Source organism: Esox lucius, chromosome 17, assembly GCF_011004845.1.
Source record: "Esox lucius isolate fEsoLuc1 chromosome 17, fEsoLuc1.pri, whole genome shotgun sequence".
NCBI classification, from domain to species: domain Eukaryota; kingdom Metazoa; phylum Chordata; class Actinopteri; order Esociformes; family Esocidae; genus Esox; species Esox lucius.
The window spans coordinates 15,625,088-15,829,663 of NC_047585.1; the positions used below are offsets into that span (position 1 = coordinate 15,625,088).

Consider the following 204,576-nt stretch of genomic DNA (forward strand, 5'->3'; position numbering starts at 1 on the left):
GTTGCCAGCCCTAAAAATACTACTTTTGCCCATATGGATCCTTTTGGGCTGTAAGCAGGCTTGGAATAAGCATTAAATAAGTATTAAATTGCATTCCAAGTGACATGAAAAGGTCTTGAAATGTTTTGAATTCAAGTAGATGGAACGTGTAGATACTCTGGGGAATTCTTTATTTAATATATATTTTTTATATCGAAAAGTTGGTTGCTTAGCCCTGGCTTCAACCAAAACATTTTACAATGACAATGAGAAGTTTAGTCTGAAATTGTTCTATGGTCAACACATTTATTTCTAAGTTATTCTTAGTTTATGGAATACATTTTTTTATACAATCCTTTTGGTTTTTGATACTGTGAATTAAATAAGTACCCAAATCTTATACCACAAATGGCATTAATATTAATTTCCTTTTTTTAATTGTTGATAACTTGAAACGTAATGCATAAGTTTTCACTTGTTTGTTGAGGCAAGTCAAAAAAATTTTTTGTCCTAAAATGTGGCTTAAAAAATCCCATAATTTCTTAAATGGACTAATGTCTTACAAGGGATTTGCAGGGACTACCTCTTCCTCTGTCTCTGATACACACAACCTGTGTAAGTTCCATTAGACTGAAGTGTTGAATTCCAAACTCCAATTCAAGTATAAAGATTTTTTCACAATGTCTAATAAAGAAGAGCAGTGACTGTTAGATAGATAACATTAACAAGTGAAGTCATACTTAATGTCCCTTTAAGCATGTTCAAGTAAATAACATGGATGCTGTACTACCAGCCAGACAAATCATGAGATAGAGTTATAATTCTGTACTGTACAAGATACTAAGGCAATACTGAGAATCAATCAATGTCAAAGGAATGCATGTTTTGGTTTGAATGCAAAGCCTTAAATTTAGGAGAAATTCAAAACAACATATTACTGAGTAAATGTCTACTTACTTGGATGCAGATAAACACATGCAAAATCCTTCAGGAAAACCTGCTTCAATCCACTTTACACCAGTCACTGGGAAAGGAATTCACCTTTAAGAAGAACAATAGCCAACACAAAGCCAGTACTGTGGGCTGGACCCTTATCAAAGTATATGATTAATTTATTTCAATAACAAAATGTTAAAATATTTCTTCCACTTTGATTAAAGTATATTGTGTAGAGATAGTTTTTGAAAATAAATCACCATTAAATTAGTTTAAATCATATTACATAACACAACAAAATGTATAAATGTCAAACGGATTGACTAATTATGCTAATATATGTTCAGGACTAGGTTATTTCAAACCAGTCATTCTAAGACACTGCAAGTTCCTTGCTTTTTTAGGTTATCCAATGTGTTTTGTTCAGTGTTTTGTATAGTATTGGGTCATAAACATAAACATATACAGTGCAGATACAGATTTTGTTAAAAGCTAGTGTTAGATCAATTGTACAAATCTAGATAAGTGAACACCCAACTTGTCTCCCTCGGGACATACAAGATGCTCTGTTTTCTGTTATCAACTCATTTTTACGAATCATCAGTCATTTGTGGTAGAGCAGTACTGTTGTGCCCCTTCTGTAAAGGCATGCTGAAAGCATCTTATTAATTTTTTCCCAAAGAAATAACATTGAGTCTGGGTAAAAACATGAGCAATATACTGATGGATGCTCATATGTCAATCAAATTGGCTCAACACTTTTTGGTGACCTGAAACAGGGAGACTATGTAAAACATATGTACAGCTAATATAATGAGACCAATACATCCATGTGGTGTGGATATTTCTTTAGATTGGATTTCAGAAGCATTAGTATGTAGTAGTATTAACATCAATTGCACATTTGCACATGTATGTATTCCACCTATAACATACATTGTTCTTTATTGTTTCACTTGTACGTTTTCTGCTTCTTCTATGTGCACTTCTGGTTAGATGCTAACTGCATTTCGTTTGCACTTGTTAATGTTCACTGACAATAAAGTTGAATCTTATCTAAAAAATGTAATCATTTCATATGATTGGTTCCTCTACTGATTGTTAACATCCAGATTTAATCATTATTTACCCTCGCTACCAGATTGCAGGCTCTCGTAAAATTAAGGACCTTCCTCTTTAGCAGACTGTTTTTTATGAAACTGTCTATACAGTATGCAGGACACCCCAAAAGTAGACCTCTCTGTTAATATCAAATAGATGATTGATTAGGGCTTTAACCTACTGGCGTACCTCTTGGAGCATCACATGAATATGGCTGCATACAGTGACTCCTCCCCCAAAGTTATTTCTGTCACTTCTATACATATTATAATATGGATATTATCCTTGTACTGCAGCATTATAAAAGGAATTATCTCAGTGAATCCCAAATCACTCATATGTTAATATAATCGGATGTTAGCAAGTTGTTGTTTTCTTACTGCTTTTGCATGGCGACATACTTTATGGGTAATTGACAAATTGTGTTTTCTTCCCTGGGCATGCATTCAGCTGACATGATTCTTAACGAATTCCCTTGGCTCTTCAGTTAAATGCATTCTGCTGAAGGGGGGGGGGGGCTTTGGATTTAACTTGATTCCCTGATGTAATTCTATTCCTCTCTGCCAAAATCACCCATTCTTTATGGCCTGTTGGCTTTGCCTCCATTTTCCTTTTTCCTCTTAGTACAAGTATTCCAAGCATTTTATTGTCAAACACATCATTCACGAACAGATGATGACAAGTAGCATTCAGGGCAGGGAAGTAGTTATACACAATGTCAAGTTTTAAAACAAACTGGACACACACCATGATTGAATCAATTGGACAAGATGGCTTCTACTAGCAGATTTGTCAACTTGATTTGCATGGCTATGGTGATAAAATGTGACTTGTCGCCCCTCGAACTAATGGAGCTAAGCTGACTAATGTATGAACTAACTGGCTTGCTAGTAAGCAAGTTTCCTTAGATTTCAATGGTGGGCATGGGACTAACGTTAACTACAGTACCTTTACTTAGCTATCCTGTCTGAGCTTTTATTCAACAATTTCTAATGAATGACTAAGATTTCCCTAGGGACAGTTTGGAAGGAATAGCAACCAGGCATTAAACAAAGCCAGGAATACTGTATTTCTTCATCAGGAAAAATACCTTTTCTTGTTGACAAAGACAGACAGAACCTAAGCAAATATAACAAAAGATGACACTGATTTCCTAAACATCGAGCAATTCGTGTCATCACAACAGTTTTCATTTTGATATTAAGGCAGTTCACATTGGAATGACCAGCCTGATAGTGTCAGTAATGAGCATCAATTAGTATCATAACTTATGTGCACAGCAGGTGTGTCAAGCTCCACTAGTTGTAGGCATTTTGTCCACAAGAATTTCCTTAGTTTCCAGTTTCCAAGTTTTATGTTATCTAATAGAAAAGGGCCATTGAGTTCCAAATATACACTGAACAAAATTATAAATGCAACACTTTTTGTTTATGCCCCCATTTATCATGAGCTGAACTCAAAGATCTAAGACATTCTCTATGTACACAAAAGCCCTATTTCTCTCAAATATTGTTCACAAATCTGTTTAAATCTGTGTTAGTGAGCACTCCTCCTTTGCAGAGATAATCCATCCACCTCACAGGTGTGGCATATCAAGATGCTGATTAGACAGCATGATTATTGCACCGGTGTGCCTTAGGCTGGCCACAATAAAAGGCCTCTCTAAAATGTGCAGTTTCATCACACAGCACAATGCCACAGATATAAGTTTAGAGGGAGCATGCAATTGGCATGCTGACTGCAGGAATGTCCACCAGAGCTGTTGAATGTGAATTTAATGTTCATTTCTCTACCATAAGCTGTCTCCAAAGGCGTTTCAGAGAATATGGCAGTACATCCAACCGGCCTCACAACCAGCCATGATAAATGGGGGCAAAAACAAATGTGTTGTGTTTATCATTTTGTTCAGTGTATTATTATACAACCCCATTTCCAAAAATGTTGGGACACTCCATAAAATGCTAATTAAAACTGAATGCAATGATGTGCAAATCATTTCATCCATATATTTAATTGAAAATAGCACGAAGACAACATATCAGATGTTGGACCAGATAAATTGTATTGATTTTGGAAAAATACAGGCACCTTTTTTTAACTTGATGCAAGCAACACATTTAACTTAGTGTATTACTGCGATGCATCTTCTTCTAACAACACTAGATGTCAATGACGTTGGGTGGTGAGCCTACTAAAATATTCTGAATGTTTTGTTCTCTTGAAAATTAACCCTTTTTTTCTAACTTCTATAAGATATAAGATCATTACAATTTAGATTATAGAAGGATTAAAACGTTGAAAACAAAATTCCTAATTATAATATATAAAAAATATATACAGATTTACTTCTATCCTTAGGCCCTCTCTGAGGGCGTAGAGGGCCCTGATGGTTCCCCACTGTTTTCATAATATTATGTTCTGTAGATTGTGAGATCCCCAAACTCTTTGCAATTTTATGTTGAGAAACCTATGGACTTTGTCAATTGACCTAATTAGTTGTGAGATGTTACACCAGTTTTCTTTTTGCATTACACAACTTTTCCAGTCTTCTGTTGCCCCAGTCCCAGCTTTTTTTAAATGTATTGCTGGCATCAAATTCAAAGTAGGCACATATTTTTCAAGGAAACATTTTTTTTCAGTTTCAACGTATGTTGCCTTTGGACAGTTTTTTACTTAATATGGGGTTTAAATGATTTGCACATCTTTGCATTCTGTTTTTATTTCCATTTTACACACCGTCCTAAGATTTTTGGAAACAGGTTGTATAAGCCAAATACAAAATGATTATTTATTAACAATACAAAGCATATTACTAAGACAAAGATACATCTCTGACACTAGTGTAATCTTAGTGGTTTAGCAACCTAGACACATTTTACATATCTGCTGTTATTTCCCTTCAATTGTACTACAATGTGCAGTATTGTATTCAACAGTTTACTGTACAGTTCTATAGTATGTATTAAACATAGTTGAGGTATAATACAACATTTAGTATATAATATTGTACAGTTTACTACAGAACGTTTTTATTCAGAACAAAGTACTTTAGTTTTTGAATGGAATGCTATATAATTGTGTAATAAGTACTACAGCATTCTCTAGTAAATGCAAACTTGGGTAAAACCCGACTAATAATTTCCTACAATTTCTTTTTAGCCAGTTCCCACAAGGAACATTTCTGTTTTGAGTCAAAGGGTTATGTTTAGGTTATAACTTACAATTAATATTAGGTTATTCTGGATAAGATTAACATTAGGGTAATGGGAAAAAGGACATGGATTTCTGGTCACCAAAAGGATAGAAAGACAAACATGTTTCTGTGTGGGGTGTGTGTGAATTCATATGCTCTTATTTGCCCTTATCTCTAGAAAGCCTCTCAGATTCTCACTCTAAAATGTGTGAAGTACATGAATGCACATTTCACAAGTGTCAGTACAATGTACTACAGTGAAATGTGTGTCACCCTTATATTGCATTGCTGTACCGGCAGGAAATATGAGTGGTTTGACACTACGTTGTTTCCATGCCTCTTATTGGCCTAGCCCCGGTTTCAACCAGTCATTGTCTGTGCACATCGACCTTTGTCACAAAGAATTGTGAATCCACAGGGAAACCACTACTTCTCATATTGGGTGACATAACCATTAGCACGCCACTAACTAGTAGTTACTCATTTCAATCCAAAAAATGCAGTTTATTTTTTTGGGACAACATGGGTGTAAACCTACGGCATAGCTAGAGCTTTGTATTAGGCTATTTGTTTGTAATCTACTTATTTAATGTGAGTTTTTCAAATATGATATATAATTACATCTTATCATACTACCAGTGACCAAAAAGTAAAAATGATCAATATTTTAAGAGAGACATAACCTTTCTGAATCAATATCCGGTCCAGGGCTACTGAATTTCTGTCATACTGACTTACATCTAATTAAATCTTTCCAGCTTAACATTGTAATGGAGTTCAGAATCCGTGAATCCCCACACATTTTTACCCAAGGGGTTGATTTACATTTTATACTGTATATGTAAACATGCTTCAGACACAGATATGGACATGTGGTCTCATTGACATACATACATTAATATCTTTTGCTTGATTTAAAACATTTCTGTGGATTGTCTTTCCAACCCGTCTTATAACTGTAGACATGCAATTCTTACTGATTGTCATATTTTTTCTGGCTACTGTTGTTCTCATTGGGGAAAAAAGGAAACCTTCAATCAAATGGAAGCAGCGTTGAACAGGGGAACTGACCTCTGGAATCGTGCATTTAGACGGTTGCATTTTCTTTATCTCAACTAATGTGAAAATATCAGAAAATTATCTATAATTTCATGAGAGTTTATCCTAGAGCTATCGGTAATTAACAATTGGTATGCACAAGGCTTTGAAGGGATCGTCTCCAGGCAACCATATAGATCTGAAGCATGAGATATGTTTCATGTAGTGAAGAGACAATACGCATCATTTCAGCAGCATTGAGCTCCTTACAAATATCACCATGTGTCGGCATGAAGGGAACCATTTCCTTCTTGTTACTTCACAATTTTTTGACATTATATCATCTCAAATCCAAATCTATTAAAATTGTTGATTTATCACTTGCCAAATACAACAGGTGCTGTAGATTGCTTACTTATGATTCCATTTTAAACAATGCAATAAATGCATAGTTGTAGAAAAATAGAAAAAGATAAACATGAAAAATGAAATGAGACAATTTGAACACAACATTGGGCATAGATTACATAATTTGATTGATAATGCAGATGTGGGTTTAGGAAAGGGACTAGGTATTCTGAGGTAGATATATGCGTGTGGTAGGTATGAAGGGACTAGGTATTCTGAGGTAGATATGTGCGTGTGGTAGGTATGAAGGGACTAGGTATTCTGCGGTAGATATGTATGTGTGGTAGGTATGAAGGGACTAGGTATTCTGTGGTAGATATGTATGTGTGGTAGGTATGAAGGGACTAGGTATTCTGAGGTAGATATGTGTATGTGGGAGGTATGAAGGGACTAGGTATTCTGAGGTAGATATATGCGTGTGGTAGGTATGAAGGGACTAGGTATTCTGAGGTAGATATATGCGTGTGGTAGGTATGAAGGGACTAGGTATTCTGAGGTAGATATGTGCGTGTGGTAGGTATGAAGGGACTAGGTATTCTGAGGTAGATATGTGCGTGTGGTAGGTATGAAGGGACTAGGTATTCTGAGGTAGATATGTGCGTGTGGTAGGTATGAAGGGACTAGGTATTCTGAGGTAGATATGTGCGTGTGGTAGGTATGAAGGGACTAGGTATTCTGAGGTAGATTTGTGTGTGTGGTAGGTATGAAGGGACTAGGTATTCTGAGGTAGATATGTGAGTGTGGTAGGTATGAAGGGACTAGGTATTCTGAGGTAGATATGTGTATGTGGGAGGTATGAAGGGACTAGGTATTCTGAGGTAGATATATGCGTGTGGTAGGTATGAAGGGACTAGGTATTCTGAGGTAGATATATGCGTGTGGTAGGTATGAAGGGACTAGGTATTCTGAGGTAGATATGTGCGTGTGGTAGGTATGAAGGGACTAGGTATTCTGAGGTAGATATGTGCGTGTGGTAGGTATGAAGGGACTAGGTATTCTGAGGTAGATATGTGCGTGTGGTAGGTATGAAGGGACTAGGTATTCTGAGGTAGATATGTGCGTGTGGTAGGTATGAAGGGACTAGGTATTCTGAGGTAGATATGTGCGTGTGGTAGGTATGAAGGGACTAGGTATTCTGAGGAAGATATGTATGTGTGGTAGGAATGAAGGGACTAGGTATTCTGAGGTAGATATGTGCGTGTGGTAGGTATGAAGGGACTAGGTATTCTGAGGTAGATATGTGCGTGTGGTAGGTATGAAGGGACTAGGTATTCTGAGGTAGATATGTGTGTGTGGTAGGTATGAAGGGACTAGGTATTCTGAGGAAGATATGTATGTGTGGTAGGAATGAAGGGACTAGGTATTCTGAGGTAGATATGTGCGTGTGGTAGGAATAAAGTGTCTGAGGTAGACATATACGGCACTGGTTTTGGGTCAAGTAAATAGGTCTATGGATAGCTGGAATTTGTGAAAATTATTAGGGTGGCCCACCCCAACACAGCCTTATATAGAGGTAACGATAGCAGGGAGCTTGGACCTCGTGTTGTACTGCTCCGTTTGCACCATCCTCTGAAGTGCCTTGCAGTCATTAATCGCCATGTCAACTGGTGATGCAGCCCTTCTGGATGCTCTCAAATGTGCAGCTGTAGAACTTTTGTGGTTCTAAAGGGGCCCATGCCAAATCTTTTCAGCTTTCTACGAGGTGCAGTTGTGCTTTTCTAACGGACCCTGTAAAATCCCTGTTGATGTGGATACCAAAGTAGGTATTGACTCCGCTTCAGCCCTGTCAATGTGTTTGGTGGCACACTCGTTTTTCCCTTTCCCGTGGTCCACGGTTAGCCAATTGTTTCTGGTCAATAGAGAGAGGTTTTTGTCCTGGCACCACAGTAACGGGTTCTTGTTTCACTGTCGTCAAATATCATGCCTACCTCTGTTGTGTCGTTGGAGTCTTTGGCAAACGGGTAGAACCGGAGAAGACCAAGCTCACACCCAAAGTCTGGCCCCCGTGTAACGGGTCTGTGTGGCGGACATGCTGCTCCCTTCCCTCACCACTTGAGGGTGGCCCGACAGGAAGTGCAGGCCCCACTTGAAGAGTCATGTAGGGTCCCAGGGTCCTGTGCTTGGTGATGAGCTGGTGAGACACTTTGGTGTTAATCTCTAAGCTGTAGTCAGTAACCAGCATTCTGAGATTGGCATTCCTCCGGTTCCAGTTGGTTGTGGGCAGTGTGGAGAGCAATATATACTGATTCTGTTAATCTGTTTAGGCGGAATGCAACTGAGTCCAGAGTACCTGGAATACCTGGTCAATGCGACCATCCTGTCAGACAATTTCATTTGCTACAGGTGTGAGAGCGAATGGGGGGTAGTCAGACTAGCTTGCGGTTTGTGGACATAAGAACAATGGTGGTCAGCTTGAAATTTATTGGTAATGCAGACTGGGTCACAAAATGGTCGAAAAGGTCAGTGAAGACGCTAGCCTGTTTGTCTCTGCACAATCGGAGTACACGTCCGCGGTATTCCGTTGCGTCCAGCAGACTTACAAATGTTGACCTGTTTAAATGTCTTCTAAGGGCCCCGAAGAATGTAATGACAGAGTAGCCTGGGTCAGCTGGGGCTCTCATGCATGGTTTGGTTGTATTCCTCGAAGTGGGTATAGAAGGCATTTAGCTTGTCTTGAAGTTTAATTTCACTGAGCACATTGCGGTTGGGTTTTCCTTTGTAGTCTTTAATAACTTGCAAGCCCTGCCACTTTCAACAAGCGTCAGAGCCAGTACAGTGGGATTCAATCAAAATCCTATATTGACTTTTTGCAGGGAGTACCTCTAGCCTTTTGGGATTCCCAAAAAAACTTAGGTCAAAAATTCACAAAACAAACAAAATTTGATGTCTGAACATAATCTCTTTTAGGTCTAAAGACAAACTACCAGATAATGCTTTTCTTGAGTGTATCTTCGTTTTAGTAGTACATGTGGCACTTTAATAGTGTTTTTACTGAAAGTAAATCTTCGTCATTAGGACATTTTCATGGTGACATCCTGTTTCACTGCATTATAAATACGACAGGACACACAGGGCAATAATGAACAAATGAAAAATAAAGGATATCATTGTGCCAGTAATTTGACTGACTGCACATGTACAGTATGGCGCTACACAACATTAGACCCAATTACATGTTTCAGTGCGCAAGCTGTGTTGGCTAACATCACCATGACATCGACTTAGTGTGATCAGGGATTTCTATTGGAGAACAGCTTCAGACAGCATCAGATCACATTTGATTAAGGTGTTGCTTTTCAATTAAGGTGGTTTTAGCTCAGAGTTCTGTGTAATTCCTGTTAGTAGCATTAGAAGAAATGCTGTAACCTGGGGATAACCTTCCAGTCATGGTCCTTGTTACAATCCCCTCAACATGTTTACCCATATTTTAGTGATTTAGGTGGTACTATCACAGTACAGTGACTATCCATATGTTTAATAGCTTGTTTGCCGACATGAACTGACCTTGAAATATCAACTAGGAAATGGGAAAGCAATATCAACATGTGTTTCCTGATTTTATTCTTATCCGTCCGTTTTGTTGGTTTAGGCTGGATGAGATGACCATGCTTTTTATGAGACACTGACTGTTGAGGGAGGGTGCAGTCTTCCTACCAGCTCAGTGCTTCTTTACAGCAAAAGCCAGGTCAGAAAGAAAGCCGAAAATTTGAATGCAGGCACAGTGTATTGTGAAACTGAAATGTCACTACTATTGGAAGCATAAATTATAGTTTTTTCAGAATTTACAATGGAACAATTTGACATGTAGCTCCATTAATAAAGAGGAGTGTCATACTGACTTCTGTGAATCTTGGCTCTCATTCCTCCTGGCACTTTCCAAAGGTTACACACACCTTAAATTAAACTCATGTTCAATAGACAATTCAATGTGAAACATTTTATTCAGCCTCAGTTAAATCTCACAGAGATATATTTAGTTTGTAATACAACAGTATTAAGAAGCTTGTGCAACACCTACATCACATTAATCGTAAATAATATCTGGAAAAAGTAAAAGCACACAAATAGAAAGTCTGATTAAAAAACATTTGAGAATGGCAAAATAATTAAATTGATGTTTAAAACAATCTTACTTGGGTCTCGACACACATCAACATATTTGTTTGTCTAATTCTATATATTGATTCAAAATGCCTGTGATGCTCCTACTGACAATGAAAATACTGGTAAATATTGACAATAGTGTACAGTTATATAAAAGCTCAAGCATATCCACGAGAACTGTGATTATTTCTCATTGAATCTGCTGAACATTGTGGCAAGATAGACCACATATTGTAACTGGGCTTCATGAAGAAATTAAGAGAGAACATTTCAATGAACCATGGTCATTTTAAAGGGATAGTTAAAAATAACTTCATGTTTGAGTTTACCTCTAAGAGCCTCTCAATGTTTTCTAACCATGTTATTTTCACTAATCCACTGTTTTACAGATAGAAATTTATTATTACTATAGCCCTCAATGTCTTTGTGCTAGCTATGCTACCAGCTAAAACAAATGGAGTTAACCATTAGCATTCACTTTCTTTCAGAAATTGATAAATATTGGACTTCAGGGACTACATTGTGGGCCTGCTACGATAAATAAAACAGTGTCCTTCTATCCCTTATGGTCTGCATTGCATCTTTACCGTATCTACCAACCATTTCGCAGTGGTATGTAGTTTTCCAAGAAACAAATTAGATATTTTATATGTTGACATTTAGCAATCTAGAATTTTGAAAATAGTGGATTATTCAAAGTACCACAATATCAAGTGAGAAACGCAAACAGGAGTAACTAAACCTGTCACACTAGAGGATCATGATCTATTACCCAGATCAACCCCTGAATCATGACCCATTACCCAGATCAACCCCTGGATCATGATCCATTACCAAGATCAACCCGTGGATTATAATCCATTACTGAGATCAACCCCTGGGTCATGATCCATTATCCAGATCAAACCCTGAAGTCAACAGAGATTGTAATTATTAGTTATCATGTTTGTGATAATAAAGAAATGACCTATTGCTTCCTTAGATTAGCTAACAGTAATTTGTAATGTGATTCCTTTGTATTCTTAGTGTTTAATTAGGCTATCCATCTGAGTTCACAGGAAAGCGAAGACTAAGCGGATTGATGCTTTTTGCAAATTAAACTGCTCAGAAAAGATAGAAAGTAACAGTGCAATTGAAAATAAGAATTGTATTGAAAATGAAAACATTCTCTCAGGGAAGAAAACATTGACACATTTTTTGAGGTGAACAACAGCACCAGTTTTACGTTTGAAGAGTTTTTGAGTTTGCAGCTTTAGCTAAATAAGGACATACCTGATGATGACAAGATCAGGTAATAGTTATTTCAACAAGACAGGATTTTTGGGCAAACTATCCCTTTAACTATGACCAGACTATCACATTCAGGACCCAGGGCTCAGACCTCACATTTTACCATGGTACAGAGTGACACTGTTCAGCGCATTTCGTAAAAAGGCTAAGACAACATTTTGTAGGTTTAAAGCAAATTTCCTGCAATGTTGCACTTGTTCTCTGGAAAAAAATGTACTGTTTTATAATTCATGTAATGCTATCGCTCACACTGTCACACATGATTGTGGGAAAACTTTGCAGTTTGAAAGCAATTTCTAAGATATTCCAATTAACACATTATTCCATGAAGCAAACTGTTCACCTTTTTTTAAAAGCTTTTTTCTTGCAATTTTACATATTCTATTTTCATATGCCATCTGTCCCCAGACCCGCCCCCAGGACATGACACCTGCATGTCCATTGGGTAATATAGCCATGGTTTTAACACTTTACCATAACAATCATGGCAGCAATCTCAGCGATGAGGGACATAATTATTGGTAAGTTAATGTAAGAGTACCAATAATAAAAGACATGCAACTACAAAGAAAAGCTTGAATTGTCCATGGGGGAGTAAACATTTTGATTCTTAATTACACAGACACATAAACATAATTAAGTGCGTACCTTCATTTGATGACTCAATTAATCTAATAAATCTGCCATTTAAATAAATATCTCATGTAGATTGTTCTTGTTTGCCACTATTCTTATATGTAAAGTCCATACTTTCTGCATAAAATCTAGGAATAAAACACTCAGAAGCTTATTTGACAATCCAATACAAAAATGCATACAATTGTAAGGCAATGCAGCTGCGTTGAATACTCTAAATAGTTAGCTGTTGATTTCACATTCTCGAAAAGTGAAAGCTACACATAATATATCAATACTGTCATACTCTTTCAATTTCTAATGAGGTCATGACCCAAAGTTAGAGATAAGTAAAGGCATTCCACTTGAAAGTCATATAAAGTTACCCTTGAAAATACAAAATAAACATAACTGCACAGATCTTGATTGAAGCGGTGCTGAAATGGCCCTTTGAGTTAAGACCTGGGAAAAAAACACAAATAAACATCAGCAAACATTCCTCAAGCGATTCATTGTCATGACACTGAATATTTGTCGAAGGCCCTCTGGGAACATTCCTTCAGGAAAGAAAAGCCCCCCGATCATCCTGTGATTGGTGCGTGACAAATACAATGGTCTCTCACTGGACATCTTTGGTATCCTGATGGGACCGCTGCTGCTGCCATCGCCTCCGTCACTCAAGGCTTTGATCTCAATGAGGTAGTCCTCACCAGAGGGGACGTGCAGCTCCATGCTGGTCCTGTTGGTCTCCACGATGCTGATCTTCCCAAGCCAATTCTGACGGTACACCACCTGGAAATGGCAGAGGGAACATCTGTATCTGTTATCAACCACGCTAGTATTAAGCGATGCAGTAATTTGAAGTAAATAACGATGACTGCTTCATGGATAATGTCACATTGGAGTGTTATTGTTTTAGGGGAAAAAAAGAAATGGCAGACAGCCAAATATGTATTTTCTTTATTGCTTCGCAAGACAGTCTTCCCGAAATTGACTGTTATTTTTTGCTGGTCCTTTCCAGAGGATGACTTGAATTGCAAATGATAGCGTGAGGTCCTAGCGTGACCCCTGCGGCGTTCCATGGAGGCTGGAGTGTGAGTGTGGTGATTCTCCGGCACCCAGCTGCTTCTTTACCTTCTCTTTCATTGCTCTGCACCACATCAGACCAATCAATTACCCGAACACGCTCTGTTGAAAATTAATGCTTTAAAAGAAAGCAAGACCTTTTCTGAGTCATAACCCTCTGCTGAATGCTCCAGTTCAGACACAAAGGAGTTTTACTACAGAGCATCCCAAAAGATCAAAAGCAAGGAATCTTCACAAAATCTGTCTACAACCACCCACAATAACACATTTAGTGATTATCTATTTATTTGGTGCACATAAATATTTTCAGAAATGCCATACTTGATTTGACAAGAAAGTGGTGAAAGATAAAGGATAGGGCTTTTGCTGAAAGAGCATTAGGCCAGAATCGAACCCACGCTCTGGAGATTCATTAGAGCATAGACCACGGGATCACTGCAGGACACACAGTGTGTTTGAACATCAAAACGTTGCAGTTGCTTTGTTGCATTGTTAAATCTAACGTATTTAGTAAAAAACTAAAACAAACAAAAACACATCACAATGAAGAAAGAGGATTGTTTTCTGTCGTATCAACGGGAGCATACTTTAAACATTTTTTACGGCTGGACAATCAATATGTGACACTAAAAGTGATGATGTTTATATTTCCACTGTGATCAGGGAGTCATTTATATAAAAGACAGCTCCTGAGGTGAGGCAGTGAACTCCATTTGTTTCCTAGATTTCAAAGATTCTGCTATTCACTGACAACACTCACCTTGTATCCTGTCACCTCGGACTCATTGCCCATGGCCTTGACATGCTCCCAATTCAGAAAGATCTTGGAATTGGTCAAGTTCCACTCAATATTGCCTGGAGGTTGACTTGGTGCTGAAAGATATGCAAGTATATACCCACACAAGTTAATCACATACAATTCTGTCAAAAGTGGAAATGACTTTCTCTCTGTAACCATCTCCTTAATCATTACTGTTTGTGACAGACCCTCGCGACTAACAGGGAACAAAAGGAGAGCTGACTGCTTTGTGACAAAGTTAGTGGTTGAATAATTGCCTCTAACTCCGATAAGCTCATATGCATGCCTCATCTCCCTCCGTCGTCAGGATGAACAGCATCCTATCACCGATTTTCATGACTATTATTATTTTCTTAAAGGGACCCTTTTATCTCCGTTTGTAGGTTACAAAAAGTCCTCATCCATCTGTCAGTGTTGCAGTAAACATGCACTTAAGACTCACCCAGATGACTAGGTTTTGTCTCAGCAGTGCTGTTGACGTCGAGGATTCACAGAGGCTCTAAAGTCTTTGAGGTTTCCCTGCATAATGCCACATTCTACCACAACTCCATTAACGCAAACCTCTGCTGGATATGCAAGTTTCATGAAAGCGGACTTGAAATGAGAGAACGGCACGTTGTCCTGCGTCAGAGAACGACTCACGTGGTTTCTTGGTGGTGACGTTGACTGCCGGGCTAGAGGGTCCTGCTCCAGCGCTGTTCTGGGCCCTGACAGAGATCTGGTAAACGGTGCTGCCCTTGAGCCCTGAGAGAAGGGCAGTAGTGTCTCTGACCGTCACAGTCTCAGCATCGCTCTCCAGCATTCCTTCCTCCCAGTAAAGGACCTGGAAGCAAAGACACAAAGGTGAGTCCAGTCCTCCCAGCAGCATTAAAGACACTTCCAGCGCACTTGCTGTTGATTCAATCCTGGATCTGTTGACCAGAGGTCAGACAGGTTCACAGTTGCGGTGAAGCGACCTGGGCCTTGCCTTCTGCCAGCCGTGATTGGGCAATACTGTGGTAAATTGGTGGCATCCTTAGGGCTTTCTGCTGTGAGGGACAGGGTTTGTTGTGAATTAAGTTGATGTATGATGTTGACATTTGTGAGGGGTGATTGACAGAATTCCACTCAGGCAGGGTAATAGCCAGGGTAATAGCCAGGGAGACAGGAACAGCTGTGGGCAGACCTCTATTCTCCAGATTGTTAGAAAACAACTTAATTTCACATGCAGGTTTTTCTGTGTTCGAAACATTTTACCTTTTCGTTAACTGGAATTTCCCTCTTGCAAGCTGACCTATTGAAGTGTAAATAATCTTGAGCTTGGTTTTATCTTGAGTTTGGTTTCTTAACTACAAGCAAAGGTTTTGTATTCTACCTGGTAGTTAATTGCTGATTAGAGGGGTAGAATGAAAATCTGCATTTCTCATGGCCCCGAAGCCTGATATTGAGAAGCATCTTGTGCGTAATATATAGCAGTTTTGCACTTTATACCAGCATCATGACTTTTTGGGGATTATATTCATACCTCATATCCAATGACCTTCCCACTGCCGGCTGTCTGGAAAATGGGTTCCCAGTATACCTCAATTTCAGAGGCTGAAAGTGTCTGGGCCCACACTCGAGGCGGTGCTACAGATGGCTCTAAAACATGACAAGACAAACCAAGAAAATGGTAAAGAATGGTAAAGAATGGAGTCAAAATAACCCAACCCCTTAAATGTCATTGAAAACTCAAGAAACAGCGGAGTAACTAACCTTCCTCTGCAGAATACACTACAAACACCGGACTGAATGGGCCTTCTCCAATGCTGTTGTAGACCCCAACTTTCACTTCAAACTGTGATAGAGGTATGATGCTGTCATTTTTGAAGATGTATCTTGATGTATCAGGTGAAGCCAGGACAGCTTGTTTCCATGTGCTCGTACCAACTGACCGAAAAGCCACAACATATCCAAAATCCTCTCCATTCTGTAGCTCCTCTGGTATAGGCTATAAGAGAGACATTTTGACAGATTCATTGTCATCCCTTTCCATTGGATGGAAGTGTTAAATTCTGAACATCAAAATTCCAGAACATTAAAAAGATTATAAATGTATATCCAAAGGTATGCAAACTTCATAAAACATTTTGTGTGATAAGCCAAATCACTTTGAGATCCTTTCTGGGACACCAGGTTAGATTTATGCACATACATTTTTTTGTTTCATCTGCATCTGCCTTTTGATTTACATACAATGGGAGCCATTTGGCAGAAGCAAATAGCTAGTCAAAACAGCTCTCCTTTTACTTAAAACTGATTTAATTGAAGTTGCATCGCTGTATAGAATTCTGTCAAAACCCCATTCATGTCAAAAGAGTTATGTCGAAACAGTCCGTAACGATAAAGATGTCGTGGAATAAGTCTGTGACGATCAGTAAACTTACTTCCCATTGGATAACCAGCTCTCCCCTGCTGCCTCCTCCTCCACTGACATTAGCTGGTGCTACTTCAGGAACTGTGGGAACAGAAACAAGAACAGTTTCCAATGTAAAGGTGCACTTCTATAACTTTCGCTCAGCCTTGACATAACCGTGATATTGCCCCTAATCCCGATATGGTTCCCGAAACATACAAAGTGAAGGCTTGCTTTTATAAAATCTAATTACATTTGGGTTAAAACAGTCAGGAGAGCCTGTGTATTCGGCTTACTGTTACCACAGCGTGTTGCCTCCATGGGTGAGACACTGAAGAAGTACTTCTCCCTTGTGATTCAGTGAGCCAGGCGGAAGCACTCTGCTAACCCACTCAAAATAGACACTTTCAAGTCATTGCCTTATGGCTTGCGTGGGTATTTCACACAGTTCATGTTGATGCTGCTGACATAAATTAATAATGGCAGGATTTTCTAAGTGCTGGTGTACAAAGCATCTTAATGCTTAAAAGGGACGATGCCTGGCTGGTTTAAAATCGGACGGGAATGAGTTTCACTATCTGCATGGATAGATAGGCTGTCGTCTAAACGTGTGAATAAATTAAGCCTTCGTCTTTGAGGCCAATCATTAACAGCTGTCTCTACGTCAGTCAAATTGGAACAAAGATTGATCCCGTCTTCATTAAGCATAATTTGCGTGGCAAAACCGGGCACAAAAACCAACAGTCTGGCGTGAAAAGTGAATGCGGGTTCTGCGTAGTGAAAAACACTTGGGGGGGGGGGATGTGTGTGAACAGAACCCTCAATGCAAATTAAACTAATCAGACAGTTAAATTACATTTCCACTGTTGGGTTGATAGATTCAACGTGAGAGGAAAAAGAGGAATTAAAATGATGTACCTGCAGCTTTCATCCGAATCTGCTTGGATTGCATGCTGGGCTCTCCAACTCCCACATTGTTGATAGCCACCACCCTGAATTCATAATCCACCCAGGGGTTCAAATCTATCACCGTTGCATGCAACATCTGTCCAGGCACAGAATCAGGAACTAGGATTAAAGAATTTAGAATTTAAATACATAGTGATTCTCAACCACCACCAGCAACAACAAAAAAAACATTTTCAGTTGTATTCAGAGACTGCCTGTGATACAATTCAAATCTATATAACTTATCCAAGAAGCCCCCCCCCCCCCCCCCCCCCCCCCAAGATAAAGAATGTTTGATAAAAGGTTCACATCATCCCTAAAGCTGACAGTTCCCACAGTGGCCTGATAGCACAAAAACCTTCTCTGAACATAACGTGCTGTGGAAAACAATGCATGACACGCTACAGTAAAGTGCGGAAACAGTGGGTGGAAATGGGCTACCTGTCCTTACGGCTTGCCAGCCGATAGAGAGAGGGGTCCTGGCCTGAATTGTGTACGCGGTGACAGGGCTGTGGTTGTCTGGCCCAGACCCCCAGGAGAGCTGGGCTGTGGAGTCTGTGATCTCCCCCACAATCAGGCCCTCTGGGGCACCAGGAGGCCCTTACATAACCAGCAACACAAGGACATAACAGGGAGACAAGGACGACCAGTGTCAAAGAGCTTTATTGTGTCAGTTGAAGAAAAGAAGGGGGGGGGGGAAATCGGATGGCAAGGTTAGAGAAGTTTCATGCAAGGCAGACAAAAGAGAGAGACATTTAATATTTCACAGAGCAGAGCAAAAGATCTTGGAATTGATGAGTGGAAACACAAAAAAGGAGTCCAAAAGGAAGGAAAGTGGAAAAAGTAATGCATTGATTTTCAGATGCTCCTGTAGTCATTATTTAACACTGAATGAATGTCACCCATAACCATTTGGTGATGTAAAGAGAATGAATAGAGAGTGATAAATGTCTGAGGTTTTCTAATTCCTCTATAGACGAGTGCCTTGGCGTGTCAGTAATACAAAGGAGCATCTCAGGGAGGAAGTGCATACCTCTGACAATCAGGTCGGCCGCTGCGGAGACACTGTCCACCAGCGTGTGCACCATGCACACGTATTTCCCAGAATGCTTCAGTTGAATATTCCTAATCATTAGATCACCCGCTGATCCCTGATGAGAATAGAGCAGAATCACCTGTACCTCGCAACAGTGCGGTTATTTCAAAACACAGTCATTCAATTTCCTCTAGCTCTGTCCAGTTCCGTACCAACACATTTTGGAGCATTTTTCACAGCATGCATTAGCACCTTTAAACCAGCGGTACATTAAGGCAATGGCAGAAAGGTCCAAAAAGGCCCGGGCAACCTTCAACAGTAAGAATGAACTGCAGGTTGTAACGCTGGACTGACGCAGATTTTAACACTCCTCATGTAAAAAAAAACAAAAAAACAAGACAACTCCCTGGAGTTTAAGAGCTCTGCCAAATGCCCACAGTGAAAATGTCAGTGTTATACAGGCCATTTTAGGGCACAGTCATTGTGTACTCAACAGACCAGAGGATAAATCCTGTAATCAGACAGATTTGTGTGCCTTTGTTCACCAGAGTGTGTGGTGATTTTCCCATAAGATCAACAGGCTGGGGGTCTCCACAGGATTCAGCTGGCCAGGTCCCATTGTTAAATGCTCTAGTCTGATACTTAGGTGTACTCTCTAACGTACAAATTACGAAGCTCGCGAACAAATAATGTGTGCGGTATCCTGTACAGGCGAGGCAGTGGACACATACCCCGCCAATCATCTCAAAGTGCTCCTGTCTGCTGAAATCAATGAGTTTGCCGTTGAAGAACCACTTAAAGGTGGGATCCAGGGAGGAGTCGCGGGACACTTCACATGGAAGAACGATGCTCTGACCTACCGTGGCGTCCCCGCTGAGAGGTGGAACCGTTATCTTGGTGGGCTCTGTGACAAGGAGGAGAAAAAAAACAGCTACACACAGGATCATGCGGGTGTTATTGAACCCACACTACATGGCCTGAATTTGAATAGAAGCCTACTGTTGGACAATAAGGTCCTTTGGATGAGGCAGACACTGCCTCTCCAACTATCAATCTAATGAATTCCTCTTAAATGGCTACGCTGGGAAGTGTATTCTGCTCAATCCACTGAACATTTGGGGAGGGGGGGTGAAACACGTTTTATTGATATAGTCTTGAGACTGAATAATTCAACGAAATGTAATCATGGTGTCGAATTAACAAAAAATGAATATTCCATGTATTACCATCAGTTATTAAAACAGTCAAATGATGGTAAAAAACGCTACCACAGCTACTTTTAAATTAACATGCAATGTCTGACTTGGACGGAATAAAACATCTCTCTCCTTCTATAGATGCCAGGGATTTTCTCCCCTCCCATGTATGACCAATAACTCACAGCTGACAAAACCAAGGATGAGTTATGTTTCTGTCAAACCGGCGGGAACATAAAACAACTATATATTTCATTATCAATTTCATGCTTGGCTTAGTTTTTTTTTTTTTTTTTCTTCCTTCCTAAACACAGGTTTAAACAATCTGCTTAAAAGGTAGTGAAATCTGTGTCTGGAAAAGTACCTTTCACCACCAGAGTGCCAGTACTGCTTGATGTCCCAAATGGGTTCCGGGCCACACAGGTGTACCTCCCACCATCTGATTTAGTGATGTTGGTGATACGGAGCGTGCCATCCTTCAGGATGGTCCGTCTGACGGGAACGACAGGACAGACAACTGTTGTTATCGCCATCAGGAATGATTTGATAACGCGCCCTGAATTCGATAAAGATTATAAATACTATACTGCTGACTAGAGAATGTTGATAATCACAGAATTACACCGACACAGTGCCTTGGTTTCACGTAACATACCCCCTACATCCTTGTTGTCATTTGAATGACAACTATTTCATGAATAAAACGGAATTGTCTGCGAGACTGAATTTCTACAAGCACATTTGCACAGAGCAATTATCTTAGTTGAAGCAGAACAGATTTGCTGTAGGGTCGCCATGCTATTGACAGCACAAATATTAAATGCATATTTTAATAGGATACACAGCGGGACACTAGGGCCAATGAAGACAGGGGAAGGAGGAGAGAGCAGAACAATACAAAGAGATGACTCGCTCCAAATTGGAATCTTTACCTGCGGTCCTATCATTATGCAACATTTACAAAAGGTAATGAAAGCCGATACGACTACGGAGCCATTGCTCTCGTAGCTGGTTTTCTAGACTCAGTGAAAATCCAAGGAAACTCAGGCCACAACTGTTGAAAGGCACATGACTCAAATGCTAACAGGGGTGATTTAGAGCTGGGCATAATGGCCAAAAATCCATATCATGGTAAACTGATAGTGTAATCACATTAATGCTAAATGAAAGGATAGGTTAATGGGTTTCCAACATGAACGTGCGCCCGTTAGCGTTCCTATGTATGACACACCCACTTTGTTGAGATAAATGGTTAAGTCAATTGTGTGTATGCACAGGGTGGTGTGGTTTTGCCATCTAACCATCTTAAGTGACTATTAATATCAGTCAAATGTCCTCAAACGTTGGTACGTTGGCAGTCCGGTTTGTCGTCCCAGCTCTCTGGGACAATGTTTCTCTTCGTCACATTAGTAATGTTATACCATATAGCAGTGGGTTTTATTCGCGGTTCACCCTAATATACAAACACCAGAGGCCAAGAGGTGTCAAATGTTTGTACGTTAGTTTTCGAAAGGAACAATAGATGTAAACAATGTAAACGCATGCATAAATTGATACTGGCAACTAGCTATTGTGACCTTTCGGTTCAGCAAAACAAACACGAAATCTTTGAGCTGCGAGCTCAGAAATCAAACAATTTCACCGCAGCTCTTAAAAATAAATATGTATTCACTCCGGCTGAGCTGAGACCCAGAGAGCATGTCTGACACAGGGTGCTTTGCGCTGATTTATTGACAAAAATATCAAACATTGAGTGATGGAGGTGCGATGAGAACATGACCTGAGGGGCAATGAGCTGCAAAACAAATACAAATGTAAAGAACTATCTGCCTTAAGAAAGAAACGCCGTTCCACGTTGTGCATTTGCTATTCCCAGCCAGACGCAGGGCCTGTGTAATCACTTCTTTCTCCTTTTCACCATGACCGCCCAGTAGAATATGATAACTAATCAATCGCAATGCTCACATGTTGAACCAGGTCCGCTGAGTTACGGAAAGACTATGGAAATGTGGCAGCACATATTGATTCGGGCCACAGCCCTAAAGCAGGAGACAAAGCTGAATAACACGGCGGTATCACCCAGGCTGCTGTTCACACTCCATCTGACTCAACCACACCGTCGAAATTAAAGATGCAGACTTCGTGGGAGAACACGCCGGAACGTGAGAGGAGCGCATTAAAAAGCACGCAGCAGGTGAGACTATGCTCTCATTCCCCCACACCAAACCTCCGTCTCTTAACCAGACCCCTCCGTTCTCTCTCCGTCACACGAAACGAGTGCGAGCACAAATGCCAGTGTGTGGCCGCTGCCTGAGATTAGAGAGTAAATCATATCACGGGCTGACCCATAAGATGGACGGCAGTATCCTGGATTTAATAGTGTCCACAGCCATTGGTCCACAGCGAGCCTGTTGGCAGAGTCTTTCTCCCTTTCTCCCTCAGGCCAGCAGGACCTCATACAGTGTAGTAAGTCACCTCAGCTTAGCGGATCTGCAGCATCGCGGCCATGCGGCGCAGCCATCTCGTCCACAAGCCTTCTGGGGCTGTGACCACTGCCTCAAACGAACACGATAGGTTGCACGCGAATGTCATGGAAAAGCTGCATGATTTGCGGCGCACGTTTACCGCGAACGCTGATGCTGTACCTGCTTTTTTTTTTTTGTACGGTGGCTGAGTAGGCGACTAAGTATTTGATCACGAAGGCAAGAGGTCGGCAACTATATTTCAGCTAATGAAACATTTTCATTTTGAAATGAGTAGTAAATGTAAAACGGTACATGAAGTCACTGTATATATTACTACCTGTCTATTTTAACTGTATGTAATGCTATCAAGATTTTGGTCTTTTCAAGTATTGTGTTTTTGTTTATACATTTTTGACAGGTAAAAATGCATTTGCCAAAATTGCCATTCCCTGGGGGATTTTTTTTTCTGTTAACAAGTTTACGTCAAAAATAGGCTTTTGAAAAGAGTTGTTTGTCGGGATTGTATTGATGTTCTGAAGCTGACATGTTAGTGTTTCTGTTTTTACATGATTCTGGTCTGTTTTTAACTAAGTAAACTGTCAGACCTGTCCTCTTGCAGCTGCAACATACTGAACAAGGGTTTAGAGATGGCTGCCAAAATACCACTATTAGACACAGTCAGCATGGATATCCACAATCCACAACACAGTGGTTTATATTATTCAAGCCGGTTTTCCCTTCTCCTCACTCCACTTAGACAAAGCAATAGCTTTTCTTCTGCTCCTCATTATGCCTACTCTGGTTCAGTGGCAAGAAGCAGGTTGCCAGAATGTACAGTGATCCCCCCAAAACCATCCCTCTTCTACAGGTTTAATAATCGCGAGAAATCTGTAAATTACAGATTTCATAATGGTTAAGCCTATGGTGTTTCCCAGACGTTAGTGGCAAAACACTCTAGAACCAGACTGTTATCCCAAACAGACAAGTTCTAGCAATTCAAGCAGAAATAGCAGAGGGAGATGCGTTCTCTCTTCCATGTCATTGCAAACGGCAAGAACATCAGATCAACGGCAAAAAGAAATGGCACGTCATGGCACGGCAGGCCCGCTACAAGCAATAGAGCAAAAATATGGCCATAATAGGTTAGAATCCCATTGTGCATATCACAACCAGCGAGAAGAAATGGCCAGAAAGAGAAGAGTGCATTTGCCAAGATGTTCAAGGACAAGATAGTAAGGTAAAGAAAGGTATCCGTTTCACAGTTACCATTTAGTAATAAATACTGTAAATCTGTATCTTCCAAGAGCACTGGAAAAGTACAATGGAAAATAATAACAGCTATAACCTAACTTATTTATTGCATGCTATCATAGTCTAGGTTTCTGTAGCCAGAAAACTCAGGTGTAATTGACAAAAGTTTTAACATGACACTTTGAGGGATCGTTAACTTCACTAGAAATCCAGCTAAAGTGGTTTAAGCCACTACAGCATGCCAATGCACCCAGGTTTACATGCAAGGGTGTGTCAGTGCCGGTTTTAACTGGCCACTGCACACTGGCCTCAAATCGCTCCGGCCAGAGGGAGGTGAGAATCAGGTGAAGCGTTCCTTGTCTCATCACGCTCTAGCGACTCCCACCTGCAAACGAAAGCAAGCCGAAGCACATGCAAGCTAAAGTACAGCTATTAGTAGAGGGAGAATCTACTGCTCACAGATTCTGCTAACTTCCTGGTTGAGGGAGCAGTGAGAAAAGAAGCAGACAGCTTAGCGGGGTGTCTGTGGGAGGCCCATGTAGGGCGTCACTGCATTTCAACCGGGTCGTAAATACTAATTAGACTTACAAAAAGGGGGTTGTATTGGAAAAGTAATATAAACATAAGAAACAACTAAGATTGTTAGGACAACAAATGAATGCAATTGGTGAAAGTTAGCGTCTACTGTAAATGGCACTTCTGATTTCAACAGGACCTCCAGGATCTGGTGTTCAGTTTTTAAGAAAAACGGGAATGTCTTCAGGAAAGTATTACACTTATGGCCACTGCTGAATACTGGATTAACAGACCAAGGTCATCATGAACCTAACATTGCGTGCGTCATCCCTGAGTAAAGGGACATACAATGAGCATAAGGCAAGGTCTTTGACATCTCTATTGTACTTAAGGCAACAACAGAGCAACCTTCAGCGCGCTGCCGTCAGTGCTTTTCAAGAGAGATGTGAATAGTGTTGAGCCCCAGAGACCAGCACAGCCCCAGGAGAAGAACCACTCTACACGTGCCGTCAATGGCATGAGCAGTGATGCATACTGTTACTGGTGGTTCTGTACCTCTTGCTGTCCTTTAGAAACTCTCCGCCTCTCCGCCAGGAGATGGAGGCCTTAGGGGACGCGTGCGGACGGCACTCCATGATCACCTCCCCCCCCCTCTGGATCAGCATTGACTTCTTCACAGGACTCTTGGAGAAGTCAGGCGAAGAGGCTACGTGGAGCACAGAACAAACCCTGTCAAAACCCTTCTGTTCAATTTGATGAGGCATGGCTAGCTAGCGTTCAGATTTGTTAATCAGCTGTGTCAAACACGTCATGTTCAATTAAATAAATAACACTTTGTGGCTTTCTTTATCAAGTAATTACATAAATGCGGCCAAAACCCATGTCTTAGATTACATTCACTGTTAATGTTTCTGTTCTCTTTTAGAGTTTTTTCGACTGTTATTTCTACAACACAATGCGTCAGACTTCAGACTGTCACTGAGCTCAACTTTCCCAACAAGATAGAACACTCCAGACTAGTCCTCCAGAGACTCTAACCCTAACCCTCCAGAAACACTAACCCTAACCCTCCAGAGACTCTAACCCTAACCCTCCAGAGACTCTAACCCTAACCCTCCAGAGACTCTAACCCTAACCCTCCAGAGACTCTAACCCTAACCCTCCAGAGACTCTAACCCTAACCCTCCAGAGACACTAACCCTAACCCTCCAGAGACACTTACCTACAACCTTGAGTTCAGCACTGGCAAAAATGGCTCCATGTTCATTCTCCGCCATGCACTGGTACATTCCAGAGTCCAACTGGTTGATCCTGGATATGGCCAGGTGTCCTCCATCTACAAGTATTCTGTCCTGGTGGCAAATAATGGAAACTTTGAATAAATCATCAAAACTCAACATATATAAAGAATACATACAGACATACACACACGCCACATATACACTGAACAAAATTACAAACGCAACACTTTTGTTTTTGCCCCCATTTATCATGAGCTGAACGCAAAGATCTTATATTTTCTCTATGTACACAAAAGGCCTATTGCTCTCAAATATTGTTCATAAATCTGTCTAAATCTGTGTTAGTGAGCACTTTTCCTTTGCTGCGATAATCCATCCACATCACATGTGTGGCATATCAAGATGCTGATTAGACACCATGATTATTGCACAGGTGTGCATGGCCACAATAAAAGGCCAGATCTTTGAGTACAGCTCATGATAGATGGGGGCAAAATCAGAAGTGTTGCGTTTATAATTTTGTTCAATGTACATATATACACATACATACATATATACACGCACATATACATATATAGATATATAAGGTATACATTGATTCATGTAAAATGTAGGAAGATCACATGTTCATACAAATAAGAATATTTATTTATAGAGCACTTTTCGAAATCATGTTACAAAGTGCTTCACAATGCAAGGACACAGAAATACGCATAAAGCAAATAACAAGATAGTTGAAATCAGGAAATGCTCTCCTATAAAAGTGTATATTAAGAAGGAACTTAAAGGAATTCACTGACATTGGCAAACTGCCCAGTAGAAGTTAAATGTTTTCTTCATGTAGACGTACATGAGGAAGAAAAAGAATTGCCCTGTAATTTGTATGTGTTATCAGTATATAATTCCCACTGCAGATTGAATGACCTTTTCAGCAAACTTTGACTTTGAAATGAAAAACGGTCTTGATTTTAACTTTTTGATCTTAAATGAAAAAGGGTTATTATGATAGGTAAAATAACCGGTAATGGAATACCACAACAGCACATTATAAAAACTGATATTAGATGGTTCTTCACCCTGGAAGTTTTCTGTGGGCCAATAGAAACTGCAATCCATTGTTACATTTTCTTTAAACAGACATTAGCTAACTGAGCATGCTTTGTGTTTGTGGTTAAAATCACTTCTAAGTAACACTAAACCAAATCTAGAGTTGACTTTCAGCAATCTGCCAAACCAACCCTCTCACTAATAAAAAAAAACAGATTTTTAGCTAGTGGTGTCCTTTTTATAGAGCAGTTGGAACCATGGATTACCGTTTTCTTGGCCATGAACTTGTTTTATAATGAAGTTAGAAAAAAGTGAACTTTTATTATCAGTGCAGTTGTATCTAGTACTTCTCACCTCCAACACTAAGGGCTCCCCATTCTTCAGCCATCTATACACAGGCTTAGGCTTACCGCTAGCCCTGCACTCCCACTGCAGATTCGAATCAATGGCCATAGGAGCATCTTTCAGTGTCTGGACCCAGTGAAGTTGTTCAACATCTGGAGAATAATGAACACAATTCAGTGAAGAGATGTCAACAGCTATATGGACCGTTCCAAAACAGTCCTAAAGCAAAACTCTCCTAAACCTGTTCTAAAATGAATGACCCACACAACGGCTTTTTGGCAGAGCTGGAAGCTGCCCTAAGCTTGAGATGCCATTTGTATTTTTCTCTAAGGACCAAGTTGGCATAACAACGGATTAGCCACTTCAGAATGACTAAACAGGAAGGTTAATTGGTACAAATTAATTCCAGATTATCCTGTCTTCATAATGGCTTTCATAGCGAGCAAAAGGTTTGCAGGCCTGACTTATGAACACAATTTATCCATGATTTATGGACCATATATTTTAATTAGTCTTGCTTAGCTAAACGTTGACAAAATAGATAAATGAAGTCTATGTTTATTTATTATTAGTTACAGTTCATTTTAGGAATGTAAAGTTAAAAAACAATTATTGGTTTTATTTGTTTCAGTGTTTGATGTAGAAGCCACAAGCATGGGAAATTAAGTTATTTTTATACGTACAGTTAAATTCATTATCACTTACTACCAAAGCATACATACAACTATAAATCGGTAAACACTGTAAGGGATCATACTCTGGAATATGAGTTGTCCTTTGGCAACATTGCTTCCTCTGGAGTTCTCTGCCACACACTCATATACACCAGCATCCTCTGGCCTGAAATATGGTATTTCCAGGACACCGTTGGAATGGTTGATTTTGATCTTGCCAGGGAGGGGATTCCCGTCTGTTCTCCTCCATGTGATGGCAGGCACTGGGCTGGAGAGATCAGCCAGGAAAGGTCATCACAGCCACATGTTTTAAACTAACTTAGTATTCAGACATTAGCTGTCAGGCATGGATTAGTTGTCTGTACACTGCACAACCAACTGCTTAGGATCTGAATACGTAACTTAACACTACTCTGTTACAATTTATAATATTTATGAAAAAGCAGCACAGTGTTTATATTGTAAACACCAGAACAATTGTATTCACTGTAACACTTGTTTTAAAACACATGAACATGTTCTGCACAAAGCATTTATGTTCCAGACTCCCAACACTGGCTGCGGGTGTTGTTGTAACACTGGCTGCGGGTGTTGTTGTAACACTGGCTGCGGGTGTTGTTGTAACACTGGCTGCGGGTGTTGTTGTAACACTGGCTGCGGGTGTTGTTGTAACACTGGCTGCGGGTGTTGTTGTAACACTGGCTGCGGGTGTTGTTGTAACACTGGCTGCCGGTGTTGTTGTAACACTGGCTGCCGGTGTTGTTGTAACACTGGCTGCCGGTGTTGTTGTAACACTGGCTGCCGGTGTTTTGTAACACTGGCTGCGGGTATTGTTTTAACAGTGTTGGACGGTGATTCCCAACCAAGGGTACTAGGATGTCTGGGATCCTTGGGGAGAGTAATGGGATCATAGGCTTACTGCTAAAATCCCACATAAGGGGATACTTTACGGACACTCTGTTCAGGTTGAAATTCAGTCTGTGTTACGGTTACCCAAAAAGGACAGAAACCACCGGTGTAGGACGTAATGCTGTATTTGCATATTTCCCAACATGCCTTTTGTGTAAATTGAGTGATAACCACCCATGTCTGGTATTGTTAGTGACAGGGTCATGGTTGCTGCATTCCGTAACATGAATTAATAGGTGTCCACTTGTAGCAGTCAAAGAAAATGTATTTTGATTGAAGATAAACCATATTCCAGAAGATACTGCATCAAGTGTGAAGTTTGTTGTTATGTTCATCTTTGACATTGGGGTGTCTGTAGTGCACTGCTCAAAGATCACATCAGACCAGCAACTTACTATTCTGATTTGTGAAGTGATTAATTATTCCTATTAGTAAAAACTAATTCTAATAAAATTCCAGCTCGAGGAGTAAAAAAGAAATAATTTATCATGAACAATTTTATAAGAAAATTCCCTAATCAAGACCAAACTGGAATCTCAGGTGTCGTAATTCCACCATTGTTACCAATTGGATGATTTGAGAAAAATAACAATTATTCATAATTGTAAAGCACTATAATAAGAACTATTAATCAATGGGTATGCACAAAGAAAAACGGATAGCAAATCAAACCTCAAATAAAGCTACCTGGAAGAAAGCATGTTGGGATTATGATAATGAGGTCTGTCCAGTCTTATTATACTCAAAAGTGAACAAAAATTCAACCTCCAACTAATTGTACACAATATCTTTTCAACCTGAACATATCTTAACCTGAAATATAGTTGTTCTATGTTTTGGAAACTAGGTGGACTAAGCACACTCATGTTTAATTTTAAAAACCTAAAATGAGAACACATAATGGCATGTCTACAGTACAAGCCTAATGTAACATTTTGAAACACTGACATTTAGCTTGTAAATGTTAATGTTTCATGGTTTTACAGTGTAACAGTGATGTGTGCCATAAGACATTTCTGGCCAATGAATAATACAGTGCATTTTCAAAATATAAAATTTCAGATTATGTGTGATGATGCTACAATGTGCTTGCTAATGATCTCAGTGGAGACCTACTTTCCTAAGGCGAAGCATTCCAGTTTCACAGACGATCCTTTGGTGACATGAAGAGTTTCGGGGAACTGAACTTCTATCTTCGGCTCATACTCTCCCATTACAGCTGTGTGAGGTGAAGAAAACCCCCCAAAATACATTCATTTGTTTAAATAAATAATGGTTCAATTATTCTGTTTTAACATCACCTTCATTTTGACCACAAACAAAATACCCAATTATGCCCCCAGTCATTTGATAGAGAGCTCCCTTTTTAAATCTCTTCATCTGAAACAGGACTCCAGACTTTCAGTCTGTGGCACCAGCACATGATTTGGTCACACAAAATGATCTGATCTATAATTTAAGGTGAAAAGATGTTTGGCACATTAATTGTTTTGGCAAGTTTATTTCTACATAAAGAGTAATTTTAATATATTTTATGTTTCCATTGCTGCCTCTTAAATCAAGGATTAAGATACCAACTTTGGGAGTTACTGTTAAGTCTTTATTGTTTTATTTATGCACGTTTCGCCTACACCTAACAGATACATTTTTCAGCTCTTATTTTACCAGGTAAGTATGCCAAGAACGCATTCTTATTTACAGGAACAACATTTTATTTCTTTGTTTGATTTAGCTATATAAACATCTTATTTCATTAAATCCCTTATGCTTTTGCATGCTAGAGATCAACTTGGCCTATAAGGACTTTCAATAAGGAAGTTACACAATTTTCACTGACCTTTGAGTCATTTAATAGAAAAACACAAATCTTTCAACTGATTTCATTCGAGTCAGTAACGCCCAGAGAACCTCTTGACCGCCGGCCAGTGAACAAAAAACTTAAGACTCAAGCCATGTTTTTACATACAAGCACCTCGTTCAAAGTAGGAGGTGATTTCCAACATGTTTTAGACTTGTAAATGAGTCTTTTAAATTAGGTACTTTTATACCTACAGTAGCATTAATTTAAACTACAGTAGGTCTAGTTGCAACTTCAATTGGAATCAAGTGTTCTGCTTGACAGTGGTGAGGAGAATGAGCACATCTTTTGCAAACTGCAGTGCATTTCTAAAATAACAAATAGTTTACTTACTACAAGACTAACAAGGCCTTTGAGAAGTTTCCCCTACCTTATGATCCACACATCCCACATTCGTTCAGGGAGAGTTGTCTCTGTCAGTAGATACGGGGACTAGGCAACTATGATGCCAATAAAACAAGTATATATTGTGTCTTTAACATACACTGGATTGTAAGGGGCTTGTTCTTTGTAGAACCATCTCTGGTGTGAACTTTAAACAACACATTCCAGGTGTGTTGAATTTCGCTTTGATCTGGGCAGACACACTTGGTTTGTTTTATCGTTCTTCCTCTTTTGCTGCTTTCATTTTGAAAATGCTCGTTGCTGTAGGGCATTAGCTGACTCGCTTTTACGTGCCAACAGGAGAATGTTGTCACAGTTGCTCCCTTGTTGGGAAGATGAGGGTGAGGGAGAGAGGCTCATATGCAGCCACAGCAACTAGCAAAACAGGCAAGGTAGCGAGTGTGATATCAGGACAAGAATTATTCACGTTAACGTTTCACCAAATCATGAAACTTGGAATAAATAAAACATTTTAATGCAACTGGTGCAGCCAGTTAAAAATGTAACTCAAACTGCCATTAAAGGTAGCAACATGCAATCATTTGGTCTCAGGATGGAGCCCTGCGAAAGGACTTTCATCACACTAAATATAGGCCTGCATTCACTTAAGTTTGTACTATGCCATATCATATAATTTGAAGGTACAAAACCAAATGCATGGTTTTTTTGCATATAAAACTGCCAGCGGTATACACGCTCTGCCAGTGGTATAAGTACTTAATAGAACTGCACAATAGAAGTCAGATACTGTGTGTTCTGAATACATCAAGAGAGCTGTATTGGTCTGCATTCACAGAAAAATTGTATGACTGAGTGCAAAAAGGTCTGCAATGGTACAACCGCTTTATATAACTGTAATAGAGAAACAAGTTACCCTCTGAATATACAAAAATGCTATATTGGTGTGTATTCTCTGAAAAATACATCCCATTTCCATGTCAAACCAGAATGAGCTTGGAGCAGACGTAAGTAAAACCTAAAGACATGGCAAAATGACAGATACATGACTACATGGCATACTATGGTTAAAAATGTAGGGTACAAAGTTATTCTATGTAAAATGTAATATAAATAACAACATTCCTATACTGCAGCACCCTTCAATGGACTATATGCAACTTATGGCATTTTGATTGCTATGCAATGGACCTACTACTTCCATTGTTTCTGAACAAGCAATGTAAATGCTAGCCGTGGTCTGGGTACTGAGAAAAAAAAAAGTTCCTCTTATATATATATATATATATATATATATACACACACACACACACACACACACATCATCAAAAAGTTGATTTATGTCAGTAATTCCATTCAAAAGTGAAACTATATAAATATTATATTCATTCATTACACACAGACTGATATATTTCAAATGTTTATTTCTTTTAATGGTGATGATTATAACTGAAAACTAATGAAAATCCCAAAATCAGTATCTCCAAATATTTGAATATTACTTAAGACCAATACAAAAAAGGATCTTTAGAAATGTTGGCCAACTGAAAAGTATGAACATGAAAAGTATGAGCATGTACAGCACTCAATACTTAGTTGGGGCTCCTTTTGCCTGAATTACTGCAGCAATGCGGCGTGGCATGGAGTCGATCAGTCTGTGGCACTGCTCAGGTGTTATGAGAGCCCAGGTTGCTCTGATGGTGACCTTCAGCTCTTCTGCATTGTTGGGTCTGGCATATCGCATCTTCCTCTTCACAATACCCAATAGATTTTCTATAGGGTTAAGGTCAGGCAAGTTTGCGGGCCAATTAAGAACAGGGATACCATGGTCCTTAAACCAGGTACTAGTAGCTTTGGCACTGTGTGCAGGTGGCAAGTCCTGTTGGAAAATGAAATCTGCATCTCCATAAAGTTGGTCAGCAGCAGGAAACACGAAGTGCTCTAAAACTTCCTGGTAGACGGCTGCGTTGACCTTGGACCTCAGAAAACACAGTGGGACAACACCAGCAGATGACATGGCACCCCAAACCATCACTGACTGTGGAAACTTTACACTGGACTTCAAGCAACATGGATTCTGTGCCTCTCCTCTCTTCCTCCAGACTCTGGGACCTTGATTCCCAAAGGAAATGCAAAATTTACTTTCATCAGAGAACATAACTTTGGACCACTCAGCAGCAGTCCAGTCCTTTTTGTCTTTAGCCCAGGCAAGACATTTCTGACGCTGTGTCTAGTTTAAGAGTGGCTTGACACAAGGAATGCGACAGCTGAAACCCATGTCTTGCATATGTCTGTGCGTGGTGGTTCTTGAAGCACTGACTCCAGCTGCAGTCCACAATGTGAATCCCCCACGCATTTTTGAATGGGTTTTGTTTCACAATCCTCTCCAGGGTGCGGTTATCTCTATTGCTTGTACACTTTTTTCTACCACATCTTTTCCTTCCCTTCGCCTCTCTATTAATGTGCTTGGACACAGAGCTCTGTGAACAGCCAGCCTCTTTAGCAATGACATTTTGTGTCTTGCCCTCCTTGTGCAAGGTGTCAATGGTCGTCTTTTGGACAGCTGTCAAGTCAGCAGTCTTCCCCATGATTGTGTAGCCTACAGAACTAGACTGAGGGACCATTTAAAGGCCTTTGCAGGTGTTTTTAGTTAATTAGCTGAATAGAGTGTGGCACCAGGTGTCTTCAATATTGAACCTTTTCACAATATTCTAATTTTCTGAGTTACTGAATTTGGGGTTTTCATTAGTTGTCAGTTATAATCATCAAAACTAAAATAAATAAACGCTTGAAATATATCAGTCTGTGTGGAATGAATGCATACATTATACAAGTTTCCCTTTTTGAATGGAATAACCGAAATAAATCAACTTTTTGATGATATTCTAATGATATGACCAGCACCTGTCTATATATATACATAAATACACATATATACACACACACACACACACACACACATATATATATATATATATAGTGGATATAAAAAGTCTACACACCCAGGTTCTTGTGACATAAAAGAATTATTATTTTACATCACAAGAACCTGGCATTTTAACAGGGCTGTGTAGACTTATATATATATATATATAAATATAAAATATAAAAGTACGTAGGTCATTGTGTGTATGTGTGTGTGTGTGTGTGTGTGCACGCGTGTACTTATGTGTGCGTGTGTACGTGGCGTGTGTCCTCTGGCTATCCAGATATGTAAATGTGTACACATGCCCTGCTCACGCAGCAGAGGAGAAGGCTTTACCGTGCCACAGCTCAGTGGAGAAGGAACCCTTCTCGGCCTCGCTCCTGAGCAGCAGCTAAACAAACAGTGTCACGCTCAAGACCACTGATTTATCTCCTTAGCTTTCACTCCACACAGTGGTACTGGCAAGTTCAGCACGCGGGACAAGCAGGAAGCCAGGGGAGCTGGCGAAGTGTGCTCACCGTCCCTGCGCACCTCCACTGGGGTGGGACTGCTGTACACGGTGGCGTTTGTCATGGCGTTCCTAACCACGCACGTATAGTTCCCAACATCGGAGGCCTCCACCTTGGCAATGTACAGGTTGCCGGTCCTCTGGGAGACGAAGCGGCGGGTATCCTGCAGCAGGATACTTGGTCGTCCGTTGAAAACCCACGAGTATTTGATCTCTGCAGGGGGGAGAGAGCAGATGGAGACCGTTGAGGACGGTGGTTATCGACACAGGAACAGTCACTTGCTCCAGTGACATTCCGAAATCTGCCAGAGTGGTTCAACTAAAAATAGACAAGAGATCGGGTTAGATTATTTTAAGTGTACTGTAGCTGTAATAGCCTTTGTAAAATATCCATCAGGTAACATTGCCCTGAGAATTCATAGGCTTATTTCCCGGAACAGATCCGTGTTTGAGGCTATTCACAAAGGACCTACAGTAGACAAAAGAGATAGTAGCAAATCCGTGACGGTCATGAAATTTGGAGTCTGACTATAGTCGTTTGAAACATTCAGCAGTAAAATAGTTCATCATTGAATTATGCATGATTTAATAATTTCATGATTTGTTTGGCTCAACAGCTTAACATGCCCGAGCTGTGCCTGTTTAACATCTGTAAGCATTCAAGAGAGTAAGCAAAGATTTGGATACACTATTAAATCATATTTTCGGTTAGCCCCCTTCACCGCCACAGGCTTATGATGATCACACAGACTGCCGACTAATTTAGAAGTTCAAAAACATTATCGTAATGTAGGCTGGGTCCTTTTAGTCCTGACAGCCTTTAGACCCGTTCTCCATTTAATGAGAGAGGGGGGAGATGAAAGTGAGAAAGAGATCGAGCTGAAAATCAGAGAAAGACAGTGAGGGAAGAGAGCGAGATAGAGACCGAGGTTTGGAACAGAAGAATCTGGAGACATCAATGTCAAATTAAGCGCTTCTTATTAGAGGCGAGGGACAGGGAGGATGTGCTGGAGTATTACAACCTCTCTGTGATCAGAAACACATTACATCCTGCAGTCAGCTTTCTGACCGGGCAGACAGTAAAACTCCCAATGATTCCTTCAGGGAAACAGTGAATTAAAATCATCACAGTAAGTCAGGGCAGAGTGACAGACCGTTCATGATTAGAGAGTATTACGGAGTGGTCCCGCTTAAGGGTTGTGGTCTCAAAGCAGCAGAGGACATAATCTTGTGTTCTCAGACAGAATGTGACGCTGAACAAAGACCACTTTAGAGCATCTACAACTGATCGCTCACAGTTGACTCAAATAACATAAACCAATGTTCTGGATCACATTGCAAGACGTTCGTTAGACATTATCGCACGTTTAGACAAGAACAAAAAAACAAACACTTTGCTCGGATGTTAAATCCGCTTTGTTGTCTAATTTAAGCATCTCTGCACTTGGTTTGAAATCTACCCCGGAGACATCAGCAGCGTAAAAAAGAACCAGACAAAATAACGTGATAACAGTCTGTCAGGGAAAAGAAAAAGTCAGAAAATGTAAAGTAACGAGATAGTCATGTTGGGGGAAAGCCTGACACATTGCGAAAAGGTGCGGCCCGAATCCCTTTTGTCCATTTATTCAGTTGGAAACAGTGAGTGGAGAAATGCTGGTGCGCTGGCGTGAAATTATGCTGGTGGCGCGGAATGGCTGCAGGAGTGTGTGGGGCACTTTGAGGGTCTGCTAATCAGCAGCACACAGACACAGAACAGACTTGCAGCTGTGCCACAGGATAAATGCCCCCCTCCCTCCGCCACCAGCCCCCGACACAGCAACCACCAGGAGCCTTTATTACCCACCGATACCCAACCTGCACAGACAAAAAAAAATAATACCAAGGTAAAATAAAATCAACTGACGGAAGGAAGTGGAGCACCGGAGGCTTTACAGATGACAACGGGGTCGCAGGTCATGCTGGGGAAAAAAGTGAGCTTGAGGCCATGAAGTGGGAGGGTATGAACTATGGATGTAAAGGTATGAGTTTCGGGAGAGTTCAGGTGTTTCAATGGCCCGGTAGGAATGATTTAAAGGCAGTCCCATAAGACAGGAAGAGAGGAAGCTGGATATGAAAGACTAGAGGCTCTCTTTTAACAATCTTAGGGCAGGCGGTAGCGCTAAAGGTTCCAGGGTGTGTCAGAAATACATTACTTACATTTGCTATTTTCATAACCAAGAGCGACGGGCGCAGTGCCTGCGGTGGGAGAACGTTAAATAAACGTTGTTTGTGCTTAAATGCTTGACTTCTCACTGGCCAATCAGTACATTCTCCATGGCTAAGTATATAGTCGCTTCAAGATGGCTATTTATTGTATTTTATGCATTGCCTCAGAATAAGTTAGAATTTTAGTCCATAATCTTTTTTAAATAGCCTACACACTAAATAACAAAATGTAGACCTATCTGATCTTTGCAAAACACACATTAACTTTGCAATCTCAATTTGGAAATATATAGATAGCATGATATAAACACCATTATGGACATGCTATAAATTGTCATCAAGCCAGATTCAATTTTGTTAATGCATACAGAGAGAGTGACTAATTTGAATAGAACACTTGAATAGAAGTACATTTTATTCATAATTATTTTCATGTCAATTTTGTGATGTTAAAGTTTCAATATGGCCCTTGCCTGATCACAATAACCCAACAAGAAAATCCAGTCATGTCCATGGATTTCTCATGTCATCATACTGCTCTTCTAGGAAGTATTCTTAGATATGTATGCATTGGTGAGCGCATTCCCTGCATTCACAACAACAACTAGGTATAAATAGAGTTTGTCTAAATATCCCCTACAGAAGCAACAGGAACTTGTTGTCCACCTTAGGATCTCTCCTTTTCAGGCCATTTCCTTTATTTGGTAGGCTGAAAAATCCACTTGCCACTTAAATCTTCCTGGATGGATTGCTTTAGTTTTCCTGTGTGGACTCTCTCATTTTGCTCATACATCTTGACCTCGGGAGCTTTTGTTAAGACCTATCAAACTCACAGCAGTAATTTTTGAAGTATGCATAATGGGAAAGAAAGCTTTTCTGTTACAGCAAAACCATGTTTTTCTTAGGAGTATCAAACATGTTCTTGACACTTACATTACAAGAATAATAAACGTTTTTAAACTATCCACAATTATGCGATGGAGGCCATGGTTCGTTGTGGCAACTCACAGCGGGCTACGCATAATGTCGAGATACAGAGTGTGTATTCTGGAGAACAAGCTTCCTGTTCAACCAGGACATTTAGTTCAGAATCCTTATGCACTGGAATGAATACACTCTCAGACCTTCTTCCTCGATTAAGATCCCAGGCACCCAAGCCATCACAAGTCACTTGAGGATGACAAAGCAAAGCAACTGGATTTGAATACCTAACCCCTGAAACACAGACCGTGCTGAACAATTGCACTGACCTCCGCGTGACCACTGAGCAAATCCTCAAACAGAATCCTCTAACAGGATTCCAACCCTGACCTAACATTTTACTCTTTAGAACTGGTTTCAAACTGTTCCACAACAGTTTGAAACCAGCAGAGCAGTCTAAAATGGCCAAAAAAACATTGGCTAGAGCCACATATAAACACTAGCTGACAACAAAGCCCTGGAAGAAAGAATTGCAGGTATGTGAACAAAGACAAGATGGAGAGTTGTGGGAAAATATCAGATATGAAAGAGCAATATGGTAACAGGGGCCTGAGTGAGACTGAAATAGCATAGACTCTGGAAGGACTGAGGATAAACAGGTTTACCCCCATTATGAGGCGGAGGTCCACACAGCAGAACCACAGCCTGGCCTTCTCGCACCGACACTGTATTCCGGGGCTTTCTGCTGAAATTTTGCAGATCTGTGGGGAGGCCAAGACAAAAAGGTTTTGATGACTTTCGGATATCTATCTATAGTTCAACCTTAGTGTAGCTACACCTCAGTGCAGTGAGATTCCGGAGACCGTTTCCCAATATGTTCTTTGCTTATGCTTAATTTGCTTTAGTCCCTTGCTGTGACATGTCGGAACGGGAAGAGACGTCTCTAAACTGGGATTACAGATCACTTTCACTTTTCATTAAAGCCTGCTGCATTATGAGGAAAAATAAAGAGCACTAGGGACCACAAACCTTTGGAAATATCATCCGAATCCCAAGAGAGGGCAGGCAAATATCAAGAATAATAAACTCATAACTCATCTCATCCAAAGGCTTATCACCATTTAAATGAATAGATCAAGTATGAGCCTCTTCCTTGCATGAATAATACAACCCTTTACCCACTGAGATTGGTTATAATTTCCCTAATGGAATGTGGGATTTGACTGGATTGGCTAATTAGCTGAGACTGGAATTAAGTCTGTGTGGTAAAAAAAAGCAACAACATATAGTGTTTTATTGACATATGAACATTTAACCAGGTTGACAAATAAAAGACCAAAAAGCAACCAGTCAAGCATATCATTTTGCTGGACGCGACATTAGATTCTTTGGGAATTTCTCCAGAGGAGTAACTATGTTGATGGAATCGTAGGATAAATGTAGTCTGAAATTACTTTTTTTCTTTTCACTGGTTATAGATGGAGTGAATTTCACACTGCATTTGAGTGAAATGAATGGAGAAAGAGCCCATCTGTTGTTGAAATGCTCCAAAGATGATGTGATTAAGTCAGGGTGTAGCATTAAGCCAGTATCAAAACCTTGCTAAGATTCAGACTTACACTAAGCACTAATGGAGCTTCAGGCTTAGCGCATTTCAACACAGCAATTATCTCCATTAACGGTGGCAGATTAAAACATGCTTCCGAAGACGGGAAAAAAATGTTTTGGGTGCGTTAACCTGAATGATTCGATTGCGCTGTACTCAATTGCGCGTCAAATTGCAGCAAATCACATCTTAACTCAAAAAACAGAATGTGTCTCCAAGACATACACACAGAAAATAACCCAAAAGGGTACTTCCATCATCAGGGGCAGAATGAGGACACGCCTTTTACCAGACGTCGCTAACACAGCTGATTAAACACAGTTAATTACTGGAGTCAGGTGTAAAAACTGAGGTAAAAGCATGACACCAATCAAGCCCTGAAAAATACTGGAGTCACACGTTCCCGCTATGAAAATAGACTTGAAAACGAATGGTGTTTATATACACTTGTGTTTTTGTTGAGGACAATATGTACTCACATGCAAACTGCACCTTGGCCACCCTGCTGACGATGGTCCCAAAAGCGTTGGTAGCAATGCACTGGTACGCCCCTCCGTGATGTGATGCATGAGGGTTGTTAATCAGCAGGTTTCCTTCAATCAGGTTGTAGGTCAAATCCATGTCAATATCTCTCCCATTCACCTTCCACCTACATAGTAACACACATGATTATTCATCCCTATCAGATTTTGTCTGGGAATTGGAAGTTGCTTACAAATGTAGACAGTAAGAGCCGACGTGGCTGGAGGACACAACAGCATTCTAAATTAAATAGTGACAAGAAGAAAAAGGTAGTTAAAGTGTGACAAACACCTACTTATAATGCGGCGCTGGGTTTCCTTTTGCTTTACAGTTGATGAACACCTTGTTGTCTTCGGAGCTTAGGGGGAAAATGCTGTCACTTGGCTCTTGAGTGAAGACAGGTCCATGGCGAGTGTTTCTCTCTGAGTGAAAGAGCACAGGCTTGTTTTAGTTTTAGGCCTACCTTTCTGCTGACAACTATGTCTGAATGGTGAAAGCTATTCATAGGAGAATTACTGGGGACACATGATCAATTGTGTGAACATGTACCCAAATCTTGCCCCTGAGACAGAGCGTGCTGTCATTACGGTTCATCAAATATCTGTGTCGCTCTCAGACGCACAGGCACTTCAGGATCCATCTTAAGTTTAGCCACGTGCTGTTAATGTAACAACGGCCAACGTGCTTATGGTGGACCAAACATGTATTCCGGGGATATATTCTACAGAATATATGTTCAGAAATGTTCTACAGGGATGTCTGTCCGTTTTGATGCGACAGAATCATTCAGTTGCTGCAGATTTTACCTTGGTATATTCATGCAGCATTACAGCCCATTCCATCACGTCCAAAAGATGCTCTATTGGGTTGAGGTCTCAGCACCCTGCAGATAACTCAGGTAAACCTAATTGGATGTTATGCTTCCGGAACCATACTGAGACAATATGCTTCATGACACATTGCACATTATCCTGCTGGAAGTGCCCATGTGATGAAGGGTAAGCTGTAGCCATGAACAATGCACCAGGTCAGCAGCAATATTCAGATGCGGCATCCAAACGATCCTCGATTGGTCAATGAGCCGTTTCCGTTTACAGGACTGCCGCTGACTGGATGTTGTTTGTTGTCAACACGCACTGTTGTCTGTTGTGTGAGAGACGTTTGAAGTCAGGTACTGGAATCGCCGTGAATGTCACTGACAATCATACCAAGATCGATTAGGTCACTTGTTTTGCCCATTCTAGTGTTCAATCGACCAGTTACTGAAGTCCTTCATGCTTGTCCACCGACTTTTTATAGCAAGCCACAACCACCTGATTGCCTTCGGAAATTATGCAGTTTCTCCATATTATGTTAACATTTTCTTAATATATAATTGATGAATATATATGTGTATATATATATGGACATCAATCTACCACAGCACATTTTGTTTCATTTATTACATGTCCTCTGTTCTTCTTGTGCTTGTGTCCTACTTCCATCCTACATCGTGACAACCTGTCACAAATTTGGTTTACTGGGCATTTATAAAGTTACACACCTGTTTATAGAAGTTCCCACACTTCATAGTTTATGTCGGAGAGAAAAGATCAAGCCATAAAGTCCAAGGAACTCTCAGTGGACCTCAAAGATAGAATTGTGTCATGGCAGAGATCTGGGGAATGTTATTAAAAAGCAATGAAGCATTGAAAGTGCACAATGGGCATCATCATTGTGAAATTCATGAAGTTTGGAACCACCAAGACTCTTCCTAGAGCCGGCTGTCTAGCCAAACGAAGTAAGCGGGCAGCAAGAGCTTTGGTCAAGGAGGTGATCAAGGACACAATGGCCACTCCAACAGAGCTTCCAAATTTCCCTGCAGAATTTGGGAGAATTGGCCAGACAACCATCTCTGCAGCACTCCATCAATCAGGCCTTTATACTTGAGTGACTAGACTGAAGCCACTCCTGAGTAAAAAGCAAATGACATACATCTGAAGGACTCATGAGAGCATGAGTGAAAAGATTCTCTGCACTGATGAGACCAAAATCTATTATGACTGAATGCCAAACCCTATGTCGGGCGATCACAAGGAACTGCTCATGACCTGGCTGATACCATCTCTATAGCAAGGTATGGTGGTGGGATGGTATCAGAGCTATGAGATCCTTGAAGAAATCCTGATCCACAGCACACAGGACCACAGAGTGTGGTGAAAATCGTGGACCTGAAGCACACATTCAAGAATACATTGGAATGGCTTTGGGACAAGTCTGTGAATATCTTTGAGTGGCCTAGTCAAAGCTTGGACTTAAATCCAATTGAACATCTGTGGAGAGACCTGAAGATCACAGTTCATCGACAGTTCCTATCCAGTCTGACAGAGCTTTAGAGAATATACAAGGAAGAATGGGAGAGACTGACAAAATCCTGGTGTGCAAAGCTGATCGAGACATACCCAAGAAGACTCGAAGGTGTGAACTCTGTCGAAGGTGCTTCTACACTAAGTACTAAATAGTGTCGAAATACTTATGTACACAAGATATTTCAGTTTTAATTTACAAGTGGTTATATTTGTTGTCCATCATTCTACACACAATAACAATTCAAACATATGTTTAGAATACAAACAGTGTAAAGTGTATAACAAAATGCAGAGAAAGTGAAGGGGTCTGAATATTTCCCTGAGTCACCGTAGATCCTAAAATTCTAAGTCACATTGCTAAATGATCCACGGTATGACCATATTTAAACAAGTCCATATGTTAGCTTAGCAGAAATAGCTTGGAATTTAGGGCACCAATTAACTGATTACATTCCTTATACCCTTTAACTTTTACATATTTTAGGATACTACAATTTACAGTAAAGACTGACAAGTCAGGCAGAGAGTCCAGGGACATCCAGACAATTTTCTTTCCTTCTATTTTAATTCCAACTGTCTGCTGGCATAGCCATGACATTTCAGTCAGGTCTGCTGTTTTGGTTAGCTGCTGCCAAAATGCCAATACACCAGAGTAATTACCCCATGTTACACTAATTAACTCCACTGAAATGTAGCTATCATTCCCTTAATGGGTAACCCCCCCTCCCCCTTTTGTCAGAACTAATCGTCTTCACTGTTCAGACATCCAGCAGGCTACGGTCTCCTCAGACATACGCGAAGCTATCATCCTATGCTGCTGAGATATATACATTGCAGTAGCCTATGGTAGAATCCAGGTGGTAGCACTTCAAAGCTCCAATGTGTTATAATGTCCCCTCAGAAAATCACCCATTTCATCTTTTTTTTCCCATATGGAGGAAATTAGATTCTTTTCTACAGGTCTCTAACCTTGACGACTAGGACAAAGAGAAGCACTCCCTTCCGCATCATCATTCTAATGAGAGTATAGGGGAGAAGCTTTGCCTAGGGTGAGGGCCTCCTTTCCCAGCCTCCAAGGGAGATGCTTCATTTGTCTATGTCCTTTAGATGAAATAAATTAATGAACCTTTTATAGCTGGGCTATTCAACCTGGGAAATGCCCGTGTAATTTTCAGAGAAGTCACCCTGGCTTGCAGTCACCCTCCTCTTGGCATAAAAACTAAACATGCACACTGAATATCAATTATATATGCATTTATGTAAATGAGAGTTCAATGAGGAGGAAAATACACCAACTCGCACAAAGTCGAAGTCTTTTCATCTCCAGATTCTGTTAGCACCTCCTCATTTTGTTATTTCATTTCCAGGCAGCCTGGATCCGTACGCGTCCCTGAGAAAGTGCTGACTTAAGATGAAATGCTAAATAAATCAATGGAAATGGACGCATAAATAACAACACAATGGCCACCTACTCTATATACTGTATAAATTTAAATACATTTGTCTGATGACTTGTAAACATTCAACTTGACTTCCATTTATATCTGTCAGCCTGGCCTGTCAGCTTAAAATCCCTCTCCATTCTGTAGATAGCTCATACTGTATTTACACTACGAGATGATTTTATAGACCCCTTAAAATCACCTCAGCTAGACCTTTTACACTGAAGAAAACTTGCGTGTTTGCTACGTCTGGAGAGACAGACAATTTCCACCCTCTGCTCAGGCGGTTGTTTAACATGAAACGAATAGAAGCGTCAACCCTTTTTTTTACTACAAGGTGACATGAGTACAAATCACGATGACTGACGGGCAATGTAATATAGAAACCGGTGAGGTAATTCCAAACCACAAAACATTAACCCTAACTTTGGTAAAGTTTGACATATGGTCCAATGTGGTGAAGCAGTTGGAATGATCCGTGCGGGTGTGCCACAGGTATCACCCTGGGCAACAGACACACCACACTCCACCAAGAGATCAGGGAATGATTGAACAGACATACATGAAAGAGGCCGGTATGTAGATCAGGTTTGGTATCAAAGGCAACATGGGGACAATCTTACCAGCAAGGCAGTCCTTGAATGACAGAAGGATTAACAGTTCCCATGGCAACAGCATCTTCATTTTCCAAGGTCAAAGACTTTCTTTCTTCCCATCCAATTGCTAGTGAGAGGGGAATATTTCCTGTGTAAACTGCTCCTTTTAGCTGTGGAATGAAAAAACAGGAAATGGGTAACGTGGCAACAATCCTTTCGCAATAGGCAACACACCGAGACTGGAACTTCAGGAAAATCAGTGAGACATTAATAATTCATTCATCCAAATAAGCAGAGCCAAGATCCCGTGCCTGAGGGGCAGCTAGCAGCTGATCCACGGGAGGTGGGAGATGATATTTGGTGTATACATTCTGCTGGTACAATATCTCCCGGGAGTGAGAAAAAAAGATTCAAGGCTTAAAGCAGCAACAGATGAGCAGCGCAGCCCCCCTGCCAAAGGCAATGTTTAGATTTCTCTAAAACTATTGGTTCAACACATTTACACTGGGAAATGAATGTGAGACAACAGATCTACATGCATGCCTCTACTGTGCATCTGGAAAAAAAAGTTGATTTCCGGGGAGGTGTTCGATGTGACACAGGCATTTAAAGGGCAGGGAATATGACAGTGTGTGTGAGACATTAAATTAACCTGCCCTCTATTGAGAGGAACTAGAGAGAGCAATTCATCTCTAGGCAAGGCATTCAATCCACTTCAAAACAGAGCAGACACAGCCCATATCCTCTATGAATCATCAGAGGGAACTATTACTGCTGTAAATTCTAAGAGAAACACATTGCTGCTTTACACATTTACAGGCTTTGATCAGAATTTCAAGACTGAGAGGGTCAGGTATCAATAGCACAAATTCCTTACGCTGCGTTGAGGTCTGTAAATAGATACCTGGAGAATTACACATCCCCAATGGGAAGAGATGGACACATCATTATACTGCTAGACGGTGAAATTCTGTCACCTTCAATGTGAACCGAAACCAATAGACTGGTGGGGGGGGGGGCACTGTTGGTTCTGAGAGCTAAAAAGAAAATGCACTATTAAAAATAATTACCTTTATTAGTGTACCGCGACAACCCACTGAATAGGTGAGACAGAGCCACGCAGCTTGAAACAATGCGCGTGAAAAACCTGACATGAATTCCGATAAACGGTAACCCACTTCTTGAATCAGGTTCTGCCCCGCTAATTGTGGAGTTGAGCCAATGGACCTTTGTGCAGTTACACAATACCCTTTCAGATGATTTTCTAATGGTAAAAACTGATCATTTACATTTGAAGGATAATATCGCTCTCAAAACTTTGACATTATTCTTTTCCCTCTTTACAATCAGCAGTCCCATTTCCGGTGGTGAGAAATCCCCATAATGAAAATTTGATGGATGTTGAAAAAGGTGACAACTAGTGATCAGAAAAAAGAAAATGAACCACTCAGAGAAACAAAAAATCTCTCACCGTCAATCTTTTCTGTCATCGCTATTGATTTGGTTTCCATTTTTTAACCTTCTGCCTTTCTGATTGTCAATCTGACCACACTCTTGCCATGCGTCTCAATCAAGTATGGAGGAAAAAGTCAATAACAGGAAATTTGGTTGATGTCTTTCCTTATGAGAGTTACAAGGATGATGCATCTGTCGCAATTGATGCCGAAATAGTATCCATCCCAACAGTAGATGGAACTCACAAATTCACCAAATTCTCTCTCTCGCTCTTTAAATATACAGAATTTTCCTTTTATCATTTGCAATTCCATCAGTCTGCAATATCATTAAGCTGCCTTTGTTATTAGTATAGGGGGGTTAATAGAATATTCTGTACCATTCAGTCATGTTAACAGCCCAGGGATTCCAGTTATTTATGAAACATGACATACAACAATCATTTACAATGCAAGTGAAATCGTTTTCCTTCCAAAGAATTGCAATGGACGGTAATAAAGTACGTCAACAATGAGCTTTTCTGTGATTTTCTGCAATGACAGAATGGTTCGGTTGTGTATCAGTCCGATTATTTTTTTATTAACCAGCCCATCTTTTCTAGGCCTCTCATAGGTCAGCTCATCCGTCTCAAAAGTATTTCATCCAACTGCATATTTTAAATGTTCTGCATCAGAACCAAGTGTTTTTTCTGTGTCGGCCATATGAGAAGTCAACAACATTATATGGCCACCTCCTTTTAGGTTGTATGCTCTTTGTTAACTCTCTCAACCTTTCATTAATATTTACTTGGAAATCCAAAATGCCTGTTTGTAATCAATAAATTATACATGCATGCTACTGTGGAGAATGAATGTGATCTGAATTCAGATGAGATTGCCAAAGAAAATGCCCAAACATCTGGGAGAGAGTGAGCTGCAGTGTAAGAAGAAGGATGATACATGGACGGTACGCATGTACATTGGACAGGAGGGGGCGCACTTCCAGTTGCACCAAGTAGATCCTACAATAATGATGTAGAATCAGGGCCTTAAATATACTACAATGTCACAACCAAATCCCCAATCATCATATTCCTGGCAATCCAATCATACTACAGCTTAGAATGGGCTGAAATGACTACACACATTTTACAACTCCGTGCCGCATGCTGTAATAGCCAGTCCCACACCCCAGCCAGACAGATGATAGGCCATGCAATGGATGAGTTGATTGAAACCCAAACATACGGCAAAGAGCCCAACGTCTCATTCTGCAATGTGTATGAAGAAAGTGAACCGTTTAACAGAGGAGTGGCGTTCATCTAGCCATACATACAGTGAAAGGCATCGCGGAGGAAAGTGAATCGTTTAACGGAGGAGTGGCGTTCGTCTAGCCATACATACAGTGAAAGGCCTCGCGGAGGAAAGTGAACCGTTTAACAGAGGAGTGGCGTTCATCTAGCCATACATACAGTGAAAGGCCTCGCGGAGGAAAGTGAATCGTTTAACAGAGGAGTGGCGTTCGTCTAGCCATACATACGGTGAAAGGCCTCGCGGAGGAAAGTGAATCGTTTAACAGAGGAGTGGTGTTCGTCTAGCCATACATACGGTGAAAGGCCTCGCGGAGGAAAGTGAATCGTTTAACAGAGGAGTGGTGTTCGTCTAGCCATACATACGGTGAAAGGCCTCGCGGAGGAGTTTAAGCTATTTCTGGGCACTTAGTGGATTGTGTGGGAAGGGGGAGCATTGCAGAGGTTGTCTAACAAGGCCCCGAAGCCTAAAGTCATTAGCGTCCCTGCAATGCCAGATGATCGATGCTAATTTAGGTTCGCTCTAGTCAGCTGTCCAATTTCACTTTCAAACTGATCAACTTTCTTTTGTCTCCTCACCGTAGCACATCCGTTCCCCCCTGGCACTTGAAACCCAACTCGCGGTAGCTATGATTACGCTCGGTGTCAAGATGCAGAGCCTGGATTCCCACAAGCGCAAGGCGCGGCTGAGAGGCCTGGCACTCTTCTTCTGTCAGATAGCACAACTCTGTTTTAATGATGCATAGGACCCGGGCCTCCGTGGGGACTGTGTATTTCTTGGTAACAGTCCAAAAAATGTAAAGCAGTCGCTCATGATCCCCATGATTAATTTATATACGCAAGAAAAATACAATGGTAATAATTCTTGTGCCCAGCAGACAGTGGTCGCAGGTGTGTGAAATACCAAGTGGGATGAATTTCGAGTTAATGGCGCCTGCAAGGCAAACTATCTGTCAGGGATAATCCCTAATAACAATAGAATAGATAATGTGCCTCGTCTCCCTCAATGGCTTCCGATATTAAGATAGCTAGCGGGAGAGGAATTATTAAATGAGGTATGGATATTGACACGGCTAAATGTATGTATCTGGATTCTGGTACGACGCATAGCCTGGTTTAATGTTCATTACTGATGAGCATACCACAGTGGATTATGTGAACTAGGAGGAAATGAGAGGAGGACGCTGTTGAACTCTGGTGAGCGGTGTTCCACTTCATTAGCTCCTGAGTAATTGGCTAAACACGTGATGCCGAAAATTCACATCAGCGGCCTAGCCAGATGTAATTAAGGAATATTTTTTAAGCCTACCCCTGTACACAGTATCTCCCACACTGGGTTTTAACAGTCTCATTTTGTTAGGGTTAATCGTGGCATAGAGCATCTGGACCAGTCAGAGCTAAACCGTTTCTCAGTGAAATTGACTGATAGGGAGCCCAAGGATCTACAGTGTTGCTGTGGATGTCGTTATTGCAGTGAAATATAGCGGTGGTAGCAGACTGAATTAAGTCTTGTCCGTCCCCTTTCCATTTACGATCTAATCGTATCATAGCTCCTCACTCCAAAACATTCCTGTAATCTGCCTGATCTCAGGTTACCCTCAAACCATACCTAGGCAGGGTGTGCAGGGACTAGTCCAACGCTATGGTGCCTGGATGTCCATCAACATCCACTGACACGTTGTTAGCAAGTGAGAAGAATACTGTTAAATCTACTGTAAATTCCCTTCTTGCTCTTCAGCATTCCAACAAAGTACATTGAATTTCAAAGAGTCAACAGGCAATGAATGGTAGAGATACGCAAGCTGTCAAGTTAAATCCCTAGATCAACAGATCTTAAATAAACCCACAGATAATTCAATAATTCACTCATATTCTTAAGTCAGATATTTTGATGCAAAATACAAAAAGCTACTCAAAATGAATCAATTAGTGTTGTTATTTCAGCCAGTGTTATAAGGGTAAAACAGAAGATCAGTAAGATACTGGTTATCTGGAGTGGAGTCACGCACACCAATGAAACTAACTTGTCCCTGAAGACTTTGAAATGGAGACACTGACATGTGAGCGTAATATTCCTAACCCCAGCAAGAACGAGGTCAGGTATTATGTTTTGAATATTCATCTACTTTTGCTCAATTCAATGTGGTACAATAAAATGCTCACACACATGCATACATGCCCACACACAGACACATAGGATGACGGTAGCTACAGCTCCTGTACCTGAACTAACACCCGCAGTCACGCTCATTTACAGTATTACCTAAATGACTAGCTCCAAAGACAAACACGTTACTCACAGAATGACTACTCACAGATTGACTGGAGAGAGCTGTCTTCTATCCCACGAGCTGAGAAGCAATCAGCCCCTTCCTTTGGTCTGCTTAGAGAGAGTAGGGAGACGACACACTGTGAGCAGCCCTGATCACAGGGAACATAGATTTGTGCCCTGCCCCTTCAAGGCTCAGCACAATTATAGAACCAATGACGCCAGCAATCCACCATGGCAGGATTCAAGGATTGTCCTAATATTCCCGACTAAAAGGATGATTGGATGTCAAATAGTGATAAAGTTGTGAAAAACAATACCACAGGTTTGACCTGTACAATGGACCCAAGATCATCATTTGTTTCAAAGACTGTGGGTGTGCATTTTTTTGGATGGAAATATACATTATTGATTCCAGGCTTGGTAAGAAGAGTGCTGAATATCAATAAGTTAAATGCTGGCAAATAAAATCACTGCTTTTAACTTTTCTACAATGCTGTGTACTGTGGTACAATGCTACTATCTAAAGATGTTTTGGCCTAGCAAAATGATTTGGGTGTCACCAAATCTAAGAGGCTGTGGTGTGATGGACACAGACAATGTCTGAAATTTACTTTTTGGCTCACCTGACAAGGGGACTGGTAGATGAAAAACTACACCAGCCAAGCATATTTTTTACCAGACCAAATAATAAATTGCCTTTTTGTGTCATGTATGCATTCATTTCAGTACATTTCATTGAGGTAAGGTATTATGTTGAATACAAACTCTTTTATTTCCGATGACAAATGATTTGTTTACGCTTTTATGTTTAGCATACTGGCCACACGCAGACCAACTCGTAACCACAGCCTCAGCATCATACTGTAGCCAGCCTCTTGAGACTCCTTTACCTCCAATTCTCACAAAAAGTAATTTTCTTATATGATGCTAAAAACATGTTTTTTTTAATGTACTGCAATAACGTAATCCATTTACACCAGTCTTTCTTTCTTGTCAACCTTCTTAACAGGGATGTCGCTAGGCCTATTTTAGCAGGGCTTTAGTGATGGCTATCTTGGCTACTCCTGCATAGTTGTACACACAGTAGGGAGATTTTTCTTGAGGTTCAGTTGTCGTTTACCACTGCCTTTACTCGCCAGACGTAAAATCTATCTGCATTTGGAGCTTGGCAGGTGTTCATTTCGGACCCTGGATATAGACACACAGTGTAATCCATTACTGAATAGTTACAAGAAACAACATATTCACATAGCGTAGAACCCCCTATTATAGAGATAGCCAACAGTTTTGAAATATATCCTCTTGTACAGAATAATCATTTGATCAAGTTGTCAATGATTAGTGATTATTAGAGACATACAAATGTTAACTAGAATGTCATTAATTATAATTTCAGAAATGTCTGTGGAAATCTTAATATTTTCAGCTAGTTGTTTAGCAACATAGCTAAAAAATACAACCCTGTATTATCGACCACCTTACTATTTTGTTCAATAATGTTTTATTTCCATTTTATTTGTGTTACAAATGACTGATCATAGTCTTCTCTTAAGTGTTTACTATAAAGTTGTAGCTACCTTTAATGCCTTCTGGTGAAAAAAAAAAGAAAAGACTGTTCACTTTGATAATACATGATCAGAGTTCGGCAGTCACAGATTACAAGAAAAACAGTAACTGTAATCTGTTGAATTACCAACTAAAATGTTGTAATCGGATTACAGGTGCTTAAAATGTTTTTATTACTTCTTGGATTACTTAAATTGAAAAAGAATAATTATGACACACTGCATGTTAGATTTTTTTGTTTCATGTTTTAAAAACATCATTATTTGAATCCAAATAACAATTGTGTATCTCAGATGTGTGTGATCACCATGCAGGCAAGGTTTTAATCGCGGATGCGGAGCAGATGCAGCGCGGAGCCGCAGCGGGTCCCCGATCCGCCTTTGTTGCTGATCCGTCACTGAGCTCAAATGGACGCCGGTACGGGTCCGCTTCGCGAGTCCGTTTCGGAAGCCACAATACCGCCGCAGCTGTTCCACCGCGGAGTCCTTTTGCTGTGTGAGTATTCATAAAAGAAGTGGGGCTATAGCCCCAGCCGCCCAGGCCTAACCACGCCACTGGGCTGCAGTCTGCCAAAGGATGATTTGCATTTGCTGCAGCCACCTCAGCTCCATGCAGGTAGGCAATGTGATTCCTCTTGCTTTGCATCTCAGAAAATTGCATTCATTGGGTAACATTGGCTGCAGAGCGACATTGACTTTAAGCTAAGAGTGCAGGTATAATGAGTTTATTTCTTTCATTTGCGTTTTGAAAATCCATTGCTGGTGGCCCCAATAATTGCAGGTTACTTTCGCGCGTGTAAAACGTATTTGTTTGCGGGTGTTCACGATTGTGAACTAGCATTCGCTTGCGTGGGGTCTCTGCAATGTTTTGACAATGGTGATTCCGGAGCAAAACATTCTCACTCACACAAAAGCGGCATGCGGTTGTTGACAGCGGAAGCGCTCCATTGCTAGCCATTCAAAAAAGGCTTCCCGCCCTGCTTCTTGAAGCGGGACGGCAGCGCTGGACATGGCCAAATGCCATGGCAGACGGGAAAAATGAAGCAGTGTTCTTTTTTTTCTCCGTGACTGAAAGCAAATAAGAGCACGGCGGAAAACCAATAGGAAATCTTGTAGGAGGTACTGAACCTAACCAACACATTGGACGAACAGTTTATTCTACTAGTACAAGAACATGTGGAAATATAGAACGTCACACTCAAGGTCTATCGAGAAAATATAAAAAACAATACAGCGTGGTCAAGGATCGCGCTGAGTCTCGGACCTATAGTCACCCTCGATCAGTAAATACATCATGTATTTAGTAGTGCTAGCTATTGCTATCAACCAAAACGAAATACTAGCTACCTACTACAGTAGATGTAGTTTTTAAAACAAATGGCATGCACCCATTTTCGTTAATGAGCCGTTTCTGCGGAGCTGTCAAGGTTCCATTGAATTGCTAGTAGGCTATAGCAGACAAATCTGCTCAAATCCCCCGTGATTTCTTTTAGTGAGTTTCATTTTAAAGAACGGAGATTACTACTCTGTTTTCTTTATGTTGGGTCTGCCTTTTTCCTTGAATGCAATAGGCTACTTTTCCCAGCATAAAGTAAGTAACTGATTGGTCAAAACAGCAAAAGCGGGACAATTTTAGCTGCCTCCCGTTGCCACTAGCAAAACCACAAGCGATGTCACCGCTTGTGTGTGAATGAAGGATCAGACTACTGCATATTTAGTGTACTAAAAGCTACGGATATCTTGATTTGTATATACAATAATGTCAATCCCCTTTTTGAGAAATTGCCATTTATTTTTCAACAATGTTTTGAAGCAATTAAAAACGTGAATAAAACAAATAACAATAGCACACATCCTTAGATTTTTGGATATGTTCAGATAAAAATTATGGAAGATCAAGAGTTATTGGATTAATTGGAATGACTATCTAACAGACCTTTAGCGTGTAATGCAGAGATGTAGCCCAATTGAAGTATAAAGCAATGGTTTAGGAACCCTTTTCAAAACTGTACATAACTCACAAGGGAAAATGCAAATTCAGTTTTTCGCCAGTTATGTAAACTGTAACATTGATTCATCCCACAAAATATTTTCAATTTGTTATAGGCTATTCGGATTTGTCTTCTAATGCCTTTTAATATGAAATGAATCTGAAAGTAAGTAGAGATTACGTTGATTACGTTTGAGTTGTCAAAAAATTACTTTACTGATTAAAAATGTGGACAGGTAATTTGTAAATATAACGGATTACATTTAAAAAGCAACCTACCCAACCCTGTTCATGAGGATGTCTGGTCATCACTCAAGTAGAATTTTACGATATGTGAATTGTCTAATACTATTTACATAAAAAAAAAGGATATAACCTCCATACACCTCTATAAAAATGGTGGTGGGCAAGCTGAGAGGGTATATTTAATAGCAAAACGTACCGTTGTTTTCCAGTGGATTTTTATTTAGTTCTTCGACCGCTAGAAACGTCCGATAATAGTGGGTGGCCGATAATAGGGGGTAGGCTTTTGGTTAAACTCAAAGTAAGGAACATAATGCTTTTTTGTTACCTTTAGTTTAATTTAGTATTTAGCCCAGTACATGATGTTGTTGCACGCAATACCATTAACTTTGTCGACCAAATTTCAGTGAGCTGGTGAGATATAAATAATTAATGACAAAATTCCATGGTGTGTTCCTTATGATATTTAATGAAGTAGTCCCACATTTGTTCAAATGTCTTCACAAATGTGTTTTTATTTGTAATTTGTGTTGATAACAGCTTTTTTATAGTGTTTAAATAATCTCTGTTACATGTACCCCCTTATTTGCCAAACCTGCATGCACATCAACATACAGCACACACACATTCACACATAAAAATGACCTGAATTCCTGTGCTAGCACCAGAGAGGCCATTTACTCATTGTAATTTGGTTTCCAGCATGGCAGACACCAGCAGAGCTATCACAAAAAGACTGATTATTTCTGCAGGTGGATCGAGTCCTACTTGCAATGGCCTTAAAAACACTCTGCATACTCCACAGTGAAACATTGAAAAATAATCTACAGGAAGAAGTAAACAATTATCAATTACACAAAAAAAGTCTTAAAGGTCCATAGAGCAAGTTGTAGTGGAAATGGTATGTAATTCAACAGTATGGTATGAATTCACAGTATTTGCACATCAGATAATACATTTATTATTTGCATCTCTCTTTTTACCTCAACCTCTAAGCCAATTTGATCACAATGGTAATATAACCTACAGTAACTTAGAAAAAAGTTACATTTCTCCACATTTTTTTGTGTTATACAACCCCATTTCCAAAAATGTTGGGACGCTGAGTTAAATGCAAATGAAAACAGAATCCCTATAATTTAAAATAGTACAAAGACAAAATATAAAATATTGAAACCTAGAAATGTTGTTTTTGGAGAAATACATGCCCATTTTGAATTTGATGTCAACAACACGTTTCAAATAAGTTGGGACGAGGGCATGTTTACCACTGTGTTGCATCACGTCTTCTTTTAACAATACTCTGTAGGCGTATGGGAACTGAAGAGACAAATCACTGTAGTTTTTAAAGTGAAATGTATTCCCATTCTTGCTTGATAAAGGATTTCAGCTGCTCAACAGTTCGGGGTCTCCTTTCTCGTATTTTTCATTTCATAATGTGCAAAAAAAATAATCTATAGGGGACAGGTCTGGACTGCAGGCAGGCCAGTTCAGCAACTGGACTCTATTACTATGGAGCCATGCTGTTGTGATACGTGCAGAATGTGGTTTGGCATTGTCTTTCTGAAATAAGAGAGGCTTTCGCTGAAAAAGACGTTGTCTGGATGGCAGCATATGTTGCTCCAAAACCTGTATATATTGTTCAGCATTAATGGTGCCTTCACAGATGTGCAAGTCACCTATGCCATGTGCACTAATGCACCCTAATAACATCACGGATGCTGGGTTTTGAAATGTGTGCTGATATCAAGCTGGATGGTCCCTCTCCTCTTAACTCCGGAGGATGCAGCATCCATGATCCCCAAAAACTATTTCGGATTTTGATTAATCAGACCACAGGACAGTTTTCCATTTCGCTTCAGTCCATCTTAAATGATCTTGGGCCCAGAGAAGGCGATGGCGGTCCTGGATCTTGTTGATATATAGTTTCTTCTTTGCATAGTAGAGTTTACATTTTTATGGAAGCAGGAACGTACTGTGTTCATACAATGATTTTCTGAAGTGTTCCTGAAACAGCTAAAATCAAAACAAGTTATGAAGGCTATTGTCTGTTATAATGTGGATTTTTTTTTTGTAAAGCTTACGTAGCCACATAAAAAAACTGCATTCCAATAGACAACACCTGGAAAGCATATCTTGAACCCCCACTATTCTCTATTTATTAATAACTTAAATAGTTAGTGTTGGTTTGCTATACAACTTTACATTTAGTACACAATCCAAGACTAAATAGTACTCAGTAGTAAAAATATATATGATTACCTAATAATTTGATTCAATACATGCCCCTTTCAAGCCTGACTCCTGAAGTAACTGACATCATAAACAAAAGGAAGGTTATGTGGCATAAGACCAGACATGACCAGACACACAGAGTCATTTAACCAAATGAGGAATCAATGTTTAACCCTCTTGTTGTGTTAATAATTTAGGTACAACTGTTTTGTTGGCCGGGTCAAATTTTAAACAAGATGATTAATCAAAACACATCCAACACGATTTACATATTAGCCTCCAACTATGTGTTTTCCTTCATTAACCAACTCATTACTCACCTAGAGTAATGAAATGTACTTGTTTTTGAAATAATGTAGTCCATAGAGACCCTGTTCATATTAGAATCTACCAATCGCTCTTCATAAATAAACACTATCTACACATATTTGCTTTGATAAACAAAATGTGTTCAGATTTTATTTGACTAGTACTACACTACTGTAGTACTAAATGCAAGTGCTTGCTTAATTTTCTTTGCGCTGCTGGGTAATAAGATAGTCTTCCAGTGCAAAAAAGTTATTGCCCCCTAGTTATTTCAACCACATGAAAGGGATTATTAGGGAAAGAAAGAAATCAAGCCTGATTTGGACCAACCTTGCACAGTATAAATCTGCCCCTTGCTATCAGACTGAAGTTGTCATCACAAGGTTCTAAAGGCACATCATTCCACAATCAAAAGACATTTGGAAAAAATTTGGTGACGAACATGTAGTCATTTATCTTTCAGTAAACAGTGTAATTCCTTTTATTTACATTTTTCTAAGTTACTGTGATTACAGTCTGATTTTTCTATTAAAAAAAACTATATCTGCTGTTTTTCTTCATTAACATTACATTGAAATTCCATTTACATTGAGTTCGCTACAAATTTAAGTCAAACCAGGTTAAAGGTACAAGGTTGTTAAAGACAATTGCATCTGTATGAACTCAGTCACAAGTGCATTTAATGATTCAATTGGAAAACAATGTCAGCTGCTGTTGGTCAAAGTGTGTGCAGACTAGCAGCACACCAGATGCTAATACAACCTTCCTTACCTCAACCTTCAATCACTGCGTGGCTGGTGTGCAATAACTAACAGAAAAAACTTTTTTAACATTTAACATTTTTAATACAGTCCAGGTTTTGAAGCAAGCAGTTCCACTTGTCCATTTTGGCAACTGAGCTACAGTACCAGTCTGCAAAAAAACTAAATTCTTAAACACTTCCAGCTGGGACCCAAAAGTGAGTTAAAAACCAATTTATTTTAGAAATAAAAATAAATAAATGCTGATCAATGTTTATCGGGTGGGTGGCATGATTTAACAACAAAAGTGTGTGATTTGCAAATTTACTTTTTGCATTTGTGGCATGTATGCTGGTCTTGCAATATTTCTTGAAAGGGTAGTCCTGACATCTTTTTCTTGCACCTGGGGCCGAATGTGGCTTCAGCTAGGGAATCAGATAGAACAGGATCAATTGTCTCTGAATAAAGAGCCATGATGATGTTTGCAGTGGCTGCCTTTCCAGGAAGCCTCCATAGTCTTTGAATATGGGAGGTATTAAGAAAATCTATACCAAACATGAAAAATCTACACCCAACATGCTAACTAAATACATATTTGGATGGCATGTGATGCAAGATGCAATTCCACCTGGAATATGCAAGTATCCACTGGAAAGACAGCTGCTGATCTGTATTAGAAAGACATCTGGCATCTGTGCTAGACATGACAAAGTCTCTCTAGGGCCACACAGTCAACAGTATGTGCCAATATGTTACCTTATATAAACTGGGGCAAAAGCTGCTCAAACAAATACTGACCATGGTGAGTGTACTATGTATATGTTCACATGTGAGTGTGCACAAGTGTTTACACTATGTGTTGAGGTGTAGTAAGACACTCTGCATTCTGTAACTGCACTCAGCAGCATCTCAAACACTATTCTTCAGCACTGGGTCAATTCTGACCTTAATGGTCTAGAGGCATTTTTTGGAGCAGGGAAGTAGAATAGCCGTTTTTCAGGGATTTACTGTTTTCAAGAACTTAATCGAAAGACGAACAAAATAAACAGTTTGAAGTGTCTCTAAAACAAATGGTCACAACGGTGTTGTTAATGATGAAAATACTACTGTGATGCATTTAATCACCACTCCTCAGTGGGGCGATCTTTTTGATGATCCTTATATTTGTTCTACTTTGTGTGCTTGTTGCATATTCCACTGCCCCTGAAGCACAGCGAGAGGTTTAGCTATGTTTTGCAGTGACTCTGGCATAGTCGTGGGAAGATGTTTTAATCAGGGAGTGCTGATGGATGAGCATGACACATTTGTTTCCTGAGCACAGTGCACCTGTTCTGGTAGCGTGTCTCGGAAAGAAAGCAAATCTGTATGACAAGCATTTAGGGTTAACTGGCTTGCTCAACAACAAATCAACTGATTGTCTTTGATCTGCAAAAGAGCACTGTAATTTCTGAAAATATTTGCAGTAATTGTGTAAGGATGGTATTTGGCAGTTTAACCTTCCTGCCAGTGTTGTGACAGGCTGGGATATTCACCTATTGATTATTCCTCAATGTATGGCCATTTTTCTCAAAATATGAATGCTATTTTGATTTTGTAGCTGTCAATGTTCGAATGGCTTTCATTTCCTGGTTGCAAGAATTGGACACAAATAATGTTTGTGCAAAAAAGAAAACACATTCACTTTAACATTTACAAATATTGCAGGGAATTATTTTACCATCTAACATTTAGTGAAGCATATTTTCAATAACAAAATGGAGCAGCAGAGGGAAGATCTATTTTGGAATGGAGAATAATGTCCTTGTAATTCACCAATCTTCCACATGGGGGACAAATCCCAAGTGTCGCACCATTAGCACATTAAATTAATCAAGAGCAACAGAACCTGTCTGTCTGTTGATAGTAGAAAAGAAAATGCCCAGGCCTCTTTTATGCCTGGTTAAGATTACAGGGATATATTTTATATGCTCACAGCAGCTTCTTATCTTAAACCACTGAATGCTGTATACTACTCTAGCATTCTATTTATCTCTGGTGTCAGCATAAAGACTGTTGAAAAATATGGAATTGGCCACTCTGTAGGTAATGAGAGCAGCACTGTTTATTGAAAAAAAACGCTCATTGCAGAAACGTCTGGCATATCAGGCTTTCCTCATCAAGGTTAAAATTAAACAAGAAAATGCAGCACAAGAAAAAAGGATTGGATGGTACTAGATATGCCAAAGCTAGCTTCTGAACTAGGCAAAACCAATTTTAATTTGTATGCCCTGCAGAAGTGGAATAAGCTGCAAAATGAGCTCAGGCTTGAATGTCTTTTGAATGTAAAGTATTGCTGAAAATTTTGCTTGAGGATAAATGTTCTTTCTTTTGATGTACGGTTGTGTGCTTTCTTGTAGAACTGTTTCCGTTCATGTTGGCGTGCATGCTATTTAGAACATTTATTCCCCAAACATTTATTATGTAAACAGGGCACACATGTTCTCATTGTGTTTTCCCTGATTAAATAAAAGTAAAACAATTCTTTAGACGAATAAGCCAGAGAAATACAGGCAAGGACAATGAGAGAGTGAGAAAAACTAAGACTTGGCTTGTAGCCACAAACTATATTTTTTACATGAAAAATCACAATAAATTTAAGCAGCAGCAGTGATATTTAAGATCTAATTTTACTGGAATGGCAGTATCTCAATATCAGCTTAATGAGGAGAGGAATAAGGAAAGACAATTATTTATTAAATTAACATGATTTACCACCAACTGGGGCTGCTGATTACTCTGCATAATCCTGCCTGTGACTGTTGGATACTGAATCCACCTTACGTCCATGACCAAACCTCTGTTTCCATTGGGAATGGATATGGTATGCTGTTCCCGAATGGGTGCTATACAACACCACACATGATCATATATAGTATACATCCCTTCCCAGTTGAGCTAGGAGGGTTATTTAAGTGTGGGGGTAGGCTTCTCTAGATTAATGGCTTTTCTATTTTAGGAGTGCAAGTCTAACGGCGTGAATCAAAAGCAGGTCGAGTTCATGTCATTGTTGGTAACGACGTCTTGCATTACTATGTTTTTGTTCTAGTAACTTACATATTACTCAATGCATGGCAGATGAGGAGATAATTACCCCACATGGGCCCATCTTATGCACAATGAGAGAGAGAGAATGCTTTCTTAGAACTTGCCCATAAATACTTGTGTAGTCCAGTTACGTCCTCAGCTATAAAGGGCAGTGATGAAGGAATGTTTTAATCATCGCTGGGTTTTCTATGCTGTACTGTTTCCTGTCAGACACTTACAATATTCAAGGTCTCATTTTATTCTTCATCAAACACCCACATCCAGAGTTTATTTTTTTGAATATTTCTCAGCCAGTGTATCTAAGGTGTTAACGTTTGAAGCATCACAGCTTACACTACAAATGGCTCCGGTTCCACCCCTTCCTTACACACTCAGGTATCCAGCAGCAGTCTTTTTGAAATGCTGCTAAGTGCCCGAAGCAAGAGAGTCACATTACTACAGCCCAGGAGATTATGAATGATAAGGAAACTCTTTTTACATTCATTACAGGGCACCCATGAATAATTCATCGAATCAAATTACAGGCCCCAAAATATTCAACTGTGTTGTATCAGGCCTTTCCTCTCCAATTGATCACTTCTCATACAAGTGATGTATTTGCCGACAAAAGATCTGCCGCCCCATTCACCATCCAGCCAGATAGGAAATAGCTCTTACTGTAGGGGGAAGGGACATTAAGAGTAATTCCAAACAGATACGAAAAGGTGCAGATCAAGAGAAATCTAACAGCTATGCTCATCTACGTTGGTGGAACCATTTCATTCGGACTGTCAGGTGAAATGTACATTTCGGTAAATAATACTTTGCCCTGAGTCAAATATTACATCCTTTTGAGAGTATCTGCTGAGGAAAAGTGTGGGGGAAAAACGTCAAATCACAAACTGCTGATACTGTAACAAACGCATCATCACTCTGTATAATATGATCAGAGCTGCTCTGAGTTCTGTCAACATGGCCTGGTTCTGGGTCCCACCGGGGAATTGCAGCTGTCATTCACCTGAACAATGTGGGAGGCAGCAGTGGTATTTCAGAGAAAGCAGAGGGAGTCCATCATCTCCGCCGGGTCACAGTGAGTGACTCATTCTGTTAAAGGTTAGGCGTGAACTGCGACCGCTGCCTTTGACAGGGCGCTCTGACGGAGCACCCACACCCAACAAAACAGGTCAAAGCTGCTCCAATTATTCCCCTTACATCCATGAGAACGGGAGAGGTGACGAAGTGGGCGGTGGGCTCGGAGGCTGGCGGCGAAGGACATCAAACAGAGATGTGTCTCGGAATGAAAAGAGACCCCGCAATACGGTTACCAGATCAAAAATGCATGGGCTTTTGTTGTACCCGCCAAATAAATCTATTCAGAGATTCCAAAGGGTGTAATCTACATGTCAGACCACCTTGGAACAGTGTTGCTCAGGAGAAACGTCCCTAACAGTTCAGTCCTCATATCGCGGCCCCTGTTAAGGCTGAAAATATGATTCTACTGGACAACAAATTAAAAAGCCTTCTCGAACTCATATGGAACAATCGCGTCACCATTGAAACGATCTATTGAACTGCGGAGATGTCTTTGGCAGACAAGAACGCCTGTTCTATTGCAGTGCCAATGGAATGTTACTAAAAGGATGTGCCGTTATTGAACAATAATTAAGTGGAATTCAGAAATAAAGATGAATGTATCTTCATGTGAGAGCTAACCAGTGAAATTAACGGATGCCTGGTCCATTACCTCAACCTTTAGCCGGAGAGAGGAAGGTGGGTCGTAGCTCCATGGTGCCAAGAGAAAGCCATTCAGAATAGCCCTTCCAAGTGCTCAAGGTGTCACCAGGCACGACTAATATCATGTGTTAAAATCAATACAGAATTCACCAAGGGTTATCCCCCTCTTGGTTGCTCATTTGCTCACCAAAATACAAAAACAGTTAGGTTATATCGAGGCTGTATTAGCTTTCATTTCCTCTACAAAGAAGAGCAATGGAAATTTAAGCTCATGTGACATTTGTGTATGCGTGTAAGCGTAACATTTTGCATAAGTGTCTGGTGAATGAGATCTATGCTGTACAGATTTGTAAACAGCCATTGAAGAACAATCACTCCAAATTGTTTGTAGTGAGCAGAGATCTGTTGTGAGCAGAGATCGGTGATGCTTCACAGGTTCATGTTAGGGAATGCAAAACACTGAACACAACCCACAAAAAAAAAAAAAAAAAAAACACCTAACTGATTGGTTGGGCCCCCAAATCAATTGTGTATCTCACAACCCAAGTCATTGGCTTTTGTTACCGATCCAGCAATATAGTTTTATTTAACCTGCAGCCAGATCAATTCCTCACACAAGTGCTGGGTTAAAAACACAACCATATTGGTTAGGATAAACACATCCCTACGTCCAGACGTTACCCCCTGCAGTCTTTCAATAATTTTTTCATAGTCACTGAATACAGCTTAAAACATCAGAGACCAACTGCTGTAGTTTTGAAAGTAACATGTATTCTGCTGCTCAACAGTTTGGGGTCTCCTTTGTCACATTTTTTGTATCATAATGTGCATTTTTTCAATAGGGGACAGTTCTGGACTGCAGGCAGGCCAGTTTAGCACCCAAACACTTACTACATAGCCATGCTGTAATATGTCCAGAGCGTGATTTGGCATTGTCTTGCTGAAATAAGCCATACGTTGTCTGGATCACAGCATACACCACCGTTTTCTTTCCTTTCCAAAAAAATTGAAAAGGAAGGTTTTGAGTGAGGAACTGAAGCGTTCAATTTGCAGTGATTTCTTAATTTTAACCTTTCTGTTCCTCACTAAAAAAAAAACTTCCTTTTCGACTTTTTTGGAAAAAGGCGCAGTGGTCTCTTAATTTCCGGAGCTGTATGTTACTCCAAAATCTGTATATATAACCCTGTATATAGTTCAGCATTAATGGTGCCTTCACAGATGTGCAAGTCACCCATTGCCATGTGCACTAATGCACTGGTGCATTTCATCACGGATGCTGGCTTTAGAAATATTCGCTGATAATAAGCTGGATGGTCCCTCTCCTCTTAAGCACGGAGAACATGGCGTCCATAATTCCAATTATTTTTTTCACATTTTGATTTGTCAGACCACAAGACAGTTTTCCACTTTTGTTTATATCTGGTTTCTTCTTTGCATTGTAGAGTTTTAACTTGCATTTGTGCATGAAGCGATGTAAACTGTTCACAGACAATGGTTTCTGGAAGTGTTCCTGAGTCCATGCAGTGATTTCCACTACAGAATCGTGTCCATTTTGAATGATGTGGTGCCTGAGGACCAGAAGATCAGGGTCATCCAATATTGGACTTTGATCTTGACCCTAGCGTACAGAGATTTCTCAGGATTCTCTGAATCTTTTAGTGATGTTATTTACCATAGATGATGATGGTCTTGAATTGTTGTGCAATTTGCCCACGCAGACTTTCACGAAGTGTTGAACCCCTCCCCATCTTTACTTCTGAAGGACTTATCCTTTCTGGTTTGCTCTTTTTATACCCAGTCATGTTACTGACTTGTTGCCAATTAACCTAATTAGTTGGGTGATATTCCAAAAGGTTTATTGTTCAGGATTACACAACTTTTCCAGTCTTGTGTTGCCTCTGTCCCAACTTATTTGAAACATGTTGCTGGCATCAAATTCAAAGTGCCCATATATGTTTCAAGAAACAATAAAATGTCTCAGTTTCAACATTTGATATGTTGTCTTTGTTCTATTTTCTGTTGAATATGGGGTTTACATGATTAGCACATCATTGCATTCTGTTTTTCTTAACATTTTACACAGCGTCCCACAATTTGGAAACAGAGTTGTACAACTGCAGGACATGCTCCTCTGATCAACAACATGTACCAACCAGGCCCTGTACATAGGCGGTATGAGGGCCCCTCCCCTCTTTATTCAAGATTTCAACATTTGAGGGCCCCTCTACACGATAGGGACCTATATAATTAGTACTCCTTTTCCCCTGGTCTGACGCCACTGGTTTCATCAACTTTGGTTATGAGTACAGAACCAAGCTCTTGATCCATAACCATTACATACATTCCTGGTCATTGTGATCCATATTCCATATAATCCATATAGATTTATTTTAGTTTTTATCTATTGATAGAAACATAGGATTTTTTTTGTTTGTCTATAGATACTTAATTCATTTAGCAACTATGGATTCTAGTTTGAAAGCTTTATTTAGAGAAAAAAGGGTTTAGAAAGAGTTGGCATGGATGAAGAAAAAAAAAAGCTCAGACATGAAATAATAATGTAGATCATTTAAAAATGGTCTTCCTACAAACGTCTTAGGTCATTGAAATCACTACAGCACTGGAGCATGTAATACAGCTACTAAATACTGCATGTCCTTTTTCAATCTTTTTTTGCCTCAAGGGTAAATTACTTGTTCCAGGGAAATCATGGCTGCGCCCTTGCCACCCTAAACTCTCTGGGACCTCAATCTCAGAGGTCTCAATTAGTCTGTGTTGATCAGTCTCCTTCAGCTAGAGACCTCAAGTAACACATAGCCCTAGAGTGTCACGGCGGAGGTTGAGGAAGCAAGGAGGAACCGGAGAAGGCGCGGCGGATGAAGGTTATTTTATATAGGAATGGAACAAAACACACAGCACGAGCGTCTTACATAGACGCATACATAAACACAGTGGCAGAGCACAATCACACACAAAGACAGGGGGAGCAGAGGGAACATATATACCGGGGGAAACAGTGATGATGAACAGGTGCACTAAACGAGACACAGGTGAAATGCATGATGAGACGGTGGTGTCAGAAAGCCGGTGACGTCGACCGCCGGGGCCCGCCCGCTGCAGGGGGAGGTGAACCAGCAGAGGTCGTAGTCGTCACAGTACCCCCCCCCTGACGCGCGGCCCCAGCCGCGCGACGGCACCGGCCTCGGGGCCGACCCGGGGGGCGCGGAGCAGGGCGATCCGGCCGACGCTGGTGGAATTCGCGGACAAGGACGGGAGCCAGGACGTCCTTCACCGGAACCCAGCTCCGCTCCTCCGGGCCGTACCCCTCCCACTCCACGAGGTATTGGAGGCCCCCCGCCCGGCGCCTCGAGTCGATGATGGAGCGGACCGAGTACGCCGGGGCCCCCTCGATGTCCAGAGGGGGAGGGGGAACCTCCCGCACCTCACACCCCTGGAGGGGACCATCCACCACCGGCCTGAGGAGAGACACATGAAACGAGGGGTTAATACGGTAGTCGGGGGGAAGGCGTAACCGATATGTTACCTCGTTGACTCTCCTCAGGACTTTAAAAGGCCCCACAAACCGCGGGGCCAGCTTCCGGCAGGGCAGGCGGAGGGGCAGGTCCCTGGACGAGAGCCAGACCCGGTCGCCCGGCCGATACACCGGGGCCTCCCCGCGGTGGCGGTCTGCATTGGTCTTTTGACGGCGGACAGCGAGCCGGAGGCGGGATTGTACTGCCTCCCATGTGCCCGCTGCCCGCCGGAACCAGTCGTCCACCGCAGGGGTACCGGTCTGGCTCGGCGTCCACGGCGCCAGGACCGGCTGGTAGCCCAGGACGCACTGGAAAGGTGTCACGCCCGTGGAGGAGTGGTGCAGAGAATTCAGTGCGTATTCTGCCCACGGCAGAAACTCTGCCCACTCCCCCGGCCGGTCCTGGCAGTAGGACCGGAGGAACCTACCCACTTCTTGGTTTACCCGTTCCACCTGCCCGTTGGACTGGGGATGGTAGCCCGAGGTCAGGCTGACCGAGATCCCCAGGTGCTGCATAAAGGCTTTCCACACCCTAGACGTGAATTGGGGACCCCGGTCAGACACGATGTCCTCGGGCACCCCATAGTGCCGGAAGACGTGTGTAAACAGGGCCTCCGCGGTCTGTAGGGCAGTAGGAAGGCCGGGCAGAGGCAAGAGGCGGCAGGACTTCGAGAACCGATCCACAACGACCAGGATGGTGGTATGGCCCTGGGAAGGGGGGAGATCCGTCAAAAAATCAACAGAAATGTGGGACCATGGTCGTTGTGGAATGGGCAAGGGGTGCAACTTGCCCACAGGTAGGTGCCGGGGTGCCTTACTCTGGGCGCACACCGAGCAGGAAGAGACGTATACCCTCACGTCCTTGGCTAAAGTGGGCCACCAGTACTTACCGGCCAGGGCGCGCACTGTTGGCCCGATGCCAGGATGACCGGAGGAGGGAGATGTATGCGCCCAGTAGATGAGGCGGTCGCGGACAGACGCCGGCACATACGTACGGCCCTCAGGGCATGTGGGCGGAGAGGGCTCGTCGCGCTGCGCTTCGGCGATGTCCGCGTCCAGTTCCCATACCACCGGTGCCACGATGCATGACTCCGGGAGCACGGGAGCATCATCCACCGGCCTCTCCTCCGTGTCATGCTGGCGGGACAGCGCGTCAGCCCCGACGTTCTTACTCCCCGGCCTGTAGGTGAGAGTAAACACAAACCGGGTGAAGAACATAGCCCACCTTGCCTGGCGAGGGGTCAGCCTCCTCGCTGCCCGCATGTACTCCAGGTTCCGGTGGTCAGTCCAGACGAGGAAAGGGTGTTTAGCCCCCTCTAACCAGTGCCTCCACGCCGACAGAGCTCGAACCACGGCCAGCAGCTCACGATCACCTATGTCGTAGTTCCGCTCCGCCGCACTGAGCTTCTGGGAGAAGAAGGCACAGGGACGGAGCGTGTTACGACACCCCGTCCGTTGGGAGAGGATGGCACCGAGCCCACAATCGGACGCGTCCACCTCCACAATGAACTGGAGCGACGGGTCGGGATGGGCCAGGACCGGAGCGGTGGTGAAACGGTGTTTCAGTTCCACAAACGCCCGCTCCGCGTCCACGGTCCACCGCAACCGGGTCGCCCCCCCCTTCAGAAGGGAGGTGATCGGAGCCGCGACCTGGCTAAAGCCCCGGATAAACCTCCTGTAATAGTTAGAGAAGCCTAAGAAACGTTGCACGTCCTTAACCGTGGTTGGGGTCGGCCAATTACGCACGGCATCAACGTGAGGCTCCTCCATAGCCACACCTGCGCTGGAAAAGTGATATCCCAGGAAGGACACAGACGACTGGAAAAACAGACACTTCTCGGCTTTCACGTACAGGTCATGCTCCAGCAGTCGAGCCAGCACTCTGCGCACTAACGAGACATGTTTTGCGCGGGTGGCAGTGAATATCAGGATGTCATCAATATACACTACCACTCCCTCACACAACAAGTCCCGGAATACGTCGTTTACGAAGGACTGGAAGACGGAAGGAGCATTCATCAACCCGTACGGCATCACTAAATACTCGTAATGGCCAGACGTGGTACTAAAAGCAGTTTTCCACTCGTCTCCTTCCCGGATACGCACCAGGTTATAGGCACTCCTGAGGTCTAATTTAGTGAAAAAGCGGGCCCCGTGCATCCTCTCCACCTCCGCAGAGATCAAAGGGAGAGGGTAGCGGAACGGAATGGTGATCTTGTTCAGCGCCCGGTAATCGATGCACGGGCGCAAACCACCGTCCTTCTTTTTCACAAAAAAGAAACTCGAGGAGACCTGTGACTTGGAGGGCCTAATGTATCCCTGTTCCAACGCTTCCGCAACGTAGGCGTTCATAGTCTCCGTTTCGGTGCGGGACAGTGGATACACGTGACCCTTCGGGAGTGCGGCTCCATCAATGAGGTCTATCGCACAATCCCCCAGCCGGTGTGGTGGCAACACAGCAGCCTTGGCCTTGGAGAAAACCGTAGCCAAGTCCCTGTATTCGGGGGGAATGGGCACGGCAGGCGCACTGTCTGGACTCTCCACCGAGGTCGAGCCAACGGAAACACCCAAACACCTACCCTGACACTTCCGCGACCACCCCGACAGACGTCGACTAGACCAAGAGATGACAGGGTCATGTAGGGACAACCAGGGGAAACCTAAAACGACGGGGAACGTGGGTGAGTCGATCACGTGAAATGAAATGGTTTCACTGTGTCGGTTGTCGGTAACAAGGAGGAGAGGAACAGTGCAACTAGTGACCAGCCCTGACCCTAGTGGCCGGCTGTCTAGAGCTCTCACGGGCAGGGGGGTGTCGAGGGCCTGGAGGGGTATGTGTGCCCGTAGGGCAAAGGACCTATCCATGAAATTCCCGGCTGCGCCTGAGTCTACCAGCGCCTTACACCGGGCAAGCAGCGAAAATCCGGGGAACCTAACAGGAACAGTGCACATAGAGAGGGAAGAGGTTAGTGGCGAATGTGCATGTGCTACCTGGGGTGATGCGGAAGTGCCCTGCCTGTCGCCTCTTGACTCAGGGAGGGAGGTGCGGTGTGGTGCAGTAAGACGGCCTCGTTGCCTCCTGGAGGCACTCCGCACCTGTCCTCCCCGACGTCTGCCCGGCAGTGCAGCCGCTCCCAATTCCATGGGGACGGCGGTGTCGGGTTGGTATGGTTGATAGGGTGGAACGGACGGGCCTCTTCCGGGACGTCCTCGGGCAGCCAGCAGGTTGTCAAGACGGATGGACATGTCAACCAGCTGATCGAGGGAGAGGGACACGTCTCGACAAGCCAGCTCCCTCCGGACGTCCTCGCGAAGGCTACAGCGGTAGTGGTCGATCAGAGCCCGTTCGTTCCACCCCGATCCCGCTGCCAGGGTCCGGAACTCCAGTGCGAACTCCTGCGCCGACCTCGTCCCCTGCCGAAGGTGGAACAGCCGTTCACCCGCCTCTCTTCCTTCGTGCGGGTGGTCAAACACGGCTCGGAAGCGGCGGGTGAACTCGGCGTAGCTGCCCTGGGTGGGCTGCTCGGTGTTCCAGACGGCGGTGGCCCACTCCAGGGCTTTTCCGGAAAGGCAGGAGACGAGCGAGGTGATCTTCTGTGCCTCGGTCGGCGCAGGGTGCATCGCCTGGAGCGCGATGTCCAGTTGCAATAGGAATCCCTGGCAACGGCCCCATGGCTGGTGGCGAGGCTGGGGCCGGCGGAGAGACGGCCGGTGTTGCGGGGTGCTGCTGGCTCAGCTCTAGGCGCTGCACCGCTTTCAGAACATTGTCCATCGCGGCGCCTAGGCTGGCCAGCATTGTTGAATGCACCTTGACCGCCTCCGCAACACCGACCTCGCCTGTAGCTCCTTCGGGCTCCATATCCTTGCTGCTTTTCTTGATAGGTGTGTGATTCTGTCACGGCGGAGGTTGAGGAAGCAAGGAGGAACCGGAGAAGGCGCGGCGGATGAAGGTTATTTTATATAGGAATGGAACAAAACACACAGCACGAGCGTCTTACATAGACGCATACATAAACACAGTGGCAGAGCACAATCACACACAAAGACAGGGGGAGCAGAGGGAACATATATACCGGGGGAAACAGTGATGATGAACAGGTGCACTAAACGAGACACAGGTGAAATGCATGATGAGACGGTGGTGTCAGAAAGCCGGTGACGTCGACCGCCGGGGCCCGCCCGCTGCAGGGGGAGGTGAACCAGCAGAGGTCGTAGTCGTCACATAGAGACATAAAGCCCATTAACACTAGTTCTCCAAGTCCATTTGGAATCTAGCTCAGCTAAGAAAGACATTTTTCTGACGTATCTACCCTCTTACCCCCATCGATTTTAACCCCTGCCTGTGACACACATGCAATAATGGTGACAGAGGGCTAAGTAGGTGTGTGGTTTAATCAAATTGTGTTGGTGGAGGTGTTTCAGAACCGATTTTAAGATGTCAAACCAATTTGAAGTAATTTACACCTTTCCAATAATAAAACACAAGAGATAGTGGAATTGCTTGTAAAATAATAATAATAATATATATATATATATATATATATATATATATTTATATATATATATAAAAATCCACATAACAAAGCGGACACTCCTCATTTGTTTGTGTAAAAAGGGATGAGCCTGGAGGAATATAAACATATATGCACATAGTGAACCCACAGCATGATCTGGATTTTATTATAAATTGCAACAGTGTGAATGTAACGAGAAGCAACACATACATACAGCTCTGGAGAAAATTGAACTCTTCTGTTCCTCACTCAAAATCTTACTTTTTTACTTTTTTGAAAAGAAAAAGGTACAGTGGTCTCCATTTTTTCTGGAGCTGCATTTACGAACACACGCACACACGCGCACACACAATTCATTAATCAATAAACCTAATAAAATCCTGTAGCTTTAGCTATCAGCAGATCTATTTAACATTAAACCTTTCTGTCAACACGGTGGCCCACTGAGTTACACAACAAGAGTTTCAAGAAGAAAAAGTAATCCAACCACAAAATGTTTTGACATGGATTTCATATTTTTCTTCACCATGAAATGGGCTGAATTGCAGTGCCCTTAAAACCTTTTTCTTTCCTGGGGAAAGTCTAGGGCATATTGTAAAAATACGGGGGTAACAGCATGAGCAGTAAAAATGCTAAAGGTACTATTATACCTCAATGCATGCAGTAAACTGTGAGATATTGTGTGAGAAACACTGGACCCATAACGATAAGTTCACTGATTTCATAAGATCTTACAAAACCATTCTTTCAGCAACCTAAGGTGAAACCACTATTTTCTCTTAGTACGTGTTGGTTTCAGCTATGCCAAACTGCTCGAAATAAGAGAATTTGTCTACTCCAAACCCTGTGTGAATGTGGCCCACATTGGAATAACAGACTGTACAAACTTTGCGAACGCACAGCTTGATTTGGATCTTATTATAAATTGCAACAGTGTGAATGTAATGATAAGCAATACATTTCATAGCAATTTAACACCACCTTGTGGTTATTTTATATTATCACAGTAGCTAAAGTCTGTTCTAATCTTAGTATGTTGGTTTTATTAGTCATTTTTGGGTCACAAGGGAAGGTCAAGTGCTTTCTTCCTTTCTGGGAAAAGTGTTGATCCTTGGAGGAGCTTTGCTTGTGAGTAACATTGCATAATTTCTTTGTTAAAATAAGTCTCTGTAAGGTTTTCTGTAGTTCTGTAGTTGTAATTAGCTGACCAGATGTTTACTTGACAGCATGAGTTTAATTTGTCATTAGTTAAGCAATCCTACATTTCAAATATATGTAAATGTATTTATATTCCATTCATGTAACAGAATATTTGACTGTTTTCTGCAATGGAGTGTAATTGTGAGTGTTCTTTTATATTTTTACATTTCAGTTCACACGGCGTAGAATTGAGTGCGGAACTGTGCATGTTGCTTGGGACATTCAAATAAATACCCTGATCTTTACTTCAATGCCTGGGTCTTCATTCAAGCAACTTTGTACTCATCCTCATTGTTTAGCCATTTGTTCACTCGAGCAAAGCCACGCACACCGGAAGACAGAACAGTAAGTGTCCATGCAGACAGAATTCAAAATAAAAGTATTTCTCATTTTTATATATCTAAATCTATATCTTGGATTACTTCTCCAGAGCAGGCAGGCCTACAGTAGAAAGCTTGCTGGTATACAGCAAGAAGTTGCAGAATTGGAGGGAAATGCCCATCTGCCTTGCATGTTTTCACTGTGCTGCTCATTGCCAACATCTTTATCTCACAATGGATTTGAAATGAAACAACTGAGATGCAATTGAAGTGCATACTTTTAGCTTTAATTCAAAAGGTTGAACAAAAATCTTGTATTAAACGTTTAGGAATTGCAACCATTTTCATAAACAGTTCCCTTATATCAGGGGCACAAATATAATTGGCCAGATTAACACAATCATAAATAAAATGTTCATTTTTTATTATTTTTTGAGAATCCTTTGCAGGCAATGACTGCTTAAAGTTTGGAACGCATGGACATCACCAAATGCTGGGTTTCCTCCTTTGTGATGCTTTGCCAGGCCTTTACTGCAGTTGTTTGTTCCTGGGTCTTTCTGCCTTAGATTTTGTCTTCAGCAAGTGAAATTCATGCTTGATCAGGGTGAAATCAGCTGATGGACTCAGGCATTGCAGAATATTCCACTTATTTGCCTTAAAAACCTCCTGGGTTGTTTTCACAGCATGTTGTGGGTCATTGTCCATCTATAAAGTGAAGCGCCGTCCAATCAACATTGCTGAATTTGGCTGAATCTGAGCAGACAATATATCCCTATACACTTCAGAATTCATCCGGCTGCTTCTGTCTTCTGTCATATTATCAATAAACACTAGTGACCCAGTACCATTGGAAGCTATGCCATCACACTGCGTCCACCATGTTTTATAGATGATGTGGTATGCTTTGGATCATGAGCCATTCCAAGCCTTCTCCATAGTATTTTCTTCCCATCATTATGGTACAGGATGATCTTAGTCCAAATAATGCTGTTCTACAACTGGGCTGGCTATTTTAGATGTTTTTTGGCAAAGTCTAATTTGGCCTTTCTATTCTTGAGGCTTATGAATGGTTTGCACCTTGTGCTGAACACTCTGTATTTGCTCTTGTGAAGGCTTCTCTTTATGGTAGACTTGGATAATGATATGCCTATCTCCTGGAGAGTGTTCTTCACTTGGCTGGATGTTGTGAAGGGGTCTTTCTTTTCCATGAAAAGGATCCTATGATCATCCACCACTGTTGTGTTCCATGGAAGTCCAGGTCTTTACGTGTTGCAGAGCTCACCAGGCCGTTCTCAGAATGTACCAAACTGTTGATTTGGCCACTCCTAATGTTCCTGCTATCTCTCTGATGGAATACTTTTTTGCAGTGTTTTACTTGCATTGAGAGCTCCTTTGACCACCTGTTGTGGGTTCACAGCAACAGCTTCCAAATGCGAATGCCACAACTGGAATCAACTCCAGACCTTTTACCTGCTTAATTGATGAAGAAATAACAAAGGAATAGCCCCCACCTGTTCATAAAACAGCTTTTGAGTCAACTTTCCATTTACTTTAGGTCCTTTGGAAAAGAGGGGGCTACATATTAAAGAGCTGTAATTCCTAAACCCTTCCTCCGATTTGGATGTGAATACTCTCACATTAAAGCTGAGAGACTGCACTTTGAGCCCATAGTTCATTATTGAACACCTCAATATATTTTGGTAAACAGCCAAAATAACAAAACTTGTGTCAATTGTCCAATTGTTTCTGGACTTAACCGTATATGTTTTTTTTATTTGTATTATTATTATTTTTTTGGAACATGGCATATATACAGATTTCGATTCCACTAAAATGAACAACTGAATAGTAAAAACAGCTGATTTAGTCCTGAAACGCCCAATGGTATTTGGCGAGGGACTTCGCTAAATGTGAGTCAGATACCAAGCTGTGTCTATGGGACCGGAAAGCAAAGGGAGCGAGGTACTGTAGATGAACCAGGGCTCTGGTTCACTTCTGTGTGGTGTTCCTACCACCCTTCCAGTTCTTTCCTATTTAAATTCATTTCCACAAAAAAACAGAAGAGCTACACTTGATAAAAACAACTTCACATCACCTCAGGTATCTGCTTTATGGAATCATGGCTAAACGACTCCATTCTGGATGCTGCTGTGGAACTAGCTGGCTTTCAGCTCTACCATGCTGACTGCATTCCAGAACAATGCAATAAATCCAAAGGTAGCTGTGTATGTTTTTAAAATAGACCTGTTATCCATTTCCATCCACTGCAAACCTTTCTATATTCACCCTGTGCATTCTTCTCAGTCATCTTGGCTGTAGTTTAAATCTCAATGAGCATCTGTGCTTCCGTGGCGCCTCAGCTACCGGCTGATCAAATCACTGAGGTTGAAAGCAAGTACCCAAATTCTACATTGAAAACATGGGGGACTTTAACCCCACCAGCCTTAATGAGCTTCTTCGCCGATAACAGCCAGTTGTGAACTGTTTAATTAGATCAGCTACAATCATGGGCTATATGTTTGCAGCACTATAAAGGAACAAACGGCAAAATCCAGACTCCCTAGGGAACTCAGGTTCACAGAATGCTACAACTCGTCAAACCTAAACTGCAAAACCTGTAATAAATATGACGCAGGCGCAGATCAGGTCGTTTTCAAGGACAGCAATGCCATCATATACGACCATACTGATAGGATCCCTTCAACATCGGTGTTTAGCTCTCTGTCCAATAACATCATTCCGGAACTACTAACTCTCCCAGATTATCAACATGTCCAGGTTCCTCCATCACTGAAACACTACATTCCCACATAAAGATGGATATGCACATTTCACTCTTAAGCCCAAAGAACTGAAGCAGCGCGAGCAAGCGCACTCTACCCCCTTTCTCTATTCAATCTACGCCAACGGCTTTACCTTCGACTATGCATCCGTCAAAGCCACTCCGTGACACCCCTCCGGGTGGTCTTATCACTGAAGGGGTGGTCATCCATGTACTGAGGACAGGTCGCACGGCTGACATAACAGCGATCACCCGATGGGCACACCCGCCAGATGTACCACGGGAATATCACAGTCACGCCTAATCCGGCTTTGAGCATCAATTGCAGGGTCTGCCCTCACCTCCTCCAATCACCGTCTGCTTTGCTTTGGCATCTGTGGGCTTTAGAGGTCAACTGCAGTGCATTGGTCGTCAGAAAGGGTCACCGGGTGCCACCTGACCTCGTCCAGGGCCAGGAATTGTGCTGGAATGATCATGGCCGACTCCCTCCCGTCACACTCACCCATTCTCCCAGAAAACCATCCTCCGGAAGTCAGTTGTTCAGTACACTTCAGTGTTGACCAAACCATAATGCCATCTGAGCGGGGCCCTGTGGTGTTGCCCTCAGCAGCGTCCCACAGAGACTAATAAAGCTATGCTAAACGTCACATCTTGACTGTTGGGTCAACTAATTAACAACTCTATACCGCCCTCAACACTATGGTCATCTCAGAATATATACTGAAACGGTTCTGTGTACAGCAACTAAATAAACGTACATAAACTCATGGCTTCTATTCCCTTATTTTATGCTGGCCACACATTGCATGAATAATTTTAAGTCCACTTGGTGTAGATTTGGAGTATTCTGTCCCTAAATATTGTCTACCACTATCAGCACCATTACACAGAGTGCATCTTTGAGTAAATCTACTTAGTGCTAAAATATATTTACTCAACGGGTGTTGAATCGTAAATCAAAAGCAAACACTGAAAACACCTTTGAGGCAGACCAACGGCACTGAGCTAAACCTGATCTAGATGGCATGAGATAGAGAACATGTTGTTGTTTTTTGTTTTTGTTTGTGCCGTTGTAGAGCATGCAGATCATGTGTGCGCGCTCGCATGCGTGCGCGTGTCTGTGACTAAGGTGATAGATGTATATTCTCAGTCGTTGCCCGACAGAGCATGCCAGCCACTCAAACCCCAATGTCTGCCTCTTCTCTGGGCTCCTTGAATTCCACAGCTCCCAAATCATGGCTTCACCCTTTATCCGCACTGAAGTCATGTAACTTTTACCTTCTTGCCGTCCAGACAAGGTTTACTCCGGCTAACTTGGTTTGGAACCTCCGGCAGCACACAGCAAATGCCTTCAGCTGCTCAGAAAATCAGCTCTTCACATTGGTGGCCCCCACATATTTCGCACGTTGCCGCCCCATTAGACAAGCCTCCTCCTAATTGAGGTGACACTATCTTGCATGTACAGGGGGATGGTGTTGCTGTAGTCAGCAGTCCACAAGGCTCATTTGCACAACTCCCTGTGCTTTAGCATTTTGGATCATAGACTTCCTTCAGAGACGAATCTCACTTCCTCATGTCACTTTAATTGATGGCAAACGTATTGTCGGTGATCATTAACAACGTACAGGGCTTCTGGCTGCAGGTGTCTCTATCTTGAAGAGACCCTCATCTCATTTATCATCTAGCAACCCTGTGCTACTGTATTGGACTAATCTGGTTTCTTTCAGGTAATAATGGCATATACAAAATAGTATTTTCATATGACATAACTAATTACAAGGCTAACATTTTCCACCTCCGCGTCAACACATTCATTTCCGATGATGTATCACAAATTTACCACCACAACCTTCAGTACACCTTATTTCGAGCCTGTCTTGTTTGATCACGCCAACAAATTTCATCCAAACCCACACTCATGTGCAGTTCAGTGGGTGGCGGAAGCATTTATGATGGCAGATAACCTTCAAGTCTGTCCATTCCCAAGAAAAGGCTGCTTGTATGGGGACTGACAGAACCTGGTTAGGTGCAATCGAACTGTGTGGCTCAGGGCGTCTGGGTCTGACCACAACACACCTGGCTGGGCTGCTGTTGCCCGGAGATTTCATCACTAGGCCTGCAGATTAGTATGCAAAACAGTAGGGCACTGAACATGGTGTTTGCTGGCTGTGACAAACTGAAATGAAACCAGCACCACTTTATCAACCCCACAGAAAGCCGCGATGATTACAGCTGAACAGTCTCAGAATTCAAGTGAAAATTGTCGAGAGGGAAAAGAGACTCAGAAAAAACAGAGGATTATGTGAGTGTGTTATTCAGGGAAAACCTTTACTCTTTCATAGTCCTAGATGTAATATACAATAGTGAGATAATACCGCACCAGTCTTAGCAACACTATCGTTTAGCGACCTCCAAACATTTATCACATACTTGGGTGCTACGAATGTAAAATTGCTTATACACAGGCCCACACCCTTCAAGAAATTCCTTCTGTGAAAAACAGCAAATCTCCAAGTAAACAATCACGGTTGTTAATAGTATTCAAAAGTAATCATACAACTGCTGTATGTATGCAACCACATGTATTTAGGTAGTGTTGTGATGTGGTTCTGGATTATAATCGGCCAGGTCTGGTGTGGGCCTGTTATAAACAGACTTTATTACCACCAGGAAGCATGACATGTGGAATGTAACTTTGATACACACCTTCAATAAAAGATAATAGAAGTGACAATAAGATTTACTCCATACCTTCTAACAGACCCAGGGTTTGATAGAGGCCTCTAGGAGCCAAGTAATCATTCTCGGTCCAATTATAAAGTGCTATGTAAAACTGGACAGTTTCCCTCTCTTAGTCTCAGTGATAAAGGGTACTGTAAAGAAAATGTAGATATGATCTTTCATTATAATGGTTTTTCTCAGACACAGAGTCCATCAGAAGACCTGTTGGGGAACATGCCTGATGTCATACAGGTAAGCGTCTGAAAACAAGTTTCCAGTAGTCAAGCCAAAATTGTTTGAATGAACCGCTGACTCAGATACAACATATTGAATGGAACATTTTAAGAAATGTCCACACATGCCCATTTCGGGTTACTCCACTTTCATCAGGATTTTCAGACTCATTTAGGAGAGAGAGACGTTGCATATGCTAGTTTGTAACATTGCAGAGACTGGAGAAACATCTTGAGTAGAAACGGACATCAGCCAGAAACTGGGTTCATCCAAAAATCAATATACATGAATATATTTAGAGGATGTTTTAATCTGCAATTTCCAGGCCATCCTCGCAGACTGTTATAGCGACCACACTAAATCTAGTGGAACACCACCTACGAAAGGTATCTGATTGGTTGGAAGGCTTGCAAGCGTCACTGACAGTGTTCCCACACCTTTTTAACTATTTATTACCATGCACTTCTCAATTTTGAATAGGCTATTTTAGGAATTTCCAACGTACTTTCAAAGAAATATAAAGGAATAATACATTAATTTTGCAGACGTTATTGGAGATTTGAACAGCCGATATGAATCCAGCTCCCTATATGGAAGACAGTAGGTTAATAGATGTACAATGTGGTGAAAGTAGATTTAAGTCAATTAATCTAAGAGCTTCATTCAAAACATATTTCAATGCCACATCCAATAATCAACACAGTCCAGTGAGGTCTGTATCCCATAAAAAATGTAATGTAACTTTTAAAACATTGGCAGCTGGGAGAAAGTATTGAGTAATTTAAATTCCCACCCAATAAAATTAATGGTAACAAACATTTTTATTTTTATAACTAGGCATGCAAATATACCAATCAGTGCTTTGCCAAGCCTGTCAGGGCCTGCTAAACAATTTGAGCTTTCACACTAAGGCCAATTAGCTGAGGCAGAGTTCAATGAAATGGAACTGCCGAGATGCAGAACAAGAAGCAAACTGTTCCTGGTAAAAGGAACGCCAATCAAAAGCAGTATGTCTGTAATGTGGAACAAGAACAATGCTCACCACTGAATGTGAGTCAGACTCTCTCCACCGTTCATTTGTAAACCTGTTCACAGTGTGATGGAATATCAATTTGACATATCCATAGAATCACTAGAAGATACAATACATATAAATGACTATTTACATATTTAATAGCTCTCCTATAAGCTGCCAAACAAATAGTTATTTTTGACCTAAACCGAAATTCCTTGGGTGTAATTTTTGGTCAGGTGAAAAACTACAGAGCATCTTAACATCTGAGCGATAACATGTAATGCTGTAAAAACTGCAGATTATCTCCAACTGTTAATTTCAATTTTGTTGCAGAGTTTAAAAAAAGAGCTCAGCTGATTTACCTTTAAACTGTCAACTGTTTGAGCTTCTTGGATGGGCAATGTCTGACTTTGCGCAAATACTTGGAAAACAAGATTTTCCGGGAATCTCAATCTCACACAATAGATAGCATAGAGCAACATGTCAAGGCTGGAGGCATGTCGTTTTCAAGCACTTGAGTCAATCATTCTACATTAATTCGCTGTAAAAACAAGATTTATAAAACAAATGCGGTATATTACAATGTTTCATTGTAAACTTAAATTATTGAAAACCAATGTAAAGTATGTACATAAGAGAATGGAGCTATACATTTTAACACGTTTAACACCCATTGAACGCCCTTCCTGGTCACAGTAAGGAGGTCCATTGAATCCACTGAATATGCTTGGTTATATAATTATACAATAATAGAATACCCTGTTCAGACATATTGATTGTGGCACCTCTGATGCACTTCAGCTGCAGCATAGTTTTATAACTGTAAGGGCACACTAAGGCTTTTCAAATGTCAACACGAAACCTTCTCTGGAGATGGTTTCAAACTGCCAGTGTACCTGCATTTCCATAGTCTGAAGCAGGACTAACTTCCATCACTAGGCAACCAGAACTGTCAATCAAACCATTTTAAAAAGCATTAGAGCAGACTACCTGTTTGCTGCCGGGTTGCACACCACTCTCTCTTTAAAAAAAATACATTACGGTTTAAATACACAATGACGTAAGATATTTATTGGAAATGAAATCCATCATGCTACCCTACCATAAATTGTTTTAATAAAAACAACATGTAGCACACCAACCTGCAACGTCTATAGTTGTCAGGGAAACAACACTGAACATTCTATGCCAGAGCAGAATTATCCTGTCTGAGAGGGTACAGTCACTTTTTCTTAATTGTCTGACAGGTTTCTCATTTGCCGCTATTGACACATTACTGTGGAGGTTTTCTATGTCTGAAAAAAGGTTTAAATGTTCTGATGAAAGGACAACGTCGAGGCATACAAAGACACATTTCAGACAGTGTGGTGAAGGAAATGCAAAGGTAATAGATAGTTACAATTAGCTTTTGCCAGAAATGTGATTGATTATCATAAAACATGATGCCCTTACTGGTCAAGCATATTTACAACTTGTATTATAAGAACATTTACAATACTGCCAAATATCACAAAACTACACTGCACAAAAAAATTAAGGGAACTAGTAATTATCACAGTATAAAACCAAGTAAATTTAACGTCAGGGATATCAATCTGTCCAGTTAGGAAACATAAACGATTGTGAATCACTGTAACTTTTTTTGGTGCATATGAAAGTGCAACAGGTGCACTGGACAGGCAACAGCAAGACAACCCACAAAAATGGAATATTTTTGCAGGTGGCGGCCACAGAAAATTGCTCTCTCCTTATCCTTCCTGAATGATTCTTCTCTAGTTTTGCTACAGTAGTCTTGTCACTCCTGGAATCACGAGGTGGTACCTGCAGCCCATTCAGGTTGCACAGTCAGTCCAGCTCCTCGAGGATGGCACTTCCATGTGCCGTCGCAAGAAGGAGAAGCACTGTCAGAGCCCTACAAAATGACCTCCAGCGAGCTACTGGTGTGCATGTTTCTGACCAAACTGTCAGAAACAGACTCCATGAGGGTGGCATGAGAGCCCGACATCCTCTAGTGGGACCTGTGTTCACAGCCCAGCACCATGCAGCTCGATTGGCATTCGCCAATTCTGCCATTGGCGCCCCAATCTCTTCACAGATGAGAGCAGGTTCACACTAAGCACAGACGTGAAACGACATGGTGAAACGAGTCTGGAGACGCTGTGGTGAACATTATGCTGCCTGCAACATTATCCTGCATGACCGGTTTGGCAGTGAGTCAGTAATGGTCTGGGAATGCATATCCTTGGAGGGTTGCACAGACCTACACGTGCTAGGTAACGGTACCCTGACTGCTGTTAGGTACCAGGATAAAATCCTCAAACTCATCGTCAGATCTTGGGTTCCTCCTGGAGCAGGACAATGCCAGCCTCATGTCACCAGAGCATGTAGGCAGTTCCTGGATGACTAAGGCATTGACGCCATTGACTGGCCCTCACGTTCCCCAGACCTGAGTCCAATTGAGAACCTCTTTGACGTTATGTATCGGTGCATCCGACACTGCCAAATAGCTCTACAGACTGTCCAGGAGCTCACTGATGCCCTGATCCAGGTCTGGGAGGAGATCCCCCAGGACACCATTCGCCGTCTCATCAGGAGCATGCCCAAACATTGTCGGGAGTGCATACAGGGAAGGTGGGGGCCACACACACTACTGAGTCACTTTATGAGTTGCCTTGATGAAATTCACGCAAGTTGGAACAGCCTGTGATTTCAATTGTTTTAGATTTTTAGTGTTAGTTTGAATCCAGCCCTCAATCGGTTGGTGAGTTTGGTTTCCATTGACCATTGTTATGTCATTTTGTTCTCAACGAATTACACAATGTACAATAAAGATTTTGATCGTTAATATATTTCGCTCATCGAGACCCAATGTGTGATTTACGTGTTCCCTTACTTTTGTGGAGCAGTGCATTTCAACAAAATGTCATTTAGGTAGCCAAAAGTTACAGGTAGGTAAGGATTTTGAATTAACATGACATATCGACTATAATAAAATGCACAATTGAAAAATTATTAGTAATAAACATATGGTGGTCAAATCAAATGGAAGGTTTTACTGTTCACTATAAAGGCACAAAATTTACCTCAACACCTGAGGCATGCAACAAAGCTTTTGTCCCTTGGTTTGACATGAAGTTAATGTTACATCAGATGAAAGCTGTCACTCTGGGGTACATAACCCTCTAATAAACATTAGCAATTGGCTAACACTTGTTACATGTGTTAACCAATTGTGTTACACCTATTTGTATACTGTTGCAATTGTTATATTTTTCAGCAATCTATACATATTAATTCTTGCTCGCCTGGTTTCTCTGTTTCCCTAATAGACCATTTGCTCTGGTGACCTCTGGGTCTGCGGACTGGCTACGGTCTTTTCATTCCTAATTCCTACTCGTTTCATTAGACCGCCCACATAGTCATTGATTGACTGGCACATGTGATCCATCCTGAAAGGGTGCTTCAGTTGTTCCTCTGGAGACAATTCAGCATGCCTCCAATACGCCCCGGGCCAACCTCACTCAGTGCAAGACCCAATTAACTTTGTCTGTCTCAGTGGTCCCTGGCTAGCGTTTTGGTGTGGCACATGACATCCAAGCAGAGGGGTGTGGGATGTGCCACACAACTACATACTGAGACACTTTTAAAGAATTTTAAAGCCCCTATTGACCCTATTAAATCAATAGAAAAAAGGTGTTGTCTCAGACAAAATGTAACAAGAATATTAAAGTTAACCATGACATAACACAAGTAAAATAATTATAGCTTCCTATCTGGACACAAATGCATGAAACAGTTATTAAATTCATAATGTGGCTATATAACATTTTAGTTGTTTAGAAATTTAGTTTCACTTTATATATAACATTTTTCTGGCAAAATCTAGTTTTTTTCCCCAGTCCCAATTATGACAACCCAGTAGCTGATATGGCATACAGTATGTATACCAAGCAGAAATACATGTTGAACTTTGTGCAATACACACACCAAAATCACATTTGGTGCACTCACAGTATGCTATATGAACAACTGGGCTTATTATGAACAAGGCACAAAACACATTGATCAGTGTTGCAGAAAAACTAACTAGAGAACTGTAAAATATTCCCTTTGACCCGACACCAGAATTGAATAAATGTTGTCCAAATTGCCAAGAAAAGAGTCTAAAATGTTTGGTTAGAGAAGGCACTGTTGGCCGTGTTCGCTGCCGCACCTCTCAACCCCACACATCGCTAGCTGTGCTTAAAAATAAACAAACCTTGAGACATTGAGCAGTCTAGTCTTTACTTTCACAGAGAGATCATTTTAGCTCTATTCTCACGTGTTTATCTGTATGACTTGGTTACAAGACACCACTTGAATACAACAAGGGTAACGGGGCTCTTTGAAGCTGCTTGAGCCAGACTGGGTAATTGGTTTTGATAGAGTCAAGGGGTCTTGAATGTTCCCTGACCTTTGTTTTGAGGTTGAGGAGTAGCTGGTTTTAACTGGAGATCTTTTAAACCCTCAACATCTTTGAGCTTCAAACTGTCAGATGACAGGTGAGTAGCCTGAGAGGAGAAGGAAAGGCTAACTCACCTCAGAAGATAAGTGGAGCGATTTCTTCACCAAAGTGACTGAATGTTCTGTAGATAAAAAGCTTGAGCCCCACAACAGTGATTTAAATCCATCCAAAGAAGACCCCCAAAGCCTGGCCAAAAACTACTGATTCATTTGCATGGTTGCTCTTTCTCCATTAGGCCACTGAGAGGCTAAGTATACAGACATTTCCAAAAATGTGGAACTTATTTGCATTTACATAGTTCTAGAAAGTTTGGCAAAGACATTTTACTATTACTAAGGCAGTTTTGTAACATCTACCTGTATGTCACATCACACACAAATACAACACAAGGGAAAAGGTGGTTTCAGTTGACTTTATTTTGGTTCACACTATTGTGATAACAAAATGTCAAAACAAAACAAAATAATATGCTTTCATGACTAGATAAAAGAACTAATCTAAACCCTAATCAACATTAAATATTAATGGCCATTTCCCGTATCTTTCTAATTGGGCTTTAGTATTCCCTTTCAACTCTGCGCTCTGTCAAATAAAATACATATTTTATTCACCATACAAAGTTAGGAATTTGAAAAATCAACATGTGCATTCTCTGAGGTCTATGTCTGAATATAAACTTGCTGAATACCTATTATACATGAATATTTAAATTACTATTTGAAAATGAATTATTCAAATGTCTGCACCATAGTCAACTCCTTCGCTACTTTGAACAAATCCCGCAGACCTCCAGACAATTTAACATGCTCCTGAGTACATGGCTGCCACATAAACCTTCGCCTCCGGTTTGACTTATGAGAGGAAAGGGCGCCCTGCTGGGCCCAAAGCTCCACCTCTTTGTTGGAGTCCTACAGTGGCACTGCTCTACTTTTTTGTGTGCTGACTGGAATGAACGCATTGTTATTTACCACTTCAGTATATTCAAATCATCAGACTGCAACTGACTGTAAATACCCCTGCCCCAGGTTGCCGGCTGCTTTGAGCTTTCCGCGTAGACTTGCAATCACATTCAGTAAGTTCAATGGGGGCGTGCGTCGGGGCGCAACCAGAGTGCTCTGAACTTAACTGACTGTGAAGACACCAGCTCAGATCACTTTTTTTTTTGTTTCTTTGAAACCACAAAGCTTCTCCCAAAGTACCCTCTGATATCCTCTGTCGACAGGCAGTGAAAGGGAGAAAGCTGTGGAGACCGTGGCTTATTTGCATGCCTCAAACCGGACCACAGGAATCATACCACAAGCGCATCTAAACAAAATTTGATTTGAGAAAAATCTAAGCCTGGGTACATTTTGTGATTTAATTGGACATTCGTTTGAAGAAATACTATTTCATCCCTCAGACTAATGGTCAGTAGATCTCTTAGTGGACTGAAATGGATACATATTTAAGTCAACTCTTATGTGAGATGGACTAGTACACAATAAAGGCTACGACAGTGATAATGATAACTGAAGCCTTCTTAATTGGCTCAGTGAATTATGGACATTTTCATTACTTTTGGTAACTGGTGTACAGACATGATCAGACATGTGTTTCATAAAATAAGCTTAATAAGGAGTCTCTATACATGCTAAATGTATCTCAATAAAAAATAGCCCACTTATTCTCACTGTTGTTTAGAATGACTAACATATCACTGAAAGACACAAACTGAGGTTTAGCTGAGACATATTCTCATGAGACATGCGCCGGGTTTCAAAGCAGAGCTGCAACTGTTATAATAACACACTAAAGAACAACTTTCAGTGTTCTTTTTCCAAGAAATATGTGTTAGTTCTACTGCCTGGACATTTGTGTCCTATCTAAATATAAAAAATAATTCTCCCAGAAAGATATTTTGTATTTTTTTATATATACACACACACACACACGCGCGCGCACGCACGCACACGTATGGGAGATGTGAAGTCAGGATTAAATTAAAGCAGATGTTCATTTAACATGATCAGTGGTTTGCTTGAACATGATGTTAATACAAAACAACATTATCTCAATGTGATACTGCACATTCTTACTGGTAGCAAGAGAAGAATAGTTCTTGCTTAAAATGTGATACACTGTTTGTCAATATACTGATTACGCATCCGGTAGTGACAATAATGGCATAAAGAATAGTGAATGACAGAACCATGATTTGAACGTTTTTGTGTTTTTTTTTATATGCAAAGAGAAGCAGGACTTCATCTGTTCATATTAAGATAAGCATGAGTGAGGAGCTTGGGGAAGGGGATGCTGCTGATTTCAGTATGATTAATGGAGGGCCAGCTCCTGGAGATTCATCCAACGCACACAGCCAGTCAGACGCTGATAGGGTGTAACCCAGCGTTATCTAAGCCATCACCAGATACAATGCTTCCATTTACCCAGCACTCAGGAGGGGAGATTTAAGGCCAAACCTGGGATTTGCCCATAAAGTGTCAGTGAGGGGTCTTTCCAGCTGGAAGACCAGCCCGAAGGCCGCCGACACCGATGCCGCCGCACGGCCGCGGCTCAGTCCGTGGGAGGTCAGCCCATCTCCATCACATGGAGGACGGGGCGATGTTGTGACAACAGCAGTCGCTTCCCCTCTATGTCACTTCAAACAGCTGGCGTGGAAGGCCATTATAGAGGCGTGCGTGCCAGCAGCATCAGGACAGGAAGCACTACAGGCGTCAAGGTCAGCCGTGACAAACTCGACGTGCTCCAGGCACAGCGGAGTGACGCAGGACACGAGCTCACCCGGCGAGCACGGTGGAGCCGTGCGGTGGATTGCCACCACAGATATGCAAAGACAGAGCACCACTTGTTCCAGACACCGAATTTAAGTCATTACAGGTCTGTCGCACAGCAGGTTGCCTCGCGGTGAGAGAGGCCAGACAGCAGGAAGTGAGACCAACACCTGAGATTAGCAGCCTGATATCATATCATGGATACCGGTGTCTGCTGTTGTGCCATTGAGCAAAGCACTAAACCCCCCATGACAATTGCTCCGCAGGCACCCTTTGTGGCACCTATAGTGCTGAGTAATCAACAAATATGTCCGGGGGGGGGGGGGGCTGTGATTAAAATAACAAACAAAGCTCAGTGTAGAAAACATGGTAATTACTTAAATTTTTTACATTCTGTAGGTTGGATATTTTTGGTTGAAAAATACAACTTCATGTAGCGTAGGTTATAATTTATTGTCATGACTAATTTACTTGATTGGTTAATCCCATAGACTGTATAAATAATGGACGACGCCCTTTCGCTCTTTTCCATTGGTGAAAAATGAAGCCACCAGTGTCCTGATACGGCGCTGACATCTTGGACTTGCGTCTGCGCAGATAGCGATCTTGGGACCAGTTCTGCGCAGTAGTTATGCGCAGTAGCGAGAAGGAAGTAAAGCCGTAAAGCCGCGAAATCAACGGCCCCACCCCTGTGCCCCGCCCTCACTCTCCCTCGCAGAATGCGCATACCGTAATCAATCGCAAGTCCAAGTACAGTACAACCTTTGCTTGTTAAACCTAGACAATATGTTATAGCCTAACTTACATCATGTTTAACCTTAATTTAGAATAGGCCTAATACAAAAATAATTGGTAACTTCTAGCTAACGATCACCTGCTAGCTATTAACATGGCTATTAACGAGGCTTGTTGTCTTTTAGCTAACGTTAGCTAGCCCATTACATTTATTTACTAATTAAATAGCTTATAAATTTAACTTACCGAAAAAAATTCAAAGATCGATTGGAAATGCCAGATCGGTTAGCACAATGTACTGCAGAACAACCCATTATGTCCGTGTGAAATTATATCAATTATAGAAATTTAGAGATTAAATGTAAAGTTCCAATCTCCTCAGTCCTCCGAAGATTCAGTGGCTCCTCGGCTCAGATAGCTGTCAATCACAGCTGTGAATCACGACGTCACACCACCGTTTTTAGAGCATTAAATAACTAACTAAAAACAAACTTATTTTAAAAACAAACTCTTGAATTTACATTAGCGTGATACAAACTACAGTAAATGACAGAAACCAGCTTCGGAAAAAATATATTTGAAGGGTAATTTAATTGTTTAGTTGGTCTCGCGTCCCATTGAATAACATGGGGAGGGCGGGGTTTATGACCTATACTGGGACCACTCACCAGGGGGCGATCGAGACGTTTTGGCTTCACTTTTCAGGGCTTGTGCGGCACGCTTGGTTAATCCAGTGGCAAGGCTTGATTATCAGAGCCCAGAATCCATTGCACTCGTTCTTCCCAAACTTATACTGTATGTGAGAAGAATGTGTACCACAATGAGATGAATAAACATAGTATGCTTTGTCTCTTTTGAAAAACTACTAAAATAGTGATGTGATCAGTCTGGTCAAAACATAGGCAGCTACTGAATTGCTAGCTAGTTGGATACTAGCCCATCTAAATAGAAAGACCCGTTAGCTACTAGCCTAGCTAAACAGGAACTCTCATTAGCTACTAAACCAGCTATAGGAACAATTGTTAGCTTCTAGCCTAACTGATGATAGAATTTCTACTGTGGAAACACATCAGTAGTATGGGTCAGATGTGTGTCTGGCTGGCTGGTAATGCCTTTGTACTGATGAAAAAGTCCAACCAAACCAGTAAAGGTTCATTTTAAGAAGGGAGGGTTGCTTTGTTGTCTTCCAAAAAATGTAACTTCTGTCAGAGGCTCTATTTCCACTGAGACATTGTTTTTCCTCAGCCCATAAGGCTTCTTAACCAGCAACACGGATCTATGATCATACATTACTTGTATTCATAATATTCAATACTTCTACCCATATTGTACATATTCCCCATTATACTCTCTTTACTATTGCTTTTAGTTTATATTATTATGTATATATTTTTCTGTCTTCAGGGGTGCTGGCGGGGGTGCTGTATTTGTATCTAAAGATATCTGCTATACATTTGGGCTAAATATTGACAAGATGTTGGTTAATCACTTGAGGGGACTATTGAACCACTGAGCCTTTTTGAATAGTCACCACAGGGCAAAGGAAAACACACTGTGTGGCTGCAGTAACTGGTTCATTGCCTTGATCAGGGACAGAACTAAAGATGTTTCAACTAGCCAGCTCAAAGATTTGATCTAGCAACCTTAAAGTTGTTGGCCAGATGCTGAAAACCAGGGGTATTGAACTCTTAACCAGCATGCTCTGGCCCTGATGGGGTTTCTGGTTACTTCATCATTAATTGCACCCACCTGGTAAATAAGTCCCTAATTAGGGGGATGCAATGAAAAATTAAAAAAATTAATGGAACGCCAAAGGGCTTTGAGGGGCAGAGTTAAATAATGCTGCAATAAACAATAGGTTACCTGCCATCCCTTTGATGAGGTTGCAATTATACACATGATTTTTATTTGGCATCGTAACATTTAGACCAACAAACAATCCCACACTTGTGATAGTCATCACCTACTAGGTTTTACTGTTGTTCAATCCCTGATGTACAGTATCATTCAATGCAAAACACAAGAAAAAACTGCGTTGCGCACTGAAACAGAACCAGCTCTCTGAATCAGGTTAGGCCTGTTTAATACAGGTAAATACTGTACTTTCACTTTTATTTTCACGAGAAAAAAAATAAAACTCCCTTTGGTCTCATGCATCATTCCAGTGTTGCTGTGTCTGCGGTACCATGTGGACAAGGTCTCACAGAGCTCTGACCCACTGTGTGTTTATTTCACTTAACCATCTGGCTGCTCGAGACCAACAAGGTCACTTCTAATTCCCATTCACCAGTTCAGCTCTTTTCAACTCCTCTTCTCAGGCTGCACTTCAGTACCCTGTATAATGTTGTTGCTTGAACCCCACATTTAAAGCAGGAAAACTGGTTGCAATTGAATTCCTAGCAATACTTTCTGTATTTTTGTGTTTGCTCCGGAAAAGATGAAGCCAAAAATGTAGCTAGGAATGTGCTTCATCTAGCAGAGTCTGAGAAAATTGTCTGGGTTACATATTTTTGGAGCTGATGGAGCTGATGGAGCTGATGCTCGGCTAAGACATAGAACCCTATTGTCATTGGTGGGAGTAAACTGCTGAAACAATGTGGCAATAGAGACAGGGCGCACTGTTGGAGCACAGTTTCTCTGGGCCATTCTGCGGGTTTAGAGTTTAGCTCAATGAAGGCATTGCATTAACAGTATACAAATGCAGTAAATATCATGAGACGGATCTTGGAACTTGGACAGGAGGTTTGGTGTGTAAAACCAGTCTAAAGCTATATATTACAGGCTAATCATATCAACAGAGCACCCTGTATCCCACTGCTGGTCTGCCTCATACTGAAAAGGCCATGCAGGACTGGTCCTGGTCAGTCCCTGGATGTGTGACCAGTAGCTGCTGGAAGTGGTGTTGGAGGGCCAGTAGGGGGCACTCATTTCTCTGGTCTGTATATCAAATCCCGATGACCCAGACTATTGATGGAGCAATTTTACAGATGGGACATTAAACATGTCCCGACTTGTTGATCATGGCGTCATGGCCATATTTCCAGTCTGTCCTACATATCATTATAGTTGCCTAATCAATCCCGGATTTTAAAACTATTTTAGTTGGATCTCACAGGCAACAGCTGGCCGGCCATGACTGGACTTGACAGTAACTCTCTCACTCAGTGAGAGCAGGGTCGAGTTAGCACGAATGCGGCGTCAACTGTTTGTATTGCTCTCACCCCACTAAAGATATTTGATTTGAAATAATGATTCACTTGAAAAACTAAAGTTCTGTCGCAGCCAAAACACAACACTGGCAAACTCCAATCAATTGTGGTACATGACATATACATTTTATGTGATAAATGTCTGTCATATGTTTTAGATTTGACCTTTTCTTACATCTCCTCCAAAGATTTGTTACTGCACAAGCTCTATGGCTTGTGCAGTAACAAATACTTCAAGCAATTTACATTCTAATCACAAGGCTACAAAGTAATTGGTTAATGAAATGTTGTTTGTAAAAATGTTACCTTCTCATACTGAAGTTGCAAGTCTTAAACTGGACAAGAAAAACCTATTACAATTAATCATATTTTCATATCTTTGCCTATTTTCATGTGGTTTTGGTCACCTGGGAATACATTGTCTCAAACATATTTTCTGTGCTCCAGAACTATAAAAGTATGTTTAAATAATCAGCACTGGTGCACAAATTCATCACTTAATACATGTTTTCTGGTTTTGTACTTTCAGAATTTCCATACAAAATACACTTTTGCAATCTACTCTCAAAACATCTTTGCCAGAACAATAATAGTATATAGCCTACCTGAAGATGTCATTGATAAGGTTCATATTTCAGATATGACTTGTTTAGGCAGCCCCTGTCTAAAGATAGCGTAGCTGTATCTCACTGCCTTCATCGACGGGATAAAGATGCAACATATTCTGGGGGATTTATTATGGTATTTGTGAGGAAGAAAATGGTTACCCAGTTGGCCATGAGCTGTCTGCCCTCCAAAGTGATAGCACTTTGTGCTTACCATCTAATCCTGCAATCTCTGCCTTATGTATTGTAAGCCATATAAGTTAATGTTTGATCTAGACTCTAGAGGAGTGGTAAGATATACCAAGCTGAGGTTGTCTGCTAACATGATTAATTTAAATTGAATAATGCAGGTGTAAAATGCGAAAAGACGTAAACACGTCTTCCTACTAGTATTCTAAGCACATAAACTAAATACAACCATTTACATATCTGAATATTCATATTTTGACACAGAATAACATGACAGCATATTCATTATGGAGAACCTTATAAGTTCTTAAGTAAAATGTGTTCGGTTTGAAGAGAGTGATCCTATAGTAAAAGTCATAACTTTTGGTTAAACAATTTGTGGAGCTGAGGGGCGTGGCCTTTTAATCATTTCAGGTTCTTCATGGCAAGGAAATATGTCACGTGTGACAACCATAGAATTTGGGAATCAAACATTGTCTTGATGTTGACTCAACCGAGAGGGTAGGTTTCCCAACACCGAAGTCACTCAACATTTCGAACCAAAGCCACCATGAAGGTTATGTCACGTCCTTTGGAGGCCTGTTCCACAGAAAGGTTTCTTTCCCTACACCAGCCTTACAGCTGAAAGAGTTTCACTCAATCAACTGCCACGGTGATGGTTATGCCTGACTAAGTCAAAGTAGTTACATAGGTAGTTTGGGACCACACTCTGGCTAATCCTAAGAATGAGAAAGAAACCATCTGAGAGTTCTTAGTCACTTTAAGACATCGAAGGCATTTAAAGTGGGAATGGTTAAGATGAGTGTGTGCTGGAAGCCTTAGAATAATCCTGACTAATTAGTTTGGAGATGTCTGCTGTCTGTTTTTAATTATCCTGTGGTAGAGCACATGTAATCTACATGGCTGAGAACAACTGCACCTGCCAATGCCAGCATTGCAAGAAATACACAGTCTTTTGCCAGAAAGGCGACTCAATGGTTCTCTTTGGAGATACTTTTTTTGTGTTATGCTCTACAGATGTCAGATCTAGCACACATCCAATACATACATATTTTGCTGTGAAAATGGCCTCATCCTACTACCCGTAGGGTAATAAAATTAATTGAATGCATCAGCGCTTAGGAAGTATAGGCTAACTGCAAACATTGCAGGTTGTGCAGTTATTTCTTTGATGCAACAGTATACTAATCAGTAACCAATTTCTTTTATCTTCATGATGGGCTTATATGACTGTCTTGTCCCATACTCCAAATAGAAAGCTGCCCCCACACACAGAAGGTTTTGTGTGTATAGAATAGGCCTATATTACTAAAAAGAAAATGAATAGTGCTTAAAAAATAACCCAGTATACTGATTACACCACACAATCAACATATATATGCTAGCTCACCACACCACTACAACCTGAAACAAATGACTGTCTGTGCATTAGCCATTGAAACGCACACATATGTATCCTACAAGGAACTAACACTGCCCACATACCACAACTTCTCTGTCAGCATTTCCCAAAAGCAAATAATAACCAGGCAAGCAAATACCCTCATCACCATAGTTATCACCATAGTTAATCAGCCTAGCACCAAGCCTGGCACACACAAATAAAATAAAGATTAAAAACAGCTTGACTTACCATTTTGTACACAGTTATTGGAACGTTATTGAAATAAAAAATAAATACAATGAAATATCTTGTTTACTTAAGTATTACGACCCATTTGTAAAGTGCCTTTTTCAGACAGCTTTGGGTCTTCTTGGGTATGTTTCAAGCAGCTGTATGCCTGGATTCAGGCAGTTTCTCCCATTCTTCCTTGTAGATCCTATCAAGCTCTGTCAGATTGGATGGGGAGTATTGGTGAACTGTGGACCTCCCTTCAATCCTACCCAGTCTCCCAGTCCCTGCCACTCAGAAACATCACCATAGACACCATAGATGCTCCCATCCCCCAGGTATTAGTCTGTTGATTGAGTGGTATCTTGTTTTCACCAGACGTAACACATTCAGAATCATTTTTCTCATGCCCTCAGACTCATTTAACTGCAGTTTGGTAAACTCCGGACTGTCTATCATATGCCTTTTACTCAGGAGTGGCTTCCTTCTAGCTACTCGACCATAAAGGCCTGATTGATGGAGTGGTGTAAAAATGGTGGTCAGCACCATGGACAGCGCTCCCTCAACTCGGAGTTCAGCACCACAGACAGCACTCCCTGGTCCCAGGGTTCAGCACCATGGACAGGGTGCAGGAGAAACACATGCAGGCACCTGAAACTATTAAGGCCTGATCCACCGTTACACAGCTGCCTCTCATCCGGACAATTCCAGCCGGGTATAAAGAAAGACATGGGAGCACACTGAATGTAAGCTGCAACCAGTCCATGCTAAAGGCCTGTGTGTGTTCATCCGACAGATGACAGCACCATAGAAGAAGCCAGAGATTAAGACCGGCGTGACGAGACCCAAGAAGGAGAGGGTAAGGAAGAAAGAGGACAAAAGCTGCGGTATTTTCAGTTTGAACAGTTTGAGTAGGTTGAGTTTACAATATAAACTCCCTCAAGCCTAATATCTATACCCTGCCTGCCTCCGTGACCTGTCTGGGCCTTGCTGCACTACGTACATGACACTTATCAGTTTTTCCATTTTCAACACTTGAGTAAGTTTCTAATAGCTTGTTTCTGCCATTTTGGAGTGTAAGGTACAAATTCTAGTATGTAACCGTGGAGTCACCAAATGAATGCAGTCAGCGTAGTTGGCATGGCCTCCAGGTCTGGTCTTCCACGGACAGGAAACATTTAGTAGTCCACTTCTCAGTGTCCCTGTCCATAGGCATATGAACTGCTTTGCAATTTGGTAACAAGCGACCCAATAGTAAACACTTTGGCAGAGTGACAATTGGTTATACATTTTCAACCAGAGACGATTATTTTTGAGGGGGCACAACAGTCCATTAGAGCAGGAATTGTCCATTAAAGACCCCCTTAGAACTGACCCTGTTGCCAGCTGTTATCTGGTAGAATGAAGTGGCTGGCTCAGCCTAGACTGGATGAGACAGAAGTGTTCTTTTAAATGGTCTAACATCAGAAATGCTGCTCCACTTAATGATATACCTAAGAGTATGTTGACTGGTTAAATTAAAGAAATACCATACACTCCCATAGAATGATAAGGTCCTTCTCTGAAGGCCAGCTTCGAATGATGGGTGTTCCAGGCTCGTATGCGCAGTGCGCAATAGCCTCAGGGCAATGTTAATCAGGCATTGAACAATACTCTCCATTTCAGAGGCCAAACCGATTCACAAACCTTTCTTAAAATTTTAGAGCCAATTAGGAAGAGAGAAAATAGGGGCGAACTCTTGCCTGCTGCTAAGAAATAGACCAATAAGATGCATGAAAACGATTATCTGGGAAATCCACGAAGATTATTGGACACAAAACTGAGGGCTAGGGACTTGCCCACCTTGCGGGGGCTGAGGGGAGGTCCGGAATGCCAGTGCTTACCCCTAAATGTAGTCCCAATTCCCCCACGGCCGCGTGACTCCGCACTTCATCAACAAGTTGGCCGACGACGCAGCGGTAGATCTGATCACCAACAATAAGGAGTCAACATGACGGAACTAGGCATCCAAACGAGGCGTCGCGGCGCTGGGAGAACAATGTCTTCTGCAATTTGAGCAAAACAAAGATGTTTGTCGAAACAGAGAATTAAGGTCCAGACCTACGAAGCTCCAGTAGAAAGAGTTCCTCAGAGTTCACTTAGCTGTGAATTTGTCGTGAACCGTCAACGCCTCTAGTATCGTTGAGATGGAGCAACAGCAACTCCGCTACCTAAGGCAGACGTACTATCAAGGCACAATGGAGACGGTCCAGTGTTTGAACAACCTCGCACCACAGGACCCTCCAGCCGGTGGTGAAGATGCAACGCATCCGGGGACATGTATCTGGACCAATGCATAAAGGCAGCGGCATTATAAAGGACCCTTCATACACAAGCCATGTGCTGTCCACTCGCCTATCCTTCAGTACATTGGGACGATACTGAAGGATAGGGTCTCCTACTAAATGGCACAGAGACTGTTTCTATCAACAAGCCATCAGACTCCTGAACATTCCCATTACCACTGGCTCTGCTCAAATGGGCACACATACTCTGCGCAGGCTAATGCAAACTTTTCATTTGATCCATGATTGATGTTTTTGACGCCGGTATGAATGTAACGTGATATTATGGTCATGAAATGAAAAGACTAGAGAGAATCTTATCTTTAAGTTAAGAGGTTACACAGAGGAGGAAATATGACACCAATCCTGCTGAAGGACACAAAGGAGTGTATGAGGAGCTGGCCGCACACACATACTCGCGCATGCACGCACGTGCGCGCACGTGGGAGCAAAGTGGCAGCCCAAACAGAGACAAACAACATATGTTGGCTCCTACACACACACAGCATAAAAATATGTATATGATCACTAGTGCTGATACTGTGTTTTTGCTACTATTACTGTTATTATTGTTTTGATCGTTCATTGTCAAGCCTGCTAGTAAAAAGGTTGTTGTTTAGTTTTCCCTATGTACCCTATTCATATGACCATTAACTTGATTTATTCATTTGAAACTTAAAGCCCAGCGATGTCATTATGTTCACTTCAGACTTGTACAAGAACGAATATGTTTTTCCAAGTTGGATTGGGGGTTTTCTTACGCCTAGGGGTTCTGTTTGGCATGGTTCGGTTACGCCCGCTCCTTTAGGTTAAAAATACTTAGGAGTCAAACGTTGTCTGTTGTTCTATTCCAGATATTCTGGATTAACTAATACAGAGATGTCTCATTACTGAAATTCAGGGTAACAGCTTAAGTCAATATTTTGAATCAATAATGTATGAGAAGAAACTTCATAAGCATACCACATAGGCCCACTTGAAGGAGATCATAGGCGAGTATCTGTTATACCTAAATAGCCTCCCTAGCATTATATTTTTCATAATAACAAATATAAGCATTTACAGATGGGTCAAGTGGGACTGATGTAAACAACATTTGTGTCCTAATATATGATTTTCTAAGCATCTGATAACATACACTAGGTTGTGGAAAAAACTTTTGTACATTTGTTGATTTGTGGAAAAAAAAGAGTGAGCATATTGAATACCACAGGATGTCACACTGCTATCACAAGATGATCATAAATGTGATCCGTGACCCATACAAAAGGAAAAAGATTACCAAACGACTATATAATCACAAACCTTATGACAGGCAACATTATGCAAATAACAGTCAGGAGAAAAACATGCGTTTTTATGGACAGCTATTGATGTCCAGTAAGTACTTAACCTTTTACCTCATAAGCATTTTATGTGCATCATAAAATACATAATGCATGTTTAGACAAAATGTGAGGACACAAAATAGAATAAATAAGTAAATAACAAGGCTAGATGGAAATAAATCAGTGTAATTGTGCTTATAAGGGTGACAGAGTATGGATTACTGCTGAGATCCTTGAACCCATAGTGTTGTAAAGTGATACATCTTTCAGTGTTTCAGCGGACAGGGCAGATGAGGGAGACATTGCTTCAAAGGCTGTTACAGACTCGGCATAAACAACACTAATCCAACTTCCATCCAGGAGGCATTTTCTATTCCTGCTAGCAGAAACAAAACTGTTCACCTAGTGGCCTTGTAGGACAAAATTGTCAATATTTGTTTTGCAACACAGTCATTTCTATGCCACTATTGTGTGCACATACGCATGGAAAACAAGAAATACCTGTTTTACCATGGGCGAAAAGTATGAATATTTGGGGAAAATGTGTCCTTGGAAAGCCATCTGTCTTGACAAATCCCATACACTAATGGACTCTTCGGCCCACACTGAAGGGCAGTTTCCATAACTGCATGTCATCAGCTTAGGGGGACAGTGAGCACAACATACACTATTTCCTATAAGACACGTTGTGTAGGTTGGACGTCGGACAAACTGACAGAGGAGCGTGTAATGCCTCTCATCATAGGACCAGTCTCTCTGAGGGTGGTGGCACGGAGCCAGAGTGCTCTCTCATTGCAGGGACTGTCCACTAGCGCCAAGTAATGAGATCATCCTGGGTGAAGTGATGCCGAAAATGAATCATCTCCTCTCTATCCCCCTATGGCACGGTGTCCACATTTCTCCAGGACCTTGTGCTCGCAGCCCATCCATCCTCTAACGCGGGCCAGCGGCACCAGAGCCGTCACCGCCCAGGAACAGCACAGCCCTCCACGCGTGGCGGCTCGCCGACCGCCTCTGCCGGTCCGCTCAAATCAGAACGGAAAAAAAAACAAGGGGAAGACGGAGTTCTGTCACAACGGCCGAAGTGAGACATCGCTTTCTGAGAAAGGTTTTTCTTCCCTCTCAGGTTTTAACTCCACAGACTGTTGTCTCCTAAGTACCCACTGTCCAGAGGGGTAAGGCCACGTATGGCGGGATTGTGGATTTACCGCGTTACCTTCATATCTCCAGGACATGTTTTCTATTAGCAGGGCGAATCAAGGAAATTGTTATTTTCAGTTAAAAGCAATTTTTGCTTTTGGCAAGCAGTACGAGAGAGCCTTTTTGTGGGTAATCAAATCACAATGCACAATCAGTGCTGTGTCTGGGGGATGTCAGTGGTCTTAATCCATTAGGCCTGGCAGCCAATGAGAGACTGACTAAAGCCTTCTTTATGCTGGCCCCATATTTGGGGACACGTTATTGATGAATCCCTGTGAAGGGAGGCTTTTCCAGATAGACACAAACATAAACTATCCTGTGAAAGAAGAAAGGGCCACAATGTGGCCCTGAAGATAAAGCTCAAATCTATCACAAGCCAGTAAGCATAATGGGAAAAAGACAGTCTTGAAGAAACAGATTTAGAATAATCACAGATGTCAGGAGATATTTTTCACCATGTGAGGAAGTAAGTTGTCTCGGAAATGTAGAGGCGACAAATGGTGAGGGGCCGTGGTGTGATGGGAGGACTGTGCTGACGGATAGGCTGGGCGGCACCCGCTGCCCGGCAAAGGGAGAGCGAAATGGCACAGGGCAGAGGGCAAAACGACTGACAACAGCACAAGCACGGAGGAATCAGCAGAGGCGAGCAAGAGGGACAGACTCAGAGCACAGGCGTGCAAATAGGCCTCGGAGACACTCCGCCCGCCCCGGAGAGCTATGGCCGCACGACGGACCGAGCGAGTCACGGTCGGCACGGAGGACGGCGCGCGAGCCAAAGCCATTAGCCCTGACTGATGACTCGCTCACCCCCCGTTCGCGCTCGCAGACCGAGTCGTTTGGTCGGCAAAACCCGAGATAAAAAAAAGGGAGGGAGGCCTCACACTGGAGGCAGGAGTGTGCTGGTTTATTGCAAGTGTAAGCAGCTCATCAGACGATTGGTTCATTGCAAATCCATTTAGTGGTGCAGTGCATTAATCACCGGCAGACGCCGCCGCCGCACCAGCTCAGTGTGTTTGTGTTGTCGTTTCTTAGCTAACAGGAGGAGTGGTGAAAACGCTGCCCGACAGCAAGGGAACTCTCATTAGGTTTGTCACTTCATTCGTGGTATCAATACTGTTAATTCCGTTACGCGCGCTGATTTACTGCTCACGTTTGAAAGTGCATATTAATAGACTTCAGACTTTATGAAATATGGACCTGGCCATACAGCCTTTTTACAATAGAGGTTATTCAGGCAAAAAGTGATACCTGGAGTTTCATCGATGTTACTGTAGTTAGGTGCCAATGACAGAGTGGGGAAGAATCGACATTCCTCCCCCACTCTCGTACGCAGTGCTGGAACGCATCATCCACTCAGGCAGAGGTGCTAAGTTTTAAGGGTGTAATTCTAAACCATTTGAGGAGGTGGACGGAAATATTACTGTATTAATATGAGACTGACTATTTCCCAACAAGGTCCAATGGGATCTCTCTCAATTACATCCTTGTGGAACAGCACTGAGTGCGCCACTGACATTACATTCCCAGTTAATGTGATGTTAATACATCCAGAGAATAAGATTGCATTACAAGAAGGTTATGTGAATTAACCCAGACGTAAAATAACATGCATATACACAGCTACCCCTTTCCGTGTCGCGCATTGTGGCGTTTCATGATTAATAGGTTCCTCTTGAAAAAGCAGGTGTATCTTCCGGAAGCTTCTTCAGCAACTATGCACGGTGACTGACAAAATAAGCTTATTGCTTGAGTTTGAATTACTAACTTGCCTGTTTCAGAACCCCATTTTCACAACACGGTGAACCGAGCAATATACTGTGGGTCAAGGGTCTCCAACCGGTACCTCCCAGCCCACTTATCAGTTGCTCACAAAATAATACTGAATGAACATGCAATTTCCATGTGTTTCACCGCTGTCATCAGCAAATCTAACAAGTATCAGACACTGCAAGCTACCGACTACTAGCTAATACATGCAACACTGGTATTATTACATAATTTCTTAGCTATTATTAGCTTTATTAGCATGTCTCTGTGCACAGCATGTATTGGTCTGTTGCTCTATGTGAAGCCAGGATAATAACAGTCTTTCACAGAAACGTCTCTACAAAAGTAGGCTTACATTGCAGATGCAACACATACTGTGTCATTTCATATGGGAGTATATATTTTTTCTACTCCTGCCAACATTACCATGAGATCAGTGTCGACTCTAGCCTTTTGGAGGCCTTAAGCAAGTTTTCATTTGGGGCCCCCTCCCTAGCAGTTGGAGGCCCCCTAGCAGCCGGGGGCCCTAAGCGACCGCTTATGTTGCTTATGCCTGGAGCCGGCCCTGCATGAGAGGGACAGTGGTAGAAGGCCATTAGACCAATGCTAGACCTGCAGAACCCTTTCTTGATAGTTAGGGCCTGCTGCTCTAAATACCGCCAAGGGAATTACACTCAAAAATCTAAATTCTACATTTAATGTATTCATTCAAATGGCCATACCATGTAATTGTTTCTGTATTAATAACTGCAATTTAAAAGGGAAAAAGAAATCTACACATGTAGCATGACAAATGAAATGGAGAAAACTACATTGAGAAAATATAAAACGCCATTTGGACTAAACCCATTTAAAGTTTTTATAGGTCCCTCCTTAAAGTTGTATTAACTTTAATTTGATCAAATATAAAACTATGGCAACCCCAGTGCAGTACATTCTTTTGTACACCAAAGACAGGGAGGTTTTATATTCAGCCAGCATGTCACTGCTAAGGGCTGCTCCTACTGTTTGCTCAATGCAGAGTGCCTCAGCCATGTTATAATGGCCAGACACAACAAACACCAGAGGTACCTTTTTGTTATAATTAACTGGTTACCAATGTAGTAAAGCAGTAGCAACATGTATTTGTTCGTACTTGTGTTATAGTCTAATTTAGACAGTCAACATTCAAGACTCATATGACCTGATTTATAAGATTTGCTAATTATATCAGCTCAATCGATCCTTGTACTATATTTGGTACAATATCAAAATCCACCACTAAACAGATGTTATTAATATGAACTGAAAACAATGATGTGTCAACAAACTGTAGTCAGTACATTTTTCTAAATTGCCAAGGTAATATTTTGAGATTGCCATTGATTGGTCCACAACCTAAATTTAGCACATTGTAGGGAAAGGCTTCGGGGCAATAAAAATAGCTCAGAGAACAAGTGCACAATGAAAATTTTACATTTTCAAGATGGGCAAGAATTGGTTAAACCCCCCTATTGTGAGTGTGTATTGTGAGAGTGGGGACATAGAAAACAAACACAAGTGGAACAGAGGTGTTTGTTACATGAGGTATAAACGCAGTGTACAATATGCAGAAGCCAAATATTCTCTTCACAAGCAACACTGCATAAGATATTCACATACTAGTTAATTTCATGTTCTAGCAACTGGATTCACACTGCCAGAAATAGTGCACTGAAACATTTATGAGGCATTGCTGTGACACTGCATTACAATGCAGCAATATATAGAGTAACACAACACTGCAATGCAACTGTTAGTGGGCTTTTCTAGAGACAATGTGAGCAGAAAACACTGAGACGCACCAGAAAATAAAGCTTTTCAGGGAATTTCAAGTGTACCACAGAAATAAAAACCTTGCATTGCTCGAAGAAGCTCGTGTGAAATCTCTCTACTACAGATGCATGTAGAAGTGACTGACTGGGAGATCAAGGAGTGCAGATGCAAAACTGCTAAAAATGATGGAAAAGAGAAAGTATTCAGATGTAAACCTGAAATAGATTATATGTCAAGTGATGATTATAAGAGTCTGAGATTAGACTGAGCCTATTTTGATAGTAAACAAAACAGAAAACTACCGGAAATGGTGGCTCTGAACATACAGTTAGGAAATACTTTATACAGTACTGTATACAGTCACTAATTATGAGAGCAGGAAAAAAACAACTCTCATTCACTCTCTATTTGCTATACCAACTATCCTATAGGAAGAAACCCAATAATTAGTATGGGCAGACACCTTTAGAGAATCAGAATTTTTTCACTGGGGCCTTGAATTTCACAGGTTACACACAGAATAATCAGAGGCACTCCTATTTAATGCATTAATGACTGCATTTCACTAACTCACCACCCCCAAAGTAAGTCAAACTCATACTTCACACTTTTAGAAGACAAATTCTCCATGACATGTTTTCGAAATTCTATTGTGATGATTAGCTACCGGTTTAAATATAATGTGCAAGGTTTTGTGAAGTATCTGTCTTGCGTGACAGGCCCACATGACAGGCTCTCTATCAGGCTGGTGCAGGTGGCCGTGGACTCTGAAGAGAGCCCGTCCTAAACACAATAGCTAGCATATCCTCACTACCTGTTGTGCACCTCTTCTACCGCCAACGTGTTCCTGATGCCAGTGCATCAGAGGATTTGTTAGATGTAACTAAGCTCAGCTCCCACCTTATTCCTAGGGTATTATCCTCAGACATCTTCGCTTTAAACCCAAGTTTGCTCGAAATGTCCTTATATAAGTTCTCCAACTTCTCTCCGTTGCATACCGCCGGACTGAGCTGATGTTGGATTGACACTGTGCGTCAGCCCTTCGGCGTACAAAAAACGCCACTTCTAAAGTGTCTCCGCTTTAAAGATGTTCCGAGTCATGTATCTGAATGCTTCGGAATGCATAGCCTTGCCAGCCACATGCACAGATCGAGGCCTACCTTTGCACTTCCAGTTACAAAAAGGTATAATTATATTATACGGGTTCTGTAGTTGTTCTGAACCCAGTCTGTTCACCACCACATCCCGTCCCTTGGTTGGCCCTGTTCGTCTGCACTGAACGGAGCTTATACGCTTGCAGACGTCCATTCTGCCTGTATCCCAGTCTGTAAAGAGATTTCACACCTTGAGAGATGCAGTCACTGGTAGAGTGCGTGGCTAGACACGGTACATAGTTTGGATATCAACAGCCCTGCCGCAGCCGCATAACATTTTATTGACATGGTGATGAGAACCATTTGTACTCAGAGGCACTGTGCCACGACCAGAATTCTAACTCCTGGCCACAATGACACAACTGTACTCTGAGGCTGTGACCTCCACGCCACTGTGGGAGCTGGACATTTCCTACTAAATATTAGGGCTGTGACAGTATTCTGCAACAACATAACTGTAACTATTATAAACAAAATAGCGAAAACGGTGAACACCAGTGGTGAAAATCATTCAGAGGGGATCTACCTCATTTACCTCTTAGCCAATATCAAGGCAATGTGCAGCACAGCATGAATAATATTGTATATTGCTATGAAGAGGTCAGACAGGCCTGACCACAGTGGAGGCAGCCATCTTATGCATACATTTGTTTAAAACCTTTACAAAAGGGGCTTATTGGTTCGCAGTCAGGGTTGGATACTATAAATAAGGCATAGTGGCAGTATTGTCATAGAACAAGTTTTGTTAAATTATTTATTTATTACAGCATGACCAATTAATCTGTTGGTCAATCTATTTTAGTATGAAAACTTAGGTTTACATAACAAGCTCTCATAGTATGGTTGTCATTAAGTTTTGTACATTTTTTATTAATAATACATTTTAGTGTAAAATACACAAATGTAGAAATAAACGAGACAGCAATATATAATAAATTATATAAAATGTTCCTAAAATAACAAAATCATCTATGTACAATTCCATACTTGGAACATACACATTTTTTATTTGAATTACACTTAGTCATTTTGAATAAAAAAGCTTACAGTTTGTCAGTAATATTAGTCAAGAATTGTTTCAATCAACCACATTTAACATTTCCTTTTGTTAAGTTGTTGTTTTCCTGGATTTCTTTCATTTTGGGTTGAGGGGGGCGTTTGGTTAGATTTGCTCTTTAAATTAGTCTTGATTTGTATAATTAGCATATTGACTCTATGAGGTGTCATTGTAAAACACATTTTGGTGTAAATAATACATTTGAACAGTTTTAAAAGTACAATGTGTTATGTTATTGCATATTAATAAAATATATTACTTTTAACAAATTGAAACAAAATCAACAACAAGCACAGTGTTAATTCAACACTGAACACTGGACGAATATTCACACTGCCCCAATGTTGAATTTGTCACTGGAAAATTTGCTGTGCATACAAACTAAATCCCAATGATGCTGTATAGACAGTAGTTTAAAGGGTTTGGGGTGGGTATTTTTAGCGGAGGAGGAGCAGGAAAAAGATGAAAGTACTTCAGCAGTTCAGAATAGTACAGTACATGATAATTCCATTCCCTCTTCCTCAAAGCACTGACAGTGAGGGCTATGATTTATGCATGAGCCAAGCCTCCGCTGCCAACGAGTATTACATGAAGGACGATGACTGAAAGGTAAAGATTCTGCTGAGAAGAGCAAATTACAAATCAAAACAAATCAAACTTAGAGGTGGACAATGTATGTCTCACACCCCCATTGACTTTACAGAAATAGGTATTCACCTCAACATCAACAATAACAGCTACACTGGCCCATTTTCTGCGTCGCCCCAGGTGTCAGCGGAGAATGACAATGTCTCTCCTGTTTCAGACCAATGACAAATCACCGACATAATCCAGACTGCTGATCATGGTCTTTCATCACCACAAAGGTTATTTAGTAAGTTCTAATAATTTGGTGTGAAATGTTGAGGGGAGTTATTAAGGATCGTAGCAGCACCAGAAATAAATCACCACGGTTCCTGTCACATAGATCAGCCTCGACCCGCAATCCAATCAGTCTCCATCAGCAGGTGAAGGTCACCAGTCTGTCCTGTGTACCTGGCCTCCTGCAGACCTTCCACATCATCTTCATCCTCCTTCAAAACAACCTCGCAAAATATATTGTCATTTCTCGCAGTCTGCAGTCCATTGGAGTGAACATATAGGGCCTGTTTCGAAGACACGGATTAAGCCTAGTCTAGGACTAAGAAAACAAACTATTCCATTTAACTAGATTTTTTTTAGACCTAGACGAGGCTTAATCTGTGTCTGAAAAAAGAAAAAAAAAAGGCCCATAGTGTATACTGATGTTTTATTTTAGATACATAATGGAAATTGAATAAACCCTTTTGAAGGATTATGAGGATCTTTCATAATTTCAAGCGTATGTGTTCTTGAGCCGACGGAGATCACGTGCGAACGTCCCTTCTGAATATAAAATTCAATAGGAATGTTGTTGAATGCAGCATGGCATTCAGTGTTGTTCTGATCAAGTGTTGTTTTGCTCGTATGCATCAAGGATGCGGATAACCTTTGTTGTAAGCTTTGGGGAGTTTAACAGGGGCGTTATTATCCTTCTAAGCTACATTCTCTGAAACGAGGGTGGCATAAACCATGACTCATGTAGCAACCAGCTATAATTAACTAATTGCAAGAATATGTCCTTCCATTCCAATCACAAAACTGGGTCATATATGTGTGCATCATTGCTCGCTTTCTTCTCTCCTTTTACAGTGAAGAACTTGCCCGAAACACCGTTCCTGGAAACGTCAGTGTGACTGTAGCCCCTCACGTCACCGTAACAAAACACCGTTCCTGGAAACGTCAGTGTGACTGTAGCCCCTCACGTCACCGTAACAAAACACTGTTCCTGGAAACATCAGTGTGACTGTAGCCCCTCACGTCACCGTAACAAAACACCGTTCCTGGAAACGTCAGTGTGACTGTAGCCCCTCACGTCACCGTAACAAAACACCGTTCCTGGAAACGTCAGTGTGACTGTAGCCCCTCACGTCACTGTAACAAAACACCGTTCCTGGAAACGTCAGTGTGACTGTAGCCCCTCACGTCACCGCAACAAAACACCGTTCCTGGAAACGTCAGTGTGACTGTAGCCCCTCACGTCACCGCAACAAAACACCGTTCCTGGAAACGTCAGTGTGACTGTAGCCCCTCACGTCACCGTAACAAAACACCGTTCCTGGAAACGTCAGTGTGACTGTAGCCCCTCACGTCACCGTAACAAAACACCGTTCCTGGAAACGTCAGTGTGACTGTAGCCCCTCACGTCACCGTAACAAAACACCGTTCCTGGAAACGTCAGTGTGACTGTAGTCCCTCATGTCACCGTAACATCTGCCAGGCGGCTGGCCGACAGACAGGGAAGCATTTCACTTGAAGAGTGCGAGGGACTGACAGACGCCTAAGCAGCAACACTGCATTCATCAAGGCATCTGTGGCCATGAATACAGAACCAGCACGGCTTATACAAGCACACACCTGCTGCTGCGAACGCTGCCAAGATCCTGGGCATGAGGACAGGTGAAGGGAGAGTGGAGCCGGCTGAACTCGCGCTCCGATATCAAAGGCCTGACCTCGGCAGACAACACTGAACTCATGATGTTCAATCACAACAGCCGCTCCATCGATCACTGTTATCTCTATCACCCCGGCGAAGATTAGACATCAGCGAGACACACGCCTCGGCCCTGCCCCGAGCTCCACTGCCATGACGCTTCGTATCCCCACACGGGGAGTTCTGTGCCTGATATAACCTCAGGTTATAAGACATGGGTAGCACGGGTGAATTCGTTTCAGAAAAATTCCACTAAACATATGTTCAAATAAGAACTCTGTAAACATATAAAGCAAACCAAGGCTGTCTGTTGTTCGTATTGGTATTATGATCACGTATATGAGGCACACATTTTGTCAGCAGGAAGCAGCCGGGTCACCATTTTCCTCTCCAGAACAACGACCAAAATGGATCACTTCCTTTATGGTCTAATTAATTTCCCGTGGATGGTGAGAGAGACGAGTGATTTCACATCTGTTGCAATTTTGTTAGAGCGGGCTGAACGGTCTGGCTGTAGTGAGCCACCGCTAGTCCTTCTGGTGGGCATGAGGAACTGAGGGGCCCCATATGCAGTCTCTCGATGGCCCTCTTGAGACTAATCGACAGGGCTGGAGAGACGCGGCAGGTTCATTAAGTCCCGGCTTTAGAAATTAAGCAACAAAGTGGTATATTAATCATGGCTTCGCCAGACTAAGTGACAGAAGAGTGCGATCATGGAATAAATCTTTTGACATGGATTCAAAAGAAAAACAGCTAATGAGAGATTATGATTTACCTTCCTGTAAGGCAGGTGTATCAAACTCACTTCAAATCCACGGGCGGCATTTGGACTTCAGTGAGGTTTGCACTTGAAATGGGTATAATTAATGGATTAGGTCAAATTCATGGCATCAGAGTTTCTATTGCCTTACTCTGGATGGTTAAAGTTGATGTTCATACAAACAAGTTAGAACAGAAGATGGAAGTTAGACAACAATTAAAATTTTTTAATGAAGCTTGATCAAAGTGATCAAAACATTTCAGTTAAAAGGGGAGCAGGAGGCAACTGTACAATAATTACAAACAGAAAATCCTCCCAAAGCAGTCTGTGAACAAATGAGTAAGCCATTCCACTGTTTGTGTTAGCCACACCGGTAGTGTGGAGCAGTTTGACCTGTCATATGAGAGGACACTAGACCACTAGTCTACCAATGTTATGATACAGACAAACGCCATAAACGCGAAAGTTGGATATCCTCGTGCTACGGTCAGTGTCATAGAACTTGCTGAGGCAATAATAATTTGGTTTCAAATCAGTTTCAGATTTTTGGTTGCTTTTGTAACATCATAGACCCCTGTACCAGCTATTGTGGAAATAGATCTTAAATTGTGCTTTGCACCCTTTCCCGGTTATTAGCATGTCTATGCTCCCCTGTGATTAGCTTCAGTGTTTCTGCGTAATGGTTAATGGGTTTTGCGGGTTTCAAGCACTGTGTGCCGACTACTGAATGCATTGCTGTGCATTCAGGTTCTCTGCTTCTGCCATGCCTGGTGCTTTTTTGCACAGACCTACCATATCCCAGCTACAGTGGGATATGAGGAGGGCCTGTGTGGTGTGGAATATGGTTGGGGATGTATGTGAATGGACTCGAGCTGTGGTGAATCCCGCCCTCAGAGAAGTTGTTGGACACCACGCATTCTGGAAAGAAAACGGCACTCTAAATTTCCTCCATATAAAGTAATTATTGTGATTGAAATTAAGCCTATGGTCTACTTTAATAAACAACATGAAAAGATAATCACAAACCCTTCATTTCAAACACGTCGTAGGCTATGCCTTTCAAAATGAAAAGTATACAATTTAATAGGTTAGGCTACATTATTAAGTTTATGCCTATTGTGAACAAGTAAAGCATTAACGCGAAAATAAAAATACAAAATGTACTGGCTTTGAATATGTATTTTTTTCAACAAAAAAAAACACAAAAAGGCAAAGATGTTTGTCTTTATAGAACTGTCTGTACCAAGTGGAGATGTTCTGACGGTCTTTTAGCTAAGATATGACAGTTGATGTGTTCTTTATTTCTGTCACAGTAGGGAGAATCATTTGCCTTTGTTCCCCTATTCCTTTTGCATATTATCGGTAAGGTCTGCTAATGGAGTCAGTCTGTCTACCAGGACATGGAGCCAATGCAATTCGTTTAGGGTCAGTTTTATTTTTCTTGCGCCACCCAAAGGTAATTTCAAATGATGTTTCGCTCCTTTGTAAGTTAATTGTGTGTAAATACATTCTCTATAAATAAAAACGACTGCTTTATTAGCCCAGCAGTAGGCTATTGTAAATTAGCACCAAAATGAGCCTGATTATAAAACTGCTGTTGGTACTCCTTAAGTCACCTACATTTCACAGCTGCGTGTTTCATGAGTTTCTTGATGAAAGTATTTAGCAAACTCAATTAGAGCCTAATCAACGAGCTGAGCAGCACACAAGTATCCTACAAATGTACGCAGGGCCGGGCCTGCCCTGACCATGTGAGGCAAGTGCCACTCAGAGCCGTACTGGCGAGATATTGAGCGATGGCCTTCTGGCCTGCTCGGATATCGTTCCACGCTCCAGTGAAATAAGGCCCTCTCCGCTCCTCACTCTGCCTCCACTCCTCTTCATTCACATGCTGTGGTGGAGATAACAGGAGGAGAAGAGGGCCTTCATGGCTGCAGGAAGATATTTTGATTAGGTGGTGCTGACATGCTATAGTAAGCTAAAAATAAAACTGTTGACGGTTGTAATACAACTATTTCTGGTGGATTTTTGAAGTACGCATCCATATGCATCCGTGCATGCTTTCTGGGGTAATATGGATCACAACCCCTCGCGGAGGAGGGGTATCCACGATTCTCTCGTCTTTTCATTTAACAAAAAAAAATCGTCACCTAATATTGATAGTTATTATATCAATGTCATTCACAAAATGAAATAAAAACTAACGTTGTTGTGCCATGAAATGAAATAGCTTTGGCAGTGTAAAGTTCGTCTTGAGTAAAGCTCGCAATCTTATGACTATTCCAAGTAGGCCTGTTACTGGCTAATAAAAGCCATACAGTTCATATGAGCTCTTTGTGGTGGAAGTAAACATAATAAATGTTAGCCAGTTTAACACAATGCTTAATGGTGTCTAGATCTAACATCAAAACATCTAACTTGGCGCGATGTAAATGCGTGTCAAAAAGATTTGTCAAGACAATTTTCTGATGAGGTAGTATGTCCCAATACTGGCATACTACCTTACTACAAAACAGTAATTCACCATCATTTGTGAAGTACGTACTTGCAGTACAGTATGTAGTATGTAATATGCGATTTGAGATTCAGCCATTGCTTTCGATTTACATAGTTGTTCACATAGTGTAGTGGTTGACTATTCAACTGTCACTGTTTTCTTAAGAAACGAACCAGCCATAGAGTGATTCTAAAGAAACAAAAGAAGCCTAACCTTAACCCTAAACTTAACCAAGAACGCCTGGACCTTAAAGAAACCCCAATTCTAACTCCTGAATGAATTGTAAGTTTGACCCTAAACCTAAACCCAGAGCTGGAAATTAACTTTTGCCTCATGGGGACCAGCAAAAGGTCCCCATGAGGCAATTTTTTTCTGGTTTTACTCTAAGTAAGATCAGTAAGATCTAACACACACACACACACACACACACACACACACTTTGGTAGCATTGGAAGTGAAACTGAGAAGTGAGTGATATGGAGTGGAGTGTGTATGTGTGATCCAGGTGTATGTGTACATTAGGGTATTTTTTAGCTGTTATTTTACAGGAAAAGTATGCTAGAAAAAACATAGTTTTTTCTAGCATACTAATTGCTCTAAGGAGCAATTAGGGTGTAATGATGATGGGTTGCTCAGTTATTCACCTTGTTGGCTCAGGGAATAGAACCAGCAACCTTTCATGGCCAAACGCTCTCCACCGTTGGACTGACCTGCCAAACCAAAAGGGTTACAGTTTGGGCATAGTGTTAGTACTGGGATTAACTTAAGGTTCAGGCATAGGTGAGGGCTTAGTGTTAAGGCTTGCTTATGTTTATGCATGAAGGTTAGGCTATTGAGGTAAAGGTTAAGGATCATGTATTTCTGGATTTCAGCTCCCCATAGGGATAGAAAAACAAACATGTGCGTGTAATAGGAGATGTGTGTGTGAGAAGGAATAAAGACAGAGGTATGGGAGGTAAAGTGTTTAAGGACCCTGTGTGTCTAACTTTATATGAACACTGGCCATCTGTCAAAGTGCATTCCATAATAGGATTATAATGGCAAAGTTGGTTTCTACTGAATAGTATCACTGTTGTCTCCAAGCCCCTATAGCATAAGTTACACTAAAAGGTAATTAGCCCCTTTTTAAAGTCATTAGCCCCCGTTCAACTTCTGGTCATCAGTATGACTGTGGCGTACATAGATTGTTAGTGACCATGGCAACAATATGCCAGAGTGACAGATGTTCAATTCATGAATAAGACGAAAGTACAGGCTTTATGGATACAAAGAGAGTTTAAACCATTCCAACAATGTAATGAGTTTCACAGAGTACAACAACAGATGTGCCAGGTCTGAGTAAATGTGAAATATCATAGGGTACAGTTATTTGACCTGGCCTTGGTTGCTTACACAGGTTCTTATTGACTAGTCTCAATCTTTTGACTTGGGAATAACAAGAAAAAATGCTTGCTAAATAAAGGGATGTCTTGTTTTCATCAAAATCATTGTAGGAATTTAGATATTAAGAGGAATCCGCAATGGTTTAAAAATTATTCTGGTTATCAACTGTAAACTTCCTACAACGATTTAGGATATTATTAGTATGCCCATTAGCTACTTCCAAAGTAGCAGCAGCTAATCATCAAACATGAGCTAAAAGAGAACAGACAGGTACAGTAGAAGACGTTAAACACAGAACAACACACATACATTTTTTCTCTCAATTCAATGCTCTAACTCAGATCTTAGACACAAACCACATAAGGCAATCCATAATAAAGGAGATTAATTTACAAGAATAGTACAAAGCCTCAAGCATTTAATACAACAACTGCTTTATTGTAATGTCTGTTTTGCATGAGTAGGCCCTGAAATCCTAATTTCCCATGACCCTGTTGTTTTTGATGGCACCACCATGCTTACTTACATTTCTTGGTCCTCAGCCTTCTGCTGTAACTCCCTGTTCACCCGTGACTGCGTGGCTCTTCATATCACCGATTCCATCATCAAGTTACTGATGACTTCACAGTCGCAGGCCTGATAACTAACAACAATGAATCAGCCTACAGGGAGGAGGTACTCAAACGGTCATCGTGGTGCCAGGACAACAACCCCTCCCTCACCGTCAACAAAACAAAGGAGATGACTGTTGACTTTAGAAAGCAGAGGAGGAAACATGCCTCAATCCACATCAATGAGGCCACAATACAGTCAGTAGTTTTAACTGCCTCTGCATCCACATAGCTGAGGACTTGTCATGGACCATGAATGCCAAAAATGGCACGGATGTTACAGATATTATCAATATTATCCTTTAAAATAAATGAGGTTAGTGTGAATTGTAAATGAAGGGAAAGGACTTGTTAGGGTTAAATGGACAGTCAACCAGAAAGTAAACATCTATGTAAATATCACATTGGAGACATATCAATTTATATGAGGCAGGAAGACCCCGCTCATATTTATTTCTGTGATTCCTATAGACGCTAAAACTCTGCATTTCTGCTGCTGCATTATCAAAGGAGTTATCTATGAGAGTCTCCCAGATTGGTGCTATATTGCCAATCTTATCAGTTGTTAGAAAGTTTTTTAATTTCATAAAATATATTTCTAAGGCCACAAACTGTGTATTAATAATGGACTTTTTCCCTTTTCTTGGAAGCTTATTAGAGAAATTAAGTTTTAAAAAAAATACACACAAATAGTTTCTATCCAGTCAGTCAGAAAGTGGGGCATCAATTCTAACTGATTTTCGCCCCTTCCAGGCATTTGGGTGAATATGAACCTGTTGTTGCAGATGTAAGCAACTCTCCCTTGCTCTCAGTCTTCCTTCATGGCTGGGATCAGTCATTGTTGCCTTTTGCTCACAGCTTTGCAGCAGTCCACATAGAGAAAGATGTTTGTACTTAAGTTCTTGGCACTTTTCACAACAGCCGCTTGTCCTTGTCAGTCACCCTGGACAGGGATAGGTTTTGATTCTGTGGGTTTGCTCCAATTCAATATTACCATGATTCAGAAGTCTGTAGATTTCAGTTAAAGCAAAATAACTCAACATTTGTAAAACAAGAAATAATACAGGAAGACAATGGTACTATAGAAAACCTCCAACTGCATTAAGAGCATTATAAAAAAGGTTTAGCCTCAAATCAAAAGAACCTCTCAACAAAAAAGGTGATTCGTTAAGCACTTGAGGGTTTATAACCTACTCAAAGAAATTAAGGGAACATGTAATCATCTCAGTATAACGCCAAGTCAATTAAACTTCAGGGATATCAATCTGTCCAGTCAGGAAGCATAAGTGACTGTAAATCAGTGTCACCTGTTTTAGTGCAAATGAAAGTGACAACAGGTGCACTGGAGAGGCAACAACAAGACAACCCCGAAAAATGTAATGGTTTTGCAGGTGGTGGCAAGAGACAATTGCGCTCTCCATATCCTTCCTGAACGATTCTTCTCTAGTTTTGCGTTTTGCTAGTGTCCATGTCACAGCCCATTCAGGTTGCACAGGTAGTCCAGCTCCTCCAGGCTGGCACATCCATATGTGCCATCGCAAGAAGGTTTGCGGTGTCTCCCTGTACAGTCTCAAGAGCATGGAGGAGATACCAGGAGATGAGCCGTTACACAAAGAAAGCTGGACAGGGTCCTAAAGGGGCATCAACCCAGCAGCAGGACCGGTATCTGCTCCTTTGTGCAAGGAGGAACAGGAGGAGCCCTGCCAGAGCTTTACAAAATGACCTCCAGTGGCTGCTGGTGTGCATGTTTCTGACCAAACTATCAGAACCAGACTCCATGAGGGTGGCATGAAGGCCCGACGTCCTCTAGTGGGAGCTGTGCTCACAGCCCAGCACCGTGTAGCTCGATTAGCATTCATCAGAGAACACCAGAACAGGCAGGTTCGTCATTGGCGCCCCGTTCTCTTCTCAGATGAGAGAAGGTTCACACTGAACACGGGTGACAGACATGAAAGAGTCTGGGGACGCCACAGAAAACGTTATGCTGCCTGCAACATCATCCAGCATGACTGGTATGGCGGTGGGTCAATGATGGTCAGGGGAGGCATATCCTTGGAGGGTCGCATAGACATCCACGTGCTAGCTTACGGTACCCAGACTGCCGCTAGATACCAGGATGATATCCTCAGACCCATCGTTATGCTGGTGCAGTGGGCCTCTCCTCTGGGACGTTATGTATCGGTGCATCCGACGCCGCCAAGCAGCACCACAGACTGTCCAGGAGCTCACTGATGCCCTGATCCAGGTTTGGGTGGAGGTCCCCCAGGACACAATGCCGTCTCATCAGGAGCAAGCCCAGACTTTGTCTGGAGTGCACACAGGCACATGGGGGCCATACACACTACAGAGTCACATTATGAGTGCTGTGATGAAATACACGCATATTTGAACAACCTGCGATTTCAACAGTATACTTCAATTTTCTGCGTGTCAATCCAGCCCTCAATCGGTTGGTGATTGGTTTCCATTGACCGTTGTTACATCATTTTGTTCTCAACTAATTACACAATTTACAGTAAAGATTTCTCTTTTATATAGTTTTTTCAGCAAGACCTGATGTACCATGAGTGTTGCCTTAATGTTTTTGAGCAGCGTATATCATGTCATTTTGTCAAGTGGTCTAAAACAGATACTAAGCCGCTCTTGTTCCTGAATAGGACTAGTTCCTTAAATCATGGACTCCTTTGCTGAAGTCATGCAGGAGTTGAGAGACAATCTGTCCAGAGCTGGGACAACTTTGTAGGAGATTGCCTCTCCAGGGCATCCAGTCTGTGAGACCCTCTCTCCCCTCCCCAAATGATTTGCGATCAAGTAGAGGTGGCATGTTTGTTTCACAACGTTTCATAATGTTTTTCTTTTTCTTAGAAAGCGTTTGTTTTGGCTGACAAAGTGACTCTTATTATTTCCCTTTAATTTTCAGGCAATTACATCTTTGATTGATTATTAGGGAATTACAGTCTCTTCCAAAATTGTTGCTCAAAGCTGCGTGCATAGAGGATGTTTAAGCACCATAATAGACAAAGCTACAGTAGCTGCTGAGAATACAGCAATTACCTGTCCGTAACACAGCATTCCGTGCCACTTTTTTAGAACTGTATTGTTGCATATTTAATTGCATTTGATGGTGAAAATCTAGTGGGATACAGCTACCCTGGATGGGGCTGAGCAAAGAGTTGGCTTTCTGGGAAATAGTAGTTTTGATCAAGACAAGGTTCACGGTGCATGGATCACTCCTTGAGCCAGGACAACTTGGAAATACCACCTATACTGATAGCATATTGTAGGGTCCAAATTTGATAAAATGTGTTATACATGGCAAAGGGAAGTGTGGGAGATTAGTTGCACAGAATTTACTGTTTTATTCACATTTGGAAGTACATTTACATATTTATTTTGCTGACGCCCTTATCCAGAGCATATAGTTCAAATGTTTGCATACCCTTGGGGAATTAGTAATAAATGTAACATTTGAAAACATGAGTGAGCAGGCAAAACACGTCTTCTATTTCTTATGGGATTCACATTCAACTGTAGGACATAGCCCAATCATAAAACAAAACATGGCAAAAAAATATAAAAATGAACTGACCCCTGTTCAAAAGTCTGCATTGTTCTTAATACTGTGTATTGCCCCCTTCAGCATCAATGACAGCGTGCAGTCTTTTGTAATAGTTGTCTATGAGGCCTTGAATTCTTGCAGGTGGTATAGCTGCTCATTCGTCTTGGCAAAATGCCTCCAGGTCATGCAAAGTCTTTGGTCGTCTTGCATGAACCACACCTCGATGATATTAAGGTCAGGAGACTGTGATTGCCACTTAGGAACCTTCCCCTTTTTCTGCTGTAACCACTGGAGGGTCATTGTCATGCTGGAAAGTCCAAGAGCGTCCCATGCACACCTTTCCTGCAGAAGAATGCAAATTGTCTCTCTGTATTTTCTGATAACATGCTACATTCATCTTGCCATACATTTTCACAAGATTTCCTGTGCCTTTTGAGCTCACAAACCCACAAAACATCAGTGAGCCACCACCATGCTTCACAGTGGGGATGATATTTAGTTCACTATAGGCCTTGTTGACCCCTCTCCAAACATAGCGCTTATGGTTGTGACCGTAAAGCTCTATTTTGTTCTCGTCACTCCAAATTACAATGTGCCAGAAGCTGTGAGGTGTGTCAAGGTGTTGTCTGGCATATTGTAACCAGGCTTTTTGTGGCACTGGTGCAGTAAAGGCTTCTTTCTGGCAACTCGGCCATGCAGGTTATTTTTGTTCAAGTATCTTCGTATTGTGCTCCTTGAAACAACCACGCTTTTTCCAGAGCAACCTGTATTTCTCCTGAGGTTACCTGTGGGTTTTTCTTCATATCCCGAACAATTCTTCTGGCAGTTTTGGCTGAAATGTTTCTTGGTCTCCCTGACCTTGGCTTGGTATCAAGAGATCCCCGAATTGTCCACTTCTTAATAAGCGGTTGAACAGTACTGACTGGCATTCGGAAGGCTTTGGATTTCTTTTTATATCCTTTTCAATCTTTATAAAGTTCCATTACCTTGTTACGCAGGTCTTTTGACAGTTATTTTCTGATCCCCATGGCTCAGTATCTAGCCTGCTCAGTGCATCCATATGAAAGCTGACAAACTCATGGACTATTTATACACAGACCCTAATTGAAATTTAAAAAGCCACAGGACAGGAAAATTCACCTTTAATTGCCATTTTCACCTGTGTGTGTCACCTTGTGCATCGGTAACAAGGCCAAACATTCAAGGGTGTGTAAACTTTTGATCAGGGCCATTTGGGTGATTTCTCTAATTAGTATGATTTAAAAAAGAGCCAAAAAACTAAGTGATAATAAATGGCTTCATATGATCACTAGGCTTAAATAAGTCAGCTTTTTTGCACGATCAGTCATTTTTTCTAAATCAATGCCAAAATGTCACAATGTCTGCCAAGGTATGCAAACTTATGAGCACAACTGTACATTTCTGACTCGGTCCCCAGTGGGAATGGAACCCACTACTTCTAACACAGGAAGTACTGGGGACAAATCTTGGTTTTTCAAGTACTGACTGTGCTAAACTTATTGCCAGCTACTGTATGTAGGAAGCCAAGATGGTCATCATTGTCATCTTTCATTGCACTTGGCATATCAAATAAAAGTCAGTTAGAACAAAGATGCCATATAAGTATGAAGCAGAGAACAGTGACTCAGTAGAGCAGACCCAGCTTCATGTCACAACACAGACCCACCACTGGACAGACAAGAAATAATGACCTGAGTGAGGTATTGTCATGCATCATCTTAGCTGATACCATATCGCTTTTCTGAACAAGAAACCAGGCAAGCCTAGTTCAGCCGGCCCACGATTAGAAGGAATGAATGTTGTTGCCCTGGCTGGATTCAATATGCGTTGTGCTATGTGACAGACTGTGTCTTCAACCACTACACTATTTAAACAGTGGGTGTTGTTGCACATTATACGTGTGTAGAGATGTGGTGTCTGTTTACTTACTGCATTGTCAAACCAATCAGTCAAAACTTTAAGGTTCTCGAAACTAGTTCCCTACTTTACTTATTAACATCCAAACCAACAACAGGTATAATAAGATCGCAACACAATGACTGAAATGGTCCTTGTCGGTGCAGTTTGTTCATCGCAATATAACTAAACAGTTTTACTTTAGGCTTACTATAATGTAGCCACTGAAGGTTGTAGCCTGCACAGTTTTAGCCTATCCTAAAATATCCTAACGCTTACTTGCTTTGGTATATTAGGAGAATGGAATGCTGGTCGACTGAGTGGCAGGTCGCATCTCTAACCACTACGCAAGCTTGTAGGTAACAATACATTCAGCGTCGTAAATTAGAAAAAGGATATTTGATATAGATGGCTAATAGCTATACAGTACCTTTAATGAACAAAATGACTCCAATCACTCCATGGCTGGTTCACTCCTTTAGGAAACAGCGTAGTGGTTGGCAATTGAACTGTCACTATGTGAACTACACCATGTACATCGAAATGTTCCTTGTAGGTGCAGTTCGTCCATCCCAACATAACCGTAAATAGTTTTACTTTAGGTTTACTATAATGTAGCTACTGAAGCTTGTAGCCAGCTAAGTTTTAACCTATCCTCAACAACTCCTAATGCCTACTTTGTTTGGTCAGTGGCGAGGATCTATCTCAAGTCGGATGCTTGGCAGTCCGCATCTCTAAACACTATAATATTTAACAATGGTCAATCGATTGATCAGGTGGGCGGGCAGGCGGCAGGCAGGCAGACATTTGCTCTTCTTGACCGGCTCCACTTATGCGGTCCGGCAAAAATATGACATTGCTTATATATGTGCTACATTGTAGACAACTCTAGCTGTTAGTTTCCCCACTTATATTTTGTTTTCCTGCCACAAAATGTTTATGGAATGAGTTTGATTGGGAATGTGTTAATAATTCTTCACTATACTGATGATGATGATTGATGATGAATGCATTTATCTTTTAGAATAACTTGCAAAATTGAGGCGAGTTGTGAAATGTTTTCAGACAACAATGCTATTGTAGACACACCCAAATTATTAATCACATTTTCTCTAAAAGTATGGTTTTTGCCAATGTTAAAGCATAATTTAGTTCAGGAAATCTTAGGACCAGTTTCGCAAACACGGATTAAGCCTAGTCTAGAACACAACAAAAATCTAGTTCAATAGAAAAGCTTAAGCATGTTGTTTTATTCCTAGACTAGGCTTTATCTGTGAAAACCGCCCTGAGTGTTTTAACCAATGGTTTTCAGTAGTGATGTGGTTTCCATTATTATTTTGAGAAACACACAAATTGTCAGTACATGTTATTGAACTGGTATTCAAAACAAATAAACTGGAAATGCAACTATTTGCATATTTGAATATTGGATAACAGATATGACGGGCGTGTGTTCACACTTAACCTAACCTTAATGCCTATTTTAAATCTAATACCTAATTTTTAACCTAACCCGAACCCAATAACAACGTGTGCCCTAAAGTTAACACTGAAGTCAAACCACATTGCATTTTCCAGAATGGGGACAGGATTAAATGTCCCATTCAACAGTTTGTGGACATTTTGTCCCCGTTATATTAAGTCAAACACGCGCACTACCACACAAACACACGGATTGCCGCAGAGAAAGGGATAGATAAAGGGAGCGGAATGGAGGTGAGCTAAGCCCCAGCTCCCTGGACAGCGCAATCAGTTCCAGGAGACTAGCTGTTTATACAAAAAGCGTTCTGTATAGCATACTGAACAACTTCCGAAAGCCAACAAAAACCGTATTTCGGCTTGTATTCTCAGGTTCCAACTACAGCATTTGAAAGATTTTCACCGATTGTAAAGCTATGAGGAGGGAATATCAATTAGAAAGCTTGCCACAGTGCTACACAAAACTATAACCTTCCCCTTTGAAAGTACCGTCAATACGCTATGCTTTAAAATCCAATTCCGAGTCGCAAACGGCTGTAGCCTACGGAAGGTTATATAATAGGCTAATGAACAAACCGATTTTTTTTTTTCGGATGAGTAGCTTGTGAACTTTATCTTCATGAAACTAGGAGACAAAGCATACGTATGTTCAATGCACTGGAATTACTATTTTTGTGACAAATACGCAAAGGTACAAGGCAGCCTATACCTGCTGATTTTCAGTCAGTAGATTTAATTTACCACTGAAGTAGCATAACAAGAACTTTCATGCAACCTTACCTTTACCAGTGAACACAAGGCAGGTTTCTTCTGGCGAAGGAAGAGATTCTTCAAAATGAGGATAAAGTAGGACGGCGTTGACACGTCCGGAATGCAGGAATGTCAAGCCGCTTTTGATACAGAAACGCTTGATGTCCGAACTGTTTCCTTCAAGTGATTCTGGCTTTTGACGGCAGAAAAACGCTACACCACAGACCCCTCCCCCCTCTAAATCACATTCTGTATCAAATATGTTTGTTCTCAGGAATTGTAAGTTATTTCTACTAATCAAAACAACTTATATATAACATCAGACTTTTGAATATGAAGGTGATTTTAGGAGTCTCATCCAGCAGACAGCAGGCCAAACGAGTACCCCAAGTATTTCCTACTTCAAAAAGTCTGTTATCATCATGAATTCAGGAAAAAACTCATAGTTTAATATGGTAAATCTGATATCACATAAAAAGATAATTGAAGACATAATAATCAAGGGTTGCAAGTGCAGCCACACAATTAATCATACATTATTTGCAATTATTATTAATACCATTATTAGGATTATCATTATTATTTGGAATACTACTCCCATACTCTTTAATGCTGGGATGTTGAATTTTGACAATAATATAGCAATCATATCCCCTGTGTTTAGAAAAATGCTGAGATTTTTATAAATGTAACTACTCTGAAATTCACAGACAGAGCTATGAAATCAAGTCCTGACGAGAAAAAAACATCATAGTTTTAACAATATTTAGGCTATACATTGTTTGTTTTACAAACAGTTGATATAAGGAAATCATTCAACTGAAATAACTTAATGAGGCCCTAAAATAAGGATTTCACATGACTGGGTATACAAACATGCTAAGTAGGGGCATGGACCAGAAAACGAGTATCTGGAATAAAAACTGCCTTGATAGAACTTGTGAACTCAAGTTTGGAACTTCCTATGAACTTCCTATGACATCAACCATGAGTGGACTGTATGCACAATTCACTTGAAGTGTAAACGCTAATAAATGCTAATTACACATCAGAGATATGAATGTATTAGTTTGGGAGAAAGAGAACTTGAGATAGAGAACAGGGCCACATCCTACTATCAGGCAGGCACTGGTCTGTATTAGGGGTTTGTTTTGTTCCTGTGGTAATTATTAGAAATGTGATGGCAAGTGTGGAATGATTAGACGATTAGACACAGTATATATAGTCAGCTGTGACTACTGTCTGTCTCTGTACGTGTGAGGGCTGTGACTACTTTCAACGGTCTGTCTCTGTATGTGTGAAGGCTGTGACTACTTTCAACGGTCTGTCTCTGTACGTGTGAGGGCTGTGACTACTTTCAACGGTCTGTCTCTGTATGTGTGAAGGCTGTGACTACTTTCAACGGTCTGTCTCTGTACGTGTGAGGGCTGTGACTACTTTCAACGGTCTGTCTCTACATGTGAGAGCTGTGACTACTTTCAACGGTCTGTCTCTGTACATGTGAGGGCTGTTACTACTTTCAACGGTCTGTCTATGTACGTGTGAGGGCTGTGACTACTTTCAACGGTCTGTCTCTGTACGTGTGAGGGCTGTGACTACTTTCAACGATCTGTCTCTGTACGTGTGAGGGCTGTGACTACTTTCAACGTGCTGTCTCTGTACGTGTGAGGGCTGTGACTACTTTCAACGGTCTGTCTCTGTATGTGTGAAGGCTGTGACTACTTTCAACGGTCTGTCTCTGTACGTGTGAGGGCTGTGACTACTTTCAACGGTCTGTCTCTGTATGTGTGAAGGCTGTGACTACTTTCAACGGTCTGTCTCTACATGTGAGGGCTGTGACTACTTTCAACGGTCTGTCTCTGTACATGTGAGAACTGTGACTACTTTCAACGGTCTGTCTATGTACGTGTGAGGGCTGTGACTACTTTCAACGGTCTGTCTCTGTACGTGTGAGGGCTGTGACTACTTTCAACGGTCTGTCTCTGTATGTGTGAAGGCTGTGACTACTTTCAACGGTCTGTCTCTGTACGTGTGAGGGCTGTGACTACTTTCAACGGTCTGTCTCTGTATGTGTGAAGGCTGTGACTACTTTCAACGGTCTGTCTCTACATGTGAGGGCTGTGACTACTTTCAACGGTCTGTCTCTGTACATGTGAGGGCTGTGACTACTTTCAACGGTCTGTCTATGTACATGTGAGGGCTGTGACTACTTTCAACGGTCTGTCTCTGTACGTGTGAGGGCTGTGACTACTTTCAACTCTCTGCCTTTGTATGTGTGAGTGTGCAGACCCAGTGAGGTCTTTAATTCTTAACTTGGTCCTTTAGCTTTTCACTCAGTTGTCTTTGTTATGCTTTACTTAATTGACTTAATAATATGCAACATAGAGTATAAGCTCTCAAGCAGCAGAACACAACTGCTTTGCATAGAGTTTACCAGGCTATTGTGACCTGTGGAATGTCCCCCCCCTCCTCTTCAATGGCAGTGACAAGATGTTGGATATTGGCCCAGAAGAGAATCACGATATTGTACACATTGAACCAAATATAATGTATGTTACCAGCCATGGAAGAACGGAAATATTCAGCTTCCAGGAATTGTGTGCAGGTCCTTGCAACATGGGCCATGTATAATCATGCTGAAACAAGACGTGATGGCAGTGGATGAATAGCAAGACGATAGCTTGTAGTTTGCACCTGCCTATATCATAACCCCACAAGAAAAATATTGAAAAACGATTTGATTTGAGTAAGATATATTTTGTTTTAAGAAACATGGGACCAACACACATTTGCATATTTGTATAGAACAGTTAGGATAATGCAGAGAAAGGCTTTCCTGAAAATACCGTAGCAACTTAGAATACAAAAGCAGCTGGGCATTTTGAAAAATAATATAGGCAGGCTAATCAGAGTGGGAGGGACAAAAATGTGATGAGGTAACACTAGATCATCCATTGCACACGTTTTCAGCTTTTAGTGGACTCAAAAATGCTGTCTAAAGAATCACATGCTAACTAGATTAGAACTTTACTAGTAATGTTGCTGTGGGTTACTTTAATTAAGTATTTTTTGCCGGTGCATTAGTACAGTAAACTTTTAACAATTTATAGGTACATTTAAGTTAATCCATGTTTGTTTTTGAAAAGTATCAAAATAAATCCTGTTGCTATGGTGACTCTGCTTCCAGTATCTTGAGTTTGGTAAGATATATTTTTATATATTTTTAGAATTTAAATTGCTGACACACATAGCTACATTTCAGTAAATCCATGTTTGTTTTTTTCTTCTGAAAGTACCTTTCATTGTAGCTGTTTAATAAGAATTACAAAAAATCCTGTTGCTATGGTAACTCCTGATCTGGTAATTTGATTTAACCTTTTCTCAGAGTTCCAGAATTGGATATTGATATCATAATACATTTCATACAGATGTCCAAAAACACCACAATGCTTACTTATGTATCACATTTCTTATTTCGACTAGTTAAAGTTATATTAGCAAACTACTACCAGCAGTGATACTGTTAAAAGGTATACTGAACAATTTTTTAAGATTACGGCGTAAAAGGTATATACTGGAATGCTTCTATCAAAAACATTATGCTAACTATCAGACAAAAGGTTGTGTTTTAATTATTTATTTGCGTTGTTATTCCGAAGCTCTCAAAAGTTTATGACAAATTATGAACTCCGATTGCATATGGCATTTAGTCATGGACAAATCAATCAATCACATTTATTTATAAAGCCCTTTTTACAACAGCAGTTGTCACAAAGTGCTTTACAGAGACACCCGGCTTTAAACCCCAAGGAGCAAACAACAGTAGTGTTGGATTTCAAATACGATCAATGAAAAAAAAGGTTTTTGAAGATTACGTTGAGATTTTTTTGCCAGTTAGGCGTACTGCCTATAGGCGCAGCCATGTTTATTTATATTGCACTGGATTCTGGGAGTCGTAAGGTATACCTAAAAAAAGATCTACAAATCTGTCCAGAAGACGAGCAAAGGTAAATGCCCATCCGGTCGGAGAGGTACTCTTCATATCACCTTTATCTTTGGTTGATAAACAAACATGGCAACGCCCACAAACGTTAGCTACCTTCGGGTAACGTTACTTCTAAAACGTTTTTACACAACGATTTTGACCAGTAGTCAGCTCTCCCAGTTGTTAGTTGGAAAGGTGTTCTAGTCCTTAATAATATTTTTGTGTTGGCGTATTATGTTTATATTAGCAAAATATGACTGCTGGTGATGTTGGCTGTGTGTTGATAAGTAAACCTTGTTACGATTACGATTTGAACACTTGCTACCTTGTTAATTTCATAATGTAGATCTTCAAACAATTACAACGAAGAAACAAAGTAAAAAAAATGCAGTTTGAGCTAAATGTGAGTAAATAAAACCGCGATCTGACCAGTGATTGTTGCGTCACTCAACCTTATCGTTCTAATGGTGTGTCCTAACACGTTCCAAATCATTAAAAGTACAATCATTTTATGCATTATGACAGTGGCTATTATATTTTATTAAGGATATGTAACTGTTATAGGAACTGAAATGCCACTTCTGCCGTGTTTGTATTGTAGATGGTTTAGAACAGGTTCCCAAGAACAAGATAGCCCAGTGAGCAATCGATGGCGGCCAGCTTTTGCCGCTTTTCTCCTGATCTCAATTTGCATAAGCTAATTTACATCTCAGGCAGCTTTACACCAGCCGCCCGACTACATTACCCTGGCTGCTCGCCGCCGAAGAGAGGGCGTGCACTGTGATTTTCTGTATCTGCTTGTGCTGCCATTTTCTTCCAGCAGAGAGACTATTGTACCCCTTTTATTCTTGTACTGATTATTTGTATTAACATTATTTTAATATTGTTAAATCTTAGTGTACAGAATTTTGGTCAACATTTGTAGTTTATAAATAAAATAGACTTGCACCATTTCTTGTGTAAAGGACCTTTGTGTAGATATGTACAGTACACATCGAAACAGCCGTCTCTCGCAATTTGCTTACCATAATATTTTCCTGAACTAATGGCCATTTTCCACTGCATGGTACCGGGCTCAACCGCTCGCCTACAACCTCAACTTTAATATTTTATGGGGGACAGTTCTTTACTGTGTTTAAACACTGCTGTGTCCGTAGATGGCGCTATAGCGAATGTGAATTGCACGTAAGGCAAGACAATCGCCATTTTGAAAGCCGGGAATCCCAAGCTGTAGTACCATGAAAACTAGTAGGAACATTTTAGTGACTTGGTTCTTTCGTTCAGGAACAGGAACAATTGTTGTTCAAAGTGTGTAAGGCATAAGCTATATCCTTGGACAATACAACATGTGTATTGTGACATTGTTTTACTACAATTTGATGAACTCCCGAAACAAACTTTGGACTTTGGACTGAAAATTATTGAACGCAGAGTCACCTACATAGCTATGGTGTGTTCTGTTCTGCGCTATTATAAATAACTAGCGTTATGTTGTTAGGTTACTGAGTAAGAACGTAATGAGAATTTTGTATTAAACAATGACTGTTTGCAATATTATATTAACATTCAAATTACTTAGTCAAAGTCACTGGTAGCTGAACGCAAGTTCTAAACCATTGGGGGGAAAACAAGTTATAGAAACTGAGCTTGAAAAAAACAGCGTTGGCCTGAGATGAAATACCTACAGTAACCCATGTTTGGTTGCTTACTATTTTTTGTTTCTTTGTTTATCCTCAAGTTCGGATGTTTTGTTCTTCTTCGCATATCAACAGTTGAACAGGTATGGTAACATTGTTAGCTAACTTGTCTAAATCGTGTTTTAGACAATTAGAATGTTATAATATATGCTTACTCTTTGTAACTTATCAACTGATACGTAATGTTAGCTAAATCGTGTTTCTTTATGTAACATTATCCACATCATGTGGATAATGTTTCTCTTGGCAGTAAATGTAGACTAACTAAACCTGCACTTGTTACAATTCCGTTACTGAGGTGTCTTTGTTTATCCACATTGTTCTTAGCTAGCCTGTGTGTGCCTTATGCTGCCAGTTTTTTAAACCTCTTTTCTAAACATTGCTTTCAGGTCATGACGTTTTCTGCAGTTTTGTTCCCGGAGGAGGATGACTGTGTGGCAGTAGTTCCATGTCTGTGGCTCAAAAAATATGTTTTGCAGGGTAAATGCTTACAAAACCTTAACTTTTCCTAGACATTTGAGGGACCGGACATGTGTATCGCCAGAGGAGCGAAAATCATTCCAGTGTGGGCCCATACCACCCCAAGGACGCACATCTACACTTCAACACCCAGTGGATTGCAGCCCTGGAGTTTCAAACATTTTTTTTTTACTGCTGCTATGTACAGTGTGATGTATATGATCGCATTATCCTCTTAATATATTTATAGCTCTGTGTGAAGGTTCTTAATTCTGACTGTAGTTGTAGTGTTATGCCACCATTCAAAAGCTTATTGCACTGATGTATCTATGATATTCAATAACTATTGATTGCTGCTAGGTCATACTTATGTATATTACTGCCCTTCTAGCCCTTGTTTATTTTGTATTATATTATGTTTATTTTGTACTTTTTCACATTCAAATACTGTAATTTTACTATCTGTTGCTGGACACGTTTTCTTGCACTATTAGATTTAAAAAAAAATGTATTTCAATTAATTTGCACATGATTGCACATGTTTTTTTGTATGCATCTTGCACTATTTGAAATCAATTGTTTAGATTTAATTCAGTTCATTGTCATGACCAAAATTATTATAAAGGATTATTATTATAAATAAAACCTAATATTGGGGCGTGTGGCATCCCGCTGGCTTTAGTGCAAAAAAGCAGCTAGCCGCCATCGGGCCACGGGTGAGCCGCTGATCAAGGTATTTTTAGAAGGCATTGTAAAGAAAGTGGCCCACCGGTGGCCTGACTGCAACGCACGCTATTAAAAAAATGTCCGCTGTACCGGAGTAACCTGTTGCTATGGTTACTCCGGTACAAGTATCTCGAGTTTGTAAGAGATATTTTGTTATTTATTTCTGATTGAAATAGCTGATAAGTAGGGGAATATACAGTGGGGAGAACAAGTATTTGATACACTGCCGATTTTGCAGGTTTTCCTACTTACAAAGCATGTAGAGGTCTGTAATTTTTATCAAAGGTACACTTGAACTGTGAGAGACGGAATCTAAAACAAAAATCCAGAAAATCACATTGTATGATTTTTAAATAATGAATTTGCATTTTATTGCATGACATAAGTATTTGATCACCTACCAACCAGTAAGAATTCCGGCTCTCACAGACCTGTGTCAATCTCCCTCGGTCTGGGGCTCCATGCAAGATCTCACCTCGTGGGGCATCAATGATTATGTGGAAGGTGAGGGATCAGCCCAGAACTACACAGCAGGATCTGATCAAGGACCTGAAGAGAGCTGGGACCATAGTCTCAAAGAAAACCGTTAGTAACACATTACGCCGTCATGGATTAAAATCCTGCAGCGCACGCAATGTCCCCCTGCTCAAGCCAACGCATGTCCAGGCCCGTCTGAAGTTTGCCAATGAAAATCTGGATGATGCAGAGGAGGAATGGGAGAAGGTCATGTGGTCTGATGAGAGAAAATTTGAGCTATTTTGTCTAAACTCCACTACCCGTGTTTGGAGGAAGAAGAAGGATGAGTACAACCGCAAGAACACCATCCCAACCATGAAGCATGGAGGTGGAAACATTATGCTTTGGGGGTGTTTTTCTGCACCCTCAAGGGGACAGGACAACTTCACTGCATCAAAGGGACGATAGACGGGGCCATGTACCATCAAATCTTGGGTGAGAACCTCCTTCCCTCAGCCAGGGCATTGAAAATGGGTCATGGATGGATATTCTAGCATGACAATTACCCTAAACACACGGCCAAGGCAACAAAGGAGTGGCTCAAGAAAAAGCACATTAAGGTCCTGGAGTGGCCTAGCCAGTCTCCAGACCTTAATCCCATAGAAAATCTGTTGGGAGCTGAAGGTTCGAGTTGCCAAACGTCAGCCTCAAAAACTTAATGACTTGGAGAAGATCTGCAAAGAGGAGTGGGACAAAATCCCTTCTGAGATTTGTGCAAACCTGGTGGCCAACTACAAGAAATGTCTGACCTCTGTGATTGCTATCAAGGGTTTTGCCACCAAATACTAATTCATGTTTTGCAGAGGGGTCGAATATTTATTTCACTCATTAAAATGCAAATCAATTCAAAATCAAATCAATCAAACATTTTTGAGATGCGGTTTTCTGGATTTCTTTGTTGTTTGTCTCTCACTGTTCAAATCAACCTACCACTAAAATGATAGACTGATCATTTCTTTGTTAGTGGGCCAACTTACAAAATCAGCAGGGGATCAAAAGTTTTTTTCCCTCACTGTATAGATGGTTTTGCTTGTTTCCCACCATGCCTATTGACACATGCTGCACTAGTCTGTTGCGCATATGCATCTTCAAACTCATCTTTCTATAAAATGCTTGTTATACTTTGTTGTTTGAAAAAGGTCATACTCTTCAACATCTCACATAGCAACAGTTTGATGAATGCTATTGCTGACCTAAATAGAGAGGCTTTATCAGTTTGCTGACAACAACCACTACTCTCTACTGATAGGGCTGCTCCCAACTACGTCACAGAAAACCCCAATGAGCTGGTTTGTGGCTCACAAAATAAACGGGTTATTTCACAATTACAAGATAAAATTATAGTTGCAGCCCTCATTTGCTCTTTTCAACATCACAATAAACAGCTCCCAATAATATATAATCTATAAATATTAATATTAACTAGTGACACATTTGGACTATAGGGTCGTTTTTCCAGGAGAGATGGAAACCCACTTAGGTAAAAATGTTATCTCTAGAAATATGGCATCCTAAAATATGTTCTTTGTCTGTAGGGCTGGAGTGGCCTAGTTTTTGTTGGGCTGGTGTTGGTCATCTGGCCAATGTTTGGCTTTTTGGGGACTGGTGTCGGCCAGACTGTTTTGGACAGATGCAGGCAACTCCATGCTGGGCTTCTGTGCTGGAGGTCAAGAATTCTGGGGAGATGAAAAACCTTGGTGAAAATAAAACCTCTAGACTGATGACTATACAAAACTATTATCTTCCTCTTTCCTGCAATTGTACAATAACAAGCAATAGGTTAGCATCTGATTTCAGCCCAAGGTCCTTTGCCAACAAGGTACTGGGAAAATACAGTGAAGTCATTAATGGATAATAACTCTGGGGACATTCATGTAAAGAGAAGTCCCCTTGAAGGTATCTCTTGTGCTGTCCTGTTAGCATATCAATACTTCCAGATCCCTAGTGGAAACCCACTGACCAGAATAGAAAGGATGTGGCAAGGGTAGATCTCAGTTTCATCATCAGAGAGAATATACTGGGGCATCCAGGAATATAAAGTACACCCCAGTTATCAGTAGCGTTTTCATAATTAAGGTATTCATTTCAAGTAATTACTGCAAAAATCCAGAGGGACCCAAAGTGTTACATTATGAACTTCCTGATATTGAACAACCTGGCTGGGGTTTGAATAGCAATGTAATGTTATATGGTTCCAATAGTTTGAGTAAGAAAGTAAACTCAACCAGGCCAGTGTGTCCTCCTTGTGGTTTTACTATTTTACCCACAATTTGACTGGACATGAAATTTAAAATCTCTATCATGTATGCTTCAACAAAGGCAAATTTGAAAATATGAAAAGGTAACAGAATTGCACTTGACCCCCAATGAGAATTCAGCCTTGCATTTTACTGACAATTGACCACCCTACTCTCATTTATTATTATACTATATATATCTCAGAAGACTTTGGTGCATTTATTTGTCTGAAGTACAGTATATACTTTTGCTGTTCCAATAGATTGTCCCAAATTGCATAAGGCCTTGTGTTAAAGGGTAACTCTCCACCCAGTATCACCCAAATTCATCTTATGCCCCAACCCTATATACAGTACCAGTCAAAAGTCTGGACACACCTACCCATTCACTTACCCTACAAAGGCACCTTTGGCAGCGATTTCAGCCTCAAGTCTTCTTGAGTATGAAGCTGCAAGCTTGGCACGTCTGTATTTGGGAAGTTTTTTTTTCTCCATTGTTCTCTGCCGATCCTCTCAAGCTCTGTCAGGTTGAAAGGGGAACATTGCTGCACAGCCATTCTCAGGTCTCCAGTTATATTCAATCGGGTTCAAGTCTGGGCTCTGGTTGGGCCCCTCAAGTACATTCGAAACCACTCCTGAGGTGTCTTGGCTGTGTGTTTAGGGTCATCCCATCCTCACTTCATAAACACAATATTTCCTGACCCTCATCACTCTAGACTACTTTGGTGTTGTTATCGGCAATCAATGGTGGGATCTTTGGGGAAACTACAAGTCCAAGGGTACTTTTGAAACCCAGAAAAGCACACAATTGTCTCCACTGTTCAATAAGAAAACACATTACAACATAACTTAGCAAAAGTAAATCATTTGCTTGCCACTCTAACAGGAGCCTTGAGTACCTCCCAGCACATCTAGAAGGGAATGAGAATCCCTCTCTTGAGGAAAATCTACATCAGGGCTGCCCAACCCTGTTCCTGGATCTATCCTGTAGGTTTTCTCTCCATCTCTAATTTAGCAAACCTGTTTCTAATAATTTGCTGGATGAAAAGATTAAATCGCGTTAGTTACAAATGGGGTTGAAGAGAAAACCTACAGGACAACAAACAGTCTGATTGAAAAGCTGAATTTGTTGTTCAGAATAATCCTAAATCATCTTGATTCTCCCTATAAAATCAACATTTTTACTGTCTCACTTTAAGGTGAAAACACACAGGTTGAAACTTCATGTTGCAGTAGATGAATGTTGTCCTACTATCATGTGTAAAATGTTTTGGCCCACTCAGTAGAGATGGTTCATACAGAGAGGATAAATGAAGTAATAAGTAATCCACACTACCTTTTTACAGTCAAGGCCTTGAGTAAAAAAACAATGTACATTGTGACCCACTCAAATTTCTGTAGATAACAATGCACGTTTTCTCCCAATACAGATTCCTTTCTCGCTGACCTGATTTCCAGTAGGATCCATTTGTTCTGCACATTTCGACGCAGGTTGGTGCAGTGTATTTAATAGAAACCACTCTCAGTTGTCAATGAATTAAATACAATTAATTACATATAGTTATGTGATTAATATTGTCAATTATATTTTTCATTGTTATGTTGTGTTGCATCCAGGCATAAATTCTAAATGGTTTCCTTGTTTTTTGTATTCACTTCATCAATACAATTCCATTGCTTCAAAATGACTAAGAAGGTGAATTTGTAAAAAGGCTGCCACCATGCAAAGTTGGTTTCCAGACACACATCCACTACTGAGAGATTTAAAAAGTGGACTCAGTAATGATATTAATCGTGTTCCTGAAAGGGCAATCTCTTACTAACTTGCTGAAGAGAATAACCTTCATGTCTCCTGTGATTATGTGGGGTTTTCCACTCATTCACAAATCACAAATCCTGTTGTTGCAATCCTGATTGTCCCTATCATGGCTGGTTCCACTCACTGGCAACATGACCTAGCAGATGACATAGTGATGATTAGAATAAATATATAACCTGTTAAGAGAGGGAATTTTGCATTGTGTCATTATTTGAGCCAACCTTTCGAGTAAGTGGTTTTATGTGATTAAGACAAAAACCCTGCAGCCAAACAACTAAGCTGATATTTATTTCCTGAATCAGATTAAAAACCTATAAAAAGCAAATGAAATTCTTACATTCCAATGTTTACTCACAGAGCAGTAGAACATACAGTAATATGCACATTTTTCAAACATAACATTCAATGTTCCAAATTAACTGTATTCATCATCAGATGGAATCTGTATAGATTACACTTTAAACGCAGTGGTGTAATAAAACCATAACAGGTTGTGATGAAGAGATTCAAAACAGGCAGGCACATGTTCCATGATTCCAAGATCCATTCCTATTTCTGATGGTAGAGGTTAAAACAATACCGTGCACCCTTTGCTGTAACATTTGCTAACAAAAAAGTGGGAAACATATGAAATCCAGTTGACAATTGAAATAAGATGATAAATCTCCATTGGGCAATTGAGATAGAAACATATTACATTTTAAAACTCTTATTTTGATTTATATTTCATGGAGTTCTATAGGGAAGCCCTAATGTAAGCCTCTGTACTCTGAAAATGCTGCCTATTTTGCCTCGTCCTGCGTTGCCTCAACACTGTCACTCACTACTCTCTGTAAAGCAGTTTTAAAAATACATTATTATACATGAGAATAGCATTCCGTTGTCTTTATATTATACATAATGCCAACACACAATGATTTAAAAGTGCATTCTAACAGAGTAAAAAAGCCCTAAGTTTATTCTAAAATCTACTATCCATTTGAAGAGAAACAAGTTATTCATGTGTTTTACACGATTACAGATTCCTTAAGGAACCTCATCTCAATTTCAAGGGACCCCACACTTCACGAGTATCTTACTAACCCCTCACTGTCTTCATGCTTACTCTCTCTTGTCTTTTTGCCTCACTGCAGACTACTTTGCTGCTCTCTGTAAAGCAAGGTTATATTACACTAAGATTCAAAATAATAGTAATACATCTTTTGATTATAACCATCTTAATTAAATTAAGTCACATTTTCCTTCTTAGGTCAGGCTCAACTTAATGTTAGCTACTTATTTTACCTCCTATTTTTATAGCCAGATAATTTGATATTCAAGCAATAAAGAACAAGAGGGTCTGTTCTTGGGTAACTATGCAACACGTTGTGCAAGTGCCTGGATACAGCCCTTAGACACGATATATTAGCCATATACCTCAAAGTGCCGTACTGCTATCAAGCTCATCTCCAGCACAGTTAGAGAGGTGAAAACATTGTATAGTGCATATTACCACACTTTCAGCCCCACAGTCATGAGAAATATAACAATCATCCTCAAATAACCAAATATCATAACCTGGGGTTATTGATGAAAAGGGGTTGAGCTACAGAAAGTCTGGAGTTGCAATCAGTACTGTGCAAGATGACTGGAATAAGGAAATCCTGGACATCTACTGTCCTGTATGTTTTCTTTCCAACTACAGCTTTGACTAATTTGATCCAGCTTTTCATTCAGCTAATGAATAGAATCAGGTGTATTATACTAGGGTTGGAGTTAAATCCTACAGGATGGTAGTTCTCCAGGTAGACCCAATGGTGTTAGTCCATCCATCTTTAAAATGTAAGCCTGTAAGAAGTATCTGCTCAATGTACTTATTGGTGGTCAGTGTACGTATTTTCCCATTAATTGTCAAGATAAGAGTAGCTGTGTATCCAATGTTTTTTCAGGATCTTTAGTCCTGGGTCAAAATGTATGGAGCTTCCCAAAGCTTTTGCACGTGCAGATCACCTTCACAAAACAACTTCAAAACAACACATTACATGTACATCTGAATTAATTGAAAAGATTGAGTTAATTTGTTCCACCACCACCGACACTGGGACGGTTTGCAGCCGAGTGTGAAGCAGGGGGATGAAAATCAGTACCTCCAAATCCGAGGCCATGGTCCTCAGTCGGAAAAGGGTGGCTTGCCCACTTCAGGTTGGTGGAGAGTTCTTGCCTCAAGTGGAGGAGTTTAAGTATCTAGGGGTCTTGTTTACGAGTGAGGGAAGGATGGAACGGGAGATTGACAGACGGATCGGTGCAGCTTCTGCAGTAATGCGGTCGATGTATCGGTCTGTCGTGGTGAAGAAAGAACTGAGCCGCAAGGCGAAGCTCTCGATTTACCGGTCAATCTACGTTCCTACTCTCACCTATGGTCATGACCTTTGGGTCATGACCGAAAGGACAAGATCCCGGATACAGGCGGCCGAAATGAGCTTTCTCCGCAGGGTGGCTGGGCAATCCCTTAGAGATAGGGTGAGAAGCTTGGTCACTTGGGAGAAGCTCAGAGTAGAGCCGCTGCTCCTCCACATCGAGAGGGGTCAGCTGAGGTGGCTTGGGCATCTGTTCCGGATGCCTCCTGAACGCCTTCCCAGGAAGGTGTTCCGGGCCCGTCCCACCGGGAGGAGACCCCGGGGAAGACCTAGGACACGCTGGAGGGACTATGTCTCCCAGCTGGCCTGGGAACGCCTTGGTGTCCCCCCGTAAGAGCTAGAGGAAGTGTCTATGGAGAGGGAAATATGGGCATCTCTGCTTAGACTGCTGCCCCCACGACCTGGCCCCGATTAAGCGGAAGAAGATGATGATGATGATGAGTTAATTTGGTTAGTATCCTGAATGATTCTGCATGGATATTTATTTTGGTAAAAATATATGTACAGTAGCATTCACAATTGAATGCCTTGGTATTCTTTGTGATAATCACTGATCTAGTGGTAAAAAAAAGTTGGGTAAACTATGAATTTCTCTGGATAATTTTGATATGACAAATCTTTCATCAATATAATAGAAAAACGTATTCATTTAAAAAAAAGTATCAATTCATTGAAGTCTAGTGTAGGTAATTAATCAGGTTATGAAATCTGAACTGAACATTCAAACCAAATATTCATTTCTCACTTCAAAGGATTAGATAAAAAAATATTTGGGCCTTTATTATCAACAAAATATGTTAATGAATTAACACTAGTAAACAACAAACCTCTCTAGTGGTGTGGGAAGGTGTTTTGAACAGGAGGTGCTGCCGAGCAAAAAGTAAATATTTTATAGCCTACTATAAAATTGCTGCTTCGGTTTTCATCTGTTAGCCAGGGAAAGAATTTCATCATGCAAATGACCAAGTATGTCAATTACCAAGTATGTCCTGTCACAATACACAGCAATGCCAATATTGCTGGTTTATACCACAAACCTTTAGCCATTTAAACTTACTTTGCACCACCAAGAAATAAGATTGACCTGAACAATTGTTCTAAAACTTTCCTGTCAGTTTGTTGCTCTCTTTCGATCTGGTTACTAGGTAACGCATTTATCTGTGTTTTGGTGAGCAATGCAAGCATTATTATCGATTATTACCGTGCAGGTCACACAGCTCGTGCTGGCCAGATTTTGCCCATTCACTTCTTCAGTTGAACTTGATGATCTATTCCCTTCATTGTCTGCAGGTTGTTTTTATTTTCGTTAGAGGGGAATCGCCACCTCTGGTGGTCAAAGCTGCTCTGTATGAAGCTTGGTCTATGCCAATCTGAATTTCCTGTTCTTAATATAAAAATGTTTGGAAAGTTATTTACGCGTTTCTGTGCCATTTGTGTGAACGCACCATTCACCAGCCGTCAAGGGGTGCTGCAGCACCCTCAGGGTCCCCTTTCTCTAACTAACATCCTCTCTTTCTGCACCAATGTGCTCTCCCTCTTCCCCGACTGTTTCTTTACTTTGTGAAACAATGATTTAAATTATAATTTATTGGCATGATAATTATATATACTGATTAAATAGACAAGTATATTTGTTGGTATTGGGGATTAAAAAAACGTCTCATTTTCAATCTCACTGTAGCTAGCCAGTTTACTAGCTAGCTTATCGGCTAGTACAGTAGCTACTTAAACAGAGCTAATACATTTAACTAACTACTGTAGGTGGCTAGCCAACTAACTGAAATATCAGAAACTACAATATTTTATTTACCATTTGATACCTCTTTTTTTTAGGGGGAGGTGAAGACAAGGAAGTCGTAGGAGTTAATGTACATTTAAAGAAGTTTTGTAAGTCAGTCATCTCTATTTATGGTACTCTTTGTATGTATTTAGTATTTGTGTGACTCCACTACTAAAAACGTAGTACGACTATACCAAGTCAATGATTTGTCAATGTTCAAATAGCAATTTACTTTGTTTTTTACATTATACATGTATCACTCAACTGTGATCCCAAAGATCTCTGAAACCTTCTATGCATCAATTTTTAGAATTATATCTCTGTATGAAGCCAGAGAAGCATCATAAATATTGGGAAAACCAGACACCGCAAATATAAGTTTACTGTGTTTTTAGCTAGTGAATAGAGTAGAGAAGGGACTTCAAGATGCAAAGAACGTATGCTCTGCCATTGGTAGTCGCCGAACTCCATCACTGCCCGCTCGCTGGAAATTAGCATAAAGTTGAACACTGGGAGATGTTGTCTCTGAGAGTAGCTCTGCCCACTGTCACCATGATCCTGCTCCTCGTGCAGCAGTCCCTCCCAGCTGCAGTCAGAGCAGGAGAGGTTCACCAGTCCGCGTCCAGAGACTGTAAATGAATCGAGCATGCGGGAAGCCGCCGCTGGCTGATCCCGCCCTGGCTTACATTAGGGCGGGATGTAAATGTAAAATGTTCTTTGTCTAAAGTAAATCACTGCATTTGACTCACACAGCCTCAGTCACTTACTCACTTCATCCACTGTGTGTGCCTCTCTGTTACATGAGCTAAACATCTACCTGGCAAGCTCACCATGTCTCAGTCTAAAGTGGACTTGCAAAGCAAGTCGAGCATACTTTGCGTGCCTGTGCAATGCTGGGAATGCGGTAATGAGTAGGTAAATGATAATGTTAATAAATGCTATTTCACAAATAAAAGGGTGCGTAAACAGCATTTACATGTGTTTACCCTTCACTACAACCCTGGTGGTAATACGTACAGGTTAACATAAAGTGAACATATGCAATTATTTTAGATTAATTTTGATATAAATTTGTAGGAAGTATGTAGCTTACCTGAAAAAATTATGAATAATTATTTGGCATTGCAATGTATTGGTCATTTAGTGTTATTGTGTATAAAATTTGTTTATTAGTTTAGTTTTGTTTATTTACTGCACTGCCTGTTTTGTATCCAAAATATGGTAAAATATGTGTTTTATAATTTATTTTATTTTCTTGTTTGGGAAAAAAATATCTATTTTCCCCAAGCATACTGTGATATCCCTTACCATTGTGGATCGGCTTATGTGTGTCCAAGAGCAAAAACAAAACCACCGTCTTGTTCCAGACGCCACTGAATATAGAATTATAATTATTTTGCTTCAACTGGTACTTCTTAAGGAATATATCTGTAGGTGCACCGGATGAGGGTGATTCTCCACTGACTCCTTAGCTTAGTATTTGGTTGATAGCGAAGGTTGTGTGCGTCTTACAGCAAAACTAAACACATCCAGGTGTTCCAGAAAAATAACTTCATTCAAATGGATTAACAATATGTAGTTTGTTGTAATTGTGTATTTGACACAAATCCTTAATTTTGAATTAAAGATCACTAGTTGTTCAGTTAAAAGGCTGCCAAGTACAAATGAAATTTCCAATTTGCATCTGCCAGCCTCGGCTCGTAATACACTTCAACTGTGCTGTCATATCTATTCACAAGAAGTAAACCAACACTAAACTACTATTCTCTGTTTACTGTGGCTCTGAATAATGACTAATAGAAATAAAACAGTGCAAATAGACAAATCACTGAGATGCAATTTATATCCAGACCTTTCAATCAAAACCTGACCCATCTCTAATAAGTGAAATCCCAGACTAGCTGTGTAATTTATGAGCTGCCTCGACAAATTGCTTCACAAGGGACCAGACAAGCACCTCTCAGGCAGATGAAACCTACGGAGACTGAGCATCTCATACAGACACAGTGATCTGCCTCTCTTTCACACAGAGCAGCCCTATCTCTGCCACCACCTCATGCAAATTTTACAAACTGTGTTATGAGATAATCATATTCATACCCAATCCCTAAACAGCTATGCCAACCACAAAAGCTGCTTAACAAGGTCTAATTACTCGTATTCGTATAGATTTACTTCAGTTTTTCTAATTGTAATGACTGTTGTTGATTTCACATGATTGAGGAAGAAAGCCTGTAAATGGGTTTTGCCAGGACTTCTATTGTTGCCTGAAGCCATAGTGGTGTGTTCTTATGTTTCCAAAACGTTATTTGCTCTTGGAAACTACACTCGTTTCCCCCTCTAATTGCCTCTTAAGGGAGTAGAGCGTCGTACGGAAGTATTACATTCTGGTCCTTGACCCAGTTTCCTTCCTGACCCCCCAGAAGACAGCGTGACCTAGCATCACCCTTTCAGCCAGTCCAACTAGCAGAGGCAACATTTACCGACACAAACCATTGGGTTGAAGATGATTAATGTGTTGTTTTGTTTGTTGAAAACTGAGGGTTATACTACAAACCAAGAAAGATTCACTATTTTTTTTTATTTGCTAGCCAGCTTCAGTTAGCTTCACGTTCTAGCTCCGGCTATGTGGATACTGCTAGTCCACCTGCTGATAAGCTTTCCGCCTGCTGCTTTTATGTTCATGTCACTTGTGGCTGGTCGAATGCCAAACTCATTGAGACTACAGACACTTTCATCTTTAACAACTTTTAGATGTGTGCCAAAATCTAATTGAAAGAAAAGTGATCTTGTTTATTTAACATTTTGGGTCCTTAAGAAACTTTTAGAATCTAGTCAAAAACATTTAATAAACCACCAATTACTTTGGTGGTGAACCAGTTCAGACTGCAGCCATGTGGACGAGTGGAGACGAGGAAAAAAGGTTTACTTGTCACCAGAGAGGTAAAGAAATATTACAGTAAGAGCAATATATTTTTCCTTGATTTTCTCGATATACCTGTAGCTAGTTGGTACCAACATTTGCATACTGATTTCTCATGTTGTTGTTGATTTAATGTAAGAGACTCGTCTGAAAAATGTAAGAGCATTTGGAGTTAATGGATGTTGAATGAATTAAACATTGTTCCTGCTCTACACACAAAAACGTGTTAATTTGAAAACAGGCTGCAATAAGCAGACATGCTTTAAATGAACCTTAATCTCTCCCAGTGGTGCTTTAACACTTTACTGGAGGCACAATTGGGTTACCGTGTCAACAGTTCTGTGGCATTCATTTGAGAGGCTGAGGCGGCTTGCTTCAGGGGGAGGCTTGCCTCCCACTTCCCTTGTCTGATCCTGTGATGAAACATGGATGGATAAAGAGAAGAGAGGTAGACATGAGCCAGAAATCCCAGCATGGCAGAGGGGAAGACCGAAGCTCATTAACAGCTGCAGCCAAGCTTTGAGTCATGGGAATAAGAGCTAACTCGCTCCATTACTGAGTAGAGGCAGATTTCAAAGGGCCATGGCCATCTGGAATTATGCTCTGTTTTAGTGTCTGAGAACAACTCTTGGTTTTATTAGTGCATGCTTATGTAGCACATATGGTTTTGTATATGTTTCGATACCTGATTCACTGCATTAGTGCCGTCACCTGGATCATCCCAGTTTTTATGGGGTTGTATTCTAGGGCAAAGGTCCCAGGGAGGCCAATTGTAGTGGAGGTGGTTGGGTGAACTGTGCCCACGCCAACAGTTGTCTTGCCAGAAGGCTCATAAATTTCATTTATCAAAGTTTTTGAGCAAATACATTTTTTTTTTGATACCTAGTGGTTTATAACAAATTTTTTGTTGTTTCAGAAAAATGCACTTGTGGTGCATTTCTGTCTCTCTATATTTTAGTGGATGTTCATACGATCATTTCAGATGTGAGAAATGAAGCTGTAGCATATCTCTGTGACTGTGCAGTAAGTTCTGGAAAAAAAGGTTTTCGTCTTCGTAATGCAGTTTCCAGGGACTCTTGGATAAAAAAATTAGGAAAGCTATAGGTGAGATTCAGATGGTCAAGGACACGTGTATCCAGTTTTGAGATGACATTTGTTCCCCAAGGACAAATGGCTTTATATGAAAAATTGATATGGGGCAGAAAATAGACTTCCAGTCAGATATAGTGGGAGTCTAACAGAGACCAGCAGGATTCCATGTTACAGCAGGACAATTTACCTGAATCAATTATTCACTGGGCACCAGCCTGATATCAGCACAATTAAAGACCAGAGGTTAAGCTTGTTTAAGGATATATCCGCAACAAAATTAATGAGTGACATTATGATTGATGACAGCATCTTCAAGGCATTTGTTTGCAAGAGGAATCCACACTGGCTGAACCATTTATTTACTTTGGCACAGGAAGACAGTTTTTTTTGTAACCTGCTTCCTATTGTCTTAGTCTTTCAGTAGCACATCAATGTAGAAAGCCTGAATAGGGGTACAAATATTAGTTTTCCGTAGGGGTGTCAGAGTTAAGACAGCCAGAACCAACCCACTGTCTTAGATGTCTACCAGACAGTACTGCCTTGATGCAATACATTCTAAAGTCAAACAAATTATTACAAATTAAACCATAGGAATTACCTTATACTGTACATAATAACAACCTTCTGCTCCCAAATTTAAGGGAACGGGATAACATATTTTATTTGAGACAGTCTACTTAAGTCACAGACCAGATACATAGAATAGTGATTTGGGTACAAGGCAAATATGCCTACATAGATAATAAAATCATGACAGCAGGTTTTACATTTCAAATAAGCCATAGTGCATTACCAGCAGTTATTTACAGTGCTAGCACTTCTCATACATTTTTTAACAGACCCTTAAGGTCCTGATGACAGACAAAGCTTACAAGCAAAGCAGGAGAATGCACAGTTGTTGTTTTTCACCTCAGTCACAATATAAAACAAAGTAATAGCTCCGAGCAAAGTGCTGGAGAATAAATTATTAACTGGGGATCATACTCTTGATGTAATATGTGAAGGTCACGACTACTGTCTCTCTGTACAGTAATATATAATTGTAAAGACAGGCAGAATATCTGGGTACAGTATTTGGATATAATGACAATGTAACATGTAGTGTAACTGGTGGTAAATACAGACTCAAATGACTCAAGTTTCATAACAAATGCTTGATGCCACTTGTTACATTCATTTTCCAATAGCATCCCGAACACACGTTTTGCAGCTTGCAGAACTTTGTTATGTCTTAGCGACTATTTGTAAACAAAGAAATTATGTAATAAAACATCATAGAAGAACAACTGACACAAAATGTTTATAACCATTTCATGTAATACCCAGCTCCCTTTAAGAATTCTCAGATACAGAGCATTGTTCTTTCAGTGATTAATATTTTTCTGGGCACTAATGCAGCAAAGCAGCCTGAAAACGAGGGTTACAAATCTTGTATATTATCAGTTTACTCAGGGTCCCTTTATCAAATATACAGTTTTGATGGATGACCTAAAAACATTCAGTGACAAACATTTGTAAAAACTCACTGTATATACACAAGCTTACATTAAACCTGTCCACCCTAGAATATTGTAATTGCTATCAAACTGCTCACTCACTGTAGCTCCGTCATAATACATTTACTCTGTGTCAGATTTTGCAATTACAATGTAGCTTCACAGTGCATTCTGATCCAACATTGCCAAAACTCATGAATAAAGGCCAAATTATATAACTTCAGTGAACACAAAGAATGGTAAATACTTGATCATTTACACTTGAATTAAGATAGACAGTCGCCTATTCAGAGGCTTTTCTATTGTTTCCTATGACAAGCCCGTAGAGATAGTTAAAGAGACGTGACGAATGTCATTTCCTGACACAAACCTGTTGCGTCAGGGAGCACCACAGGACTGAGTGCCACAAATGAGATCACACACCTGCCATGTCTCCATCCCTGCACTGCGGCGTGTGTTAGCTTGGGCACACAGGTGTGTCCCCGCTCTTCGCAGTGGAGGTGATGCTGTGACAGCATGTACCTAGTAATCTTCCTTTCTGGCTTTTACGCTTCAGCTTTGTAATCTCATTAATGATACATGTCTCATTAATTTCCGTCAAGGCCGAATGGCCCACTATTCCTCCTACCACTGCCTGGGACCAGACTCCTACCACCGCCAGGAATCTGTAGACCTGCATCGTAAGCAGGTGCGGATGGGGGGTGGGGGGGGATGGGGGGGTGGATTGTCCTGTTAAAATGGTCATCTTGGCGGAATCCTTAATGAGGATCTGTCAAATGTGAATGGTAAAGGTTAGTAAGGGTCCAGGAAGATGACAAATCAGCTTGTCAAATGATTTGGAATTTTTTGTGTGTGATTTCAACAATCTGCCATGATACATTTTGGCCATGAAGATTTTATATTTATGTCTGTTGTTTGAGAAAAATGCTAATAATAACATGACATCAATAAATCTATGTACACATTCAACTGAATTCATACAGAGCGTCATGACAAATGCATGTTGAACTGATGAACGTGAGTCTATTTTTAAACCCAGTGGGATACGGCTTCCAGTATTTTGATTTACTGTAAGCTGTATAGGCCTACACTAATGATGGGGTTAATGATGCTTTACTTGTGTTTATTGAGGTGTTGACTCATGTTTCTATTCATTTAATTTATTGCATGGAATGACAACCATGTCCAATATCCAAAAACCTTTTCAAAGCTTTTCCCTGTACATGTGCAAAAATTTGCTGGAATAATACTGTAATTTGCAATACTGGGTTTTGCTAATTGCTTCTGAAAGTCACTGTAGTGATTCAAATGTAGATACTGTATCTACATGTATACTCTCAGCCCCAATTTGGAACTTTCCATGAACAGGTGTGTCACTACAATTTCACTCAGGTGGATCCTATTCAAATACTTACATGTCAAAGCAAATATGTAAATATTCATGCATGTTAGGTTTTTTATTTGTAATGAATCTTAAGAAAATATTCTTTACTTTTTTAGAAAGAAAATATAAATATTATGTATACTATCCCAGTAAAATCCCCTCTCAGTGGCAGATTGTACTGTAACACTAAAAAGTGTGACAAAGTCCTTGGGGAATTGTTGTAATAACAAGACAGGATAATCGATTGTGTTGGCTAAATATTTGAAGTAATTGTCCCAATACAATTTCCCAGTTAATCATTTTGCCATTTTGCCATAAAAGTGGTGGAGTTACAGTCTTGACACGTTCAAACATACTAACTGTGCCTCTTTCTCAATTTAAAAACAGAATAATCAGGTGGCTTTAATGATTACTGGAGCAAATCAATGAAGTATTTTCACACACAATATACTGCTTTAAAATACAGATTGTGCTGATTCTGCAGCCCATAAAGTATTGTACATTTTGCACATATGTATTTGTATATATTGTTATCACAAGATTCATTTATTTCACTTCTGTTGCCAAATATCTTATTGATCCATTTTGTTTTATACACTTAATTACATGGGATGATGATGACACATTGATCATTTATACAGTTCAAAGGCGTTATTTTAGCATTTTCATCTGCTATTAAATTTGAAAATGAATTATTTATTTATTTCATGATAACTAATTTCGATTAAATGTGAAAAGGAAAGGTTTTTAAAATCAAACTACGCAGTAACAAACATTGCATACTGTTGGCTTTGGACCTCTGAGCCTTTGCCAGTGACATTAGTGGCGATCACATTATATAGCATATTTAAAACAAATAAATATTGACAATAGCCCAATTGGCAATATTCTGGAAGTCGATTCCTCCTGTAGAAACCTTTAACATCCTCCTGCAGTGGCAGAAGTAAATTAAAACATCTGCTGAAATAAGTTAGGTGCCTTTACAGTATGTGGGTAACAGTTTATGCAGTGAACATAACCTAAAATAATGTTTGTTATCTTTGACACTGTGCTGAAGAGAACAAACATTTGATTAAACGCTGTTAAACGTGTGTGTAAACACATAGGATATACAGAATTATTATGTGGAAGGAGGGTGAAAACTCTTTAAATATTCTCTGGGAAAGATACAAAATACATTTCTGAAACCCAAAGCACATTTCTGTGTGTCAAGATGCCCAGCAAGAGCATGAAAAACAGCGCTAAAATAAAGGATCCTAGGATAAAATTCCAGACTGCAATTGCTGATGTCAATGCAAAATTGGATAATATTAAATAATAATGGTAATGATAATATTAAATGATAATATAACTTGGTAAAATTCTACTTTATTTTTCTAAATTCTTTGTATAACCTCATAGAACACAACATACAGAAGATAGTGAGGAAGATGTTTGGCTTGTTGTGCTTTTTCTGTATCTTCTCCACCACAAAAATACCTTTAGGGCCCTGAACCCTAGACAAGAGAACACTACAAAGACCTAATCAAAATGAAGAAACAAATAAACAAATTGCACCAGGCCTAATTACGTCATAATGTTACGTAATGTATTGTGGAATGTAAGTGGGAAAACCTGCAAAATCAGCAGTTTATCAAATACTTGTTCTCCCCACTGTTTTTTTTTTTATGTAACCTTTCCAGTATTGTTCCAGATTTCTGGTTAAGTGGTGTTAAAACAACCCAGGAAACGCTTCAAAAAGTTGTATGATGTGTTTCATTACTGTACCAAAGTTTTGTCTGCTTTAAATTTGGTTGTAGCTCCGTGGGAACTAGTTTTAGAGTTTCAAAGCACATTGTTTAAACAGTATAGGTTCTCAAGTAAGAAAAACGTAGCCAGCTGTGAGTGTTTTCATTTTTATTCTTTCAGAATTTAAAGGTGTTTGGCTATCAAGAATCTTAATCGTCTTGAAGTCTGAATGCACAGCTCTTTCAGTAATGAACTTCCGAGCAGCTAGATCAAAGAAACAAATAAACTGTCTAGGTAAATCAGTAGGAATAGGACAATGAAAGTTAGAACAAGAATATGAAACAAGTATCATGAATGTCAAATTGAATATGCAACAAAAAAAGTTTAATATTAATGGAAAACATTTATTTTCCCTTAAAAGGTATATGAGCAAAAACAAACAAATAAAACACAGCCATGATTCTGAGCCTGTGTTACCCCATTCATAAAATATTTTTTTGAGAGAAAATGGAACCCTTTAGCACAGTGGTTCCCAACTACGGTCCTCAAGTACCCCCAACAGTACACATATTCATTGTAGCCCCAGCCAAGCACAGCTGATTCAACTTGTCAACTAATTATCAGGCTCTCACTGAGTTGAATTGGGTGTGCTTGTCCAGGGCTACAACAAAAATGTGTGCTGTTGGGGGTACTCGAGGACCGGAGTTGGGAACCACTGCTTTGGCAGACAGAACAAGTCGTAAAAGAAGTGTTAGAATAGTTAGAATAGCAGCTAGCCAGATCAAGTGAAATGTTTGAATATACTTAAGAAACTGGTTCAAAGTAGTTCTGGGAAAAAAAGGTTTCTTTGCTCTGCAAAACACGACATAACAATAGAGTAAATTAAAATGAACATTATTAAGATCATATGTAGTAAGAGTCCAAAACATAAGGCGTGTTGCATTTAAAACAGGCAACAAGCAGATGAGATTCAAGTGTGCAAGAGACCAAACAGCACTGTTTCTTATGGAGCTCACATTTTAAAATGCTGGTTCACATAGACCAGTGTGTCAGAAAAGCATTTGTTGAGAAGTACACTGCTTTGCTGCAGCATTCTGTGAAGCATGCTGATGGCTGCGTCATGGTCTGGGGGTGCGTTTAAATTAACAGTAAAGGGGATCTGGTCAGAATTGCTGGAATTATGAGAAATATAAACAGATTTAGATTAGTCATGCTGTACCTTCAGGAAAATTACTAATTGGAAAAAGCATTATCTTTCAGCATGATAATGACCTCAACCACTCTGCAAACATAATTAATATATTCTTAGATAGAGTTTGCAATGAACATTCTCAGTATTACAGTAGATTGGGCACCTTAGAGCCCTGATCTCAAGAAGAAACTGAAGCAGAAACAAAAGCTGAAAAAAAAGAGCTATTGCAAATTGTGCCAGAAGCTTGGAAAAGGTTACCTTAGGAAAATGTAACAAAAACTACGCCAGTGTACCTAAGCAAATTACTTTCATGTATACTGTATACTGACTACTGACTTTTATGTATTTGTAATATTGTTTCTATGTTTTTACATACATTATTATTATTTAATAAACATTTATTTTGAATACTGTGGCCAAAGATTATTGGAGTCAATCTACTGTATTTCACTCACTGTTTTTCAGAAAACTTGCAAGCACAATAAAATGTTTTAAGGTTATTAAACACAATCTAGACTTCCCTATTGTACTTCTCTATACTAAGATACATTCCTGATGCTTGCCCAAGGTTGGCATTAAATAAAAAATGCCCAGATTGTCCTTGCCCTAGGCCTTTTCACATTATTTCAAATACTATGTTCAAATTCACCGATGTCAGTTGGTGGTCTTGTGTGGTCTTCAAAAGATTGGTGGTTTGATGTTTCTCCTTTGCCACTTGCTTGTTCGCATTGTCTGAATTGCAATGATGGCTCACATTTTTAGAATCATTAAACAACCAACATACATGTTTGAAAGTGTTTAGGGTTCGGATAAGAATACAATAAAGCACAATAGTTTCAAGTTGTCATGTTAACTTTTAGAGGAGTCAGATAAGATGTGCCTTTTTGATATTCAGTATCAGTATGTCACAGGAAACAAAACATTTAGTTTTTCTTGCAATTTACAATGTTCCCAATGCTGAAGGCTACATATCAGTATTGCCTGCGAAGGAGTGACGTTTGCCGCTAATTAAGCTATTTGCATTTCAGATGGGTAGCTTACATTCAGAGGACCACAATAAAGACCGGCCAGGCCTTTGTATCTCTGCAAGTTTTCTGCAACCCAATGGGTTCCACTTGAGATGTATAGAAGTCCTCGGCAAGCCAGAGATACAGTAACGCAATCTCACGTTCCAGCTAACTATGGCCTGCCAGAAGCTACAATCTGGTTTTGTTATGAATGCCTTACAATAGTTGTTATTTTAATTTGATTTGATTTAATTGTCAAATTAAAAACACAATGCAACAACCAGAGCTTGACTTGGGCCGTAGTGCTGCATCAGCACTTCTCCTTTTTTTGAGAAACAACGTTCCAATTCCTTTTATAGTTGCTGACTTGTGCCAGAGCTGTGGGTCTACTGACATTTATTTTTTAGGCAAACATAGGCTACCAGTTCATCTATAAAACAAGTAGCCCTGTAGCCATTGATATTGTAATTCCTGTTTGTTTACTAGCCTGAATCCAACCCATGCATACCAGGCTTTGAGATTATTATTAAGGAATAAGAGGGAGGTTTATTTAAGCAATAAGGCATGAGTGGGTGTTGGATATGCGGCTTAGAGCTGTTTTCTACTCTATGATGTGTCGTGCATGGACACAGCAATTAGCTGTGGTATATAGGCAATATACTGTACCTCAAACACTTGAGAAAACGTATTGCTATTAAAAACTGGTTACCAACACAATTAGAGCAGTAAAAAGTTATTTGATGTCATACCCGTGGTATATGGTCTCTTTCATACAATCTGCAATTAGGACTGGAAGCAACCAGTTTATAAAATGATATTTTTCGGATATAATTTTCTGATTTGGCAGTGTGTTTTCATTTTCCCTTTTCTGTCCTCTCCATTTATTTTTCACAGACAGCTTGCTAACCTTCAAATCTAGTGTCCCTTGCCCACAAACGTGGAATTCCTGGTCTCAAGCAGCATTTGGAAGTGTCAGTCTGCTGTCAGCAAGGATGAGTTTCAGGGCTTTGACATTTTGGCCCTGACCGAGACATGAATTACCCCAGACAACACTGCTCCTCCAGATGCTCTCCCTTTATCTATGTTTTCCCAGAGTCCAAGAGCATCTGGTTGTCATAATGGTGGCACAGGGATAGACATTTCTCCAGTGGAGATTTTCCCTCTCACCTGTCTATGTCCTCTTTTGAATTCATGCTGTCAATTTCACTTGTCCATTCAAGCTTAGCATTGCCATCATCTATCATCCACAAAGAGCCCTTGGAGACTTCCTCAATGAGCCTAACACCTAGATAATCTCATTTGCTGTCAGTGGCTCACAACTCATATTACCAGCCAACTTCAACCTCCTGATGTATGTTTTCATTAATATTTTTCCAATTCTTGTTCCACTTCTTTCCTCTTCGCACCACGTTCCCAGTCGACTCCTACTCACAAGACAGAAAAACTTGACTTTAACGTCACTAGATGTTGTTTGTTGCCTAAACAACTAGCTTCCAGGTCATTGATCACTACTGGCCTACTGTTATGTCTCTCTCCTCCAACCCGACCCACACTGTCCTTACCTTGAGGGGGCTAAGTGACTCACTACGAGCTAACAGAACAGGGCTGCAGGCAAAAGTGGAGGAAAACGAAACGTCCGGGTGACCTATCAGTATAGCACTTCCTTTTTTCTTACCTTTTCTTCTTCTATCTGCTATAAAAGCCACTTTCTGTCACTCCGAATGTCAAGCTTCTTCCTTTAATCCCAGAAAACTCTTTGCCAACAAATCCTGTCGCCATAATCCTCCTACCCGTGTCCACTGGCCTCTCACATACAGAACTTGTCTAAACATTAACATATTTTTCTACCAGCTTTCTTTAGAAGAAACCCTTCAACAACAGCCATCTGGATGCCCGAAAACCAGCCCCCTCGAACCCCATGCCGTCATTACTTCTCTAGACCATCCCTGGAGTGGCAGAAACGCATATTGCCATCTGGGTGTCAGAATGGGAGAGGAGAAGTAGTTGAGTGCCATTCACATTGCAATGATGAGAGATCATGTGAGAACATGACAGATCCAAGAGAGAAGAGGAACTAGAACAGGGCCTTGGGGGACTACAACATTAAATCCATCAGTGTCAACTGGTAAAGGAGGCCTGCTCTGTAGGATACAATCCAACTTTATTGTCATTAAACAAGTACAAGTACAGTACAACGAAATGTAGTTAGCATCTAACCAGAAGTGCCAATAGAGGAGGGCAGAAACGTATTAAGTATTAAGTATATGTATGTTACCCAGTGGAATGTGTAGATGTGCAATGAAGGCAAATGCAGTACAAATGGCAATACTAAATGTGCAATAAGGCAAATAGAGGAGATAAATCTTACAAGTATCAGGTATAGTGTATGTTTCATGTGGGATAACAGTTGTTTGGGTCCAAATGTGAATTTTGAAATGGCATTCAAGATGTGCAATTGAGGGAAATGAAGGAGTGATGTATTAAGATAGCATGTGCACCCGAGATGCAGAGATAGCAGTAATGAGGTCCCAAGGTAGACATGTGTGTAACAACTGTAAAAATGCAGGGACAATGGCAATTCTAAATGTGCAAAGAGTTGCAATACAAGTGTTTGCAGTATGTGAGGACCAGCCCTGACAGGTGAAGATGGCATATAGAAATAATATAATAAACTTAACAGTTTTAAAAATATGGCCTTCAGGTCCTGTTTGTTTCTGGGCATTTTTTAAATAAGTTGGTTTTCCAGTTCCTTTCTTTCTCCACACTTTCTTGTTACAGTTACTCTGGTACATGTTAATATTTACAGTTGTGCTCAAACGTTTGCATACCCTTGGAGAATTGGTCATGCAAAACACCTGTCTTTTATTTCTTATGGGATTCACATTCAATTGTAGGTCATAACAGAATGGCACAATCATAAAACAAAACTGTTCAAAACCCTGCATACCCTTAGTTCTTAATACTGTGTATTGTCCCCTTTAGCATCAATGACAGCGTGCAGTCTTTTGTAATAGTTGTCTATGAGGCCCCAAATTCATGCAGGTGGTATTGCTGCCCATTAAGGTCATGAGACTGTGAACCTTCACCTTTTTCTGCTGTAACCACTGGAGGGTCAACTTGGCCTAGTGCTGTAACCACTGGAGGGTCATTGTCAGTCTGTATTTTATGATAACATGCTGCATTCATCTTTCCATCAATGTTCACGATTCCCTGTGCCTTTAGAGCTCACACAGCCCCAAATTATCAGTGAGCCACCACCATGCTTCACAGTGGGGATTGTATTTTGTTCATTATAGGCCTTGTTGACACCTCTCCAAACATAGCGCTTATGGTTGTGACCGTAAAGCTCTATTTTGGTCTCGTCACTCCAAATTACTGTGTGACAGAAGTTGTGAGGCGTGTCAATGTTTTGTCAGGCATATTGTAACCAGGCTTTTTTGTGGCATTGGCGCAGTAAAGTCTTCTTTCTGGCAACTCGTCCATGCTGCTCATTTTTGTTCAAGTATCGTTGTATTGTACTCCTTGAAACAACCACACTGGCTTTTTCCAGAGCAACCTGTATTTCCCCTGAGGTTACCTGTGGGTTTTTCTTTGTATCCCGAACAATTCTTCTGGCAGTTTTGGCTGAAAGATTGACTTGGTATCAAGAGATCCCTGAATTTTCCACTTCTTATTAAGTGATTGAACAGTACTGAACAGTAACAGCACTTAAGCAAGCCTCCAGAAAATTGGAGCGAAAGTGGCGCTCCACCAAGTTGGAAGTATTTAGACTAGCCTGGATAGACAGTACAGTACAATACCGAAAATCACTCACGTCTGCTCGATCAGCTTATTTCTCCAACCTGATTGAGGCGAACAAAAACAATCCAAAACTACAGTTGCAAAGTTAACAAAAAAGCAATGCTTAGCATGTGAAGTGGGTCTTCACTTTAGTTGTAATGAATACATGAACTACTTTGATGAAAAGATCGTCACCATTAGAAAACAAATAACTGAATCCTTAAATAGTTATGGTCCTAAAAATCTCGGTTGTCCGGAAAATTTCCGGAGCCTCCCTGATCAGGTGTCAATGGGGACACTTGAGTTTTTTGATACCGTATCGCTCGACACATTTACAAAATTTGTAATGAGTTCTAAACCCACAAACTCTCAGCTAGACCCGATTCCTACAAAATTACTTAAGGAGTTATTTCCTGTGCTAGGTCAGCCAATGCTGAACATAATAAATTGCTCCCTTTCCTCCGGATGCGTACCAAACTCACTAAAAATTGCGGAAATTAAACCTCTTCTAAAAAAAATCTAATCTAGATCCCGACATATTAAACAATTATAGGCCAATATCGAACCTCCCGTTCCTCTCAAAAATCTTAGAAAAATGTGTTTCCCAACAACTGAATGCCTTCCTAAAAACAAAAAACATTTATGAAATATTCCAGTCTGGTTTTAGATCCCATCATAGTACTGAGACTGCACTCGTGAAGGTAACAAATGACCTTCTAATGGCCTCAGACAAAGGTTCCGCATCCGTCCTGTTGCTTCTTGATCTTAGTGCTGCTTTTGACACTATTGATCACTCCCTTCTCTTAGAGAGACTGGAAACCAATATTGGGCTACGTGGACATGTTCTAGCCTGGTTTAAATCTTATTTATCTGAAAGATATCAGTTCGTTAGTGTGGATGGCATATCCTCTGACAAGTCAAAGGTATGCTTTGGAGTTCCTCAAGGCTCGGTTCTGGGCCCATTACTTTTCTCACTATACATGCTCCCTCTGGGCGATGTAATCCGAAATCACAATATTAACTTTCACTGTTATGCTGATGACACACAGTTATATATTTCAATGAAGCATGGAGAAGCCCCTAAATTAGCTATTTTGGAAGCATGCGTTTCAGATATTAGGAAGTGGATGACAGAGAATTTCTTGCTCTTAAACTCAAATAAAACAGAAATGCTCCTTTTAGGACCCAAAAAACAAATAGCGTTGTTAGCAGATCTCACTGTGAACCTCGACGGCTGCATGGTCGTATCCCAAAAAACTGTAAAAAACCTTGGCGTTACCCTTGACCCTGACCTCTCCTTTGAAGAACATATAAAATATGTCTCAAGAGTTGCTTATTTTCATCTTCGAAACATCGCAAAAATTAGAAACTTCCTATCAAAAACTGATGCAGAAAAATTAATCCATGCTTTCGTTACTTCTAGATTAGATTACTGCAATGCTCTTATCTCTGGTTATCCAGACAAATTAATAAATAAACTTCAATTAGTGCTGCACACAGCTGCTAGAATCCTAACTAGAACAAAAAAATTTGAACACATTACTCCTGTCCTGGCATCCTTACATTGGCTGCCTGTTAGGGTTAGGGCTGATTTTAAGGTTTTACTCTTAACCTATAAATCAATACATGGACTTGCTCCTACTTACCTTGCTGAAATGATCCAGCCATATATACCTACACGTAACCTTAGATCGCAAGACGCAGGCCTTTTAATTGTACCTAGAATTTCTAAACAAACAATTGGCGGCAGGGCCTTTTCTCATAGAGCTCCACTCCTGTGGAATGATCTGCCAATTAAGGTTAGAAATGCAAACTCAGTGCAAACTTTCAAGTGTCTACTAAAAACTCATCTCTACAGCACGGTTTATAATTAGGTGTAGCCTGGCCCGGGGGCGTGAAGGTGACCAGTAGGCTTGATACTGTCCACCCTTGCTGTCTTGCCAGGTGGGCTCTCGTCGCCACTGGGATGCCCTCCCTCCAATGCCCTTCGGGGGAAGAGTCACTGGCTTGTTGTTGACTCTCTATTGCGCACTTGTGCAGTTGGGCTGTACGCTACTAGCAATACTCGGCCCTCATTCAGGGGGGTTGCGGTTGGTGGGTGTCCCTTTGGTTGATGCCTGGCAATGTGGTTGGATTGATTTCCTGCCTGTTGGGCCCTGTCCGGGGCCTCCCCCGGGTAGGGCCACAGTGTCACCGGACCCCCCCGTCTCAGTTTCCAAGGTGTTACGCTGCTATATTATTGTGCTGGGGGACATGAGGGATGTACTACTAACTTTTCTCAGTTTCCTCCAATTTTAAATTTTAGAAGGAGATGAGGTCCTGGTCCACACCTGCGGATTACCTGGTTTGGGGGGACCGTTGCTGTTCCTGTCCTTGTCCACCTGGTCATACTTCTGACCTAGTCTCACCCCTCTGAGCCTGGGTCCTCTCTAGGTTTCTTCCTAAAATTCGACCTTCTTAGGGAGTTTTTCCTAGCCACTGAAATTCAACACTACTGTTGTTTGCTCCTTGGGGTTTAAGGCCGGGTGTCTCTGTAAAGCACTTTGTGACAACTGCTGTTGTAAAAAGCGCTTTATAAATAAATTTTGATTGATTGATTTGATACTGCCTGGCATTTGCAAGGGTTTATAAAGTTTCATTAACTTGCTATCCAGGTCCTTTTGACAGTTCTTTTCTGCTCCCCATGGCTCAGTATCTAGCCTGCTCAGTACATCCACTTGAGCGCTAACAAACTCATTGACTATTTATACACAGACACTAGCTGCAATTAAAGAAACCACAGGTGTGGAAAATTCACCTTTAATTGACATTTCCACCTGTGTGTGTCTCCCTGTGTGTCTGTAACAACGTCCAACATTCAAGGGTATGTAAACCTTTAATCAGGGCCATTTGGGTGATTTAATTATTATGTTTTAATTATTATCATTATGTTTTAAAAAGGAGCCAGACAAATGTGATAATAAATGGCTTCATATGATCTCTGTCCTTAAATAAAATACAGTTTTCTTTCATGATTAGTCATATTTTCAAAATCAATGCCAATATTTCTGCCAGGGTATGCAAACTTATGAGCACAACTGTATCTCACCTGTCCACAATACTTTTCCAGAACCCTGTAAGCACATTGGATCTTTTTCAGGCAGTCTTGTTTTTATAAGACTAACTAGTGTTTTGCACCTTGCAGTCCAGGTTCTGTAGTTAAACAGATGAAGTCTCCTGTGAATGAGAGTTTGTAGTTTTTTTCTTCATTATGGTGTACTTTTTTTGTTCATCCACTGTAAACCTCTTCCTTGACTGAATGTTTTAACATTGTTGCTGAACAATTTATTCTGATGGCCAGCTTGACTTGCATTGCCTTTGTGTTGTCAGACACCAGCAACTGACTCCAAATGCAACGAATATAATCAAGAGATAGACATTGGCAGCTCTCATGCGGATGCACCAATGATGGAAACAAATACACCTGCCAAATAACAGGCAAAAATGTAGTTGTGGTTCGTTGGTGTCCTTTTGGTTGATGCTTGCCAATGTGGGTGGACTGACTTCCTGTCTGTTCGGCCATGTCCAGGGCCCCCTGTGGATAGGGCCACAGTGTCACTAGACCCCCGTCTCAGCCTCAAGGTTTTAAGCTACTATATTATTGTTCCTGGGGAATAGGGTCAGTTCTCCTCCACTGCAAATCCTTGTAAATCTAAAGGAATGCACTATCTAAATGTCCCTTGTCTCTTGCTTCGTTCACACCTCCTGAGTACCAGGCCTGAAAGACTTGTTGCTGCCCCTGTACAAAGTTCTCCTGGTTGTGTTGCAGATCTAACCCCCAGCCCCTCCTCCAGTCACCCCTCTGAGCCTAGTTCCTCTTTACGTTTCTTCCTGAATTTCAGCCCCTCTTAGGGAGTTTTTCCTAACCACTGTGCTTCAACACTGTTGTTGCTTGCTCCTTGTGGTTTCAGGCTGGGTGTTTTGTAAAAGCACTTTATGACAACTGCTGCTGCAAAAGGGGCTCTATAAATAAGTCAAAAGTGCTTGAGTACAGAGCCAAAAGAACAAAACTTGTGTTACTGTACAAATACTTGTGGATTGCACTACAGATGTTGGTGTCGTTGAGACCCAGCTGCAAATGAACTCATCAACTATATGAAACAATTCCTTTGTCAATTTCTCAGCAAGGTAGTGCTGCTCTCACCAACTCCTACAACAAATAAGCTGCATGTGGGTTTGATAATTTATTGGAGGTTACCTTTACAGTATAATTTGGTCAAATGCATTTGAATTCAAACAAGTCTGCGCTTTTAAAAGGATCAACATTTATATTGTATTTGAGATACTTACTCACCCTCCCTCCCTCCCTCCATGGGGACTGCTTTGCCTGGAATAAAGCTTTCTTATGTCAGTACCATCTTGGAATTTAAGCCTTGGTTCATGTACTATTTAATTTTACATTGTGGAGTAAATATAGCTGCTATTCAATTATCTGGCCTATTCTTCCAACTCAGTAATAAGGTGTGCTAGTAAAAGTCGGCATAATAGTCAATCCTGTTTCCAGCTATCTTTGATTTGTTTCCTACACCCACACAAAGCATCATGGAAGCTGTAGTGATATCCTCATTCCAACAAGTTTTTCCTAGTTCAATAAAAGGAAGTTGCTTTTGTTCTTTGCACTACAACCACTAACAACTTGCAGTGATTTGATTCCTTCTTTTATCTTTTTGGGGTCAGTTTATTAAACTTCATAAATTTCAGTTGTTTAGGTCTAACTGGTTTAAAACATTTTTGTTTGTTTCTACCTTCACAGGCTTAATTAAATAATGATCACTTCCAAAATATATGGTCATGTGATATATGCTATTTTGGAAATGGTTTCCTAAAAACAGGAGTTGCCTCAAGTAACCCTTTGGCCTATGGTTTGAAAACTACAAATCCAGTGATTCAAACTGCTGCCAAGGAATCCTTTACATTGGACGGTTGGTGATTGACAGTCAAAACATTACTCTCTATAGATTTAAAACTAATTTTGTTGTAGTTCACCAAATAAAGTGTGTTAATGCACATCATCTTGAAAATAAAATGATGTATTGCCCTGTCAATGTTGTACTTCAAACAGTCAAATCAAAATCTGTCAAACCCAGATAAAGTGTATCACTTTGGGAAATCATTGTCTGTCTTTCTTCCCAGCTCTGGAACCAAAGACCCACCACAACTACCATTTTCCCATCACATTTGCACAAGTCTCAGTGATATTAAAACAACTAAAACATGTTCAGAGATAAAGTGGTAAGCTTAAGACATCTAGATTCTGTGCTAGAATAATTTAACGGGGGCCAAAGAGAGCCTATTGCAGGGGCCTATTGCATAGCCACAGGAAAATGTTTGTATGGGGGCAGTTTTGGAATAATGAATGCTTGTTTTATTGTAACTTGGTAGGTCAATGTATAACTTAGTCCAGTTGTTGATCCTGCCTACAAAGCTTGAGTTGAGGGTTTTGGCTTTTTCTGAAACATTGCAACTGTCTCTTTATCGCTCCTACTTCCTGAGGCTAAGCCCTGTTCTTGGAAGTATTTAGCTTGCATGTAAGTGAAGTTATACATACTGTCTCTTTTCATGGTCATAGGTTGATGTGTTGACACAATGTATGAAGACTGTTCAAATGTTAAAGAAAAAACTTTCTGTCACCTCACTTTTCTCCTAACAGAAATTGGTCCCTTAGAGGACAACCTTTTTATAGAGCCTTTGAACAGCTAGAGGGTTTAAGTAAAAAAAAAAAAAAAAACATTCAGAGGAGTTCTTTTTTTTGATGTTAGTAGATGATAAAAAACTACTTATTTTTACACTTTGCTGATACCAATAACAGTGCTTCTTACTAAATGTGCAACTTATGAAGGCTGATGCAATCAGCAGCTACATTTATATGATATTAAGCACATGAGGATAAATGAATATACTTTTTTATCTTGCTCTTTTTCATTTGCACAAAAACATCACATTTCAGTTGTATAAAAACGTCTTCCCTTTTCTGCGTAAATAAAAAAAAACTGTCAAAGGATTGGATAGCTTCAGTTTTCTGAGGGCTTTGGAAAAGCAATTCTTGTGCATCACAAGGAACTGACACTTACTGTTGAAAGAGAGGTGCATTTATAGTTGTGTGTGTATGTGTGCATGGAGAGGGGGTTCTTCTAAAGTGAAACCTTTCAATGGAAAGCATTTCAGATGAGTGGATTGCCTCAAACAATGCTCAAAGTCATGGGTGCTAGACTGTTGTTATGCAAGGACTTAACCTGACTAGACTTTTGAATCTCCACTGCAGCAGCCTGAAAGGTGCAGAGGATAGAAGAAATACATATAGTTTACATTTTATGTGACTTTAAGGGTTCAGGGGTTGCCTGAGTTATGTTCCTGCTGGCACTGTACTGAAATCTGACATCTTGATTCAAGTAATGCTGGTGACCAATAGTATAGCAGCTGCCATTTTTTTCAAAGGAGGCATTCCTTATCAGCTGATTGCAACAGCGGACGCCTGAAAGCTATACATAGTATCTTTGTACCGCAGACCTGGTAACCCCTGAAAATGTTTAGCATGTTGTGGTATCATTAAACATGCATGTAAGAATATCCAATCTATATATTTTCTAGCTATTATTATAATCAGATAACTGAAATTAGCTAGCTAGCAGTATCTTAACTATAGTTGGCTAAATACATTTTGCTAGCTAACATCAACTAGCATGCTTAAAGTAATGTTGACATTTGGTAAGATACTAAACTAGCCACTTAGTTATCTATTTTTAAATATAGGCTGACTTAATATGGTGAGTTTCCTTGCTAGCTTCAGAACAGGCAAGCTACCTATTAACTTTATTGCTTGCTAGTTACAGTAGCCATTAACAATAGCTTAAGATCTAGTGAACATCTAACCCCAGAGCAATAACATATTGCATTTAAAGAAAACAATACATTTTAATATAATAATGGTGTAGTAATACTGAAAAATAATCTAAACTATGTGAATATATACTGTATATTAAAGTTATTATTGGTGATAATACACTACAGGTCCTCCTATAGCAATATCAAAGCATATATAGAATAGAAAATACTATAAGCTTAAAATAGGGAAAGGATCATTTACAGAATCCTACTAGGAAGAATTCCATACATCTTTCTTGTGAGGGTAGCCAAACAAGTTTAACCATACTCATTTTGGTCAATTACACATACAGGTTTAACTGTACTGATCAATTACAGTGAGGAAGATACTTAAAAAAAATTGTAAGGATTTCTATATTATGAATACAGTTTTTTTACTTCTGAGCTGGTCAACTAGCTCAACTATGGTGTCACGAGATTGATAAAACATTACTAGCTTGACCAGAAACTGACAAGCTTGTACCAGTTAAAAATCCAGGTCTAAGTTGGAATTTTCCACATGATTCGGTTTTGCTCTGTAAACCTTCCAAAAAATATATAGAACTTTTCTTGCGAGGGGTGGGAGGGGTTGCTGCAACTCAAGAAATCAGTATTTCTGGAGTCCTAGGTACGACCTTGTTTGTGAGCTCCATGACAATTATAATAATACACAAAAAAAATGGCTTAAATATATGTAAAATGTGTGGTCTATCTGTGCGGAGTGCCCTAAGACAACTGCAAATATCGAAAGGGCAGAGACAGGGGAACCTGCTGACAGACACAAAGAGCCTTAGATATGGCTTAATCCGTCAGGAGTTGTCTGGTCACGTTTCCAAATAATTAAATAAAAATGAATACATTTCCCTTCTTTTGAAAACAAAATAGGAATAGCAATAAAATATTTAACATAATGCTATTTTTTCCCCACATTTTATGGAAATCTTGGTAAATTTTGTAGAATCTGCTTTTATTGCACAATAACATTAAAGGCACTTTCATTGTCATATAAAAATCACTTTGGTGTGAAAACCAACTTAGTTTGAATTGTTTGGACTGGTGTGAACACTATTCAAACATGGGATAACACAGCGTAGTTCTCACAAAACTATGATCTAGCTCTGATTCCATTCATGGCGTGTGTTCCGGTTTGCTGTGTTGCAGGTGACACTTGGGATCAAACACAGGAAATAAAGAACCTGAGACAAATGTTACTGTTTGTTTTATTGCAAGCTAGGGAGACTGGAGCTATACCAGGATATAACATACTGATTGTAGCCTATTTACATCACAGATTGTCCAATAGTGCACAGCTTCCTCCAGAATATTGGTGCAAGTGTAAAAGTTGGAGATACACAAGCCATGTTTGTTAGATAATAATAAATGGATTCAATATAATCATGAACAAAGGACTTGCATGAATGTGGTCTTTGTTTGACAGTTGATACAAAACACACCCGCATTAATGTTAGCTAGCTAGCTAGGTTACTACTTGGGTTAGCACACACTATTAGTAACATCAGTTACTTTTCAATGTTGCTGAACACATGGAATCAACTCCATACCTTTTACTTGTTTAATTGATGAAGAAATAATGAATAGCCCACATCTAGGAACCATCATTGACAAGCTCTACTTCAAAAGAAACACATTCACTCAAAATGTCAACAATTAATGTTCATTCTGCAGAAATTGAGGAAGTTTAATGTACACCAATCAATAGAATCAATATGAAATATATCTTAGCCTTTAATGTTATGGTGTGGATTGGTGCTTTAGGGAAAACAAGTCAGAACCCATTGAACAGGGAAATAAGAATCAGTGTGAAGGTCAATGTAGAAAGCTAGGAACCCCTCAGTGACATTTACAAAGAAAACGATTGAGGAAGGAAGAACAATATCCAAATTATTACTTTAGCCCCTACCCTGCTGACTTCAATCTCTACCATTCAAATCTCTGAGAGCTGCTTCTTGTTTTTCCCCCAAAATCTATAGAAATCCAAAACATGTTAAGTATCAATAAGTATCATTTAGATGTGTATATGCCAACGCCCCATGGGGCCCTCTGATTGCAAAGAATGCTTTGACTCCTTTGTACTGTAGACAACCTTTAGTTTCTATGTTACAATCTGTTTAGTATGCACAATACCTTTCTTTACCTCCAAGGAAATACTGAAAGTTATTTGAATTCAATTGAAATTATACTACACTGCTCAAAAACATTAAGGGAACACGTAATCATTATAGTATTACACCAAGTCAATTAAACAACAGATGCACTGGAGAGGCAACAGCAAGACAACCCCAAAAAGGGAATGGTTTTGCAGGTGGTGGCCCTTATTCTTCCCGAATGATTCTTCTCTAGGTTTATGTATTTCTAGTGTTCTTGTCACTACTGGTAGCATGAGGCGGTACCTGCAGCCCATTCAGGTTGTACAGGTAGTCCAGTTCTACCAGGATGGCACATCCATACGTGCCGTCACCAGAAGATTTGCTGTGTCTCCCAGGACAGTCTCAAAAGCATAGAGGAGATACCACGAGGAGAGCTGGACAGGGCCATAGAAGGGCATCAACCCAGCAAAAGGACCGGTATCTTCTCCTTTGTGAGAGGAGGAACAGGAGAAGCACTGTTTTTCTGAAATACCTATTTCACAAAACAGACACATCTCCATCAAGTTTGACGTAAACTGGAAAAATATGTCTAACATGTAGTTACATGCATTGTCATCTATAGATAAATGACTCTGCTGTCTGGCTCCATGCCTTTCATCTTCCAAGAGTGAGCTAAATAAAAGCATATCCATTCTGAATGATATCTTTAACCAACAGAAACCTTGATCAATCCAAGATCTAAAGGTCTCTTATTCCACCCCTGGCTCAGCATGCTTTTTTTCTTTTTTTATAAAACTACATACAGTTATGAAAATGTGTTTTACCTCATTGGATGTATGCCCAAGCTCCCATCCTCTTTTGAAGTTAATGGTTTTTACTACTATTCCTGGAATAATCCGTAAAAGTTATCAAGTTATGTCAACATTTCCTGTCACAATGTTGACTGAAAGATTTAAAGACACTCAGTATGAAATGGGATTGGCCCATGATATGTTTTTATTAAATTAAAAACCTTTCCCATTAGCTGATACATTTTACATTTGCACACAGGACCGATTTCACATATACAGTAAATTAAAGCTTGCAGATAATGGTCAATATAATGAAAGCTCCTTTTCTGCAATAACAAATTGCATATATGTTTTGGTCCTCTACAACTGTTGATGCTCTTTAGAAATGTTGTGTTTTTTTAGATAATAACAATCTGCTGCCCTCAACAGCACATTACTTGCAATGTGAATCCAAGCGACCATTGGGGGCGGGGGATGGACTGATAAGGGGCGCTTGTGGTAATGTTTTACAAGTGGCTCTGCTTACTATTGTAACCCTTGGCCTTCTATGTTGCTTTGTGAAGCTGGATTGGCATTAGCTAGCTAATATATTAAATATATTTTATACAAATTTTACTTTGTACTTATTTATACTTTGTGGAGCTAGATAGATAAAGTTGTTAGTGTGCTGCCGATCAGGTTTCACACTGCTAGCTATGCAATGGTGCCTCAAAAGTTTCTCACCTAGCTAGCAAACAAATTAATCTTAATTATGGATAGATGATGACCAACATCAGCTACTAGTGAGTCACAATAGTTAAAACAAATGAACTTGTTGCAGGTCCATGAGGAGAGGTTTGGATTGAAAAAATTAATTCTTGCTGTACTACTATACTATACTACAAACCCCCGAGATTACTTTTGCTATTATAAACTGGTTAACAAACCAATTATAACTGTAAAAAGTAAGGTTTTGTTATAAAACTGGTATGCATTCTCATACTATAGATACCCAAAGTCCAGGCATTTATGTGGTATTCATCTTCTCTGATGAGTCAAACTTTCAGCTTTGCCCAACACCTGGTTGTCTAATGGTTAGGTGGATACCTGGAGAATACCTGTGTCTCGCACCCACTGTGAAATTTGGTGGAGGATCGGTGATGATCTGGGGATGCTTCAGCAAGGCTGGAATTAGGCAAATTTGTTTTTGTGAAGAAAGCATGAATCAAGCCAAGTACAAGGTTATCCTGGAAGAACACCTGCTTCATTCTGCTCTGAAAAACCTGCTCCAAGAATTGTTTTTTCCAGCAGGACAATGCTCCATGCCACACAGCCATGTCAATCAAGTTGTGGATGGAGTACCACCAGATCAAGACCAATGTCATGGCCAACCCAATCTCCAGACCTGAACCCCATTGAAAACCTGGAATTTGATCAAGAGGAAGATGGATGGTCACAAGCCATCAAACAAAGCAGAGCTAGTTACATTTTTGTGCCAGGAGTAGCATAAAGTCACCCAACAGCAATGTGACAGACTGGTGGAAAGCATTCCAAGACGCATGAAAGCTGTGATAAAAAAAATCTGGGTTATTCCACCAAATATTGATTTCTGAACTCTTCCGAAGTTAAAACATTAGTATTTTGTTGTTGAAAAATGTACAGTGGGGAGAACAAGTATTTGATACACTGCCGATTTTTCAGGTTTTCCTACTTACAAAGCATGTAGAGGTCTGTCATTTTTATCATAAGTACATTTCAACTGTGAGAGACGGAATCCAAAACAAAAATCCAGAAAATCACAGTGGGAAAACCTGCAAAATCAGCAGTCTATCAAATACTTATTCTCCCCGCTGTATATTAATTTGTTTTGGATCCATTATTTGAGGTCTGAAAACAATGTATTTCTTTTTGGTTATTTTGACCAGTTGTTTTCTACAAATAAAAGTAATGTATAAGAGTAATGTTGTCAGTAGTTTATAGAATAAAACAAAACTTCATTTTACTCAAACATATACCTATGAATAGTAAAACCAGAGAAACAGTTAAGTTTTGCAGTGGCACCTTTTTCTTTCCTTACCAAAAAAGATAAAAAGAAAAGTTTTATCTTCCTTTTCAACTTTTTTGGAAAGGAAAGAAAAGGGTGCAGTGGTCCCTTAATTTTTTCCGGAGCTGTACAGTGGTGTAGTGGAGGGTGTATGCTGTATACCCAGTTTTTTGTCAGCTGCCATTGCGTACACTCATTTCTTAACCGTGGTTTACTGGAGGTTATACGCAGGTATACACTTTATACCCTCTTTTTTGTCAGCGGGCATTGTGTATACTATGGAGTTACTTCTGTTTCAATAAGAACAAACAAAAGTATTAGTGTCAGAAACACAGGGTTAGAACCAGTGTGAGAACTGGAACAGATCAAAATGGTGAACCCAAATGCAGAAAACCAGATGACAGTTCTGTGCAATGTCTGCAAATATTTTATTGGATGAAAAGGAATGTTCAAACTGTCATAGGAAATATCCAAAATGTAAACTCCAAAAATGTTTAAGAAATGTCAAAGCTCAAAGTCAAGAAAAAACAAAAAGAACCATACCAGTTTCACAAGGTAGCTATAGAATCCAGATGAGGCACAGCAAAGGATAGACCTAGACTTGGTCATGGCACTGGAAACACTGAGCAAATTACTCAGGAGAAGGGTGACTTACATAGACAAACATGCAACAAGGCACAGGTGACAACAATAGGACATAATGACAGAGACTGAAAACCAAAAAGAGATACAATGGGGCCCCTAGTGGCCAGAGATATGTCCAAAACCCTGACAATTAGTATTGCAAATAAAATGTATATTGAAAGCAAAACATCATCTAAAAAGTATTGAGATCAAAAATATCTATATATATATATATTGCAAATTAATTAATATATTTGAAATGCAAAAACAAATTGATTGAAAATGAATGCAGAGAATTCTTTGAGAGGGAATATTTTTCTTGATAACGCAAATGGGTTAAAACAATTATGTTTTTGGCTGCAGTTTCTATCTTTGGTTATTTTACCCTGGATTTTGCTATCGTTTTCTTTTTTTGCGGTTGTGAGAGGAAATGCATCTCATATGGTCAACCAGACTGGGCAACATCAACAGTTCCAGTCCGTTTACGTTGTAGGCTTGCTACATTTATAGGTAGACAGGCTATCGAGCATGGAACTGTGTTTGAGTGGACGAACGTGAAATAAGCGCAACAGTATGTTGACTAACCAACCTAGCCCGGGTATATTTGGCTAATAATTGTTTATATGTTAGCATTTTTTTCATTTAGGGTAAGAAAAGGTTCAATAGTTAATAGCTAGCCAACCAGCCCAATGGCATTGACTAGCCAAGCTAGTTACCTTTATAACAAGAAGGACACCAGGAAAAAGATATGGTAAATTGTTTTGTGCCTTGTAACAGTTAGAACAGTACAATAACGAGCTATTTAGGGTTCTATTGTCTGTCTGCTTAGGAGGTCCAGATGACCTAAACAGGTGACTGGAGTGGAGGAGAGTGGTGACAGACAGCAGTGGAAGTAATGTTCACATACCACATGTATCTCATCTGCACTGACTTTATCTATAACAGATGTTACAAGGGGCCTATGTATTCCCTATTTAAGCCTACTATTACTTGGATAGGTAGGAAGTAGAGGTGCCAGAATCATTGTGGGTTGTATCTAGTTTATCATAGGCAGCGTAATATTAACTAATATTAATTCAAACTCTCAGAAAACTATCAAATCTGAGTGGGACAGCTACAGTGGATATAAAAAGTCTACACATCTCTGTGAAAATGCCAGGTTTTTGTAATGTAAAAGAATGAGACAAAGATAAATCATGTGAGAACCTTTTCCACTTTTAATGTGACCTATAATGTGAACAGTTCAATTGAAAAAGAAAAATAAATTTTTGAGGGGGAAAAAATTTAAAACTCAAAATAACCTGGTTGCATAAGTGTGCACACCCTTAAACTAATACTTTGATTTTATTACAGCACTCAGTCTTTTTGGGTAGGATTGGCTAGGCCACTCCAGGACCTTGAGATGCTTCTTACGGAGCCACTCCTTAGTTGCCCTGGCTGTGTGTTTTTGTCTCATCAGACCCCATGACCTTCTCCCATTCCTGCCATTGGCAAACTTCAGACAGGCCTGGACATGCGCTGGCTTGAGCAGGGGGAACTTTTGTGCACTGCAGGATTTTAATCCATGACGCCGTAGTTTGTTACTAATGGTTTTCTTTGAGACTGTGGTTCCAGCTCTCTTCAGGTCAATGAGCAGGTCCTGCCGTGTAGTTCTGGGCTGATCCCTCACCTTCCTCATGATCATTGATGCCCCACAAGCTGAGATCTTGCATGGAGCCCCAGAACGAGGGAGATTGACCATCATCTTGAACTTCTTCCATTTTCTAATAATTGCGCCATCAGTTGTTGCCTTCTCACCAATCTGCTTGCCTATTGTCCTGTAGCCCATCCCAGCCTTGTGCAGGTCTACAATTTTATCCCTGATGTCCTTACACAGCTCTCTGGTCTTGGCTATTGTGGAGAAGTTGGAGTCTGTTTGATTGAGTGTGTGGACAGGTGTATTTAATACAGGTAACAAATTCAAACAGGTGCAGTTAATACAGGTAATGAGTGGAGGGCTTCTTAAAGAAAAACTAACAGGTCTGTGAAAGCCGGAATTCTTACTGGTTGGTAGGTGATCAAATATTTATGGCATGCAATAAAATGCAAATTAATTAATTTACCTATGATTGAAATTACAGACCTCTACATGCTTTGTATGTAGGAAAACTTGCAGAATCGGCAGTGTATCAAATACTTGTTCTCCCCACTGTGTGTGTGTGTGTATATATATATAGATATATATATATATATATATATATATATATATAGATATATATATATATAGAGAGTGAGAGAGAGTGTGAGTGTGAGAGAATCTCCCAAAAGTGAGTACAGCCCTCACATTTTTGTAAATATTTGAGTATATCTATATCTGCACCTTTACCCTCAGCTTCTTTAGCAAGGCAGTGGTCGTCTTGGAGGTGTGTTTGGGGTCGTTATCATGTTGGAATACTGCCCTGCAGCCCAGTCACCAAAGAAAGGGGATCATGCTCTGCTTAAGTATGCCACAGTACTGTTGGCATTCATGATTCCCTCAATCAACTGTAGCTCCCCAGTGCCAGCAGCACTCATGCAGCCCCAGACCATGACACTCCCACCACCATGCTTGATTGTAGGCAAGACACACTTGTCTTTGTACTCCTTACCTGGTTGCCGCCACACACGCTTGATACCATCTGAACCAAATAAGTTTAACTTGGTCTCATCAGAGCACAGGACATGGTTCCAGTAATCCATGTCCTTAGTCTGCTTGTCTTCAGCAAACTGTTGTCGGGCTTTCTTGTGCATCATCTTTAGAAGAGTCTTCCTTCTGGGACGACAGCCATTCAGACCAATTTGATGGAGTGTGGGGCAAATGGTCTGAGCACTGACAGGCTGACTCCCCACCCTTTCAACCTCTGCAGCAATGCTGGCAGCACTCATATGTTTATTTCCCAAAGACAACCTCTGGATATGATGCTGAGCACGTGCACACAACTTCTTTGGTCGACCATGACGAGGCCTGTTCTGAGTAAAACCTGTCTTGTTAAACCAGTGTATGATCTTAGCCACCGTGCTGCAGCTCAGTTTCAGGGTCTTGGCAATCTTCTTATAGCCTAGGCCATCTTTATGTAGAGCAACACTTCTTTTTTTCAGATCATCAGAGAGTTCTTTGCCATGAGGTGACATGTTGAATTTCCAGTGACCAGTATGAAGGAGTGTGAGAGCGATAATACCAAACATAACACACCTGCTCCCCTTTCACACCTGAGACCTTGTAACGCTAATGAGTCACATGACAAAAAATGGCTATTTGGGCCCAATTTGGACAATTTCACTTTTGTTGCCAGCGGTATAGACATTAATAGTCAAGTCAAGTTACTTTATTTATACCCGAAGGTAGATTTTGTTTGCAGTAGAGTCCTCACACATATCACACATCATATAAATCATCAACAAGAATACAAAAAGAAAAAAGAAAAAGAGAAAAGAGAAAAAGTTCTTACTGGTCCAGAATAAAATAAATACATAGGCTACATAGAATAAAGTTAGTGACAGTAGAGTCCACATACTCAATTATGAAGTAAAATGCATAAAAACTAAGACCACAATAAAACTAGAGTTTATTTCTAAAACTAATGGCTGCAGGGACGAAACTGTTTTTGTGTCTTTTTGTTCTACACCTGGGGACTATGAACCTACGCCCAGAGGGTAGAAGCTGGAACTCTGTGTGCAATGGATGAGAATTATCATTTAAAATCGAGCTAGTTATTCGGTGTAGCTGTTTTGTGTACAAGGTCTCCACATTAAGCTGGGGATCACCTATCAGCCGGCTGGACCACTTTACTAATTTATTGAGCGAATTTTTATTTTTCAAGGTGAGATTCCCAAACCAGGCTGCTAGCGCAAAAGATAAAATTGACTCGATGAAGGCATGATAAAAAAGGGTCATGATGGACTTATCAATATGAAATTGATTCAGTTTCCTCAAACAGAACAAACGTTGATGCCCCTTTTTACAGATTTGTTCACAGTTGGTACCAAATGTAAGTTTGGAGTCTATAACCATCCCCAGGTATTTATACGATTCAACACACTCAACATGTTGACCCTTGATCGATGTAATTTCTTGTGTTTTTCTCCTAAAATCGATAAACATGTCCTTTGTTTTAACTACATTTAGTTGAAGGTGGGACGCCTCACACCATTCAACAAAGTCATTAATGACTGGGCCGTGACCTGTTTCACTGCATTGGAGCAGGCTAACAATTACTGAGTCATCTGCATATTTAATTATAGTCCTGTTTCCCCACCTGCTCTGGCACATATTTGTGTACAGGATAAAAAGAAGAGGTGAGAGTACGCATCCTTGTGGGGAGCCTGTTGATGAACAGACTTTTTCCGAGAGACTGTCATTCACTCTCACTCTTTGTGTCCTGTCCGTTAAAAAGTTAAGGATCCAGCCAACCAGGTTTTTACTTAAATCAAACTGTTCCAGCAGCCTTGTGGTTAAGATATGAGGTTGAATTGTGTTAAAAGCCGAGGAGAAATCAATAAATAAAAGTCTGGCGTAAGAGCCATTGTTATCTAAATGCTTAAAAAGTAAATTAAGTAAAGTGACTGTGGCGTCTTCTACCCCCCTACGGGGTCTATAAGCAAATTGCAGAGGGTCGAGTGAATGCTCCGTTTTTCTCAATATTTCAGACCTCACTAATTTTTCAAAAACTTTCATTACTATTGATGTGAGTGCCACTGGTCTGAAGTCATTAAGAGTTTTGGTGTTATTAGATTTGGGAACAGGGATAACTACAGCATCTTTCCAGACTTCTGGTACTAATTGTGCCTATAAAGATTTATTAAAAATATAATAAAAGGGGACACTCAATTGCTTTGCACAAGTTTTGAGTGTGCGCCCACAGATGTTATCTGGGCCATGGCTTTTACAAGTTTTTATAGAGAGGAATGCTTTGTGCACTTCTGTTTGTGTTATATTGAAATGTTGAATGTCTACAAGCTGCTTACTCAAATTATTTATTTCATAAGTAAAATCATAAATATAGCTGTGTGTTGAGTTATTTTGAGGGGACAGCAAATTTACACTGTTGTAAAATCTGTACACTCACTACTTTACATTGTAGCAAAGTGTCATTTCTTCACTGTTGTCACATGAAAAGATATTCAATTATTTACAAAAATGTGAGGGGTGTACTCAATTTTGTGAGATACCGATTTTGCAGGTTTTCCTACTTACAAAGCATGTAAAGGTCTGTAATTTTTATCATAGGTACACTTCAACTGTGAGAGACGGAATCGAAAACAAATATCCAGAAAATCATATTGTATGATTTGTAAATACTTAGTTTGCATTTTATTGCATGACATACAGTGGGGAGAACAAGTATTTGATACACTGCCGATTCTGCAGGTTTTCCTACTTACAAAGCATGTAGAGGTCTGTCATTTTTATCATAGGTACACTTCAACTGTGAGAGACAGAATCGAAAACAAAAATCCAGAAAATCATATTGTATGATTTTTAAATAATTAATTTGCATTTAATTGCATGACATAAGTATTTGATCACCTACCAACCAGTAAGAATTCCGGCTCTAACAGACCTGTTAGTTTTTCTTTAAGAAGCCCTCCTGTTCTCCACTCATTACCTGTATTAACTGCACCTATTTGAATTTGTTACCTGAATAAAAGACACCTGTCCACACACTCAATCAAACAGACTCCAACCTCTCCACAATGGCCAAGACCACAAAGCTGTGTAAGGACATCAGGGATAAAATTGTAGACCTGTCAAGGCTGGGATGGGCTACAGAACAACAGGAAAGCAGCTTGGTGAGAAGGCAACAACTGTTGGCGCAATTATTAGCCAGCACATGTCCAGGCCCGTCTGAAGTTTGCCAATGAGCATCTGGATGATCCAGAGGAGGAATGGGAGAAGGTCATGTGGTCGGATGAGACAAAAATAGAGCTTTTTGGTCTAAACTCCACTCGCCGTGTTTGGAGGAAGAAGAAGGATGAGTACAACCCCAAGAACACCATCCCAACCGTGAAGCATGGAGATGGAAACATCATTCTTTGGGGATGACAGGACGACTGCACCATATTGAAGGAAGTATGGATGGGGCCATGTATCGCGAGATCTTGGCCAACAACCTCCTTCCCTCAGTAAGAGCACTGAAAATGGGTCCTGGCTGGGTCTTCCAGCATGACAACGAGCATCTCAAGGTCCTGGTGTGGCCTAGCCAGTCTCCAGACCTGAAACCATTAGAACATCTTTGGAGGGAGCTGAAAGTCCGTATTGCCCAGCAACAGCCCCGAAACCTGAAGGATCTGGAGAAGGTGTGCATGAAGGAGTGGGCAAAAATCCCTGCTGCAGTGTGTGTAAACCTGGTCAAGAATTACAGGAAATGTATGATCTCTGTAATTGCAAACAAAGGTTTCTGTACCAAATATTAAGTTCTGCTTTTCTGATGTATCAAATACTTATGTCATGCAATAAAATGCAAATTAATTACTTAAAAATCATACAATGTGATTTTCTGGATTTTTGTTTTAGATTCCGTCACTCACAGTTGTAGAGTACCTATGATGACTTCTACATGCTTTGTAAGTGGGAAAACCTGCAAAATCTGCAGTGTATCAAATGCTTGTTCTCCCCACTGTATATGCATGCAAGTACGTAGGTGTGTGTGTGTTTGTATGCGTGTTACCTATGTGTGTGTGTGTGTACGTGACGTGTGTCCTCTGGCTATCCAGATATGTAAATGCGTACACATGCCCTGCTCACGCAGCACAGGAGAAAGCTTTACCGTGCCACAGCTCAGCGGAGAAGGAACCCTTCTCGGCCTCGCTCCTGAGCAGCAGCTAAACAAACAGTGTCACGCTCAAGACCACTGATTTATCTCCTTAGCTTTCACTCCACACAGTGGTACTAGCAAGTTCAGCTCACGGGACAAGCAGGAAGCCAGGGGAGCTGGCGAAGTGTGCACCTCCACTGGGGTGGGACTGCTGTACATGGTGCCACATCAAGATGTGCCATGCTAATACACTCCTACCCAAAAAGACTGAGTGCTGTATTAAAATCAAAAGGTGCTTCAACAAAGTACTAGTTTAAGGGTGTGCACACTTATGCAACCAGGTTATTGTGAGTTTTTAATTTTAAATGTTTTCCCCTCAAATATAGTTTTTTTGTTTCAATTGAATTGTTCACGTTATAGGTCACATTTAAGGTGGAAAATGTTCTGACGTGATTTATCTTTGTCTCATTTTTTTACATCATAAGAACCTGGCATTTAAACAGGGGTGTGTAGACTTTTTATATCTACTGTAAATAACGCCATTGCTATGTGCAGGAAACTCCAGCAAATTCTCCATCAGATATCTTCCTGTATTTGAGATGCTACTGGACAAGCTGCCCTCCATCAGCCAGGTGAAGATGCTCTCGTATGTGAAGAAGCGAGCGCTAGATTTGCAACAAAATGGAATAAACAAATGTGTTGCCCTGAACCCCTTTTTTCAAATGGTCTGTATTACTACCTTCAGAGAGGGATTGTATGAATGCATACTTTAGTTTAGGATTATGGGTTGTTGTGTCCTGATTCATCGCCCTGTCAAAGTGTGGACTCGTTTTGATGAACAGCAAATGGACATCTGTTCCTGTGTTCAACTACTCAATATGACTGCAAATTGCGGCATACTGTTCATGTGAACAGTGAAACAGTATTAGTTTTACCTTGACCCTCTGTTTTAGAGTTCCACTTTCATTGTACCCTTTTAAAATAATTTGTGTTCTTTTATCACATGTGGCTTTGGCTCCATGGCTGTGGAAAAACTCAGCAGCAGGAGGAACTTTGTTTCCAATATTATGATGTATAGTATATTTCTAACAGTATTGATGAGGAAGGGGTGGGTAGAATGATCTATTGTCACTGAACTGTGTTGAATGGACAGTCCCTTTTGTTATAATCCCCTAGTAACAAGTTCAATAAGGTTTGCTGCAAATGTAATTACTATACAGATTTTTTTTGGCTCTTAAGGTTCTTCCAGTGTAATATTTTTTTAATTATATGACTGCTTATATTTGTTTTATGTTGTTTGTTATGCATAACGCTTAAACTTGCTGCTGCCTATCTTGGCAAGGATGCTCCTTAAAAACAGATTTTTAATCTCAATGTGCCTTTCCTGGTTAAATACATAAATGTTGGAAACTATTATTGAGGAAGCCTATTTGAACACTTTGTTGCCTTTTTCTTGAACACAAGAACTGTGTTACTTGTAGGAAAGTCTCAATCATAGATCTCCAGGGATACTAGGAATAACCTTGTGTGTGTGAAAGTAACATTAATATTGAGTGTAACATTTGAAGATAGTGTAATGGTTAGTTGTGCTGATTGGTTGCCATGACATGACAAATCAATCAACTAATAAAGCACTGTTATTTCAAGACTCAATGTATGCCCATGGTAAACTGTTTTACCACAGATTTACTTGGCGAATGTTGTCTGCTGTGCATCTTAAAAGTGTATAACTTAAATTAACGCATACGGGCCATACTGCATAGCTATGTTTACATTATGATGTTGGGTTAGTTCTGTTCCACAGCTAACTAGCTAAATTATAATACGTCATTTGTATGTATCTAGCCAGCTTCATCTAAGCTTAGATATCTAACATAGGTGCACGAGATGATTGTTTAGTGAGTACAATCGACACGTCTTTTATATGGAATTTGATGAAGCAACTTTTCATAGTATGCACAGAGTAACAAATAAACGACTAGCTATTTATATCAGAAAGCACGATTGGGTGTATATTTTTTACTCGCAGAAACTCAAATTAAGTTCCATACACAATAGCATATCTACTTGCAACAGGCTAATGTAACAAGCCTTAAGTGAACGCGAACTGGAGCTGTTGATGTTGCCCAGTCTGGTTGACCAATGGAGATGCATTTCCTTTTATACCCGCCCACTGTGAAATTTGGGTCAAGAACTCGCAACCGCACAAAAAGAAATCGAGAGCAAAATCCAATGTAACGTAACCAAAGACAGAAAAAAGCTGTTTGCAGCCAAAGACAATTTGCAGCCAAAGACAATCGAGAAAAAATATTTCCTATCAAATAATTATTTGCATGAATTTTTTATACATTTATTTTCGCCTTTCAAAAGACTTAATTTGCAATATATATAAAATCTCAATACTTTTTAGTTTATGTTTTGCTTTCAATATTAATTATTTTATTTGCATTACTAATACTTAAAATACTTGTTTGTTCTTATTGAAACAAAAGTAACTCCATAGTATACTGGCTTCTTACTGATGCGTATGAATGTAGTACAGTGAACGTATGCAATGCAATATACATTATTTTTGTTGTAGATAAAGCATGCAAAAAGTATAGCTTACAAAAGCCAGTCGCATAATTATTTCAAACGCTACATTTTAAAAACGACCGACGTATGACATAGCTCTGATTGGCTGGATATTTAGAACCTCATGTTACTTCGGTCAAATATTTTTGCATGTCAGAATATTCAGGTTATTTCCCCTCGAGGCGGAATTATATTTCCATAGGCTTAACGTACGTTACTTCCGAAATACATTTAATCAAACAACTTTGTCATTTGTCCAACCAAATAAACGTAGTCGAGCAGCTGACAAAACTGCCAGCTCTGCTGGTGCACTTCCAGATTTTGAAAGCTACCGGATCCTCCATGGTAAGGACTTGGTACCTCCATTGGTAGAGACTGTACCGTACATGTGTAACCCTAACCCATCAGTAAATTACGTATGTTTGCCTTAAATCAATTTGTCAATGTTGCGGTTTGGCAGTACTCCCTCGTTAACTGCCCTAGCTAGCTAACGTTTTCTATCTAACTTGTCTGTTTACCATTTATGAGTTTTGGAAATGGTAGTTACAGTAGTTCAATTTGAAAATGCGGGTAGGGAAGCTGACATCAGGACTGGTAGCCAGTTAGCTAGATATCAGCTTTCATATGGCCAAAAGTGGCTGTTTAATAGGATCATGATTTTGCATACAATTGCATGAATTACACAATGTATTATTATATTTATGATTAACAATCAAATTATTAATTACTTAGAAACTAGTTAACTAGAGCTATGAATAAAGGTGCCATCAGTTGTATTCTTATGAATGACTTGTTTGTCATTGGGTCAGTGTTGCTGATGCAAAGTAGGACCTTAATTACCAAACACCAAGTAAATTACGATACAATTATGAGTCATTAGCAAAATGCCAGGATTTTCACTCTTTTCCAGTAGGGTCACATTGACCTGTCTGTAATATTGGGGGTCATGACCCCCCTAATTCTATGCCCCTGATTACAGTATACCCACTTCTCCAGGCACCAGTACACCAATAGATCTGTATATATATAAAGAACATTAAATGTTCTGCTGGTTGTTGAGCATCAGGCTGTTCTTTATCCTCCGCTCCCTCAGACATTCAGTCAGGGCATCCACCCAATCCATACCTGGAATGGTGAGAGGGAGGTATTGTTTTGATTACTGGAATACAGATGACATGGTGGGTGGGTTATGGGATGTTTCACTCACCCTTTGGGGTTGTCTGTCATGAGGAACGCTGGTGGCCAGAATTGGGGAGTGAGATTTGGCCTCCAGGCAGTTTGGCTGGGAACAAAGGTTTTGATAAAGAGGGGTAACTGATTGGTGAGTGACAATAAGACTGAAAGTGATACTCTATGGTCTGAGGGTATCAACAATAAACTGATACTCTATGGTCTGAGGGTATTAACAATAAACTGATTCTCTATGGTCTGAGGTTATTACTTGTTCTCACCCATTCCCTCTAACAAACAGGCCATTTTAAATCGTCATTCATCTTAGCACCCACTTACCAACCCTATTGAAAAAGGTTTACATTTTACCCGTTATGCAGACACCGGTATCGAGAGTGGGTTACAGCAGCAATAGGTTGATATGCCTTGCTCAAGGGTACAGACACGTTTTTCAGAACTATGTGGAAGTCAGCTGAATCAGAGCTCTGAACAATACACACATACAGTAAGATAGACAGACATGGTCAATGATGGGACGAACAGAAAAGATAGTTAGATATATTAAGACACATGGTTTTCCTAATTCTGAGGAAATCATGACTTTACTCTACCCTTAGCAGGTCTAATTTGTTTTGGATTAGCTGCTGCTGAGATAGAACTTCTTCATTAAGATAATCAGTCTCATTAATCTTAATCTAGTCATAGATCCTGGCGATAGGTAAGGAAAAACAATACAGAATCCAAGACAAAGCAATTTCCGCTTCTGCATTATAATACACGTGTTAGAGGAATTGGAGTCTCACCTGATCTCTCACACTCACAGCAAAGTTAAAAACAATAAGCATTAATTTAATATTAACTAATACTAATGTACATTATACAGATAGATCATAGAGATAGGTGGTAACCCGATGGGTGTTTTTGTGTGATACGAGAAAATGTTAATAGTTAAGGTTGTTATACTGCATTAGGGTGAAAGGATGTTTGGCTAGGTTTATGCACCAGTAACACTACTAGCTCCATAAGGTAAGACTTCTTTGATGGCTAGCTAGTTGAGAAACTGTCAGGCTAACATTTGGTAGCACCATGAACATTGATCTGCGGTATGTTGACTAGCTAGGTAGCCAGCTAGATATCATTGCTAGCAAATGCCAGTCTTGGTTCATGCAGCTATATGGTTAACAAAAGCTAGCAGTGCTATTGCTGTATAACTTACCTTTAACAACACCCCTAAGATTCCATTGTTATTTGTGGACTAATACATTTTTCCAGTAGGGTAACATCAGGTATACAAAGTAGCCAATCTTATAATTAGGATAGGTAAGACCGGTAACATATTGGAGCATGCGTTACACACTCATATTTAATGTTAGCCTACTGTATTTGCTTTTACATTGGTGTTTTACACTTCCATTGTTCTGGGATCTTTTAATTATTTGAAACGACAAGCGTAGTAGTTACACAACGGATATTGTTGGTACACACCTCACTGACAAATAAATAGATGATCCAAGCACTTGCATGAATTGACCCCCCAACCAACGCAAAACTTCGGCAAAATAGACTCAATTGTTGGTGCTCCGTTCATGCTGGTTTGTGTAGTTAAAATTTCTGTTTGTGCTGCTATCGCTTTATAGATATTGTAGTGACCGGGGAATATAGCCAGCGGGTAGAGGAAGTTCTGCCTCTTTTGAGTTCCGGCCAAGACTCGGCTCTCTGTGTTCCAGTGCCTGTAGCTTGTGCTTAGTAGCTAATAAACGAGCTAACTGAACTCTGGCCTGTGTGCGAATCATTACAATATTAAATAATATTTCATAGGGCATTCTGAGGTCACTCAGCCCCCCAACATGCTCCAAATTTTGTCAAAATAGGCTCATTCATTTGTGCTTTGTTTGTGCTGTTAAAATAAAGTTCCCTATGTATCTGAGAGTAAAAATTTAAAATTGGACAATGTAATATTTTTTTGCTATTTCAAGAACTGATCATTCATAATATAAAACCCTCAAGGTATGAAAATGTTGAACAAAGATTGCTTCAGGTAAAGCTTACTGGGAAGTTTGCATGTGAATTTAAACTAGATATAGGAATCAAGGAATTGTAACCATTTTTCTTTACACAATCGATGTGTGTAACAGAAGTCTGTTTTTTGGATACATTTATGTTATTATATCCATTCCAGATATAGTTACATTCTTAAATTTTATTCTGAAGTAGGATTCTAATTAACCTCATTGCACACAACTTGCAGGCAGTAATTGTCTGGTGAATACCCATTATCAACATTCATTTCAATCAGTGTTTTGTTAGAGTCCTTATCATGAGGCAATGCTACAATTACAATTATTATGTGTTCTTAGTGGTAGTTCGTGTATCATTATAGTTTTGCATATTCAGTGTGCAATATAGCTTTCTTTCCAATTGTTGACCCCATTTAGAACGATCATTTCTGCTACAGTGTCAATAATTGTAGTAAACTATAATTTTATGTAAATTAGACATTATACTTGCTTGGTATTTTGTGGTTATAATGTCACACAGCTGTAGACTGAACACATCAGAAATGTCTAGTGGTCCCTATGTGACACAGGAGGAACAAGTAGGCTGCAGTGAGTACATTAATCTCATTCAAGAGCTGATAAAGCTGTTGGAAGCATACCACATAGTCATAGTGATGTACTAGATAATGATGTGGAAGTGACTAGTATATAGGGAAGCTTGTCTGTTTGAGGCAGTTGTAAGTAGCGCAGACTCTGTGGACGGTGGTTTGTAATAAGCCAACCTGCTCTCTTACTAACAGACTGTTTGCTAAAATTTGAATAGAACACAAATGGCCATATTGAGATGTCCCACTAATTGAAAAAACATGATGTTACTGAAGAAACATGATATGATTGAGTGGTTTCAGTCTGATACAGTGGTGGAGAGTTGGACCCAGTGGTCCAAGAGTGGTGTGGGGAAGTATTCATCTGTGGCCCCTAGTTTAACCTTATCTAATGGACTAACCATGCCAACTCCATAGCACTTACTGTATGATGAGATTATGATAAGACCAGAGCGTTTGTTTAATTTGCAACTTTTTTTGTCAACTGTCAAACTGAAGCAACAAAGTGCTTGTTCATTTTAATAACATCTGTTGTGATCATTTATTTTCAGGTAAAACATTTATATAAAAAATGTCTGGACCAAGTTTAATTATAAACCAGATTTAGATGAAAAATGTCTAGCCCAAGTTTAATTATAAAATGATTTGAATTAATTAACTTTGTCTTACCAACAAATGGGCAACATGCATGGTCAGAATGCTTAGTTGGCTAGACTATACAGTATGCAGCTTCCATATCTACTGTTGATAGATTGCCTACAATTGAACATCCTTACTTCTCCTTGAATTTCTGTTGGACCTTGTAGTCTTGGCAAATAATATTCACATTTTGGAGATTCAATATTCAGTCCACTACACCAATCCTTAACACCTTTGGAGCCATAATTGGATTTTGTCCAAGATGTTTATTCATTGCCACCATAATGCCCTGCGTCTAGTGTATAGATGTATACAGATATAGAGATGAAAAGCCATTGTAAATATATTTTTGATACAGTCAAAAGGCTAACAAGTGTTGTTGGCAATAATGAATTCATCAACTTCGTTGACGAAAACTAAGCTAATATGAAAAGAAATATTAAAAGCCAAATCCTCCATAAATAGGTGTGTTTTTCAAAAACTCTGTTGTCTTTGACTCCACACAAAACTGCCAGGACATTGGATTAATGGAGACATTCAGGTGTTTTCCTGTATCCCGTGACACGTTCACAAAATGATTAGGGTCTGGAACAGGGTCAGCTGTCTACTTGACCCTATTCCAGTTATTACTCAGAGAGCCTGATTCTGTGCTTGCCCTAACAATGTTGAACACAAAGGACCAACTGTACTGATTATACGTATGACAAGTACTCCAACTGATATTAGATCATTTCCACCGGTTGCTATACAAAGTATCTGTTCTAAAATGGATTAATTATTGTGCACGTTATGGCCCACCTCATCATGAGGAACAGGCTTGGAATTTATTTTTCATTAGATTCTATACATTAGGACTCCTCTCAGTTAACGCAGACCAGACATCCTGGACATGTTATTGTGGTACTATAAAACTGTCCCAACTCTCCTCCGTTCCTTTATTGGTTTTGAGCAAAGTGCAATCACTGACACTGCTAGAACAATCCAGATTTGTAAACTAATAAAAAATAGGCATCAACCCTGCAATCAAGACTTTGTAATTCCCTTCTCAACACCTTGAGTTTCCTCGATATACCAAAAAGTCTTCATTTAATTTGGTGTCAACAAACAGGATCCAGTGATGGATGAAACAGGCAAACAGATCCTCCATATTTCAAATGTGATCTTGTTGACTCTGCTTGCCTGAAACACAGCTGTCCTGGTTCGAATGATACATTTGGGAATGATTATTTGGTATTCATTTGGGAAGTCGCAAGTGAAGTAGCGTATGTGAGGACGAATTCACACTTGGAAATTAGAAGTAATAATATGATTGGTGTGATGCTGGGATTCAAAAACAGATTGCTTTATTCATTAATTAAGAAAAGCAAGGATTGCTTGATCGTAAAATAGAATTGTTTCCCGCCTCAGCACGTTGCCGGTATTGTTTGAAATAGAAGTTCGAGTCCATAATTAATAAAAAGGATTAAACGTCATTTCAAGTGAAATAGAAGGAGGTTCAATAAAACAAAGAATTAAAGTGTGAAATGGTTGCAGGTTAAAGTCCTCAACACATAATGGGTTTGAGTCCCAAAGTTATGTGAAATAACAATGATTCAAGTGCTGTATGATGCAGGTTCAAGTCCCAGGGAAACAATAATTCTTTGTGAAATAATGAGTAGATGAGGCCAACATAAAATCTTAGGTTGGAGTGCGGGCGACGTTCAACATTAAAAACGTTTTGAAATGCATGGTATACGTCTTGAGCAACCAAAGAGAACATAAAACATAATATTGAAGCTCAGTATCACTTGTCCAATAGACAAACACATTTTTAATGGATTCAAGTTGGGGATTGGTTCAAATATTTACTTAGGCTATTAACATTGTTGACGTTGAGACTGGGATTTTGCGGGTACTATGTAATGAAGCTGCCAATTGAGGACCTGTGAGGAGTCTGTTTCTCAAACTTGACACTCAAATGTATTTGTCATCTTGCTCAATTGTGCACCGGAGCCTCCCACACCTCTTTTGTATTCTGTTTAGAGACAGTTTGCGCTGTTCTGTGAAAGGAGTAGTACACAAATTCAGTTTCTTGGCAATTTCTCACATGGAATAGCGTTCATTTCTCAGAATAGGAATAGACCAATGAGTTACAGAAGAAGGGTTTTGTTTTCTTGAGCCTTTAATCAAACCCACAAATGCTGATGCTGAAGATACTGAACTACTTTCAACGTTGTCATGTGTATTAAAATACCATGGAATACTTGTGTTCTGGCTCTCTCTACCTTTACATATAGGACACACATCCACAAGAACACAGCATTAAGAGACACTGCATTCAATATAATAAATACAATACTATACAACAATAAAATGTAATACAATAATACAGTACAATGAATACACTGCATCAGCTATTCAGCAGCATTACTGCCTGTGGAAAGAAACTATTGTCTAAGACAGGTGGTGTGTTATTTGATGCTCCAGTATCAAATCACACACCACCCATCTTAGTAACTGGCCTTTTTCAGAACTATTCTGAGGAAGGCCAGTTTTATTGCTTCTTTTATCAGCACAACAGTTTTCAGCTGTGCTAACACAATCGCAAAAGGGTTTTCTAATGATCAATTAGTCTTTTAAAATGATAAACTTGGATTAGCAAACACAACGTGCCGTTGGAACACAGGACCGATGGTTGCTGATAATGGGCCTCTGTATGCCTATGTAGATATTTCATTAAAATCAGCTGTTTCCAGCTGCAATAGTAATTTTGCAGATCAATTTGATATTATATTGGACAAAAAGTGTGCTTTTCTTTTAAAAACAAGGACATTTCTATGCAACCCCAAACTTTTGAATGGTGATGTATGTGTATTATATATATATATATATATATATATATATATATATATATATATATATATATGTGTGTGTATGTATGTATACAGTATCTCACAAAAGTGAGTACACCCCTCATAGTATTGTAAATATTTGATTATAACTTTTCATGTGACAACACTGAAGAAATGACACTTTGCTACTATGTAAAGTAGTGAGTGTACAGCTTGTATAACAGTGTAAATTTGCTTTCCTCTCAAAATATATATATATATATATGTGTGTGTATGTATGTATACAGTATCTCACAAAAGTGAGTACACCCCTCATAGTATTGTAAATATTTGATTATAACTTTTCATGTGACAACACTGAAGAAATGACACTTTGCTACTATGTAAAGTAGTGAGTGTACAGCTTGTATAACAGTGTAAATTTGCTTTCCTCTCAAAATAACTCGACACACAGCCATTAATGTCTAAACCGCTGGCAACAAAAGTGAGTACACCCCTAAGTGAAAATGTCATGCAACCAGGTTATTGTAAGGGTTAGGGTTTTTCACTTTTCCCCCTCAAAGATTTCAGTTTGTTTTTCAATTAAATTGTTTACATTGTAGGTCACATTAAAAGTGGAAAAAGTTCTGACGTGATCTGCCTTTGTCTCATTCTATTACATCACAAAAACCTGGCATTTTAACAGGGGTGTGTAGACTTTTAATATCCACTGTATATATATATGTGAATAACACTAATAATCTCGTTATCATGGCACCTGTCAGTGGGTGGGATATAATAGGCAGCAAGTGAACATTCTGTCCTCAAAGTTGATGTGTTAGAAGCAGGAAAATGGGTAAGCGTAAGGATCTGAGTGACTTTGGGGACAAATTGTGATGGCTAGACAGAACTGGATCATGGAGAAATGGAAGAAGGTGGCCTGGTCTGATGAATCACGTTTCCTTTTACATAACCTGGATGGCTGGGTGGATGTGTCACTTACCTGGAGAACATATGGTGCCAGGATGCACTATGGGAAGGAGGCAAGCCAGCGGAGGCAGTGTGATGATTTGGGCAATGTTCTGCTGGGAAATCTTGGGTCCTGCCATTCATATGGATGTAATTTTGACATGTACCACCTACCTAAGCATTGTTGAAGACCATGTGCCCCCTTTCAGGCCAACGATATTCCCTAATGGCATCCGCCTCTTTCAGCAGGATAATGTTCCCTACCTCAAAGCAAAAATGGTTCAGAAATGGTTTGAGGAACACAACAACAGTTGAATTTGGCCTCCAAATTCCCCAGATTTTATTTATTTTGAGCTTTCATACAAGGATGGAGATTTAGAGTGCATGGGTTAAAGTAATTCAGAATGTAGTTTCACTGATACAACTAAGAATGAAATGTCTTTGTAGAGTAAGATATGCCTACAGTAGAGTGTCATGTTTTGTTTAAATTACTCCAATTGGAAATTATACATTACTGAGGTGATACTAAGGAGAATTGTGTTTTCATTGTGCTTGTGAAATTAGATACATTTATTGTGTTTTTCTTTTTTTTCACAGATTGTTATTTACAAACAAAAAAATATCAACAGTGCCAGGGCTCAAGCAAATAAATGTTCTTCCACATGGCCAGAACTGTAAGAGTGCTCCCATTCAAAGTATCTATGTTTCTTGTTTTCAATTTCCTCCGCCCAACTTAAGCTATTACTGACTTAACAGTATATGAACTATCAAAAATGTAACTAAGTAGGCTAACTGGAACAAATTGCTGAATGTGAACAAACTAGGCTAAGGTTTACTCTGAACAATGGATACACCTACAGTACTGTAACAGTCTCTCTAAATCGCTCTGAATCTGGCCAGTTCTCTCTATCTCTGAATCTTTTGATCAATCAAAATCTGTAAGTAATCTCACAATCCCTCAGTAATCTCACAACTCTCTTCCATCAAACACACCATTCATTCAGATTTTAAAACCTGAGGCAGTGATGTGTTTGAGGTGTAACCGGCACCGGCGTTTCGGCATCCAGCGTCACGTGACCAGAAATGTTGTGAGTGTTGAACAGATCGGAACAGTGTCGAGCAGCCCATCCCTGCCAGAAGACTGGTACTGTGTCCGTTCCCTGTTTCTCCCCCGTTACAATAGGTTAAGCCAGCATCCATGTTACATCAAGCTTTGTTCCCCCTTCCTCATCTCCCCGGGGAAAACAATTGTGCAGCTTAAGTCTGTTTGCTCAGTCGAAGCTTATCGCTCATTCTTACTCTGAACAAGTTATGTGAATCAGACTTCCGTTATATTGTTCTAACTATCAAACGGCTTCATTTCTGTCAACTTTGTTTTTTCTCTGTTTATCTATTGCTAAAGTTGTTGGTATATCATGAGCTGAGCCCTTGCATTTTGCAAGTGCTATTATTTATGTATGCACAGGCATAGGAACAGTGAAATCAGTATAAAATAACATTACAGTTTTATTGTCCAGAAATTGTGGCCTAAGTTTGCCACTGTGCACAAGGGTGTCACAGAGCTAAGCACGAATTAAGTCAGGGGCACCCAGGGTGGACAATCATACAAGGCTGGCTTGTATCACTGAGTTATAGCGACTCCTTTTGGCTGGTCTGGCACTGGCAAGCTCAATTGTGGTAGCTGGCCAGGGAGTGAGCTCTCAGATGCCAGCATAGATCATGTCTGTGGTGGGAAACACTTATTTTTTTTTTATTTTCCCTACAATGCAACATTATAAAACTGCCTTCTTTGTGTCTCAGACAAAGAATAGGATGGTACAATTATTTTGTACTTTGAAACTCTGAGAAAACAGACTTGCTAGTTACGTGTCCCCCCAAAAATATATTTTACAGTATGTGATCTGACAATGAATCTCAATCTGTATAGAGCTGTTTAAACAACAAATCACTCTGGACCCTGAGATTTCTTTTGGCAAACATGAAAACAGTATTTCCAGAGCACAGTTTTTTCATCTCTGTATCTCTAAAATGTATGCAAAAAAAGGAAATCCATTTTTTTTTTTTACTTTAGGGTTAGACTATTGCACTACTGTCCAGCTACCTTGATGAGGTACTAAACGAACAAAAGAAAAGTATACTCCAGAGCTAGCCTCTCTACTCTATTTGTGATTAGGGTAAGGCTGATTTCAAGATTTTACTGTTAACTAAAAATTCCTACTATTTCCCATTTACTCTAGCAGACTTTCAAAGGTCCCCATAATAAGTCCCACAATATCTTCTGGCAACATTTTCTGCTGATTCCTGGTTGCAATTACATAAAGATATTTTTTTGTCATTAAAATCATGCATTAACAATGAACCACATTACCGTTCTCCTATCTCTTCACAGACAAAAATGCATTCAGATGAGGCTAGGCTATGTATAATTTATTTATAGCCTCAATCAGTCTAACACTGAAATGTAACAAGAATATTTGCAATATTCAAACATATCCAAAATCAAGTCAAGAAAAGAAATGCATGACACCAGTGGGGACAGCAGATTTTTTTGTTGTTGTGTGGTTGATCTGAGCTTGTGAACAATCAGCACAGTAATAGAGTATTAAATTGGCGGGTTGATTTGTAATTTGAGTAAATGACTGATAATGTCGCGTCCTTTCTCTTATTATGCCGTCGGGTTCTTAGCAATTTGGCATCCATTGCTTGAATGATTACTAATCGTATGGCACTTTGCAAAGAGAAGCATTAATAAACTCCTGAAGACAATAAAAAGAAATTGAACCGAGGCATGAAAGTTTAAAACAAAGGAATACATCCCATAATAGGTAGCCTGGTCAACATCACATTTTAAACATGACAAAACTCTTTTGTAGTCATAGCGTTCATAAACATTCTTTCCTCTATTCTCCTTCATATTGTTATTGTCCATCCTCATACTGTGTATCCATTTATTTGTTTGTTTACCTGTACTTCACTGACTATATAGTAGGGATGTGGCTCTTATATGCCCACAGAATTGTTGTAATTTGGTATGAGTTTCAAATTCCTAGTAAATGCAATAATGTATCTATCTGATAAAATAATTGTAATGGTGAGGAGTGGATATCTTGGTTGTTTTGGCCAATAAACCAAGGCTGAATCTAGATCAGTGGCTGTTCTCTAGTGAACTTCTGATTTGCATTAATCAAATACAAAAAAGTGACAGTAACTTTAAAGTGCAAGGAATGTTGTTACCAATTATGAAGATAAACGCCAGATATATGAATGTGTTTCTTGGCTCTGTGAGCCATTCTTTTCTGATCGTGCTCAAGGATCTACATAAGAAAAGCTTGCAAATACTTATTCATGACATGTATTTTGGTAAGGTATTAGCCTTTGATATTCTTTAAAGGGTTATGGCGCTTTTAGAACGGGTCACAGTTAAGCATCTCATTCAAGAACACAACCACTCAATGCATCAGTAATGGCTTATTCTCAACGCTTCGCCCGTCACCTTTGCAAAATATATTACCAAGGATGCTGCTGTACATACACAAAAGTAAATCACATTTACAATAACGTTCACTGTGAGAAACTGTTTCCGTTTCTGTTCATTTCTACTACATTCACCTAAAGGCATGACACACTGTGGGTACATGTGTTGGCTGTGTGGATGATCACAGCTGTGCTTCACTCTTTATCCCGGGAGGCATCCATGTCAGGATCACCTGCTGAACAGACAGACATGCGGAGCAGGTGCCAGGGTGAGACCCTCAAGTTAAATAATATTCTGCATTTCAGATATCTGTGTGGCCAATTATGGTAACAACAGCTACATTCCCTGTCAGTGCTGAAGTAAACACACTAGTCAGATGCAATGCTGTGTTTGTTGTTACAGAAACACAACTGGGGCACAGTCTGGATGTCTATTCTTAACTATGGTACATATGTGTGCAGGTTGTGAAAGGATTTTGTGTCCACTCCGTTTTAAAAGTAGATTTCATTGTTTACATGCAAGTATGCATGTGTGTACATATGCAGTAGCTGGCTGTTTATATTAACATGTAATCAAATACAAGTTATTCTAGTTTGTGTTATGATGATCATCAACATGAATGAAAGCATATCATGCAGGAAACATGACCACTTTGTTACTGCAATTTAAAATGTTTTATGGATTAGAATGGTTAAACAAGGCTACAATATTCCCATTATTTATCAGAAATCAGACCATGTTGCTTAGGCTATTTTGAATCATTGAAGAACAATTAAGTTTCTACAAACCCGATTCCAAAAAAGTTGGGACACTGTACAATTGTGAATAAAAACAGAATGCAATGATGTGGAAGTTTCAAATTTCAATATTTTATTCAGAATACAACATAGATGACATATCAAATGTTTAAACTGAGAAAATGTATCACTTTAAGGGAAAAATAGTTGATTTGAAATGTCATGACATCAACACATCTCAACAAAAGTTGGGACAAGGCCCTGTTTACCACTGTGTGGCATCCCCTCTTCTTTTTATAATAGACTGCAAACATCTGGGGACTGAGGAGACAAGTTGCTCAAGTATATGAATAGAAATATTGTTCCATTCTTGTCTAATACAGGCTTCTAGTTGTTCAACTGTCTTAGGTCTTCTTTGTCGCACCTTCCTCTTTATGATGCGCCAAATGTTTTCTATGGGTGAAAGATCTGGACTGCAGGCTGGCCATTTCAGTACCCGGATCCTTCTTCTATGCACCCATGACATTGTAATTGATGGGAGCATATGTTGTTCTAGAACTTGGATATAACTGTCAGCATTGATGGTGCCTTTCCAGATGTGTAGGCTGCCCAAGCCACACGCACTCCTGCAACCCCATACCATCAGAGATGCAGGCTTCTGAACTGAGCGCTGATAACAACTTGGGTTGTCATTGTCCTCTTTAGTCCGGATGACATGGCGTCCCAGTTTTCCAAAATTACCTTAAAATTTTGATTAGTCTTTTCCAATTTGCCACCGTCCATTTTAAATGATCCTTGGCCCAGAAAAAACACCTGCACTTCTGGATCCTGTTTAGATACAGCTTCTTTTTTGACCTATAGAGTTTTAGCCGGCAACAGCGAATGGCACGGTGGATTGTGTTCACCGACAATCTTTTCTGGAAGTATTCCTGAGCTCATGTTGTGATTTCCATTACAGTATCATTCCTGTATATGATGCAGTGCCGTCTGAGGGCCCGAAGATTACGGGCATCCAGTATGGTTTTCCGGCCTTGACCCTTACGCACAGAGATTGTTCCAGATTCTCTGAATCTTTGGATGATATTATGCACTGTAGATGATGATAACTTCAAACTCTTTGCAATTCCTCTCTGAGAAACTCCTTTCTGATATTGCTCCACTATTTTTCGCCGCAGCATTGAGGGAATTGGTGATCCTCTGCCCATCTTGACTTCTGAGAAACACTGCCACTTTGAGAGGCTCTTTTTATACCCAATTATGTTGCCAATTGACATAATAAGTTGCAAATTGGTCCTCCAGCTGTTCCTTATCTGCACTTTTCCGGCCTCTTATTGCTACCTGTCCCAACTTTTTTGGAATGTGTAGCTCTCATGAAATCCGAAATGAGCCAATATTTGGCATGACATTACAAAATGTCTCATTTTCAACATTCGATATGTTATCTATATTCTATTGTGAATTAAATATAAGTTTATGAGATTTGTAAATTATTCCATTCCTTTTTTACTTACAATTTGTACAGTGTCCCAACTTTTTTGGAATCGGGTTTGTACGTGAAATCCACTTACTTAGAAATCACTTTTTTCCTAAATAGTGTTGTCTTTTCAATTTAATTGACAGAATTATCCAGTCAGTAGGATTCTTTGTAGATTGGTCAGTAGTAGAGGTAGCGCAAACCAACTCCTGAACGGTGCATTTATCACAGTAGAATATGAATACTATTTAGGTAACATGATGGTAGTTTTGTAAAATGTTTTCACATATCATTATACAAGCTATTAAAATATAGCTTACTAGCAAAAACCTAAATGTACAAAATCAACAAGACCAGATAGACCTGTTGTATAAATTCTTAGATTTTGGTTTTTGGTTTTCATCCACACAGTTAAAAAAGAGTTGTCTGGTGCATGAAACCCAAACAACTCCAGTTAGCTGAGTTGCAAATATAAACCCACTACACCGCAGAAATCGAGAATTATCACACAATATGAAATTAATTATGCCAATCGTACACTAATTAATGAACCAATGTTCATTGTAATTTCTCACACCATTAAAGCTGTCTTACAGAAAGGATGAAAGCTGGAACCACCTGGAAAGTATTCAAGAAAACCCCAAACTAAGTTGCTGAAGGTGCTCTGTTCAGGTCCTGTCCTCCAGGATCTGAAAGGAATTGTCAAGTAAGTTTGTCAAGTAGGTCTAACTGTCTTAGGCAGAATATAGTCTTAATTGTATTGAGTTCTATCTGGTTTTAGAATGACAAAAACAGTCAATGCTAAAAGCCTTTTTTTGCCTTATGTTTTGCAATTATTGTAATTGAAGTAATCTGTCACTTCTGTTCAAAGTTAACACTAATCACAGAAAAAAAATCACCAATCCAGCATTACTCAATCAGTCAAAAGAGCAAATCAACAAAATCAACCAAACAAGCTATTATTGACCATTATTTTTATTAATGCTGCAACAAATTGTTTCTCTAAATTACATTAATATTTTTCTATGATTATCTGTTCATTGGTGTCAATCAATGTCAAAAGCCCTTGCTTAATGATTTACTGGTTTTGGGGAATTGATTCCAAAATGCTTCATAACCCATTCACTTCATTTTGAGCAGATACATTTTTCAAATTAGCAGTGGTAATCAGATATATGAGAATTAATGTGTTGTGGTATGCTGCCAATCAAGCTACTGGTCTTTTTCCTAAAACAATTTAAACACAAGCTTTAAAATGTTTAGACCCTCTAGATTCTGTATATTTTTGGACGTCGTCTGATCAAAAGCTTAGCATCAGACTCTCTTCTTGTTTAGGTGACACAAAAAAAGCAATTATAGACAGTAATCCTGTTCAACACCAAATGTCCTTTGTGATGCAACAACACATTCTCAAGTCTCAGCTTAAATAGTAAAAGAAAAACATATTACCTGTATAGTACCTGGAAAAGACATACATATTTGTTGGACTTTGTATAAATTCACTAAGCTGTAAAGAGTTTAGCCTTGTGAAATGTTACTAGTTTATATTACTTGAATGAGTGCATGTCTGTTTACTTTGCACAGCTCTTTACATTTGAACGTTTAGTTAGAATTATTCATATTGCCGATTGTGGATGAATAAAATCTGTGAAAACTGTGAAAAAACATTTGGGGCCCCCAATGCTGCAGTGGTCTCTGACTGTACACCTTCATCAGTGCAGTCTGGGTTTCAAATTCTTCTCACAGCTTACCAATAGGGCCTGCTGATCCAGCAGAGAGCAGAGCAAAATAGTTTATTTTCGTCACCAGGGGTGAATGGGTGGGTGTTCGGTAGGGTTTCCTTTCTAGTTGTGCTCTTGCATGTGGTTCTGGTAGGTCAGATGCCTTCAAAGTCCATTGAGGTTGCGAGGCAATGCTTTCACATGCAGCGCATATAGGCCAACAAAGACAGTATATGTAAAGGTATTTATTACCTTTACATAGTTGGTGATTTCCAGAAAATGAAACAAAGTCAAAAGGTGATCAGCTTGTAATTATGGACACTGTCATCATTAGAATGATCATGAAAGAAAATAGAATATGAGTAAAAAAGAGAGGGTCTGGCTGAGGTTCTCCCTTTCTGTGAGAATGTCTTGTGGACAGATGAGCCCGAATTAGAGTTTATTTTTTGTAAACCCTCTCTGTCTATGCAGAAAACAAAGCCTAAAAAGAAAATAAACAAAACCCTGGGTAGGACCATGATACATAAATTCACATTCCAGGTGGAATTTCCAAGTTCCAAGTTGGAAGTTTCAACTGGAACGCGCCCTCAAGTCGGAATTCCAACTCGTCTGAGTAACCCCACTAGCCCTGAGTTTGCAATCCAAGATGGCAGCACCCTATGTCATTTAGCAGACTAGTGTTATAAATGATATAGGAAAATTACGTTTATAGTTACATTACAATATTTTGAAGAGCACTCGCCTGTCCAGGTTGCAGGTTAGGTTACTGGTTACGGAATGGCCGATTAAAAAACAACCTGGTATAAGTGTTATTTCACCCAAATATGAATATTGATTGAACTCTCCCTCTAAAGCTTTTTGTCAAGTTCCACCTCTGACCCATCAGTATAAATGAGGATGTGTACCTTCCCTCTCTTCCTATAGTCAATGATGAGCTCCATTGTTTTGTTGACTGTGAGAAAGGGGTTGTTAGCCTGGCACCAGCTGGTGAGCGCCAGCTCTCTTCAGTAGGCGGCTTCGTTGTCATTGCAAGTGACCCCTACAATGGTCAGCATATTTGATGATTGAGTTGGAGTCTAACCACACAGCCCTGGAGAGCACCTGTGTTTAGGATTATTGTGGAGATGGTTGTGTGACTTATTTTTACATACTGGGGCCTGTCAGAAAGCCCAATACCCAGTTGCACAGAGAAGTGTTACAGTATATCTGACCTAAGATTGAACAAATGTTTGCAGTGGATAATGGATTATAATCAATGAATAACATTCTCAAATACAGTAGGTGTTCTTTTTTTCTATGAGAGAAGACTGTCTAGCATTTCAATAATTTTGTCAGCACCTTTCCTGTTCATTGTTATATAAAGGTTATGTTAAATTAACAGTAGATTAAATAATTGTGGAGATGGTACTTCAATTTAAACTTATTTACTAAGGGTGACAATATTTTATCCACAACTATATATACTAATGAAGTATTAGCAAGTTCTCATTTGTGGGTAAAGTTGGGCCAGAGTGGAAAGGGAGAAGAGATATTTGTTAGTTTGCACATGTCCAACTGACATTTGGCTTCTGCATTTCACCCAGTCCTTCCAATTGGAGTTAACTGCCTTGCTCTGGGACAGAACATTTATATATTTCTTTAACTTGTTGGCTCAGAGATTAAAATCTATCAACCTTCTGGTTACTGGTTAGATGCTCTCTCTGCTAGCCCTCCTACTGCCCTAACATCTGGGACAATGCTGCATGGGCTATTTTTTGGGAGTTAGAGCAGCAGGCAGCCTGTGTCTAGTTGGCTGTAGAAAGGAATAACAGTATGCTTGCCTACAAGAAATTAATTGGAAACCTTCAACCTTGAGAAAGTGCATTTTCTAAAGGAAATTAATCAGCAACTCTCAACCTTGTAAAAGGGCTTTGTCAATGAATGGCTGGAAAGTTTGTGTATGAGTGAAAACTAAAAAAAAGTATATAATTCAGAAAATCAGTACCTCCAAATCCGAGGCCATGGTCCTCAGTCGGAAAAGGGTGGCTTGCCCACTTCAGGTTGGTGGAGAGTGCCTACCTCAAGTGGAGGAGTTTAAGTATCTAGGGGTCTTGTTCACGAGTGAGGGAAGGATGGAACGGGAGATTGACAGACGGATCGGTGCAGCTTCTGCAGTAATGCAGTCGATGTATCGATCTGTCGTGGTGAAGAAAGAGCTGAGCCGCAAGGCGAAGCTCTCGATTTACCAGTCAATCTACGTTCCTACTCTCACCTATGGTCATGAGCTTTGGGTCATGACCGAAAGGACAAGATCCCGGATACAGGCGGCCGAAATGAGCTTTCTCCACAGGGTGGCCGGGCAATCCCTTAGAGATTTTTTTCTCATATTGTTGCTGCAGTTTTCTGCAGCTTTACTGTTTCCATTAACAGTCTCTGTCAGAAAACCTGTCTTCAGTGGTCCTGTGTCAGACTATACCTTAAATACCCAGGCTCAAGGAAAATAAAAGGTATTTTTAAAAGACAATTGAAGTAACTGTATGAGGGTTTTCTGTAAAAACGTAACAGAGTCTTAATTAATCATACAATCCCACTAACTCCCTAAAGGTCTTTTATGGCTCCAATATAATATCATGCTTGGTGGCCTTGGTTTTATGGCCAACATTGTCTGGCAGATTTTGAAAGATCTCAAGCTAAGATTAGTGGAGTTAGGGTTATGCAGTGGGGAGAACAAGTATTTGATACACTGCCGATTTTGCAGGTTTTCCTACTCACAAAGCATGTAGAGGTCTGTAATTTTTATCATAGGTACACTTCAACTGTGAGAGACAAAAATCCAGAAGATCACATTGTATGATTCTTAAATAATACATTTTTATTTTATTGCATGACATAAGTATTTGATCACCTACCAACCAGTAAGAATTCCGGCTCTCACAGACCTGTTAGTTTTTCTTTAAGAAGCCCTCCTGTTCTCCACTCATTACCTGTATTAACTGCACCTGTTTGAACTCGTTATCTGTATAAAAGACACCTGTCCACACACTCAATCAATCAAACAGACTCTCCACAATGGCCAGGACCAGAGAGCTGTGTATGGACATCAGGGATAAAATTGTAGACCTGCACAAGCCTGGGATGGGCTACAGGACAATAGGCAAGCAGCTTGTTGAGAAGGCAACAACTTTTGGCGCAATTATTAGAAAATGGAAGAAGTTCAAGATGACGGTCAATCTCCCTCGGTCTGGGGCTCCATGCAAGATCTCACCTCGTGGGGCATCAATGATCATGAGGAAGGTGAGGGATCAGCCCAGAACTACACAGCAGGACCTGATCAATGACCTGAAGAGAGCTCAAAGAAAACCATTGGTAACACACTACGCCGTCATGGATTAAAATCCTGCAGCGCATGCAAGGTCCCCCTACTCAAGCCAGCGCATGTCCAGGCCGTCTGAAGTTTGCCAGTGACCATCTGGATGATCCAGAGGAGGAATGGGAGAAGGTCATGTGGTCTGATGAGACAAAAATAGAACTTTTTGGTCTAAACTCCACTTGCCGTGTTTGGAGGAAGAAGAAGGATGAGTACAACCCCAAGAACACCATCCCAACCGTGAAGCATGGAGGTGGAAACAACATTCTTTGGGGAAGGATTGAGGGGCGGATGGATGGGGCCATGAATTGCGAGATCTTGGCCAACAACCTCCTTCCCTCAGTAAGAGCATTGAAGATGGGTCGTGGCTGGGTCTTCCAGCATGACAACGACCCGAAACACACAGCCAGGTCAACTAAGGAGTGGCTCTGTAAGAAGCATCTCATGGTCCTGGAGTGGCCTAGCCAGTCTCCAGACCTGAACCCAATAGAAAATCTTTGGAAGGAGCTGAAATTCCGTATTGCCCAGCAATAACCCCGAAACCTGAAGGATCTGGAGAAGGTCTGTATGGAGGAGTGGGCCAAAATCCCTGCTGCAGTGTGTGCAAACCTGGTCAAGAACTACAGGAAACGTATGATCTCTGTAATTGCAAACAAAGGTTTCTGTACCAAATATTAAGTTGTGCTTTTCTGATGTATCAAATACTTATGTCATGCAAATTAATTAGTTAAAAATCATACAATGTGATTTTCTGGATTTTTGTCACGTCACTCACAGTTGAAGAGTACCTATGATAAAAATTACAGACTTCTACATGCTTTGTAAGTGGGAAATTTTTTTATAATATATATATATACACAGTGGGGAGAACAAGTATTTGATACCCTGCTGATTTTGCAGGTTTTCCCACTTACAAAGCATGTAGAAGTCTGTAATATATATATATATATATATATATATATATACAGCTCCGAAAAAAATTAAGAGACCACTGCACCTATTCTTTCCTTTCCAAAGAAGTTGAAAAGGATGGTTTTGAGTGAGGAACAGAAGGGTTAAAATTAAGAGACCACTGCAAATTGAACGCGTCTGTTCCTCACTCAAAACATTCCTTTTCAACTTTTTTGGAAAGAAAAGAAAAAGTTACTTTATGTACTTTTGGACATGTATCCAAAGATTCAATGAATGTGGCAATGTGAATTTAATAGTTAGAGTACAATTAAGTATCAAAGACAAGAGTTTTTGCAAGAGCAAAGGTACATGCACAGGTGAAGACAAAGCATGAGAAACCCACTTTCACCTTTATCCTAAAAGCTCAAGTTGTAGATAGCAAATCTAAGGATAACAAGACTAGTCCTGCAGAATAGATCCCTTATCAATTAGTGACACATTCCGATCTGTTCCTAGGCACATCTCATATGACAGAGTGGTGTTATATCAAAGGGTTAAGCTAGATAATTAAAAGCAAAACTTTTGGTCCTGCATTCACACCTTACAGAAACATATGTTAACCATTTATATTCCAATGATGGCCTACTAGGACAGAAATTAACTATGTATTCATGGCAGTACTAAATAATGAAGAATCATTTAATATGTATGATAATATGTATATATACAAATAATTAAAAATGTTCAGTTCCTTCACGTATTACAGAACATACATTTTTCAATCAGAATCTTCCATTTGTTTTTAAATAATAACAAACAGAAATGGCTTAGATAAAATGATTTTCAGCCTAAATTCAAATTTTGGTAGCAGAGCCTTTGTCCAAAATAACTGCAATCAATCTCTTCCTATAGCCATGGAAGAGCTTCCTGCGTTTCTGTGCTGGCAGTTTGGCCCACTCTTTTTGTGCAAACTGATTAATTTCTCCCATTTTCTCCCATAACCCCTGTTTTCGATAGGATTTAGATGTGGACGCCATTTATGCCCATTCCTGGTTCCTATATGAAGTGTTTACGGTTGTCCTCCTGGAAGTCCCATGATCTTTGGCAAAGACAAAGACACATTCTGACACTGGGTTTGACATATCACTCCAAAATGCCTGGGTATTCTTTGGATTTCATGAAGCCATGCACATGTTCAAGGCACCCAGTGCCATAGTGAGCAAAGCAACCTTAAAACATCACTGACTGTGAAGAGGTTTTTTTTTCTTTGAAGGCTTAATTTTGTTCTCTGTAAAATAGAGATGGTGTGCTTTACCAAAAAATAAATAAATCTGTCTACAGGAGATTATCTCTGAAGGGACTATTCAGGTTTGATTTGGCAACATGCAGTATGGCTTTCTTATTTCTTTCAGCAGTGGGTCTCCTACCATGCCAACACCTTTTATTGACAGTTAGTCTAAGTTGAAACGGTCATACCTTGTTTCTGAAGGTCAGCTTGAATCTGTGACAATTGATCAAAGTATTTTCTGCACCATTTGAACCATCCTTTGCTGTGGTCTTCCATCACGTTTTCTATTGTGGTAAAATCCAGAGAGAATACAGTGGCATGGGCCAAACATTGTGAGAGAAAAAGATCAAGGTCTCTGGAAATGGACCTGTACCCTTGAGACTGTCAATGCTTGTCTACATTCTTCTGTCTGGCCCTGCTGAAATTTTTTTCCTTTTTTCTCTTTTTTCCATGCTTATTGCAGTACACACAGTGACACAAAACAGTTTTTCCATTCAAACTGGTTGAATAAGTCATTTTCATATTGTAGGAACCAACTCACCAGGTCAATTCCAAAGAAAAGGAGAATCAAATTCCTTAAATGTAATTATTTGTAACGACTTCTAGAAGGTTTCATTAGCCTATACGTGACACAAAATAATCAATAACAATTCCACTTAGAAGGCTAATGTCAAGTAAGGACTGTTTGTGATTCCAATCAACACTGCTGGCAATGGCAGTAAAGTACTGCTTGAATTAACTGATACAGAGCTGGCTAGCTACCTGTCAACCACCACTAAATTTCTAACTTCTGCTCTATCAAATATCAAACCATAGTTGTAACATATACCATTTAGCCTCCAAGGATCCCACTTGGCTAACAAATCTCTGCCCTGGGGCCTCATTGTAGACACAACAACGGTAGCTGACAGCCACATAGCTGAGAGTTCGACATGCATGCATACACACCAGGACAGTCTCACACTCAATTCGCACAAAAACAGAGAGTTCACAGCCTTTTACACATTTGTGTGACTTAAATTCTTCCCAATTTCTTTAAAAAACAGTTTGCCATTTATTTTCCACAAACATTAAAAACAACAAACAAAATCTGGTTTGTTTCAGTCTTTTGGTAATATAATGTTAATTCTCAAAATGTTTCTATTTTATACACTTAATTTATAATTTATCAAACATATATTTTGCCATTAATCTACACAAAATACCCCATAATCACAAAAATAAATACAGATAAATACAAAATACAGATAGTTCCTAGAAAAAGTGCATAGGACATCAGTCTCTGAGTGTTCTTGAGTGGCATGGACTTGAACCCGATTCAAAGTGAAGGTGTCTGAATATCTTCTGTACATACTGTACATTTTGACAGAATTTTTTTATTTACTCAATCACATTACTTGCTACACTGTTTATCCTGCAGTGATATATGAAGGCTATTATGTTTGACATGGTTTCTACATTTTGTTAGGGTTGACATATTGGAGACAAAGGGTATTGGTCAATAGTGCTACAGGACCAACAGTATGGATAATGACCGAAGACAACACAACTCTAACCAATCAGGTTTATTGACAGTCCTCGATATGTAGGGAAAACAAAGTAATCAAAATGATCTACTCTGCACGTTGCATCTCAATTCAGAGACCGTGCCAATACTTCTAAAACAAGGCAAAAATACATCCTGTGTAGTACTGATTCTAACAGGATTTTGACGTATTGCAGCCTGCAGGGAGCAGAGGAAAAGAAAGATATTTATTTAAGCTGTGTGCAGCGATTCACTGACCATCATATACTGTACTTCAGTTTCTCATAGATGATAGCAATGTGTTCTGTGTATGTGCATCCAGTTCTGAAAAATTCCATATGCAAGGACTTCACCAGGCCCTTCTGAATGCAAGTCCTCAATGCTATAGCTTGTTCGTTCAATCACAGCGACTAATCAAAACAGTCCAAAACAAGGCTGAAATGCATCCTGCGTAGTAATGATTTCAACATAGCTTTGACATATTGTGGCCTGTAGGGCTCTCTGAAACGCGTCATTTTTGACATGGTTCATTAGCGACAGGGTGCAGTGGAAAAGCCACAGCAGTATTCTAACTGGATGTAGCGTTTCATTGAATGTGACACACCCTCATTTTTCCCCAAGGACAACATTGTTTACACTGCATTTCTACTTCTATTCCTCCAATATGCACATTCATACATCTCTTTAATAGCAATACGCCATCCACTTCTTATGAGACTCTCCCCTAGCAGACCCCTGCGTTAGAGTGCGTTTTCAGTAATAGCTTTTAGTTTAGCTTTCTAGCATACAGTATACAATCAGAATAGCATAAACCATGTATTTACGACTCTAGATAGAATTAGCAACAAACTAAATAACATCTAGCTAGCATGGCAGTCTAGCTTACATTATACAATGTATGTTTAGGAATTGCCATTTTATAGCATATCTTGCCCATGATATAACTACGGAGAAAAGTTACAATCACATCTGCCCGGCTTAAAGGGCGAAACATGCCAAAAGTGGCCTGTTCCGGTGTTATGCAGAGCCTAAATTGTCAGAAACATGCCTTGCTTTTATTGTGGAAACCTTTATTTTTAAAGGCTATTGGAGTGACTGGGAAATGAACATGAATGGTTGGGTAATTGGAGGGGACTGACAGCAGGTGCAGCATGCAGAGTAGCTCATTTTGATTGCTTTGTTCTCTCTAATTTGAAGTACTCAGTTTGTAAACCTTCTTGGTTACAGCTATTTTTTCCTGGTCGTTATTCATACTACCTTACAGCACCAAAAAATGTAATGCCTTTGTATTGTCTTTAACCTGGCAACCCTAACTAAATGCAGCAACCATGTCTGATGCAGTAGACTTGTATACAACAACAGGTCACTAACACTTCAGTGATGTCACAGTAAATAAAATAATTCTGTCAAAATACACTGTATGTACATAAATGACATTAGAACAAATAACTTTCATTCGTTCTTTCTTTAATATATTTTTGTATAAATGAAGTTATACAATATGTGAGAATTTTTCCCATTTATCAAGTCCATTTATAAACCTGCTCAGACTTTAAAGTATGAACACTTTGATTACAGATGGTCAAATATGTAAAGTATCATTTTGAAAACGGAAGCCACACCTCCGAATGCTGAAATTCATGACAGTATTTGTAAGTGACAGAGACATGGTTATTGATTTCATTCATTTTCAGTCCTGTGACCCTCTGGTGAGTTCCTAGGCAAATATTGTCATGAATTCTTTGTACATTACATATTCCATATGGCTGGATAATCTGGCCTCACTTCACCACTGTACAGTGGCTTGAAATTCAAGATTGCAAAATTACTGGAAATCCTGGGAACTTTACAAGAGTTGTGCAACCCTACAACAATTTCAGTAGCAAGTACAACAAAAGCTTACTAAATGATTGGAAAAATGTTGGTTATTCATTTTGTGGACTGTGGAGTAAAAAACTCAAAATATCAACTAGTGTCAGGAGCATGCTGGACTTTTAAGTCAGTACCACATGAACATTTTATGCAATAAAAAAAAAAAACATTGCAATACCTGTTACATTCTTTTCCTTGAATTATGCAAGAACTGGAAAGTACTTCCTGGTTGAGTAAGCAATGAGATAAGAATCCGATCTGCCTGGCAAATATGCATGGGAGGACACGTCTCAATCTTTGACTCTCCCAAACCCACTGGGTTGAAATGGTGCGCTGATGCGCATTCTGATTGAGTGACAGGAAACTTGTCTGCTCACAGCACGTTATGAGTGCACAGACACAGTCTCACACCTCTATGGCCTCCAGTCGTTATGGCCTATACAGTGCATAGAGATATACTGTAGGTATTTTGCCAATATCTATTAATAGGCATACCAATTATTTCCAGCATTTCTAATAGAACTGTATGCATTAGAAAACATTGAAACCTGGCTCAAATATAACCCCTTTCTCTAATAAGCTGGTTTTAGTTTACAGTGATTGAAGCAAACAAATGCTGTGTCTATTCATTCGTTTTTTAGTATTTAATATTGAAATGAAGTAAAAATAGAGTCAACAACAGGGTTCATCAATCGACTTTATGCGATCACTTTAAAAAATATTGAGTACATTTTGCCTCCCAGATGTAGATATGTACTCTATATGTTAACATTTAATGTTAATTTTACACATGATTTAAAATCACTTTTATTAATTATTGAGAGCTTTTGAATCACAGTTTTAATTACCAGTTTTAATTTACCATGTCAAACAGTCAAAGATGTAAGATTAGAATGAAGCATAATAAGCTACATATAAAAAAACTACTGTTGATTAGTTATTTGTAATAAAGTATGAATATGCAAAGTGTTACTCTATAAATGAGGAAAGCATTCAGAGACATTGTAGATACAAAATGAAAACTGATTAAATTGTTATTTACTAAGTAAAAATTAGGGAAATGTATCCCTCCTATTGTAATCAGAGCGGCGCTATGCCGTTACTAAATTATGATGTGCCACCTCAGATAACTGTGCTGAGCAAACTTTAATACCACATGAGTATCAGAGCCAAGCAACAACATCGTGCACCCGACGTTCAGAGTTCCAAGCTAGCGAGGTCAGAGAAACGTAACCTGCTGTTTGTGTTGAACTGTCAGTAAGGGCCCTGTCCACTAGGCATTTTGGCTTTTAGCTTGTCTACGCTAGGTTTGGATTTTGATGCCTGCTTGTGGGCATGGATGTTTTTTCAATAAAGTTTGTTAGGTAAAACTTTAGGCCATATGGCTAGCGCATTATACAGCGTCATACATCATATACTAATTTTGCAATATAATACCGTAATAATGCAGTGAAAGACTCATGAAGGCTGGTGATGTTATATATGAGTACTTATAATGAATTATATGTGTAATTATAATGGCCTATAATGATCAGAAACATAGTGCTTTACAGTTACTGGGATATTTTACCTCAAGGATTTTACAGCATTATAATATTCAACACTGGGATTCACTGAAAAGATGGGGTCAATGAGCAGCAAATCATTGTTTGTACATCATAATCTTTTTCATGGTGTGTTATAGCATACTTATAAGCCACTATTAGGTCATCTTTGATTGGTTTAGATAAAGTGACTAAATGTATAATGCACACAAACATAATACACCATAAGACATTAGTAGGGGAGAGCGGGTATTTTGTCACACTTCACACTGTGAAACATTTACAAGGCACAACCCATCACAATTGAATTATTACCCATTTTTGATTAATTCCAAATAGTCAATTAATTAATATTTTTTTAAAAATATATATAAAGAGAGTATTACAATTACAATATAAGTATCAAAGATAAAAATTCTTTGGAGATTCAAGAGATTTGCAAGAGCAAAGAACATGCAGAAGTTAGGGAAAAATGCAAGAGAGCTTTCCCAAACTCCACTTTATATCACTTTATATCCCCTAACCAAAAGTGTGGGGGTAGGTTTACTGACCTACGGATAACAAAGCTAATCCTGAAGAATAGACACCCTTTCATTTAGGGACACATTCTGATCTGTTCTGGGACCATCTCGTATAACAGAATAGTGTTATCTAGGGAAGGAAGCAAGCTAGGCAATAACAAGGAAACATTTTGTCCCTGCATTTACACCTCACAGAAATAACTGTAAACAATAAAACATTGCAATGATTGCCTACTAGGATAGAAATAAAGTATATAGGTATACATGTCTATAGAAATTATGAAGAATCATTGAATATGTTGTGGCAAATGGCAGGGAGGGGTGAGGGGTGTGGTGATTGAGAGAAGATACCTGGTTTGGCACCACCCTTATATGGACTTCCTGCCCCAACGAGGGACAGCTGAGCAGCATTAAGCTGCTGAGTGTTTGGGGATAAAGGGAGAGTGTGGTATGGAGAGCGTGGTATGGAGAGCGTGGTATGGAGAGCGTGCGTAACGAAAACCCTAGGAGTATGAGTGCCTGTTACCTCGGGATAAAGGACCAAGAACAAAGAGAACGGAGTAAGGATGGTGAGCGGGTTGACGGACTCCCCTTCATTTTCCTCCACACTGTGTATACCCGACCCTAATAAATACCCCACCTGCATTCTGACCGTGCTTTCTGTGTTGTTGTTGTTGATCTTGGTGTGAATACCACCTGCTTTAATGTAAATAAACATAGTGCTGACATTTTCTGTTTCCTTCACAATGGTATAAATGTCATACCAAATGAAAGAAGGAGGTCTTGGGCACATATTTTGTATCTTATTTTATTATGGAGTTGTAGAGCATTAAATAGAGAGTGTGCACTTGTGACAATTTGCCCCATCAGCTGGTATATTTGCACACAATGTCAGCTAAGTTGTCACAATGGATTATCAGCAAATAAGAACACAACTTATTAAATGTGAATACTGATTTAAATTTCAAAATCAAAACCAAACTTAACTTCATTAAATCAGCAGCTGGTCTGCAGTTTGTTTGAAAATGTGTTTGTAGTTCGCCTCTCTGTTTTGGAAGGTGCGTTCATAAGCAACTGGGAGGTGGGAAAGTTCCGACCTCAGAGAGAGTACACCTGAACGCTTTTTGAGAGCTCCGAGAAGTAAAGTTAGGTTTGACCTCAGTCAACATGGCAGTGTTTGTGCTGAAAGATTAAAAAACAAAAATGACATGCTCCATGCTCAAATAAGTCACTATATTTGTTTATTTAGGTCATACTAATTAGCGGTGATTGTGATGTTAAAGGACACTTAGCGGTTTTCATTAGACAATAAAAAGTGAATAATGTATACATTTTTATGTCATGCATGTTTTTTTCTTATAAACAATTCAAGTTGTTTAGTTGTTACCTCCAAACCCTCTTATTTCACTTAATGGCCTTTGTGCTCTGGCATGTGGCCTTTGTGCGCTAAACATTTTTGTGACACTGAAGGCCCCTAAAATGACAAAATTCCAAGCCTGGTGCTGTCATTCTCTGTCTTTCGTTTATAATTTCTTACCATCTTTCTTTCCTTCCTTCCTTCCAAAACACATTTCCTAATTGCAATTGCATATTCATTACAGGCTTATTACACTCTCCTCCCTGTCTACAATCCTTGTTGCCACAATGCAATTTATAACACCACACTAAATGACGCTGTATGAAGTAGTGTGTGGATATACTGTGTTAGTAGACACACACAGACACCCGCCAGAGCCTGTCTTGTGTATTCCAGGGATATGTCTGCTGTTTTAAACTATTCATATATTTAATAATCCATTTACAGTAACATTTAATACTATAATCAGAGCTGATTACAGAGTATCACAATGTTTTTTGAGCAGGTTCTATGTGTCTATGCACAAGGTCGTTGAGACAACATGCCCCAAACTGACATGTGTGCTAATTTTGGCTAAATCTCAAGGTAAGCTCAACATAGGACTGCAGCTAAAGTATCACAAAAACGTTGTTTTCTTCTCTACTCAGTGCACATTTATAAGTTTCAATGTTCATACCTAAAAGTATTCTTGCATAACCACTCTCCTCAATTACATTATAAAGTGGTAAGTTTCTGCATTCAGTGAACTTAAATATTCTGCACATTTCATAATTAAACAACACTTTCATACTCTGCTTTATTTAACAAGTTGAATAACATAACATTAAATGTCACACACACCAACAGCTGTCAATTTGCCACTCAAAATACATTCGTATTAATTGTCCAAGAAAGAAAGAATGCAAAGTCAAAGACCTGCACATCTGTTTTATCGACCATTTAGTATTTGCGATCATTTATTTGTGTAGCTCAGTCAGACAGCTCATAGAAGAGCAGTGTACAGCGTTAAACTTTAACTGTGGAGAATAATCGTCTTCTGGAAATAGGGTTTTCCCTTAGATTGATGGACTTATCCGAGCAATGGTATTGGTTGTAGAAATGCAAATGTAACTGATTGGTCAAGAGTAGAAGACTCTTGCTTGCGGAATGAAGTTTCACTTACGGTGCATTCACACTATTCGCGAAATTTCGCATAGCCAATGCTAGCATCGCCCAGAGCTTCGCCTGTAGCATATTTGTGGGTGTGTCTTTGGGCGAATTAACATCATAACAGCAGGTAAGCTGTGCATTAAGGTTTGAGAATAGCACATTTGTATGAAGGAACGTCAGATTATTACAATGGTTAAAATTGGAATAGAAACGTATTTTAATAAATGTTCACATTTTATAGATCTCTACTCAATTCACATGTCTCATTGATGTCATTCTTACAACCAGCAATGCTTGCTAGCAAACCAGCTTGCTAGAATTAAGTAGCCACCAGTCAGCTAAGGTATCAAATATAGACACAAGAAGCACCAACTATCTCTGCCACCTGTCTCCAAACTGCATTTTCTTTTGTTTGCGTCTCTGTAGGCAAATAGCGTGCAATCTTAACGCTTAGGGAATCCCATCACTGCTACTAAAAGTCATCCATCTTTTTAAAAAGGACTTTTTTTCATTGAAATTAATTGAGCCATTGCCCCCATCGCAAATAGTGTGAATGCATCGTTACGAACCTCGAAATACAGAACTTGTCCACGTCGTAAAAATATCAATATTCCTAGAGCCCGCAAAGACTGATTTCGCGGTAAACGTTTTTATTATGAATCTGAAAATAAAATATGATTGATGTTTGAGTTGAATTTATACAAATGTTTGGTTACAGAATTTCAAGTTTTTAAAATGTGTTCAAACTTCATTGTACAAGCCCTTTATGGAGTTAGATGTGTCTCAATATTTGTAAATATATCTAGAAAATCCGTGCAAATATTCATCAATAAAAATAGGATTTGTAAATAAAAAGATTATCTGTAAATATGTAAACATGTTTCAGAAATATAAATAACTTCTGAATATGTAAAAACATATTTCACAAATAAAATATTTACTACTGTTGCTTAACATTTACAAGTGTTGACTAACATTTACAAATCTTAAGATAATTTACTGATCTGAATTTTATATTTATAAATTTTTGAGACACATTTTCCTTCGGTCGACAAGTTCTCATGTACGTGTTTCAGTCAGAGGACTCGCTTGGTGGGACTTACTGAATATCTGGACTGGAGCCTGGTAGATTGGAGTCTATAGGTAGCTAGGACACTTTTTTTCTGAAGTGTGCTTATAACGTTTATTTGTATTACAATATTTGACTGCATCACCAATGGGTGTGCTTTCGACTTCCAGCAAGTAACTCAAGCACTGTTAGTTATGTCAGCCTTCATCTGGTTGGGTAGCCAGCCAGCTACTTGGCTACTGTAGCTTCTTGCGACAGCATGTATGGATGTGCCATCCTAGAGGAGCTGGACTACCTGTGCAACCTGAATGGGCTGCAGGTATTGCCTCATGCTACCAGTAGTGACAAGGACACTAACAAAACGCTAAACTAGAGAAGAATCAGTCAGGAAGGATAAGGAGAGAGCAATTGTTTGTGGCCACCACCTGCAAAACCATTCCCTTTTTGGGGGTTGTTTTGTTGTTGCCTCCTCAGTGCACCTGTTGTTTCACCAAAACAGGTGACTGATTCACAATTGCTTATGTTTCCTAACTGGACAGATTGATATCCCTGAAGTTTAATTTACTTGTTTTTGTACTGTGAAGATTAAATGTTACCTTAATTTTTTGAGCAGTGTATATAGTCACTATTGTGTACATTTTTAAAGGAAAAAATAAGTGGGGAATATTTAGATGAAACAACATTAGTATTTAAACCAGAAAAGGAACCATGCAAACCTAGTTCAGCCATAAAGTTTTTATCTATCCGGAAAAAATCCTAATGCATAATTTGACTGTAACGAGATTCGATCGCAAGACCTATTGGTTGCAGCACCGTGTCCCTAACCACCACGCTATTTAAAAAAGGTCGGTGACTCACTGACACACTCGCTCAAAGAGATATTTGCTCTTCTTGGTCTGCTCCGCTTACACGGTCCGACAATAATACAGTGTTAGAGATTGTGGAGTTATTGTTGTTAATGTGCTTGTGCTCATTAGCTTTGGAGAGGGATTGTGTTATAAATCCAACCACACTAAATTCCCCCTACACCTTGCAATGTACAAGAAATACTTTTTTTCTAAAAAACTATTCAGTGGCACAGTGAGTGTATTGTATGTGTGCTACATTTAGCAAAACTTTTCTACCCCCTCTTTAACCCCCAGTGCAACATAAAGTAATACATCCAGTACATGGATTTCAAATTGCTTCATTAGTTAGTTGCTAGTTGCTTTTATGACTTTTATTAGGAGGGTGGGAGGCAATTCATGAACAGTTTTAGAGAATGGGCATTTGAGGGGGAGTACTTAGGTAATTATTAGGGAATGGTGTTGAGAAAGTATTGTAAAAATAATGTTAAGAAGAAAAAGTTGACAAGCAATAGAGACTGGTGTACAGGGAGGATATTGTTGCAATACATTTAAAACACGTTTGTAGCATCAATGACAGCGTGCAGTCTTTTGTAATAGTTGTCTGAGGCCCCAAATTATTGCAGGTGGTATAGCTTCCCATACGTCTTGACAAAATGCCTCCAGGTCATGCAAAGCCTTTGGTCATCTTGCATGAACCGCACGTCCAAATTACAGTGTGCCTGAAGCTGTGAGGTGTGTCACGGTGTTGTCGGGCCAATTGTAACTGGGCTTTTTTGTGGCATTGGCACAGTAAAGACTTCTTTCTGGGAACTCGACCATGCAGCTAATTGTTATTCAAATATCATCGTATTGTGTATATATACCTGTCGATTTGTCTTTGTATCCTAAATAATTATTCTGGCAGTTTTGGCTGAAAGCTTTCTTGGTCTCCCTGACCTTGGCTTGGTATCAAGAGATCCCAGAATTTTCCATTTCTTAATAAATTATTGAACAGTACTGACTGCCATTTGCAAGGCTTTGGGTATCATTTTATATCCTTTTCCATCTTTATAAAGTTCTATTACCTTGTTACGCAGGTCTTTTGAAAGTTGTTTTCCCGCTCCCCATGGCTCAGTATCTAGCCTGCTCAGTGCATCCACGTGAGAGCTAACAAACTCATTGACTATTTATACACAGACACTAAAACCAGACACTAAAGACACAGGTATAGGATATTCACCTTTGATTGCCATTTTCACCTGTGTGTGTCACCTTGTGTGTCTGTAACAAGACAAAACATTCAAGGTTATGTCAACTTTTGATCAGGGCCATTTGGGTGATACATGTTATCATTATCATTTAAAAAGGTGCCAAATTGCTTCATATGATCATTATCATTGAATAAAAGGATATTGATGGTTTACGGATATATTTGTGTGTACGCATGATTGATACATGACGCCCCTGGTCCCTGGCGGCTCCGGCTCCGTTCAACGTCACCGGCTTTCTAGCCGCCACTGTTCGCCTGGTCCTGTATTCCAATTATCCGGCACCACACAACACGTTTGTCTTGAACGTACCATAGCCTGTCCTGTCACCAACTACACACGCCTGATCCTCATTTCCCATCATTACTAGTTTAGGGGGGTTCACCACTCTTTGAAAGATTATGGAGGCAAATAGTGCATCAATCTTGCCTTTTCACGCGTAAGTTTCAAATATCACTTAACGTTCGTGTTTTTTTGCACATGATTTCAGTACTCACTCAGAGTTCCAGAATGTGATTATGACATCACAATACATTTCTTCCACAGCTTCCCACAAACACCAAGCTGCTACTGCTTAGTCATGTATCTAATTTTTGATTTTCTACCAGTAGCAATACTGTTAAAAAGGTATATTGAATAATTATTTACCAACCACAAAAAAGCTGTCCTTAATCTAAAGATCACGGCGCAAAATATACTAACACACTTCACTTGTTGTATCAATAAAACATACGCTAACTATTAGGCAAAAGTTTGTGTGTAAAATATTTACGTAATTATCCAGAAGCTCTCTAAAGTTTATGACAAATTATGAATTCTGATTCTTGCATATTTAGTAATGGACAAACCTGAGGGGGACACCAAACGTAGTGATGTAATACTGCATACAGTATCTGTAGCTCTTGGAACAACACTTGTTTCTTTTCATCCACGTTGGCATTGTTTCCTCGGCCTGCCTCGTCTGCACAAATAGTACTCCTGTGCTTAATCTCCTCAAGCACTCAGTGGCTCAGCGTGGAGACTCAGACACTCGGCAGGAATATAAGGGTGTGAGAAAGGCAAGGTGCCACAACGTGCTTCTCTCGTTGTTTCATGGGCTTACTGGAACATTTTGAATGTGATAGAAGCTATAAGCCATGCAAATGCTAATGAATGTCAGGATCTGGTTGTGTGAGTATTACCTCAGCACTAAGTCAAAAACATTTGTTATGATCATTTATGCTACGTATCATCAACAAAGACAAATGTACTGATGTTCACATTCTTGTCAATGTTCGTGTGAATGATTCAATTACCTTTTTAGAATTATCATCAACAATAATCAGCATATGGTCTCAGTTATGTGTTAACAAACTGAGAGCAGTTTAACAAAGAGCAGTTTTTGTTTGTGATGTAAACCCAGTGGTAGAAGCTCAGGAGGCATTACAATGCTTGAGATGGCTTCCCATCTGAATGCTAAATATCTGTAGTCATGAGAATGAGAGGCCATTTTGGGATTGAGTTCATGAGTTTGAACTCCGGTTTGTACAAGCTCATATTCAACATAGAAAATAAAACCGGATAGACATTGGAAGTCACTACTTTTCCTCTTATCATAAGCCAGGCTGACCATTTATGACCTAGTAATGAGAAAGAATAATGTTGGTCAGTATGGGCCAGACCAATAGAAAAGTGATATTGCCTTTGAAAAACAGATTTAAATGGAGGACATTTATATTGCAGGGTACAAAAGTGTTTCGCCATAGCAATCAAACAAGCCCTGCTGGCTCAGCAAACATGCGATGATGAAAAGATGCCTGATGCACATTTGATTGTAAGGTCCTGGTTAGAGAGAGTGAGGATAAAGCGATTCTAAATCAAACATTAAATTGCAGATGGTGGTCCAGTATACGTCATTAAATATGTTAAATGACTGTCATCGTTACTGCCATTCCCTGCCTGACCCGTCGTATACATCATTACCTTATCAATGAGTTGTAACTCCAACACTCCTGGAGGAAAGTGTTTTATTTCATTTTCACAGGGGAGACTTTCATAATCTTGTTTGATTTGCATAATTGTTCAGTATGGACTATGATTTAAACCCCAGGCAGTATCTTATCTTCACTAATTTGTGTGATATAGCACATTTTGTTCAAGTGTGGTCATGTGTGGAGAAAAAACAAAATAAGGACAAAACAAAACCAATTCATATTTAATTAGATTTCTGTTCAACACACTGACTGAACTGTCTGGATCATTCTTACTATTATATGTCCATGATTGTGTCATTCTCTATTAGCCATGGGTGATTTAGGCTATTTAATAATGTTACACAATTATGCATTCTGGTACCCTATTTTCAACACTATGGTCCTGGCATAACAGTTGGATCAGGAGAGAAAGTTATTATTTGTCAGAGAACAGAACATTTTTCGTAATGACTTGGGTGTTCTTAGTCACTGGATATTATAAGGAATGCTTTTTTGTTTCTATAGGTTCTGAGTTAATACATGTCGAACTAATAGCACACAACCCACCAGTTATTCGAATCTGACAAAAAAAAATAATGGACGGAGGTCAAGCAGTGAGATGAAAGACTCCAGCTCCATGGTAGAATAACATAAGCAGCAGGATCCAGGTCAATTATGCAGAGAAAAGAGATTATCTGCTCTGAAAATCAGATAAGCATCAGCAGCCAGCTAGTTTAATCTCCTCCCATGAAGAGAAGATCAATGTCAATGAGGGGGGGATTGTGGTAAACAACTTTTATGGCAGGTAAGTGTATTCTTCTGGTAGTTGAATGAACAATGCCAGTGCAGAGCTGACCCCTAGATTTCAACACCATTGGTGAACTTACTGCATCTTGCTTTAATGGTTTCAAAATAAGTTGTGGGTGGTAGTGGGAATAATTAGCCGAAACAACAATGATTTGATCCTTTCTAACTTGAGCAGTGCAAGAGTTTGGTGTCTCTAGCTTAAATGGATGTCTCTAGCTCTATGTTGTTTGGTTTTTGTAGCTTGAATGTTCAGGAGATACTGTTTTAGGTTTTATTATTGCAAATGTATGCAAATTTAGTTTGCAAATGTAGATTTAAGAAATACTTTTCATGTTAATATAAGTTTCATGTCAAATATAATAAAAGTGTATTTTTAAAAAGTTTGTAAAATATATATATAGGTTGAATTTAAGCACACTACTATAGACCGTTCTGTAATAATAGTCAAATAAAAGTCAAAGAAATATGTTGAATATGGAACCTGAAGCCTCTTGCTACACAAGCCCCCTTATAAGAAAAATGTTGAAGATTGAATTTAGGGACCCTGCTATGCAAGCCCCAGTAATTATCTTCACAGCTAAGTTATTCATTGAAATCAGTATCGAGTGCTATTTATGAAATGCAGGGTAATGGTTCATTGTTATGTGACAATGGTTATTTTCAAAGTTTTTGTGAAACCGCTTTCTTTAAAACAGAGAGCTTAGATCTACTTGAAATTTCTAATCCTGACTATATTGTATTACTTAAAGGGTCCATATGTAAAAAA

General features: G+C 40.1%; 1 protein-coding gene across 6 annotated transcripts; it reads right to left on the bottom strand.

Annotated features, from left to right (window-relative positions):
- Window positions 1–11,891: 11,891 nt before the first annotated feature.
- Window positions 11,892–116,980, bottom strand: LOC105017382 (contactin-4). 6 transcript variants are annotated; one of them, XM_020055176.2, is made up of 24 exons: window positions 116,818–116,980; window positions 48,884–48,948; window positions 43,853–43,995; window positions 39,735–39,861; window positions 39,397–39,566; window positions 37,977–38,072; window positions 34,196–34,399; window positions 29,668–29,770; window positions 27,726–27,910; window positions 26,978–27,120; window positions 25,558–25,687; window positions 24,891–25,041; window positions 20,468–20,595; window positions 19,639–19,811; window positions 18,905–19,022; window positions 18,313–18,471; window positions 17,842–17,991; window positions 16,955–17,025; window positions 16,284–16,518; window positions 16,054–16,169; window positions 15,192–15,372; window positions 14,511–14,623; window positions 13,288–13,456; window positions 11,892–13,126 (listed from the first exon to the last, which is right to left on the bottom strand). In XM_020055176.2, exons 3-24 carry the CDS (start codon window positions 43,911–43,913, stop codon window positions 13,047–13,049), a joined length of 3,063 nt encoding a protein of 1,020 aa, XP_019910735.2. In that variant the 5' UTR covers window positions 43,914–43,995; window positions 48,884–48,948; window positions 116,818–116,980; the 3' UTR covers window positions 11,892–13,046. The 6 variants fall into 6 exon arrangements, with proteins under 6 accessions (XP_019910735.2, XP_019910734.2, XP_010880252.2 ...); XM_020055175.2 differs by having other exon boundaries at window positions 48,884–48,951; XM_010881950.3 differs by lacking the exon at window positions 48,884–48,948 and having other exon boundaries at window positions 13,375–13,456.
- Between the last annotated feature and the right edge of the window lie 87,596 nt (window positions 116,981–204,576).

Bases quoted from the DNA above. Each gene is read 5' to 3' on its own strand.
- LOC105017382 (XM_010881949.3), bottom strand. From the start codon at position 43,913: ATGAAGATGCTGTTGCCATGGGAACTGTTAATCCTTCTGTCATTCAAG. The intron at 34,400-37,976 runs GTAAACCTGTTT...TCCCCCCTGCAG, and splicing joins ACCTCCGCCTCATAATGGGG to AGATCAAATACTCGTGGGTT. The intron at 17,026-17,841 runs GTACATCATTTT...CTGTTCCCACAG, and splicing joins GATTCGGATGAAAGCTGCAG to TTCCTGAAGTAGCACCAGCT.